The 288,358-nt window shown below is 32.3% G+C and overlaps 11 protein-coding genes and 2 long non-coding RNA genes across 22 annotated transcripts in view; 8 read left to right on the top strand and 5 right to left on the bottom strand.

Moving 5' to 3' along the window:
* LOC145320299 (carbonic anhydrase 2-like) overlaps nt 1–29,802 on the top strand; it is a 39,517-nt gene extending 9,715 nt beyond the window's left edge. Inside the window, exons 9-15 of the mRNA XM_080162714.1 lie at nt 186–251; nt 2,124–2,190; nt 2,710–2,795; nt 3,256–3,368; nt 3,913–3,952; nt 4,419–4,501; nt 29,059–29,802. Coding sequence (XP_080018840.1) covers nt 186–251; nt 2,124–2,190; nt 2,710–2,795; nt 3,256–3,368; nt 3,913–3,952; nt 4,419–4,490 — 444 coding nt within the window. The 3' untranslated portion in view covers nt 4,491–4,501; nt 29,059–29,802. The remainder of the gene's footprint in view (nt 1–185; nt 252–2,123; nt 2,191–2,709; nt 2,796–3,255; nt 3,369–3,912; nt 3,953–4,418; nt 4,502–29,058) is intronic.
* Nucleotides 29,803–46,775: 16,973 nt separating this feature from the next.
* On the top strand, nt 46,776–54,303 carry LOC145319210 (carbonic anhydrase 2-like). Its single transcript, XM_080161180.1, has 14 exons — nt 46,776–46,876; nt 47,270–47,326; nt 48,675–48,765; nt 48,995–49,086; nt 49,359–49,401; nt 49,752–49,814; nt 50,035–50,089; nt 51,073–51,138; nt 51,457–51,517; nt 51,842–51,939; nt 52,902–53,014; nt 53,166–53,205; nt 53,534–53,570; nt 54,095–54,303. The coding sequence occupies exons 1-13, from the start codon at nt 46,816–46,818 to the stop codon at nt 53,558–53,560; spliced, it is 867 nt and encodes a 288-aa protein (XP_080017306.1). The 5' UTR covers nt 46,776–46,815; the 3' UTR covers nt 53,561–53,570; nt 54,095–54,303.
* A 665-nt stretch (nt 54,304–54,968) lies between these two features.
* On the bottom strand, nt 54,969–95,232 carry LOC145319209 (uncharacterized). Of its 4 annotated transcripts, none has more exons than XM_080161175.1 (57): nt 95,098–95,232; nt 94,758–94,788; nt 94,390–94,457; nt 94,089–94,177; nt 93,929–93,958; nt 93,730–93,797; nt 93,486–93,577; nt 92,893–92,932; nt 92,082–92,121; nt 91,871–91,954; nt 91,582–91,637; nt 91,290–91,379; nt 90,860–90,922; nt 90,422–90,522; nt 90,070–90,144; nt 89,635–89,710; nt 89,229–89,332; nt 84,420–84,521; nt 83,045–83,128; nt 82,489–82,559; nt 82,116–82,152; nt 81,143–81,267; nt 79,960–80,030; nt 79,564–79,693; nt 79,011–79,092; nt 77,989–78,057; nt 77,672–77,744; nt 77,232–77,314; nt 76,461–76,545; nt 76,059–76,174; nt 75,836–75,892; nt 75,072–75,142; nt 71,838–71,965; nt 71,337–71,448; nt 70,210–70,330; nt 69,164–69,263; nt 68,354–68,484; nt 66,626–66,741; nt 66,348–66,404; nt 65,703–66,094; nt 65,467–65,541; nt 65,288–65,401; nt 64,833–64,917; nt 64,356–64,424; nt 64,034–64,149; nt 63,114–63,170; nt 62,948–62,991; nt 62,512–62,626; nt 61,900–62,045; nt 61,300–61,427; nt 59,802–59,869; nt 57,956–58,004; nt 57,222–57,312; nt 56,974–57,043; nt 56,473–56,599; nt 56,043–56,117; nt 54,969–55,214 (listed from the first exon to the last, which is right to left on the bottom strand). In XM_080161175.1, exons 1-57 carry the CDS (start codon nt 95,199–95,201, stop codon nt 55,093–55,095), a joined length of 5,175 nt encoding a protein of 1,724 aa, XP_080017301.1. In that variant the 5' UTR covers nt 95,202–95,232; the 3' UTR covers nt 54,969–55,092. The 4 variants fall into 4 exon arrangements, with proteins under 4 accessions (XP_080017301.1, XP_080017302.1, XP_080017305.1 ...); XM_080161176.1 differs by having other exon boundaries at nt 65,294–65,401; XM_080161179.1 differs by lacking the exon at nt 65,288–65,401.
* Nucleotides 95,233–97,612: 2,380 nt separating this feature from the next.
* LOC145319208 (uncharacterized) lies at nt 97,613–135,179 on the top strand. Its single transcript, XM_080161174.1, has 34 exons — nt 97,613–97,643; nt 97,872–97,955; nt 99,584–99,633; nt 101,449–101,533; nt 103,132–103,211; nt 103,587–103,660; nt 104,054–104,115; nt 107,133–107,209; nt 107,782–107,824; nt 108,492–108,552; nt 108,991–109,075; nt 110,529–110,606; nt 110,820–110,895; nt 111,806–111,904; nt 112,579–112,679; nt 112,945–113,048; nt 114,971–115,020; nt 115,261–115,314; nt 115,692–115,774; nt 116,126–116,199; nt 120,362–120,386; nt 122,088–122,142; nt 122,403–122,462; nt 122,965–123,034; nt 125,007–125,077; nt 126,327–126,426; nt 126,814–126,875; nt 127,003–127,054; nt 127,290–127,352; nt 127,719–127,797; nt 131,108–131,149; nt 133,977–134,036; nt 134,507–134,575; nt 135,043–135,179. Exons 2-34 carry the CDS (start codon nt 97,874–97,876, stop codon nt 135,076–135,078), a joined length of 2,262 nt encoding a protein of 753 aa, XP_080017300.1. The 5' UTR covers nt 97,613–97,643; nt 97,872–97,873; the 3' UTR covers nt 135,079–135,179.
* Nucleotides 135,180–138,546: 3,367 nt separating this feature from the next.
* On the top strand, nt 138,547–138,960 carry LOC145320088 (uncharacterized). The gene has a single exon (XM_080162529.1). The coding sequence runs from the start codon at nt 138,547–138,549 to the stop codon at nt 138,958–138,960; it is 414 nt and encodes a 137-aa protein (XP_080018655.1).
* A 4,578-nt stretch (nt 138,961–143,538) lies between these two features.
* On the bottom strand, nt 143,539–150,099 carry LOC145320086 (uncharacterized). The gene is made up of 6 exons (XM_080162528.1): nt 150,084–150,099; nt 149,803–149,894; nt 149,426–149,481; nt 147,344–147,445; nt 144,770–144,805; nt 143,539–144,188 (listed from the first exon to the last, which is right to left on the bottom strand). The coding sequence occupies exons 1-6, from the start codon at nt 150,097–150,099 to the stop codon at nt 144,146–144,148; spliced, it is 345 nt and encodes a 114-aa protein (XP_080018654.1). The 3' UTR covers nt 143,539–144,145.
* A 1-nt stretch (nt 150,100) lies between these two features.
* On the bottom strand, nt 150,101–151,744 carry LOC145320085 (uncharacterized). Its single transcript, XM_080162527.1, has 4 exons — nt 151,565–151,744; nt 151,152–151,353; nt 150,928–150,974; nt 150,101–150,516 (listed from the first exon to the last, which is right to left on the bottom strand). The coding sequence occupies exons 2-4, from the start codon at nt 151,349–151,351 to the stop codon at nt 150,101–150,103; spliced, it is 663 nt and encodes a 220-aa protein (XP_080018653.1). The 5' UTR covers nt 151,352–151,353; nt 151,565–151,744.
* A 1,361-nt stretch (nt 151,745–153,105) lies between these two features.
* LOC145320084 (uncharacterized) lies at nt 153,106–171,929 on the bottom strand. The gene is made up of 11 exons (XM_080162526.1): nt 171,708–171,929; nt 170,915–171,000; nt 168,884–169,006; nt 167,498–167,560; nt 163,040–163,092; nt 162,654–162,718; nt 160,674–160,742; nt 159,369–159,438; nt 155,217–155,292; nt 153,909–153,976; nt 153,106–153,191 (listed from the first exon to the last, which is right to left on the bottom strand). The coding sequence occupies exons 1-11, from the start codon at nt 171,927–171,929 to the stop codon at nt 153,106–153,108; spliced, it is 981 nt and encodes a 326-aa protein (XP_080018652.1).
* Nucleotides 171,930–172,256: 327 nt separating this feature from the next.
* On the bottom strand, nt 172,257–192,932 carry LOC145320083 (serine/threonine-protein kinase Nek1-like). The gene is made up of 16 exons (XM_080162525.1): nt 192,815–192,932; nt 192,526–192,608; nt 190,331–190,409; nt 187,594–187,645; nt 187,209–187,258; nt 186,727–186,788; nt 186,248–186,314; nt 183,632–183,711; nt 182,849–182,904; nt 182,024–182,067; nt 179,734–179,798; nt 178,809–178,892; nt 177,503–177,552; nt 174,305–174,383; nt 173,904–174,021; nt 172,257–172,268 (listed from the first exon to the last, which is right to left on the bottom strand). The coding sequence occupies exons 1-16, from the start codon at nt 192,848–192,850 to the stop codon at nt 172,257–172,259; spliced, it is 1,017 nt and encodes a 338-aa protein (XP_080018651.1). The 5' UTR covers nt 192,851–192,932.
* Nucleotides 192,933–210,721: 17,789 nt separating this feature from the next.
* LOC145319206 (furin-like protease kpc-1) lies at nt 210,722–270,467 on the top strand. 7 transcript variants are annotated; one of them, XR_013879745.1, is made up of 30 exons: nt 211,415–211,588; nt 212,007–212,087; nt 212,784–212,840; nt 214,625–214,664; nt 215,405–215,479; nt 216,983–217,036; nt 217,515–217,627; nt 219,654–219,762; nt 220,496–220,593; nt 221,760–221,847; nt 223,754–223,858; nt 224,666–224,812; nt 230,896–230,989; nt 232,259–232,334; nt 232,909–233,032; nt 237,459–237,545; nt 238,015–238,147; nt 241,357–241,445; nt 246,354–246,476; nt 247,111–247,197; nt 251,489–251,848; nt 253,103–253,195; nt 253,303–253,380; nt 264,107–264,190; nt 264,391–264,499; nt 264,795–264,849; nt 265,706–265,734; nt 266,543–266,620; nt 269,247–269,370; nt 270,197–270,467. XR_013879745.1 is itself a non-coding variant. In XM_080161173.1 (29 exons), exons 2-29 carry the CDS (start codon nt 212,023–212,025, stop codon nt 269,270–269,272), a joined length of 2,676 nt encoding a protein of 891 aa, XP_080017299.1. In that variant the 5' UTR covers nt 210,722–210,778; nt 212,007–212,022; the 3' UTR covers nt 269,273–269,369. The 7 variants fall into 7 exon arrangements, 1 of the variants encoding a protein (XP_080017299.1); XR_013879746.1 differs by having other exon boundaries at nt 269,819–270,467; XR_013879744.1 differs by having other exon boundaries at nt 269,739–270,467.
* Nucleotides 270,468–271,433: 966 nt separating this feature from the next.
* LOC145320298 (uncharacterized) lies at nt 271,434–273,754 on the top strand. Its single transcript, XR_013880152.1, has 4 exons — nt 271,434–271,603; nt 272,473–272,564; nt 272,701–272,794; nt 273,117–273,754. It is a non-coding gene; the product is annotated as an uncharacterized LOC145320298 (long non-coding RNA).
* Nucleotides 273,755–285,551: 11,797 nt separating this feature from the next.
* LOC145319205 (uncharacterized) lies at nt 285,552–287,142 on the top strand. Its single transcript, XR_013879740.1, has 3 exons — nt 285,552–285,682; nt 286,360–286,408; nt 286,937–287,142. It is a non-coding gene; the product is annotated as an uncharacterized LOC145319205 (long non-coding RNA).
* A 501-nt stretch (nt 287,143–287,643) lies between these two features.
* LOC145319204 (sodium/potassium/calcium exchanger 1-like) overlaps nt 287,644–288,358 on the top strand; it is a 10,736-nt gene continuing 10,021 nt past the window's right edge. The window contains exons 1-2 of the mRNA XM_080161172.1: nt 287,644–287,743; nt 288,303–288,343. The gene's annotated coding sequence lies outside the window, so the exon portion shown is untranslated. The remainder of the gene's footprint in view (nt 287,744–288,302; nt 288,344–288,358) is intronic.

Below are 288,358 nucleotides of genomic sequence, written 5' to 3'. Positions count from 1 at the left end.
TTCTTGTCCAATTTTAAATCTTTATTACCCTCCCTCCTCCGTGAAATGAAATCACTACTGTATTTCAAAGAAACAGCTGCTATAAAATTATATTCAAATCTTATCATGATTAATTAAAACTGTTGCAAATATTTCAAACTTAAGCGAGCAAATCAACTCAATAATTGTAATATAAAATATTTAAGTATGGAAATTTCGACACAGCTAAAAGTCAAGCAGATGGTCTGTTGGTTTTAGGTTTCTTTTTACAGGTAAGCAACATTTCAAGGACGTCCATTTTTTGTCAAAATTTTGACTCCCCAACCCAAATTTGGACAACCCACATGGAGGAATACTTATCCTCATTTTTTTATGTGAAAAGTCATAAATTTGTCTCATTTGTAGAAACCAAGGGCTTTTGACCATGGCGTGAACCTTATAAGGGGCTTCAAATGATTGAGGTGGGGAAGGGGAATTCTAACCATTTCAAAAAAATGTTTAGATGTATCCTCAAATGTGTTATAGGATGTATAATCAACCCTCCCCCTCCAGCCGTCGTCACATTTATTTAATGACATTTTAATTTGAAGCTTGTTTAAGTGGTCAAACAATTAATGTAATTGATATAACCTAAATTTTATAAGATTTTTCTTTGAAATAACAAAAATAATATCCATTAAAGAGAAGCTCTAAATGAAACCGTAGGACAAACAAAAATTAATGCCTTTAAAGTAGAATATAAATTGTATATCAATTTGTTGCAATATTGCCTAATTACGTATTAATCTTTAAGAACATATCACATTTTAAGACTTGATTTTATACATTCTTTGGTTAAAATATAGTACCTTATTGTTCTCGGATTCATTATTCCAAAAATCAATTTTATAGTATACAAATTTTTTTTGTAAAAATGGACATATGGACTTTCTGGTAAACGAGTTGCTTTGTAAATTAAACCAAACTATTACAGTAATTATCAAGTTTAAAACCGATTTGTCTATTCAAATATGCAAAATAAACGATGTAGGCTATACAATAAGGACTGACGTACGGACCGATTCTAATCATAAAAAAGCTTCGCTTTTAAAAATATTTTGCCCCATCAAAGTAATGATAATATAATGAAGAAAATGTAATGAAACACTTGCCTAGTCCAGTGAAGTGAAATAATAGGTAAAGTAATTACATCCCCATAAAAATGTGTGTAAAAGACAAAACCGAGAAAGTGGAATATTGTCTATGAAATGCCAGTAGATTTACTTAATATAATGTTATTAGAAACTTTAGTGAGGTGAAGGTAAAGGAAATTTAATCAAACTTAAATTATTGATTTATTGTAAGTATATCTAATGCTAAAATTCTATCAAAAAAAATGTTGTCATTCATTTAGAGTGGATAATATCATGTATAGGTACGAAATAAAATTAAAGTTTACTCTGACCTAACAACTTATGACAGTTAAATAAAAAGTACTCACAAGTGTTAATTAATAATTCGTATCTTTATACCAATTATAATAATTACCTTTGATACTTTTCAATGATTTATAGGACATTTTTAAATTAAATTTTTATTCATTTCTATTCAAAGTGTGAAATGAAGCGACAAAATAATCGTTTGTAGGGCATAGAGAACATTTGTTAGAACTATTAAAATAATATTATGTATCTTAATAGCGGCTGCTCCCCTAGCATTTAGAGATACTTTTTTTTAAAGTGTGGAGGAGAAGTTTTACTTTTTATTTAAGAAAAAAATGCTTTTCTGAATCCTTAGATTTTCTCAAAACAACTTAACAAATGACGACAACTAAGCCTTTGATTGTATGATTCATATTGTCAATTGGTACTGAGTTACATCCATTTTTAGGCCAAGATATTATTTTATTTTTCTACAATCTCTAATGATGTGCCTTAAATTTTAAAAAGAAAAGTAAAAAAAAGGGGGAAGGATATTCTTTTAGGGGTGATTTTTTAGAGGGTGATGGTATCCTCTCAGAAAATAGTTAAAAACCTTCCCTACACCTATAAGTAGCTTCACGGTAAAGGAGAACCATATCTGTTTAGCGATTAGCGATATACTTCGCTACAGACAAAAAATCCAACTACTTTATATAATAGGATGATGCTTACCCTTATTTTTAGTTGAATGCGTACAGTACAATTGGAATGATGAAAATTGGTGCTGGTTTAAGAACTATGGCTGATCAAGGCAGGAATCATCCAGTAACATATGTTATTTTTCTATGAAAAGAGAGGGTACCTTATCAATTACCTCATACGGGCGGGAATTCTATCCAGGACACTCAAACGCCAGGTCCAACAACCCAGGATAATTAAGGGGAGCCAAACTCCTGGGGTATTAGGTAATTTGATTGCACGACCTTTGTCTGAGAAGTCCCAACTGTGCATGGAAATGAGTTGCGCCAGTTTTGGGCCAAGGCAATTCCCCTACATTAACTATTAATGTCGCGCACCTGACATAATAGCAGTAGGAACCATTTTAATGTCTTTAGTTATAATGCTTTGTTAAGCCCAGATTCGAACCTATCACCTCCCCGACGACGAGCGGATGCACAACGTGTTGAGCCACGGTTAAATACTGTTTAGATACTGTGACTATGAAGTATGGAAATAATAAATTCTTAACAAACTAACTTTTTTGTTTGACGAAACCAGTGTAAAATTCTGCTAATTTAACTGTATGTCTGGTTACGGATGATCATTATAGGATCTTCTAGCGTTAATCTCGGATCTCTGTCTTTTGTTGATATTTTGGGCTATCTTCCTAATGAATCTAGATATGTCTTCTACCAGGCAAGTAATATTATTTTCTCAGTATGTCTTCAAAACCAATTAATATCTGCAGAATGTTCTAATCTGAGCAATACTGAAAAATCATGTATGGTACCCTATTATAAACAAAACAATTTTCTACAAATTATGAAAATGAATTATAAGATTGAAACCAGATTAATCTCATAATTGTTATTTTATTATCCGAAGAAAGCTGTCTGTAAAACGATGCGATATTTAACTATTATGTATTTTTCAAATATTTGTCTTCAGTGTTCTAAATAGATAGCGTGTGTGTGAGAAATAAAGAGAGAGAGATATAGAGAGAAAGATGTAGATAGAAAGATTTGAAATGCTAAAAGAAATAGCAGAATATTGATAATCGTAACTATAGTAGCGTTACAAATAAACAGTAAGAAAGTCAGACAGATACGAAATTATATAGCGCAGATTCGCAACTAAAAAGATATTTTTTATTAAGGGTTCTCTGACCACTCCAGGCTGCACTGAAAATGTGAAATGGCATGTCTTCCCAGAACCTATTAAAGTTGTTCAGAGGGATCTTTCTGCCTTTAGAGATTTTACCAGCTTTACGTAGGGTTTTGACTTTTGACAGATATTTGATATAAGTTAAGTAAGGTTAAGAAAAGGATTCATATATTGAACCAATGGCGGAATTATCTAGAGAACCCAAGGAAATCATCCGCTGCCCTGAACTAAATAATCAGAATATAAATGTGTAAAAGTCGAAACTAAATTGTTAGTCAATTTGTTGAAAACTACTTAAATACAGGATAATGTTCAGGATACTCACATTTTTAGGACTAGATTATACACATGCTTGGCTTATAACATTGTACTTTTTTGTCCTAGTAATCAGTATTCCAAAAATCAGATTAATCGGATAATTATATGACATAAAAATGTGTTGTTAAAAATTGTAAAAAAAATAAAATGTTTAAAATGGACATACGGACGATTATAGAGCTACTAAGCTTTCTAAATAGTACAAAATTACTACAGGAATCACCATGCAAAGCTATCCGTTCCAGACGTACTGAAGGAAGGGCGTAAGGACGGACCGACCCTAATTATGAAAAAGATTTATTAATTAATAATATTGTCTTTGTAATTTCAGTGACAACAATCGTCCTGTTCAACCTCTGAATGGAAGAGAAGTAACTTTTTTTTCTCACAAATTTACGAAGCAAAGCTAACTTACCACTAGTTGTTGTGTGTGTACTGTGTAAGTAAGTCTAACTAAATAATCTTAAAGGTTTGGATTTTTTCATCGAGAAGAATTGCATTGGAAGAAAAACTTGTTTACCTCCAACTTTTCTAAAAAAGATCATCTTAGAACTTTTCCCCCTTCAATATTTTAAAGGTGACATGTACGTTTATTGCATGTGGTCTTAGGTTATTCTTGTCAACCGACAAACTAAAGAAATCTTTAGAGAAGCAAAATAAATCCGATATTATTTTGTGCAATTAAAAAATCAGTTTATGCTAGTTTGGGTTAAGTAAAATTAGGTACAGAGTAGGGCAGGGTTTCAATGCTCAGACTTGATTTGAGGGAAAGTACCATCAATTGTAATTTAGGATATGAAAGGGTTGTAGATTAACCCAAATCTTTTATGTATTCAGGTAATGGTAAACGGGATTAATTCTGTTAGCGTGAATGCGGGTTTCAAATCATTGGCTCAAGCTAAACATTAACAAACAGATAGGTACATTTATTTCTTGCTCTTTTTAAAAGCGAAGCTTTTCTATAATTAGAGTCGGTCAGTCCGTATGTCCGTCCGTGACGGATAGCTCTTTTTTGTTAATTTAGGCACGTTAGAATTGTCCGATCGATTTCAAATTTTGCATGGTGATCCTGTAATAACAATTCTATCAATTTAGAAAACGTAGCAATTCTATAACCGTTACCAGAATGTCCGTACGTGCATTTTCAACATGTTAACTTTTTAACTTTTTTAACAACTAATTTTTATATGATATAATCATCCGATTAATCTGATTTTTGGTATACTGATTCCTGGGACAACAAAGTACAATATTATAAGCGAAACAACTCTGTAATCAAGTCCTAAAAATGTAACAATTTACTTACAATTTTGCTTCGACTGTTATACATTTATATTCTGATCATTCAGTTCTGACACTATTCAAGTGTTAATGCCCTTTTGTCCTATCGTTTCAGAGCTTCGCTTTTATGAATGTTGTCATCCTTGTTTTATAATAATTTTAGTTCTGAGGATTTTAAAATGTAATGAGTATGAGAAAGTGAATACACATTTTATCTATTAGTCAAATAAATATCATTTTCTTGCATCGTCTTATCCTACCACTTGGAATAATAAATATAATTCACTATCTAAGTTAAGTTAAAATATAAAAAGTAAATGAGTAAACTAACATTTTTATTAATTTGGAGTTATTGGCCGTCATTTCTCCTTTTAAAATTGTTCTTGCCAATTAAAATATTACAAGATGAGATTCAATTTAGAATTTAGCTTTTATTTTAGTTAGGATTATTTCAGTGGCGTGCGAACCGAAGGGGGTATTTGGGGCAATCGCCCCCCCCCCTAGCGACCAAAACGCCCCCCCCTGCCCCCCCTAGCCACCGCCCCCCCTGCCCCCCCCTAAATGTTGAAAAATGCCCCATTTTGCCCCCCCCCCTGGTCAACAAAAATGCCCCTTTTTGCCCCCTACCCTACAAAAAGCAATACTATTCCAGTTTCCAAAAAAAGATCAAGAAATACTCAAAAAAAAATTTTGGCGCTTCGCGCCAAACAGACAGTTACTATTCATTTAACCTTACCAAATTTTTTAATTAGTGTAGAAATTAGGTTATAATCTTTTTTCACTGAACATAACAGACCAGGTAATAGAAAGTATTTTATTTTGTATAATATAAACTTTTTACCAAACAAATTTTCTACATCCCCAATGATGATACACAAAATTACCCCTTATATAGATTATAATTAGTGGATGAAATGTATGGAAACTCGACTTAATTAACCAACCAATCAAAATTCCATTAAAGTCCCCAAAGTTGTTGAGCCAACGAATAAGAAAATTTTATATGAAATATTAGGGACTAGTGTAATAGATAGCCCAAAAACTATCACTCCCTGCATATTTGCAGGAAAAAAATTTGCGCTTTGCGCACTTCCAAATGGTTTCCGCTTTTTATCTTATTGTATATTTTGTTTTTATTTGTAAACAACAAATATTTAATCAAAAAGTTATTTTATATAAAAAAGAAACAGTGTTGGTATTTATCTAAGCCTTTTTCTCAACACTGTATGTCTGTCTAAATGAATAACTATATATGATGTCATATTATTTTCAGGATAAGTTTATCATTTTTTTTGTGTACATACCCTTACAAAAAGACATGTTTTTTTATGGCAATTTTCATTAAAAACCCTTAAAACTAACTACACTCTATATTCCTAACTTGATTAAATATGCCACTCTAGTTGTCTTTAATTGATTTTAGTTCAAAGGGGGAGTAAATATTTTTAGGTGCGCTTCACGCACCGCCCTTATAAATCCTTGGAAACACCACTTAATGAAAAATTAACAGAGTTTTAAAGTGCCATTTAAAGAGGGTAGGATATGTTGATATAACTTTTTAGCTTCTCTATAATTCACCATGGCTGTCAGTATGTAATGCTAAGGGGGAAATGTGATTTTTTCAACTACAATTTGGAGATGCGATCCTCAATTTTCAAATTCTTTGAACGTACATATAAGACTTTTACAGAAATGCTTCGCATCCCGACTATCTATCTATGCTTGATATAAAGTTAACACTATATAGAGTAGAATCTAAATATTTGATTGATGTGCCCCTGCAATATCAAGTAGCATTCAGGCACAAGACACAATTACTTTAGCTAGGCCCAAGGCATTATTTGTATCCTTTTATGCATTCATAGGCCTACCTTTACCTATATAACACCATATATGGGTAATGCTAGCCTATTCATGGTAATTTGTATGTGATTTATTAATATTATATGTTTATTAAAGACATTATGTTTATTGTTAAAGTAACCATGTAACCAATCAGTACAAATATGTATGCCTACAACCATGTCTGATTTACGTCACAAATTAACATACAGACACTTAATTGCACAGACAAACACTAAGATCCTGGTTCTAAACTGATGTTATAGCATGTACCTCTTAAAATAAGTTAGTTATTCATTGACTCTCCTACCATTAACTTCTCTTCTGGCTTTAAAAGGTAATGACTTAGTTGTTTGGCATGCATTGTAGTTTAAATTTAGGACCCTTAGTACTTAGCATGAATTGAGCTTAGGCCTTATGTTAGAATTCTAACACTTAGCACAATTCACTGCTTGGGACTTAGGGCACTTTTCTGTCCTACACTACTTATGATTTTAACACTTTTCCTGTAAATATTTTCATACTTAACTTATTCACTTGTAATATAAATACACTTTATAAAAACATTTTCCTTCCTTAATACTTAATATACTTATATAATTCCGATCGAATATCAAAACCAACCAATTATTCTTAGATTAAAGCAATATAATACTTCGCGTGGGTCTTTTGTTGAGCTTCCACCAGCTCAACCAAATTCGTATTATACTTGTGGGAATAGAGGGTTAAGCATTCTAAATAGACGAACCGACGATGAGAATGTCTATGTGTATTGCAGTAAAAGTAGGTTTTAGTAGTACTCATAGAAGAGCGGTCTCCATACCTAAATTTGGACAAACGCCCCATTCGCACTCACAATGGTGCAACTTACCGGTTGTATCTTGAAAAAAATTTTACTTCTAAAAATTTTTTTTCTTTTTTTCTTGACCGTACCCGATCTGCCTAAGGCAAGTATTTTTACCAAAATCGAACAGTTGTAGTTATGGCAAAATCGGATTTTCCAAAACTCGTGAAACTATTTGAGAGCAAGGTTAGGACTATGAGGCGTTTGAAGAGATAGGGACTGAAAGGCACGACACAAATGCAATTGAGAGCCTCGTGTACGAGCAGTTGCACTAGCTGACACTCTAGAGGCCCTAGAGAATGCTAGCATATTTGTGGCCATTGGTCGCCGCCCTATAAGGACACTCGCACTGGTTGACACTCTAGAGGCCCTAGAGAATACCAGCACACCGGCACCTCCATGTCCGCCTCTCTTTAGTAAATCACTTGGGTTGGAATAATCTATGATCGAGCTATATGCAAAATTTTGATTTTCGGACTTGGTCAGATTTTTGAGATTTGGGAGTTGTGCTAGGTGGCAAAGTATATATATGAATCTTTGGACTTAGTATGATTTTTATTTTTCGGAAATTCTCTAAGTGTTGAAATACTTGAATCTTTGATACTTAAACCAGAACTTACTAGGAATCAAGCATGGAGTAACTTTTCATTTATAAGATATCAAAATACTATTTGTAAAGGACTATTTTGAGTTGTCTTATTAAATGAAAATTTAGGAGCAAATCTTATAGAACACGGGAAAAGCTGTTAGTTGGGATACATATTGTCTTTGGAGCCATGTTTCTAAAACAATATGCCGAAAGCAGTTAGTACTCTTGAGTCTTAGTAAAGGGCCAAAAGATTATTACAAACTTGTAGCATTTAAACTCAAGTTAGAATGTACTAATACTTTGGTACCGTTAGAACAGATTTTCTGAGATTTGCACTTACTTATACATGCATAGGTCTTATATTCCTAATGTAATTCTGATTTATATGCGGATTTATCAAAATAACTATTGTTCCCTAAATTTTGAGTTAAACAAAATATTCAAAGTCTCAAAGATATTCTCAACATCGAGCGGTTGGAATGATATAAGTGTAAACAAATTACTTTATGCAATCAGCAAAAGTTTCAAAGATTTCCTAATATTCTGAGCAAAATATTCCACTTTTTGGACTTAGCACCGTTCTATTTCTTTTGTTACAGAGAAAATCTTGAATTTTTGAACTTATAGTAATTTTTATGAAAATGTGAACTTGGTTGGAAATTTACCAAATTTGGACTTGTAATAATTACAATTTATACAACTAAATTAACAAATTTCAATTTTTCACACTTAAAAGAAAATTTTGTTTTAGAGTAATTCTAAAGGGTGAGCAAAAAAAAATGCGTAGATTTTTGAAATTGAAATTGCGCGGCTTGTGTTAATAGTAGAAAAATGTTACGCATACCATTAGAACCGCTATGAAGTCTATTTTTTGGAAATATAAGAATGATTCCTCTGCTACGCATAGTTAGGGAGCTACGTGTTAAAATGTCCCAACTGGCGTAAAACTTGACTTGCGAGTAAATCATTAAAGATTAAAGTAAAGGGTATGCAAATAAAAATACGTACATTTTTAAAATTCTAGTTGCTCAGCTTGTGTTAATAGTAGAAAAACGTTATGCATACCATTAGAACCGCTATGAAGTCTACTTTTTGGAAATATAAAAACGATTCCTGTGCTACGTATAATTTATGAGCTATGTGGTAGAATGTCCCCACGGAATTAAAACTTGACTTGCGAGTAAATCATCAAAGATGAAATTTTTCCACTTTTCTCACATTTATCAATACAGCTCCTAAACTAAAAATAGCACAAAAATCGTACTTATATTTCCAAAAAATAGAGCTTATGACGGTTCTAACGATATACATAGCATTTTTCTACTATTCACACAAGCCGAGCAGTTTGAATTTTAAAAAGGTCCGCATTTTTGCACACACCTTTTTTTATCTTTAATGATTTACTCTCAAGTCAAGTTTTAAGTCAGTTGGGACATTCTTTTACGTAGCTCCTAAACTATAAGTTGCACAGTAATTGTTCTTATATTTTCAAAAAATAGACTTCATAGCGGTTCTAATGATATGCATAACGTTTTTCTACTATTAACACAAGCCGCGCAATCTCAACTTTAAAAAGGTACATATTTTTTTGTATGCTTTAATCTTTAATGATTTACTCGCAAGTCAAGTTTTAAGCCAGTTGGAACATTTTACCACATAGCTCCTAAACTATATGTAGCACAGGAATCGTTTTTATATTTCCAAAAAATAGGCTTCCTAACGGTTCTAATGGTATACATAACGTTTTTCTACTATTAACACAAGCCGCGCAATTCCAATTTTAAAAATCTACGCATTTTTTTTTGCTCACCCTTTATCTTAGCCAAAATATTCCAACTTTGGACTTAGAGAGATTCTATTTCTTTTGGTGAAGGATAATTCTAACACTCTAATACTTTATGATCTTAAAATCCTTAACTTAGCGAGATTTGCACTTAGTCAAAATATTCCAATAGTGGACTTAGAGTGATTCTATTTCTTTTGACTTAAGGGCAATCTCTAAAGTAGTTTTGTGAGTGAACTGTTAGGAAATTTCATCTTGGACAAAATATTCCACGTCTGGACTTAGAGTGATTCTATTTCTTTTGTCTCAGGATAGATTCACCAATTTTGTACTTAGCATAATTTCATTGAAAAGTCTTTGGACTTAGTCAAAATTCACCAATTTTGTACTTAGCATAATTTCATTGAAAAGTTTTTGGACTTAGTCAAAATTCACCAATTTTGTACTTAGCATATTTTCATTGAAAAGTTTTTTGGACTTAGTCAAAATTCACCAATTTTGTACTTAGCATATTTTCATTGAAAAGTTTTTTGGACTTAGTCAAAATTTACTAATTTCGTACTTAGCATAATTTCATTGAAAAGTTTTTGGACTTAGTCAAAATTCACCAATTTTGTACTTAGCATATTTTCATTGAAAAGTTTTTTGGACTTAGTCAAAATTTACTAATTTCGTACTTAGGATAATTTCATTGAAAAAAAAAAAATTTTTTGGTACTTAGTCAAAATTTGTTGATTTTGCACTTAAGATAATTTTATAAATTTTTTTTCTTAGCCAAAATTTATTGATTTTGTACTTAGAGTAATTTCATTAGAAACTTTTTGGACTTAGTCAAAATTTTCCAACTCTGGACTTAGAGTGATTCTATTTTATTTTGACTTAGAAAGTTTTTAATTCAATCCTAACTTAGAAATTTTTTTTGTGTGTTCCTTACAAACACCTAGCTAATGCAATAAACAGCTCACCCAACAATAAGTAGGACATGAAAACTAAATTTTTACTTACTTTGTTAATGCTAACATTTCTATTTCATGTACCACCAGAATTCAGCAGTGAAAGTGAAGACAAGTTAATTACTAGTGATAGTGATCATTAGTGACATAAAAGTATAGTCAACAGTATAGGCCCTATATGTATTGAATAGCACGCTTATAAGAGACAAAGTTCTATAAACCAAATGCAGCAGGAGGTTGCAGCAGCCTACCTTGGGAGAGTAGAACGTCTCTAAAAGAAGTAGCAGAAGTACTACGGAAAGTACCCTACTGTCTTTAAAAATCCGGATTATTATAATTAAAGAATATTGAGAAACGTATGTTTACTTAGGCTTATTAGCATACAGACTATAACCAAGTAAAATAAAGTGTGTCTACATATAGCCCAGAGTTCTTATAACCGAACAGAATACCTTTAGATAAATAAGGAAAAAGTGCACTAAAACCAGTTAGATTAATTTTCAAAATTATAAGTGTTTGTTTCATTCAAAGTCAATAGGTTACTTTGAAGTTTGATTGACAACCTCCACAATATAGGTTGGCCACCTAGTGTAGGATCTCACACTTCCTCAGAGTAAACTTGCACTTGAATATTGTATTACTACTAATTATAAGTAGATTACATCCGGTTAGATAACTTTTGAAAAACAGTCTTATATATATATACATAGGTATATCTAAATTGTATGTCTTAATATAGTTATAAGAATTGAAGTCATAAGTGAAGCCCCAATCTTTGCGCAAATTACTTTATAGGATTGGTAGGAAACCCCTAATACAACTATAAGTAAGAGGTGGCGAGATCTTTGACATTCAGGCAAAATTGTTGCAATATTATTAGAATATAGACGATCCTTTGGGAGTGAACCTTAGTAAGTTATATTCATAATAGCCTTACAGGAATAAGTAGATCGTAGGCTATAAATACATATCCTTAGAGTGAAGTAAGAATTCAACAAGGATTATAAATTGCTGTTTCTTTTTTTTCTCGACAACAAAAGTTGCTAGGAAAGTCGACTCCTGAGCAAACAAAAGTTAATTTGTGATAGTATATAAGCATACCCAAATTAACTTAGCTGCAAACATTACAATTCTATTTAACTTGATAGCTAATTTGCATAACTAAATACCCAAGTAACTTTATAATATAGCATATAAAGGAGTTAAATAGAAGTGTTTCTACAGTTGAGCTTAATAAATGACAAGAGTGCATTAGCGCACACTTCAGAATAACATTCAAAGCTCACACGCTAGCATTTACGACGTAGAAACAACTGTAGGTGAGGTAGGTACGACACCCATCTATAGTTAAGCAAATTTAAGGAAAAGATTTGTTACTTTAAACAAATTCTTGGTTGTTTTAGGTTATACACATTATTTGTACTCTTCTTGAACTTTTGCTATTTTAACCCTAAAATAGTGTATCATCTCATAAGCTTTTACAGACCTTACAAATAGTTTAAAGGCTTTAAAGCAACTGAAATGTCATCTCCCTGCAATCAAAGCAAGAAGAATGACGAGGCGGACAAGGGAACCACTCCTTGTCGAGGACGCTCGACAACACCTGGTAGAAGAACCCCTTCAGCTAATACAGACACTAGAGAATCTGATACTTATGAGGATATACAGATATCAAACCTAGAAGAACCAGAGCAAATTGGTGAGAGAAATAAGAGCCCTGAAATGGATGAGATATCTTTGGACTCACTATCAACTCGAGCTAACTCACCAGAACTGTGGAAAACCGATTCCAGTGTGCAAACAACAGTAGCAGAACCAGCAGAGGAGCTTCTACTCTCACAGCGACTGAACACAGTACAACTTAGTAGTCCTAACACGAGCGGTTCACTGGAAGTTGAGAATAATTTCTGCACAAACTGTACCAAGAGTGTAGTGCACAAGAGAACAAACAACACAAACAGCTCGAAGGCTAAAGAGAGAAGAGCTAACTACAAAGATAAACAATCTGCTAAGATAGAGGCCATCTCAAACTATTATAAAAGAAAATCCACTGTTAAAGAAATGTCTGCTAAATCACCCAACCCTAAACCTTATCACAGGGATAACAGGGACAGGCAATTTCAAAGGAACACCAAGCAAAATTATCAGGCTTCCTATAGATCATCACCTGGACGCTACTGTGCAGCATGTGGACAAAATTCTCACAAAATATCAGATGGATGTAGACTATTGTGTGATGACACAGGGAGGCTATACCCAACTGTATTGACATCAGCATTCTGCACAAACTGTTACAAGACATATGGTAAGGAGTTATACCATTCTTGACATCTATGTCCTGGAAGGCCAGCCATGATGGAGCTGTACCACAGTGGTAAGGTGAAACCTGGTGGTGTATTCAGGCAAACATATGAAGAATGGGCTAAAGCCAACACTAAGGAGTCATCTAAAGATTGTAGCCCCAGTGGAGTCAAGGCTACCACAGCTGAAATAGCTCCCAATGAGCCTAAAGATCAAATAGGAGACAACATTGCACCCACTAAGCAGGAAGAAAGGAAATTGTACCTTCATTGCTCTGGTTGTATGCCAGAAGAAGTAGATTGTAAATATGACTATGATGTACATATGACAGCTTTGCTTGACTCAGCAACAGACAAAAACATCATATCAGCCAGGTACTTCAGCAAGTTGTTTGGCGTGTTAATGCACGATGTTAAGAATCAGTTGGAAGCGAGTGATATGCCACTTGTCACATATGCAGATCACAAGATCCCCGAGGCTGGAGATATAACTCTTATGATTCGCCCCACATCATTTTCAGGCCGTCATTATCCAATTCTCTTTTCGATTGTATCTGAAGACCATGAGGATGTCGCACCTATGACAATTGGAATGAATGGTATTAGAGACCTACAGCTAGGATGGACTTCCTTCACAGACAATTGCCGTTCAGCACCATGTTTGTACTCTGTATTTCATCCTGAGGGACCATTGAGCAGTATCTACTGTTCTGACTTTGAACTCCAGCTCTGTACAGGAATAGTTAAAAAGATCAAAGCTAAAGAAACTCAAGTGATAGTGATGAATATCAACCATTTCTTCAACCTGGCACCTGGAACACAAGTGATCCTCAGCGACGATCATATTGCAAAAGGAAACACAGGAATTAAGATCTTACCTGGACAAACACAACTCATTATTAATGATGGTGGACAACTCAGCTGCAGAGCTCTAATAATCAACAATTCCGATCATACTATCACCAATACTGTCATCACTGGCTACATAGAGTCTAGCGACCAATCTATTGTCAGAGAGGTAGTCGTGGACTTTGACTTCACAGGATCATTCATATATGGAATACCTATGATACCAGAAATAGATGACTCTGACGAAGAGTTGGAGCAAAGCGCCACAGCACGAAACACTCCAGCTATCAACTAGATCTCGCTAGATACCGATAACTAACCCAATATAACTCTTGTAACCATCTGAAATACAACTTCCTTAATCAAATCGATTAATCTTTTGGCTGATAGATACACTCCAAATCATACAGCTATCAACAAAGACACTCCAATATCACGAGTGGTCTTAATCTGATTATCATTTTAATATTGATAAAATTTCTAGTCTCACTTGATCCTGAATGAAATAAACTCGTTGAAAACAGAGATGATATTGTAGAGTTTAGATTAAAATATATGGCTGAGATTGGCAATCTCATACACTAAAATTTTAAATTAGTACACAGAAAGTAGTAATATAGCTAATGTTTTATAGTATAGCTTTAGGATCTTTATATGTTCATAATTAGACAGGAAAATCTTAGGCATACAACTGTGCCAAAGTAGCTCTAGAACTTTACTTGAAAACTGTTATTATTTGTGAATCAAATTTTACACTAAAATTCAACTTATGACAACCAAGGCAAGGTTGTACTAAAAGAAGACGTGACCTAAGTAGTACACTCTTCCACCCCAGATGTCCAGCATACTTATGAAATATCATTAAATTGACTGAACTATCTAAGGCCGAAATCTGAATCATTGAGCATACATTTTAAATATTCTGAAGAAAGTTGTGGAAAAATATGCACATAAAAGAGAAAGAATTAGTTTAGAGAAATTCACTTACTTAAAAAAAAAAAAGTTGTGACTTTCCTTGGCTCTTATTTTACATGCCTATTGCAGTATAAATCGGAGGCGAGCATAGAAGCTTTCAAATATGTCTAAACTTACGGATTTCACCATAATGAAACTTTTATGAGCGTATTCACAAGAGTATGCATAAATATTTAAAGCTTGATATTACGGACCAAGTGCATACTCTGATCTCACTTACATCTTCAAGATTAGATAAAACTTTTGTCTCAACTCTGGAACAAGGACGAGCTTTAGAGGACATTAAGAAAGCTTTGGCAGCTGGGCCAATTTTAGTAAATTAGCTAGATTATTGACACTTAAGAATAATTCTGTCAAATGCAGCCAGCACCACTTCTGGCTCTTACGCAGCAGTCTTATTATATTGCCAGAACTTACAGACCACTTTTATCACCTGGTCTAATCCTTAAATGGTCGTACATTACCATATCATCCCTGGTGACAACCTACCAAGCTTATCTTTACTTTTGCAGATTAAGGGAAACAGTATCAAGGATTGTACTAATGTATGTCCGAAGATGGACCGCCTAAATTTAAGTATTTTTGCTATTAACTTTGGGTTATCCCGAAGACACTATGTATTATAGCTCTTAAATAACCTTGCAGTTAACATTAGGTCTAAAACACATTTCGGATACTTAACCTATCATCCTGCAACAATATCCAGAAATATACGTTCCAAGCATATTGCGTCAAAAGTGTATTTAATTTGTATATAACAATGATAAAGATAAAACTATCGATCAGAATCTGTACAGACGAAACTATACTTCTTTCATGCTATCATTATAAGAGCACAGAAACAGTATATATTGTAATGTGCCACGATTTCACCCATCAATAATTTTAACTTAAAAGTTCTAGCAATTAGACTCAAAGTCATTGCATACCCCTCGAAGAAAATTCAGTCGCAGGGTCGAGATTGCATATCATACTTGGACATCTTAAACTGTTTTTAACCTATTTTTTTATCATATATCAAAAATATACTATGACACCAGTAGAATCAGACTGCAGAGCCCAAATTTGAATTAAGTCCCCAATAAACTTTTTTTGGGGGATTTAAAAATCAATTTTATATGTTGCTGTGATCATTTTGATGGAAGCAAAAGCATTTTTTAGTTTAGGGTTAAATTGTTTCTTACAGAACAATTTGATGTGATTCAGATTATATCAATACAATAATAAAAACTCTACTCTGTTCGATGCAATTAATTTTTTTCTAAAACAATAATTTATAAAGAAGAAATTTAACATTAAAATAAAACATATTATTCTGAAGTCTGAACCAATTAGAAGCCTTGTTTCATTTCAGTTTTTTACAATTCAAAAAAGAGTGTTTTCACAAAGTGACTTATTTCCAATGTAGTTAAATAATTTTTATTTAATTAAAATGAAAAGAATGAAAACTATACACATAAAAGATACATGCTTTTTAAAAATATTTAAAAAAATAAGTTTGAATAATCTTATATTTTATCATATTTGTATATGTGACAAAAAAAAATTTGTTGTATTGTATAAACGTTTGTTGTCATCTTTCACTATTTAACCCTTTACAGCCAATTTTTTTGTGTTTTAAATAAGTGATGGAAAACAAGCACGATAAAGTTAATTCATTGATATATTGTAAAGAATTAAGTTTTTAATGAATTAATTTAGATGAAATCAAAAGGCCTAATTTTACTCTATACCAGAATACTATATATATGAAGCAAAACACTCTAAAAGCTACGAATTTTACCCAAATTAAAAAAGACCTTTTGCTCTGATCAAAAATGACCACAGCAACAGTAAAATTAATTTTTAAATCCCCTAAAAAAAGTTTATTGGGGACTTAATTCAAATTTAGGCTCTGCAGTTTAATTCTACTGGTGTCATAGTATATTTTTGATATATGTTTTAAAAATAGGTTAAAAACAGTTTAAGAATTATTTATGCAACAAATTCATTCAGAGCTTTAATATGACCAGGGTACTAATGCATCTTGTTAACGAACGAAAAATAGGCTTATTACCTTTCTAACCCAAGTATATTTAGTATCTTTAAATATATCAAAGAATTGGCTTCTTACTTGGTTAATCCTAAAACTGAGACAACAATATTGTTCTTAAGAGGAAAAGACAATGCATCAATTCCTAACCAGGACATATAAAAGCTATTTTAACAAGCCTAAAAGTAGTCCAATAACAAATATTCATTAAGACTGATTTTTAAAGCACTTGCTCCAATGTAAAATTTAGACTGTTATAAAACAGACACAATTAATAATAATGCCATAAATATTTAAGTTATTATAAAACGCATATAAGCTATATTATATTTCATATCATAAGAGGAGAACACTTTTGCTCTTCTTTCCCTTAGCGACATTATATGTTGTATGCAACTTCTGATAAACAAGGAAAAGTTAAAAGTTTAAATAAGACTTTTCGCTCTAATTTAAAGAAAAAAGTATTAAAAATTATCAGAACCTGCTTTAGTTGCTAACTAAAAGAATGCAATTACAACTAAAACATGTAAAAATATAATGTAAACTAACAAAAAGATCGTAGGATTAGTTAAAGCAATATTAGCCACATAAGACCAACTCTAACCTCACATGTATCCTCTCACAATATATAGTTAATTGCAAGTTTTCAAAATAGCATGGTTGAAAGGAGCTCTGATATAAATACAGGCAATTTAAATACCCTTTCAAAATCAAAAGACTCGAACCAATTGACGAACATTTTGACACCTTCACAGAGGATACAAGAGAGTAATTATAAAGTATTACAATAAACTCATGGACTAAAAGATAATTACATTGGTTAAAGGAATACGCTTCCGCTTATATTTCCGGCTAAAGCAAAAATCTGCAACCAGAAATATGTGCACACTCATCTCTTTATGCACAAATAAGCAGCGAAAGCGAATACCATTATAACTAAAACTCAAGCTTAAATGATACTAAATCTATAATTCTAAACAACATACCGAATTTATCTCTAAGAAACATTGAACATAAATTATAATATCAGATTTGAAAAGCACAAGTTCACAACCATAACAATCACTTACATTTCCGTTTACCCTGTAAACTCGTGAACAATATGATAATATGTTATTCTAATCTGATAACTGAGATATCATAATTTATGTAGAATTTTCCCACTCAAGGTTATATATCCAGTGGTAAAATTTACGTTTTCTCTCTTGAGAAGGGGAGACCAACCATATACAATACACGTCGACTAATAAGTCGATCCCTTCAAAAATATTTATACACAAAAATATATATAAGGAAAATTGTATATGTATAAGTTTTGAATCTGTATAGTCTAAACAGAGTCAAACGAGTAATACAAACTGTACAAATATACGCATGTTACTGCGTAATCCAATATATACAAAATTGAGTTAAAACATCTAATATAAACTAGGTAAATTACACAAGCATAACAATATTATTAGACAACCTATATATATGCCTTGAATTGAGATGAACTTGATTAGTTATTAAGCCTATAACCAATCTACATACAAAAAATATGTCAAAACTTTAATTATAGCTAGAAACCGAAACGCCCACTCAGAATCTAGCAGTAGCAAAAGTAGGATAATAAATAGATTTTGGAAAATAAGTTAGTTTATCATAGAACTCCAAGCAGTGAAGACCTTATTTATTAGTGTAAGTGTATCAATCAGAAAGGTAACTTTTGATTGTGGATATAAGCATTTATTAAATAAACTTAACTGTTTAACAATGTATCCTAAGATAATATTAATAATACTAAGTATGTACTACTATAGTACAACAGCAAACACAATGACAGACTTGATACCCACTCACTATCAAAGTGGAGAGTATATAGGCTACACAGCTGTAGCAATTCAATCCATTCAAGTTGATATATCTGTAGGCAATACAGCGCCTGAAATAGCAATCTATGATGGCCTGAAGACTCAATTAGACATTAACTACGATGGACGCACATTCACCTCAGCGCAAACTAAACTCATAGGCAAGCTATATACCAATAAGATTAAGAACTTGCTTATTGATGTAATGGAACTTATCTGCACAATCAAGGAAGCTATTGAAACAGTAACTCCCTTAATAAGTTCTAACCGCATTGAAGTGACTAATAACGTAAACAAACTTACTTATAAGCTAGATCACGATAAGTTTGACTTTACACAATTACTGCTTGCGGAAATAGTTCCACAAATCGTAAGTGGGATACTTCTTCATGCCAAAGCAGCTAACTTTGTGCAAACAGCAGAATACTCTTACGTTGATAGCATGAGCAACTTAGCAATCGTAAGCTTAGAGGAGCTTAAAGCAGACTTAAACTTTAGACATACTCTAATTCAAGATCTTGCAAAGACGGACATCACAGACACTATTAAAACTTTTGTAAGACAAGAGCTAAAACTGGACTATATTCATAACCTTGGATTAGAAGTCCAAAGCCGTTTAAATGGTGGTACAACATCATTTACCACTATACTATCCATGGAATTAAGTTCTGAGCCAATAAAAATCTACAGATACGCACCAATTCCTTTTGATGAATGCTACATCGATTCCATTTATTATTTGGATAAAACCAAAAGAGTATACAGACAATCTTACTATAACGCTTATCTACCAGTAGAGGCTGACCAATGCCTTAAAGGACTACTTAGCGTTAATGAGACATTGATAACCAAGCACTGCCCTTTGGCAAAACAAAATTATCCTTATGCTCACGTGCAAGATGGAATTGTTTTTAATAGCTTGAGTGAGAATACCAACCAAAGTTTAGAGAACGCATCGATAACAATTACATCTACTCCTTTTATTATAACAGGAGGATCATATAATCTCACATTGGGAGATACAATCACACAGTTCGCACTAGGCTACGACAGACAGACCACAGCACGGACTTTACCATTTGCATTGGAATCATTGTGCCCACCTAAACCTAAAGAACCATTGACTATTAGAACCATCTTCGCTCATATAGAAGAAATAGCCATATATGTGTCGATAACAATTATCATGGTTATAATATTAGACAGGTTCACAACCTTCTTAGTCAGACTCTTAAAGAGGGTATTACGAGTATTTCAGAGGAGCTTGCGTATACGTGGCAGAACGCTTATTCCTCAACGACCAGATGCACATCATCATAACTTAACGGTAATCTACGGCAGGAGAGGTCACCCCGCCGCAACTACCGCTAGTTATCGACCTAGAAACTCAAACAGAATAGTCAGATAAACATATAAGTTAAACTGATACCTATGGTTTGATTTCTAATACACAAGATAAAAAGACTTATGGACATTCCCCAATGATATAAAAGATTTTGCTAAACGGAAACATAAAACTCTTGTACTTGTATATATAATACTATACTCATATTCTTGTATGTTCTTATAAAAAAAAAAAAAAACTCTATGTAATTATTGTACGGTTTATCTTAAAAGCAGGTAACGTTATTGCTTATGTAAATTGTCATAAAATAAGCGAATTTTAAGCTAGGCTAAACGCTTCATAAAGGTAACAATTTAATTTAATTATGTATCTTACTAACTTGACAAATGAACGAGTAATACTTATAGAGTAGCTACGTGGATGGGAATTTTACACGACATATATTAAATCATTGAATAACAGTATATATGTTACTTAAAATCTCTATATTTATTTTAACAAAAGGTAGATAATCCTTAGAAAAAGTATAAAATTTTGACAAATATTTCTCTTTGGCGAAAATATAAAATTTTTTTTAACAATTTTAGAAAACAAAATATAAATTTTTATTTTACAGTCTTTGGAAAATTATGATAATGAGAAAAATTTCTGACAAGTTTTAAAATTTTAGTTAATATAATTTTTGGACATAAGCTGTATACTTCGAGATCATTAAAACGAATAATTGGGCGCTAAATGCAAAAACTTGTATATATATATATAGGCACATAGCCTATCAACGACTCTATTCGAACCAGGTTAACTCTACTTGGTGGAAATAAAACTTAGAATTAATTTTAAAGAAGGACATAAGAAAATTTTATCCCGAAAATTAGATTTTACGACTATTGTATTAAGATTTAAAGGGATGTTAAGTTCTCTATTTTTGAAAGGAAATGTTATTTACTCTAAGCCTTAACAAATAAACAAATTCTCCTTAATGAAATCATCCGATCAATGATATTACTTTATTATTCGAATATTAGAATCGCAGACAGCCTTAACATGAGATCTATTAAAGTACTTGAATAAGCGTATTTATATAACTTTGTCTAGCGTCAGTCTTTCAGTCTACTTAGATATTGGTTACAAAAAATATATATGCTATTTACAGGTCCTCTCTATATCACAGCACAATTAAAGTTCACGATTAATGCACAGGGATGGATATAAACTTTTAGAGAAAAGGTACTGAGGTACAAGCTCGATTAAATATCTATATATACATAACCCTTAAAAAGCTAACGAGAATGAATAAAATTGCGACATAAGGCTGTAATTGAAGTTGTTAATATACTATTGAGCAAAAGAAAATTAATACATTTATGGAGAAAGTAATTGAGATTAAATGAAGTTTTAAGTTATGGCAAAAGAAAATACAACCTTACATCTTTTTCCTTACATACTAAGTTCCTTACAAACTAAAATGTATATACATAACAAAATGACAACGGTGTAAATTATTTGGTCTTGTACAGTATAAAAGTCATAACGTCTAATATTTTACTAAATAGTGATCACTTTTGACTAGTTACATGGAATAAAAGTTTTGGTCACATTTGTCTAAACGGTCTTTGTCTTAAAAATTGTGGGTCTACGACCAAGCTAACAATTGCCACTTCAGGGCGTACGCTTAGGGCAGGCAGAACCCCGACGCCGAGGGACTCCCTCAGCGTCGGACTCCTCCCTGCTATTATCTGAAGAACGCGTAGCCGAATTCAGGCTATCCGTTTCTGAGGCAGTCTCTGGCGGGAGGGCAGGGGTTGGGGTCTGTACTGTAAGGCGCAGCCGCTCTAAGCCTCCGATAACTCTCTCTGGCACAGGGAACTGAATCTCGCTGCTCATAGAACTGAACCGGCTGGGTGGGATGTCAATCTCGAAAACATCCACCAGGGGAATTGTACTTTCCGCATCCTAAAATAAATAAAGGGAATATTAAATAGACAGAAGGTTTTAATAAATATTCGGGAGAAATATAATAACGTCTATCCATATAGGTTGATAGGCAATCTTGACATTCTAAAAGATTATTAAATAAATTATCCAAAGTCCTAATATTAACCATTAAGAAAGGACAAAATTATAGTTAAAATAATTTACTGTCTACAAGCATAGCTGAGCTCACAAAAACTCTTTATTTTAAGTTATGTAACCTTCGAAGATAAGAATTTTAAAAGAATTTATCAAACTTACCGCTGATAGGTCTGCTGCAGATGGAGAATCAATGCGACTAAGGCATAAAGATGAGCTGTAGCTAGATCTCTCAGCTGACCCTCCAGTACTGGGCCGGCTACACCTTCGCATAGTTGTATAGTGCTGCACCAGGTTAACTGAATTCGTAGCCTGAAATAAAATAAGTCTTATTAGTATTACTCGCAACATTAAACAAAGTTCAAAAAAATCAGGAAATGAGAATGCCTAAAATCCTGAAAAGCCATATGTTTAAGTAATGACTCAACTCACTTTATGATAGAATTAAAATCTTAGAACGGTTCAAAAATGCTTACACGACCATATGTTTTAAGACTAACATTCTACCAATCAAAAGATTAGTTACAAACACCTTTAGAAATGTGCCCAAAGAAAAATTAGATACAGCCTCTCTCTGAAAATTAATATAGAAAGGCCTAATAAATCTATACTTACATGGAGCCGCTCAGGTTGTTCAAAGATCAACGGGCGGAAACCCAAACTTCCTGAAGGGCTGTCTAATCTAGCAGGCACATTACTACCGGTTGGCCGATCCTCGATGGGAGACAGGTTGTGTACAGCGAAATTCCCGACGACAGACCTCACCTCAGCTGGAGTTGATGGATTAACAGAAGGAGCCTAAACAAAAAAGGAAAATAAGTTTTGTAACAACTTCAGAGAACCCCAATGGGATACGTGCGGCATGAGCAGACTCTCTCAATATTCCTAGAAGGAAATAATATTAATTAAAACCCTAGCTAAGTCAATTGGTATTCAATTTGATTGCGGTGACCCAGCGGATTTCTCTGGTGACATTAACTGAGACAAACGGTGAGCGATATATATGGAAGAGCCGAAAGTCAAAGTTGAGGAAGTGAGGATAGGACAGAACAATCCTGCAAAGACATGATGCTTTAATAGACAAACTGGGTGGCCATACAAAAAAAAAAAAAAAATTACAAAAGAAGAAAAGTTCACCTGTGTGTCTGACAGAATATCATCCATAGAGGACGTGGCCTCATACACTCCTGTATCTGACGTTTCCACAGTTGGCAAAGCAACACCAGACCGAGTCCTGTGATTGCAGGGGAGAAGCTCAATAGTCCGGACGCCTATATCACGGATGCGCCTGCATACATCTCGAATCCAGCGAGCCAGCGACCTGTCCGAGGCATCATCTAAACGATGTAAAGTTTCAAGCCCCACGGCACCAAAGAAGACAACTAGGAGAGCACAACACAACAAGCCTAAACCCAATAACATGTTGAACAAGCCACTCATGTTGATTGCGTCCAGACTCGTCTTCTGGTCTCTCCTCGACTCGGCAGACCCAGAATTGCCTCCGACAACATTGTCTCCAATGTCACCGCAGGAATTCCGCATCACCGAACCGAAGAGAGACCAGAGTATCTGAATAGTCCTACTAAGCATCAATGAGAGATGCTCGTTGCCAAACATCTCCCCTTGATACCCTTCGGGTTCAGAAGTGTTATAAGTACTCCCATAGTCATCCACGCTGGCGAGGCTTGGTACCTCGGACGCGTCGCTGTACACTGTATCCGAGTCGTCCAGGGAGGACTCGAGAAGAGAGGAATTGGCAAGAGTGGCCGCAGCCACTCTCATCGACTCCTCGAATCTCTCCCTGATACTCTGATGCGCATCTAGGCTATCCGGTATGAACATAATGAGCAAATGTAAATTTAATAAGGGGACTAATGATTCTGAAAGGCAATATAATAAAATTAATTTTATGAAAGAGACTGTACACATAAAAGTTTTTACAATCTAGTGTTTAAAGTAACTATAGTTGAGCTACCTAAACATTAAATTTTTGATTTATCATTTAAAAGTAGATTTAATTGAGCTAATGAAAGTATAACTAATCTTACACAATTCAACGCTTAAAAATAGCTATCGTCGAGCTATCTAAACATTTTCTTTATGATTTATCAAGCAAATAAAAAAATTGAGCTAACTAAGCATAATTGTTCTTACATAACTCAATGTTTAAAAGTAACTATAATTGAGCTACCTAAAACATAATTTTATGAACTATTTATTTAAAAGTACCTAAGATTGAGCTAATTAAATATAAATTTTATAAGCGACCGTTTAAAAGTAACTATAGTTGAGTTACTTAAAACGCAACTTTATATAACCTATTAATTAAAAGTAATTATGGTTGAATTACGTAAACAAAAATCTTATTTTTAAAAATCTAAATTAAAGCAAACTTATTTTAGAAGATTTAAGTCAATATTCGATAAACTTTGATTACAAAAAGGATGCTGTAATCAAAAGCTAACTGCGAATAAAATGATGGAACATATCTGTGTCAATATACGTATATATTTACGATGGGTAAACTTAACCTTTTTTGCAGACGGAAAACGTAAACAAAACCAAGGTATGTCCATTTACCTGATGACTCAGATATGTCCTATCAAAACTGCAATTATTTTATAAAACAGAAATCGTCGTAGATTGAAGATATGCCCATATTATTTCTAACCCACTTTTGATCAAAATATAGCGATAAAAGCCTTATCGACGGAGAAATATTCCTTCTTGAGTCTTTAAATAGTGGCTAACGATGGAAATAATGAGCATATCAACAATCTATAACATAAAAACATTTATATAAAACAAACGATTTACTAAATTTTGTCACTTTTATATAAACTTTCTTAAAAACTAGCGGTAAAAATTAAACATTCGAACGCAAGCTCCGCACGCAAAGACAATTGTTGTTAAAATGAGCAGAATTATTGGGCCGCCAGCTATTTATAGCCTCGCTCAAATCTAACCCCTATCACTTTTGACCGCCCAAACATAAACAAAGGGTTAACAACTTATTGTTACGCAAATTTTAATTACGTATGTCGAACGATATATTTCATAGACATTAGGTCTAATAGATATACGTAGCAGCGATGTAACGTAAGATATTAGCTTCGAATTGATTAAAATTCATTCATATTAAAATTAAAATGAAATACAGGTAATACCAAAAATGGTATAAACCATATGTACATATACAAAATATACAAACCAGGGTTACCAACTATTGTTGGTAAAACCTTATACTTATACATATATACGAATAACTTAGCCAAAGAAATTAATACGATATGTAAATATTAATTGTACTTATTTTTATATGAAATATTATTTACATTCAGGGATACAGTTATATTTAACAGAAATCGAGATAACTAATCAATCCATTATAGGTCTATCTGTAACGAAAAGAATTTCTAGAATATCCCAGGGATAAAATGATTAATAAAAGATTATTAAAATTTCTTTTGTTTAGATTACCATAGCCAGGATACCCCAAGGAACCGGTTGGAGCACGCGCACTAACTCTTTTTAGGATCTACCATGGACCAGCCTGGAGATAACCTAGATGACCATGGAGTATTGGAGCCCTACCACCACCCTACCTTGGAAGGATTACGGTTGTGTACCTGTCAACACCTTGAGATGGTAGACGGGAACAACAACATTATCACCACACCGGATTACGATGGATTCTCAGAGAACCTGTCCATCACCATCCGGAATTTCTTGTTAAATACAGCCCTGAATACCAGAGCAGACAGTAGAGTGGAGACCAACAGTGATAGTAGTTCCAACAGCACACTATCCCTCTCAGCCGATGACCTCACCCAACTCTGCTATGACCTGGAAAGTCACTCAATCACCTTGGACGAGAATGGCAACGAGGTAGCACAAGTGGACGCCCTTAGCTACATATCTACCTCACCACCAACCTCAGTCTACTCTTCGAAAGAGATTACTTCATTACCCAGTTCATCATCAGAAGAAGCTGAACTGCCCACAACAACAGAAGCAAAAACATTTATTGATGTGACAATATTGAATAAAACCAAACCCTTCAAGAAAAGAATGTATTCTGAATGGGAGGTTTATCATCTTGTATATCCAGCTATGAAAATACGCAAAGCTTACTTTCTTAATGGAAAGCGTATTTAACTTAGCTTATTATACATGCCTATAGTTTATTACATATGCCTCTAATGGGACTACTAAAATTTTTCTTTTTCTCTTCTTTCTTTTTTAACAACTTACCCCCACTGGAGATGCGATCCTCAATTTTCAAATTCTTTGAACGTACATATAAGACTTTTACAGAAATGCTTCGCATCCCGACTATCTATCTATGCTTGATATAAAGTTAACACTATATAGAGTAGAATCTAAATATTTGATTGATGTGCCCCTGCAATTATCAAGTAGCATTCAGGCACAAGACACAATTACTTTAGCTAGGCCCAAGGCATTATTTGTATCCTTTTATGCATTCATAGGCCTACCTTTACCTTTATAACACCATATATGGGTAATGCTAGCCTATTCATGGTAATTTGTATGTGATTTATTAATATTATATGTTTATTAAAGACATTATGTTTATTGTTAAAGTAACTATGTAACCAATCAGTACAAATATGTATGCCTACAACCATGTCTGATTTACGTCACAAATTAACATACAGACACTTAATTGCACAGACAAACACTAAGATCCTGGTTCTAAACTGATGTTATAGCATGTACCTCTTAAAATAAGTTAGTTATTCATTGACTCTCCTACCATTAACTTCTCTTCTGGCTTTAAAAGGTAATGACTTAGTTGTTTGGCATGCATTGTAGTTTAAATTTAGGACCCTTAGTACTTAGCATGAATTGAGCTTAGGCCTTATGTTAGAATTCTAACACTTAGCACAATTCACTGCTTGGGACTTAGGGCACTTTTCTGTCCTACACTACTTATGATTTTAACACTTATCCTGTAAATATTTTCATACTTAACTTATTCACTTGTAATATAAATACACTTTATAAAAACATTTTCCTTCCTTAATACTTAATATACTTATATAATTCCGATCGAATATCAAAACCAACCAATTATTCTTAGATTAAAGCAATATAATACTTCGCGTGGGTCTTTTGTTGAGCTTCCACCAGCTCAACCAAATTTGTATTATACTTGTGGGAATAGAGGGTTAAGCATTCTAAATAGACGAACCGACGATGAGAATGTCTATGTGTATTGCAGTAAAAGTAGGTTTTAGTAGTACTCATAGAAGAGCGGTCTCCATACCTAAATTTGGACAAACGCCCCATTCGCACTCACAAATTAAAGATAGAAGGCTAAAACTTAATGTTAACATTCCGATCATTATGGAGTATAATTAACTATTAAAAATTCATGTATGTCGGTATGCTTTTCAGGACGTTTTTGGCTATTTTTGTATCTTTTAAATTTCGGGTATAGTCCCTTTTGTGACATTGCCTCTTAAGGTGCATTTTGTCGTATTTTCACAGTAGCTTTTTCCCTATTTATAGCCTCTGCAGGGCCAATTGCCTAACCCTGCGGGGAAATCACCTGACCTAACTTAACCTAGAATAACCTATTAAAAGCTACTATGAAAATACGACAAAATGCCCCTTAAGAGGCGTTGCCACAAAAGAGACTATATCCCAAAGTTTTCCATATTTCTTTTATATCTGTAGATGAAAGGACAAGTAATTTTTTTTATTTTTTACATAGTTCTTTATATCTTTGGTTTTTATGGTACGATAAATTTTTTTGTGGATTATAATATTTAAAAAAATAAAATCTGTTTCGAGCATCCAGTATGTAATTTACTTTGACTGTCATCACACAACATACAGGAAAAAGGATTTGTGACTTTTTCTACATAAAATATATATTTATTTCAACAGATGCTCTTTAAATCTACTTGTCTGTATTCTTATTAATGATTTTTTTGTGCTTTGCTACTTTAAGATGTTGTCATCCTTGTTGTCATACAATAAAGAAATATTTAAAATCAGTTTTACATATTAGGTTAATATTTGGTAAATTATTTCCAAAATAAGTGTTTTTATCTCCCCCCCCCCCAAATTTTTTTAAATGGGGTTATTCATCATTCCTGCTTAGATTTTATAACATCTCCTTCTACCCATAAAAAATGTTTTGTGTTGGGGGGGGGGGGGAGGTTAAATTATCTTCTGTACTTTTTTTTCGAAGATGCTTTCTAGCTCCCTTCCCTTTGGTCATTGCAGGGTGGGGGTAAGGGATGGGGGAGAAGAGATGGGGGGGGGGAGATGGGGGATATAAATGGGAAATAGAGATGGGGGAAGGGATGGGGAAGAAGGGATAAGGACTAGAAGGCCCATAATCAAATAATCCCGCCCCTTAAAACGCCCTTATTTAAAATTAGTATATATAATCAAAATGCCCCCCCGGGGCACTTTGATTTAGGGGGAGACAAAATTTTACAAAATCTAAAAAATGCCCCCCCCCCCCCCTAGACAAAGTGCTTCGCACGCCACTGGATTATTTTTGTTTGAAGCGCTGCAATTTTATAGCTAATTTTGTCCGTTCAATACTTTGATTTTCAAGGATTAAAATACACGCAAAAATATATTTTACCATGTGCATTTAGACAAAGACAGTGCAAAAATTGTATATAAAGCAAACTAAACTTTGCTGTATTTTAATTTGGTCATCCTTTTTTTTAATTATAATGATATAAATTTATTTTAACATCTGTATCTTTCAGGTCAAGGAGTAAATAAACTGGAATTGAAAGAAAATAAACGAAGATATATGATATTTTTAATATGCAAATAATCTTTAAATATTGATTTATGTTGCCACACTGTGTTTAAGTTGATAACCATAGTTCTTTTACATATTGTATGTATGCTAATAATCTGTGATTAAAAATTTATTGGCGTTTTCCCATAAAGTGCTTGTTAAGCCACCCTTCCCCTCCCCCTCTTACTGTTGAAAAAAAATAATTAAATGGGATGAGGATTAAATTCGTTTGTTTGGTATTGCTTTAGGTCAGTAAAGATGACAGGCACTTCGTGGGAAATAGCCCTATTAATTTTCGAATGCATTTTATTAAATAAAACAATAAACAATTTATTTAATTGTTCACCTAAGAAACTTTTTAAAAAAATTAAGCCATAACTTTCTTTTTGAGTATTGAAATGCTAACTTTTTTTATTGCCAGAAAAAAGTGATGCTTGAAATATTTAAAGAATTCCATCACATAAAAATATTAGGTAGAAAGTTGGAGAAAGACAATTTTGTATTATTTTAAGCGGATCCTTTTTTCTCCATTATTTCAAGCTGCCTAAGGCAAAAATTTATTTATAATATTTTAAGAGTTTACAGTCCTTTACTAATCTACATAAATCTATATTTCATGTATATATCATAAAAATTATATATATTTTATAAAATGATTGTTGCAAATATGTTAAACATTTTTTAAAATAATAAATCAGCATATACCTATAACGAAATTATTTTGAAAAAACTAACGAAACCGATACGTGATTTTCAGCTGTCGTTGGGGGGCAACACATCGTAAAATTGACGACCACTCCATTTGCCCCCAAAATATTTTTATAGATTTATTTCACTTGTTGGTTATACCTTATGATAAATAGTCTTCTAAAGGGACACTAACAAGGGATCTCAAAGGAAAAAACACGATTGATGTGCATCTCCAATTATGATACACAAAATTACCTCTTCTTTAGATTACAATTAGTTGTTTAAACGTTTGAATACTCAACTTAATGATCTAACCAATTAAAATTCAGTAGATTCCCCAAAATTGTTTAGCTAACAATAAAGAATTCGTTTTTATAAAACAATTAGGACTAGCGTAATAAACAGCACAATGTCCCCTCCATCTTTGAACTGTAACTGTAATAAGGCCACATTCAAAACTGTTTTTTTAATTACCCTGTCATAAAAATGCACTCTTACATTTACCAATTCAATTAAAGCAACGCAATTCTTTTTATATACTTTAATGAACAAGAAGTATGATGTCTGTCTATCTTTATTATAATGATATCCCAAACAAATTATGGGTTCTCCATTACATGGCATATTTTTTTTTGTTTCATCCCAAGATTTAGGAGTGAAAGGTAATAACCAGCATGAAATGAATCTGACAGGTCGTATATATGAAATATATCAAGTAAAGTAAACAACACCAATAAAATAAGGGATCATGTGAAGGAAACGTAGTTACGGGTTTCGTCGTATTTTCTCAGCAGCTTTTGAAAAGTTATTTTAGATTAGGTTAAGTGATTGCCCCGCAGGGTTAGAACCTTCCTTCGCATGACCCAAAAAAAAAGTTACGATTTGTCTAAAGTTTCTTTGAAATTAAGCGTTTTATTGTGTCCTATACAAATGACGTCATATTGGCCTACCATTTGTCAATTAAAATGTATACTGCCCTGCCATTGGTAATTTAGATATGTATTTGTCATTTGTATTGTATGACGTACTTTTTATATGCACTATACACTGCTTCTTTGAAAAACGCAACCCATTCAGTCCACCTATTTCTGAGTTATTTTGCAATCCGTCAACAAAACTTCACCACGTTATTTATAGAGAAAAATAGTCCATAAAATATACAGCATCTTTAATATGTCAGAGAAAAAGAAACTACAATACAGTAAAAATAGAAGAAAGAAATTACTGAATGAAATGTTAATCCCTATTCTCATATATTTCTGCAATAATAAATACATTCAACATTACATGTTTATTTTATTTTCAGAATCAGCTTTGACAACCTAGAATTATCACCATATATGCATGATGAAGAACACACACTACGTAAGAATCTTTGATTATTGAGTTGCTGCGATATGAAAAGTACTAAACTGTTTTACTTTTTACCCCTAAAGAAACTTTATAAAGAATTAAAGAAAATGATTGATCAATAAAACGAGGTCACTTTTTTACACTCTAGTATTTTTCCACCTGTTTCAAATAATTCTCGTATGACCGGTCACACAAAACAACAAGAACAAATTTGTCATCATTAAAAAAAAGAGAAATAAAATCAATTATAGCTAATTTTGATTTATTTGTATTGTATGACGTCATTTTTTATTAGGCATTATAAGCTGCTTCGTAATTTTCACAAATTAATACAAAGTGATCAGGGTCAATAATATCGAAGCAGTTAGAAATGATAAAATAATCATATGCAAAGAAAATAGAGATAAATATTAAATGTTATAAGTAATTGCGCGGCTTTGTGTATGTATTGATGTATGTATGAATATTTGATACCTCACGAAGGAACTCAATAATATTCAATTAAAACTAATCTAAATCAAATCAGTCTCTAACTTAGAATCAACCGAATTTAGGTCAATTGTTGAAAAAACATCCTTTATGGCAGGTTCTTTTATTTTTATTCTTGGAATTAATTCCTCGATTTAAGAGTGAGTAGATCTAATTTTTATTGAACAGATGATCTAAATGAAATTTTGTATAAAAACGGGGTAATTGCAAATGTTATGTCAGTTCTATTTTTACAATCATTATAGATTGTTAAAAATTCTACTCCGCTGCAATATTGAATATTGACTGCTGCAATTTATTCTTTCCTCATTATTAGTAGCGAATCTACTCTATAATTCACAATGTCCGTCCGTAATTAATGAATTGGGGGAAACGTGATTTTCTCGGCTCCTATTCAAGATAGACAGCTGAAATTTTTAGTGACGATTCCTTCTATATATGCCCATCTAATATATATGACGTGTAGTAATAGCAAGAACAAACAGCTAAATATTCTAATAAAGTGTATTAATTCAAGACAAGTTAAACATACAATAATAATATTAAATATAATAGCAAGTATTCACTTTTATGTTCGTGCCGAGTTGCAGAGCAATGTCTTGCTCCGAAACGGTTGACACAAGAACTAAAAGCTAATATACAAAATACATACATTGCTCTCAAGTCAGGAAGAAAGGGACTATACATCACATTTCTCCCTGGCTTTAACATGCACATGAATTTCGAAACTGTAATATTTCAGATTGAATATAACAATATGTTTGTTACATGTTAATTATCATATATATATTATAAGTAGCATTGAATGCTTATTAAAATAGATAATAATTGATCTGGTATGACACCTGCCATATTTTTTTATTTTTTTTTTTTTTATTTCCAGATCTTTAAACACTTCATAATCATTTTTTATTCTTTTTATTTTGGTTCCTTAGAACTCTTTTGTGTTTTTTATATGTTCCTTTTTCTTTATGTGTTTTTTTTCTTCTTTTTATTATTTTTTTTTAAAAAAAAACATTGATTAACATATAATCATTGAAAATGCATTGGTTAACATATAATGCATTGATTAACATACAAACATTGAAAATGCATTGATTAACATATAATGCATTGATTTAAAAACATGTCATTAGAGATGCATTGTTATAAAAGCATTAATATTAAACCTTTCGAGACTACTACTGCCTCAACAAATACTTAAACATTAACACATAAAATAAAACTATGAATTAACACACATAAAACTATAATTATTCATAATCATTGATCATAATATTCATTTTCTTTTGCCAAATTTTTCTTGATAATAGTAGTATCATTCATATCCATCAATCCATCATTATCCATCAATCCATCAACATCTCACAAATGACATAACCATACCAATGCTACAACACCACAAACAATATAACCATACCAGTTGACCTTAGCTTAGTTATAAACTGGTTTCCACTTAGCAACTGTGATTTTCTCAAACAACACAACAGCCATTCACCATTCACCATTCACCTCCACCACAAGAAGCCTCCAATCTCTTCAAAAAATTGGGATCGAATTTCAAAATACGTTGCTGATCCTGCAGGTTAGCCAACCGAGCATCTAACTCAACCATTCTAGTAGCCAAACCTGCCAAATGTTTGAGGTCTCAGGTCAAAAATCTGAACTGCTGTTCACATTTATCATCCATGAGATTATATCTATTGCATAGTCAGGCATGACTTAAGCCTAATAATGACAACCACAATAACTGCTATTAACATCTCTGTTAGAATCCAAAAATCGACATGCCATTCAAAATACAGAAACTGCCAATGATTTTTGTTATAACAATGATGCTACTGTCGACACTCCAACCAATGATAACGTTGAAAACAATGAACAGAAACAACAAACACAGAGACAACTGCAGCCGAACAAAAGCAACCAAAACCTTCGCCATAGATTGATTCGAAATCTGATCCATTTCGTTTTTCAATACTAACTATCGACAAAAACACCAGCTATTGACAAGTAAGATATCCAACCTGGCAGTCAAATCTACAACAGCCACATCATCTTTAAGCCCCGCCTTCTTTAGAACAGCTAAAATTTCACTAACCAGCATTTTACTTTAACTGCCCACTGTATTAACAACTTACAAATATCCGTTTTATCAGTCATAAATATATTTAAGATACAATGCATGCTATTTTAAAATTCTGCACAACTTCACAATAGCTTCTAGCCCATGGTGTATATCTCTGTATATCATTATCTATCAACTAAATACCTCTCATTTTGACAACTGTAAATACATCTCTTTGTAGCTACCTGACTCACTGTGCATTTATTTACGTTATTCTGGCACACTGTGCACATCTGTTCAAAATGTTACAATATCAACATATTTCGTTTAACTCAATGTTATTTCAATGTAAATACATCTCTTTGTAGCTACCTGACTCACTGTGCATTTATTTACGTTATTCTGGCACACTGTGCACATCTGTTCAAAATGTTACAATATCAACATATTTCGTTTAACTCAATGTTATTTCATTATCCTTGACATACGAATCCTCAATTTTCAAATTAAGCTTCAAAACTACTCTCCGACGTCTTATTATCCACAACTGTTGCTTAAATGCTTAAATTTAACACCTCCAAGTCTTCAAAACTTTTCAACAGTTATTATAAATCTAGCAATCTATAAATCTAAATTACTTTTCTTCTCCTTGGCAGCAGTTGGACTGTTGATTGGAGTACTTATAACAGGTTGAGAAAGGGTTGCAACAACAGTACCAACAGATTGACTTGCTTCAGTAGGATTATGATTATCACTATCACCAGTACCAACAGATTGACTTGCTTCAGTAGAATTATGATCATCACTATCACCAGTACTATCATTAGTTGCATATGATTTGCCACTACTGGTTGATTTAAGACTCTTCTTGCCAAGATCAGTAATAGTCTTCCCATATATAGAGATATCATATTCAAGCTCAAAGATAGCTTCATCAATCATTGTTTGCAAGTATTTAATCTGTAACATCATCAGCTCTCCTTTTACTTTCAACTCTCTTCTTCAGCTCTAGTACATCATGTGGAAACATATTCTGTTGCACAATAGACAGAATATTAGTAAATCCATAAACTCCAGCAGCTCCATACATTCCAAATATGTTGTCATCCAGCACAGGATTCCTTTGGAGTTTTGTGCAAGCACTCAGTTGTTAGCTACAGGTACTCTTCATGATCACTAAATCTCCTTATAGTTGCCAGAGAATACAGGAACCTTGAACTTGATATCTACCTTCCTAGTGATACTCCAAGCTTCCTGACCGCATTATTGAGAGCAGTTTTAGCATCCTGAACTTCAACAGACTTCACATCTAATCTATAAACAGATTCTCCAGCAGCAATAGCATGTTTCACAATATTACTGACCCAATTACCAAACAATCATAAATAATGCTCCTAAAATATCAACTACAATAATATAATTTTCTATACTTTTTCTAATATTATTCTAACAGTAATTAAGTCCTTAAAATCATCATACATAGCATCAATATTCTCTAGAATAGGAGTCAATTTTATTCTAGTATCTTCAAAGTGATCACCATATTCTGGCCTAGCGATGCTAAAACAATTGAACAAAGCCTCTAACTTGGTCAAGTAACTCTTTGCACAATCTCTAACAAACTCCTTGGGTTCAGCAGGGTTGTGTATATGCGTAGATAAAACACTGTTAAAATGAGCAAAGAATTCACGAATATCTTCCCAAAACTCATAAGCCATTTCAAAATGCCTGTCTACATCAAATTCCGACATTTTTCTTACTAACAATGACAATAGAAAAAGCAAATAAAAAACAAAACAAATCACTCACCTACAAATAATATCAATGTCAACACAAAACAATGGCCAAATTCAAAACCAGATTTCAGTCACCACCAACTACTTCTCTTACGGCCGATCTAAAACAAAATACAATCATTTTAGATGCCAAACTTAAATGTTATCACTTAACAAATAAAATTTCAACATGTCTTCTTAAAAATGTATTAAGAAATATAATATTAATCAAATGTTTGTCAATAATCGAGCAACATAAAAATAATTCTTAATACAATATATTAGTCTAATACAGTAAAAAATTTACCTAATTATTCAATGAAATATCTGAATAATAACTTATATCATCCACAACTATTTTTATGTATTAGAATCTTGAAAGTTGAAGCACAACTAACTATTTTGCTCTATACCTGAGAGCACTTTCTTGCGCAGCTCAACTTTTGCGCATACAACGCCCAACTCCTGCTCATCATTGCAGCTACCTCTCTGCACCACCCCATCTTGCGCATACCAACTCCGAGAGACAGTGCAAACTTTCCTTGCCAAATTATTGCCCACCCCCCTTCTCCATGAAGAGAGACAGCTCCACACAAATATCTAATGCATAATAACAATTTTGCTTCATGAAATTCTAAGCTTCATAAATAATTTTGCTGAATCAACATCACTAAATCGCAATATATACTATTCTATATCGAGTGTCCTTAATAAAATTTAAGCTTAAACAAAAACTTAACACATCCATTATAATTCCAAGTTTTAGTAGATCTCAATCCGCCCCTCAATATTCTTCCATTTTATTCTGATCCACCAAAACTTTCGCAATACGTTCATTATATTCCAAGTTTTTAAATAGATTGAAATCCGCCCACATCTATTCACTTTAATTTGATTCATCCAAAATTTAGCAACACATAGTGTTTCAATTTCAGGTTTGAGTGCAATTTGATTCACCACCCTGTGTTATTTATATAATTGCTTCTCCTATAATTAGGTTTGGTCCGCCCATCCATACGACCATTTTGATTCACCACCCTGTGTTATTGATATATTTGTTTTTTCTATAATTAGATTCGGTCCGCCCATCCATACTTTACATCTATCTACTTTTTGTATTTCGAACTTTACATGGTGATTTCTGCAGCAGGTAGGTACAATTTAGAAAACGTAGCAACACTATAATCATTTCTATGACGTCCGTACTTCCATTTGTAAACATGTTGATTTGACCACAAATTTCTATATGATCTAATTATCCGATTGTATACCAATTCCGGGAACAACAAAATTCAACATTTTAATCGAAGCAGTTGAAATATCTAATTATCCAATAATTATATATGATCTAATTATCCGATTGATTCGATGTATTCGAGTTTCACCGGATTTCACAAAAACATTTCCCCCACTCTAACTTTAACGTCACACATCTCACATAGTAGCAGTAGGAACCATTTTTAACTTTGTTAGTTATGACTCAGTGTCAGACCGAGATTCAAACCTATCACCTACCCAACGACAAGTAGATGTGCTACGTATTAAGCGGTTTATAAGCGAAGCCACTCTATAAGCAAGTTCATAAAATGTAAGTAAAACATCAATCTGTATCAATCAGTTCCTTTTTAACACATTTACTTACAATTTTACATCGACTCTTATGCACTTATTTTTTCAGTTTTGACACTATACAAGTGTTGATGTTCGTTTGTCCTACCATTCAATGCTTCGCTTTTGTTAATGTTGTCTTCCTTGTTTTTACAAAGATTATTCAGTTCTGACACTATTCAAGTGTTGATGTTCGTTTGTCCTACCATTCAATACTTCGCTTTTATTAATGTTGTCTTCCTTGTTTATTACAAACAAATTTGCTTACAATTTTTGCATTGAATCTTATATGTATATTCTGATTATTTAATTTTGACACTATACAAGTGTTGATGTCCGTTTGTCCTGCCATTCCATTGCTTCGTTTTTACGGATGCTGTCATCTTTGTTTTTATACATCATATCCTCATTACAATAAAAATCATATATCAACATTTACTATACGAGTGTTAATGCTCCATTTTTATGAATATTAATATCCTTGGTTTATACATCATATTCGAAAACGTTTCAATTACAATAGAAGTCATATATAAGTCAAACTAAACTTGCAACGATAAATTCACTAAGTGAAAAAGTCTTGATACTTCCCAGCTATTTATTGAAATATATTTCGGTGGACATTGCACCCTCATCAGTCTAAATGACATAAATCATATTAATTTAATTTACATATTAAAAGATAGGTAAAAATAAAGAAATTTGTAGATCTATAAAGGCAGAAAATGTTGCTAAAAAAAAAGAAGAAAATAATATGATCAACCTTGAGTTTAGTTGGATGTTAAAAGTAAACTGGATGGGATTTTTTTAGCAAGAGACAATATCAGCAGGGGGGGGGGGTGTTTAAAATACATTGATATACATAAATTTTAATATTTGCCATTTTTATATGAAAAAAACTATTTTCTTTTTTTTATTAAATTATCATTCAAAATTAAAGCTTACTTTTATAGATGAAGTATTTAGAATTAGGTTATGCTGCATAGATACTGTAGAATAAAATTAGTATTTAGAAGTCAAGCTTTTATACATTTTAGGTTATTTTGAAAAAACTTTTTTATATGTGGGAGTAAGCTATCATTTACTATATCTATTATAGTACTCCAAAGATTTTTAAAGAAGTAAATGTTAATACATAATTATGATAATAAAAATTTTTCTTATAAGTTTAGGTCTTGTAAAATAAAAAAATTTTTAATTGCTATTAGCTATCATTTACTATATCCATTATATTGACAAAAGATTTGTATTTAAGAGTTAAACTGTTTATATATTAATATTGATAATCAAAAAAAAAATTTAAAAAAAGTTATTGTGGAAAAGGTTCTTTTATATTGGAGTTAGTTATCATTTACTATATCTATTATATTTCCAAAAATATTTTTTAAAAAAAAGAGATAACTAGGTTTATACATAAATATGATAATAAAATTTAAGTAAAATTTTTTAGGTCTTGAAAAATTTATTTTGCCATTAGCTATTATTTACTATATCCGTTATATTGACAAAATATTGAGCAAATTGTTGGAAAATTTCTTTTTAAAAAAATGAATTAGTTCATATTTTCATTTATTGTTTTATTATGTAAACTAAAAGTTTTTTTTTTTTTTTTTTTTTTTTTTTTTTTTTTAAAATGTTGCTGTACAAACAAAAAGTTTAAAAAATTAATTAGCTTATCATTTACTAATTCTATTATCTATTATTGAGGCCAATTGTTTTTGTGTTGAATAGATTGATACATCTTGCCTCCTTAATTTTTCTCTCTGTTTCTCCTTCATATTTCAGAACATGTAAAATTGTAACTTTCATGTTGTGATTTGGTTGTTGGAAATGTTGTCCTGTTGTCGTGTTTTTGTTATTTGCTATGTATCTTAAATGTTCGCCAATTCTGGTTCTTAGAGTGCGTCCAGTTTCGCCAATATATTGTTGTTTGCAATAAGAGCAGGTTATACAATACACAATATTTTTTGTAAGACAGGTGGCCTCGCAGTTTATTGATATCTTTATACTGTTGTCGTTTGAACTTGTGGTTGTAGATTTTGCATCGATGTATGGGCATATACTACATATATTCATATTACATGGTTTGAGTCCTGGCAGAATTCTGTGTTCCCTGTCAGGGAGTGTGGATTTCACAAGAATTTGACGTAGGCTGGAATTAGAAGGTTGTTTATATGCTACCATTGGTGGTTTGTCAAAAACTTTGTTCAATTGGTTGTCTGTTTCAATATTCATTCTCCACGAATCTTTTAATATTTTTGATATATGTGGGAGCGCAGGGTGGTAGGTAGTAGTAAAAATTGTTCTTGAGTTTTGCTTTTTAGTGACTTTTGTTAGGGTATCCGATCTTTTGAGTTTTAATGCTCTCATAATGCTGGAATTAATTAATTGTTTATCATAGTTTCTTAAAAGGAAAAAGTCTTTCAGCTCCTCCATTCTTTTCAGTAAAGTTGGTCTCTCTGAGCAAATTCTAACCAGTCTATAGCACAGGGAGTAAGGAATATTTTTTATAACATGGGGTGGATGGCAGGATGAAGGAAGAAGGTATTGGCAGCGGTCTGTTGGTTTTCTGTAAATGTCTGTTATTAGTTTGTCATTTTTTATTTCTATTTCTACATCCAAAAATGGGATTTTCCTTGTTGTATGACAAAAACAGTCGTGTGGCACATCTGTTGTTTCATAGCATGGAAAGGGAGAAGTATAATTGTATGTGAACTTTAAAGTAGGATGGATATTATTGATTTCATTCAGGAACTCTTCTAATGATTGTATGCCTCCTGTCCAAAGCATAAAATAGTCATCTAAAAATCTTTTTAGTGCTGATATAGGGTCAAAGTTACCTTGGATGTCTAATGCTAGTTGGTGAAGTTTGGGATCAATTAATTTTCCCATTGTAAGTGTGGCTGTGTTTGGTGCAGATATTGTACCCATTGCTACACCTATTTCTTGTTTGAACACTCTATTGCCAAATTTAAAATAGTTGCAGTCAAATACTAATTCAAGTAATTGTAAAATATATGATGTAGGAACGGATTTGTCTTGTCTTGTTTGTAAATAATGTTGAACTGATGGTATTGCATCTTGTTTGGAAATGTTGGTGTATAAGGAAACTACATCTATAGTAACAAGGATGTGATTGTCTTTAAGATTTCCAGATTGGTTTATGTTTTCACAAAGGTCCAGGAAATCTCTTGTGTCTTCAAGGTAGGAAGGTAATGTTTTGACAAGGTCTTTAGTGTGATGGTCGACATATTTTGAGATGTTTTCAGTAAGTGAACCAATATTATTGATGATTGGTCTATCTGGCGGTAATTGTCTTTCATTGAATTGTTTGTGGATTTTATAGATTTGATAAAACTTTGCAAGTCCACATTCTTTAGGGTCCATTAAATTAAAATCAGAATTCGTTAGCCACCCTCTTATTTTGCCCTGTTTTAGTGTAGCTCTGATTTTTGTTTTAGTTTGAAATGCTTGTGTTATTGAACTAAGAGTATAATAACGTAGAATGGGGCCAGATTGTTGGTGTTGTACAGAGTTTAGATGAGACATACAGTTTTCTATGTATTTTTCGTAGTCTATGATACATATGCCCGCTCCTTTGTCAGCAGGTTTTATGATGAGTTGTTTGTCTTGTTGTTTTTGTTTTAGAGATTCTAAAGCTATCTGTTCTTCTTTTGAAATATTGCTTCGGTTTGGATTGAAATGGTTTCTATTCCATTTTGTTTTGTCACATATGTTAGATTCTATTGTGTTTAGAAAAGAAGTAAGATTTGGTGGGATTGGTTTTGGAGGGAGGTTTGTTTTCTCTTGCTTGAAAATCTTTGATACATAGATTGATGTATCATCTTTAAAATGTTCTTTCCATGCCATTTGTCTCTCTAGTTTTTTACAGTCAGCTTGTATTTGTGTTATTTTTGGTATTGGTGTTTTTATTGAGAAGTTTAAACCCCTATTTAAAAGTTTTTCAGTTGCAGTGTCTACTATGAAGTCAGAGAAGTTAAAGATTGCAGAGATTTGTGTTTGTTTTTGAATCTTTCTCTGTTTTTTTATGAATTGTCTTGTTCTAATGCCGGGCCTATTCTTTCTTCTATTACTCTTTGTATTAGTTTGTGGGGGTGTGATTTCTGTATAAGCATCCGGTGTAGGGGGTATGTCTGGGGGCGACGGAGACAGAATTGGGGAAGGGGGGGTGGCGGGTCTTCTGAGAGGAGGTGATGGTGTCAGAGTTGGGGAATGAGGGGTGAAGGGTTGATGTGGGGTGTCTCCTGAAAAATCGTTTTCTATACAAGGTGTGTTATTTTGTTTTTTACATAGAAAATTAAATTTTTTAACTTTGGCTTCTTTTAAGTTTCTTGCTAATGTAATTTCATAATTTAGGAGAGAGGAGACAGCAGTTTGTTTGTTTTCTTCACTAAGATGTTGTAATAAAAGTAATTGGGTTTCTTTTGTTTTTTGTTTTGAAATATTTATTTGCTTTTGTAAGTCATCTATAGCAATTTGTATGAAAAATTTTGATGTTTTCACAGATTGGTCATACCATTTCAGTTTGTTTGTGTTAGAAATATTTGGGTTGGGTTTGTTTTGGATTTTGAATGTTGGTGGAATTATGGTTTGTTTGTGTTTTATACATTTTGTTAGGAAGTTGACAGTTGCAGTTTGGTTGTGGAAAAGTTTGGATATAGATATACACAATAGACATCTCTTCCCTACACAATCCTATATATAATAGATATATTGTCAAAACTTGCACAAAGTTTTATTTTCAACAAACATCCATAAATAATATATCCATTGTACACACATCAACAAGTGTTCTCTTCTCTCCACACAAATATTTCCAATAACATTCATTTCCTACTATACAAATATTTCCGATTTATTTTCAACAAACATCCATAAATAATATATCCATTGTACACACATCAACAAGTTTTCTCTTCTCTCCATACAAATATTTCCAATAACATTCATTTCCTACTATACAAATATTTCCGATAATTCATTCATATATATATAATATGTCCATTATACATTTCAATTTTGCACACATATCATAATTAATCCACATATAATATGTCCATTGTACAATCCAATTCTACACACATATCTCTCTCTCACTCTCTCTCTCTCTTTCTCTCTCTCTCTCTCTCTCTCTCTCTCTATCTCACATCATAATCAAATACTGAATAACAATTTTTGCTTCATTAAAAATTTTTGCTGAGTTATGCATTCCAATCTTAAATCGCCATTTAATTGTTTAAAATAAATCTAGTTAAATCCACAAAAATTCCGCCCATTAATCAAATATCACATTCTACTGATCATGATGACAAGTATGTATCAATCCAAATCAACGTAAATTCAAAAACAAAACAAACAAAATTTCTGTTCTATCTATAATAGAAATTTCGTACTATGAATAATATATCACAGATCAAAGATCACATATCTATCTTCACGCAAGTACAATCGTTATTATTCATAGCACATTTTAACCATATTCAAAATATTTTGTTTCCATTCATATAAACTTAAGAGTAGCTTTACTCTTATTTATACATAAACCGCAATATAATTGTTTTAAAATTAAATACTTAGAACCATAATAACTGACTCAACTTTTAAAACAATTTTCAGCCTTTCATCAAAATTCTAATACTTTTTAAAGTATCTAATTTCAAATTTTTATCCAATTTTCATAAAATCACGATATTAACATTTAATAAAATCAATTTTCTTCCATTAACAATTTTACAAAATTGTATTCCTATTTTCGTTTAAATTAATCCATCTTCAATTTTTTATTATTCTTATCTCTGTTAGACACCACAATAGTCTGAAACAAAAATAAATATATCCAAATATCCAATTCCAGTGTAACAAACCAAAAAAAAATAAATGCATATATTTTGATTTTCATAATAACATAATCTCATAAACTCGTATTCAATAGTTAACAAAATTTCCAGAATTCAAATAATTACCATAAATCAAATTATTTTCCATCACAAACTTTATAGAGTTGCTTCGTTTCTCTTCTTATTATTTAAACAATGTCAGCGCTTTCCAAATTATATTTTATAAATTCTAACCTTATGCATGGACACCACAATGGCAGATAAATTAACATTTATCCCACTAATTCGAATAATATCAGAGATCTACATTGATTAGCAATGGATACAACAATGGACAATAAATTGACGTTCATTCCCAAAAAATCGAGTAAGATCAGTAATATACAGGGATATAACAATAGCAGATAAATTTTCGTTCATTCTAGAAAAAGTTGCTCCACAAATAATCTATATGATTTGTAACATAACATCTCCGAGTTAGATCAGTAATATACATGGATATAACAATAGCAGATAAATTTTCGTTCATTATAGAAAAAGTTGCTCCACAAATAATTGATATGATTTGTATGTCAACATAACATCTGCGAGTTTTATTTCCTAAATAAAAATACTTCCAGAAGCACAACTTCTATACATTTTTATAAGCCGTCAAATCTATCAGATACAAAACTTATTCAATTATAGATATCTTAATTGCAAAACTACAAAAATCGATCGCCGCCACACCGCCGTCAAATCGCCGTAGTACATGTATATCCTGCTAATACAATCCAAAACTGTAGAGAAAATCCTTCTTCCCTGCAAATTGTAGAAAGAAATACTCGTTTAATCAATACACGTCTGTCCTGAATAAGCTATAGAAAGAAATACATGTCTAACAATATACGTCTGTCCTTGTTTACGATACATGTAATCCTTGCTTCCCTGCAAATTGTAGAAAGGAATAAACTGTAGAGAGAATACATTTTTAACAATTTTTAACAATACTCAACTGTCCTCGTCTCCCTGTAGAAACAAACTATAAACTAAATAAACTGTAGAGAGAATACATTTTTAACAATTTTTAACAATACTCAACTGTCCTCGTCTCCCTGTAGAAACAAACTATAAAAGGATATATTTTTAACAACACATGTCTATCCTTCTCTCCCTGCTGATACATGTCCAGGGCGGCACCTTTTCCCCTTTCATGGTGTCCTCCACCAACATAGTACATGTCCAGGGCGGCACATATCTTTCCCTGGACATTATGTTGGTGTCCTCCACCCACATGTTGTCCTGCAATGTCCAGGGCAGCACCTTTTCCCCTTTCATGGTGTCCTCCACCAACATAGTACATGTCCAGGGCGGCACATATCTTTCCCTGGACATTATGTTGGTGTCCTCCACCCACATGTTGTCCTTCACTAGACAGGATGGTGTCGTGGTGTCCTTCAATGGACAGGATGATGACATGGTGTTCTTAACCATCACATATCTCTCCTTCACCAGGTGTTCGACCTGGTTCACCATCTCTCCATTCTCCAAGCATAACTGGTCCAGGAATTCGACCTGGTCCAGCATCACATGTCTCTCCTCCTCCAGAGGTTCGACCTGGTTCACCATCTCCTTGACTCCACCTATACACTCTCCCCCCCCTAATCTGTTTGGCAACACCACCAAACTTTCTTGTTCAAGGAAACAAAATTTTTCATTAACAATTGGAGCTTGGAAATTGTCCATAGAAAGTGTTGGCAACACCACAAAACTTTCTTGTTCAAGGAAACAAAATTTTTCATTAGCAGTTTGAGCTTCGAAATCGTCCATACTAACAGCTAATCCTGTAACCGCAGCACTGTTGGTATCAACATTATCCGCCAACTCCTTAACATGCTTCTCCAGCGGCGATACACGCCCAGCCATCCCCGCCGCCATATTATCAATTCTATTATTCCAAGAATTAAACAGAGACACCCACATGTTGTCCTTCTCCTCACGAGACATCTTCCTCCACATCTTCCTGAACTCAGCAATGTCCATCATGGTCACTGCAGATATCCTGAACAAAAACCAAAAGCAAAGAAATAATACAATTAAAAGAAAATCTGAGCTATAGATTCGTACTACACTACTGCGCCAAAATGACGTGTAGTAATAGCAAGAACAAACAGCTAAATATTCTAATAAAGTGTATTAATTCAAGACAAGTTAAACATACAATAATAATATTAAATATAATAGCAAGTATTCACTTTTATGTTCGTGCCGAGTTGCAGAGCAATGTCTTGCTCCGAAACGGTTGACACAAGAACTAAAAGCTAATATACAAAATACATACATTGCTCTCAAGTCAGGAAGAAAGGGACTATACATCACATATACATTGTTTTGTCCGTCCGTTTGTTATTTGGGATGCTAGATCGATTCCTAGATTTTTACGTTTTTGTGATTTTCTCAACTCCTTTTCAAGATAAAGGGCTGAAATTTTCAGGGATTAATTAATATTATATTCTACATATTTTTACTAAGTTTCATTAATATTTTTTTTATTAATTGGGGTGCTAGATCGATTCCTAGATTTTTAAGGTTTTCATGGTTTTCTCAATTTCTATTCAGGATTTACGGTTGAAATTATCAGGGATTGAGTATGCTCATGTTCTACATATTTCCATCAAGTCTCATTAGGATTTGTCTATTAATTGCGGTGCTAGATCGATTCCTAGTTTTCATGATTATAAGGTTGTGTGATTTTAAAGGTGAGATGATTTCCCTATTTTACCAATATTAATATTTATTATATGACACTGCTTTATAGTATTTTTTTCCTGATATACAATCATAATTTTTGAGCTTCGCTACATTTTGGATGTTGTCATCCTTGTCAGAAACTAATATACTGCTAACGGGAAAATCTACGTTTTATTACATAAAACATTACTATATGTTAAGCAGTTTTGCCGTTTGCATCATAAAAAAGTCCTTTGTTTTGGAGAAACTTTTTACTCTAAACTTAGTAGATACCATTTTTAGTAGCGAAGCTACTCTATAATTCACAATGTACGTCTGTCAGTCTGTCCGTCATTTGAAGAAAAAAACAATGACAGTCAGACTGCCTTTTTGCAGGTTTTTGGCTATTTTTATATTTTTACATTTTTATCTATATCTTTGGTGTTCATGGTCCAATTTTCAAAAATTTTTCAGTTAACTATATTAAAATTAAATTTCTGGCGTTTTAAGAAAAGAAACAATGGCAGCCAAACTGCCTTTTAGCAGGTTTTTGGCTATTTTTATATGTTTGACATATTTCCCCATATCTTTGGTATTTTTGGTCCAATTTTAAAACTTTTTTGCATTAACAGTTTCAAAATATTTTTTCCCATCGTTATGTGCATCTAGTATGTAATTTACTTTAACCGTCTTCATCATACAAAATAAAACAAGGTTTCGTGTTTATTTTCTCCAATAAATCTATTCTTGATTTTAATAAATACACTTTAAATCTACTTGTACCAATGTACGTATTCCCATCCACAATTTTTTGTGCTTCGCTACTTATGGATGTTGTCATCCTTGTTTATAATAAAGAGGCAATTTTTTTAAAATGATTCAGAAAATTGCCCGTTTATTACGTAAAAATAAAAAATGTTTTTGTTCTTCATTTCAATCAGAAAAAACAATATATGCTAAATGAGTTTTTAAAACATTTAAATTGTAATTAATAACTAAACAACTCTATTTTAAGAATTCTTAGATTTTTTGGATATTTCTAGAGTGCCCAGAATTAGATATAATGAAAGAAATTTGTTGACCCAAATATAATTTTAGTTTACAAACAAGCAGTTATTGCTATGCAATTTTTTATACTGTTAATTTATAATACTTTTATTACAGTAAAAATGAGACATATCATTGTTGTTTGTGTTCTATCTACAGTATGCAATCTTGCATATGGAGTTGGTAAGCTTTTTTTCTAATATTATATTGATAATGTATGATGTACTGTAATATTTAGATAATTTTTTGTCTTTGTTTTGTATAATATTCACCAAGTAAAAGTTATTTATCGCATCGTATTATAAACAGCTTTCCGCGGATATTGAAATGAAAAATTATAAGATTAAAACTAGTATTGTCAGCTCTAAAGGGCCGAAGGCCCGGGTCAACAAAACTGGTATTATTTTTACTATTTTTATTTTAATATTCGTGGAAATTGTCTGTAATACAATGCTTAAATAGTAAGGCTAAGAACCGGCTCTAATCCAGCGGATATTAATCGGCTTCGAAGCGATTCTTGAAAATATGATTTGGATAATAAGAAACTACATAAAACACAGTTAAGTATTGTTTAAGGATTGGACTCACTGCAGATCTACAAAGCTGGTGGAAGTTGTCCATGGAACTACAAGGGTAAGAACTTTAATGAAATTGCCAAAATTATGTTGACATGCAATTTTCATGGTTTATATCATCTGTAGGATATCAAATAAAAGGCTTATTTGATATCCAAATTTAAGAGCTCAGTTGAATAATATTTATATTAACTAAATAGGATTATGTAAAAATGATCATTAATGACATATTATCGATATGCCCCAATTCGGATGAGCAACATTGACATTGCTTTTGTCGAGTGTAGGAAAATACATTAAATGTGGTCAAGGCCCACATAACGTAGGCCTTAAAAATTTGTACATTTAAAAAATGAATTAATAAATTTAACCATAAATGGGGCAGCCTCTACGTTGATATTATCAAAAAATAAAATCGAAGATATGTATACAATTATAAATAAGTAAACGGAGTAAAGCTCTCTGTTAAGGAATAAAGGATCACCCATTTTGTAGAAAAAATGTTCGTTTAAAAATAGTCAGTAAATCTTAAGGATTTTGTGACAGTAATTAAGCTATTCATTCTTGTGGAACAACACATGTTCATCAAGATTAAATGCAATAAATACTTTGCTTTATATTTTCTTTGAAAATAATCAGATAATAAGATATGTATACAATTATAAATAAGTAAACGGAGTAAAGCTCTCTGTTAAGGAATAAAGGATCACCCATTTTGTAGAAAAAATTTTCTTTTAAAAATAGTCAGTAAATCTTAAGGATTTTGTGACAGTAATTAAGCTATTCATTCTTGTGGAACAACACATGTTCATCAAGATTAAATGCAATAAATACTTTGCTTTATATTTTCTTTGAAAATAATCAGGGGTTAAACGCATGATAAATAAATAACACCCCTAATTATGATAAACAACATCGCTCCTTTTTTTCTCTATCAAAATTAGCATTGGTAGGAAAGTTGGTATAATTTACTCCTTGTCTAACCATAACCCTAAACATTTTAAGCTTACAAATGGAAGAATGAGTTTATAAGCTATGGGGGCCAGTATCACTTACACTACATTGTTTTTTTCTTGACAATGAACAAGTAATTCAAATGGCATTGCCCCCTCCCTCTCTGCTAAAATCATATATATTTGTAATTCTATCTATCAAAGGCTTTGTCATAGTCAAGCTGCTTTGAATTGTTAAATTATTGTATTCAAGAATGCATTGATTAAGAAATGAGTTAACAAAAAAAGGCGTCCTTTGTCTGGTAAATTGACTTGCTAAGAACAATAATTAATCCCCCCCCCCCTCATTACTTTTTAATGTATACCCTTGTCACGAGGGGTTGACAGTGGACACCTATAGTGTGACTCCACCCCCAAAATAGTATGAAAATTCCTAGCGCAAATTTTATTTAGATTTTGCTGGCTGGGGAGTATGTTCTTCTATTTGTAATGATATGCAACAGTCTCCTATTGATTTACCTATCAAGTACTTGCCAGAACAAAGGTAAATATCTATCTATTTATCCATTTATCTATCTATGTATATCTATCTTCTCTGGTGATATGAACCTGTCTCCAATTAATATACCAGTCAAGTGCACCTTCCCTTTAAAATACAACCAATTCTGACTAACAATTTCCAAAATTTTAAGTTAGTCTCAGACCAAAAAAACTTTTTACTTTCTATTTACATAAACTATATACATTATATACATACTTATTAATCTATTTAGTGAGGCACCAGCTATAGATTTTAGAAAGTACAGATACTCTCAACCAGCCACACTTATCAAAACCGACCACAATATCAACTTTATGTTCAAAGGTAATTTTAAAATAAAAAGTACACATAAACAATAATCTAATAAAAATAGTTCTAGATTATTTGAGACAAACTCACAGAGACACAAACATTTAAACTAAAAGTGTAAATAAAGAAAGCAAAGGAAAAGGAACTTAGAAAAAACAATGATTTTAGACAAGATATTATTTAAACCCATTTTTACATCCAGTAGCGAGCACAGGGTTTAGCCAGGGTTGTGGACGCCTCTGTGTACTTCCATAGCATCTTTATTATTATACTATTTTATATTTTAGGATCCAAGGTTCCAAGTATTTCTGGAGGTTACTTTATGGAAAAGTAAGTCATTTAAAAAAAATCCATGGATATTTGTTTGCAACTTTCAATGGAATTTTATAAGTTCCCCAACTTTTAAATAGTGAAATTTAAGTAAAACATTCTATAATAATTTATTTTGTCAGTGGACAAGGCCCTAAAATCCAAACTATTGTAAACAACAAACCCCTGGATTACTCGACATTTGTCTGGATATCCTAACTCTGCATGGTAATGAGTTCAACTATTTTAGGCTAAGGTATCCCCCCCCCCCCCGTTATTACCAATAATATCACGCATCTGATTTAGCAGTAATAGGTACATCTTTGAACGACGTTATTTGAAAAAAATTAAATGTTATTTTTTTGATTTAGGTTTAAATTTGAGCAACTTCACTTCCATTGGGGAGAAACTAATGCTGATGGTTCTGAACATTTGTAAGTGTCACTATTAAACAATCAAATAGGGCAAAAAATGAATTTAAATGTACGAGTCAGAGATCTAATTTTGTCTATCACTATTTCAAAGTGCATTTAAAAGTTCTTTTTTTTTATAAATAACGATTCAATTTATTTAAATGTAAATTTATATTTAAAGATTTTGAATTCAATAGTTAGATTAATGACTAGAACGAAATCTATAATTGGACGTATTTAGGGTGAATGGAGAAGCCTATCCTGGAGAGGTTCATTTTGTCCACTGGAACACAAAGGTATTTCATTCATAAGTATTTCTAGTCAGCTTATACCAACAATTAAATTAATTCGGGGGGAAATCATTAAACCTATACGTGATTTTCAACTGTCGTTGGAGGGCAACACATCATAAAATTGACGACCTCTCCATTTGCCCCTCCAATATTATTTTAGATTTATTTCGCTTGATGGTTATACCTTATTCCTGATTTCTAGTAATACTCCAAATACCAGAGAGAGAGAGGGGACAATGGGCTGTCACTACACTAGTCTCCAAAGTTTTATAATAACATTTTCTAATTCGTTGGCTTATAAACTTTGGGGACTTTTACTGAATTTTAGTTGGTTGGTTTATTAAGTTGAGTGTTCAAAAGTTTTAACCACTGGTTTTAATACATAGAAAGGGAAATTTAGTGTGTCATCATTAGAGATGTAATTAATTTATCGGCCATTGTATTATCTCTTTATACCCCTGCGAAATACATTGAAAGTCCTATGTATAGGTTTGTTTATACCTTCTAGTATTATTGGTTTATTTATCTTAAAAAACAAAAAAAGATACAAATTTGGCTAAAAATTTCAGTAAATTACCAAAATAATTTGAAGGAAGATGAAACAGACAAAAATTATGATATTTAATAAGCAGTCTTATATTCCAATTACATTGGGGCGGAGTTGTATCCACTTCCTAGGAAAATTAAAGGGGATGGATAATACCCTCTTGACAAGGGTCTACACCCCACTAATACAACAAAGGGGGGTGTCAAAGGTCAAAAAAGACAATTAAGGAATATTTTAAGATTTTTTGAGAGAGGAGATAGACAATTAGGGTAGTGTGTATCCACCTACCTAACATCCACAACTATAAAAAAAACACACACCCCTTCATTTGGGTTCAAGGGAGTTGGGATAAAAAATCATGAGGGGGGTATCAAAAACCTTTGTACGCCACTGGTTTAATGTTTCAAATAATATTATATAGCATTTGTTAAAATTTTAGTATGCAAGCTTTGGTGAAGCAGCTAGTATGCCAGATGGACTTGTGGTTCTAGGTTTCTTCCTTAAAGTAAGTGCACAATAATAATTATATGTTCCACCCCTTTCACAATCTCAGCATTTCATGTAATGGGAATTTATATAACTATTACAAACTGAAGGTCATAGGATTTTTTGGTTTTTAATCAAGTTTTTTTTTTAAATATCAGATTTTCATCTTTTATCAGATTTTTAAAAATCTAGAATAATTCCTTTAAACCTATACTATTCAAATCTACTAAATTCCAATCTTACCAAATGGTTAAATATATGCACCTAATGAAACAACCAATACAAAATTCTTAACTTAATAATTCATCAAATATGAAGATATCAATGTTTGTTTTAGATAAGTGACGAGTCCACCAAGGGAATGAAAACTATTGCCAGAGGATTGAAAAAAATGAAAGGAAAAGATAATCTTAAATTTGTTTTTAAGAATTAATTACATGTCAACACCTAAGTATGAGATCAATATGTCTTGGCTCTCTTAAATTTCAAAGATCTCAAGCTGAGGTTTTTTTTATTATCCAGCAATTATTATAGCCAGCTAGGCTTAAGGAGAAGGCATCCCCCAATTTTTTTTTTATTTGGGTGGGATTAGTAACCCAGTTTAGCGCCTTTGCTGTGCCAATTTGTGGTACATGCTTAAATCAGAGACTTCAAGGACAGCATTATGTTAAGATTATATTTAATATTAAAAAAAAAACAAATTTAAAACTTTTCTAATTAAGCTGATAAACTGAAAACTTTGGACATTGAAGAAGTTTCCCTCACTGACATCCTGGGATTTGAGCCTAGAAAAGTTGCTGACAGATATGCTTACTATGAAGTTAGTATTTTTAGTAGTGTACCTTCTTTACAACTGTTATGTAGTCTATGTGTCGATTAGCTGTTAAATTCATGTCTCTACGCAGCGCCACTACGCTAGCGAAACTATGCGGCGGGAATATTTCAATTTTATTGTGATTTCTTTTAGGAGGGTGGTGGTACCCTCCCCCAAAATAGTTATAAACCTTCTTAGGACCTATGAGAAGCTACCCTGTTAAGGAGAACCCGATCGGTTCAGCGTTTAGCGAGATCCTTCAGTACAACCACACAAACAGACATCCTGTTACTTCAGTTTAAGGATTTCTTCAAGAAATGTGCTAAATTTCAACTTTAAATTTATTTTTATCATTTTTCTGTATTTAGCATCAGTTATGTCTTTACTATAATTTAAAGATAAAATTAATAAAAATTCTTGCAATATGTCAATAAGTAGAGGATTGTACAGTGTGTTTTTTTATGAGAACTTTTTTGAAAGCAATTTTACCCCACTTATAGTTATCAGAATTTAATGATTAATGGCTTATTTTCTTCGTTTTTTAATGCAATTAATAGAACAACAAAAAAATATTTCAGTTTTTATTTAAAAAGTACAGTAAAATCTAAAATTCAAAACTTAGGTGTCACCATCTAAAAATGGTTTTAGCGCATTTTTCTTATATTCAACCTTTTGCAAGAATAGCTGCTAAACACTTCAAAGTTGAGATATAGAACTAAAAATGTATACAGATACTATTAGGGACATGTACTAGAACATATCAAAGTTTTAAGGTCATATCTCAACCAGGGAGGGAGTACTGGCCCCCCAAAGTCGACTACAGAAAATCCAATTTTTTTCTTGCAAAGGGAAGAAGATTTAGGCATAAGAAAAAAATTCTGATAACTTTAAGTGGGGTAAAATTGCTTTTAAAAAAGTTCTCATAAAAAAACACACACTGTAGTTCTATATATTCGTTTCTTATTAAGGGTTCCCTGACAACTCCTCCCTGTTATGAATCAGTTCAATGGCATGTTTTCCAAAGAATGATCAAGGTCACCAGAAGTATGATGAGGGCATTCAGAGCATTCAATAAGTTCACGTAAGCTATAATTATAGAACTATTATTTTAACACAATTAACCTTGAAACAGTTAAAAGCAAAAAAAAACAGAGCTTTATCTTAACAATAGACATTTACAGTTAAATTTACTTGAATCTTATTTTAATTTTGTCATAATTAAATTTTTTCAGTCCCAATTTCCGCCCTGTTCAGCCTTTGAATGGTAGAGAGGTAAGAATTTAAATTTATAAATTAATATTAAAATCAGGCTTAGTCGCAGCTGACGCACGGCTGCCGAGCCATGCTTAAGAAGCATGAGGAGATTATTCTGAGTTAGTTTTGAGCTTTTTTTTGGCTGGTGGTTGGACTTTATACTCATTCTAAATAATTAAACCTTTCCCTATTTAAAAGAATTATAGATTAACAACACCTTACAGCTAAAAATGGAAACTAATAAAATAAATATCCTGTAAATAAAAGATATATGAAAATATTACACAAGTCGATCAATATACATTTACACGGACAGCATAAAAAAATAATTTTTAAATATTATCAGGTTTTGGTAGGTGGAGTCCCCATGTGAAATAAAAAAGGTTAAAATAAATCTAATAGCAGTTTTTTTTCTTTTGCTGTGGAATATAGTGAAAATTGAGCAACATGGTTTCTTGATTTTATTTCAAAGGGATAGTTTCACGAAATGCATTTGAACTTAATTTAGTGAACCGCATATTTTTGGCTAGTGAATGGGTTAAACTATATTTATATGGCATATATTTGAAAGAATTTAAATTTTCTACCATGTAGTTTTGAAAATATCAAGACTTGAAAATCGTCTTTTTGTGATATATGCAATTTAAAAAGACGATTTTCAAGTCTTGATATTTTAAAAACTACGTGGTAGAAAATTTAAATTCTTTCAAATATATGCCATATAAATATAGTTTAACCCATTAACTAGCAAAAAATATGCGGTTCACTAAATTAAGTTCAAATGCATTTCGTGAAACTACCCCTTTATTGCAATTAAATGAAAGGATGTCAACTTGTTATAGATAGAATAATAAAAAGCATATGTTTTTTTATTATAATAACTTTAATGACAAATATAATTATCTAGGTTTTAATGAAGAACAAAATGATCAGACTATTTGAAAATGGAATTTCAATTTCAATCTAAATATAGTTTAATAACTGTAATATTTTCGAAAATATTAGATATTATTGTACATATGTATCATTGTAATAAGTTTTAGTATTATTTAAATTTTTTTCTGTTTTTGTAAAAACGTTTTTTTAAAAAGTATAAATAATAAAGTTTTAATTACAAAACACCATGTTTATTATATGTACAGTAGGAAACTAATGAAAATTAGGTAGATGATGTTTGTGTGCTAAGGCTTATGATCAGGCTTTTTAGAACCTGCTATAAACTCAAATTCATTTCATTTTATAAGAAACATTGTAAGCAGCGAGAGGACAACGGGCTGGATATAACACTAGTCCCCAAAGCTTTATAATAACGTTTTCTTATTCGTTGACTCAACGACTTTAGTGAATTTTGATTGGTTGATTCATTAGGATGAGTGTTCAAACGTTTTAACCACTAAATGTCATCTACATAGGGGGCAACTTTGTATATTATTATTAGGGATGTACATCAGTTTATCGGCCATCTAATCACTTTAGATCCCTTCATTGTAAACCTTTAGATTAAATTTCAGAATAATTATACACCTTCAATTATATTATTCTCATAAACATCTGCTATTTCAGTTAATGCTTTAGCAACTACCGAGTATAAATGAAAGAAATTCATTTTCTTCGTCGTTAAATTTGATGAAATCTGGATATTAATCCAGAATTTTTTTCTTAGATCCAAGTTACCTATACAATTATATTGCTTTATTTCATTTGTGTCTGTAGTCGCTTTGGGTTCAATATTTAGTTTGAAATCAGTTCCTCCTTTAGTGGTACGAACAAGAAAATATAAATAGTCAATACTTGTATTTATTTGTTTATAGAATAAAATAAAATATAATATTATCATTAAAGTTAAAATCATAATATAAATACATACAAAGGTTCATAGCATTAAAAAAGTGAACAATAAAAATTTTATAATGAGTCTCCTAAAACTTTAAAAACAATATTTTCATCATTATTTTGAATTACTGCGTCAGCTGACCAAAAACTCTTCCAGATTTTGTTTAGTCTTGCTTCTGTCTCTTCGTTGCCAACTAAAATTGTTATTATGAAAAAATACCCCTTTTTTAGATTAAAGTAATGGTTAAAAAGTTAGAATACTACTGTTTTTGAACCAACCAATTAAAATTCATAAAAGTAACCAAAGTTGTTGATCCAACGATTTAGAAACGTGGTTATAAAGCTTTTAGTATCAGTCTAATTCATAGTCCAAATGTCCCCTCTCTCCTTTGGAAAGTTTAATGGTGCATTACCTATCTCGTAATTAAAGTATTTAGCACATTTAGAAACATACTAGAAAGCTAAAAAACATTTCGGATTCTGATTGTTAATTTTTATGACTATTGTAGGCTGTAGCACTAGAATTTTTATAATTAAAATGTAGCAGACAAAACCAATTTTTTTTTGCTTCTTAACTACAAGTAAAATAGTGGGTAGCATCCAAAGCCTTTTGTATTTTATTTCACAATAGCTTTTCATGCTTATTTTAGGTTAGGTTAGGTTAAGTAAGGTTAAGTAAAGGCTCTGTAGGGGCTAAGATTTTTTTCATCTATAAAAAGATCTTTAAAAATATTACTAGAATCGACAATCCGAAATCCTCAAAAAAAAGAATCCGCAATCCGCTGATTAATCCACTTTTGTTATAGGCGGATTTTTGTAAAAATCCGAATCCGACCCAAAATTCGGCGGATAGCCAGCCCTAGATTGGCCCCCAACGACAGCTGAAATTAAGTATAGGTTTTTAATTTTTTAGAATTAATTTTCTTGTTGGTATAAAATGGGATCAAACACTTGATTACGAGATCGATAATCCTGTTCCCAATGATGCAGAATAGCTGGGATTTTAAAATAATGGTTACTACCTGGAAGAGAAAGGTAATTCATCTTTTGTCCAGAATTCATAAATTCATCCAATTTATCCAGAAATTCCTCTACCCCTAGAAATTAAGCAAGTGTTAAGAATAAAGGTTTATTCAATCAGAAAAAAGCACAATTATCAAATCATGATGTTTTTTAAAACATCAGATAATTTCTTGAAGTTACACTGGTTATAAAGTCTTGTTATAAAATAAGATCAACAGGAGGTTAAGATAAAAGGAGGAAAAAATAAGGTGATCATTCAAAACGTGTGAAAAAAACCATTCCCCCTTTTTCATCCCCAAAACGTTCACACCCAAAGATCCCTACGGACACGCCTGAGTGTATTACTTTATAACTTCCATTTACCGTGCCCAAAAAATACACTTACAAATCTAATTAAGAAAATATTTATACTAAAAAAGTAGAATATACCTGAATTAAATAGCTGATTACAGTCATTTAACTTTAAATTTGTCAGAGGAACCTCACATTCAATAATCTTAGATAATAACTGAGCTATGTCACCTCCGGTAAAATTGTTCTTGCTTAAATCAAGCTTCTAAAATACAAATTTTGTTAATATGTCTTTTATACTTGTAAACTGGAAAGCCCATTGTTTTAGAGGTCTTTGTGACCATACGAACGACGAGAAAGCATTTATCTTATAATAGGTGAAAAGGTAAAAGCTATATGCCTTTTTAAATTGTTATGTTAGACGTTGCATAATATAATATATCGTGTTCATTCGAAACCGAATAATATCCAGTGGATTAGAACCGGTTCTCATCCATACGAAAAAACTATGTCTTCAAGCCTCGATCGTAATATATCCAGAGTTTTCTACAAATATAAAAAATGGTTTTAATCTTATAATTGTACATATTTATATTCGTGGAATACTGTTTATAATACGATGCGAGAAATAACTGTTACCTTGATATTTTCTAGTCTAAGAATAATTTTGTCTAAATCATGCATATTTTCTCCTGTCAGCTTACAATCCCTAAAAAAAATTTTAGATTAAGATTTAAAACATATTCATCTGGAAGTGAAGGAAGGAGGTGCAAAGGGAACAATAATATAATTAAATAGATTTGAATTAAATGGATAGACTTAGAATACATCATAAAGAACAATAGTAGCTTCGCATAAAAACAAGAAAAATTATATTGCAAACCTACCTCATGCATAAATCTTGTAGTTCCACTCCTTTTAGTTGTTGATCTGTTTTACAATATGTGACCAGTCCTTTCAAACATTCGGGGTCAGCTTCTGAAATATTAATTCTAGGATGTCAAGTACAATATTGTTTTTAAAACATCAAGAAGGGGTTGTTGCACTAAATGCATTACAAATAAAAGTGAACAGAATATTTTTTCTTCAAAACCATATTGTTGTGATATTTGTATTTTATATTTACAGCATACGCCTATTTTAGTGGGTCTATTGTTGGTTATTATTGAAATATTAAAAATTATAATTTATGTTAGACGGTATTCTTCGTACTAAAGATTGCAATAATTTTTTTTCTTCTGAAAATGTGACTTTTCTCACCACAAACTAGACATTTTTGGACCTAAAACAAAAACCGGCTGGTAAAAGTTATTTCTCGTATTCATTCGAATCCGGTGGATAGGAACCGGTTCTCATCCATACGAAAAAACTATGTCTAGCATCGTATTATATCCAGCTTTCTACGAATATAGAAATGTACAATCATAAGATTAAAACCAGTTTTTTAGCCGGTGCCTTCGGCACCTCGGGGCTAAAAAAACTAGTTTTAATCTCATAATTGTACTTTCTATATCAGCGGAAAGCCGTTTATAATACGATGCGAGAAATAACTATTATGCAACTGTCCCTAACCAATTCTTTTTTTGAGATTCTTCAAGTTTAAATTAATGATTTGTATTACCTTTTGTGAAATTAGATATGTCTAATTTATCCAGACTTTTAGGAACGATCTGAAAAATTTTTCTTTATTTAATTTTCCTACTTAATTAGGGACAAGAAAGTGATTCTGAAAATTTCCCCACAACCCTCTTCTCTTATTTCTCCCCCCCCCCCTCCCTTCTTATCCACTTCCCTTCCGTTACATAAAGCAAGTATTACGCCAAGAAAATATTTAATTTCTCGCAATATCAAATGGAATTGATTGGCTGCACTTTAATTGTTTACAAAGGCTTTCACTTGTCTAAAAGTTACTAAATATTTTGTTGATATCGTCAAATGCTTTGAAGAATTCAAAGTGTCAGTAATACTAAAAAATGGACAAAACATCATATAAAGGGGAAAGTAGGTTGCGGGTAAAATCCGTAAAGGTGTGGTTTTAAGGGTCCTACGACAAACGCAGGAGTCCCAAACGTCGGAGTGGACAAACGCAAGAGTGGACACTTAACCTAACCTAACCTATCTTAGACTACCTTTTAGGTTTTTTAAATGCCTAACCCCTGCGGGGGGCTTATTTGTACATTCATATCCTAACCTAACCTAATCTGTAAAGAAATACTCAATCAAATTAATATTTTAACACTCCTGCGTTTGTCCACTCCGACGTTTGGGACTCCCGCGTTTGTCCTAGGACCGTTTTAAGGCTTAAAAATAGTAGTAGAACGATAATATTCGCTAAATATGTGTATTTCTTATTAAAAAGAACTATACACATTTTTTAAAAATTAACATAAATTTTTATCGTTCTACTACTGTTTTTAACTTAAAACTCACAACGTTTACGGATTTATCCGCAACCTATTTTTCCCTAACTAAGAAGTGGGAATTATTCTATCTTTTTAAATGCTAAAAAATTCATATCGCATTTTTCCTTCTATAAATTTAAATAAAATAGAATTTTTTTTTAATAGTGCCCGATATGACTAGTACCACACTTAAGAGTTTTTTTTTTAAATTAACATTGTTTGTGTGTCTGTTTGTACCGACGGATCTCGCTAACCGCTGAACCGATCGGGTTCTCCTTAACAGGGTAGCTTCTCATAGGTCCCGGGAAGGTTTATAACTATTTTGGGGGAGGGTACCACCACCCTCCCAAGAGAAATTACAAAAAAACGAAAAAAATTAAATATTCGTATATATTTCTAAATATATTAATTTTCATAGAATAAGCTAATGAAACACAGTGCAAATGAAGGTGCTTTGACTTTTGTGTCAGAACCTAAACTGGGACATATTGCATTTCGTTACCCTAGGTTAGGTAACTTCATTTCACTTTTCAATAAAATCTAAAATGCAGCGGTTTTTGAGAAAATTAGATTTGAAAATTTAAAGATAAAATTTTCACCCACTTGGAGTTACCGCATGATCATGACAAGAAAAGCAAAGATTATTTATTTAAACTTTTGAACAACAAGCTTTTATAAAGTCTGTCATAAAACCTCTCTATATATGATTTATTTAAGGCTGAATTCCCATGACTTTAGCAAAGCAGTTGATAAAAATGACCATTAATTAACTCACTTCAGGAATGGTTTTATGAAGAACTTTATAAAAGCAAAGTTGTTCAAAATTTTAAATAAATAATCTTTGCTTTTCTTGTCATGATTATGCGGCAACTCCTTGTGGGTGAAAATTGAACTTGAAATTTTCAAATCTAATTTTTTCAAAAACCGCTGCATTGTAGATTTTATTAAAAAGTGAAATGAAGTTACCTAACCTAGGGTAATGAAATGCACTCTGTCCCAATTTAGGTTCTGACACAAAAGTCAAAGCACCTTCGAAGGCACTGTGGAAATATATGTTCTTCTTACCTTTGAGAGTAGCTCTAAACCTCGGGCTTCTAACTCGCTATTGTTAGAAATGTCCAATTCTGATAAGCCTAAAAAGTAAAAACATATTAATATAAAAGGATAAGAACAAAGTATAGGCATTTTACTGGTTCATATTGCCATGATTTTTACTTAAAGCGTTTTCTAAAAAGCACGGATTCCTTCAATCTGAAACTATGTAGGTAATGCGTTAATTAGCCAATTATACAGTGTGTGTAATTGTATTTAATGAGAACTTTTTTGAAAGCAATCTTATCCAATTAATAGAACATCAAAAAAATATTTAAGTTTTTATTTTAAAAGTACAGAAAAATCAAAAATTCCAAACTTAAGTGTCAACATCTAAATTTTGCGTATGCTCAAATCTTCTACCCTGGTCAACCTTAGGGGACTGAAAATTCAAATTTTTTAAGGGGTGGGTGGGAGGTTGATACATTATGTTGAGTTATCCCCACCACTATTTATATTTTACCTGGGCCCACCAAAAAAGCTTAAATATCTAATAAGATTCAGAATTATACCTCCGCATTTACTTGTTTGAGGTCCAAAATACCTTTGGAAGTGGTTATGGACGTCTAGAACTGATTCTTTAAACAGTATAGTGACAAAAAATGTATCAAGAACTCATTTTTGAAACTTTTTCGGTTCTCATCTTTTTTTTTTGGGGGGGGGGGGGAGTTGCTTTTCCCTCCCTGGTTGATATATGGCCTTCAAACTTTAAAATGTTCTAGTACATGTCTCCAATAATATCTGTATAAATTTTAAACTCTATATCTCAACTTTGAAACTTTTTGCAGCCATTCTTGCAAAGGATAGAAGATTTGAGCATAAGAAAAATGGGGAATAGTCCCTTTCGTGGCAACGCACCTAAAGAGGCGATTCTTCGTATTTTTAAAATGGCTTTTTATAGGTTATTTTAGGTTATATTGGGTTAAGTGAATATCCCGCAGAGTTAGAGCCCTTGCAGGAGCTAGAAATAGGAAAAAAAACTACTGTGAAAAAAACGAAGAATCGCCCATTAAGTTGCGTTGCCACAAAAGGGACTATACCCGAAAAATGCGCTAAAACCATTTTTAGATGTTGAGTGTTGACACCTAAGTTTTTAATTTTTAATTTTTCTGTACTTTTTAAATAAAAACTTTAATATTTTTTTGATGTTCTGTTAATGGTATTAAAGAACGAAGAAAATAAGCCATTAATCATTAAATTCTGATAACTTAAAGTGGGGTAAAATTGCATTCAAAAAAGTTCTCATTAAAAAAAATACACTGTATTATATAGGAAGAGAGTTAGTGTTTTTTTTCTTCACCCCATTAATTTTATCCATCTACTTAAAAAAGCATATTTAGGAGGAAATGCTTTTTTAAATTTTATATTATGACCGTTACAGTCTTGTTATCATATTACAGAGAATAACTAATAAAACAAGATTGGTGAAACCATAAATATGCCTTTATTTCAAAAAGGCATAAAATCTTACCTTTTACGGCCTGTTGAAAGTCTGCACACCCCTCCTGGCTATTTTTCAGCATAGCTTTGTTTAGACGAACATTGGATAGTTTAAGTTTGCCCAAGCCAGTACAACTATTCAATACTTTTCCAAGTGTCCTGTCATTGTACAAGCATTATTAGAAAATAACTAAAATATCCGTGTACATTCGCAAATGCAAAGCAGTATAATTTCCTTGCTAATTTGAAAGATATAAAATTCCTCTTACACTTTTCTATCTTTGTCAAGTCTACCTTCGTTCCCGGGAAGTTAATAGAAGTTGGACTTGCAACTGCACTATGGATAGTAGTGTAACATTCAAATTCAAAATGTAGCGTCCTCACCAAAAATCCCCCCCCCCCCCCCCCAACACCAAAAGATATGATTGAAATCATTATTCTTATTAAATAAGATTATTTTGTAGTATATTTATACATTATCAATTTTAACAGATAAGGGGTGAAATATTTTTACCAAATTAACCCATCCTCCCCGCACTAAAATTTAAAAAAAATAAAGAGCAAAGACAGTCCAACATGTTACATTAATATCCTATTTTTGGAGAAATCTATTCTCGCTCTAATAACTTACATTAAATTAGCAGACTGGAGCTGGTTATCTGAAAGGTTGAGAGAGGTAAGGTTCTTTGGAAGGGGTGCCATCATTTCCAGTGTTGCTGTTGTTATTTGGTTATGCGATAAATCCAAGCTTTGTAAATGAACAAGAGATTGAAAAACCTGAAAAATATCAATTTTAGACTATATCTACAAATGTTTAGTGCATGCTTGAGTAGTTTGGTCTAGTGTAGAAGACGGTGTAAGTATATTTCTCGTATTCATTCGAATCCGGTGGATAGGAACCGGTTCTCATCCATACGAAAAACCTATGTCTAGCATAGTAATATATCCAGCTTTCAACGAATATAAAAATGTATAATCATAAGATTGAAACCAGTTTTTTAACCCGTGCCTTCGGCACCTCAGGCCTAAAAAAACTGGTTTTAATCTTATAATTGTACATTCTGTATCCGCGGAAGGCTGTTTAAAATACGATGCGAGAAATAACTATTTATAAAGGAAATTTTCCAACTTGAACTACCTCTTCGTCTTACTATTAAGTTCACGGTGTCTTACTGTATTCATTCCATTTAAATTAGCATACCAAAGTTAAATCAACATATACATAATATAATATAAAAATTACCTTATGAAGGTGTAGCGGGATGGAATCCCTGCCTAGCTTACAATATTTCAGATCCAATTCTTGAAGCTGGAAATATCCTTCTATGGCTAGAAATACATTAGCAAACGTTTCCTGTCAATATTATTGGTCAATTATTAGAGAATTATAATATTAATGCCTAGCTTAAAATTGAAATAGACATTCTATACAAAGACTATAGCATACATGCAATAATAAGTATGATTCCGATCCTTGGACATCAACAAACCAAAACAGCAAAGCAGTGACTCAGAAACAGGCTTAACTAATCATTTTAGGTTAGAAATTGTTTCAAATAATTGTGATTTTTTGTTTTATAGGTTTCAAACATATTGCAATAAATCCGAGGAACGGACTCACATGAATAAATCATTTTGAACGCCAGATTTTTAAATAATTGACTCAATTAATTTCCTGTTTAAGTGGCTGATTTATCACCAACTTTTCCTTATCCGCTATTCTGTTACAAATAAAATCATTAAAAGTTTTAGAATGGATTAGATTGGCATCTTGTAAGTTCAAGAATTTTTTTATGACAATTGAATATTATTATTTTAAGATAAAACTTCTTTAATGATTTTCCTTTCAAGTGGTTTGAGGATGTTCTTTGGTGGCTCGATATTTTGATTTCTGCAGATATCCTTAAAGGCAAGAAAAAAATTAGGGTTGGCAATCCGAATCCGTCAATTTTTGGACAATTTTGGAATCCAGAATCCGAATCCGGAATCCGTTATTTTAATAACGGATTCGGATTATTAATTGTTAGGCTAAAATTAGCGTCTTGAGGATTTTTTTGGTCCGAATAAATATTTTAATTTTTAACCGAGTCATTTTGGCTGCTGTAGGCCTAGGGTCTAAAAATAGGAGAAAAACTACCGTGAAATTTAGATTCTTCCCAGTACCCGGTAAAATTTAATCCCTTAGTTTATTTTTAAAAAGTCCTTTAAAATAGGCATTGCTAGAATCCGGAATCCGTCAAAAAAATAAGAATCCAGAATCCACGGATTATTCCGTTTAATTTTTTGGGCAGATTTTTGTAAGAATCCCAAACTGAATTCGGTCCAAAATTTGAACATATTTGTAACCTTGACTACAATCTAAAACAATTTCATATTAATAAAGTAGACCTATAAATGTATAAGAATAGATGTAAAATCAAGACAACTACCTGCCCCTCGTGTTTACAATTCCGACGCTATCAGCTACTTTAAAAAAAAAACCAATAATAAAAAATCAAGACAGAGTCAGTGCCCTGAGGGGAGAGTTACATATAGTTCATGCCCCCTCAATTTTTAAAATTTAATAGTAGACCATAAAAGATCAACTTTTATTTGAGCGATATGGCGAAATTGAAATTTTGATTTCGACAACGCATTCCATATATTTATGTTCAAGTTTTGCCTTTCATCAATGCATAGCTAGTATAGCTAGTATTTATATAAATTGTTAGACAAAGAAATGTTGTGAAATTAAAAACAATCATAATGTGATATAAATACAATACCTGGAATCTCACATGGGGTGGTTGAATACTCGTGGCTATGGGGGATGCCACAAGAGTGTCTTGTAGGCTAACAACATCTAGTAGACGATCACACTTATACAACTCGGCCCCTTCGTCTAGTAAATTGGTATAAACGATAGACATTTTTTCAGAGCAGCTACGCAGTGAATATCATGATAAAATAATAAAATTTTAAATATCAAAACTAGAAATTTAATTAAAAATATAACCTTTCATAAAGTCACATTTACTTTAAAATGAAGACATGCGGATACGTTTGTTACACGAATTTTGGCAAATGATGATTTGAAAAAGAATGTACCTGTTGATAGGCTTAACAGTGTCCTGGATCCATCAAACCTTGCACTAACCATCTTACTAAACTCTTCAACTAAAATTATCAATAAAATCATTATAATTCAGTGATATCATTATCTATCTATCTGCCTCGATCTATGTATGCTCTATATTTCTACCTAACTATCTTTCCCTACACCTAGCCTAACCTTAGAGAACGGAATACACCAGAAAATCTTACTTTATGTATCTCCTAATGATGTGCAAGATTATATGGTCAAACGCCCTTCAAGAACCGATGTTTAGGTAATATGGTTAGGTAATAAAGAGTAAGCCACGGTTAGGAAATAAGGTCTAGTTATGTAAACAAAGGCGTATAATAAAATTCCTACACATCCTATAGTTGTATAAATTCACTATATTTGAAAATAAATCCGTCTGGTTCGATCTTTTTTTATCTATTTATCCAATTATCTATGCAACTATCTATCCCTCAATCTACCTGTAGAATCTTCAACAACAGGAACTATCAGCAATCGTCCTTGAACCTGCACTTTCATTCGTCCAACAGCTGGCTTCTTTGCTACCTGAATACCATAAAAAGTGTTATAAAAATTAACCCTATGAAACAATACTTAATCAAACAGTAAAAAGGATGATAACTTCTATAAGAAACAAAGAACAAAAATTGTGGATGGGCGGACAATTTATTTAAAGAGCTTATGTTCAATGGTCATAAATCAAGGTTATATTTAAATAAAAACACAAATCTTTTGTCTTGTATATGTAATATTTTATTTTGTACCATTACTGATAGAGCAACGGACCAAAAAATTAAAATACTAAAAATCAGTCAATCTTAAAAAGCAGCCATAAAATCAAATTTTCTCAATATTGTTACGAATTGACGGACAAATAAAGTGAAGTATAGAGTAGCTCCACTACTAAGAAAGAAACCTTTACTGTGGTATCATGCAGAATTTGACTAATATTCATAATTGTACTCTCATTTAGAATTGGAGAGGAGGATCTCATTGTTGAATCTTTTATTGTTTCACAAATCATTCTAGCCTAAAAATGTCAATGAGTAAATTTTTAGAAACTGGATAAAATGATTTATCACTAAATAAATGAACCTGTTGGTTTTCCTTGAATTTCACTGGAGCAGTTGATGTAGTACTCTCATCAAGTCTGTTATTATCACGTCTTTTCTACAAGAAAAAATATTTAAGTTTTCTTTCTTGACATCCATCTTTAAACAACAACCTTTCCTGGTAATTCCTGTACACAAACCTTTGTTTGCTTTTTTTAAAAGAATTATATTTTTACTATAAAATCATTGATTGATAGCAATCACTATTATATTTTTTACCTTAAGTTTTGAAAGTCTGGAGCCCCAAGATTGATCCCTAACTGGACTTTCTGCTCTTGGATAGATAGGACTGGAAACTCTGCTATCCGAATCCTTCGAAGGACTAGAAATCCTTGAACTTATAACTGGACTGCCAATGTCCCCAAGGGGACTAGAGTTTCTTTCTGGGCTCCTCAAAGGACTAAATCGTCTGAAAGGACTTTTGGAAGGACTATGTCTCATTGGACTTCTAGAAGGACTAGAAACCCTGACTGGACTCCTTAGAGGACTGGAATCTCTTTGTGGTTTGTAATGTCTGTCTGGACTTCTTTTTTCTCTGATATATTGATTATTTTTCTTAGTTTTCTTTGTGGCCAACTGTTCACCTATATCATCAACCAACCAATCATCTTCTAAAGAAAAAAAAAAGATATAAGAAAAGAGATAGGAAATTATTATGTACCTATAATTCCACAACTTTTAATCTTTTGTAATTTTTTTGTATATTTTGAGAATATTAGTTTCCAAGAGTGTCCATCAATGATTTCTAACTTTATTCTCTTTATTGATATAAGGCAAAATTTATTTACTTGACCAAACAATCTTAGGGTCGTCTGTTAAGACTTTAAAGGAAAGGCATGAAAATGCAACAATGTAAAAATAAACCTGATAATATTTCAGAAGATTCTGGTTGTTGGCTTGAAGATTTACAGGGTGACAACTCTGCAAACAAGTTTTAGTTCATTAATTTGCATTTATTCAGTATTTGTAATGAAGAAGGGAATTGTATTTCATTAGTATTTTACCAAATTACCAAATTACCAAGTATTTTACCAAAGATTACCAAATTACCAATAACAAAATCTTTTAAAAACATTTAAAAAGTATCTCTCATAATTTTTGTTCGTCCCTTCTCTTAACAGTTTTAAATTTTGTGGCTTCACCTTCAACAACAACTGGTTTTTCTTGTGGCCTAAAGACCCTTAGACCTTGTATTGTTTCTCTGTAGATATCAGCTGCGCTTGAGGGTATGAAGCCTTTTGGTTTGGGGGAGGGTGACCTAAAATATCAAATCAGTATTTTTTTATATAAAAATTAGGTTAAACTTTCCATTTAACTCACTGTTTTTTTCTTTGTCTGTCTGCTGTCTGCTTGTTTTCTTCTTCCTTTAGTTTATCTTTCTACTAGCGGCTTCGCCCCTAGCCTCTAGGGGCTTTGCCCCAAGAGGTTTGATCAAACCAATTTTTCGTATTTTAGATTTAAAATAAAAAAGAAAAAAAAGTTTGTTTTTTTTTTTGGGGGGGGGGGATTTTTTTTTGAGGGGGGGGTTAGTCGACCCCACTATTTTAATTTTAGTTTTAAAAGAAAACAAATATTTTTTTGGGGGGTTGGTATTTTTCTTTTTTTTGGGGGGGGGTTGCGGGTGTCCCACCCCCCAAGAAAATAGTTATAAACCTTCCCGGGACCTATGAGAAGCTACCCTGTAAAGGAGAACCCGATCGGTTCAGCGGTTAGCGAGATCCTTCGCTACAAACAAACAAACAAACAGACAAAAATCGTTCTAGTTTGTATTATAAATATAATTTAAGTAAAAAAACATTAACCATGGCAGCTAGTTATAAATTTATTTGTGATGGGTTATTATGATTTTATTGGGGGCTACGCCTCTTGGTGTGGTTGTTCCCCGTCACATTTACTTTTGTTACATTGAATAAAAATACATTTGGGGGGGGGGGGGGGGAACTCTACCATGCACTGCACAACCCCTCCCCAGAAAATATCATTAAACAATAATATGACCGCTAGGGATATTTTCCAAAGCAGAGCCAAGTCAGCCCAGCAATTCATGTAATCTCAGGGTTGGCAGATAAAAAACCCACCCCAAAACCCACCCGGGTTTTTTGCCCTTCAACCCACCTTAAAAAAACCATGGGGTTTTGGGTTTTTGGGGTTTTATTAAAAATAAGTAAAATTGTTTCAAAAATAAGTTTATTTTTCATTGTTTATATAAAAAAAATATGTTTTTCATTGACCCCTTGCATGTATTTAACAAAGGAATAGACTGCTGTGCTTGATTTTGCCATTGTCACGGGCACAGGAAGAGATATATCAGCAAGAAAAGCACATACAGTTTAAGGATTTTTACATTTTTTTCTGTTTTTCCTGTAAATAGCAACCAACTTTTCATCTTTTTTATGTCCTAGCCTGTTTCTAAATATTAAAAGAATGGACCTAATTAGTTTCATGGCACAGTGGTTTTCTTTGTATTTTTATAGTAGCTATTAATAGGTTATTTTAGGTTAGGTTAGTTAAGGGGTAATAATTGCCCCGCAGGGGTAGAAATGAGAGAAAAGCTACTGTGAAAATACTATGAAACTCGCTGCGCCATAGAAATGATCGTCTATTACATATTATATAATATATTATTCAAGCTTTTACAGTATAAAAACTATAAAAACCCAAAATACCCCTAAAACCCCCAAGAAACCCCTAAAACCCGGGTAAAACACCTATTTTCCACGACCCCGGGGTATTTTTAAAAAAACCCGGGTTTTGCACAGCCCTGTGTAATCTTAAGTTTTTCTCTGGACAGACTAACATACATTCAGACATCACTCTACTTAATATTAGAGATATTATTTCAAGGCAGCAAGCTAAAGGCTGCGATAAACCTTTCTCCCCATGAATCCAGAGAACTCAGAGAAAGACTTCTGCTTCTTTGTCTCTTCTTATTGTTAGTGTTTACATCATTATCAGTTATAGCATTGTCAGGAATATCAGGTAACTCATCATCACTAATTTCCTAATAAAATTCAACTTAAATATCTACATATCAGTATAAACTTAATATGGGAACTATAAGTGATCAAGTTTTCCACTTGATTTACTATTTATTCTTATTCAAAAATGTTCATACATCCAACACACTAATTTAAATATCTATTTTGTCGAATGAAAGAAAATCTTTAGGTAATAAGATCACAATTTAGATACCTAGCTAGGTGTTATTTTCTTCTGAACACATTAGGAATTCATTTAAATATTTTTTTATCTCTTAACCTAAAACGTGTAAATGATTCTTTAAGCTTAAAGACATTGAAAAATGGATATAAATTGAGCAGGGGTGTATCACTGTATATTCTACATGGAATTCCCTGCTCAGAGGGGGGGGGGGGGGGGGAATAAAAAATAAGTGGTTGGAGGGGAAAAAAATGTAAAAATTAAGAAAACTGAAAACTTTTTTCTATTTCCCCCCCCCCCTCCTTGGTGAAAAAAAAACTAAAAAAAATGTGTGGTAGGAGGGATAAAATAAATAAAATATAGAGTTCTTTAAATATTTTTCCATTTTCCCCCCTACTTGGTGAGAAAAAACTAGGGGGGGGGGGGGAGAATTTGTAGCAGGGGGAAAAAAAAAATCTTGCGCAGAATATACACCCCTGAAATTGAGTTAAACAAAGACTTTAGAATATAAATTGATCTACCTTATTGTAAACTGGACTCAACCGTCCAAATGGAGGATCAGAAATGATTTGTGTAGATGAAAGACCAGGTGCAAAGGACGTGACTGTATCATCATGATCCCTATTCAAAGAGAGATTACACTTTAATTCTTTATAAAATTTTGTAGTCACCAGGGCCAGCTCGAGCTCCATGTTCAATTATAACTTGAAACGCTGTCTCATGTCATCGTTATTAAATTATTTATGGCTTCTAATGGTTCTAAACTGTTAAATTACATAGTAATATGCGTCCCTTCAGTAAAATTAATATTTAACACTGAATAAAAAGAGTATGTTTATTTTTAACTTGTCTTATATTTTAAATATTCTGTGGATTTTTTAAGGACTTAATCATTTACACTTTATACAATAGCATAATAAGAAAGGGGTAAGTTTTGACACATTTGCGTAAACAGTGAATATAGGCTTTATATTTAGACTGAGAGGATAGGTTATTAAAGATAAAATCATTCTTATATGATGAATTTTCCCAAGTTTCAAATTTTTTTGGATATGCCTCCAGGTTTAGGAGCTGCAGGCCTCCAGGTTCAAGAGCGGTAGGCCTCCAATTGGTCACAGGACAGGTAAAAATAATTGAAAAAAAAGATTTAGAGGTCAACTAATAAAACAAAATGTGCATTTTTTAAAATGTTATTTACATATTTGAAGAAAAAAGCATATTGTTGTGCTCTAGGTATCTTTTTAAAAAAAACATTTTAATTCTTTTTTTTACGTGTCCTGAACCTAGAGGCCTATCAAAAAAATCTTAAAACTTGAGAAATTTATCATATAAGAATGATTTTATCTTTAATAACCTATCCTCTCAGTCCAAAGATAAAGCCTTTATTCACTGTTTACGCAAAGGTGTCAAAACTTCCCCCTTCTCAGAATTGTTGAATTCAATTTTTCTTTTCAGTTTTCCTGTGTGAAAGTAATATAGTACAATGTTTAATTACTTATTATTTGAAAGTATGGTTAGTAAATCAGTTAATCAGCTGGTAGGCACAGTCAAATTTAAAACTATGTACCTTGAAGATATTCTTCGTCCAGTGTTTACTCTGGAGACTGTATTCATCATCCTAGGAGCTGAGCTTGGAGCCTTGGCTGATGCAGAGGACAGTCTGGAGGCTGCTGGTGATATTTTAGAAGCTGCAAATATTTGTCCTTTTTTAAATGATTTTTATTTATGATTTAGTTGACTCATTTAAAAAAAAAATAATTGCCTATCACACGATAAGCTACAATTGAATCAAGACAAAAGTAAGTGCCGAGCTCTAAGACCTTTGTATGGTGAAATTAGACATAAAACCATGATGATTCCAGGTAAAACCAAAATATTTCAGCAGGATCTTTTTGAGAAAATTAGTTTGAAAATTTCAAATTCAATTTTCACCCCCTAGGAGTTACCGCATAATCATGACAAGAAAAGCAAAGATTATATATTTAAAATTGTGAACAACTTTGCTTTTATGAAGTCTTTCATAAAACCTCTCTATATATGATTTATTTAAGGCTGAATTTCCGTGACCTTAGCAAAGCAACTGATAAAAATGGCAATTAATTAACTCCCTTCAGGAGTGGTTTTATGAAAAACTTTATGAAAGCAAAGTTGTTCAAAATTTTAAATATATAATCTTTGCTTTTCTTGTCATGATTATGCGGCAACTCTTAGGGGGTGAAAATTAAACTTGAAATTTTTAAATCTAATTTTCTCAAAAAGATCCCGCTGAAATATTTTGGTTTTACCTGGAATCATCATGGTTTTATGTCTAATTTCACCATACATAACTCTTAGAGCTCGGCACTTACTTTTGTCTTGATTCAATTGTAGCTTGGTGTGATCAATTTTGCAAGTAAAATTATTATTTATAAATATTTTAAAGGTTTAGATACAATTTACTAAAAAGAGGAAAAAATTAAGATAATGAAAAAATATTCACATAGCAAAAGGGCTGTCAGATAATTCTAAATAAACTAATATTGACAGATCACTTGCAAATCTTTATCTTACAGGCAATTGATTAAGAAATCTAATATTTCAAAAAATGTACCAGGTATCACCTTAATAAAGATAAACATAGATTCTATTCAAAGCAGTTTTGAAATACTGTACAATGAATTAGATACTTAGATTTTAATTCTAAAAGGACAATGCCTGAAGAGGAGACAGGTTTGCTTTTAAAGGGCAGTTTCTGTTGTTTGAAATATCCTAATCTGTCCAATGAAACTGAGCTTTCTTGAGTTGGTTTTAAGTATTTATTATTGCCCTGCACAGTTTCAAATGAATATGGAAAAAAAACTTTGGGAATAGTCCCTTCCGTAACATCGCCCCATAAGGGGCGATTCTTCGTATTTTAAAATGGCTTTTTATAGGTTATTTTAGGTTATATTGGGTTAGGTGATTGCCCCACAGGGTTAGGTAATTGGCCCCGCTGGGGCTAGAAATAGGAGAAAAGCTACTGTGAAAAATACGAAGAATCGCCCCATAAGGTGCGATGTTACGAAAGGGACTATACCCAAAACTTTTAAAATAGTACATTTCATCTTAAGAAAAGGTTTGTGTCCTATTTTGAAAAAAAAAATTTAGTATAATATTCGAAAAAGATCTTTAGGTATTGAACATTTTTCATGATTCTGTTAGTTTCTATATTCATGCCTGTGGAACACGTTGCGAGTCCGCCATGTTGGAAGATCTTATCGGCGACAAAGGTCGTCTTTTCTGCCCTCCTTGACTCACTAATGGGAAAGACCTGCGGTTCTGTTGGGAGTTTAAAGATTTGTTGCCTAATATTTAGAAATATAGGGATAGGTAATTACCAAAAGAAAACTAAGTATTTAATTTTACAGTAAAAGGGGGACGTAACTGAAGCTTTTTTGATGCTGGGGGGGGGGGAGGGGTTTTCTCCGGAACCACTTGATGAACCGTGCAAATTTTTTGGACTTAAGCTTTTAGGGGTATGAACATCTTATGGTTTCAAAGTCAACCCCCTACCCCCACTACCTAGCCCCCCGGGGCTCAAAACCCACCTAAAAATGAACCTAACCTTAATTTTCTCAGAAAACATTTGACCAATAGGGATGATTTCTTAAACTTAAGCTTTTATGGTTATAAACTAACTTCTAGTTTAGAAGTCACCCGCCTGCCGCCAACTCCTAGTCCTACGGGGCTCAAAAAAACCCTAAAAAAGAACCTAACCTTAATTTTCTCAGCAACCATTCGACCAATAGAGATGATTTCTTAAACTTAAGCCTTTATGGTTATAAACTAGCTCCTAGTTTAGAAGTCACCCCCCCTGTTACCAACCCCTAGCCCTCTGGGGCTCCAAAAAACCCTAAAAATGAACCTAACCTTAATTTCCTCACAAACCATTCGACCAATAGAGATGATTTCTTAAACTTAAGCTTTTATGGTTATAAACTAAATTTTGGTTTATAAGTCACCCCCCTATCGCCAACCCCTAGCCCTCCGGGGCTTCAAAAACCCTAAAAATGAACCTAACCTTAATTTTCTCAGAAACCATTAGACCAATAGAGATGATTTCTTAAACTTTAACCTTTATAGTTATAAACTAGCTTTTGGTATAGAAGTAACCCCCCTGCCGCTAACCACTAGCCCTCCGGGGATAAAAAAAAACATAAAAATTAACCTAACCTTTATTTTCTCAGAAACCATTTAACCAGTGGAGATGTTTTCTTAAACTTTAGCTTTTATGCTTATAAACTAACTTACAGTTTAGAAGTCACCCCCCTGCCGCCAACCCCTGGCCCTCCAGGACTCCAAAAAACCCAAAAATGAACCTAACCTTAATTTTCTCAGAAACCATTTGATCAATAGAGATGATTGCTTAAACTTAAGCTATAATGCTAATAAACTAACTTCTAGTTTAGAAGTCAACCCCCTGCCGCCAACCCCTTGCCCTCTGGGGCTCAAAAACCCTAAAAATGAACCTAACCTTAATTTTTTTTAGAAACCATTTGATTAATAGATTCTTAAACTTAAGCTTTTATGCTTATAAATTAACTTTTAGTTTAGAAGTCTTCCCACCCCTGCCGCCAACCCCTAGCCCTCCTGGGCTTTAAAAAAACCCTAAAAATGAACCTAACTTTAATTTTTTCATAAACCATTTGATCAATAGAGATGGTTTTTTATGTGTATAAACTACTTTTTTGTTTGGCAGATATATGGTTATAAACTATATTTTATTTTAGAAGTCACCCACCCCATAGCCCCCCTGGGCTCAAAAACCCCCTAAAAAATATACTTTAGCTTAAATTTCCAGTAATTTTTTTTTTACATACTTTCAGAGGAATAACCTAACCTCAGTTTTCTCAGGAACCGCATTATTAAATGTGCAGATAGTTTGGACTTCAGCTGTTATGGGAAAAAATTAACTTGTCGTTAATGAATTAATAATTAAAGATTTATTTTACTATTTTAGAAGAAGAAGGATGTCAATCAATTAAGAGTTGGGACTCTATACTTTGTTTGCGGCAGGGGGGTGACTTCTAAACTATAGTTAGTTTATAAGCATAAAAGTATAAGTTTCAGAAATCATCCCTATTGGTCAAATGGTTGCTGAGAAAATTAAGGTTAGGTACATTTTTAGGGTTTTTTGAGCCCTAGAGGGCTAGGGGTTGGCGGCAGGGGGGTGACTTATAATCAAGGAGTTAGTTTATAACCATAAAAGCTTAAGTTTAAGAAATCATCCCTATTGGTCAAATGGTTTCTGAGAAAATTTATGTTAGGTTCATTTTTAGGGTTTTTTGGAGCCTCGGAGGGCTAGGGGTTGGCGGCAGGGGGGTGACTTCTAAATCATTAGTTTATAACCATAAAAGCTTAAGTTTAAGAAATCATCTCTATTGGTCGAATGGTTTCTGAGAAAATTAAAGTTAGGTTCATTTTTAGGGTTTTTTGGAGCCCAGGAGGGCTAGGGGTTGGCGGCAGGGGGGTGACTTATAAACTAGGAGTTAGTTTATAACCATAAAAGCTAAAGTTTAAGAAATCATCTCTATTGGTCAAATGGTTCCTGAGAAAATAAAGGTTAGGTTCATTTTTATGGGTTTTTTTTGATTCCCGGAGGGCTAGGGGTTAGCGGCAGGGGGGTGACTTCTATACCAAAAGCTAGTTTATAACCATAAAGGCTTAAGTTTAAGAAATCATCTCTATTGGTCGAATGGTTTCTGAGAAAATTAAGGTTAGGTTCATTTTTAGGGTTTTTTTAAGCCCCGAAGGGCTAGGGGTTGGCGGCAGGGGGGTGACTTGTAAACCAAAATTTAGTTTATAACCATAAAAGCTTAAGTTTAAGAAATCATCTCTATTGGTCGAATGGTTTGTGAGGAAATTAAGGTTAGGTTCATTTTTAGGGTTTTTTGGAGCCCCCGAGGGCTAGGGGTTGGTAACAGGGGGGGTGACTTCTAAACTAGGAGCTAGTTTATAACCATAAAGGCTTAAGTTTAAGAAATCATCTCTATTGGTCGAATGGTTGCTGAGAAAATTAAGGTTAGGTTCTTTTTTAGGTTAGGGATCCCCGGAGGACTAGGTGTTAGCGGTAGGGGGTTGACTTCTAAACTAGAAGTTAGTTTATAACCATAAAAGCTTAAGTTTAAGAAATCATCCCTATTGGTCAAATGGTTTCTGAGAAAATTAAGGTTAGGTTCATTTTTAGTGGGGTTTGGAGCCCCGGGGGGCTAGGGGGTGGGGGTATGGGGTTGAGTTTGAAACCATAAGATGTTCATACCCCTAAAAGCTTAAGTCCAAAAAATTTGCTCGGTTCATCAAGTGGTTCCGGAGAAACCCCCCCCCCCCCCAGCATCAAAAAAGCTTCAGTTACGTCCCCCTTTAAAAATCTCTAGAGAAAACAACTTTAAGTCCTGATTCCTATAATCCTACCCTGATGTAAAGGTGAGGAGGGGTGAGAGTGACTTACAAAGCTTCTCTGCGTCAGGCTTGAGAAGGATGCACTGAAATAAAAAATCAACACATTTTTTTAAATAGAAACTAAGTTACATTAATTGAAAAGCGCATTAAACGTGCAACATGGATAAAACATACATTAGTAGCGAAGCACAGAATAAAATATTGATTGACAAACGGACAGTCAGTTATAGAGTAAATGTTCACTGTTAAAAAGTAAATATTATTATATAAAATAGTAAGCTTTTTTGTCTGTAGCGAAGAATCTCGCTAACCACTGAACCGATATGGTTCTTCTTTACAGTGGCTTCTTAAAGGTCCTGAGATGGTTTTAGACTATTTTTCTGCACTTCCATATCCCTTTAAATATAGAGCGCCCCTATATACTAGAGGCGCAGCCGCTAGTAGAGTATCACGAAACCGTTTCCCATCAAATTATTTTTGTACCATTACCGACACACTGACGGACCAAGTAAATTATACACTAGATGCTCATTTACACAAGAAATTCAGCTGTCTATCTTTAACAACAGCAAAGAATTTTACGTTCCATATATTCTATTTCTTACTAAAGTACAGACATAGAGTAGCTTCGATAATAAACAAAGTTGATTATTACTTTATTTTTGCTAAAAGATCAATAAAAAAAAGATAAGTTTGTATTATCTATGTATAACAATGGGAGATATGTAGAATTATTAACATTATTTTGCTTATTACAAATTATATCGTTTAGGTACCTTTCTTTGAAGTCGGACATACTGGACGATTTTTTACCAGCATCAAAACTGGAAAACCTTAAATATAATTTTGTATAAAATAATAGAAATATGATTGTTTGAAGCCTGAGAAAGGACAAAAGGGTTTATAATGTTTTATCTTCCTTCGTCCTACCTCGTATCCCATCAAAGCCAGGAATTCCACTTTATAAAAGAAAGGAGTATCATTTATCAATTTTTGTACCTTTTAGAATCCAGAATATTTCTGGTAAGATTTGGTAGTTTTGTTTGTATTGTTTTAGGTTTCTTTTGCGTGGCTACTGACTGGCTTGAATTGGAAGGATCGTCAACTAAATAAACCTACAAGAACAAAGGAGTTAAAAAAATTTCAAGATTATATAACAACACATAAATCTTTTCTAGGGAAAACCATTTCTTGTACTATATCTAGTCAACTTGATTAGTCATTCTATTTTCTCGCATTTTCTCTTTCAAGAGGGTAAAATGTTAAAATATTTCTTTAAATAAAATGATAAACCTTCTACATCGCCTTGGGCAGAGGATCAAGGACTAAAATACAATTTTAAATTTCAATTCTCTGGCCAAAAAATTGTAGAGTAGATTCACTGCCCAATATAAACCTTACCCCTCCATGATAAGTGGACTTGGCTGAAGTATCTTGTGTCACTTTCATCATGGCTCTTCTCTCTTGTTTCTTTCCTGTTTCTTCCCTATATTAAAGTTTTTATTTATACACAGAATTTCCCTTAGCTTATTTTAAAGTATTGTTTAGTTAACCCTAATAGAAGGCAAAAAATATATTTCACTTTTCCTTTTTTACTAGTGTTATTTAGATTAGGTTATCACTTATCACATGGGTGTATATTCTTCACAAGATTCCTTTTTTTCACCACTTGCTTTTTTCCCAAGGCGGGGGAAAAATTTAAGGATATTTTAGTAGGTAGGTACTCTTTATTGTAATAATTTTTTTACCCCTCCCACATATTTTTCTCCCAAGGATGGAAATGAAATTTAGCTGGGTATCCCATGCAGAATATACACCCTTGGGTTCTCAATTAATTATGTCTTTTCAAACCATAATAAATAACAAGTAAGTACATATTATGAATTTTAAATTTTAATAAAAACTCACAAGCTCTAGTGTCCTCCAATAATGGATCACGAAAGAAACTTCAAGAGGCAATTTAAGAAATTGGTTGAATAGTTTTTAGACTTAACTAAAGCGTTTGATGATAAATAGAACACTTACTATTTAAACAGTGGTGTGTGGTGGAAGGGGTGTAGAGAGGCCTGTCTTCCCCCTTTTTCACCAACTCAGTGTTTTACAACTTTCTTGTGCACTGCACTGTATAATGAAATGCTCCCTTTTTTCAAGAGTAAGAAATTAAGTACTTACTTTAAATGTTGAAATCCCAAGGGTTTATTTAGTATTTTAACTTCTTTATTTCCCTTTTCTGGCTGTGAACTTTCTTCATATTCCTAATTTTTATAAACAATAGTAACACAGTAAATAATTATCAAGACATGTATATTTTTTCTTCATTTAAGAGCACAGAAGCTGTGTGTATTACAATACAAATCCAAATTCATAAGTTGTTTTGAGTTTTGATTTTTCCTAAAATTGTTTTTTTCGTTTATATTTTTACAAAAAAATATTATGTTGTTCGTATTCTTTATTCAATTATTCATTATCAAATAAATGGTTAAAGATTTTCCTAATCAATTAACATAACTCCCCCCACTTCCTGATCGAATTCTTCAACCATGACATCCCGCTGTAATTCTTATATTTCAGGTTAACAAACATAAAACTTTTCTATAAAATATTTGTATTACCTCGCTGTCCAATAGTCTTGCATATTTTGTATCAACATCTTTCCCAAGAGCTTTGAATTTTGACTCCATTTTTCTTTTTAAAAATAGTTAGGTTAAAATGACGTTGAACTGTGTGTATAAGCTACCTGTGTCAAGGCAAGTCGAATATTATCAAACTAAAACTACGAAATACCCTAACAGATAGCAAAGGGTAAATTTGCGATCCAACAGAAATCAATATAAACTTAGCATATTTTTTTTAAAGGATTTATTGATCATAAGGTGCTGTAATTTATGCTCTTGTTTGTGCATTGACGCATTTTATTTTAAAAATGTACCTCATTATTTTTTCCAGGCGTTTCACCATTTCAAAATCTTTTTCGTCTTCAGTCTCTTTTAAGTGGGACCTATGAGAAAGTTATTATTTACAATTTGATTATTTTATCAAAAGTTTTCTTTCTTTCCGTTGTTAAATGCTTGTCTTAACTCAAAGGCTTCCTTAATTACTTGCATTAGGAATGATCATCTGCTTTTTCATGAATGAATTAGTAAATAGAATTTTGTTAGCTATTTGCATTAAAATCTATTTTTCAGGGATGCGGAGCCGCCATAATTTGCTGGAGCCGGAGCCGTTTTTTTCAAAGCAGCTCCGGCTCTGGGGCTAGCTAAAAATATCTGAAAAAAAAGATTTTTTATACCTTGATTAAACTTAATGTTTAACTTTAAAATTTAAATTTTTTAATTTGGAAACCCATTTAAGTTTTTCAAGTCCATTTTTTAAATTGAACTTTTAAAACCTTCAAAAGTCAAAAATAGACTTAAAATTTTTTTTTGTTGGTTTTACTTGATTGTAGGTCGGAGCCGAAACCAAATCCGGAGCCACACCAAAAGTCAAACGGCTCCGCATTCCTTCTATTTTCTTAGTCACCCCTTCTCTAGATTTTTTTTGCAGGGAGAGAAAAAACAATGGGCTGTTTATTACAATAATCCCCAAAGTTTTATAATAACGATTTCTTATTCGTTATCTTTACAACTTTTGGGACTTAGATTCTTAGGAAGCAAATAGAATACCTGGTAATTTGGTTACCTGATATAAGCTAAATAGAATACCTGGTAATTTGGTTACCTGATATAAGCTAAATAGAATACCTGGTAATTTAGTTACCTGATATAAGCTAAATAGAATACCTGGTAATTTGGTTACCTGATATAAGCTAAATAGAATACCTGGTAATTTAGTTACCTGATATAAGCTAAATAGAATACCTGGTAATTTAGTTACCTGATATAAGCTAAATAGAATACCTGGTAATTTAGTTACCTGATATAAGCTAAATAGAATACCTGGTAATTTAGTTACCTGATATAAGCTAAAGCAGTCTTTTCTTCCTTGTTTTTTAAAGTAGGGTCAGCTCCTTGTTCTAGTAGATACTCAACAACATCTGTAGAAAAGTTTTTTATTAGTTTTATAAAAGGGGACAATCCACGAACAAGAGCAAGTGATTCTAAGCATCTTCCAGCATTGACCCATAATATTTTTTTAGTGAATATACTAGGTTTATGTTTAATATTTGCTTTATCGACTAAAAAGTTAGGTTTCACCATGGTTTTATATGAAAAAACTTTTAAATGTTAAGTATTGTTTGGTGCAATATCATCGAATGTTTTGATGAGTTCAAACTGTTGTTTAAAAGCTTTGAAGGCAAGACTATTTGTTTTTAAAAAAGCTTAAAACCAGTTTGAATAAATTCCCTGAAAAGCAGAGCCTAATCGTTTTATCGCTTACCGATATATTTACCTTCATCCGGAGAGGCAGACAAACAGACATAGTTTTATTTTATGGTATAGGTTATATTATTATGTCTAGTAAAACAATTTTTTTCCCCAGTTGCCGTTTTACAAGAAACACTTACCTAGATAATGATTGCAGGAAGCTAAGATGAGAGGAGTATCTCCTGTGTATTTGTATTCTTCTTTTCTTAAATTTGTGGCATCTCTGTTTGGTTGTCTAGTGTTTACTCCGGCACCCCAAGACACCAACAGCTGACAAAATAAAAAATATATATGCTACAAGAATGATCTTTGTATACAGAAGTGAGGCTTCAAGCTTTATCAAAAGTTAGAATAAGTAATTTTTTCTAGGTGCGATTTATCTTGGGAGGGTGGTGGTACCCTCCCCAAAAATATTCATAAGCCTTACCTGGACCTATAAGAAGCTACATTGTAAATGAGAACCACAATAGCTTTACGCACAAAAAAGCTTACTACTTTGTGTAGGATGGTGAGTTGCAACTAAAATGGTAAATTACCTTGATATACGGTAGGATTCCCTTTTCCATGGCATCACCAAGCGGGGTCCATCCAGTGCCATCTCTTTTTTCTAGGTAAATAAAAATCTGAGTAGTAGTACTACAAAAATACATTTACAAACAAAAACTGTTGTATAGATGTCCTTATGTACTTATAAAGTACGTAAGTTATAACGGTATAGTATCTGTTTCTGTGTCTCTTGACTGTACATAAGGATCTTGATAATCTCTGAACCGATGTGGTTCTCAATTACAGTGAAGCTTCTCAAAGATCCTTGGTAGGTTTATATTTATTTTGGGGAGGGTACGACCAACCTCCAAAGAGAGATCGCCTCTGAAAAAAATAAACCAATACAAATTTTTCCCTTTTTCTATTTATAACTTGTAAGGCTGGAGTCGACTAATTAGATGAATAGTTAGACAGATTAATAAATACACAGTAAAATAAAACAAAAATTGATGTTTAGACAAATATGTAAATGGCTATAATCATGGATTTGTGTAATATTTAAAAAAATATTTCTCTGACTAATGAACAAGAGATCAGTGGGCAGTAGAGTTGGCATTAAACAAAACACTTGGTTTAAACGAAAAAAACCAAGCTTCAAAAAACCAATAAAACCAAGGGCAGTAGAGTTGGCATTAAACAAAACACTTGGTTTAAACGAAAAAAACCAAGCTTCAAAAAACCAATAAAACCAAGGGCAGTAGAGTTGGCATTAAACAAAACACTTGGTTTAAACGAAAAAAACCAAGCTTCAAAAAACCAATAAAACCAAGGTGGGGATGGTTTTTAAAAATATATTTATACAAAGACCTTTCTTTCCAGTTATATCTTTTTATAATGTAAATAATACAGTAAATAAGTGTCAAAAACCTAAATTACCGTATCAGCCAGGGTTGTCAAATCGGGCGGGCGGTTTTGGGCTGCCTTTTATCGGGTCGTTTTGGGCAGATTTGGGCATCCCCCGTTTTGTGGGATGAAAAAAAGGGGAGGGGGTGAAAAAAGAGGGGTGGGCCAGGCCTTTAATTTGGATATTATTAAAAAACAAAAAAAACTGGTTTAAAAAACGGTTTAAACCAAAAAAAAAAAACTGGTTTGTTCTTTTTTTTTAAAACCTCGTTTTTTACCATCTCTGATGGGCAGCCAAAATAATTTTAGCGCAGCTTCTATAAATCCTACCAACAGGTTCTCCAACTCTAAGCAACTGTTCAATCTTTTTCTCTGCTCTGTCCTCCTTGACAACTACATTCAGGGGATATTCTCCCTTGTCATTCACTGTCTTGGACAACACTCGTTTCTGTCTCCTGAAATCAGTGTAAAGAATTTGTATCATGATGCTGTTGCTGTTTTTTAAAGTGGGGAGAGGGCAATACCTCTTTAAAACTCTGCTAAAAAAAGGGTTACAGCAATGAGAATTTATTTGGCCGTCTGAAATACAAATGGACCTCCGAAGAAATAAACACAGGGGTGTATATTCTGCACAAGATTCATTTTTTTCCCCTGCTGCAATTTTTTCTATTTTCTTCCCTCCTCTTTTTTTTCAAGCAAGGAAGGGGTAAAATTGAAAAAAAAATTCAAAACTCTCTATTTTATTTATATCATCCCCCCTCCCATGCATTATTTTAGTTTTTGGTATTATCCTCCTAGAATTTTTTTTATCAATTTTGAAAATTTGATTACCTCCCCCCCCCCCCCCCCCCCCCGACAACGAACAACTCTGGCCGCAGCGCTCGGCTCCCTTGCCTGCCTAGCCTATAACCTAACCTAACCTAAACTAAAATAGTTGTTCGTTGTCGGGGGTGGGGGTGGGGGGGAAGTACTCAAATTTTCAAGAGGAAAACGCCTAGTTTTTTTCACCAAGGATGAGAGAAAAATGGAAAAATGTTTTCATTTCTTTTAATTTTTATATTTTTTTCCTCCCCAACAACATATCTTTTATTTTTTTACCTCCCCCCCTCAGCAGGGTCAATTTTGAAAATATACACCCCTGAATAAACATCACAGTAATATATCATAATATGTAAATTGTAAATGCGACTGCCAAGCAAAGTTAAAATAACTCTATGAAAAAAGGGTAAAATTACCATAGAGCAAAAAAAAACAATCTTTTTAGACACCACTAGGAAGTCCTTTTATTGAAATGTAAAATTACCTTTCAGCTGTTTCTATGACAATGTTGGCAAGAAGATCTAAAACAAATGACAGATGATAATAAAAGTAACCTATATCTACTCGTCCTATATCTAAGGAATGTCCATCTGTCTAGTAAATACGCAAACTAAACAAAGTCTTTAACTCTAACATTAAGAGATATAATAAGCTAAAATATTAAACAAGTTATAGGTATTAACAAACAATCAAAATTTTGTGATTTTTTGACAATGTGCGTTAGGTATTTTCCTTTATTTTTACAGCATCATACTATTGGATATCTTCTCAATCTTTTAATTAAGTGCTGCTTAAAAAAGTAAGAGTCCTAATTTCATAATAATAATCTATGTTATACTTATTAATAATCAAATTACCTAGCTGTGAAGCTTCTGAATCACATTCGTCCTCGTCTGAACAAACCTCTTCAAGTTCTTCAATTTTAGATCTACAACAAGTTTTTATTTTATCTTACAGAGGCTTGGCAAACCCACTTATTTTAATAGTTGGCTAATCTTTTCTCAAACAATCTTATCTAACTTAATAAAAGCGGATCTTTTCTACATTTAAGTACAGCAAATCTACCCGCAATGAAATCGTTAATTTAGGCATTCCTTGAGGATTCCTAATGTACAACTGGGAAAGCGAAGCTTCTAAACAAAATATTGTTTCATACAATAAGTTCATTTTAATCATTAATTATTTTAAATTTTCCCTATAAAAAATGCTCCACTACCCTGATTTTTAAAATAGCCAATATCTAATGTTATTTAGTCCTACTGTATAATTTGTTAAGCTTCGCTTTATGGATGTGGTTTTAAAGATTGTAACCAAATTGGGTCTAAAACTTACTGGGCCTATATCCCAGGGCTTGTTGAACCTTCATTAACATGACGTCAAACATGCTTTTCTTTTCAGCTATTATTTACATACCTTATTGCCTCCAGTTCTCCAGACTCTTGTTTTTCTTGCAAAAAAGTTTGATATTCAGCCATTTTCAATGCTTTTTCATACTGTATAAATAAAATATTTAAGACATAGCTAGTTTTTAAGTTTTCTACTGGCTATGGGCTCTAACATCTAGGGACTCTAAATTCGCCTTAAACCCTAAGGGTCCTCTTTATAGCTTATTAATGTTGATTCAATTAGTTAATTGGTGACCGATTTTATAACGGATAAAAATAAAAACTTTAGTCCTGGTATAATGAGACAACATTTAATTTAATTAATATTTAGACACATTAGTTTGCTTGACTAAAACAGGGGTTAAAAATAAAAACCTTATACAACTTCAAAAAATCAGAACGAAATTTCTTTTCAAAATCTCTTTTTTACTCAAAATTGGTTTACATTAGGTATCTTATTTAATGAATTTTGAGATATAAAATTTTAATGAATTTAATACCTCTTATAGACAATGTAAAATAAATTAAATTTTGCAAATTACAAAATCATTTTAACAAACAAAATTAAACAATGTATTTGTGCGGTTTTATAATTTTATTAATTAACAAAAAAAACAAAGAGGATCTTTATCTTGGAGATATACTTAATGCCTTCACTTGAAAACTCAGATTTTTAAATGCGAAGCTTTTCTATAATTAGGGTCGGTCCGTCCGTCCGTCCGAGACAGATACCTTTTAAAATTAATTTAGGCATGTTAGAATTGTCCTATCGATTTTAAACTTAGCATGGAGATTCCTATAGTAGTTAGGTACGATTTAGAAAGCGTAGCAACTCTATAATCATTACTAGAATGTCCGTACGTCCATTTTAAACATGTTGATTTTTCTACTTTTTAACAACAAAATTGTATGTGATCTAATTATCCGATTGATCTGGTTTTTGGTATATTGATTCCTGGGACAACAAAATACAATAGTATAAGCGAAGCAACTCTATAATCAAGTCCTAAAATGTAAGTATGTCCTTAAACATTATTCTGTACAAAGCAGTTTTTCAACAAATTTACTTACAATTTTGCTTCGACTCTTATACATTTATATTCTGATTATTCAGTTCTGAGTCTGACACTATACAAGTGTTAATGTCCGCTTGTCCTACTGTTTCAGTGCTTCGCTTTTATGGATGTTGTCATCCTTGTTTTATATATATATTGACGGGGTTGGGGGGAGGGGGGGGGGGGGAGGGAATTATTTTATCCTTCATAAGTGGTTTATCCCCCCCTCCCCCCAATCCTCCCAAATAAAACGTTTGCACATATGTGGTTCCAAACTCAATATGACTTCTCATGTATCAAAAAAAAAGAATGCTAGTAATTATAAATATTCTTAAATATTTTTCCTGTTTCTGAGAGACTACTTTTGATAAATTTAAATATATTCTGTATTTTTTGATGATCTTGTTTGGTTGAGCTCCCACTATTATCATGCATTTTATCAACTCTTCCCTTAATATAAAATAGCATCAAACATCATTTTCCAAATTGAGTAGGTATTAAAAAATAAAAATTAATTTAAATATTGTACCTAGATAGGGTAACGCGGGGTAAATGCGGTAGGGGGGTCTAATTCCGGTCACTCGACCAACTTTTTAAAAACCGTTTTTTAACGGTGTTCTAAACGTTTGCGAGAGATCTTCAGAAAAGCAAAGTTGTAGTTTATTGCCTATACTTTCATTTCTTACTTCAGCAAATTTGTCAGATCACTCCTTCTATGATTTTTTTGCCCTCAAAAAGTTGCAATAAATTTGCAAAAAAAAATTTTCAAATTTGTCAGATCACTCCTTCTATGATTTTTTTGCCCTCAAAAAGTTGCAATAAATTTGCAAAAAAAAATTTTCAAAATAGGCCATGTTCAATCTAAAATTGTGAAAAAATGGTAAGTCCTATTGACCCGCGGGTTTTTGTAAAATGAAAGATATGGCATTGATTTATCGTTTGCAATTGGAGGCGTTGTTCTAACTTGATTTTTTCATAATTTTTTTTTCGTCTCAAAAATATGGTCTATTCCGGTCACTTTTTTTACTTTTTTTTTATTACTGTATTTATAAATTTATAATACCCTAACTTTTTTTTCAGGTGATCTGGAAGCATGAACAACCTCAATGCATGACAAAGGCTTTAACCTTCCCTTGCCTGTTGTTAGATGTACATTATTAGTCATTTTACTGCTTGTATTATGTCATGTTTTGTTGCCTAAGCTTTTCAAATTGTAAAGACATTTAAAATTTTTCAGACACATTTTTATAGTAATGGGAAGAGTATATCACCCAAAGGAACGCCTTAAATATTTGCCTGAAGATGTATCAGCTGCATTGGCTCATGTAAGAAGGGGTATGTCTAATATAAAGACCGCTAGAAGATTTTAAATTCCATATGAAACTCTTGCATCTTTTTCGTATAAGAGGGTGTTCGCGCGATTTTTGCGCGGTTTGGATTTTTTATGTCAAATCGGCTAGGATTAAGCTAGAAAGGTGTTTAAGGTGTCTATAGAAAGCTCTTTGCATGTCCTAACAAAAACTCCCCAGGATATGGGTTCTATCTCCAAGATTTAGAGTACATATTCAAAATTTTGCATTTTCAAAATTCCTGTTGCATAAAATGTGTTGAAATATTAGAGTTAGACCCCATATCATTTCGAGTTAATTGTCAGGCATGTAATTTTGCATCTTTAGACACCTTAACCACCCTTGTAGGTCAATCCTAGCCAATTTGAGACAAGAAAAATTGTATCAAAAACTGCTGTCAAAACTGGCAGGATTTTTAAAATTAAAATTTTTTTTGGAAAAAATCACTTTTTTCAAGAAATTCCAAGACCTGCGAATCAGAAATTGCCTCTAATTTATGTATAAAGCTTAAAAAAACCTAATCATATAATAAAAAGTATGATTTTTTTTTAAAAGTTTGCATGAAAAAAATTGATGTTTTTTTTTGCGATTTTACCGACTTTTTTAAAATGGGGAAAATGTTGTCAAAAAATTGTCTGATCTGCATGCGACTAGTACTGTTAGAAAGCTAATGACCTCAGCTTTCTACTCATAGTTTAAAATTTAAAAAAAAAATATTTTAAGGGGGTGTTCCACCCCCCCAAAGTCAACTGACCGAAATAGCCCCACCGGTGGGGCTATTCCGGTATAGGCCAACCGCCGCCCTTTAAACCGATTTTTGACCGACTTCTAGTTGCGAGATCTTAATGGGACCAAGACAGGCTTCTTCGTTATTGCCATATCGTTCATTTGCACTCTTAAAAACCGGAAAAAGTTTTTGGGAAGTATGTTTTTTTTAAGTTGAAGAAAAAAATTGACCGGAATTACCCCGCGTTACCCTACTTTTTCTATAAAATAAAAAGAAAAAGTTTTAAATTAACTTTTTACCTACTAAAAGTAAAAACTTAAAATAACTTCGTTTTGTCTACAGTGTGGCCACAACCAAAAAAATACTGATACTGAAGAAAAAAAAAGGAAATACTGAAAATACTGAATCCTAAAACAAGAAAAAATACTGAAAATACTGAAGAAAAAAAAGGAAATTCTGAAAATACTGAATCCTAAAATAAGAAAAAATACTGAAATACTGAACAAAAAAATACAAATACTGAATAAGTATTTTTTTTATATGATTCCTCATTTCAAAATTTCATATCATCATAGCTTTATTATTAGGGGGATATTTTAAAGATCTTTAAATTTTGCCTCTTAGATTTTCTTGCACCAATTAAGCAGAAAATGACTGATAAATATTTTAAATGATTTCAAAACCTAAATACTTTTTAGTTGAGTTAAGAGCCTAGACGTCCAACCTTTTTTGGTGGGAAGGGGAAAAATTTTTTTAAGGGGGGGTAATTCGCTTTTGGGAAGGGGGTAAAATGGCGCACGAAGCGCGACGCAAATTTTTTTACCCCCCCCCCCAAAAAAATATTTTTTTTACCCCCTCCCCCCAAAAAAAAATATTTTTTTCACCCCGGGGGTAAAATTTGTTTGGATGGGGGGGTAATTACCCCCCATGAAATCTGTTGGCAGGGGTAAATTTTGTTTACCCCCCCCAAAATTTACCCCCGGGGAAAAATTTTTTTTGGGGGGGGGGTAATTTAAATTTTATTAAATATTTAGTATTAAAAATTCGCGCGTAGCGCGCAAAATTTTTTTTAGTTAGAGATTTTTTATTTTAAATTTTTAAATTGTTTGGGGGGGTAAATACCCCCTCCTAAACCTACAGCACCCCCAAATTCGTTTGGGGGGGGGGTAATCGCCACTTTACCCCCCCCCCTTTGGACGTCTATGGTTAAGAGCATGCTAAAAAACTTTACCTTCAATAACCATGCAAAGTACTCACCTTAGATTATTCATTCTATTAATAGACAAAAAAATATCTGAAAAAAATACTGTATAAAAGCATCTCAAATATCTAAAATATTTATATTTGAGATGAAATTGAAAAAAAAATGTATATTACCATAAAAAAAAGCAAAATAAATGTACAAAGTTATAGGGTAATTTAAAGGAAAGTAAAGTGAGGCGCGGAGCGCCGAAAAAAATCTGACATCAACTACTTGAAAAAACATCTTATTTATGCAAATTTTTTTCGAATTTAGGAAATAATGAAAATACTGAATCATGAAAATTTCCAAAAACTGAAAAATACTGAATAAAATTTTCAAATACTGAATATTCAGTATTTACTGAAAATACTGAAGCCCCAATTTCCAAATACTGAAGAATACTGAAGATTTTCAGTATACTGAAGAATGTGGCCACGCTGACAGTGTGGCCACAACCAAAAAAATACTGATACTGAAGAAAAAAAGGAAAATACTGAAAATACTGAATCCAAAAACAAGAAAAAATACTGAAAATACTGAAGAAAAAAAAGGAAATACTGAAAATACTGAATCCTAAAATAAGAAAAAATACTGAAATACTGAACAAAAAAATACAAATACCTACTGAATAAGTATTTTTTTATATGATTCCTTATTTCAAAATTTCATATCATCATTTATTATTAGGGGGATATTTTAAAGATCTTTTAATTTTGCCTCTTAGATTTTCTTGCACCAATTAAGCAGAAAATGACTGATAAATATTGTAATGATTACAAAACTAAAATACTTTTTAGTTGAGTTAAGAGCCTAGACGTCCAACCTTTTTTTGGGGGGTGGGGGGTAAAATTTTTTTAAGGGGGGGTTAAATGGCGCGCGCCGCAAATTTTTTTTACCCACCCCCAAATTTTTTTTTTACCCCGGGGGTAAAATTTATTTGGGGGGGGGGGGGGTAATTACCCCCCATGAAATCTGTTGGCAGGGGTAAATTTTGTTTACCCCCCCCCCAAAATTTACCCCCGGGGAAAATTTTTTGGGGGGGGTAATTTAAATTTTATTAAATATTTAGTATTAAAAATTCGTGCGAAGCGCGCAAAATTTTTTTTAGTTAGAGATTTTTTATTTTAGGGGGGGTATTTAACCCCCCAAAATTGTTTGGGGGGGATATACCCCCTCCTAAACGGTTGGGGGTGCCGTAGGCACCCTCAGGGTAGGGTAAAATTTTGAATGGGGTTGGATAAAATGAAAAAAAAATTGGGGGTGCCTACGGCACCCCCAAATTCGTTTGGGGGGGGGGGATAATCGCCACTTTACCCCCCCCCCCCTTGGACGTCTATGGTTAAGAGCATGCTAAAAAACTTTACCTTCAATAACCATGCAAAGTACTCACCTTAGATTATTCATTCTATTAATAGACAAAAAAATATCTGAAAAAAATACTGTATAAAAGCATCTCAAATATCTAAAAAATTTATATTTGAGATGAAATTGAAAAAAAAATGTATATTACCATTAAAAAAAGGCAAAATTAATGTACAAAGTTATAGGGTAATTTAAAGGAAAGTAAAGTGAGGCGAAAAAAATCTGACATCAACTACTTGAAAAAACATCTTATTTATGCAAATTTTTTTTGGAATTTAAGAAATACCTAATGAAAATACCCAAAAACTGAAAAATACTGAATAAAATTTTCAAATACTGAATACCTATTCAGTATTTACTGAAAATACTGAAGCCCCAATTTCCAAATACTGAAGAATACTGAAGATTTTCAGAAAGGAAAGCACACCAGATTATTCAAACATCAACATATCTAATAGTACGTATACAACACTTACATAAAGTTTGCTTGTTCCTTGGGATTTGTTTCAGCTAGATTGACAGCTTCTTTATAATTTTCAATTGCTTCTTCGTACATTTCCACATGCTCCTCCTTGTAACACTATAATTTGATGATAGTATCAATAAAAGCAAAGCTCTAAAATAAACAAATAAATACCTAATTTACTTTGCTTTGATGCTACAATTAGAAATTAAAATTGTATAAGGTAGGGTAACATAACCTTAACTATTGATCCGATTGAGTTCTACATTTTTAGGAAGCTTCGCAGATGCCCCGAAATAGTTTTAGGATATTTTATTTATAGATTAAAGTATTCGGATTTTTCTGACCTTACCTTCCATTTCGGATACGATGCCCCTAGATGCTAGTGCCACAGCCGGTAGTCAATAATAAAGGCTAACCTCAGCGATGCTAAAATACAGGTTTGCCAGTTTTAAATTAAAACCAGATTCTCCTTGCAGCACTATCTCTTCAATACTAAATAAGAACATATTTTTAGAAGGATTTAATATTTTCTTGCACAAAAATAAAGATTCATATCATAAACCTTTAGTCTTAACTTTAGAACTGTAATAATATGAAATTCAAAACCTATAGCGGACTTTAAAATAAGCCATAGAGCCTTAACGCAATATAAAAACAAATATCAATAGTGTTCAAATAATGCAGTCAAGGAATTTATATTTTTTTCAAATCTGAAACTTTGTTCTCTTTGTTAAATATCTATACTAATGAAGACTTAAAAATAAAAACTATAGGAAAGTTAAATCCTGAAATATTTAAAAATCTAAATATATATATTATACAATGCTTAAATATGCTTACTAAAATCTTACCTCATTTTGTAGTAGCTAATTATAAGCAGATTAAAGTTTGTAACTTCCCAGGCATTCAAATAGTACTCGGGATCACTGTAACAAAGATGATTATGTTTATAAGTAGCGCAGCATTATCAAACAATCTAGATTTTTGATATAACAGACGAAATGGTGCTTTCCTCCCCCCCCCTCACTCTTTATTGTAAAAATTGAAAATAATGGAAGTGAATATTTTTATCCTATGTCTAACCCCAGCTGGGCTTATAGCTGCGGACTACTCAGTAACAAAAACGAAAAATTACCCCTCGGTTTTCAATTTATTTTAAAAATTACTTGCTTTACTAACTACTTTGAGGGAAACCAAACTTACTTGAAATAATTAAGTATATCGGCTATATCTTCATAATGTTTTGCTACATTTTTTTCTCCTTTCAAAATGGCACAAGTTCGTTTTTCTATAGCTATCAGAATCTAAATAGAAATATCTAATAATTAGGTTAAATATGTACTTATTTTCACATGATTTAAAACATGAATAATAATAAGAACTAGAATAGTTTAGATTGTGCCTAAGTGAGGATAATTTTTCCGTAACTTTGAGACTTCTTTTTCTTCACATATCAAAACATTGTAAGATTTAATAAAGGCAGATTATAATATGTACCCAATCCCAAAAAGGGCCGTGATGTTCGGATATTTATGGTTAAACTTATAGTGTAGCTATCCTACACGATTAGCCATAAATCACAAAATGTACAATACCTAGTGCCACGTTTCCTAACAATGAGTGAATACTTTTCTAACGTACCTTGAGATAGTTTTGAAGTTTAACATTTTTATTGTTTTCGTCATAGGCATCTATCAAACAAGACTAAAAAAAGCATAAATAGTTTTAGTTTTTAAAGTTAATCAGAAAACTGATCAGATTTTTAATACAAAGTCTATAAGGAAGGAGGAGACTATTAGACTTTATATAATACTGAAACCCAAAAATCATACACGCGTTATCTCATTCGTCGTTTTAAAAACTTTTAGCTCGTTTATTTATTCGTGGTTGGTTTATTTAAACTTGCAGTGTAAAAATTTTTCAGCAAAAAAATAATAATAATGGTTAAGATTTTAGCTATTTCATCAGTAAATGAAAGGATTGTGTGTCAGCTTTGAAACCCCTACTCTCTAAAAAAAATCTAAAAAGTAGAATTAAAGTAGTCTTCAATGGAAGAGGTAATAAAAAAAACCTTTGCATCAAAGAAGTTTCTGGTAAGAATAAGTCCTTTTGCTTTTATTATTCTGGCTTCCACGAAATCATCACTCTTAAACCGACATAACTAAAAAAGTTCACAAATTGACAATTTAATTAAACAATTTAAGTTATGTGAATAAAAGAATATTTTAGTTAGATACCTAACGTATTTATATATTCTACAAAATCTTTTCGTGAAAAAAATAGAAAAATTAATTGTGAAAAATCTTCCTAATTAATTGTAAGAATATACCTATTTGAATAGATTAATAATGAAAACAACTTACATCTGTAGCTTTGTCAATGAGTTCCCGCTGCCTCTTTTGGAACTTGGAGAAATTATCTAAATAAAGAAGGCAAAATATGAAGGCTTGGGCCAATATCTCAAAATATAAGAGAAATTATCAATAAGATTATATCTTACCTACCTGGAGGAGAAATTGAAACAATTTGTTAGTATTTTTTTAAGATATAGATTACAAAGGCATTAAAAATTGTGAACTATGCATAAAAACTAATCTATTAATATTTAGAGTAGATCTATTATTCTTAAAAAGTGTGCTTAATCAAACTGACCTTGCCCTAATAAATAATCCGCAGTCTTGATGTACAGACGAATCAAATCTTTGTCATCCTGGCAATCTTGAAAATGTTCCTCAGCTAAAATTTAAAAAATCATTGTGTTAAATCGGCAAAACATTCAATTTATTTTAACAAAGAAATTCAACCATTAAAAATACTATAAAAATAGCCCGGTTGTCTCAAAGAGAGTGAACTCTTTAGGTACCTTTTATGAAGTGAGAATAGGAGGTCAAAGTATCACCACTAATTTTTTCACATAAAAAAATCTTTATCAATAAATATTTGGATAATTTAAAATAAATATCATAAAACAGAGATGAATCTTAACAAGGATGACAACATCCATAAGTAGCGAAGCTTAAAAAATATGAATAAACAATAAACATCTGGGGAAAATGTATGATTGTCTTTTGTAGCATTAAGCTAATAAGAAAAACGTTAAAATCAAAATTCATTTTAGCACCCCAACCAATAATAAGTCTTTATAAAACTTGGTCAAATATGTAGAATAATGACTAATTTAATCAATAAAAATTTCACCCGTTTATTTTGAACTATTCCTGATTTTGAACAGGAGTAAAAAAAATCATAAAACTTTAATAACTAGGAATCGATCTAGCACCCCAACCAATAAGGCTATCGTAATAAAACTTGATGGAAATAGTTGAAACTTAATATTCAATTGAGAAAATTACAAAAACGTAAAAGTCTAGGAATCGATCTAGCACCCATATTAATAGACAGACAGACAAAACAATGAAAAGATTGGATGCGCATATGCCATAGTAATCTTCATTAAAAATTTCATCAGTCTATCTCTAATAGAAGCTAAGAAAATCAAGTTTCCCCTATAGCGTTACTGACTGACTAACTGACGGACGGAGGAACAGACATACAAAGTGAATTATAGAGTAGCTTCGCTACTAAAAATACCTCTATAAGTAACACGGTTAGATAAACAAAACCTAAGCTAATAAAGGAGTTTTTTATTCATATTGGTTTTGATTTTTTTTCCTGAGTAGATAAAAGTAACTCAAATTTTCCTGTGCTCTTCCTGCAGTTCAGTTACAGAATTGTCAAATACTATTTCTCTTATTCACTATTTTACTCTCGTACATATATTTTTCCTTTACAATGAAGCTTCTTATAGGTTTACAATGGGGGTAGGGTAACCCACAATTCCCGGGGCAATTGTCCCCTAGAAAAAAAATTCCTCTCCAATTTTTTTCTTTTTAAAAATAAGGGCGTAATTTGTAGTATTATATGTAGACCAAGATACATCATATGTTGCTTTACGGTGATAAAAAAAATAGCTGCGCTATAAAAACAACAACTATCCTAAAAGTCAAATAAATCTGACTGTCTCTTATAGTAATAAAACATGCGAGTCCATTTTGGGTAATATTATATAATAGCTTTATACAAAAATATTTACGAGTTCCATATCAATCTAATATAACTTTGAAAAAGACGTAATATAATTATAAAATAGCTTCGCCTTTAAGATAGAGGAAAAATTCAATACACAAATGACCCTTTTTTGCCAATAATAAAATAATCCAATCAATTATAAATATTCGAAACTTATTTATGTTGACAATTTGTTCCTTTCATTTCATTTAACTCATCACGTTCAATGTCTGGAATGTTTTCTATTTTAGGGTGAAGCTGATCTACACATTTCTGGTTAAACTTTATACACTGAAAGTAAAAATATTATTTGGTCATCATTAGTAACACCGCCTATTGTCATATATTCAAGTATTTCAAAATGGTGTCTACATACATATTATATGAATTATGTCAACCGTATGAAAGAAAAAATTAAAGGCACAAAAAAATTGTCAACTTACCTTGTCCAATATCTCTTTGTCCCTTTTTATTGTTGTAAATTTACTGAACAAAAGATACGAATAGTTCTGTGAACAAAACAAGCTATTTGACATTTTAAATTTGATATACAATTTTTCTTAAATAAGTGAAACGAATTTCTAAATTACATAGGTATGAATTTGAAATATGAAAAAAATGTTAAGCTTGAAATGTTTTCCTTGTAGGCTCTCTCTTTATTAACCAAGTCTCCTAAAAAAAATAATATTTAGGTATAAAAAATATTAATACGAAAAGAACCTTAATTATGATTTGTTTCCAAGCAAAAATAGTCGACAAGCTTAGGTATAAAAGAAAAACTTTTCTTGAACATATAAAATACCTTTTTTCGTTGCAATGTCCATGGATTCTTGCAGATTTTTCTCTGCTTTTGGAAAATTTCTTAGATCCACATATAATTCAGCGATTTTACTAAAAATAAATATACAATAAAAGTACAGATTCAAGCCATACATAATAAAAATAGTCATAAACTAATGTTTTTTTTGTCCATTTAAATGTTTATATGACACACTTCAAGGAACCTTCAAGTTCATAAATGAATGGTGTCGACTGTAATAACTAGGTAAAATAAAGAGTTTTATGTCAATAACAGGACGAAGTAATAAGTAGATTTTGCTTACCAGAGAACTCTTGCAAGATTAGATTCATCGCGCAAAGCTGTGTAACAATCCTTTTCTTTAGTGTGATACTAAAAATTAATATCTATCAAAAAAAAAAAATGAGAACTGCAGTTAACTGACCGTTCGTCCTTCAAAAGCTTAATTGAATAGTTGACTGATTGGGTTAATTTTTTCAGCGACACGATATTTCCCTCGATAACCAAATAAAAATTTTAATAAATAGGAAGGGGAATATCAATTCGAGTTAAATTACAAACCCCTTAATATTTAGGCTAGAAGCGAGTATCTAACAAGCAGATATTGATAATAGTGTCAATTAATCAGCTGAGATGAAAACCAGATAATAAGTAAGAAATATTATAACTTACCTTTATGGCTTCTTCATACATGCCTTTCGACCTTAATAAAAAATTTCTTCAAATTGTTAAGATGACTCGTATATGGTTAATTTCAAATATTAAGTTCATTCTATTTAAGAAAGACATACCAAGTAAGATCCTTTCAAAGCATACATATAATTAGAATATATAACTAATCAAAAGTTATAAATATACATAGGTATATAGATGTAAAAACAATTTAATACATTTGCTGACATATGTATAAACCAAATGCATGCAATTAAAACTAGTCAAGTGTAGGTATTAATTAATACGGAAATACATTTAATTATGTGTTTTATTGCGATATTATTAATCTTAAAGTTACCCATATCGTCGAGCAATTTCAGCATGACCGCTAGCTACTTTGTAGTTCTTTTTCTTCGGAGCAAAATCAGATCTCTCTTTATCATAAATTTCTCTATCCTTCATTTTCTAAGTTTTAATAAAAATTCATCTAAAAATATCTAGGTTTTAATAAATACTTTCTAAAATAAAAAGTTTAATAATATGATTTTTAATACCTATATATGTACGGGTAAACATTCAAAAACCCCGCTTCAATTACCCAGCAATAGAATTCATAATTAAAATTTTGGAATTCCCATCAATTTCAAGGCAAATTATTAAGGTTTACATTTAAACTCACAAAGGATTTAAAGGGGGGGGGGGATTATATGAAAAACAGGGGTGTATATTCTACATGATTGACCCTGCCAAAGGAATTAAAGAAATTAATTTTTTTTCTTGTAAATCTTGTGCAGAATATACACCCTGGTTTAAAATTAATTAACAAAAGGTGTTAATGGGGCGGGGGTGGGTTTTAGAACAAAACAATGGGGCACAGAGGTTGTTATAGATATTGAATGAATTAGAATTGAGGAGAGAGAGGGGGTGGGGGATGTTGTTGTTAAAGAGGTAAAAGAGCTAAATAATCTTGGGAGAAAAGGATAGATATAGATCTGTTTATTACAATAGTTAAGTTGAGTGTTCACACATTTCAGCCATAATTGTAATCGACAGAAGGGTAATGTGTGATACAAAGGAAATTATGGAGTAACTCCACTCTTTACTTGCATTTTTAAAAACTTCATAACTATCTTTTTTGATTTATCCTTACTACAAAATAAATTAATTTAACTTAATCAAGTTTTATGATTTTGTAAAACAATGGTAGATGAATATTTGCTAACCTATTAATTTGCTGACCTGTATGCAATCCTTATCATTTTACTAATTACTTGATATTTAGTGTGAATTCATTACAGCCAAGAAAAAATTTAACAGGCATCATAGTTAAGACTTAGAGTTAATTGATTATGCCTATAACAATTATATTTTCCACAGAATTTGAATAGGAAATGAAATATTGAAGGTTATAACATTACTTATTGCTTTTAGTTTTTCAGTCCTTAACATCTATTTGGGACCCTAAAAGATTGTTAATTCAAATATTGAAAGAATTTCTTTTGTAAACAGTATTATTGCATATTTTAAGATTGTTAAGGCCCTTTTTTCACACTATTCTATCTATGATCATTTCCCATTTAAAAAAAAATTGTAATTTATGAACACCATGCATGCTATATAACACCTTGTTGCTAAATTGTTGATAGCATGGTCAGGGGGAGGGAAACATTGTAAAGGTGGGAGGAAAGTATTGGAAGCGATTTTATTATTTCCTGTTTCTTTGTGAAGGATGACATGGGGGAGGGGAGGGTCACATTTATAAAGGTGGAGGGTTGGGGTGGGGGTTGGGTGGGAGGACACCTAAATAAATCTTATGATAAAGTAAAATGACAATTTTAATATATTTTTTTAAAATTCAACAAATTGAAATAATTTAATTAAAAAAATTTTAAACTCAAATAATTTTGTTCCAATATATTTGATTATTTTGGCACAAACACAACACATTTATGTTAATTTCATCTATAATGCTTATGAGCGCTATAAAGGGTGTTCACCTTAATTTATGACCTTGAAACCTTTAAAATGAGGCGGGAAATTTAAAATCCCCTATTACTGGCCCTTTGAACTCCGGGGTATCTGATAGCTCGTCCATATGTACGTCCATTACCTGGGTAGATATATATGTATATAGTTTCAAAAAGTAGGTATTCTTTTGTCAATAAAAAACAATATGAAGATGATAACATTGAAATGTGGCATAAAAATTATAAGAAAGGACACACGGAAAAAGTGATTTAAAGAATACATAATATGTTCATTAATCATATATCAAGAAAAATTATTATATAGATAATTCATTTTAGCTTATATAACTTAATATTTATAAATAGCCCTAACTGACGCCAGACCATATAAATTATATTCCGGATTTTCACAAAACTATATAGAGCCTTCTATCTGGAATAGCAGAATAGAAAATATAATTTCTCCCCTGAAAAAATCTGATTTTAGTAATATAGAATTGTTTCCAAAACATTTTGTTTATATATTACCGCGAAAATTGAATTTAAATTTTTTGTCTGCTTTATATATATTTTTAAAGAAATCGCGCGGCATGCGTGCACGTAGAAACAAAGACGACATTACGAGTAGTTTTCTACACAACTCGTTCGTAAAACTCTAAATAAGACATTAAAATATAATCTAAAATGATTATTTTAAAATAAACAAAAGAAAATATTTACTTCCAAAACGGAGTTACATAAAAAGTAATTAATTTTATTTTCCATGATTCTTCTATGAATTCTATCAGCTGATTGTTATTGTACATTCTGTACACTTGCATATTTTTCGTCAGCAACGTTTGTTTACTTAAAAAAACGAAAGTTTTAAAGTGAAGCTTTTCTACAATTTGTGTATGTCCGTTTGTTAAGGATGGCTGTATTTGGGATAGATTTACAGGAATTTTTTGTTTAGATTATTCAATATTATTTAATGCTTTGTTATTCTAGGTATATTTCTTTATGTTCGAATACATGACAATTTGTTGAGCTTGTATTTACAAATGTTTTCCTTGTTTTTTTTGTATTTGGATATTTTAAATAGCTTTCATTTGTGCATGTATTACTTTAACTGCTGTATTTTTAACGCATTTTGTATTATTCTAATTGCTTATTTAACATTTTTCAGAAATGAGAGTACTCTGGCGACATGACAGCTTGTTATGGTTATTTTTAGTCACCTTTTTAATTGGTTTTACTTATTCCGTTGAAGGTAATTTGTTGTGCATGTGATTTTCGATCCTAAGAATGTCCGTTCATTCGTTATACCTCAGAAGCATATCTACAATTATTGTTCGACAGTTGCGATACAATAATGGATAGCTTTACTCGGTTTATTAGGCATGTTACATTTGTTCTATTGATTTTAAATCTTGTACTATGGTTCTTGTATCAATTTAGTATTTAAAAGTAGAATATCTGTAATTCCCAATTGAACGTCAGCTTTAGACATGTAGCATTCAGCAGGGATCTAAAGGTACAAGACAATGGCCGATAAGTTGATGTAAATCTCCAATGTTAATACACAAAATTACCCCATCTTTAGATTACATTTAGTAGTTGAAACGTTTGGACACTTAAACTTACTTAACCAATCAATCAAATTCAAAAAAGTCCCCAAAATTGTTAAGACAACGAACAAGAATACGTGATAAAACTTTGGGGACTAAAGTAATAAACAGTCCAATGTCTACTTCCTCCCTTGAAATTTAGACGTTTGACGTTTTTGTTACAATTAGAGAAATACCACATATTTTTTATTTTAGGGGGGGGGGGGTTTAATGCATCCATCTCGTAATCAATGATTAAATGGTACTTAGAATTCGAATTTCGATATGAAATTTTGCATGGATAATCCTTTGTAGGCCTAGTTTTCCTAAATCGAACAAAAAGTTTGAAAAGTAACGGCTAACGGCTGGCGGCTCAGCCGTTTTGCCATTTTTTAAAAATCTTAAGAGCAAATTACCATATCAAACGGTTCTAGCCGGTAGCTGTTGGTACTAGAAATTTAAAAAATGGTTATTGCTATCATTTAACATGAATTAAACCAAAAATATGTTTTAAAAAGTTGATTCCTATGTAATTGATTATAAATTTGCCCTGAAAATAGGCAAAAAACAGCTAAATGGCTGAGCCGCCAGCCGTTACTTTTCAAACTTTTTGTTCGATTCAGGGATAAAAGACCGACCAAGGATTACTCATGAAAAAGGGGACTTTCTACGAACGAGAGCATATGATTTTAAGTACCTTCCAGCATTGATATACTAAGTATTTTCTGTAAGAATATAATAGGTCACCATATATCATTATTGTATTGACAAGAAAATTTATGTTTCACCATGTTTTTTTATGTATTTTAATTGATTTGAAAACTGTTATGAAGCTAATTCTTTTAATAAAATGGTTATTTGATGATACATATGTGAATACTCGTGTTCTTTAGATTGTAAATTAATCCATATTAGCATTAATTTAAACATACATATGAGATATAGTAAATGTGCTTTTGAATTTTTATCATTTGACAACATGAACAATTAAAGACACCCCGAACTCAACAAAACGTTTGTTAGAATTTTGACTAAAAAAGTTGGACATTTTAAAACTATTCTTCAACTTGAAGTGGTGAAACATAAATTTTCTCGTCAATATATTAATTATTAATAGTGACCTATTATATTTTGAAAGAAAATACTCAGGGTCAATGCTGGAAGGTACTTAGAATCATGTGCTCTTGTTAGTGGATAGTCCCCTTTCAGATCGAAATTTGAATTATAATTGCCATTTATCATTGATTACGAGATGGTTGCATTAACCCCCCCCCCCCCCTTCCCCCTTAAGGACAAATGGTGAAAATGATGAAAACAAACTTGGATGACAAACTAAACAAGGAAAAGTTTGGCATATTATTAGTGCTATAAAACATTTACCTACCCTACACTGCACCTAACCACTCTATGGCTGATACACACTTGAATTAAGTGCTTTCAAACATTTAGACAAAAAAATCATTGATAGAAAGATATATTGAGTTACAGTGCAGATGTTCAGTTGCAATAAAAGAAAGAAAGAGAGAATATGCTACAGGGTCATTCAAGAGAAATGATTTTAAAAAAAACTTAATTATGCATAGAAAATAAAACAATTATGTAAAATCCTTTATATATTTGGAAAACCTATTATGGGACATTTATGTTTCAAATATTTAAAAATGATCATTTCAACAAATTATGCCCTAAAAACCGGTTTTTCCAAAGGCTTTTTTCTCTCGAAGATTTACTAATTTAAAGGTTGTAAAAAAATGTGCACCTTTTTAAAGTTTAAATTGTACAGCTTGTTTTAATAGTAGAAAAATGTTATGCATATCGTTAGAATCGTCATAAGCTCTAGTTTTTTTATTATGTAAAAACCATTCATGTGCTATGTATAGTATATGAGCTACGTGATAAAATGTTCCAATTAATTAAAACTTTTCAACCCTTTTCTCACATTTTTCAACGTAGCTCCTAAACTACAATTAGCACCAAAACGGTACTTATATTTTCAAAAACTAGAGCTTATAAGGAATCTAACGGTATGCACAACATTTTTCTACTATTACTATCAGCCGCGCAATTTGATTTTTAAAGATGTGTGTATTTTTTGCACACCCTTTAATTCCATAAATCTTCAAAAAAAAGGCCTTTGAAAAAACCGGGTTTTGTTGAAATGAATATTTATAAATATTTGAAACATAAATGTCCCATAATAGGTTTTCCAAATATATAAAGGATTTTACATATAAGTTTTATTTTCTATGCATAATTAAGTTTTTAAAAAAATCATTTCTCTTGAATGACCCTGTATAATTCATAAAAAAATTTGAAACTTGAGAAAAATAAGTATTTATGTTTTTTTAAGTATGATGGACAGACCGACAGACTAAGTAACTTTATAGGCACTGGATGCTCATCGTTACAGTGCAGGGAATATCCACCTAAAAGGGTTAGTTTCACGAAATGCATTTAAACCTAATTTAGTGAACCGCATATTTTTTCCTGGTTAATTGGTTAAACTACATTTATATGGCAAATATTTGAAAGAATTTCAATTTTCTACCACGTAGTTTTTAAAATATCAAGACTTGAAAATCGTCTTTTAAAATTGCATTTATCACAAATAGACGATTTTCAAGTCTTTATTTTTAAAACTACGTGGAAGAAAATTGAAATTCTTTCAAATATATGCTATATAAATATAGTTTAACCCATTAACTAGCAAAAATATGCGGTTCACTAAATTAAGTTCAATGAAATGCATTTCGTTAAACTACCCCTTTCAGCTATATCCTTCCTATTACAAAAAGTAGTAAGCGTTTTTGTCTGTCCTGAAGGACCTCGCTATCCGACGAACAAATATTCTCCTTTACAGTGAAGCTTCTTATAGGTCCTGGGGAGGTTTTAAACTATTTTTGGAGAGGGTGTCTTCACCCCCCTTCCCCTCTAAAAATATTTTTAAACTCTTTTGAAACTCAAATTTAAAATGGGATGAGGTCGACTTTCCCCCTCCTACCAGTGCCACTAGAGGCTTCTAGGGGCATAGCCGCTAGTATCTTAAATAGCAGCCAATAAAATCACATTTCCCTCCCATAGTGTCCCAGAAGGACTGACATTCAAATTGAATTATAGAGTAGTATCACTATTAAAAATATGCCAAGTATTTAATAGACACAAGAAGTAACAAAAGAAAGTAAAGACGATACTGAAATAGAAATTGATATTGATAATGAAACTACTGAACCTAGCAGTACAGGAATAAATATAACACAAAATAACAATGTAATTATAGATTAGCTGGTCAATGGTTATAAATGGGTCAAATGGGTCTAAATTTATGTAAAAGTAGTGTCTACGGTATATTTATTAAAAAGGACACTTTAATGGGATGAAATAGTTGGAATTTATTTCAAATATCTAAACATTCCGCTCATAAGCAACACATTTAATTTAATTACTCACAAACCTACATTTACATAGTCGAAAATTAGTATTTTTGTTTAATAAAAATTCATGGTTCTTCTGAGGCGTCCAAGCTTTTTATTTTTTGGGGGGGGGGGTATTTTGTTTTTAGGGAAGGTAAAATGGCGCACAAAGCGAGCCGCAAATTTATTTACCCCCTCCCCCCCCCAAAAAAAAAAAAAAAAAATTACCCCGGGGGTTAAAGGGGGGGGGGGTAATGCAACCATCTCGTAATCAATGTATAAATGGCACTTAGAATTCGAATTTTGATCTGAAAATTCGCATGAGTAATCCTTGGTAGGTCTATTTTCCCTAAATCGAACAAAAAGTTGGAAAAGTAGTGGCTAACGGCTGGCGGCTCAGCTGTTTAGCCATTTTTGGGCTATTTTTAATTCAAATCCATCACGAAACCTATCTCCACATAATATTCTTTTCGCTCCAAAACGTTTTCAAACGGTTCTATCCGGTTTTTGCTGGTACAAGAAATCTAAAAAATGTTTTTTGTATCATTTCACAAGATTTAAAGCAAAAATATGTTTCAAAAAGTTGATTCCTACGTAATTTATGAAAGATTTGCCCTAAAAATAGCCAAAAAACGGCTAAACGGCTGAGCCGTTAGCCGTTACTTTTTCAACTTTTTGTTCGATTTAGGGAAAATAGACCTACCAAAGATTACTCATGCAAAATTTCAGATCAAATTTCGAATTCTAAGTGCCATTTATACATTGATTACGAGATGGTTGCATTACCCCCCGCCCCCCCCCCCTTTGCTTTGGGGGGGGGGGATAATTACCCCCCCCTGAAATCTGTTGGCAGGGGTAAATTCCCCCCCCCCCCGAAAATTTACCTCCGGGGTAAAATTTCTTTTTTTTTGGGGGGGTGGGTAATAGGCACCTACCTAATAATGAAATACTATTAAATATTTAATAGTAAAAATGCGGGCAAATTTTTTTTTTATACCTAGGGATTTTTTTTTTGGGGGGGGGGGGGTAATTACCCCCACATAAATGGTTGGGGGTAAAATGAAAAATATTTTGGGCATCCCCAAATTCGTTTGGGGGAGGGAGGGGGGGGGGGTTAACCTCCCCCCCCCTTGGACGTCCTTGTGGTTCTTTTATATTAATGATAACAGAATCAAGCTCGCTAGATTATGATGCAGATTACGAAGATTTAATTGACCGTACTTTTTTTTGGGGGGGGGGGGGGGATATTTACCATCCCCCCCATAAAAATTTTTTTTTGAGGGGGGGTAATTACCCCCACATAAATGGTTGGGGGTAAAATGAAAAATATTTTGGGCATCCCCAAATTCGTTTGGGGGAGGGAGGGGGGGGGTTAACCTCCCCCCCCCCCTTGGACGTCCTTTTGGTTCTTTTATATTAATGATAACAGAATCAAGCTCGCTAGACTATGATGCAGATTACGAAGATTTAATTGACCGTACTTTCACAAAACCAACAGCCAAAGAAAAGGTAGGTAACATTAATTAGCAAGTGCGTTGAAAAAGTATTTGATAAACGAAAAGAACATTTCTATTGACAACTTTTTATTGCCAAAGCTACTATTTATACTTATAAGAATTCTGTCTGCCTATTCTTTCTTCCTTCTGTCTTTCTGTAATGCTGCTCTCTATTTGGTTCTCTCTCTCTCAAAGACAAAGATATTTCTATTATTTATGTTCTTGATAGGTAGTATTAAGGATGTTTTAATTTCTTAAAAGCAGATAGAAAGCATATACCCCATGACTATAAGCTAATCTGATAGTTCTTCATGTTATTGTTTATAAATTGATTGGACATATTTTAGTCTTTTTTTTTAAAAAAAAACTTTGTTTTTTTCTTGTTTAGGATAATAATCCAGAAATAACAATTGCCAAACACTTGAGGGAGGATCCTGAGATTCTGGAATCCTTTAGACCCAGGTACATGTTCCTGGAAATCAGATGTGATCTTTGATAGGAGTGAATCAAAATGGATACCTAGTGCTTTTGTATTAGTATTTGATTCTGGTTGTTTGAAAACGTGATACTGATACCTTCGCAATAGTGAATGCAAAACCCAAAAATAGTTTGTCAGGAAACTGGCTATGATTTAGGGGTGTACATTGATTTGATTAATGTTTTAATAATGAAATACTTTCTGTAAAGCTGAAAATGAGATTAGGATAAATTTGGTGAAAAGAATCTTAAAAGTGACCAAATTAAATAATATATATTTTCTGATTCTATTAAAGTCTAAAGAGCTGACCCATCCCTCCTACTCATCCTTAAATAACTTAAGTGTCAACTGTAAATACGTATTCTATCTGTTTTTAGTGCCTTAAGAAACGTTGTGAACAATCCGAAATCCTTGGCAATTCTACCAATGAAAGTTTTAGGAAAAGCATTGTTACGGAATATACCGAGGTTGGCGGGTGCGGTTTATCTTTTTTATTTCGCGTTTCCATAGAAGAAATATATTCTTACTTACGTACATTTAGTATTGAATTAAAGTATCTAAAATTAATAACTTTATATAATTTGGCAACTTTTCAAGTATTAATTTTAAGTATCTGTAACAACTTTTATAATCCTAGATTACATGTACTTTATAAGACTAAAAGACTACTAGCGGCTGGCTACGCCCTGAGACGCCTCTAGGGTCACTTGAAGAAGTGGGGAAGTCAACTCTCTCAATTTTAAATTTTATTTTTAAAATTAAAAATCAAAAACAAATTCGTGACGTTTTTTTTTTAGGAAGGACCATAAAATAGTTTAAAAACCTTCCCAGGACCTATGTGAATTTACGTTGTAAAGGTGAACCATGATATTAGTTAAGCAGACAAACATCCTGTTATTTTTATATAAGAATAATAAAAAGTATTATCTGAGGCTAAGTATTTTGTATGCTGTGCTTTTCAGTATAGCCTTATAAATGCCTTGTCAGTGGTTCAGGTTAGGTTCTCTAATTATTCTTAACTCTTTGGTTTAATTAACGTTTGGCACACTAGCACTATGAGTGCTTTCTCCCATAAATTCTAATTTACTTTCATAAATTCTATAAAGTTAATAATTTAGGAAATGTTTATCTCATAATATAGGAAGAGCCTAATGTATTTTTTTTTAGCTGGAGATCTAGAAAATTTCTGTTAATTCTGTGATTTATGCGGTTGACCAAAGTTAATGCGGTTATCCCCAGACAGTAATATATTATTCTAAAGCAAAAGGTTTTGAAAATCTCTGGTCATAATTTATTATTCTTTTCAAGAAGTCTTTATATAATTTTTATTGGTAGGTTTTTAGATATTTTCCTAACTCTACCTGTCCTCCGGCCATATAGTAGTAACTAGTCCTATATTATAAATTAAGATCTAAAATGCTTGTCTGAATTGGTTGTACTTTTTAGGTAAACTTTATAAATATCTTAAGGTGATTTTAAGCTTTTTTCCTGACCGTTCGTTACCTAACTAAAGAATTGTGCACTTTACCCGGCTAGTAAGGTAGCAAAGCCCTTTAATATTTTTTAGTGTATTGACTGTCACTTTATCTCTGAAAAATTGATTATTAATATTAAGTACTTTCTTAATGTTCCTAGGAAAATATCTTAAAAATGATTAACGAAAATTAAAATTTTTAATCAAGATAATCCTTCAAACTATTCATTGAATTAAATGTTATACTTTTTTACATACTCATTTTTGAAAGTGTAAATTCTTACAAGAGGTTACAAAGAGTGAAATAATATGGTCTGAGATCAAAAGGACGATTCTAATATATTTGAATATAATATCATGGAACAAATACGTAAAACAGACGGAATTGTCTTATTTGCGGTAATGCTTTGTCTTATTAATACAGCATGACCCTCGAAAAAGTATTTTTAAGCATCTGCAGCCCTTATTTCTCAATGAATTATAAAAAAATGCATATGTCCTTGTTCTCCATAGTATTCCACATAAGTAGATATAAAAATATTTTTTTTTACCTCCATTAACACCGGAGATTTTTAGAGCTAAAGTTTTGAAAAAGTGACTGAGAAAAAAGTAACTTTTAACATGAAACGACTTTTTTTGCAAAATTAAGGTAGAAATCCTTTTATTTTTGTTACTAGCAGAAACTTTATACAAAAATGAAATAAAAAATTTAGTTTTTGAGTAAAAAGCATTTTTTTACACATATTTTTTGAGTCTTTTTAGTTTAATGATATTTTGAAAAACTTACTTATTAGGCAAAATTGTTTAAGATTAAAAAACCAAATAAATCTTTATGAATATAGCAGGAAAATTGTTTTTGTTTCACAATCCTAACTTTAATAACAAAAAAGTTATAAAGAAAATAAAATTAAAACATAATGATTTTTTTGTCTAAAAAGCTTAATTAACCCCCTATTGAATTATTGAGATGTCAGAAAAGTAGGCGGAGCAACTGTCATAATTAATCCTTTTCTCAAATAAGGGTTAATAAATAACCTAAAATTTGCAAATAATCAATTCATTCAGTAGTATTTTTTGCCATTAAAAATTTATATTTTTTGGTGGAATAAAAAAGAAATAATTAGTTAACTTGTTTTTCTTTGTGTATCATTATTCAGTTGCTAGAAAAACATAATATAACCATCCAAAAAATAAGAGAAACAAAAAAAAATTCTTTTTCTCAGTCACTTTTTCAAAACTTTAGCTCTAAAAATCTCCGGTGTTAATGGAGGTAAAAAAAATATTTTTATATCTACTTATGTGGAATACTATGGAGAACAAGGACATAAGCATTTTTTTTATAATTCATTGAGAAATAAGGGCTGCAGATGCTTAAAAATACTTTTTCGAGGGTCATGCTGTACAACATGTAAAAAAACGCAATCAACCTAAAATTTGCATTATAAGTGAAAATTATACCCAGGAATGCATGGACTGGACATTGGAAAATAATCCAATCTTTCCTCCAATATTTATCTGCGGACTGAAAAATTATGTCTTTTTCAACCTGATATATCTAAGGGAAATAAATGGGTGTTGTTTACAAATTCCCAACTCTTTTCTCACTCAACACTTTTTTTCAATAAAAATAATTTTATTGTGCCTTTTATGCCAAATTATTATAATTACTCAACAACCACAAAAAACTAGACTTGAAGAAATTCTTTGCTTTGAGGAATTATTAAAAATGATGAAAAAAAGATTAAAGTATCGTTAAAAAGATTACCTATCATTATTTACCTTAGCTTTAAATTGATAGAAAAAAATTTAGATCATTTCTTTTAGAATTCAACTTGATTAAATAGATTTCAAATCTTTAGTGAAATTAATCTTATGAAATCTATTTAAAAATTCCAAAAGAACCGTTCATAACATAGAAAGGTTTTTATTTTATCTATTACTAGATTTTAAAACCCTTTATTGAAAAATAATGCTTTATAAAGATAAGATTATAAGTGATCCAATCTTCTCCGTACATCTACCCGAAGAGGCTCTCCAGAAGATTTCCCAGCTTTTTAAGGTAATCCTTCGTTGCTGATTTGCTACTGTGTGATGTCATGCGTTTGTACACATTGAACGTAACAAAACATTTGATAGCATTCGGCTAAATCTCTGAATTTGAAATTTTTATTCTATAAAAGAGCCCCTGAAAATTTTGATATCCTTACTAAAACCTAATCTAGGGGTATTTAATACAGGCAAAAATTGGTGTGTTTTTTTTATTGTAAGAGGTATTATGTACCATTGTACGTACACCCACTGACATTATCAAGATAGTAAAAAGTCAACATAGCGTCTTTGACTAGTAAATTGAGGAGGTGTGACCTTTTAAACTTGACACCCCTCTTGGCTCTTTTAGAGAGATGTAGAATCTTGTAAAGGGGGGTGTAGGGGGTAGACACCTAGGGAGTGTCTCCAGCCCCCTTAATTTTTCCAGGGGTTTGGTTCAACCCCCTACTGCACTCCTCTGGAGAATTGTTTAAGATTTTTTTTTTTTTTTTAAATGGGGCATTCTTACGATACTCCATATTTATATTTCATTGTTATCTTTAAATATTTTTTCTAAAATACATAGGTTTGTGATTTTTGCAGGAAAGATTGAGCATGGATGAAGCTGTAGAAGAAACAAGTGAAAGTAACACTTTCTTTCAATCAATTAAAAAAACAGGATGGCAACATCCATAAAAGTGAAATCCTGAAACGATAGGACAAACGATCATTAATATTTGTAGTGTCAGAACTGAATAAGCAGAATGTTAATGGATTTAATTTGTTGTAAACTTCGGATACTGTTTCAGGACATGACTTGATTTTAGTGATGCTTCGCTTATAACATATTTTACCTTGTTTAAATAGGAATCAGTATTCCAAAAATCCGATGAATAGGATGAATAGATGTACCAAACAAAATTTGTTGTTAAAAAGAGTAAAAAATGGCATCTTTTAAATGGACATACGAACTTTCTGGTAAGGATTATAGAGTTCCTACGCTTCCCAAATTGTACCTGATTGTTATAGGAATCATCATGCAAAGTTTGAAATCAATCGAACATGCTAACCTGTTTAAATTAACGAAAAGAGCTAATGTTCCGGACGGACGGACTCTAATTATAGGAAAACTTCGCTTTTAAAAATGTTTCTTGTAATACATTTTCTGCACAGAATTATGCAACTTTACTGGAGAAAAAAATATTGCACATTATCACAAACTAAATTAACCAAAAATTTAAATAGTTTTAGTCAATAGTATTGCTATTTAAGATGTTTTGATATAAATAATAATTAATATGTTTTGTTTCTAGGCATTGATTATGATTACTATGATGTGGAAATGATTGATGACACTGTCAGTTCTTTTGTTGGGTAAGGTTGTTTAGTGATTGACACACACTTTGGTAGTTTGAGAATGGGGGAGGTGTTACCAAAGAATGGTTATAAGTAAAACTATTAAAATAGCTCTACTGGTTCCAAAATATCCCCTTTCTCCCTGCAAAAACTAACAAAATTTTTTGCCTTAACCTTTGAATAAACTTTTAATTTTCTGCTAAATAAACCAGTAGATAAAGGGGGTCATTTTTTCGCGTATTTTTTATAAGTTTGTGTTTAAATGCGCTTATTAAGTCAAACTGATCTTAATTGTGACAATTTCTTATACATATACATTTGGCCATATTTAAGTATACAGAATGACTTTAAAAGCGCATTTGACTTAACGTTTAAACACAACCTTAAGGAAAATACGCGAAAAAATGAGCCCTTTAATGAGGCTTTTACAATAAATAAAAATTGTTTTTTTTCAAGGGACCTATCACCTGAATTTCTTCAGAGTATAGACCCTGACATCATTGTAGAATATTTCAACAATGCTTCTCCAGAAGATCTAAAGGTACAGTTGGTGTGCATTCACTTTCTCTTAATTAGCGCCACTAGAGTAAAGGTGCGGGAGGTGGGTTAAAAATTAAATGGCTAGGTCTCATTTTTAGGTGCAATTTTCCCCACCCTCACCATAAAATAGCTATAAACCTTTCCTTGACCTAAAAAAAGCTTCATTGTTAAGGAGAACTATATCGGTTAAGCGGTAAGTGAGTTCCATCGTTACACACACACACACATATATAAGACATCCTATTACTATAATTTAAGGTCCACGTCTACAGCGATTCGTATCACCCTAAAGGCATGATGCCAAATAAATAATGAGTGTTAAGTAGAGTAATTAAGAGACATTTATTGCGGTGAAAAAAGTCTATTCTGATGATCTGATAATGTTACACCTATACGGAAGCAAATTCTCACCTACAGTTTTAAAAGGGTAGATCAGAGTATGATACAACTATCGAATCAAAACTCTTTAAAATCCATCCAGTAACTAAAAAATCTATTGCTATTTTTAGGACCTAAAATATAATTGTCTCAATTGTTTGGGTGTTTGTCTGTCTGCCTAACATATGCATTTTTTTAGCTGTTTTTTAGTAATTTGTTTTGTCCGATCATCACATTTAATTTTTAGTTGTTCAATAAGTAGTAGGATGTGACTATCTTTTTATCTTTGTACGTATGTTGTTACGTTGTTTAAGTATTCTTATGAACCAATTTCTCCAACCTACCCTTTTTAAAATTCCACGAAAACCACATCCATCTTTAGTAATTTGATTCCCTTTTAAATTGATCTTATAACCGTATTTTCGTCATGGTGAAGGATCCAGAATTTTATTTATATAAAAATACATTTCCTTTCAAGGGGATATGTAAGTATACAAGGTTTGTGTAGGTAAGTCTTATAAAATTCTGAGAAACAAACATATATAAAGATTTATAATAGAGCCGACTTAAAATTAGAGTTTTACTAACCAAAATTTACATGAACAAAAAAATTACAAAGGAGGAGGAGATCAACTTACTAAAACAAGGTATTAGGTAAGTAAGCACATTTGAAGTAAATATCAACAACACTTTTTAGCGCATTTTTGAGATAAAACTTGCAGAGAAAATGTATAAAAAATATACGATTTTAGAAGTCAAGACCAAGATAAAGATGTTAATTTCATATTATATATTTCACCACCAACCTTAATCAAGAATTCTGTGGAAAGAACTTCCGTTATGACTTGTAAAAATTGTATTGGGATCCCTAACCTGATCTAAAGTAATAAACAAACAAAGAAAAAACCTTTCTATTTTTCAATTTGTTTTAAATTTTAACCTCCCTCAATTACAGTTTATTTAAAATTAAGGTGGAGGGGGGGGGGGGAATATCTATGCTCAACTGGAACTTTGTATAAAAACACCCAAAATAAAACAGAACCTTTCCTTTTTTTAATTGTCTTTCCTATATTTAGACTATTTTAACAAACAGCAGTATTCTACTCAGTCTCCCAACTGCAACTGTTGGCTCTCTATTAGGCAAATTAAACCAGGTATGCCTACTAAAATGAGAAAGATTCTCCCTAAGAATTTATATATATATAAATCTAGTACAACCCTCCACCCCCACAAAAAAATCCAATAGCCACACTTTTTCTCTATTATACTGTATTATGTTTACAGTTTACTATTTGGCAATTAACGGATGCTGCATCGCGCTATATATATGCATAAAATTGCTCTTTATTATATAGTTTTGTATTTAGGATTTACTTGTGAAACTGTTGCAAAGTAAGGCAGTAGCAGAACTGTATGATGATACTACCAACACCTTTACTCAGGAAGTTATTTATATTTTAAATAAGTTTAAAATATTAGTAAGCTCAATTCTTTAAAGGGGTAGTTTCACGAAAGGCATTTGAACTTAATTTAGTGAACCGCATACTTTTTCCTGGTTAATTGGTTAAACTACATTTATATTGCATATATTTGAAAGAAATTCAATTTTCTACCACGTAGTTTTTAAAATATCAAGACTTAAAAATCGTCTTTTTAAATTGCATATATCACAAAAAGACGATTTTCAAGTCTTGATATTTTCAAAACAACATGGTAGAAAATTGAAATTCTTTCAAATATATGCCATATAAATATAGTTTAACACATTAACTAGCAAAAAATATGCGGTTCACTAAATTAAGTTCAAATGCATTTCGTGAAACTACCCCTTTAATGTTATAATATTATTTAAGGTAAGTTTAAACTTATTGACGAGATTTGTTAAGCTAGGTTATCTTGACGATTCATATTGTATACAGTATAATATTTATATTGTAAATCATGAATAGCTTAATACATAGGGCCCGAAGAAAATCTTTGTTCATTAACAGTTATTCTTATATTAAGTTACTCGATGATGCAGTAAAAATACCCCCCAAATATTTTGTCTACTTCTCTTTTTGAAACTAAAATTGAAAAGGAAGGGTCAAATTACCCCCTTTCTTCAAGTACCTCTAAAGGCCTCTAGGGGCGTAGCTTTTATTCTTTTTGTATTAGGTAATACGTTTTTGTTTGTCTGTTAAGATATTGCTAACCACCAATCTCATTTAGTTCTGCAAATTATATAAATCTTAAGATTGTTTTAGGCTTTTTTCTTCCCTCTTTAAAACTCCCCCCTCGAAAATAGATCCGCAGGATGGAAGGGGCACAGCTGTTAGTTTGATTTTATAAATAACTGGAGGGAGATTGCAGGCCCAACAAGAAAGATTAGTGAACTGGCAAATAGATGTTGCTGAACATATTATCAATAATGTTGCTAATGAAGTTCTCATCCAACTACCTGAAGATATAGGTATAAACAATGATAAATAGGAACTAGAAGAAGTTAAAGAAATACTTGGAAAGGTGAAATAATGTTGGTAGAAGAAGGTTCTGAATATTCGAACATGAAGATTCGAGGCTCAAAGTTCTTTTTGGCAGATTTGGGCACCCCCCGTGTTGGGGGGTGAGAAAAATGGGAGGTGGTTTTAAAAAGAGGGGGAGTGGCGGGTCTTTTTTTGGGTGATATTCAAGGTTGTCAAATCGGGCGGGCGGTTTTGGGCCGCCCTTTATCGGTTCTTTTAAGCATATTTGGGCACACCCCTTTTTGGGGGGTGATAAAAAGGGGATGGGGTAAAAAATATGTAGGGTGCGAGCCTTTTGTTTTGGTGATATTAACTATTAGGTATATAAATTAGTAAGCTTATTTTGTATCTAGAGAAGGATTTTGCTAACTGAGGAAACGATATGGTTCTCCTTTCCAGTGGAGCTTTCATAGGTCCTGAGATGGTTTTAGGGTATTTGATTTCTAATGATAATTCTCGATATGGTTTTAGGCTATTTTATATACTTTTTACGACATTTGCCCAAAAAGGGTGCCCAAAACTACTTTTGGGCAATTGAGTATCCCGTTATCGAAAAAAATGCCCAATATGACAACCCTGACCATTAGGGTAATGATTTTTAATTAGGTTTTTTATTTTATAGTGAAAAGACAGTTGAATAATACAAGAGCTTTAGGTGCCTTGCTAAACCATCCAGATAAATTAGAAGCTCTTTTTAACAGATACATGAGCATTCTTGATAATGTAAGTATTTTTGTTGATAATCCGAACCAAATATTGTTTTATGAATGATGGTAAATTTGAAATTGAGATTTCTAAGATGATAGTTAAGTTGGTATACAATCTCTATTATTATAATTTTAAAAGTTAAGCACTTCCTCATTAAGAGTCTTGCATTTTCAATTCCAAACAAGCTGAAATTAATTTTAACATTTAAACCCTAGCTACTCTTCATTGTAAAAGTTTATTTAAATCTAGAACCAAATTCTCTTCTTTAGTATTTTTTCAGTTGAATCCCGACACCATAGTAGATCTTGCAAGGCAACAACCAGATTCTCTGCAGAAAATTCCATCGGACATATTCAATAAGTTCGCCTCTTGTTCTGTAGTCAGGTAAAATAGATAGATATTCATGGCCAGGTTAAATGCATTTATGAATAGATATTAAATTCTTTTATTAAAAGGGCGTAATTATTTTCGCATATTTTCTGTGTGTAACTGTCCTTAATTATGACCAAATGTATATAATATATATATAAAATGGTCATAATTAAGAACAGTTTGACGTAATAAGCGCATTTGCCTTAATAGTTAGGTACACACAATTTTATGGAAAATACGCGTAAATAACCCCCTTTGTGAGATAGATAAAAAGATTTAGTCCCCTCCAACAATTTCAGAACAAAGTACACTGTAGAGTAGTAATGAGCGACGTACTGCGTCAAGAAATGCAAAAATAGCCCAAAGAAAATTACATAGGCCACAAAAAAGGACAATAGTTGGATGTCCACTAAATTTTCAGAGGGCTTCGAACGCTATGCTGTCATTATAAAATTCGCTTAAAATTAAACAGATAACAATAGTTTCAGGTTAGATTTTTTCTCTTGTGGACAGTCCTCTTTAGAACTGTTTTTTTTTTTCTTAATTAGATCCTCAAATCTGTTGTTAAATAAAAAAAAACTATTTACGAATCCTTGATCTAGTTTTTTTTTAAATCAGCAACGCCACTCTTTTTTTTTTCATCGAGACCTTCATATTGAAATTAACGGGTTAATTGACTGTTGGGAGTTACTTTACCAATTCTGGGTATATGAACTAAAAAACTAGATTGCTCTCATAGTTATCATTGGCTGTAAGACAGCAGTCTTGCCTTTAGGAGTTAAAGGCTTAGCTTTAGCTAGATTTCAAAATTACTTGGCTATACACATACAAACACATATATAAGGTAGGGTTAATCTCGCTCTAGTCTATATAATATACATGGAATAAAAAATGTGGTAATGCCGGTTCAATGGTTAACAAAAGAGGTAACAAAAAATAACGGTTAATCTTAAATGTTAACCTTTATTTTTATGCAACACAACACAAAGCAACGCTTTATGTATTTGGTAATTCTTGTTTTTAAATAGTTTTTAAGATTTATTTATATATTGTTTTAAGGAATTAGTAAAAATAATCACGAAAGTAAACATCTTTTGTTCAGTTATTTCTTTTTATTTTCACAAAAGGATAATTTTTTTTATTGAGCTTTTTTAATTAAGAAGAAAGAAGAAATGATCTTAACAAAATATGCAGCTATAGGGGGCCTTAGACTGTTAATTATAATGGTGCATAAAGTTAACACGTTCAATTATTTGTTAGCCTGTAAACTTGAGAAGAAAAGGTTGAAAGGTTATAAGTAAGTTGGAAAATTTTATGCTATACGTAGCACAGGAATGGTTCTCATATATCAAAAAACTAGAGTCTATGACAATTCTACCCGAATTTTCTACTATAAATACAAAACCTGCAGTTTACATTTTAAAAATGTATGCTTGTTTTGTACAACCTTTAAATTGGTAATGTTCCATAAATTTTCGAAAATAAAGCATTTGAAAAAAGGTTTTTAATGCATAGGTAATTTGTTGAAATATTCATTTTTGAATATTTGAAACATAAATATCCTATAACAGGTTTTCCAAATATGTTACCTAAGCATTTTATTTGATTGTTTTTTTATGCATAATTAAGTTTTTAGAAAAGAAATTTCTCATGAAACACCCAGTAGTATATGGATTGCCTGGTGATCATTGTACATAAGAAATAGTAAATGGCGGCTTTCGTCGGTTCTGCCGCTGTTTCTTCAAATTTTCATTATGATACTTTAAGCAACTGCAAAGCTGAATCAAAATAATGTAAATTTGTTATCAAGTTATTTGGAGTGGTTTGAAAAGTGGCACTTTCATCTTTAAATTGTCCCTTCTTCTAGCAATGCTATTGTTAATAATACATGACTTCTCATAATCACATATTACACGAACTATTTTTGTTTTAAGGAGGTTGAGTGAAGAGTTTACAGCGGATGAGTTAATTTCAAATCATACAGGAATAAATATGTTATCGGTTTAAAGCATTTTCAAAGAAGAAAAAATGTTTTCAGAAAGGTCAATTCTAAGGGAAAGAGAGGGAGGGTAATTTCAAATGGCATTTAAAAGAAACTTTAAATCTTTACATAGAAATTAGGTTTTGGTTCAGAAGGGAGGAGGGGGGGGGGGCTTAGGGGTCTTAATCATTCCATTACTTTTAATTATGCCCTTCCTCCTTTGCTAACATATTCTATTTCTAGACAGATTTGTTAACCTTGTAACTGACAATCCAGAGATTATTAACTGTATTTCAGGTAAATACCCAGCCACGCTATTAAGGCGGTTTTAATCCTTGTTTAGAGTTCTAGATAAAAAAATCGGGTATACTCCCTTTCTTAAGGAACGTATCGTCGTATTTTCACAGTAGCTTTTGATAGGTTATTTTAGGTTAGTTTAGGTGATTGCCCAGCAGGGTTAGGCATTTGGCTCCGCAGGGTTAGAGCTCCCTGCGCGGGCTAGAAATAGGAGAAAAGCTACTGTGAAAATACGACGAAACGCCCCTTAAGAGGCGATGTCTCGAAAAGGACTAAACCATTACCCAAATATTCTTAGTTTTTTTTTAAATTATATAACATAAATTGCCAAGAATTTTCTTTTTTACGTAAGCAATGGTTTTATCATTATTGTTTAGAGAAGCACCTGAAAGACTTTGTGAAGAAAACGTTTGATGATGCATTCTTTCTGGATATGAATGATATGTGTATAATTACCCAGGTAGGTTTAATATGTATTAAAAGATAGACTGACTGACAAACTGAATTTGTTGTTGTAAATTTGTCTTGAATAGGAAGAGATGAGATAGAAAAATAGAAAGGGAAATAAATTTTTTTAAATAGGTACTTCTTTGATTTTCTATCAAATCAAAGGACCTTCAGAATTTAGAGATAAATTAGATTTTACGTCCCATTTTACAAATCAGGTAAATTTTTAGATATTATACAAAATATGTTAATTTTTACAGCACCATGCCCCTAAATGTATATTTCTCTAACAGATTTATGATGCTGTACTTCCTAGGGACAAAATGTCATTGATTATAAGAAATGAATATTATTTATATATCAGAAAATGGACTGTAAATCTCTACGCACCCAGTTGTCAAATTCACTCTTCAATCTTAAAAAATCTTCTATTTTAAGGTTAGTGTTTTAAGTAGAAAATAATAAGGGGGGGGTCCGTAATGACATCTATTCGTAAACCGTGAGCAAAATGGTCTAAATATTTAGCTAGACCCTTCAAACTTGGTATATAAGCCTAGTCCTATAGGTATTACATCTAAATGGCAAAAAAATCCAAAAAAATTTATTTTAAGGTTAGGTTAGGTAAGAAAAACCCTGCGGAAATGGGGTTTTTAGGCTTTTTTGGGTCTATTTTGATGTGGAAACTTACCTTAAATTGTTTTTTCTTAGGGTTTTAACTTAAATACACTGTGTCTATTCATATGGGCATTATTTAAGATGATTCAGCAAGTCTTGGACCGACCCCAGGGGGCTAGGTGGGTGGCCCGCAGGGGTTAAGTGAATTTTCCTAATATATATGTTGTGATACATCAAATTATAGGTTTTTTAGGTCGAGGAACTCAAATTCAGAGCTAAAATAAGCATTAGACTAATCTGAAGCTAGCCCCAGCGGGCTAAGTTGGTGGCCCGCAGGGGTAAAGTGTATTTTTTCCAATATATATCTTGTTATATATCAAAATATAGGTTTTTTATGTCAAGAAACTCAAATTTTCAGCGAAAATTAGCATTAGACTAACCTGAAGCTAACCCCCCCGGGCTAGGTTGGTTTTCTGCAGGGCTTAAGAGCATTTACCTAACCTAACCAAGAAACTTACTTATATTTTTACAGGTTTTTCTTGAATAAACTGTGTCTATTAATGAGGACTTTATTTAAGATGATCCAGCAAGTCGGGGACTGACCCCAGCGGGCTAGGTGGGTGGCCCGCAGGGGTTAAGTGCATTTTTTCCAATATATATGTTGTGATACATCAAATTATAAGTTTTTTAGGTCGGTAACTTAAATTCAGAGCTAAAATTAGCATAAGATTGATCTGAAGCTAGCCCCAGCGGGTTTAGGTCGGTGGCCCGCAGGGGTTAAATGCATTATTTTCCATTATATACCTTGTTATATATCAAAATATAGGTTTTTAAGGTCAAGAAACTCAAATTCAGAGCTAAAATTTGCATAAGACTTACCTGAAGCTACCCCCCGTGGATAGGTAGATTTTCTGCAGGGCTTATGTGTATTTTACCTAACCTAACCTAGAAACTTACTAATTCTTTTGGTTTTTTCCTTGAATAAACTCTGTCTATAATTATTTTATATAATCCAGCAAGTTGGGGACCAACCCCAGTGGGCTAGGTGGGTGGCCCACAGGGGTGTAGTGTATTTTTTCTAAAGTATGTGTTGTCTTACATCAAATTATACCTAGGTTTTTTAGTTTAAGAAACTCAATTTTTTTTATCTCAAATCATCGGAATCTGAAAAATCTTATTTTAGCTTCTTGACCTAACTAAAACTGTAGTATGATGCAGTAAATACTTTTGAAAATTTTTAGTTAACCCCCTGCGGGCCTTTCTTCTAGCCTCCTTGGGTCAGCCTCCTGTATGAAGAATCTTTTAAATGATGGCTTTAGGAATGAACACTGTGTATCTAAGTAAAACCTAGCCCGCCTGGGTGAGTCCCCGACTTTCTGGATCATCCTAAATAATGTTCTCATGAATAGACACAGTTTATTCAGTTAAAAAACCTTTAAAAAAGTAAGATTCTAGGTTAGGTAAGGTAAAATGCATTTAAGCCTTGCAGGCAACCCCCCTAGCCCGCAGGGGCTAGCTTCAGATTAGTCTGATTCTATTATTAGCTCTAAATTTGAATTTCTGGACCTATAACTTTATGTATGACAACACATACTTTTTAAAAATGCACTTAACCCCTACGGGCCACCCACTTAGCCTGCTGGGGTTGGTCCCCGACTTGCTTGATCATCTTAAATAATGTTCTCATAAATAGACACAGTTTCTTCCAGAAAAAAACCCTAAAAAAACAAGTAAGGTTCTAGGTTAGGTTAGGTAAAATGCACTTAAGACTTGCAGGCAACCCACCTAGCCCGCTGGGGCTAGCTTCAGATTAGTCTGATGCTTTTATTAGCTGTAAAGACCTAAAATCCTATAATTTGATGTATGACAACACATACTTTAAAAAAAATGCATTTAACCCCTGCGGGCCACCGACCTAGCATGCTGGGGCTAGCTTCAGATTAATCTTATGCTAATTCTAGCTCTGAATTTGAGTTACTGACATAAAAAACTTATAATTTGATGTATCACAACATGTATATTGGGAAAAATGCACTTAACCCCTGCGGGCCACCCACCTAACCCGCTGGGGTCAGTCCCCGACTTGCTGGATCATCTTAAATAAAGTCCTCATTAATAGACACAGTTTATTCAAGAAAAACCTGTAAAAATATAAGTAAGTTTCTTGGTTAGGTTAGGTAAATGCTCTTAAGCTCTGCAGAAAACCAACCTAGCCCGGGGGGGTTAGCTTCAGGTTAGTCTAATGCTAATTTTTGCTGACAATTTGAGTTTCTTGACCTAAAAAACCTATATTTTGATATATAACAAGATATATATTGGAAAAAATACACTTAACCCCTGCGGGCCACCAACGTAGCCCGCTGGGGCTAGCTTCAGATTAGTCTAATGCTTATTTTAGCTCTGAATTTGAGTTCCTCGACCTAAAAAACCTATAATTTGATGTATCACAACATATATATTAGGAAAATTCACTTAACCCCTGTGGGCCACCCACCTAGCCCCCTGGGGTCGGTCCAAGACTTGCTGAATCATCTTAAATAATGCCCATATGAATAGACACAGTGTATTTAAGTTAAAACCCTAAGAAAAAACAATTTAAGGTAAGTTTCCACATCAAAATAGACCCAAAAAAGCCTAAAAACCCCATTTCCGCAGGGTTTTTCTTACCTAACCTAACCTTAAAATAAATTTTTTTGGATTTTTTTGCCATTTAGATGTAATACCTATAGGACTAGGCTTATATACCAAGTTTGAAGGGTCTAGCTAAATATTTAGACCATTTTGCTCACGGTTTACGAATAGATGTCATTACGGACCCCCCCCTTTAATTTACAGGATAACATATAAATGATTGGGTACGCCACAATGACGTCTTTAAACTTAGAATTGCAGCTTCACGGCAACAATTTCACAAAATACCTAGCCATTTGATAAATAGGTTAGGTAATGTTGGGTTATTTTACCTATTAAGTTTACGTTGGCCCTATTCGCAATAGTTCGAGTTATGAATTGTGCCTTTGGAAAGAGTATTGTTACTTGTCTTACTTTTATCGGTACGCGCCTTATGTATCATTGAAGGAACCATTATTAACTTTAACGACTTCAGTTATGACCCGTTGCTATTATCCTTCCTTTACACTCGAGAAGTGTACATTTAAACTATCTGTTAAATAGGTTTAGTGGTTGTATATTTCCTTCAAGATAACCAAAACGGCGATTGATACCTCATCCAATATAATAAAATAGCATGGAATACAAGGATGACAACATCCAAAAGTAGCAAAGCATAAAAAACGAATGTATAAAAGTGAGTTGTACAGCAGATTATCTGATATCATAACAAAGAAAAGAAGGAGAGAGAATATGCAAACACTAAAAATCACTAAACCTTTAAAAAATATGTCTTTTAAAGTTGTAAAAAGTAAAACAGCTAAACAGCTGCTTAAAGCAGTCAGACTACCATAATTTTTTTTATGCTTTATATTGATGGGAATGTTGACCAGAAGTTTCAGCCTCATTTGTTTTACAGGAGCCGAGAAAATCAGTTGTGAAAAATATAAGCTGCTTTAAAGTAGTCTGAGTCTGACCGCTACGGATGTTTGATAATTAAATATGCTCTATATAGATGGGAATGTTGACAAGAAGTTTCAGTCTTCTATATTTTTCAGGAGCCAAGAAAATCAGTTGTGAAAAATAAAATCTGCTAAAAAGCTGCCTAGGCGCAGTCTGACCGCTACGGATGTTTCATACTTAATTATACTCCATACTAATCGGAATGTTGACATTAGCATGTTGATTAGACAAAGACATTAGCATTCTAAATTTTATAGGAGCCGAGAAAATCACGTTTCCCTCTTTTTGTCTCTAACAGACAGACAGTCAGACGGACATTTCGAATTATAGAGTAGCTACGCCACTAAAAATATTACATCCGCCCCACACAAAAAGATGGATATTCATTGTGTTAATTATATAAAATATTTAGGTTGGCAGAAAGAAGTGATGTCTTGGTAAGTCTTACATATCTATGCAGAGGTGTATATTCTGCAAATTTGACCCGGCTGAGGGGGTGGGGGGGGGGGGGGGGGCAAAAAAAATTAAAATTATGTGGTTGGGGGGAAAAAAATGTAAAAATCATGAGGACTGAAAGCATTTTATTCTATTTTTCTCCCCTCTTTGGTGAAAAAAAACAAAAAAATATATGGAAAGGGGCATAATATGATTAAAATAAAGAGTTCTGAAAATATTTTTCCATTTTATCCCCTTCCTTGCTGGAAAAAACTAGGAGTGGAATAAAAATGAATCTTGTGCAGAATATACACCCCTGTATACATATATGCAGGGTGACCACTATGTACGTTATGTTCAATATGTTCATATTGAACACCACTTTTAGGTTTTTTGGAACTTTTTTGTACGTTATTGATTTTTGTGTAAAATATGAACATTTCAGCATACGTTATTGTACGTTTTTCTGTAATGTATGATTAGTATTAGGAATCATTAATGTATTTGTATTTCATAAAAACTACAACAAAAAAATTCTCCGTGCTTCGCGTGCCATTTTACCAATTTATCCTGGGATTTATGACGTCATATTGAAGCTTCCTTAAAATAAAAAAAAACTCAATCAAGCATTTCAGTAGTATACTACTTTCTATAAATACTAGCGGAAAGACATCGTTCTACTTTGTATTATAGATATTATTCGCCCCTAGCCTCTAGGGGTTTGCCCCAAGAGGTTTAATCAAAAGGTGTTATTTAGATTTATAAAGAAAAAGTAAAAAAAAATTTATTTCAGTTTTAAAAAGAAATTTTTGTTAGGGGGGATATTTTTCATTTTGAGGGGGGGGTGTCCCACCCCCAAGAAAATAGCTTAAAACCATCCCAGGACCAGCAGGTATATTCCCTGAAGAGTAGAGCCCAATCGGTTCAGTGGTTACTGAGATCTTAAGCTTCAGACATACAGACAGACATCGTACTACTTTGTATTATAGATGTATATGTGTTTTATGGTACGTTATTGTACGTTATTTTTTCAAAAAATGTACGTTATTGTGTTCATTGTATTTTTTTTGTAGTACGTTATTTTCAATATTAATATCAAAAAGGCGGTGGTCGCCCTGTATATGGCATTCTCAATTTGTTGCACAGCTATTCTATTTATCCTGAGTCTGAACGTTGGTCAGTCAGTAATGCAATCATATGAGGAATAAAAACAATTTTCCTCTTCAATAATAGATGGAATTTAGTACGCTATTACTCAATCAAGCATTAATTGAAATGTAAAACGAAATTGAAAAAGCTCTATCCTTAAGGTTTTTGCCTATCCATTTGGCCCTTGGGTAAAGAGAAAAAAAATGTGAGATGATGTTTTAGCAATAAGCGTGCGGAAGGAGATGTCAAAACTCCCATAAAATAAAAAATTGGGAAGGCGTTCCCCTTTTTTTTCACCTCATCAAGAAATACACTCCCCCGGAAAAACTCTGTGCACGCCATTTGCATCTAAAAAAGTTCAAATAAAAATCTTTTAATGTTTTCAAAGCGAAAAGCAATAATCCGTTAAATTTCAATTTTTAAAGGTACTGTCAATAAATAAGTTAAAGTTATTGTAGTTCAACTGTAGATTTGAATATAATTTTCATTTTTATATAAAATAAGCAAAGAAGTTAGTGTCAATTTGTTGTTACATATTTATGATTCTTTTTTAGAAAGTTTTACCAGATATGTTTATCATTGAGATGGTGAACAGTCAGCAACATCTACGTAAGTTTTATTATGAGGAGCGAAGCAACCCTGTAGCTGCCATTGTACGTATGTTCCAAAATTGACCAATGTGAAATTTTACAATCGCCATTTAAGAGGCATTGCAACGAAAGGGACTATACATACACCAAAAATTTTATAATGGTCGTTACAGCTGTTTACATTTCAATAGAGCATTTGAATAGATACTGAAATGTGTCATCTTTACGAAAAAGAATTATTTGTTTAATGAACATCAATATTTTTGTTTTAAATTTTAGTAATGGAATTGAAAAAAGACTCCTTGGTGTTCTTGGCTAAAAACAAACCATATCTAGTAGGTAATAGCTAATAACAATTAAATTAGATATATTTTTTTGGTTCCAGGACAAACGCAGGAGTCCAAAACATCGGAGTTGATAAACGCAGGAGTGTTAAAATATTAATTTAATTAAGTAAATCTATACAGGTTAGGTTAGGTTAAGACATAAATATACAAATAAGGCCCCCGCAGGGGTTAGACATTTTAAAAATATCAAAAATGGTTTTAAATATGTTAGGTTAAGTTTTCACTAGTGCGTTTGTCCACTCCGACGTTTAAGACTCCTGCGTTTGTCCATTTATTTGACTATAATATGTAAATTGAAATAATTTTTAACCGTTCTATGAAGTATTAGTGTTTATATTTGTCTGCTATGTATGATATTTTGAGCATATTAGCCGGTTTTTTTATTTTAAAAAGATGCACACGTTTTCACGTAAATTAATACTGGGCTTATACTTGTAGTGCCATAACGGGGCTACCAAGTACAACTCTTTAGTTTTACTTGTTACTGTATTAAGGTAAATTCTCTATGGATTCTATTGAAATGCTTGTGAGAAGAGAAGATGTTCTAGTTGAGCTTACAAACAGGTTTATTTGTAGCGTAGCTCTTCTGTATAGGGTTGGCAATCCGCCCAATTTTTGGGTCGGATTCGGATTCTTACCCCCCAAAAAAATAGCGAATTGATCAGTGGATTGCCGATTCTAGGAATATTTTCACAAATAAAAATTTTTCTAAACCCTACTTAACCTATACTAACCTAAAATTATCATGCAAGCTAATAAAAGTTAATAAAATACAACAAAAAAAAACTTTAAATGCTACCCTTCTTTTTACCTGAAGTTAATATTCAACAGAATACTTTTTTTCTGCCACATTTTAGATGAAAATTTTTAATAAGAACTATAAAAGTCATAAAAGTCAACAATCCGAATCTGCAATTGAAATTGCGAATTAGGATTTTTGTTGCAAAATGAGTCTAAAAATTGGGCGGATTGAGGTTTTCGGATTCGGATTGCCAACCCAAATTCTGTAAGTAATTATATATGTATGTCTAGATTATTTCAACTCAGTATCCAACTCTATAATTCACTTTGTCTGTTTATCAGTCCGTAAGTCGGTAACACTATCGGAAAATGTGATTGTTTTGACATTATTTAAGATTGAAGGCTGAATTTTAACATACAACATGAAAGGATTTTATAAATTATTCTTAGTTTATTAACACTAAGCATCTGCACTTAATAACTTTGTCTTTATTAATCTTGGTTAGCTTAATATTCATAAAAGCTTTAATTTTGTATAATTTAAAAAAATAATTTTACGATGTTTAACGATGTCTGTCTGTCTGTCCGTCCGTCCGTCTAAAACTTAAGATCTCATTAACCCTTACAGATCTAGTTTTTTCAATCTCATTTTTTTGTAGGTAAGATGGAGAGCTGTAACTTCATGACTTTTTAAGTTTAGTAATTATACGTCGGCAAGAGTTGATTTTATTAGGATATCTGGTCTGTGTCGGTCGTGGTGTCCGGTCAAAGTCGGTTGGGTAGAAAAAATTCTAAATAAATCTTGATTTCTACATTATGACTTTTGTGTACCTATAAGGTAGAAACCTAAAATTTTTTTGGCGAATACTTAGATATCAATGACCATCTGAGAAAAGTGGTGTTATGACCGTTTGACCGCTCCCTGACCGACTTTATGACCGATTTTTGTCCGGCTTTTACTACAGACATATATCATGAATATTGTGGCTTCTATTACAGCTAGAGACATATATTTTTTTTTGGTAAATCCTTGAGCAATAATAAACAGATAAAAATATTAATTTGCGCCGCCAACCGCCGTTTCACCGCCGAAAATGGCGGTTTCTGTTATTTGCCGTTTTTCGGCGATGTTCAGAAAAAGTAATTTTTTTGTTATTGAAAAAAATAAGTTCGTCCTAAAATTTGGTCATCCTAGCTGCAAAATTGGCCGCTCTACAGCTGTTTTAAAATTTAGCGGCTGGCCGCTAAAAAGCGGCTGAGGAGCGGTCTGACTGCTATGACTAGAAAAAGTAATTTTCTCTAAAAATACACATGAACCACCAGAAAAAAATTTTACGTCTTTATCTGTACCAGGAGCCGAGATCTATTAAGGTGGGAATTGGGGCCCGATCTGTAAGGGTTAACTGCTGAACCGATTTGGCTCTACTCATCTTGGAATATACCTACTGCTTCTGTTGTGTTATAAAGCTATTTTCTTGAGGGTTTGGACAACCCCATCCCCCCCAAATAAAATATCACATCCCCCCAAAAAAATTGCTGAACCAATTGGTCTTTACTCTTAAGAGAATATAGCTATTGGTTCAATGATAGTTTTAAGCTGTTTTCAATAGGGGTGGGACATCCATCCACCTCCCTAAAAAATTCCCTCTCCCAATTTTTTAATAATAATTTCTTTTTATCTGTAGGAACGATTTAAAATAGGACGGGGCTTCCCATTACCTCTTTGAGCGAAGCCCCTAGAGGCTAAGGGCGAAGCCGCTAGTTTTTGTTCCTATAACTGATTTCATTGTTTTAGTGATGTTATAGCTTTGTTGGAATATCAGCCCAAATTGCTGACAGCTCTTTCTACAATTCCAACAGATAAATGTAGGATTTTTTGTTTTTTAGTTTACTTGTAAAGTAGGTGTGCTTTTAAATTAATATATTTTTTATTAGGACAAAATAAGTTTTAGATAAAAATTCATTTTGACGCAAAATAATGAATAAACCGGTTGTTTTAGATATGAGTAGGGATATCAAATTTTTAATGTAGATTTCACAGCAACAAAAAGATTTTCTATGTTCTCCCGTCCTTTTTTGGGTTCAACAATAGTATTGTTCATGAAACGCTTTATCTGTGAAATAATTTATCTACAAAAGAGCGTAATTTTTGTTGCATTATTCCGTAAATTGGGTGCAAGCTTTCAGCCAAATACGCTTATTAGGTTAAACTGTTCTTAATTATGCGTTTAATTATACCAAGCGTTTGTTAAAAATTAAGTACAGCTTGACCTAATAAGTGCATTTGACTGGAGGCTTGCACCCAATATTTCGGAAAAAAGGATGCTCTTTTATCAGTTTGTTTGTTTTTATCTGGATTTCTAGGGAGTGTAAGGATCTCACATTTATACATGGACTGTTTGCTTATTCTGAGTTCAAAATGCATTGAATTCTCAAAAATTAATCTTTGTTTCCATGGACGTCACTTTTTGTACTTTTCAATAATCATTCTGAAATTTTTGATGCACTCAGCTCATGCTACTGTTATTGTGAACGGTTCTGCAGTTATTTTTAGCTCTTTAGAATAGTATCAATCATCTACGCCGCGCCCCTAGCAATTGTGGCGTAATCCGCTCGGTTGAGGGAAGGTTATAGATTTAAGTGTCCGCCCTACACCGCGTCATAACTAAAGACGTTAAAAATGGTTTCTACTGCTATTTTATCAGGTGCGCAACATTGCATTGAATTAGTTAGAGATGGGGCAACTTATTACCATGAACAATTAGGACTTCCAGTCAAAGGTCATGCGATCAATGGGTTGGTTGCCTGAAAGGCGTTTTACATCTATTTGATGATTCTGTAATTAATCTATATTAACTATTCTATGCTTAAAACGAAATTTTCTTACTTAAATATTCATGAAAAGTGAAATAAATGGTGACAAGATTAAATGTACTTAGTATTAAATTTTTCAGTGACACATAATGTAGAATGTACATAATTTGAATTTTGCCAAAAGAGAAAAAATAGGGATGTAAAAATACATTGAGATCAAAACTGGTTATGTGATGATGCGTAGAGTAATGACAAAGAATGACATGAAAACTGAGTCAACAGCAAATGTCTCTTGATTTAGTTGTGATGTTTATGGCTGTGCATATTGACATCCTTGACAATTTTCCAGCAACATCTGTACCTGGGCTCAAGAGAATTCTACAAAATATGGAAATTATAAGGTAGAAAAAAAGGTATAGATCAATGGAAGAAATAGGAACATTCTATATTGTTTAGCTTAATGTATTGGGAAAAGTACTTTAGTATAGCCTCCATGTTTGCAAAATGATGTTTAGTAATGAATCTGCTTTATAATTTTACTAATGTTCTTACGTTCTTAATATACCTATGGAAAGAAACTTAATTTTCTTAGCTACTATTCAGGATAGACGGCTGAAACTTCTTGTAAACAATCTAATTATTAATGGGATAAATAAGTATAAGCAACGCATGACATGTCAGTCAGACTGCTCTTACTTCTAATAGATAAAAAAAACTGATACTAAATATTGTTAAAAAACATGTATTGTAAGATTGTAAATATTTTACCCTAATAATCTTATTTTTAGAGCTATACCAACAGAGCTTCATGCAAAGATGGCCGTCAAGCCAGTTATTCAACATGTAATGGGTAGGAAATAAAATGCTTATCTGTTTAATTTGTTACTCACTGTCAGTCGTGATTTTTCTGTATACATAGGAGTAATTATAATTTAAAACTGTTTCCATTGGATTCATTAGTAAATCTTTATATTTAGATAGATTTACTTTGCTGGATGTGCTAGAAAACCATCCTTACGTACCAACAAGGTAAATTCCCGAGTAACCAAAATTATTACAGTAGGGTTTTATTTTTTTGGTTAGTTTTTATTAATATTGAGGTGATTTTAGAGGGCAATATAATTTCTATATGTTAAAGTTTGTATGTCTTTACATGAAGGGATAGTAATCTTTTCTTTTCATTTAAAAAATGTATTAGTTTTCATGAAAACTATTCTTGTTTTTGTATTGCTCATTGAATCGTTTATTGTTTGTTTTTATTTAGATTAACGCCCAAAGAGTTGCAGCCTTACATACGATTCTTGTACAGCGATTGGTTTAGAGATAGGTAGTAGTATTTTATCAGGGGCGTAGCTTTTCAACGTTTAGGCTATTTTTCTGTCCGCTTGTTTTCAACTTCTGGCTTTTATTTTTGATTTCGGTATATCGTAAATCCGTAATCGTGCTGTAGGCCTAAAACCTTCCAAATGTTTCTGTAAGCATGACTTATCATAAGTCCCGTACGATCATTTCTGTTATTATATTTTAACACCAAAGTTTTATAGGATGGAGTTAGTTTTTTAATGATATAAGCGAAACATCTTATTAATAACTTGCATTTTAATTTCTTTGTCGAACTAAGGTACACATAACCTTGACTTTCTTTTTTTGTGTAAACTCTTGAAACCACTTCAATGATAAATACTCTGCCAAGGTTACCATGTCCGACAGTAAGAATAACAGTAAGGGAAGCTTCTTTTCTTGACAGTTTACCTACGGAACTACTTACAAAGGTAAACTTTACTTTTATAGAATTATAGGATATGTGATTAGACGTGAGAAACGAATATGAGAAATCTTAATACTAAGAACTAAAATGCAAGCAAAAAGAATATTGATTTTTTGTTTTAAAAAAAGACATTTTAAATTAAAGGGGGGGGGGGGTTAATGCAACCATCTCGTAATCAGTGATTAAATGGCACTTAGAATTCGAATTTCCATCTGAAATTTTGCATGAATAATCCTTGGTAGGTCTATTTTCCCTAAATCGAACAAAAAGTTGGAAAAATAAAGGTTAACGGCTGGCGGCTCAGCCGTTTTGCCAATTTTTGCCAATCTTAAGAGCATATTAGTCACGAAACCTATCTCCACTTTTTGTCGCTCAAAAACCTTATCAAACAGTTCTAGCCAGTAGCTGTTGGTACTAGAAATTTAAAAATGGTTATTGCTATTATTTAACATGATTTAAACCAAAAATATGTTTTAAAAGGTTTATTCCTACGTAATTAATGATGAATTTGCCCTGAAAATAGGGAAAAAACGGCTAAACGGCTTAGCCGCCAGCCGTTACTTGTCCAACTTTTTGTTCGATTTAGGGAAAATAGACCTACCAAGGATTACTCATGAAAAATTTGAGATCGAAATTCGAATTTTAAGTGCCATTTAATCATTGATTACGAGATGGTTGCATTAAAAAAAAACTTTTAAATGTAATTATTAAAATATTTTGATGTTGATGTTATAATGATGTTTTCAATAAAAAAAAATTTTAATTCAACTTTATGGCATAAAATTCTTTAAGAATACAGGCGTTATCCTCTTTAAAAAAATTTTTTCAATTTTTTTCAATTTTATACCCCCCCCCCGGGCCCCCCCCCCCCTCGACTACCGACGAACAACTATTTTAGGTTAGGTTTTAGGCTAGGGAGCCGAGCGCTGCGGCTAGGCAGGCAAGGGGGCCGAGCGCTGCGGCTTGGCAGGCTAGGGAGCCGAGCGCTGCGGCCAGAGTTCATAGTTCGCTGTCGGGGGGGGGGGGGGGGGGGGGGACAAAATTGAAAGGAATTGAAAAAAAAATTTCTATGAGGATAACACCAGAATACAATAACACACGCACCTTTTGAATTCTTTGGGCTCTAAAATGCGCTGTTGTTTTAAGATATATTAAAAAACACCTTTTATAAAATTGATCCATATTTTTATAGAGAATAAGAATAAATGATAATTTTTTTTCATACCTCTACTGGTTGTTTCCAAAAACCGAAAACTCAGTTTTAATTGAAACACCCTGTAGTCTTTGTCCCAAAAAAATGAGCTTACAGTTTTGCTTCTAGAAAAACATAGTTAAACTTTTAATATAAGTTTATATAACTTGATTTGATTTGATTAATTTAAAATTAAATTTTATTCTGTACCAACTGACCAAAAATATATCATCAGTTCTTAAAACTCATATTTGAAATATGTTCAATATTTTACTATTGTTTTAATTGCGCACAGGTTCAAATTATATCAATTTTTCGGTGTTTACGCATATATTTTTAAAAGCGAAGCTTTTCTATAATTAGGGTCGGTCCGTCCGTCCTTACGTCTGTCCGTACGTCCGTCCGTACGTCCGTCCGTCCGAGATAGATAGCTTTTATTCGTTAATTTAGGCATGTTAGAATTGTCCTATCGATTTCAAACTTAGCAACTCTATAATCATTACCAGAATGTCCGTACGTCCATTTTAAACATGTTGATTTTTCTACTTTTTTAACAACAAATTTTCAAGTGTTCTAATTATCCGTTTGATCTGATTTTTGGTATATTGATTCCTGGGACAACAAAGAACAATATTATAAGCGAAGCAACTCTATAATCAAGTCCAAAAATGTAAGTATGTCCATAAATATTATCCTGCTTCAAGCAGTTTTTCAACATATTTACTTACAATTTTGCTTCGACTCTTATACTTTTAAATTCTGATTATTCAGTTCAGATACTATACAAGTTGTAATGTCCGTTTGTCCTACCGTTTCAGTGCTTCGCTTTTATGGATGTTGTTTAACAGCGAAGCTTTTCTACAATTAGGGTTGGTCCGTAACGGATATCTTTTTTTTTTGTTTATTTAGGCATGTTAGAATTGTCCTATCGATTTCAAACTTTGGATGTTGATTCCTTTAGTAGTTAGGTACGATTTAGAAAGCGTAGCAACGCTATAATCATTGGCAGAATGTCCGTACGTCCATTTTAAACATGTTGATTTTTTTACTTTTTTAACAACAAATTTTTAAGTGATCTAATCATCCGGGTTTATCTTATTTTTGGCTTATTGATTCCTGGGACAACAAAGAATAGTGTTATAAGCGAAGCAACTCTAAAATGCATTCCTAAAAATCTAAGTATGTCCACAAACATTATCCTGTATCAAGCAGTTTTTCAACAAATTTACTCACAATTTTGCTTTGACTCTTATACATTTATATTCTGATTTTTCGGTTCTGACAATATACAAGTGTTAATGTCTGTTTGTCCTACCATTGCAGTCCTTCGCTTTTATGGATGTTGTCATCCTTGTTTGTTAAAATTTTATGCGTAGAATCTCTTTAGGTATCCACTTTACCCACCAAGAAAGGTAGTGTAAAACCCCTATTAGAGTAAATGCTATTAGAGTGCCCTTAAAGTCAGTCAAAGCTATTTGAGCACTTTAGGGTTCCAAAACAGGGGTGACAAAAGCCGAAGTAGACAAACGTCAGCGTGTCAAAATATTTATCTAATTAAGTATTTATTTTTATGTTAGGTAGGTTAAGATATGAATATACAAATAAGCCCCCCGGCCCCCCGCAGAGATTAGGCATTTCAAAACCTTATAAGATGTTTTAAAATAGGTTAGGTTAGGTTAATTGTCCACTCTGACGTTTGTCACTCAAGCGTTTGTCCTAGGACCTATGTTAGATAGCAAACCAGGATTTTCTTTCCCACCTGTGATAAAACCTCCCTATCAGACTAGATAATTCACAAATCTCGTGGAAACTTTAGTATGTTCGTAGAAGTGGTTGGTAATCATGGATTTTGTAGTCCTTGTATTTTTTGTTTTAAAGTTAGTATGTTTTTTAACCTATTTAAAAAAAAAATACACTATTCTAAGACATGAAGATATATTTCGATTTTAGCAATCATTTTCAATTCATTTTGTCTAAAAAAATATAGGTATGAGACATTAGATAACAGCAAATATGTTCAAGAATATTAAACATACATTTATACCTATAGCACAATGTCACAAATTATTTTGAATCTTAGGTATCACCAGAAAATACAAATGACATTTTTTTTTACTTTTAGGTCATAACAAGTCGCCATCTCTTATCTTGTATTGAAAATGAGGTAAATTAAATTGTTAAAAATAAGATACCTTATAACTTTTATATAGTATTTTTATACATTTCAGAACTTCCCCTGAAAGTTTATAAACGCATTCTGCCATTTCTTTTATTCTATGGGGTGGGGTGAGATTATTACTGAATTTTTATTTGGTTGTTAAAAGTATGTTGGTTATAGAATACCAACAATAAAATAAGATTAAGAGTTTACTATACCTTAAACTAAAAGAATTAGTGCAATATAATTCACTGCAATATTCGAATGTTTATTTATCTTTCTATCTGTTTGATACCTCTTCTACATCTATTATCAGTTTGCTTAACTGTCATTTATGGATGGCATTTAAACTGTTTTTAACCTTTTTTTGAATGGGGGGTCAAAAATATACTAGGACACTAGAATCAGACTGCAGAGCCCAAATTTGAATTAGATCCCCAATAAACTTTTTTTGGGGGATTTAAAAATTAATTTTTAGTGTTGCTGTAATCATTTTGACCGAAGCAAAAGCTTTTTTTTTACTTCGGGTAATATTGTGGCTTACAGAACATTTTTATATAATTCACTTTATATTGATACAATAAAAAACATTACTCTGTTCATTGGAAATAATTTTTTTTCCAAAACAATTAATTTCATTGAAAAATCTAACATTTACAATAAAACAAATAATTCTGAAATCTAACCAATAAGAAGTCTTGTTTTATATAATTCTTTGCAATTCAAAAAAAGAGTGTTTTCACAAAGTGACGTATTTCCAATGTAGTTAAATATTTTTTATTTAATTAAAATGAAAAGAATGAAAACCATACACATAAAAGATACATACTTTTTAAAATTATTTTAAAAGATAAGTTTGAATAATCTTATTTTAAAACACATTTGTATATGTGACAAAAATAAATTTGTTGTATTGCATAAACATTTGTTGTCATTTAACCCTTTACAGCCATTTTTTATGTTTTTAAAATAAGTGAGAGAACACAAACATGTTAATGTTAATTCGTTGATATATTATAAAGAATTAACTTTTTAGTGAATTTTTATAGTAAAATCATAAGGCCTAATTTTACTCTATACCAGAATACAATATTTATTAAGCAAAACACTCTAAAAGCTACGAATTTTACCCAAATAAAAAAAGACCTTTTGCTTCGGTCAAAATGATCACGGCAACAGTAAAAATTAATATTTAAATCCCCCCAAAAAAGTTTATTGGGGACTTAATTCAAATTTAGGCTCTGCAGTCTCATTCTACTGGTGTCATAGTATATTTTTTATATACGTTTTAAAAATAGGTTAAAAACAGTTTAATTAAAATTTGTCAGATGATTGACTGACAGGATTGCAACTCTGCAATTATTGATACTATAAAGATAAGACTTATATAAGTTTTATCACAGGGTTATGCGGTAGAAGAGTTAAGGGAGGTGTTAAACCCTTAGACAAACTTAAAAAAAGAGTTGATACATTTTTGAATGTGTTTTAAGTCTTGAAAAGTGGTTTAAAAATCTAAGAAAAGACAAGTTACTTTAATTAAATACAATGTGGAAATGTGAAGAAATGGCTGCGAAACTTTCACTGTTGCCAAAAACCATTATCTCCGCCGATAATTTTCTGTACTTCCTTGCAAAATTAAACAACATTGAACCATTTGAAATACACTTTGAAAAACGTTTATTCTACAATTAACAAATTACTATCCTTCGAATAAAGTAACAGCAACGGACCCCACACCCAAAAAAATCCCTTCCAAAATTTATTAAAACTTTTTCTTTTCAAGTTTAAAATAAAGAAATTATGTGATTAAATTCAACTTCCCTCTCCTCAAGTGCTCCTAGAGACCTCTGGGGGCGTAGACGCTAGTTTCAATATGTTACTAGATAACTAAGATTTAATTTCACGTGGATGGACGTTGCCATACTTGTTTTGTTTCTAAGAAAATATGTGCAGTACTTATATGGAATAAATTTGAATAAATCTTTGTTATCAACATTACGTGATGTTTTTGAATTTTTGTGCAGAATTATTTACTCTTATAACTCCTTACATTTTGCGCAGTTTTTGCTCATTTATATAATTATGTGCAAAAAAAAGTAATATATTCTGTTAATATAAACATTATATTCATTAATGACTTTCCTAGAACCGATGAGAAACTTTGTTAAAAGAGAACCATATCAATTTAGCACAGTAGTTAGCAAAATCGTTTGCTATATACACACAAAGACATGCATCTTATTACATTAATGTATGACTATGGAAGATAGGACAATATTTATGTGTACTGTAAAGCTGCAGAAAGCAGACACATCCTATATTAAAACTTTTTAATCCAGAGTAGTTCACGGTAAATGTTCCTGAAATCGATCATGTCGAAAAATCTCTATTCTTTAGAGGCTGCTAGCTGCCAAACGGCTGAACCTACATGTTACACCCGCACATCGTATTATGCGGCACGAGAAGCCTTATTAATAAACGGGAATAGTCAATATTCAATTGTACACATGGACACATGGACAGAAGAAAACACACATAAAATAAGTAGTTTTTACGCATTTGTGTGCGCTGCGTGATAACCGTGCATAATGGCTATTCCCGATTATTTGTAGACTTTCTTTTGTTAGTTAAAATTTCTGCAAACATATATATTGAGCCGTTTGTCCGGTAGAAGGCGTTAAAGTTAATATTTTTTTTTTAAGAGAATCGATATCCGGAACATGAACTGCACTAATTTAATGTCATATCTATTGGTTGGGTCGAGAGGATTTAGCGTTTCTAAAAGTTGGTCAAATATATTTTTTAATTACATTATCAATCTATTTGTATATAGGATCTGGAAGGAGTAATGTCTTCAGCAGATTTAGGGTCTCGTGTTCCTTTCTCCACGTTGGTCAGTTATTATTTAAAGCACAGCTATTCTATAATTATAATATCATATGCTCGTAGTTTTATTTAAATTATAACCTTTTGCCAAATTAGTTTGATTGTGTAGTCGCAGCTTATACCAACAACGATATTGATTCAATAAAAAAATCACGAAACCAATAAGTGATTTCCAGCTGTCGATTGGGGTCAACACATAGTAAAAATGACGACCTTTTAATCTGCCCCCAATTATTATTATAGATTTATTTCGCTTCTTTGCTATACCTTATTCATGACATCAAAGAGTACGGCCCCAACTGTACCCTTGTGTTTTGTGATTGTTTTAGATAAAATTCAGGGGGAATATAAAAAAGTTCCATTAAGGTATTTCTCTCTAAAAATGCGTCAAAATGTATTCATATACTCAAATAGACACACGGAACAATAATTTTTGTGCGTTTTTTCATGATACTTAGAAAATTATTTTAAATTTAGATGATAACAGCTCGAAATCTGAGATTATCCCAGATATCCTTCAGATTAGCAGCAAATCTAGTTAATCAGGTAGAGTAACATTAAAATATACTTTTATTATTTTTAAGATTAATTACATTTATTAATATTAGAAATGTAAAGACTAGGGCCAACTGTTTTTCTTAGATATTTGTAGTATTTATTAATACACTAAAAATCCGCTAACTATTAGTTAAGTAAATGCTAAATTTTAGAAATTAAGTTTTAAAATTATTTCTATTTTAAAACATCCTATTATAAAATAATAGATAATTTGCTTCTATTTACAGAAAATAGGAATGACATAATTGATTTTTCAACGTTATACCTATAGTTTATGTTTATAATGACCTAAAAGTCAATAACATTTTTTCTAATTTGGCATTTAATTAGTAGAGTTTTCAATAATATAGCGCATTTAAGATAATGCGTCTGTTGCGCAAGGTACGACAATTGGCTTCGGCTGTAACTTCCTGAATTTTTTTTTGGCAGTTTTACTCTTTCTTTATTTCTTTTAGGTCACACGTTCAACTCCAAGACTTTTCTTCAATTGAGGATTTTTATACTTTTATATTTTTTTAAAATAATTTTATCCTTACTGTAATCAGCTTTTATGTATGAACTAATTTACAAATATATACCTAATTAAAGAATAGTTTTTCTAGTATTCATTCGAAACCGATTAGTATCTGGTGGGTTAGAACCGGTTCACATACATACGAAAAAATTATGTCTAGCATCGTATTATAACCAGTATTCTGCAAATATGAAAATGTACAATCATAAGATTAAAACAAGTTTTTTAGCCCCTATTACATTCTAAGCTAAACAAAAAATTAAATGTATTTTCATTAAGCTGCTTTGCTATAATCCAAGAAGTTAAATTTTTAGATTTCTTCCAATTATTTTAATGTTATTCTTATCAAATTAACAAGGATGGCAACATCCATAAATGCGAAGCACTGAAATGGTAGTACAAACGGACATTAACATTTGTATAGTGTCAGAACTGAATAAGGGGGGGGGGGGAGTTTGTACACTTATAGGAAATGAAATTCAGTACCAAAGTTTGGGAGGGTCGTATGGGCTTGTTTTTAAAGTTATCAACCTAATTCTTTTTGTAGGCTCTCCTATATGACTTGATATACACGTATTTCTTTGAAAATTGAATTTCGGTACTTTCCTTCTAGGGGCTTGTGGAGCAAAAGACCCCCCAAAACACTAAAAATATGAGTTCTGACCTTATTTTTAAAGATATCGACCTGATTTTTTCTTTATAATACTTTTTTAACATACCCGAATCAACGAATCATTACAGATTTCATTTTGGGACTTTCCTTCTAGGGGCTTGTGGAGCAAGAGACCCCCAAAACACAAAAATATGAGTACTGGGCTTATTTTTGAAGATATCGACCTGATTTCTTTTTATAATACTTTTTTAACTTAACCGAATTAACGAACCATTACAGATTTCATTTTGGGACTTTCCTCTTAGGGGCTTTTGGAGCAAGAGACCCCCAAAACACAAAAATATGAGTACTACGCTTATTTTTGAAGATATCAACCTGCTTTTTTTATATAAAAATAATATTTAAACATAACCGAATCTACGAACCATTACAGATTTCATTTTAAGACTTTCCTTCTAGGGGCTTGTGGAGCAAGAGACCCCCAAAAATCATAAAAATATGAGTTGTGGGCTTCTTTTTTAAGATATCAACCTGATTTTTTATATAAAAATACTATTTTAACATAACCGAATCTACGAACCATTACAGATTTCATTTTGGGACATTTCTTCTACGGGCTTGTGGAGCAAAAGACCCCAAAAACACTAAAAATATGAGTTCTGAGCTTATTTTTTAAGATATCAACCTGATTTTTAAAAAATAATACTGTTTTAACATAACCAAATTAAGAAAACATTACAGATTTCATTTTGGGACTTTCCTTCTAGGGGCTAGTGGAGCAAAGATTCCAAAACCACTAAAAATATGAGTTCTGAGCTTATTTTTAAAGATATCAACCTGATCTTTTTAAAATAACACTTTTTTAACATAACCGAACTAAGAAACCATTAAGGATTTCATTTTGGGACTTTCCTTCTAGGGGCTTCTGGAGCAAAAGACCTCCAAAACACTAAAAATATGAGTTCTGAGCTTATTTTTAAAGATAACCTGAGAACTCAATTTATTTTGTTTTGGAGGTGTTTTACCCTACTTTCCCCTAAAAGGAAAGTGCTAAAATAAAATTATTAGTGGCTACCTAGTTCAAACATGTTAAAAAAGTTTTCATGAAAAAAATCAGCTCAATATCTCTAAAAATATTTTTTGGGGGTCTTTTGCCCCACTAGCTTCTAGAAGGAAAGTCCCAAAATGAAATCTGTAATGGTTTCTTAGTTCGGTTATGTTAAAAAAAGTGTTCCTAAAAAAATCAGGTTGATATATTTAAAAATAAGGTCAGAACTCATATTTTTAGTGTTTTTGGGGTCTTTTGCTCCACAAGCCCCTAGAAGGAAAGTCCCAAAATGAAATCTTTAATGGTTCGTAGATTCGGTTATGTTAAAATAGTATTTTTATATAACAAATCAGGTTGATATCTTTAAAAATAAGCTCAGAACTCATATTTTTAGTGTTTTTGGGGTCTTTTGCTCCACAAGCCCGTAGAAGGAAAGTCCCAAAATGAAATCTGTAATGGTTCGTAGATTCGGTTATGTTAAAATAGTATTTTTTTATTATATAAAAAAATAAGGTTGATATCTTAAAAGAGAAGCCCACAACTCATATTTTTATGATTTTTGGGGGTCTCTTGCTCCACAAGCCCCTAGAAGGAAAGTCCCAAAATGAAATCTGTAATGGTTCGTAGATTCGGTTATGTTTAAATATTATTTTTATATAAAAAAAAGCAGGTTGATATCTTCAAAAATAAGCCCAGTACTCATATTTTTGTGTTTTGGGGGTCTCTTGCTCCACAAGCCCCTAGAAGGAAAGTCCCAAAATGAAATCTTTAATGATTCGTTGATTCGGGTATTTTAAAAAAGTATTATAAAGAAAAAATCAGGTCAATATCTTTAAAAATAAGGTCAGAACTCATATTTTTAGTGTTTTCGGGGGTCTTTTGCTCCACAAGCCCCTAGAAGAAAAGTACCGAAATTCAATTTTCAAAGAAATACGTGTATATCAAGTCATATAAGAGAGCCTACAAAAAGAATTAGGTTGATGACTTTGAAAACAAGCCCATACACCGGCAGAACGGGAGGCCCCCTTGTCCAAGGCTGGCCCTGACAACCCGGCCTCTCCCAGCGCTGAGCCCATCAAGTCGTGGCCGGAAGCCCCCGGAGCCAAGGCTGGCCCTGACAACCCGGCCTCTCCCAGCGCCGAGCCCGTCAAGTCGTGGCCGGACGCCCTCGGAGCCACGAATGGCTCCGATGCCTCAGCCACTCCCGGCGCCAAGCCCGTCAAGTCGCGGCCGGTTGCCCCCGGAGCCAAAGCTGGCCCCGTGCCAGCCACCACTTACAAGCTAAATGCTGTCACTCCAGCCAATGGCCAACCACCCCAACTCTGCACAGCCAAGCGGGTGGCCTTGCCTGGGTGCAGCATCATGGCTGTCCCCGTTGAGCTAGTGGGACACCGCACCAAGGATGCCATCCAGCTGTCTGCTCCGGAACAAAGGTTTGGGGAGTATCTTGTCATCCCAGAAGGCCTGTATGCGCACAGGCCTGGCTCCGCCAACGTGTTCCGAGTACTGGTGGTCAATGAGGGGGAGATGCCTCTCCTGCTGAATGCCGGCCTCCCCGTGGCTGGGGAGCTGGTGAAGCCCGACATTCTGGAGGTCTCCGACGAGCCTCCCCCTCGCATCCATTCCTTCCAAGAGCCTGCTGAACCCCCAGATATGCAGCAGCTGTGGGCGGACCTTGAGATGGAGGAGAACGAGTTCCTGCGCAAGGACCCCCTGCTCAAGAAGGAGGTCTGGACTCTGCTGTTGGAGTACAGGGTGAAGCAGAAGCGATGTGCCCCCTCCAGATGACAGCCGTCCCCATCCGGGTGGGAGCCAAGAGGCCGAGTAACCTGGACAAGATAGGCGCCCCTATGGAGTTCTACGCGCCTACTACCATCGTTGTCCCTCCCCTGGGAGCCTCTAGAGTGAGCCTAGGCCTCCGTGTCCAGCTACCAGCCAAGACAGAACTAGTCCTGCAGACAAGGCCTAACTTCCAACGCCGGGGCCTGGCCGTCGCCAACCCCCAGCTGGGAACCAACCGGGAGCTGACAATGTTGATATCCAACCACAGCCAGACCGAGCAACGAGTGTCCCGAGGAACCTGTGTAGCTCGAGCTGTCCTGCACCGCGCTGTGCCCCAGGGAGAAGCTGCCGTCCCCCACGGTTCAAGGCCTGGCGTCCCGGTGGTCCCGCAGCCCTTGAAGGGGAGGATGTGGTAGGACGACAGCATACGGACGGGCATTACACAGAGTTGCTACGCAGCGGCTTATCAAATCAAGCCTTCAGCGCTAATCCTATTATCACCATTTCACCCCTGCCCGCTGAGACCCCACAGGCAGCGGTCAGATTGGACCGTCTAATAGGGGGAGGGACGCGGCCACTTTACAACCCCGCGCCCCAGGCAACTATCCTACCGGGAGGTGGTTACCTTCCCCTTGACTGCAGCTTACCCCACAAATGCCTACCGCCGCAGGGCTCCGCCCTTGTCTCCCTACACCCCCTCCAACCTAACCTATTGTTATCATCTATTTTTGTATATATAGTAATAACCCTATTGTAAATGTATTCAGTTTTAAATATATCTTTGTAGTAGTAAATACTGCTAGTTCTTTATTGGTAGAATTCTTTAAGGCTAGGGGCTCGTTTGGATTCAAACTCGCGACGGTAAGCTGAAACGCTTCAACTTACCACATAAGGCCGCAGCCGTGGTGGACATAATATTTTCTCCGGATTTGGAAATCTTTTCGTTTCATATCGGTATTAGCATATATGTTATTTTTTTGTGAAAATAATTCAGCAAGTTGTTTGACTCGATTTTTTAAAATTTAATTTGTTTGTTTTCATTAAGTTAAAGTTTTACTAGTGAAATTACTAAAAAAGTAATTTTAGAAAATTATGGTTGTTTGTTCAACTCGTTATTGAAAATTTTCGTTTTCTTAATTTTTTAGTAGCGAAGCTACTCTATAATTCGAAATGTCCGTCCGTCTGTCTGAGACAGAAAGGGGAAACGTGATTTTATCGGCTCCTATAAAAGATAGAGAGCTGAAATTTCAGGAATCAATTATGTTAACAGTTTTCAAATTTTCCCAAGTTTCATTGAGATTCGTCAGTTGGTTGGGGTGCTAGATCGATTCCTACACTTTAAGTTTTCATGATTATCTCAACTCCTATTCAACATAGACGGCTGAAATTTTCAGGGATTGAATACTTTCAAATTCTGAATACTAATATTAAGTTTGATTAAGATTTGCTTATTGGTTGGGGTGCTAGTTTGATTCCTAGATTTTTAGGTTTTCATGATTTTCTGTACTCCTATCTGAGATAAACGGTTATATTTTTAAGGATTAAATAAGTTTACAATTTACTTATCCCCACATAGTTTCATTAAGATTTGCTTATTTGCTGAGGTGCTAGATCAATTTCTAGATTTTCACGTTATAAATCGTACAAGATTTCGTGATTTTTCAGTTTAGTGTTTTTTATGAAACTGCAATTAAGTTAATTTTTTCCGGATATCCATCCATAATTTTTGAGCTTCGCTACTTATGGATGTTGACATCCTTGTTTGTTTATATCTCGTTAACTCTGATATTCAAGTATCGGTTCTTTAACTCAGACTAACATGTTTGTTATTCCAAGAGGTGCTATCCATGCGACACTATTCTAACCTTAAATATTAAAAATATTTTTTCATTTATGATCCATACTTGTGCAGACAAGGTGTCCATGTTCGTTTATCCGTCTGATTCCTGAGCTTTTCTCTATATGATGTTGTCATCCTTGTTTTTAATATATAATTGTTTGTAGAGGACAACCAGGGAGTAAGAGAGGGGACAATGGATCGAATATTCAATCTTTAGGAGTCTCAGACTTTGGGGACTGGCTTAAAGGGAATGTGCAAGAATTTAGCAGTTTCTGACTGAGTTTGGGGACTTGCGCAAGAAATGCCGTTACTCACTATGTTAGTTTTGAAAATATATAGTTTTGCAGACAGAGAGTAGTTCAAATATAAATACACGGCCCCCTCCCATACTATATTTCACTCCCTTCATCCCCACCTCCTTTTTAAAAGTAGACAGCGAGAAAGGGAAATGGAGAAGGGAGGTGGGGGAAATAAACAGGATAAAAAGGGGCAGGAAGGCGTGCGGTTCATATACTTGCCCATCCAGCTACACACCTGCCTGCCCCTTTTTTTCCGTGTTTACATCACTTGCCTCCAAATCTCTTTTCTCTTTCCCTGTCATCTAAAGAGATCCAGTGAGAAATTTCTAGTAATTAATTACAGAATGGTTATGTCAGTCTGTAATACTGGTAATCTTATTTTCAAATGATTGCTTTTTTTCTTGGAACTTTTTCTTAGTTTATGGTTTTCTAGATTTAATCAACAATCACTTTACAATTTCCACCATATTTTCGGGATTATTCTGGTTTTCATGGCCTTTCTTCAAAAACTCTTAAATTGAATTAATTGCCCATTGTCCCCTCCCTTACTCCCTGGAGGACAACACTAATTAAGGTTTATTTACAGTGCAGTTAACTTAGGAAAAGATTCAAGGATATGTTAATTGAATATTAATCTAGAAAAATGCCTCTAGGGGCAATTGAGGAGGGGGAAGTTGAACTCGATTACCCAATTTCTTGTTTTAGATTTTAAAAGTAAAATAAATGTTTGTTTTTTTTTGGGGGGGGGGGTTGATAATTTTTATTGGGGCGATTTCTCTTAGAATGATGGTGGTAGCCTCCCCCTAATAAACCTTCCAGGACCTATGAAATGCTAACCTGTAAGGAGAGTCTGATCGGTTCAGGAGTTAGCAAGAACCCTCAGTACAAACAGACAGACAGATAGGCATCCTGTTACTTTATTATAAGGATAACTGCTAATTTTTGGGAAAAGATCAACGAGCATCACATGGTCCCACACAGTTATGAAATCTTGACCATAAAGATTTTTTTATCCAATCTTGACAAGAGAGTTATTTTTCAGAAAGAGGAATATATATAGAAAACGCCTATGTAAATTAGAAAATCCGCAGAAATCATATTTGCAAGTTATTTGCAAAAATCTGCAATGTTAATTTGCAAAATTAATTTCATGCCTTAAATGACAGATTTTGTGTTTATCTATAAGTTTAGAACATACTTAAGGAAAAAAATTTTCTTTAGTGTTCCTTTTTTCACCTTATATATGAAAAAATCAGTTTCTCAAATTTTATGATAAAAAAGGTATAGAAAAAAAACTATGTTTTTTTTTTATGTAAACACAATAATTGGCATAAAATCTATCATCCTAAATGTAAAATCAGATATAGAATCCTTTTTAGAGTCAATATAGTGAAAAAAGTAACCAAGACATTTTTGCAAAGTATGAAAATCAAAAGAAAATAGTTCTTCTTCCTTTTGATATACATATCAGATAAATGTATATAAAATTAGGGATCAAAAACTATAAACCATGTTATAAGTTTTTTCAACACTGCATAAAAACTCTTTTTATAAAGTAATTAAACAAAATAAATGCCAAAAAAACAACTACAAAATGGTCTACTGCATTATAAATAACGCTATTTGTTGATTTGTATTTATTTTGTTTAATAACTTCATAAAAAGAGTTTTTATGTGCTACTTTGGTAATGAGTAAACCTAAAAGTGCATTTTAATTAATGATAGGGTTGAAAAAAGTTATATCTTGTTTTATAGTTTTTGATCACTAATTTCATATACATTTATCTGATATGTATATCAAAATCAAAATGAACTATTTTCTTTAGATTTTCAACCTTTGGTTACTTTTTGCACTATATTTGCTCTAAAAGGATTCTATATCTGATTTTCACATTTAAGATGATAGATATTATGCCAATTATTTTGTTGACTTTGAAAAAAAACATCTTTTTTGTTTATATACCTTTTTTATCATAAAATGTGAGGAAAAGCTTTTTTCATATATAAGGCAAAAAAAGTAACACTGAGGAAAATTTTATTGTCTTAAGTATGTTCTAAACTTATAGAGAAACAACTTTCATAAAAAGATTTTTCTAAATCTGTCATTTAAAGCATGATATTAATTTTGCAAGTTAATATTGCAAATGTTTGTAGTTTTATATGGGAAATGCAAAGACCTTTCTATAGCCACCTCAACCAGGTTTCTAACACAATTTTAGCCAATTTGGCATAAAAAAAATAAAGACCTGGCAAAGATCGAGAACTAAAAATAGACAGAGCCATCATTTCTCAATGTTTGATGGGTCTGTCATTTTGATGCCAAATTAGCAAGGGTTGAGTTAAAATAATTGTCAAGGTGACTATGGACTACATGCCCCATCAAAAACTTTAAACATTATGGGGTCTATAAACAAGATTTTAAGTATTTAAGATGGTTTAAATTATAAGATATTGTTTTTTAATAACCTTTAGATATGCTATTTTATCATCAGACATTTTTGCTGTGCTTCTTAAGAACATTAAATATGATTGTCCTTGTTATTTCAGAAATTTTATCACCCATTAATTAAACTCATCTAATTTAGATTTGTTATTTATTAAATATTTATTTTTCTTACATAAATTTAGATAACATATAAGATAATATATGCAAACAAAGAGGACAACTACCAAAGAGAACCAAAAGCACTAATAAAAAAGATTTATTTGATGAATATAACATTGATTTCCTTATTTAAATCGACATAATAGTAATGATATATTCAAGTTATTATTTTTATTTTACATAAAAAATTTTAATTATAAATAGTATTTTATACATTCCTACGGTTAACATAATTTAAAAATAGTATGTATGATTTCAATTATGTTGATGTTAAAAGTGTAAACCAACATTCTAGTTTCGCCTCTCTTGAATGGTGGAATGGTCACCAAGAGAGGTAAAATTGGAATGGTAGATTACAATTATCATATCGGCATTGATGATATCATCACCAAGAGAGGGGAAAGTGGAATTATAGATTACGTTTTTTAGAGGGTCAAAACCGTAATCATAGCATATATTTCTGCTTCTATAAAAATGGATTCAACTCCCTAAGTGAGATACAGTTTTAAGAAATTAGAATATCGTTTCGTTGATATTATGTCAGCCATAATCTCTCGCCGTCATATAGTCTACTTAAATAATTGAACTTGCATGTCGAAGGAATGCTGCTTCTTATGGATAATAATATCACCCTTTGGAAGAAGAAGGTACCCCCTCCCCAAAAAAAACTTCCTTGTAAAGGAATACCTTATAGGTTCAGTGGTTGCGAGATCATTCACTACATACACACAGACATCCTCTTACAGGATTATTATTCCTATGCATAACTTATATACAATATACATACAGATTAATATTTATATAATTGGCGTATTTCAGACTTGACCTGAGTTGTAGAAACGCTTTGCTTTGAATGTTTAATTAAGAAAAGTGGAATCTGCCACGGCCAGCTGAAGAATTCTGAAAATAAACTAAATTAGATGACGGCTGAATTTATATTTTTCAAAGATGTAAACTAAAAGTTGAAATTAATTTTAACTCTCAATTGGCCCTTTAGATTAGAAGGATGACACTTTTAGTTTTCATCCAATCATTATTTCTCCGGTTTGAAATCCCTTACTTATGTAGTGTTATTATTCATTGTCCTTTCTACAGCAGGTAAATTTTAGGGTTGGGCCGGATACTTTTTTGGCTGGATATTGGATATCCGGCATTAGAAATTAGCCGGATATTCAGCCAACGTTCGATATCCGGCAAAATATCGGACATCCGGCATTAAAAATAAGTATATAGTATCCATATAGTTTCAATATTTTGGTATCTGGCCGGATATTTAAAATGGCATGATATCCGGCTCAACCCTAGTAAATATACTTGTTTTATTATAGTTAAGGATTCAAGCTTTGTTGGTTTATATCATAGTTTTTTTCCTCAAAGAAAAGATATAAATAAAGCAAGACAATCAATAGCCCAGTTTTAGAGAAAATAATACATGTTCAGAATCAAGACAATAAAACTTTTTTAACAGAAATAAATTTTACCTGTCAACAAGATGCTTTTTATCTTCACCGAGAAGCCTATAAAAAGATATTTTATAAGTAATTACTTTTAACCTGTAACAGGAGCCAAGATAGAGGGGTGGGGGGGCTGTTAGGGGGCAAGTAGGGGTACAGAAGTTTAACTGCCGGTTTTTGCTGGTTATGGTGCTGGAGGCGCCGTTTTTTTTAACTGAGAATAATATTTTAATAAGCTGTAACTATAAACAGTTAAAAAAGTGACAAAAAAGATTTCTTTTTCACAGGTATAAAATGCATGATTTTAGAAAACTGACTGGCGCTAGGTGTAGAGTAGACTTTGACATACGATTTTTGAGATATCATATCTTTGGCCTTATGTGTTTAAATTGAAATATGCAGAAGAGCTTAAAACCTGCTAATTACTGAGATATAATTAAAACCGCCGTGCTAGCGTTATCTGTTGATATTTTACATGACTGGCGCTAGGTCGCCAGTAGAGATAGAGAGCTGAATTTTTGTATATGTATTTCTAGGCCCCTAAAGTAACTTTTTAGGTCAGCAGAAGAATGAAATTTAAAAAAGGGTATTTTGAGTAATAGATCTACTATACACCATGCTTTCCGTAAAGGTGTGAGTTTTAAGGCTTATAAACAGCACTATTCACTAAATATGTGTATCTCTAATTGAAAAGAATAATAGATAACATTTTTTTAAGATAGCATAAATTTTATCGTTCTACTACAGTTTCTAAGCCCTAAAACTCACACCTTTACGGAATTTTAGCACAACCTACCTCCCCCTTTACCACTTCTAATGTTTGTTTTTGCATGCAAAGAATTGATCATTTTCAATGAAACAAGTACGCTAGCTGAATGACCTACAGACACACTAGACTTGTAGAGATGTTCAACAGATTGTCTTTGTTTGTTGCTTTCACACAATAGGCCAGTTGAGCACTGATAACCTACCTCCTTATTTTTTAATATATCCTATTATATAAAGTAGTAAGCGTTTTTTGTCTGTCCCGAAGGATATCGCTAACCGCTAAACCGATATTGTTCTTTGTTACAGTGAAGCTTTTTATAGGTTTTTGTTTAATTAGTACTTGAACATAAGTGTTTATTAGTAGCGAAGCTACTCTATAATTCACAATGTCCGTCCGTCTGTCCGTCCGTAATTAATGAATTGGGGGAAACGTGATTTTCTCGGCTCATATAAAAGATAGAGAGCTGAAATTTTTTGACAACATTCCCATCAATAAGGAGCACAATTAACTATAAAACATTAATGGCGGCCGGACTGCTTTTTAGCAGGTTTTAGGCTATTTTTTTATATTTTCTAAATTTTCCCCATATCTTTGGTATTTATGGTCTGATTTTAAAAAATTTTTCAGTTAAAGATATCAAAATTAAATTTCCCGTCATTTGAAGAAGACAACAATGACGGTCAGACTGCCTTTTTGCAGGTATTTGGCTATTTTTATATTTTTCACATTTTTCCCTATATCTTTGATGTTTAAAGTCCGATTTCGAAATTTTTCAGTTAAAGATATCAAAATTAAATTTCCTGTCGTTTGAAGAAAACAACAATGACAGTCAGACTCCTTTTTGCAGGTTTTTGGCTATTTTTATATTTTTCACAATTTTACCCATATCTTTGGTGTTTATGGTCCAATTTTCAAAAATTTGTCAGTTAAAGATATTAAAATTAAATTTCTGGCGTTTTAAGAAAAGAAACAATGGCGGCCAAACTGCCTTTTAGCAGGTTTTTGGCTATTTTTATATGTTTGACATATTTGCCCATATCTTTGGTATTTTTGGTCCAATTTTAAAACTTTTTTGCATTAACAGTTTCAAAATATTTTTTCCATCGTTATGTGCATCTAGTATGTAATTTACTTTAACCGTCTTCATCATACAAAATAAAACAAGGTTTCGTGTTTATTTTCTCCAATAAATCTATTCTTGATTTTAATAAATACACTTTAAATCTACTTCTACGTATTCCCATCCACAATTTTTGTGCTTCGCTACTTATGGATGTTGTCATCCTTGTTATAATATTATTGGAATAATATTAATTCGATAATTAACTTTATTTCTTCGCCCCCAGATTATTGGAGAGTTTGTTAAATGTCAGGAAAATAGCCTAAAACCAACCCACGATAATTGTAAAGCTTCCTGAAAATTACAACCCATTAGGGCGAGCAATGTCAGAGATCTCTAGCTTTAAAATTAGTGGTTGAAACGTTTGTACTTAATGAAACAACCAGGGGTAGCTATTGTAACAATGAATTCTACAAAAAATCACGAAACCTTTTAAAGTATGTGGAAGTATATTTTGTTTTCTCATGTAAGCGAAGAGGGGTGGGTGAGAAGGGGAGGAAAAGGGGAAGGGTGTTGTGGGGAAATTTAAAAAAAAATGTTTGACAGAATATCATTCCCTTGTCCCTGGAAACAACTAATCAAAATACACTTAAGTCCCCAAAGTTGTTATATCAACGAATGAGAAAACGTTATTGTAAAACTTTGGGGACTAGTGTAATAAACAGCCCATTGTCCTCTCCCTCCCTGGCACTTATGACATGGCTGATTGTACCTGAGAATACTAATCCATCCCTGGTCCCATTCTCCATCTTCCTCCAGCTCCATGAGTCCAACCAACCTGTACACCTCCAGTACCCTCTCATCTCCTACCAATCTATAATAAGTAACAGGATGCCTATCCGTCTGTGTAAAGCTCAAGATCTCGCTGAGCCGATATGATTCTCCTTTACAGTTTTATAAAGTTCTAGGAAATTAACTATTTTTAGGGATAAATCTATGTTATTGTGTAGTTGTTTATATTTTTTTTTAAATTGAAAGGTTCCCCCAACAAATAGCCTAAAATCTCCCCAGGACCGGTATCTATATTCCATGAAGAGTAGAGCCCTCTTATATCAGCGTTTACCCGGATTCTAAGCTTCATATGCAAAGACATTGTCCTACTTTGTATCATAAACTAGCGGCTACGCCCCCTAGAGGCCTCTAGGGGCATTTGAGGAGGAGAGAGTCGAATTTAATAATTCAATTTCTTATTTTTAGATTTTAAAAGAAAAAGTAAAAAAAAATTTTACGTTTGACGTTTGTTTTTCGTTGAACTCTCTTTCTAAAATTGAGAAATTAAAAAAAAATTTAATTTCTCTAGGGAGGGTGGTGGTACCCTCCCCCAAAATAGTTATAAACCTTCCCGGGACATATGAGAATCTACCCTGTTAAGGAGAACCCGAGATCCTTCGCTACAAACAGACAGACAAACAAACAGACAGACAGACATCGTTCTACTTTGTATTATAGATAAAAGGTATTTCATCTCTGTCTAGAAATCATGGATAGATACCTCCCCGGTCACTATAGGCTCATCTGTCTAATACAAATATTATCTAAAAAATCTTTATTGATCGGACCAGCTGTTTGTGAGATCCAGCTACCTTAACATACTTTTTGATGATTCATAGTTTATTATATTTTGTTTACAATTTTTAAATAAAATGTACTTTTAAACATTAATTTTGTTTAGTTAATAGGGTTTACAATAGATCCATTATTAGAAAATATGATTAGATAAATCTTGAAATTGGTCCTTTCAATCATAGCTTCGAATGGAACACTGAGCCCACCTCCCTCCAAATAATTTCTAAAATATATTTTAGACCCTGCCTTGGGTTCTTACTGAGTTGTGTCCTCTTCCCCACAGTACTATTCATGTGGGGATTCTTGCCCTCACTTAACCAAATATAGCCTCAAATAAGCTGTAAAATTACGTTTATTTTCTCAATAAGGATTTTAACGTCTAATAAAAGGAAAAAATATGAATCATTGAAAAATAGATAAAAGAATCTGTTAACACATTTTAAGGCTATCAAAAGCCCTTATGAAGTCAAATTGCCATTTCATTACTCCTGATTAAAAATAATTTAAAATATATTGCAAAAATTTTGACTTTTATTTGACTATTTTAAAAACTTAAATTAATTAATTTTTAAACCTCTTGTATAAAAAAATTTTAATGGGAAAACTTATTAGTCATATTTTTGAGAACTATTTTTGATCAGATTAATCTTGATTAAGATTTTTATCATATTTATTTTAGTTTTATTCCACTCTCTTTAGAAAAATATAATAATCACCAGCATATATTTTTATTTATTTTGATCACTGCCTAATTAATTTTGTATTATAATAAATATAGTTTATTTATGTTATTTTATTGTTAATTGATGAGTTTCCAGGGATTCTAAAGTGATAAGGCAATGGAAAATAAATTGATAGACATCTCCAATGATGATACACAAAATTACCTCATATGTAGATTAAAATTAGAGGTTGGAATACTTTAACACCGGAGTTAATGATTCAACCAGTCGAAATTCACTAAAGTCTTCAAAGTTGTTAAGCCAGCGAATAAAAAAAAGTTATTACAAAACTTTGGGAACTAGTGAAATAAACAGCTCTGATGAATTTCATTATAAATTTATATTTTCAATATTTTACAAAAATATTTTTAAAAAGCAGATTTTGCAAAGGTTATTTTAATAACCAAAGAAAGACATTAATCTCGCTATTGCTTTAAAGAATTTTTTATTAATGGGAAAATTGACTTCATTAAAGTGTAGAATAACTAAATGGACGTTATTGTTACCTCTCCAGCTGTGCCCGTTCTTGTTCCAACCAGCTGTACAGATCACCTTCAGCAACCTGGACAAATAAATAAGTCTATCTATATGTTAAATTATGTATGTGACTGAGAACTATACATAGATGATTGGACAGACATACCAACTTTACTTTCAAAAGTTTAAGTTTAAGATAAATCTTAGAGGCTGTAGGGGCACTTGAGGTTTGGGGAGAGGGAAAGTTTCTTAGTTTTTAAAAGAAAAAGTAAAAAATATTGGGGGAGAAAGGCTTTTTTAAGGGCGATTTCTCGTAGTAGGATAGTGGTACCCTTCCCGAAAATAGTCATAAACTTTCCCAGTACTGTTACTTGCATATAAGGATTTTAATCATCATGTACCATACCTGAAGTTTTTGACCATAATGATCAATATGCCAGACTCCCTCTTCATCACCTGAACTGTTTTCATCAACACTTACCCTGTTTTCAATACATTCTAGAGCAAATGTATATAGGATATGTGGATATTGTGAAAGATTCTCACATATTCTGATAAATGTTTCTCCCAGCTGGCCAATATAACGACCCCCCCCCCCAAAAAAAAACGACTTCACCCCATCTCATTCCCCGACCAGGGAGGAATGTTTTGCCAATATCTGAGGACTATATAAGCAACCCATATTACTGACAAAAAATTCCATGTCATATAAAAGCAAGATAAAATGATCTAGAAATATTCCTTGCATCAAACAAATCTCTGTCAATATAGGTGCTTCTTGTGGATAAGAGATCCTCATTTGATAAATACACTGCTGTGGCACCTATATTTTCTAATCCCTCTGAATTGTTTTCCTCACCAGACTCATAATCAGCAGGTGCAACTACTTCTTCTGTATCATTATTGTCTTCTTCCTGAGAAACATAAACAGCTTTCTCTTCTAAAATTTCTGTTTCTTCATTACTTTCAAAGTTAGTTTCTATGAGATTGTTTACACGTTCTTGCTCGGTGACTTCTGGAGCTTCATTGGTTCTAGGTGAGGACTCTGCACTAGATTTATAATTGGTTGATGAGTCATTATCTGTCTCAGCTATCTGCTCCTCTATTTCACTTTGCTCTTCTAAATCAAAACAGTCTTTAGAGATATTTTTTAATCAGTTTTATTCTTTAAAATACTACGTCTGTATGCCACTGTATTTGTGAAAGTATTCTCTACATAGTGATAATGCCCAATTCACTGTAGAAGGTGAGGGTATGCATTTCACTAAACCCCCCATCTTATTTTTAAAATTGAAAATGAGAGAGTGGGTAGTTTTTTTTTATTTATTCGTGTATCACTTTAGGTTAGGTTAGTTAAGGTAATAACATGTACTGGGTAGCCCCGCAGTTTTAGGGCTGTCGCAAGTGTTAAGTATTAGAATGAAGCTACCATCATCCTTTTATTTCAAATTTATTTCAAAAATAAGGTGGATGTGTCAGTGCTCAACACGCACTTTGTGTGAAAGCACCATAGTCATCTATTATCTATTACCTGTAGAATCAAAATTGTTTGTTGGCTCCACAATTTTCTTCTGTGTTCTTAATAAGGATAATTCAATGAAAAAATAATATATTATCATACAAAATAACATAGCTGAGAAAAAAGCCACAAGAAACATAAATTGTAGGAAAAAATAATAATTTCATGAATTTATCAAAGGTTCATATAAAATGGATGGAGGTTAGATTAAATAAAAAATAAAATAAGTAATCCACCTGACTTTAACATCTGAAAGTAGGTCTGGAAGTTTTAAATTTTCATATGATGTTTCTAGGGATATTTTTGACTTTCTTCCTCTTTTACTTTGTGTAGTTGTACTGTTTAAGTAATGTGAATGATTTTCTTCAGGGGAATGTAGTCTAGAGTTTTTCTCTCCATGAAATGTTTGTGCTCTTTGCAAAGATTTTGATCGCATTCCTAAAATGAAAAAAAACTATTAATATTCTAGGGATATGAACATTATATTTAAATGAAATAGTAGCAAAATATTAGAGGGGGTTAAAAAGGTGGAAGATTGGAGTTACATACTAGTCACAAATGAAATATGGTTGCTGCCAACCTCAATTGTATATTTTAGAGTAACTTTGCTAGGGACTTTTAAGCTTAGAATTTAGATAACTTTTCTTACCTTTGATTCTTTGCTTATTTTTCTGCTGTGTATACAAGAATTCATTGTCGGTTTTATATTCAGGCAAATAATCTATTTAATAAACATTACATAATAGATTTGGTTATGTTAGGTTAGATAAAGACAGAATCCTGTCAGACAAAGATTTTATTCTATTTTCTAGAAGAATTAGGTGTAATGATATTTATGGCCGTTTGATGTGTTGGAAAAATTATAATTGCAAGATATATTGATATCGTTTTTTAAGAGATAACAAAGAGACATATTGTATAAATCTGTGAATAGTGAAGGTAAATCCCAGACCGGTTATTGGTTCAAACATTTTACAGACTTGAGTACGTAAGGGCATAATTTTTTTATTTCGTACGCCTTTATGAGTATCCTATAAATTGTTGAGTTTCTTAGGATAAATTTGCTTTTCTTTGATAAATTATATTGTGTAAAACGTCTTCCCTTGTATAATGTGAAGCACATGACAAACCAATAATAAGTTAGTAGTGAATAGTTGAATTTCTTAGGATAAAGATTTCTTGAATAGATCTCGCAAATAACAAAAAATTAGATATATTATGTCTATTGGTGTTTGATATATTCAAAGTAAACATAAATTATAAATAAATATATGTCAATACCAACCCATAATAGTCGTGAAAATATTTCACAGTTGGAAGCAACAAACAAAGTCTTACTATATAAAAAAAATCATATTCTCCCCTTATTTTTAAATAAATTGAACATAAGAGCAGCAAGGAGCATAGGCGTCCAAGGGGGAGGGGTAATGGGGCGATTACCCCCCCCCAAAATTTTTTTCATTTTACTCCCCCCATTTAAAATTTACCCCTACCCTGGGGGTGCCGTAGGCACCCCCAACCATTTAGGAGGGACCCCTCCCCAAACAATTTTGGGGGGGTAAATACCCCCCCAAAATAAAAAATCTGTAATAAAAAAAAATTTTGCGCGCTTCACGCGCATTTTTAATACTATATATTTAATAAAATTTAAATTACCCCCCCAAAAAAATTTTACCCCGGGGGTAAATTTTGGGGGGGGTAAACTAAATTTACCCCTGCCAACAGGTTTCGCAAATTTTACCCCCGGGGTAAAAATTTTGGGGGGGGGGTAAAAAAATTTGCGGCGCGCTTCGCGCGCCATTTTACCCCCCCCAAAAACGATTTACCCCCCCCTTAAAAAAATTTTACCCCCCCCAAAATAAAAAGCTTGGACGCCCCTGGCAAGGAGGATTATTTTTTTTGCTAGGTTAGATTATATTGGGAACAAGTTAACACCACAGGGGTTCATCATAAAGAAAAAATAAATTCAGTTAACATTCTGCTACTTCAAGAAAGTTAAATTAATAATAAAAATCTTAAACAAAAATATTTGCATTTGTACTATTTTCATGGCAAATCCTATTATACGAAATTTAGATTCAATTTAGAAAATATATTTTATATCTCCTAACCTAAAATATATAAGGTACTTTCATTAAATTAATCCTTTGGTATGTTGACTTATTACAGACTAGAAATACATAATAACACCTAACTGTAACATATGTTTATTTTTCCTGCATCAAACTGAGAATATTGGAATATTTCTTTCTCTCTCTTCTTGGAAAATCTGTATTCTGAATCAGAAGCAATGTAAATAATACCAAAAACAGGCTAATTGATTTATAACAAGGACGAATTCTTTCAATAGAAGCAAAGTATTTGATAATGATAAGCTTAAGGGAGTAAGGGAGGGGACAATAGGCAATTAATTCAATTTAATAGTTTCCTCCATGCAAACCAGATTTATCCAGAAAGTCTTGCTAAATCCATCACGAACACTTTGGGCAAGTCCCCAAAGTTTGAGACGTCTAAAATATTGAATATTCGATCCCTCCCTTACCCCCTGAACTAGACAGAAATTCAGCAGTGTCAAAATTAGAAAAATAAAAAAAATATAACAAAAATGTAAGAAACAATTTTTTGTCTGAAACACAGACACGACTTTTATTGGATATTATTGTCCTTTAAAGATCATATTCACTACAAAAAATTAGAATTTTGATCTAGTTTATCGGAGCAAGAAAAGTTGATTAAAAATATCAAGTATAGAAAATAAACTTGGGGAGGAGGTGGATTTCTCTTGGGGGGTTGGTGAAACCTTCTCCCAAATTAGGTATAAACCATCCCAGCAACTATAAGAAGCTACGTTGTAAAGGGGAACCATATAAATTCAGCGGTTAGCGAATTCCTTCAGTACAGATAGAGACACCGATATCCTATTACTTTTATATAAGTATGATACAAAGTTTAAACTATTGACCTAAATTGACCTTTTTAATGTATAGTGCTACCTGGAAAATGAAATTGTGACCTGTCAAGGTCCAGATAATAATCTTCGGATAAACTCTTTATCTTTGGCCTGCAATTCAATAAGGTTTTATTGTAAAAATATCAAAATTATTTAAAATCGGACCATAAGCACCAAAGTTATTTGGAAATCTGTTGTAAATATAATATCAAAGAAAAAGCTGCTTAAAAGCAGTCTGAAAGCCGTGGGTGTAAAAATGCTCCATAATGATGGGTATGGAAGTTTCAGCTGTCTATCTGTATTCATTATTCTGTTTTTATCAACCATCCTAATAAACATTAATATAAACTAATTTTTTTACATAAACCTTTTTTCATTAGAAATTTGAATTTAAAGAATTTAAATTGGACTTGAAATTCTTTGCAAAAGAAAAAAGGATGGGGACACACAAAGATTACATAATAAAATAAGTTCTAATTTAGACTTTAGTAGCATGCAGTAGTTGGGTGTAATGGGGTGTCAGCACCCCTCTTATTAATAGAATTGGGGAGGTCTGCGGACCCACAGTTCATTAATAAAAAGTAAAACAAGGATGACAACATCCATAAGTAGCGAAGCTTAAAAAGTATGGATAAATATCAGGAAAAAATAAACTATAGAGCAGTTTCATAAAAAACATTAAACTAAAAAAATCACAAAACCTTGTAAGATTTACAACGTGAAAATCTAGGAATCGGTCTAGCACCTCAACCAATAAGCAAATATTAATGAAACTCTGTGGGAACATGTAAATTGTTAACTTATTTAATTCCTAATCGAATAGGAGTAAAGAAAATCATAAAAACTTAAAATCTAGGAATCGAACTAGCACCCCAACCGATAGGCAAGTATCAATGAAACTTAATTTAAGTATGCAGAATATTAAGGTTTTAACTCCCTTAAAATTTCAGCCGCTTATCTTGAATAGGATTTGAGAAAATAAATCTTTGAAATGTCGGAATCGATCTAGCACCCCAATTAATTGACGAATCTTAATGAAACTTGGTGAAAATAACATATTTAATCCCTGAAAATTTGAGACTTCTATATTTTATAGGAGGCGAGAAAATCATGTTTCCCACACTTCGTGACTAACGGACGGACGGCATTTCGAATTATAGAGTAGCTTCGCTACTAAAAAGATTACAGATTGACATTTTTTTCTTCCAAATATAAAAAAAACCTAAGAGGGTTTTATCCGAAAGTGCTAACATCATAATTTGTATAATAGTTTACTATAGAAATGTACGCTTAAATTTCAGTCTTGTAAAAGAATTCAATTTCATTTTATTTTCTGATGCACTTGACATACCTTGCAGTTTTTTTGTATGCCTCCCGAACAGTTGAATAATTCTCATCCTCACACAGAAAATATACAGGCTCTCTTTCTACAAGAATAAACAATCCCATACAATATGCTCAAGTAATTTGATGTATTTGTCCATTAAAATATCTTAAACAGCCTAACTAATCACTCCATAGGCTATTTAGTAGTTGGGTAGTAAAGCAGAGAAAAGGCTAATACATATTGAAAGAAGATATACATATAATAATTTTAAATATTTAAATTTCTAAATGAAAAATTAAAAACAAAAATTGAGTTGTGATCATTCATTGCAAATTATAAAAGGCTGTGACAATATTTTATAAAAAGGATTTGGTTTGGTTAGTATTAAAAGAGTCAAAGAAGGCGTATCAACTTTTTCACTTTTTATTTAAGATAGCTAGCCGGTTCTTTTAGTAAGTAGTAGATGTAAAATTTTTGATAGAATTCAGATATGCAATCGGTATTTTTGTAGACCTTTTATTTTTTAAGTAATTTAAGTTTTTTAAAAAAATAATTAAGTCGGTTTTAAGGTACTAAAACGCAACAAAATAAAAGAAGAAAATGGCCAGTATGAACAAAAATAGTAAGATCTTTAATTTGACACCTTACTTTTAAAATTCTGTTGAGTAATTATTGAAGAAATCAATTTTTTTAGCCTCGGTTTAATCAAAACTTTGAAGTAAAATATAATCTCCCACAGGCATAAAAAATATGGGTTCATATATACCTTTAGAATCAGAAAAATATTACGAATCCATTGTAAGCAAAATTGAAAAAAGTAAAAAAATAAAAATAATAAAAATGGCCTAACGTTTTATTTTTTACAGGTAACACTTAATTGTAACTATTAAACTAGCCAATCATAAGTCTCAAAAATTGACTAATCGGGAAGCTTAACCTCAAAACCTCAACCAATAGAATTGACAAAAAAAAAGGATAATGTTCATAGAATATATACAATAGATACTACAATGAAAATAGTGATACTTACATAACATGTAAAGAACGAAAAATTATGAACAAATATGCTTCAATCTGTTTATAAACTTCAAAACAATGCAGTTAAAAATGCTTTATTGTTTCTTGTGTTTAAAAAATATCTGTTACATTGTATGTATATTTATTTAGGTTTATTTCAAGTTTCAAGTTTTCAAGTTGTTCAACCCTTTAAAGCCGAAAATTATGATTCTTAAAATAAACTTATATTTTTTATTATAGTTTTATAAAACTTTTTCAATTTAGCTTACAATGGATTCATAATATTTTTCTGATTCTAAAGTTATATATGAACCCATATTTTTTATGCCTGTGGAAGATTATATTTTACCTCAAAGTTTTGATTAAACCGAGGTTAAAAAAAATTGATTTTTTCAATAATTACTCAACATAATTTTAAAAGTAAGGTGTCAAATTAAAGATCTTACTATTTTTGTTCATACTGGCCATTTTCTTCTTTTATTTTGTTGCGTTTTAGTACCTTAAAACCGACTTAATTATTTTTTTAAAAAACTTAAATTACTTAAAAAATAAGAGGTCTACAAAAAAAACCGATTGCATATCTGAATTCTATGAAAAATTTTACATCTACTACTTACTAAAAGAACCGGCTAGCTATCTTAAATAAAAAGTGAAAAAGTTGATACAACTTCTTTACAAATATTTTGATTACCTAATTGTCTTTTATTGTTATTTGAAATAAATTTTCTAGATTTTAATTTCAGGATTTAATTAAATCAATTGTATTATATCCTGAAACAAATTAACAATCATACATGTTGGGGAGGGGAGGCGGGGGTGAAATGGGTGGCATATCTGCCCCCCAACACCCATATCCTATATGTAAAATTAAAACCATGAAGAATTTTACCGCCGTGACACCACTATTTTCTATTAAAAACGGCGATAACTGTATATTAGTAACAAAGCTGCAAAGCTACCCTTAGTTCCTAAAATTAACAAACTATAAAGTTATATTTTAATGTACCATAGTATTAGGAAACAAACAGCTTGGTTTGTTACCACCAAAAATAGCCTTTTTCAAATGATTCTAGAGTTTCAATAAAAAATTAATAGTCAGGGATGTAACCTGTCCTGACTCCTACCCCTATTATAAATTGAACCATGAATGTATTAAAAATAATCAAAAAGAAAATATTTGAGGTTGGCTAAAGTTAGGTTTGTGTTAATAATGCAGCTTCTAAACTTCATTAAACTTTCTTTTCAAGTTTTATTAATTTTAAAACTTTCTACTTTTTCTGTGCAACATGTTACTTGTACTTGGCAGATTTTAATCTTACTATCGTGATACAAAATTACATCCTTATACAAAAGTAGTAAGCTTTTTTGTGTGTAGCAATAGATCTCGATAAGCGCTAATACGATATGGTTCTTCTTTATAGTGAATCTTCTTATAGGTGTTGAGGTGGTTTTAGGCTGTTTTATTTTTATAGATAAAGTCTAACACTGTTAGGATGTCTCTATCTCTATTTGTGCCTTTACCGTAAGATCTCCCTAACCGCTGCTTATAGATCCATGGAAGATTTACAACTGTTTGGGGGAGAGTACTCCCAAGAGAAATCGCCCCTGAAAAAAATGACCTCTTTTTTTCCCCATACCAATTTTTAAAAGCGAAGCTTTTCTATAATTAGGGTCGGTCCGTCCGTACGTCCGTCTGTCCGTCACTCCGTACGTCCGTCCGTCCGTCCGTAACGGATAGCTTTTTTCGTTAATTTAGGCACGTTAGAATTGTCCTATCGATTTCAAACTTTGCATGGTGATTCCTGTAGTAGTTAGGTACGATTTAGAAAGCGTAGCAACTCTATAATCATTACCAAAATGTCCGTACGTCCACTTTAAACATGTTGATTTTTTTACTTTTTTAACAACTAATTTTTATATGATCTAATTATCCGATTGATCTGATTTTTTGTATACTGATTCCTGGGACATCAAAGTACAATATTATAAGCGAAGCAACTCTATAATTAAGTCCCAAAAATGTAAGTATGTCCTTAAACATTATTCTGTATCAAGCAGTTTTTCAACAAATTCACTTACAATATTGCATTGACTCTTATACATTTATATTCTGATTATTCAGTTCTGACACTATACAAGTGTTAATATCCGTTTGTCCTACCATGTCAGCGCTTCGCTTTTATGGATGTTGTCATCCTTGTTTATAAACAAATATCTTTTTATAAAGATAAATTGGTCGACTTGTTCCTCCCCCCCTCCCTCCTTCTATCACTTGCCCCCAGAGTTATTGTATGTATGTACATATGTAGCCCTGATTCTCTGAAATTAGGATTCAGATGCACACGGAGAATGAAGGTGAGAATCCTTTGGCCAATCTTAGATTAGTAAGCTTCGCGCACAGCTAGGTGTATTCTATGTTACGTTATAAGCTGACCCGCAATTCTCATGGAAACAACTCAATTATTACATTACCCTGGCCTAGAGTTTCGGACTAGTTATTATGAAAGCAATTGGTAAGTAAGACTCTTGACTAAGGCCTCATTTTTATCCACTTGAACGATTAAGAATACAATGTAACCCTCTTTGTAATTTAGTAGCTTCTATTTTAAAGTAGTAATTTCTTATTGTTTGTTACATCACAATCTTCTGAATCAAGAAGGAATAACAGGCAATTAAGATCAGATTTTGTACAGTTCATATGCAGTAAAATATTTTTAAGAAAGTTTATTTAATAAAATTAGAAATCTTGAAATCAATATATGCATTATCGAAGCACGGGGTATTTGTCACTAAAGAAAACTTTTAGATTTCCAACCCTACAAGTGAAATATCCAAAATTTACAAACTTTACAAGAAAAAAGCATGTTTTTTTATACATCAAGATCATATGATGAAGTAACACCCAAAATACAACTAACCCTTTGATTGCTTTACCCTAGTCTGGATTTCTGGAAGTCCTAACTATTCATAAGTAACTGAGTTACAACTGTTTATGGGTCTAAATATTCTACCAAATCTTATTACTAATGTCACGACCCTGACATAGCAGATGTAGGTATCATATTTAACACCTCTACACAGTATGTAATGGTATGGTCCTTGAAATCTACTCCGACAGCAAGCCGACACGTTAAAATTCCGCTAGTGCAGTAAAATTACCTGTTTGAAAAGATGTATATAAATCATCATCCGTGGACGTTTCTGAATCTTCAGTGGGATATGTGTCCCTTTTAAAAGGTTCATTTTCAACAACTTTTTGTCTATCTGTGTGTAGTGAATGATCTCGCTAACTGTCAGACCGATATGATCCCCTTTATAATGAAACATCAAACAAGTCCAGGGAAGGCACCCCCAAAATCCCAAGATATTTCAATGGAAAATTATAACTCCAATTAAATTTTACTTAAAAAAACTTATTTAAAAATAAATGGTTAGCCTATCCCCCTACCCTCAAAGTGCGATCCTTCAGACCTCTATTTGCATATCCGCTAGTAGATGATATTGGTTATTCTCAATAGTGCAAAAGTCTTGCGAAACGTACGTAGAAATGTCGAAGGTTAGATTATTTTTATGGCCAGGTTATGCCAGTTCTAATAAGGCTATTCGGCTTGTCGTTTGGCTTTAAGCAAGCATAATCTAAAGTTCAATGTGACCAACAATGTCATTATTTGTATTCTCGATTTAAATCAACATATGATATCCTATTATATGAAGTATTAAGGTTTTCTTTGTCTAAAGCTTATGACCTCGAAAAATTCTGGTCCAAATATGATGTATTTTTCAGGAAAGCGTTTTAAATGTCTTGGGATGGTTTTAGGCGTTTTTTACCTTCCCCACCCACCACTAGAGGCCAGGGACAAACTATTTATTTAAAAGTTATGTTATTTTATTGCGACTTCATCGTAGGAAAACCAAATATATATTTAATTTCTATCTTGTTACTAATATAACATTTTTTCTTCTTTATATAACTACAGTAAAGTGCTTACTCATCAAAATAAATTTTTAGTCCATGGAAAAATATCATTATTATTTATATATCGTAAAGCTATATTATATAATTTGTTGGTTGACTTTGCATATAATTACTCACCCTTAACGTACTACTTTAATGGCGAAATTCTCTACAATTTGAAATGTCCTTCTGTTTATATTTATCATATGAAGGAACCTTTAGAAGTCTTATTGTAAAACAAAACAATCTATTCACTGATTGGTGAGTTGTTTTGCTTCTGAAGTACAAACAGATATCCTACTCCTAGGAGACACGGAAAGTGTCATGTGTTATGTCATAAAAATACGTCTAAAAATGAAAGGATGAGAGGAGACCTGGGAAATTAAACACCTAAAAAAGAGATAGCTTTATGCGAATTTTTATGACGTCACACATGACACTATCCATATCTTCACATCCTATGTATCATGTCATGATAGAAAGTAAATAATGAATAATGAAATATTCCTAGGTTCAATTCTGTAGGTGGATTGGTGTTTAGAGTCTTCCTTCAGTCTCGATAACTTCTTTGCTTCTCTCTAGAATAAAAATAAAGTATGTTCAACAAGGATGAAAACATCCACAAAAGCGAAGCCCTGAAACGGTAAGACAAACAAACGTTAACACTCTTAGTGTGTCAGTCTTAACAAAATTATAAGTAAATTTGTTGCAAAAATTCTTAATTACAGGATACTGTTTAAGGACATACTTACATTTTTAGGACTTAATTATAGAGATTCTGTACTTATAACATTGTACTTTGATTTAGTAGGAAACATTCTTCCAAAAATCAGATAAATAGGATAATCATAACATATAAACATTTGTTGACAAAAAAGTAAAATAGCAACAGGTTTTTTCGGTAACGATTACAGAGTGGCGTTGCTACAAAAGACCAACTCTACAAAAGACCAACACCTACAAAAGACCAACTAGTCGGTTCTACAAAAGACCAACGCCTACAAAAGACCAACTCTACAAAAGACCAACGCCTACAAAAAATCTTAGAGCTGGAAGGTCTATAGCTGAAAATGGTGTACCATTATATCTGTATTGATAAAATTGAATAATATAATGAATAAAATGAATGCTTTAAATAGATTATAAACGACACAATTACGAGAAAAAAATTTAAATTATTTTTTTGTATCAATGTAATGAAATAATTGTTTGAAAATCTCTGAAAAATTTTAAAATCTTCCAATTTTAATGATAAAATCTACCAATTTTAATGATAAAATCTACCAATTTTAATGATAAAAATCATTTCTCTCAAACATTTTGTAACGAATGGTTATCCTTTCTATGAAATGGCAGAAACGGCACTGAAACAAGCTGTTTTTACTATATCCAACAAGGAAAAAAGAATCCTGGAGGACGAAAATCGCAACAAATACTTGAAAATAAGATCTAATCCCAAAGGAGATACTACTTACTGGGTCTGCCTGCAAAAGAAGACTCAAAAATGTACAGTCATTGCAATTACAATAACCAAGTTCCAGCAGTGTGTAGCTGGCACATACACATATTCCAACCCTGGAAGGAAAGACAGGGCTCAGGCTGGCCGAGATGAAGGCAGCCATGGCAAATTACAAGCGCGCCATCATTACTGAATACATGTTTGGACCTAAGCGCTGGGGGGACATCTGAGATGCCAGTTTATTACATCAGAATTGTAAAAATTATTTGTATGTATTGTATGTGCTTCTATTACTAAGTAAAATGATTATGTTTTACTGTATTAATAAATTTGATATATATGTGTTGGTCTTTTGTAGGCGTTGGTCTTTTGTAGAGTTGGTCTTTTGTAGACGTTGGTCTTTTGTAGAGTTGGTCTTTTGTAGGCGTAGGTCTTTTGTAGAGTTGGTCTTTCGTAGGCGTTGGTCTTTTGTAGAGTTGGTCTTTTGTAGCAACGCCCAGAGTGACGTTGCTACAAAATCATACCTGACTGTTATAGAAATCATGTAAAGTTTGAAATCGATTGGACCTAAATTCTAACCTGTTTAAATTAACGAAAAAGGGCTTTTAAAAACATAAGACTGTCAAATAACTGTAAATGTAGCACAGTTCTCTTCTTATATCAATTAAGCAGCATAGTTTAACTAGAACAACCCAATCAAAATAATGCTAATTATTTAATGTAGACAGTGACTGCAGAGGAGGTGCACGAAGCGCATCAGAAAATGTTGACACTCTTCTTTATTCAAAATCGAGAGAGGTGTTTTACAAGACCGTGTGTTTTAGTGTCATGGGGTTAAAAACACCCTTTTTGGTGTCAAACCACCCACTAAAAAAGCGTCCTTGAACTAATAAATTGACGCACGAAGGAGTGTATCCTGGTGGGTGTAGACGCTTTTAAAGTTGGGTGTGGGGGGGGGGAGTTACAACCCCCTTTATTTTTCCCGTCTCTAAACCAAAGTAATTAAAGTACTAAATTTAATAATTTTTACCTTATTGTAAGTACTTCCATAGCCTTTTTGTTCAGATTCCTCTAAATCTACCCACATCATACATCCTTCGGTAAGATATAAAACCAAAAGAAATTAAATTTATTAGATGTGTAGAAATTAAAATATTTATAAAAAGTCACAATGATAAAATGAGGATAAAAAAGCATGATAAAGATTGGCTGGGTAATTTTATACTTTTTCCTCTTTCCTTCAGTTCAACAAACGACAAAAACCCTAGAGTATTACAAAGATTAATTTTTTGAAAATTTTTTTTGTGGTCCTTATTTTAGATTTAGAGGCTAAAAGCTAGTCAGGTGTTAGGGGGGGGGGGGGGTATTAATATTATGAAGTTTACCAAGATTTTAAAGCATAGGAAAAATATTTACCTGCTTCCTCATTACTCTTTTTAATCTGTTTTCTTGCTGCTAAATTTTCCCTCCTAATTTAAAGATAAGCTATATCTAATGCAGGGAAGAAGTGTACTATAGACTCTAAATTATACTGAAAACCAAAAGTTTATGAACAATTCCATCATTTAAGCTTAAATCTTTATGGGCCTTAGATCTTTTCATGAAAATACCCACTTTCGAATTTCAATCTTCTGCTAACCTAAAAAGTTACTTTAGGGGCCTAGAAATATATGTACAAAATTTCAGCTCTCTGTCTCTACTGGCGACCTAGCGCCAGGCATGTAAAATATCAACAGATAACGGTAGCACGGCGGTTTAAACAATATCTCAGTAATGTGCAGGTTTTCAGCTCTTCTGCATATTTCAATTTAAACACATAAGGCCAAAGATATTATATCCAAAAAATCTTTTGTCAAAGTCTACTCTAGACCTAGCGCCAGTCAGTTTTCTAAAATCATGCATTTTATACCTGTGAAAAATGAAATCGCCAGCGCTAGGTGTAGAGTAGACTTTGACAAAAGATTTTTGGGATATCATATCTTAGGCCTTATGTGTTTAAGTTGAAATATGCAGAACACCTAAATTCACCTTCCAAGCCATTCTCTAAGCATTTTAATTTTTTTTTAGAAATAACGGGATTTCAAAACTGCCTTTTGAAAAGGCCTAAAAAATATCTTTTTTTGTCCCTTTTTTCACTGTATATAGTTACAACTTATTAAGATATTATTCTCAGTTAAAAAAAAATTGGCGCTTCCAGCACCAAAACCGGCAAAAACAGGCAGTTAAACTTCTGAACCCCTACTTATCCCCCTGACAGACCCCCCCTCTATCTCGGCTCCTGTTACAGATAGAGAAGTAAAACTTGTTTCTGGTTGTTCATGTGTATTTTTAGAGAATTGCTTTTTCTAGTCATAGCGGTCAGACCGCTCCTTATCCGCTTTTTAGCATCCAGCCGCTAAATATTAAAACAGCTGTAGAGCGGCCAATTTTAAAGCTAAGAAAACCAAATTTTATGACAAATTATTATTTTTTATAATAAAAAAATACCTCTTTTGACCATCGCCGAAAAACGACAAATAACAGAAACCGCCAACTTTGGCGGTAAAACGGCCAATTTTAAAGCTAAGAAAACCAAATTTTATGACAAACTATTATTTTTTATAATAAAAAAATACCTTTTCTGATCATTGCCAAAAAACGACAAATAATGGAAACCGCCAATTTTGGCGGTGAGACGGCGGTTGTCCCTTTTTTCACTGTATATAGTTACAACTTATTAAGATATTATTCTCAGTTAAAAAAAAAAATTGGCGCTTCCAGCACCCAAACAGGCAAAAACAGGCAGTTAAACTTCTGTATCCCTACATAACCCCATAACAGACCCCCCTCTATCTCGGCTCCTGTTACAGATAGAGACGTAAAACTTTTTTCTGTTGGTTCATGTGTATTTTAAGAGAAAATTACTTTTTCTAGTCATAGCGGTCAGACTGCTTCTTATCCGCTTTTTAGCATCCAGCTGCTAAATATTAAAAAAGCTGTAGAGCGGCCAATTTTAAAGCTAGGAAAACCAAATTTTATGACGAGCAATTATTTTTCATAACAAAAAAAACGACAAATAACGGAAACTGCCAATTTCGGCTGTAAAACGGCGGTTGGCGGCGCTAGTTTTATCTGTTTATGATCACAATAAAGACTACATACAAAAATTGGCTGGTCTAGAGCTGATTTAGAATTCCGCTACTGGCAGCTTAAAAACGGCAAAACTACAGGTAGGAAATAAAAAATCAGTTAAAAATTGGTCAAGGAGTGGCCAAACGGTCATGGCCTTACTATTCAGGGAAGTTTATTATTACTCAAGAATTAATATATATTTTTAAAAAATTTAATTGATTTGAAGCTTACATGGACTGCCGCCACTGGCTGCGGTCAGCTGGAAACAACAGCTGATTTTTAAAAAAAATTTAATATGTCATGTAGGCATGTAAGATAAGCTTAATTTTACAATTTTAAGTCTATGAGTAAAAAAATAAATACACTGGAGCCATTCAAAGTTATTTGAAGACTAGGAGGATTATATCCTGCTGGATCATACCTGAACACCTAATTTTCATCTTATTTTTCACTAAGGTTGATTAAATATTACAAAAGTAATTACAAGAGAGTTGTCCTTACTTCTGATCTTAGAGCTTTGTCTTTATGGATGTTGTCATCCTATTTTTTGTCTGTATTTAATCACTTATTAATGTTGTCATCATTGTCATATTATTTGATAAAAATATCAATGCTTTACAAATAAAATTTATAGAGAAGATCATCTTGATGTTTTTAATAATTAGATTTGTATATTTTGATTTTGTTGTTAACCCTTTGTAGACAAATTGATAATATTTCTAAATGTTATTTTTTTTAAATTGTCTGCGTCTGGCATCTGACTAAAAATATTAATTGGCGCCGCCAACCGCCATTTTACCGCCGAAATTGGCGGTTTCCGTTACTTGTCGTTTTTTGGCGATGGTCAGAAAAAGCATTTGTTTTGTTCAAAAATAATTGCTCATCATAAAATTTGGTTTTCCTAGCTTTAAAATTGGCCGCTCTACAGCTTTTTTAATATTTAGCGGCTGGCTGCTAAAATGCGGATAAGGAGCAGTCTGACCGCTATGACTAGAAAAAGTAAATTTCTCTAAAAATACACATTAACCAACAGAAAAAAGTTTTACGTCTCTATCTGTAACAGGAGCCGAGATAGAGGGGGGTCTGATATGGGGTTAAGTAGGGATACAGAAGTTTAACTGCCTGTTTTTGCCGGTTTGGGTGCTGGAAGCACCAATTTTTTTAAACTGAGAATAATATCTTAATAAGTTGTAACTATAAACAGAAAAAAATATTATTTAGCGCTGCCAACCGCCGTTTTACCGCCAAAATTGGCAGTTTTTATTTGTCGTTTTTCGGCGATGGTCAAAAAAGGTATTTTTTATTTAAAAAAATAATAGTTTGTCATAAAATTTGGGTTTCTTAGCTTTATAATTGGCCGTTAAAAAATAATAGTTTGTCATAAAATTTGGTTTTCTTAGCTTTAAAATTGGCCGTTTTACCGCCAAAATTGGCAGTTTCCATTATTTGTTGTTTTTCGGCGATGGTCAAAAAAGGTATTTTTTTATTATAGAAAATAATAGTTTGTCATAAAATTTGGTTTTCTTAGCTTTAAAATTGGCCGCTCTACAGCTGTTTTAATATTTAGCAGCTGGACACTAAAAAGCGGATAAGGAGCGGTCTGACCGCTATGACTAGAAAAAGCAATTCTCTAAAAATACACATGAACAACCAGAAAAAAGTTTTACGTCTCTATCTGTAACAGGAGCCGAGATAGAGGGGGGGTCTGTCAGGGGGTTAAGTAGGGGTTCAGAAGTTTAACTGCCTGTTTTTGTCGGTTTTGGTGCTGGAAGCGCCAATTTTTTTTTAACTGAGAATAATATCTTAATAAGTTGTAACTATATACAGTGAAAAAAGGGACAAAAAAAGATATTTTTTAGGCCTTTTCAAAAGGCAGTTTTGAAATCCCGTTATTTCTAAAAAAAAATTAAAATGCTTAGAGAATGGCTTAAAAGGTGAATTTAGGTGTTCTGCATATTTCAACTTAAACACATAAGGCCTAAGATATGATATCCCAAAAATCTTTTGTCAAAGTCTACTCTACACCTAGCGCTGGCGATTTCATTTTTCACAGGTATAAAATGCATGATTTTAGAAAACTGACTGGCGCTAGGTCTAGAGTAAACTTTGACAAAAGATTTTTTGGATAAAATATCTTTGGCATTATGTGTTTAAATTGAAATATGCAGAAGAGCTGAAAACCTGCACATTACTGAGATATTGTTAAAACCGCCGTGCTACCGTTATCTGTTGATATTTTACATGCCTGGCGCTAGGTCGCCAGTAGAGACAGAGAGCTGAAATTTTGTACATATATTTCTAGGCCCCTAAAGTAATTTTTTAGGTTAGCAGAAGATTGAAATTCGAAAGAGGGTATTTTCATGAAAAGATCTAATGGGCCTCAATTGATTTGTGATTAATCTGTACAAAATTATATCTAACATCTTTTTCTTCTCAATGAAAAATATGTAATAAAAAACAGTTTCGGCGGAGTTGAGTAAGTCAGAGTTGTATTGAGAAACAAAAATAAATCTTTTTTTTCCCCCTAATCTCTTTGGACAATTTAACATAGACCCTTAAGGCAAATTCGTTTTTTGTTGTTTATTTATCAAATTGTTATTGACGTGAAAAGCTGATTCTGACCTGCGAGACAAATAATTTCTTTTGTTTAAAATTAAGTAAACTTGATTAGACGTTGAGTTGAGTTAATTAGGATAAAATCTGTATAATAATAGAAATTTGAGTATAATGAAAATAAATTTTAATTAATTTAATAAATTTTACCTAATATTATTTAACTCTTCTAAATAATCTTCTCTTTGTCTTCTAAGAGTTGCTGCTCCTTTCCTTTAGCAAAGAAATATTCATTGTTTAAATGCTATGTTTGCATTATAAGTTTTAGCTTCCCTTGCTCATCCTTGTATAAAAATAACTGGATTTTGATAACCGTAGGCATTAAATGGTTCTTCTTTACATTGAAGCTTCTCATTGGCCAAGGGAAGGTTATATAAATTTTTTGGGGTAACTTTCTATTCAAGCTTACTGTTTGAGTGGGTCTCTAACACCCCCTTTAGAAAGTAATTATTTTAAGAAATTGATTTCATTACTCCCCCCTCCCCCCCCCCCAAATCTTTCCTATCCCCTGATCTAGGATTTTGACTTCTCCTGTGCGGCCACATCCTATCTACGGGTTTGTATGCATCTACTTACCTTTACTTAAAATACCCTGTTCTAAAATACAGGGCTTCAGCCGCATGTAAACCTCAGAGAAATCAAACTTTTAAAATTAGATGGAAGTCTAATCCTATTCCAAATATCTTTTCTTTAAAAACTATGTTCAAAGCAGCCAAAATAATTTAAATTTGAGGCTTCTGCAAGGCTGCCGAGCCTCTGCTAAAGTAAGCATTCAATAAAAGTTCGATGGGGTGGGGGTCACTTGCAATATTTAGAAAACCACAAATACATCTTATTGAATATTTTAAATTTACTAAAATATTATAATTAATGCTATTGTTTCTTTTTTTATTTTATAAAAATCACAAAGGGTTTATAAAAAAGAGTCAACTTAATAAACGTTTTCTTTGTCGTTTTTTTCTTTTTAATCATCAATACACTCATTTTTCTCTATTCACTTGTTTTTCTTTTGTTTTCTTTCGTGAAATATATAAAAAATAATATATCTACAAAAAGTGAGATTGAATAACATGCTGTATGTATGTAACCATGATTCTCTGAAGTTAGGATTCAGATGCACACGGAGATTGGAGGTGAGAATCCTTTGGCCAATCTTAAATTGGTAAGCTTCGCGTACAGTTGATTGTATTTTTTGTTACATTTAAAGCTGACCCGCAATTTTAATGGAAGCTACTTAAATATTACATCACCCTATGCCTATAGTTTTGGCAAGTGTTCCATATTCAGCAACCCTAATTAATGACACTCTCATATAGATGAGGAGCATGGACGATTAGCATTCTAATTAATATCCTTGCATTTCTTTTCCATGAATATTTCAGAGCAATCAAAAAGCAGATGACAATAATCTACACTTAATATTAGAGATTGTTAGGTAAAACCATTTACGAGATCATACTGGATACACAAACACACTTACAAACATCCAAGACATCCAGTAACTTTTAGCACATAGGATAGTTAAAACAATCTTACTTTTTAGTCTTTCTTTTAGTTTTATCAAAACTTTGTGACCTCCTGAAAACATCTTGCATCCATTCTTGTTTGTTCTTCTTGGATGCCTTCTGCCGTTGCCAGAATTCAGAATCAACTACACCTCTGTAAACAAATATTAAAGCTGGAGTTAAATATTCTTTTGTGTATCATGAATTTTTGTACAGGAAACGTTTTGCGCTTTACGTCAAATAACTTATGGCTAGCATAAGGGGGGGAAGGGGTGAAAATTAAGCTTTAAGGGTTTCAGATGGTGCATTATGGTGAATTTTAATGTAAAATATTGTTTTACCCACCTGAATCACCCCCCCCCCCCCACCACCACCACCACACGCGTGAATATTAGGATATTTCGGTTTCGTCGTATTTAGGTTAGGTTAGGTAAATGTTAATGATTGCCCCGCAGTGTTTTTCATCTAAATGATGATACCTACCCGTCCCCTCCTAACAATTGATACTAAATTCATATCTAAAAAGTTTAGAAAAGATATACAACATACATTAGTACGGACAAAGTGGTAATAAAATAATGAGTACCGATACTTATAGAGCTGGTGCATTACTTGCCAAGTGTACCACTTTTCTGCACTACCTCTCCAATTTTGTTAATACTCTATATTTTGGTCCGTTGCGTGATTCAAGGATGTTGGATGGCCAAAAAAAGTTTCAGAGTCCCTGGATGTCTAGATATCTAGCTATCTATGAAGGTAGGTAACAAAAACTTAAAAAAACACCCATTTTTTCACAATTTAAAAAATTAATTTTTTCATCAATCTTTCATCCAACCTCTACATTTTATACACCAAAATAATCAAAATTCATGTAAAAAGCGTACATAATGCTATTTTGGCCAAAACTCTAGTTTTGCAGGGTGTCCAACAAAAAGTGTATTTTGGATATCTAGTGTAATACCCAAAATACCTGTCCAAAAAATTGTTTTTTTTGGCTTAAATCCTGTGTTTTATCTGTGGGCATATGTGGTATATAACGGTTCGGAGGACCCGGGACTATAAGGTTGTCAAATTTCACTTTGGGACAAAAATCGGTTGGATATACAAAACTTTTTACTTCAGATGAAATTTAGTAAATTAAATTGCTTAAATAAAAGTATTTCAGGGTGATCTTGATAAAACAACGCCTTTCTACCAAAAATGCCCATTAAAACCTCGGGAACGGCAAAAAACATTCAGCCTTTGGCAGTGAATAACGGCAAAACGGTTCGCCTGAGGCAGTTGATGCATAAATAACAAATGATGTGCCATGGAAAGTTCGACAAAAATAAAGAAATAGTCTATGGCCCTAAAACGACTCCTTCCTCAAAAAAAGGGGCAAAAACCACCATTTTTTAAAAACATGCACAGGGTGTTCCATAAGTGAGAAAATTTTTAAAATAGGCACATATTATTGTTATTAGTCCAAATTTGTATCTATATGACAGTTTTAGGTAACTTAAAAATAGAAAAAAAAATTTAAAAAACAAAAAAAAGTTCCCATTTTTTTTTTAAATACAGGGTGTCAAAAAAAAGTAAAATATTGATCTGGACAGAAAACACTATGGCCAAACATACTTAGACACTTAATAGAGTAATTTGAAAAAAATAGCCAATTTGGACCAATATTTAGCTCTACAGATGTAAAAATCGCATTTACAGGGTGTTCCAAAGTGAAATTTGACAACCTTATAGTCCCGGGTCCTCCGAACCGTTATATACCACATATGCCCACAGATAAAACACAAGATTAAGCCACGATCATTTATGTGAATAAAATGTATAGGTTGGATGAAAGATTGATGAAAAAATTTATTTTTAAATTGTGAAAAAATGGGTGTTTTTTTAAATTTTTGTTAGATATCTAGACATCCAGGGACTCTAAAACTTTTTTTTTGGCCATCCAGCATCCTTGAATCACCCAACGGACCAAAATATAGAGTATTAACAAAATCGGAGAGGTAGTGCAGAAAAGTGGTACACTTGGAAATTAATGCACCAGTTGCATTACTACAAACAATACCTGTAGTTTTCAGGGTTGCTTCCTATCCAATCCGGAGAGTGGTGGGTCCGTTCATTCACACTCATAAACTCATTATTGTGAGACCACTGTAACAAAAATTATTTTACATACAAAACATGGATTTGGAAATAATTTCAAAATATTGCCAACATCATAAAAAATTATGTAAATAACGTTTTCTTATTTGTTAGATTAACAACTTTGGGGACTTGAGTGTTTTTGATTGGTTGGTTTATCAAGTTAATTGTTCAAACTTTTCAACCACTAATTTTAATATATAGATTGGGTTATTTTGTGTATTAACATTGGGATTTACATCAATTTATTGGCCATTGTTGTATCCCTTTCGATCCCTTATAAAACTACATATATAGTTATTTGGCTAAACAAAATTATATATTTGAATTTGTGTTCCTGGTAATAATCTTAACATTTGTAGGCACATAGTGTAATGTAATACTAAAAAAGTATTGTTTTTTTTATAATTTCTAATAATTCAATACATTTAATCAAATAAATGTTAACTTGACTTTTACAAAGTGTTTAATCACCGATCTAGTTATTTACAAAAACTGATGAATTAAACAATCCAATAAAAATGTTGGGTAAGTCAAATATAGATGGGTCTTTAAAGGTTTATATGATTATTAAGGCAACCCTCGACAGTGGTACTTTTCTATAAAGGTCTATTCATGTCCACAGAAAGTGGGATGAATTCTAATGGATGAATACAAAACGTAGAAAAAGCTTTGATTTTAAAATATGAAACTTAAAACAGTTTTGTATGGTACACCTGTGGGGGATCATACAGCTGATTTTGTTGAACATTATTGTACGGGTTGTACGCATACTGACCACCAGCGGAGGAGTATGGGTTAGTGTAAATATTGCTGGCTGATTTGTAGGGGTGACTGTAACAATGCTGGGATGCTTGCTGGCAGTTGAGGTATTGGGGACTCGGAGTAACACGCTTGGTGTGCTGGGGGGTAAAGAATGAACTAAAGTTAAAATCCATGCTCAAAATTATCTGTATGTCCAGAAAGGTCGCGCAAATGGTTGGATTAATTTTCCTATAATTTTAAAGGAAGTTTATTATTAGTCAAGGGTAGGTTTTAGCAGGGCGGTACATCATCCATCTAAAGAGATATGGCGCCGTGAAGAAAACATTATAATGTGTATGCCTACCTTAACATATCATTTTAATCAATTGATTGAATTGAAAAGAGCAAATTCTTTTTTCTTTTGGGCTTCACACAACCAGTAGAAAAAGCCCCTCTCCCCTTTCTTAAATTGAATAATCAATAGAAGTGGGATATTTTTAGGATAGTTGACTCTCCCAAAATTAGATTTTTACCTAAAAAATAATACTAAATTGATCCAGAGTTTACAGGGACCATTAGGTTCAAACAAACTTATTATACATAAAATAACATTTAAATAGCTAGATGTATGTCTAGTAAGATTTTGGCTGCCATTGGATTATGAGGTTAGGCCGTTAGGGGCGAAAGAGCAAAAGCAAACAACAAATAATCATACTGAACACTGTACTTTTGAGTGAAAACTTTCCTAATATAATTCTCACATTATTTTTTATAATGTCTGGTAAAGTTTTTCAGACTTCCCATTTTACATCACAAAAAAAGAATAAAAAGGTACATTTCCCCCCCTCTCCCCTAAAAAAACAATTATAACTTCCACCTATATTGAGATATTTGATGGGGGATCATGAAACTTGGACGCCAATTTCATAGCATTTCAACGCCAAAATTCAAGATAAGTTAAGTTGTTGATATTCATTAATTGTTTTTATTTTCTGTTTGCTTAATTTGTTGAGTCACTATGTAAGTTGTTACCCTTGTTTGTAATACAATATAGCTCATTTATATAAAGAGACTATGGAAAGTTGCTGTTAACCCAGTTAGTTACATAATTTAACCATTTGTGGAAAAAAAAGTTTTATCAAACCTTATTTCATAACCCCATACTCGGAAATGGACATGTATTGGTAAAAATAAATAAAACATACTTTGCCCCCCTTCCCATTTTAGATGTTTAGTTAGACTTATCACCGAAGGATCTGACTGGTCAAATTACTCAATTTTTTGTGGGGGGATGGGGTGGCGGGCGGGAGTGGGAGGTAATTGAGTCCCTGGTCCAAACTTTTAAACTTAAATTCTCTGAATCTTTCACAATCAGAAAAAAAATAAAATATTTCCCAGATTTATAATCATTTGCTTGCACAAATTTTAGAGAAACCTTCGTCTTAAATTATAAATATTATATGTGATAATCCTTAGTTTTTCTATTCTTTAAGTCGTGTTTGTCAATTTTGTTGTATGTTGTTCTGTTTATCCTTTACCCGCTAATGCACTGTTTATGTTTATGTGTTAGTTTACATAAAAATGTGTTAGATTATATGTATACAACAACCTTCCTAAAATAGCAAGGACCCTTTAGCAGCATGGACCTGGCATAGTTTTAGTCAATTAAGAAACTTCAAATTTCACTTTACCGGCAACCAGCTGATTTTCAGAGAACCTATATAAAATCGCTTAACATGAGAATGGGGATAGAATTTTTTTTCCTGTGTTGATTTCTCTTACTAAAATTATTCTGTGTAATATCAGTCCTGTGGTTAGCTTTAGTGAATTTTGATTAGCTAGTTGAGTGTTCAAACGTTTCAACTACTAATTTTAAATTATATAAGGGGTAATTTTGTTGTATCAATATTAAGGATGTACATAGATTAATCGGTCATTGTCTTATCTCTTTAAATCACTTCAAAAATCACTCTCTGGTAGAGTATGATTTTAGTAGATAGGGGAAAGCTGTTTTAATATTATTTTGTGTTGGTCTTTTTTCCAAAATTTTAAGCTGCAATAGGCAGAAACATTTACAAACACTGTATAAGATGTGCATGTTGACATCAGAAGGGTAAATATATTTTTGCTAGCGGAAAGAAAATAAGAATTTTATCCTGTTTGTTTACAAAGGAGATTTTGATGATAATTTTGAGCATATTCCTTTGATATTTATTGTCTGGTCTCTCCTGCATGGAGGATTTAGCTCCGCGCCTTGGCTTCAGATCATAAACTCGTTCTTGTTCACTAAAATTTTGTTCACAAATTAATCAAGAATAACATCCCTCATAAGTAAGGTAACTACTTACTAAATAGAGTAACTGCAATGGATATAGAACACGTAGAAATTGGATATAGAATATTTCTTCCAGCTGGCTAATATATCGATACTCTCAGCCCCCATCCCCCATTATGACCTTATCCTGTCTTCTTCCTTAACCATGGCGGAACATATTGACCAATAACTGAGGATTATAAAACCTAACTGACGACACATTACCCTACTACAATATCCACGTATTCTATTTACCTATATGCACAAGATTTGGGTCTACGAGTATTAGAGCTTGTCTTTTTCTTCTTTTTCTTTTTACTTTTTCTTTCTGAATCTACTAAATGAAAATTTGCATCAAAATATTAAAAACTCTCACAATTTTAATCAGATAGTTTGTTCTAGGGTAGTACAATAACTTTTTTTTTGGTAGATGCATACATGTGGATGGATAAGCAAATCTAATGGTTAATACTAAGTGAACTTAAATCATATCAGATATCAGTGATCAAGAGGGTATAGTTTTTTAGGAATTTTTTATTGGTCAAACTAAGTTTAAAGGCTTTTCATTAAGGTTGGGACACCTCCCACCCCTAACAAATTATGCTGTTGTAAGAAGTACAAAATAGAGGCTAATGGCAAAAAAAATTCTGAAATCTAAAGTTCCTGAAAGAATCCTACCTATAGTTTATCTTTCATCCCTGTTTATTTAATTCGTAATTTTCAATTGACCCTATTTTAACAGATATATTATATACTCTTACATAACTAAAAATCTGGCTGCTATATAATGCAATAAAGGATTATCTAGAGATTTCTGGTTTGCATTCATTTCCGCACATGTTGAATATTATCAGCTAATCAGAACCGCATATTATCACTGTAATATCATCGCAAATTGGATTATCATTTTTTAGTTCACTCTCATTATTAAACAAAAACCTTTTCTTGTTTTTCCCTGCTGATTCTCTTTGAAAAAAGCAACACTATGCAGACATGAAAATTTGGTGTAAAGAATGAACACAAACATTTTCTAATCATTCATTTTTTTTACAGAAATGTACAGGAAAGTTATGGATATTGAGAAACTATATTTTCTCCTATATACATAATTTTCATTCACAACTTTGAAAATATCACTATATAGTATAATATCCCTACATAAAAATAACAGAATCTGTGTCTGTCTCTAGCGAAGGATCCCGCTAACCGCTGATCCGATTTGGTTATGGTTCTCCTTTACAGGTTAGCTTATATTAGATCCAGGAAAGTTTTATAAATATAGTTTGTGTATATATAACAAGGATAAAGAAATCAACAAAAGCAAAGTCTAAGAAATCAAACAAGACATAACTATAGATACTATGTTACATACAATGCCCAATCGTTCCAGGATTCAATATTTGTAAAGGTTAAGAGAACAACTGTTAAAGGAAGATTTAATAAAATTTTTGGTGTGTACCGCTATCATAATAAAATTATATGGGCTTTTTAGTGCTGTCACTCAAACTTTAAAAAAATTATTTCGTTGCCACATCCCCTGAAAATTAAAAATAAAATACGATTGAAAATTTAAAAAAAGGTAGTATATAGTAAATCAACAAATCATTGAATTTAATTCCCTTTTGCTTTTTTCATTTTATTCAATTTGTTCCTGATTCAAATTTAAAGTTAACATGAAGTCAAAAGTAACAAAGCTTCTCCATAATGCATAATGTCTGTACGCCAGACCGAAACAAATGAATAATGTGTAATTTACTTAGCTGTTATTCAAGATATAATCCATTATTCTTATTTGGCGTCATTCTGGATACTTAAGTTTTTAAATGTATCTTCTTTTGTATGGGCACTATAAATAGCTTCGACTTTTAAAGAATATTTTATTATGTTACAAAATAAAATGTAATTATAGTCTCCTTGTCATTTAATATCTTACTTTGTTTGTGTAGTTTTTGTAACCTTATTTTATTTCTGTGCTTCGTTTTGTTTAGATGTTATTATACTTGATTTTTTATTCATTTAAATTCTAGAATAAAAAGGATCAATTACGAAAGAACCACTTACTCAATTTTTTAAAGTGTAGATTTAAACAGTCTATGATATTCAATTTAAATGTTTTCTATAATTTGGAAAGATTCATACGTCAGTCCATCTTTAAAGAATAGGTCCTATTCATTATTTAGATATGTTAGAATTGTCTTGTCGATTTCAAACTGTGCACGATGATTCCTGTTGCAGTTGGGTACTATTTAGAAAGGGAAGTAACTCTATAATCACTAATAAGAAGGAATTGGCTGTATAATTTGTTAAGCTTCGCTTTTATGAATGTTGTCATTCTTATTTCTTTGATGTCAAACATTTAAGATCTGATTACATTTTCAGTAAAGCTACTTTGAAAGTAAACCCTTACAATGTAAATTAAAGATACCTAGTATTTAACGTGTTATTTGTAAATCCTATACATAAAGAAGAAAGGAATTTTTGGTTGTCCATTAAGACCTTGCTAACCACTTAAGTTCTATAATTTAGATAGGCTTCACATAGGGACACAACCCAATCTGTCCCGATTTCGTATCACTTTTGAAAAGTGCGATTCCTGTGACGTTATATAAAAAGGGAAGGGGGGAAGAAAATCTCTTCCCTTTTCTCCCATCTCTTTTGAAGAGATTTTCTTCCCCCCTTCCCTTTTTCTTTCCCGAAACGTATATGACGTAACTGGAATCGCACTTTTTAAAGTGATACAAAATCGGGACAGATTGGGTTGTGTCCACATAGGTCCTGGCGTGGTTTTGGGATATAATACTGTTGTAGATGCTATGGGTGCAGGTCTAACCTCAACTCTCCTAACCTAACCATACATAGTATTTATCTATAAGTAGAACGATGTCTGTCCGTCCGTCTGAAGCTTAAGATCTCACTGAACCACTGAACCGAATGGATTATACTCTTCAGAGAATATACCTACTGGTCCTGTGGTGATTTTAGGATATTTTTTTTGACACATCCAACCCCCCCCCCAAAAAAAAAAAAAAAAAAAAAATCTCCCAACGCCCCTAGAGACTAGGGATGAAACCGCCAGTAGAATTATAAGGGAATTGCTATATATGATTATAAGTATTGAAAAAAAGGGTAAAGTAACTTTTTTTTTAAAAGCTAGCGGGTTTTCCGCCTTCTTCTTGCTCCCCTATGAGCAAAAATTGCTATTTTTTATATCTTAACTAGTTTAGATACATGTTTATCTATCTGTCTGTTTATGCGATGCTTAAAATCTCTACAACAGACGTATAAAAAAATAATTTCTTTTAGACTTTCTAGCTTAATTTTACTAGATTCTGTTATTAGGTAAAATGCTTTTTATAAATATAAGATTTATTTATACTTTTGTTGAACAATTTCTACTAAAAATTTGCCAGAAATGTATTTTACTCCCGGTTTTCAATTGTAAATGAAACAAACCTGACTCCTGACAATCTCCACTATTCAAGTTTTTCTGTATAAATCCTTTCCTGTAACAGTTAAATAATCAAAATATATTCCTTTTGTCACAGTCCAAATTAATTTAAAAGGTATTGTCATGTTACAATGTCAGTGTTATGATATTATTATATAGCTCACATGATTTTAATTCTTTTCATTTAAAAAATTAAGCTAAAGAATTGAAAAATAACAACCTTTTTAAGCAGTGCTGTAATCCTTATATAAAGGTAGCAGGATGTCTCGGCGTGTACCGAAGGTTATAGCCAACCGCTGGACTAGGGGAGGGTTGTGGTAGCCTCTCCCAAATTATTTCTAAACCTTCCCAGGACCTACTCTGTACAGGATAACCATATCGGTTCAACAGTTAGCCAGCAGATCCTTTGGTACAGACAGACATACAGACAAAGATCCTGTTACTATATTATTAGGATATTCACTAAATTTCAAGAAGGTTTATTAGACCCTACCCCAAAAATCGGAATAAAAGGAGTGTAATTCAAATGAATGAAATAATAAATTAAAAAGAAAATTTATGTTTTCTTACAAACTTTTACTTTAAAGTTTTACTAATAACTAACCAAGGATACAGTGATTATCAAATGGAAGTTAAATCGTTCATTCCCCCAATAATCTAAATTAACATAAAAAAAAGAATGATTGGAGTAAAGATTAAGATTGGCCCTCAATTTATCCATAAGAATACTAGGGAGGGAGAAGACATTGGACAATAGGGTGGGTCGATTTTGGACAATTTTTTCTGAGACCAAAGCGGGGATCTGCAAATGTTTTTTATGAGTATAATACACCTCTGGATGATTTAAAATTTATCCTAAGTCTTAAATTTAACCGCTGACGACCAGCCATTCAATTGTATAGCTATTTGTCAATGGGTGTCAAAAAGTTATTGAATCAGAACTATGGCTTCATTCAGAACTAGGAGTGTTCCTACTTTTCAACCTATAATTCTGATAAACGGAAGAAGTAACTTTTTTTTCATCATCGAATATGTGTATCTTTTTATTCCTTAAGATCCATGGAGAATACTTTTAAAATTGCAACTGTAGGGTTTTTATTAAGTTTGCAGCGCAGATTCTTAAAAAATGGATCACATAATGCATTGAAGAAAAAAAGAGCATAAGGCCATTATAGGCTGAAGCACTATGCTTGTTTGTGAAGTTTCACAATAACCCTGTCAAAACTATTATCATTCTAAGGATATGCAATTTCAAGGGCTATGTCGACTTTATTAGTTGCTGCTACGCTTGTAATATAAAGCTGAACTTACCTTAGTATAGAGGATAATGAAGGTCTTTCTTTAGGATCTCTTTTTAGCATTGAGATTATCAAGTTTCTTATATCATAACTATATCTAGAAATACAATAGATGTGAATATCAAAATAATCTTGCTGAACATACATACATTGCTTTGCCATTCGATTATATTGTTTTATGTCAACTTAGACCATATTTGACAACAAGGATAATGACGTTCAATAGTGGCGAACTTTTCAACAAGAAATGCTAAACATATATAGACAGACAGAGAGAAAGATAAATCTTATGATAGTAAAAGTAAAGGTATAGGAGAATCGCATTGGTACATACAATCAATGTCATTGGTTGAAATTGTGTACATATTTTGTTACGAACGCATGTTTTTTTTTCATTTCATACATAGATAAAAGTCAGCAGTAAACAGTATATTTTCTTAGTAGAAAGCTTTGCGGAATTAGAATTAATTGCCCAAAACTTTCGTCTTCAATTTGAAAGCTTCAAACATAGGTGGATTCTTAATAAAAAAGTTAGGCTGGCTACTCGCTGGTGAGACAAAATTATTTTTAAGAAAAATCCTCCAAAATCAAATAAAAATTTTTACAAAAATTAAATAAAATCTCAAAAGGGTTATTAACATATGATTTTGTTTAATTTTTGTAGATTTTTGATGTGCTTTTGGATGATTTTTCACAAAAATAATTTTGCCTCACTATCGAGTAGCGAGTCTATCATTTTTTAAGAATCCACATCAGCTTGAGTCGAAAGTAAACAATACTTTTGTCTGCTAGAAATGTTCCTTCTTAGATTTGACGAAAAAAGGGTTCAGAATATGCTTCTATTCTTATATTTCTATTTATTTAGGATTGATTGAAAAGTCACAATTAGCGTTAAATAGTTCTTAAGAGATCTTAAGCTGTAATTTTGTAAAACTAACCTGGCAGGGACGGGTGGATAGGAACCACGGATTATCTTCAAAATAAGATTTTTCATACTGCCAGCCTTAATAAATGTACATATAAGTTAGATTTACAAAAAGTACTTTTGTAGGTCCGTTGGTCTGTATGCAACACTATCTATAACTATCTATCTATCTATCTATCTATCTATCTATCTATCTATCTATCTATCTATCTATCTATCTATCTATCTATCTATCTATCTATCTATCTATCTATCTATCTATCTATCTATCTATCTATCTATCTATCTATCTATCTATCTATCTATCTATCTATCTATCTATCTATCTATCTATCTATCTATCTATCTATCTATCTATCTATCTATCTATCTATCTATCTATCTATCTATCTATCTATCTATCTATCTATCTATCTATCTATCTATCTATCTATCTATCTATCTATCTATCTATCTATCTATCTATCTATCTATCTATCTATCTATCTATCTATCTATCTATCTATCTATCTATCTATCTATCTATCTATCTATCTATCTATCTATCTATCTATCTATCTATCTATCTATCTATCTGAATATCTATCTATCTATATATATACAGTATGACCCTCGAAAAAGTATTTTTAAGCATCTGCAGCCCTTATTTCTCAATGAATTATTAAAAAATACATATGTCCTTGTTCTCCATAGTATTCCACGTAAGTAGATATAAAAATATTTTTTTTTACCTCCATTAACACCGGAGATTTTTAGAGCTAAAGTTTTGAAAAAGTGACTGAGAAAAAGAATTTATTTTGTTTCTCTTATTTTTTGGATGGTTAAATTATGTTTTTCTGGCAACTGAATAATGAGACACAAAGAAAAACAAGTTAACTAAATATTTCTTTTTTATTCCACCAAAAAATATAAATTTTTAATGGCAAAAAATACTACTGAATGAATTGATTATTTGCAAATTTTAGGTTATTTATTAACCCTTATTTATAGAAAAGGATTAATTATGATCAATTATTTAATAGGGGGTAAATTAAGCTTTTTAGACTAAAAAATCATTATTGTCTCAACCATGACACTTTGGTTGAGTTTGACTTCCAAATTAGCGGGAAGTTCTCGAGATCTGTTGGCGAACATACAAACCCCCAATACCAGGAACCATCAAGTTTCAACAGCAGGTTTGAATATAGATTTATTGATGAAATTATTTCAAAGTCCTGAAATTACAAAATCAATTAGTTCATAATTCCAGTTATTTATAACCACGTAATCTTAATTGCTTTTTAAAATCATTTTTATCTACGGTTAAGAATCTTTGGAAACTTTGGCTTTAAAGGAAAATTATTTGGTTTAATAAATCATTGTTAAATGCAAAAATAAAGGCACATAAAAATTACTAAAACATATATTAATCATAATTAAGTTTCATGCTTAGCTGGCTAAAGCCTTTTTAAAACTACATATAATCGTCCTATACACCATTCTTCCTAATAAAATTAACAAATTCTACCTGAAGTTCTTATGGTTTCAAATCCCTGATATACTAGGGTCGTTCACACACTATGAGACCAATGATAGGCCCAATTTTGTTCTCCGAAATCTTCACACACTCATATCTCATTCAAAAGTAACGAACGTGCGCATCAAAATATACAAACAATCCATGCCGCGCCACATTATGAAAGGAAAGCCAACAAAGACGACATTTGCGCTTAGTTTTAGGATAATGATAAGGAATTAATTTCGACCTTGATAAACACAAAGCTTCCTCGAAAAGAGGTTAAGACAATTATGTTTTATTTTTATTTTCTTTATAACTTTTTTGTTATTAAAGTTAGGATTGTGAAACAAAAACAATTTTCCTGCTATATTCAAAGAGATTTATTTGGTTTTTTAATCTTAAACAATTTTGCCTAATAAGTAAGTTTTCCAAAATATCATTAAACTAAAAAGACTCAAAAAATATGTGTAAAAAAATGCTTTTTACTCAAAAACTAAATTTTTTATTTCATTTTTGTATAAAGTTTCTGCTAGTAACAAAAATAAAAGGATTTCTAGCTTAATTTTGCTAAAAAAGTCGTTTCATGTAAAAAGTTACTTTTTCCTCAGTCACTTTTTCAAAACTTTAGCACTAAAAATCTCCGGTGTTAATGGAGGTAAAAAAAATATTTTTATATCTACTTACGTGGAATACTATAGAGAACAAGGACATTTGCATTTTTTAATAATTCATTGAGAAATAAGGGCTGCAGATGCTTAAAAATACTTTTTCGAGGGTCATACTGTATATCTATCTATCTATCTACCTGAAAAGCATGTTTTAAGGTTGTCATCTCATACAAAACACATCCTGAACAAAAGACGACCAATCAAAACTTTAAATATTACTTGTTAGATATTTGGGCTTTTTTTCCAAGGCCTGGCCAGGTACAAGAAATATTTGATCTTGGGAAGAAAACGAAGTAGCTGGTTTCGTCGTATTTTTAGAGTACCTTTTCCCCTATTTCCAGCACCTGAAGGGGGGCTTCTTACCCTGCTGGGCAAGTTTTAACATTTACCTAATCTAAAATATCCTATCAAAAGTTACCACAAAACCCGCTACTTCGTTTTCTTTCCATAATCCGAAATAATTACTTAAAATTTTTATTTAAACAACAAAATAAATCAACATTCAAATATAAGACTCATTATTTCACTGAATGAATTTGTTAAAGACAAAACTTTTCTTTTGTTTCTGTTAAAACAATTAAAACTATATTTTCATATTTGCTAAAAAGTTTAAAATAAACTCATTTTATTGAATAAAATGACGTTTATTGAATTGTGTCATACTGTAATCAAAAGAAAAATTTCTACTTTGAGATCTCTAAAAAGCATATTTTCGTACCCAAGGACGTCCGATTTGAAGAGGGGGGGGGGGGGGGGGGGTCCTCCTAATACCACTCCAAAATTATAAAAACAGTAGGTATGGTAAATTTTTCCAACCCAAAACAAGTTGACCAAGAGGATAAAGTTTTACAAATAGAATTTAAAGGATTGGTTTTCTCTCCCCCCCCCCCCCCCATCTCATTTTTTATAGAAAATGTAGGTGGTTATCTCCCCTTGAAAACCCTAATGTCTAAGTTTCTTACCTAAAGCCCAGATATCAGATTTATTGTTATACGGTTTGTTTTCACAAATCTCGGGACTAAAATTGAAAAAATGATAACATATTCGTTTTTATTTGAATACGTTTTTTTATCGATGATGTATTAGTTTACTAGCGGCTACGCCACTAGAGTCTTCAAGGGGTACCTTAAAGAAAGAAGGGAAGAGGAAGAATATGACCCACTACTATACCTTAAGTTTTGGTTTGAGTATAAAAAAAAAATGTATAGGGGCAATTTACTCCAGGTACAAAGTATAGCCATAAATAATATCGGGGGGGGGGGGGGTAAATGGAGAGGTCGTCAATTATACTAAATGTTGCCCCCCCAACGACAGCTAAAAACCACATATTGGTTTCGTGATTTGTTTCGAAAAAAATTCGTTATTGGTATGAGCTGAATTTTTGTCAATAACGATTTGAGGGTGGTGTAACAAAATACTTACAACATACAAAAAGGAACATTGAAAGAGGAATTAAGACCAACATAAATGACTGATACAGTAACTTTGCTTCGGTAAAATATTTAATCAAATTTTCATATTTTACTTAACATAAATTGTGATAATATTATGCTATAAATCTACGTAAGTAATAAAAACTAGAAAATATTAATATACGTTAAAATATTTGATAATAGAGTCGTAGCAGATAATCTTAAGATTTTTGTGGCATTTTTAATGTAAGATTTTGCTACGGTTAAAGATCAAAGATTATAAAAAAAATTGTACACAAAACTATTTATAAATAGGGTTTAAATAACGATTACCTAAAGTAATAGGGAGTGCCAATACACGTTCTGGCATAATCAGTTCCATCCAATATTCGAGCTATACCAAAATCTCCAAGCTAAAAGTAATCAAAATAAACATATTATGAACTTATGTAGCAGAGGAAATGCAAACCTTCTAATAATACAATATAATTGTATTAAACTTCATTTCACATTAAAAAAACAAGGATGACCATATTCATAAACGCGAAGCTTTAAAAATGGTTGGACCAACGAACATTAACACTTGCAGAGTGTCATAACTAAAAAAGCAGAATTTAGGTGTATAAGTGTAAACCAAAATCTAACCCTTAACAGTCGGGCCCCTTGAGGCACCTTAATCGGTCGGGGGGGTTCAGCGTTCAACGCCCACCCCCCCTCTATTATCTCAGTTATTATTAGAGCTAGGGCTAAATTTTTTGTGCAAGTCCCCTGTTTGATAATGAATTTCCGACCTTAAGTAAGTCAAAGTCAATTTTCGCTTCCTTCACCCTTTTATTTAACAACCTTTGTTTTTAGGTCCTATTTTACTTTAAAAATTCCAACGGCTGTAATTCTTATTTTTGAAGCTAGAAGAAATTTATTTTTGCAGAAAATGTTTATCTTTATGTAAATTTAGTATTAGAAATATCAAAATATAAATTTCAGCGGCCGCATCTGTACTTGGCAGCTGCCAGCCGCCGCAGTAGGCGGTCGGCAGGAAAACGGCGGCAGATCTTTATGAAATTTTAATACGTTATGTAGACTCATAAGAAAATTTTAAAGCTTAAGTTTAAAATTTGAAGTCAAAAATTGCAACCAGAGTAGCCTTTTAAAGATTTCTGGAGACCTGGAGGATCAGGACCTGCATGTTCATACCTGGAACCTGAAATTGACCTGAACACCTCTATTTTATATGAGGATGTACTACTAGAGGATATTTTAGTATTTTGGTAGGATAAAATGCTTTGTTTAAGTCAAAAATATATTTTTGCTCTTTACCTGGATGACCCTGCCAGGTTTGCTGGCATCCTGTGCCCGCCAGGATGGAGATATTAAAAAAATTCCAACTCTTAGTTATGTGTCATATCCATACTAAAAAGTCACGCAATTTGGGCTCTTTATCTTTCACACACAGAAAATGAGATAGAAAACACTGGAAAACCCAGACTATTAACGGTTAAGTTTTATTTTTGCAAAATTGCTTAATGTATACAGGATACTGTATATAGGACTTGATTATAAAGAAGCTTCGCTTATAAAATTGTACTATGGTGTCCTAATAATCAGTATTCCAAAAATCAGATGAATGGGATAATTATATCACATGAAAAATGTTGTCAAAAAGTAAAAATCAATATGTTCAAATTAAAGTACAGAATTTTGGTAACGACTATAGAGTGACTAAGCTTTCCAAATTGTACCTTACTATTATAAATATCATCATGCAAAGTTTTAAATTAAAAGAACAATTCTAAAATGTCAAATTAACGAAAAGAGCTAACTGTTACGGACAGACGTACGGACGGACTGACTGACCCTAATTATAGAAAAGTTTTGATTTTAAAAACACAAAACACATATACAGACCACTGATAGATAATCTGCAAAAATAATACTAAATTATTTTCTCCAAAGAAAAAGTTTGACAAAGTTACTTTTAGGAAATTAAAAGGAAATTATAAAATATTTTTAAAAGCTTTTCTCGTATTCATTCGAATCCGGTGGATAGGAACCGGTTCTCATCCATACGAAAAAACTATGTCTAGCATCGTATTATATCCAGTTTTCTACGAATATAGAAATGTACAATCATAAGATTAAAACTAGTTTTTTTAGCCGGTGCCTTCGGCACCACGCGCCTAAAAAAACTAGTTTTAATCTTATAATTGTACATTCTATATCCGCGGAAAACCGTTTATAATACGATACGAGAAATAACTATTCTATAATTAGGGTCGATCCGTCCGTCCGTCAGTTTGTCAGTCCGTAACGAATAGCTCTTTTCGTTAATTTAGGCCTGTAAGAATTGTCCTATCGATTTTACATTGCATGGTAATTCCTGCAGAAGTTGGTTAGAATTTAGAAAGCGTAGCAACTCTATAATCGTTACCAGAATGTCCTTCCATTTTTAACATGTTAATTTTTAACCTTTTTTAACAGCAGAATTTTATATGATTTTTGGCATACTGATTTCTTGGACAACAAATTACATTGTTATAAGCGGAGCATCTCTCAAGTCCTGTAAATGTAAGTATGTCCTCAAACATTATCCTGTATTTAAGCAGTTTTTCAACAAATTTACCTAAAATTTTGTAACGACTTTTATAAATTTATAATCTGATTATTTAGTTCTGAAACTCTACAAGTGTTAATGTTCGTTTGTCCTACCGTTTCAGAGCTTCGATTTTTTGGATGTTGTCATCCTTTTTAAAAAAAAACTTTTTTCTGTAAAAAAAATATTTGAAATACGTATGTGTGCAACTTAATTGAAATAGATTCTAACTTTTCAACTTGACGATCTTCATGCACTATCAATAACGGACGAGCAACTTCTCCTTAATGTAGAAAATAAATTGTTTTAGATAACAAAGCTCAAAAAGTTTCGTTTCTAAAATCTTAACTAACACTCACCTTTACAACAGTATCATCATGGGTTAGGAATATATTCTGTGTCTTTATATCTCTGTGCAGTATATGCCTAAAAACAGCCAAGCTTCACATAGGTCCCGGGTGGATTTTAAAATATTATACTTCAAATTTAAGTCTTGGGATGGTTTGTCTACCCTTTCGAATGTAGAGTCATTTCATGCTAGCGGCGCAACTACTATCATTTAGAAGCAATATTTTCAATAAAAATACATATAGATCTTGTTAGATATATCATTTAAATTTACTAAATTATTTATAGAGATACTGCGATATTAAAAACAATTAAATCATAAATAGACAGATATATAGTAAGAATAACCTTTTTATAAAACTAATAGGATGTGTGTAAACACTATGAAGTTGCTACGTCTATACAATACAGTTATAAACAACTATTAAATGAATCAAAGGTTTAAAATTAAAAGGGATATTCTAACAAGTATGATTTTGCTTATAAATACCTGTTATGGATAAATTGTAGGGCAAGGCAAATTTGTCCAAAGAAATTCAGTATCTTTTCTTCCTAAAATAAATTAAATAATGATAACAAAGAACGATTTTGTTTATAACTAGCACAGCACAGTTTTAACCAATAACTAAATTCATTTGATAACACATATTTGGTAATTTCAGGTGATTTTTCGTCATTTTGGAGGACAACGATTCGTCGTAAAGACGACCTTTTTATCTGCCCCCCAAACATATATAATATTAGATTTCGCTTTTTGGCTATACCTTATTACTGAGAATAGCATCAGCTATCTCTCGGAAAACAGTAAACTGTTATGCAGTCAAGAAGGAGAAATCTTATTTAATATGTTAACGAGTTCATTATGTATTAAAAAAATATAAACAATATATCTCTATGTGTAAATATTCTGATCCTATTATTGTGTTTGTTTTGATTATATACCAGATGGTAGAGACGCGGCCGCTATAATACCTGAATAAAGGAACCTCTTCTTGCGTTGATATATGTATATAAATCTCCACCTATAACACAGACAGGTGAATTAACATTTTCCGTATTTTTAAAGAATACAATTCAAGTATCTCTGTCTGTCTTACCCAAAGGAACTCGCTAACCGCTGAACCAAAAGGTTCTCCTTTACAGTGTAGACTCTTACAGGTCTAAGGTCTTAAGGGTTATAGCTATTTTTGGAAAGGGTAACCCGTCGCTTGAGAAAAATGACCAACCCAATAAAAAATTTAAATGAACGAATATCGACTATTCCCCCCCGCCCACCCCCCTTTTAAGTACTCTAGGGGCGAAACCACTAGTTTTCAATATACTAATAAATCGAAGAATTATACATTTTATAACTAACCTGTACAATACTCCATTAAAATGTTGATATGACTGCTTGTATGGAATGAATCCTAATAGAAAATTTTGTATTAAGCTTATAGAACAAATTATCAAAAAAGCATTAATTTTAACAAATCAGGTAAATTTATTAATTTCATATCTAACGTGAAAATTTTAGAGGAGCTGTCCCATAACGTGTCAAAGAAAATTTATGAAACGTTTTTTATTCAGTATACCTAATTTATTAAGTCACTGATACATTGCTCTTATTATAGTTGCGGTACTTAAGGAAATTCCTCGTTTCCTTGTAAATCATGTTATGATGTTTTATGTTTATTGAGAATACCACGTAAAATATTAATATTCAATTATTTGTGTTTGTTCTAGGGATTCTTTTCAAAACAGCATATTTTAGGGCACAACAATAATAGGCAGGGGTAGGCTTTCAGAAAGATTGCTCCCCTCCCCCTTGTTTTTATTTCATTTTCAAAATAAGAGGTCGAGTTTCTGTGCTCGCTTGCATTTTACTGGTACAAACTTTTCTTTAAAAGGGTTATTCTTAATTTGACTTTTATTTGAAAATATACAGACAAAAAAATTATTTATTATGCATTAACGGCTGTGCCCCTAGCATATAGGGAATATATATATACAAAGGTGTATGGAAGTGTACAAAAAAAACCCATCCCAGGAGCATCCCTATAAATAAGATCTCAATCTCTTTAGTAATTATTGAAATCATAAGTCACAGATAATATTTATTTATCGCATCGTATTATAAACAACTTTCCGCAGATATAAAACTGATTTTAATATAAATATTTTAGTATTTAGTCATAGACGTCCAAGGGGGGGGGGGGGGCGGGTAAACAAAAATAAAAAATCTCTAACAAAATAAATTTTTGGCGAGCTTCGCGCGCATTTTTAATACTAAATATTTAATAAAATTTAAATTACCCCCCCAAAAAATTTTACCCCGGGGGTAAATTTTGGGAGGGGTAAACAAAATTTACCCCTGCCAACAGATTTCACGGGGGGATAATTATTTTTTAAAAAAAAGCTTGGACGCCCCTGTATTTAGTATAATATTTTCATATTCTTAGGAAAATGGATATCATACGATACCCAGCATATAAGGATGAGGTTTTGTTTCAATAGAAAAGTTGCATTGACATGGCTTTTAATTTTCAATAACTCATTTTGTGACATATTTAAAGAAAATGACATTTCGATAAGGCCTTAATTGTTTTTTATTTGCCATCATTTTTGTAATAAAAAGAAATAACAAATTAATGCCTGATTAAATGGAAAAATTAAGGTCGTTTCAATATGGCTAAATCTTTTTTTACCCCTTTTTAGTATATTTTAAAGAATTACATATTAATGTCTCACTATATGAAAAAAATAATAAAAAAGTACGTCATTAAGGACATATTAATGCAACATGTTTCTTAAAATAATGCGATAAAAGTAGATGCTGGGTATGATACATGATTTTTCAGTGTGGCTGAGAACCATTTATAATCCAGCAGATAATAAGCGGTTTCGAAACAATTCTGGAAAAACCTTTACTACTTTAAATAATAGAATGATTATTTGAATTGCTTTTACAATCTTTTATTAAAAATTATAGGAACACTCAATTACTTAGCTATCAACTGCAGGTATATATTGAATATTAATTATGAAATATAAATATAAATGAATATATGTTTACTGCTGAGAATGTGTATAATGTGTCAGGAAGTAAGGGAGGGGATAATGGGCAATTAATTCAATTTTAGAGTTCTAACTCAATATCTTCAAAACCAGATATATCTGGAAAATTCCAAAAATTTTAGATATAGCAATCTTTATTAGATTTGTATAATAAGAAATTATTAAACACTGAAAGAAAATTATTCAACATTAGGCTATCCTTCTTATTTTCCTGTGAATTGTATGTAATTTATCTGAAAGGTATGACCTTAGTACTGGCAGTTTCTTACAAAATAATACCATAAATGGGGTTTGTTTTCATATTTGACAAGGGGTTGATTAGAATGGACAGTTACAGAAGTATCACAGTAGAATTTATGGTTCATCCCTCCCATTCCCAGAAGAAAACTATTTTGTTTAAAAACCAAAATAAACTTGTTTTGGATTTTTTTCAAATAGTCTGCTAGTATTTGTATTGGTTAGGTCAGTAAGAGTCGTCTGCTTTGGGAATATTTGTTTTAGTGGCATTCTTTGCGCTGGTACCCAAAGTCTTAGAAATTTGCCAAAATAATAAAAGTTGCATGTGTTCTGGTACCCAAAGTCCAAGACTGTCAGAAATATGAATTTTAGATCTATTGTCCCCTCCCTTCAACCCTGATAATGTGTATAACTATGATTACTATAAATAAAGGAAAGAGAGATAAGGATGACAACATCCATTAGTTGGGAAAATTCAAATAAGGAGGACCAGTGTTTTGTGGATTGATGGACGGATAGATTATCAGCTGAAAATATAAATACTAAAACTGAGGTGGGTTTGACCTATTTTCCATGGGAGTGAAATTTTAAAAAAAGGACTTTTTTATTAATGATTTTTTAAATTCGTCTTTTCCATAACGTAATTTAAAGACTAACGGCCAGACGAACCTTTTTAATAATAGTGTTGCTTCGCTAATTGGAAAAACGAGTAATATATCTTTTTGTTTACAAACTAAATTCTCTGAACTTCTAAATACCTTATGATATAATATTGTACTGTATTAGAACTTTGTACTAACCTTATACTGTACAATATTGCTGTGTTTAAGCCTGGACAGAAGTTGGATTTCCTGTGTAACATTTTGTTTCTCCTCCACACTTCATATAAATAAATGTTTGTAAAAAAGATTAATTGGTTTATACTAAAAAAGATGGGTAAGATGTCTGTCTGTCCCAAAGATCCCAATATTCACTTACCTATTAATATTACTTTAACCAGGAAAGTTTTAAAAAGACCCACCATTTTTTAGGGGTAAGGGGGGGGGGGGGTGAGTTAACATTCCCAGAAGAAATACTCTCCAAGAAAAAAATACTCTCTACCTTAAAGATAAATTAGATTTATAATACAATTATCAATCTGGTTATGTAAAACTTTTCATTATTCTACACAATTTTAACATTATATATTACATAAAAAGTTGGTAAAATAATGGAAAAACATGGATACACAAATATACTATCTGAGTGTTGATACACAAATACACTACCTGAGTGTTGATACACACATATACTACCTGTGTGTTGATACACAAATATACTACCTGAGTGTTGATACACACATATACTACCTGTGTGTTGATACACAAATATACTACCTGAGTGTTGATACACAAATATACTACCTGTGTGTTGATACAAATATACTACCTGTGTGTTGATACACAAATATACTACCTGAGTGTTGATACACAAATATATTACGTGAGTGTTGATACACAAATATACTACCTGATTGTTGATACACAAATATACAACCTGTGTGTTGATACACAAATATACTACCTGTGTGTTGATACAAATATACTACCTGTGTGTTGATACACAAATATACTACCTGAGTGTTGATACACAAATATACTACCTGTGTGTTGATACAAATATACTACCTGTGTGTTGATACACAAATATACTACCTGAGTGTTGATACACAAATATATTACGTGAGTGTTGATACACAAATATACTACCTGATTGTTGATACACAAATATACTACCTGTGTGTTGATACACAAATATACTACCAGAGTGTTGATACACAAATATACTACCTGAGTGTTGATACAAATATACTACCTGTGTGTTGATACACAAATATACTACCTGTGTGTTGATACACAAATATACTACCTGAGTGTTGATACACAAATATACTACCTGTGTGTTGATACAAATATACTACCTGTGTGTTGATACACAAATATACTACCTGAGTGTTGATACACAAATATACTACCTGTGTGTTGATACAAATATACTACCTGTGTGTTGATACACAAATATACTACCTAAGTGTTGATACACAAATATATTACGTGAGTGTTGATACACAAATATACTACCTGAGTGTTGATACACAAATATATTACGTGAGTGTTGATACACAAATACACTACCTGATTGTTGATACACAAATATACTACCTGTGTGTTGATACACAAATATACTACCTGTGTGTTGATACACAAATATACTACCTGAGTGTTGACACAAATATACTACCTGTGTGTTGATACACTAATATACTACCTGAGTGTTGATACACACATATACTACCTGTGTGTTGATACACAAATATACTACCTGAGTGTTGATACACAAATATACTACCTGAGTGTTGATACACAAATATACTACCTGTGTGTTGATACACAAATATACTACCTGAGTGTTGACAAAAATATATTACGTGAGTGTTGATACACAAATATACTACCTGTGTGTTGATACACAAATATACTACCTGAGTGTTGATACACAAATATACTACCTGTGTGTTGATACAAAAATATACTACCTGTGTGTTGATACAAATATACTACCTGTGTGTTGATACACAAATATACTACCTGTGTGTTGATACACAAATATACTACCTGTGTGTTGATACACAAATATACTACCTAAGTGTTGACACAAATATATTACGTGAGTGTTGATACACAAATATACTACCTGAGTGTTGACACAAATATATTACGTGAGTGTTGATACACAAATATACTACCTGAGTGTTGATACACAAATATACTACCTAAGTGTTGACACAAATATATTACGTGAGTGTTGATACACAAATATACTACCTGAGTGTTGACACAAATATATTACGTGAGTGTTGATACACAAATATGCTACCTGAGTGTTGACACAAATATATTACGTGAGTGTTGATACACAAATATACTACCTGAGTGTTGATACACAAATATACTACCTGAGTGTTCTAAGATTAACTTGTTTAATGACCAGAAGTTCTCTGTCTCTGTTAGTCACTAGATAAACAACTCCAAAAGAACCCTACAAAATATTAGGGATACAGGGCTAAAACAATGGATGCTAATTCTATCTTTAAATTTTACTTTTGATAGAAATAGACAAAGTAAATTATAAAGTAGCTTTGCAATTATTTTTAACGCAACTTTTGGTAGAATGCATTGGCGGAAGGGCAGGTGTGTTTCTCTCTCTTTGATGAATATTCTAATTTGACTTTCCTTATTCATTACCTGGCCAATTTTTTCTATAATTTCAAATCCATCCATTTTGGTCTGAAAATTGTTTTAAGAGGCTGAAATTCACTATCTGTTTACACATTATGTTATACTAGCGATTGAAGCAATGGACTGTAGAGGCTTTTTATTCAAAAGAAAAAAAGACTTAAAACACTAAAAGGCTTAAATTAAGAAATAAGATAGCTTAATTTGTTGACAACAGAATGCTTACAAACTCTTCTTGACCAGCCAGGTATGGAGCAAAAAAATCTTATGAGTTTTATTAAAAACTTAGAAAGATTGGTTTTATAAACAGTGGTATACTTTTCAAAAGATATTTCCATGACTTTTCTATACTTATAAGGAAAACGCTCAAAAACAAGGATGACAAGATCCATAAAAGCGAAGCTCTAAAACGGCAGGACAAATGAACATTAACACTTGTAGAGCGCCATAACTGAATAATCAGAATATAAATGTATAAAATTAAAAACAAAATTTAATACAGGATAATGTTTAAGGACATTTTTAGGACTTGAGTATAGAGATGCTATGCTTATAACATTCTACTTTGTTGTCCTAGGAATCATTATTCCAAAAATCAGATCAATCGAATTATCGAATAATTCTATCATATAAAAATTAGTTGTTAAAAAAGTTAAAAATCAACATGTTTAAAATGGATGTACGGACATTCTGGTAACGATTATAGAGTTGCTACGCTTTCTAAATTGTACCTAACTACTACAGGAATCATCATGCAAAGTTTGAAATCGATAGGACAACTCTAACATGCCTAAATGAATTCTGAATTGATTGAGTTTTACAATTTAGATAAGATTCACATGGGCCCTAGAGCGCATTAAGGATTTTAAGTTTTGAAGTCTTTTTAGTAGCGAAGCTACTCTATAATTCACTATGTCCGTCCGTCCGTCCGTCAGTCCGTCAGTCCGTAACGCTATGGGGGAAATGGGATTTACTCAGCTCCTATAAAAGATAGAATGCTGAAATTTTTAACAACATTCCCATCATTAAGGAGCACAATTGACTATAAAACATCATTGGCGGTCGGACCGCTTTTTAGCAGGTTTTAGGCTATTTTTATATTTTTCACATTTTTCTCCATATCTTCAGTGTTTATGGTCCGATTTTCAAAAAATTTTTAGTTATAGATATCAAAATTAAATTTCCCGTCGTTTAAAGAAAACAACGATGAAGGCCAGACAGCCTTTTTAGCAGGTTTTAGGTTATTTTTATATTTTTCACATTTTTCTCCATATTTTCAGTGTTTATGGTCCGATTTTCAAAATTTTTTCAATTATTTATATCAAAATTAAATTTCCCGTCTTTTAAAGAAAACAACCATGATGGCCAGACTGCCTTTTTAGCAGGTTTTAGGCTATTTTTATATTTTTCACATTTTTCTCCATATCTTCAGTGTATATGGTCCGATTTTCCAAATTTTTTAAGTTAAGGATATAAAAATTTAATTTTCTGTCGTTTTAAGAAAACAACCATAGCGGCCAGATTGCCTTTTATCAGGTTTTTGGCTATTTTTTATGTTTTACATATTTTCTCATATCTTTGTTTTTTTTATCCAACTTTTTGGGGATATCAGGATCAAAATAATTTTCCCCATTGTTATGTGCATCTTTAATGTAATTTACTTTGACCATCATCATCATACAAAATAAAACAAGGTTTCGTGTTTATTTTATCCAATAAATCTATTCTTGATTATAATAAATACCCTTTAAATCTACTTGTACGTATTCCCATCTATGATTTTTGTTCTTCGCTTCTTATGGATGTTGTCATCCTTGTTTATATATTACCTGATAATTTAATAAATTGTGTATCGTATGCTCTGACTTCAGAAAAAAAAGAACAATCAAATTGATATCTGGTAAGTAATGGAAATTGATATTGTACATATTTTTTGTACAACTAAAAAACACGCACTAAAAATAAATAAAAATATATCTAAGAAATCATACACAATCTAAAATCCTCTTCTTAAACTCTTGCGGCTACGCCCCTAGAGGTCGCTAGACCCATAAGAAGCTGCACACAAAAATAGTGTTACTTTATTATGCTTACATAAAAGCGACAGGGTGTCTGTCTATTTGTAGCGATGGATCTCGCTAACCGCAAAACCAACATGGTACAATGATAAAATAAATATTCTTACAGGTCAATCAAGGGAAGGTTTATAAACATTTTGACATACAAAAATCAAATTGAAAGTGAAGGGTCGACTATTCATTTTATTCTAAGACTGTTAATATACGTATAAATAACACAGTCATTTGAGGCCTGTCAGCCTTTTCACTATTTAAGACGCCGGTCGCATAATTTCTTAAGAATGCGGGTCGACTGGTGAAATTTTAACGCTATATGAGCACAGAGTAGCTACGCTGCAGGTGTTTAACTGTGAGTAGGCCTAACGTACACTAACATCATCACAGAGTAGCTACACTACAGGTGTATAACTATAAGTAGGCCTATCGTACACTAACCTCACCACAGAGTAGCTACACTACAGGTGTATAACTATAAGTAGGCCTATCGTACACTAACCTCACCACAGAGTAGCTACACTACAGGTGTATAACTCTAAGTAGGCCTATCGTACACTAACCTCACCACAGAGTTGCTACACTACAGGTGTATAACTATAAGTAGGCCTATCGTACACTAACCTCACCACAGAGTTGCTACACTACAGGTGTATAACTATAAGTAGGCCTAACTTACACTAACATCACCACAGAGTAGCTACACTACAGGTGTATAACTATAAGTAGGACTAACGTACACTAACCTCTAGACGTGTAGTGCATGCCAATTATTGATTTAACAAACTTTTCTATCACCATAACAAAAGATTTCTGCGAAATAGGAAAAAGGAATAACTTTATTTAAAAATATCATTGTTTACTTTCATCCTTATACTAAAGTAGCAGGATGTTTGTCTGTGTGTCTGTACCGAAGGATCTCGCTAACCGCTGAACCGATCAGGTCCCGGGAAGGTTTTTAACTATTTTGGAGGAGGGTATCACCACTCTCCCAAGAAAAATAAAAAAATTGAATTTTTTTACGTTCTCGATTTTAGAAAGATAGTTCAACGTAGACATAAACGTCAAACGCAAGATAGACATATTTTGAAAATAAAAAAAAACATTTAAAGTGCCACTAGAGGCCTCTATATAAAGGCGCCCAAGGCTAACATAATATTATAAAGGGTATTATTTTGTTAACAACATTTTTCCAATATTAAAATATAATTTTATTTGAATAAGATAAGACATCAATAGTTGGAGTAGAGTAAATGCATTTCTAGTATGATAGACGTAGCTGTAAACACGACGGACGGACGTTACTTTGTTTTAATTGTAGAGAAGCTTCGCTTCTCACCCCAACAACAGCAGAGAGTTTTTAAGTGTAAGGTTGTAACAATACTAACATTTAATATATAATAATATATATTAGGTTGGTTCAAATGCGATAACAATGAAATTAGTTCGGAAAAAAATCACGAAACCTCTACGTGTTTTTCAGCTGTCGTTGGGGGGCAACACATCGTAAAATTGACGACCTCTCCATTTGCCCCCCAAATATTATTTTAGATTTAATTTGGTTGTTGGTTATCTATAATACAAAGTAGCTTGATGTCTGTCCGTCTGTCCGTCTGTCCGTCTGTCTGTCTGTCTGTCTGTCTGTCCCTTAAGATCTCGGTAACCGCTGAACCGATTGGATTCTACTCTTCAGGGTATATACCTATTGGTCCTGTGGTGGTTTTAAGCTATTTTCTTGGGGGGTGGGACACCCCCAACCCCCCCAAAAACAAAAAAAATTCCCCCCATTTTTTTTTTTTTTTCTTTTTTTTTTGTAGAAGAATTCTTTTGTAGAAATATTCTTTTGTAGAAGAATTCTTTTGTAGAAGATTTCTTTTGTAGAAAATTTCTTTTGTAGAAGATTTCTTTAATTCTTCTTATTTTTTTTTTTTTTGAATTTTTTTTGTTGTCATCTCTTGGGGCAAAGCCCCTAGAGGCTAGGGGCGAAGCCGCTAGTACAATTATATAAAGTAGTAAGAGTTTTTTGTCTGTCCCGAAGGATCTCGCTAACCGCTGAACCGACATTTCTCTTCTTTATAGTGAAGCTTCTTATAGGTCCTGGGAAGGTTTTAAAATATTTTTGGAGAGAGTGTCTTCACTCCCCTCCCCCCCAAAAAAAATATTTTTAAACTCTTTTGAAACTCAAATTTAAAATTGGATGAGGTCGACTTTTCCCACTTCTACCAGTGCCCCTAGAGGCTTCTAGGGACTTAGCCGCTAGTACCTTATACATGGATAACAATAGGCTCCTTCCCCTTGCATATTTTAGGGAAAGGTTACATAAAATAACTACGACCATATTAACAGATTTAGGGCGGGTTAAGTACAATTACAGATTCTTTCCCTTTATGAATTTTGGGAAAAGGAATCACTAAATCAATGGCTATACAAAATTCAAATCAGAGTTAATCTAAAAAATAACCGTTACAAGAGCATAAATATTAGTAGGAGCGTAGCCATTCATAATTATAGGTCTGTCTGCTACACATTCAAGTCAGTATTAATCCTGAGACAGGTAAACTTGAAATATAATGCACGCTCAGTTAGTACATCTAGACAAAGAACGCACAATCTTTGGGTTGGTTGTCTGTTAGGTGTTATATTACTCCATGACTCGGGTGCTGGGTCGCTTTGTAAGATCTTTGGGAGGTAAAATGACTTACAAACTATTTACCCTACCCATGTAAGGCATAAAAAGGGGGGGGGGATACTTTTTTTGTTGCTTGGTTATTTATATTTTCATGTCTACAAGGGAAGAAATTAATATTTTGCAAACGTCTCATATTTTAACTTATTTATAAATCCTTTGGTTTTAACTAAAACTAAAAGTTTTGACGTTTTCGTTGTTGATGATGAAAATTAACAAGGAAGGGATTTTTTCTGCGTCTATTTTGCTAAAAGTTTGATATTAGCGCATCTACTATTTATCTAGGGTCTGTCCAAACATGCCATGCAAGTAATTGAATATAACTTCCTTGTTTTTTCTATAAGTTTTGAATATTTGAACCATTAACCACAAAGTTAATAATTTTGAAATTTCAATTGACTTCGTTAATAGCTATGGGGAAAAATGTGAATTTCTCGGCTGCTATTTAAGAAAGAGGGCTGAACTATTTTTATAAAGGTTTCGTTATTTTAAGATTTACAGCCAATTCTTTCTCTTTTATAACAACTGAACATTTGCAATAAAACTTTTGTTCCTTGTCAACCTTTAAAATTTAAACTTGCATAATAAAATTAAACAACTTTGTAGATCCGTTTCAATTTTTTTATGATGTTGCTACGTGGCTTAGAAAAAGGTACAAAGTATATAAAGAAAAATATTTTGTCATTAATTTATTCAGTCCGGGGGAGGGTAGGGGATATGAAAGCCCTCCAAAAGAAATCACCCCTTGAAAAAAAAAATAATTCCCCATCACCCTAAACGTTTATTCTCTGAAATTAAAAGAAGAGGGGGTTTTCTCCACCTTTTTAAAAGCGAAGATTTTCTATAATTATTAAAAGCGAAGCTTTTCTATAATTAGGATGGGTTCGTCTGTCCGTACGTCCGTCAGTATGTCCTTAAACATTATTCTGTTTTTAAGAAGTTTTGCAACAAATTTACGTATAATCTTGTCAAAATTTATATATTTATATTTTGTATATTTAGTTCTGACACTCTACTAGAGTTAATGCTCGTATGTCATGCGATACAGTTTCAGAGTTTTGCTTTTATGGATGTTGATATCCTTGTTTATAACTCAGGGATCTAAAGGTATAATACAATGGCCGATAAATTTATGTACATCCCCAATTATGATACAAAAAATTACTCTTTTTGTAGAATAAAATTAGTGGTTTAAACGTTTGGATATTCAACTTAATGAATTAACTAACCAATCACAATTCAATAAAATCCTCAAAGTATTTCAGCCAACGACTAAGAAAACTTAATTATAAAACTTTAGAGATTAGTGTTATAAACCGCCCAATATCCCCTCACTACCTGACCAAAACTAATATTTAGAAAGAAAAAAATCTTAAAGTTAATAAACAGAAAGAGTTTTTCTAATTTACGGCATAGAAAAATTAATTTGTAATTTATTCTTTTAAATGTTCCCTGTCAAAGAGCATTATCAATGCATAAAGTATACTATCAAAATTATGTAATAGGAACTGTTATAAAATGGCTAATTTTATAATTTTAACAAATTTAGATTGTAAACGATGACGTTACTGCACAATTTAATTAATTTTCCTTAAATGAATAGATTAAACTTTATTAACTTTATTATAAGGACTTGGTCAAAAAAGATTTATCCTTCAGCATTCTATTACAAGGATGATCACGTCCTTCAGTAGAACATAATACAGATTTAAACTAAAAAGCTTTCATTGTTTATAATAAAATAAGGATGAGAACATCCATAAAAGTGAAGCTCTGAAACGGTAGAACAAACGTACATTAACACTTGTATATTGTCTTAACTGAATAATCAGAATATAGATTGTCACAAAGCGAAATTGCGAGTAAATTTGTTGACAAACTTCTGGATGTAGGATAACGTTTATGGACATACTTACATTTTTAGGACTTAATTATAGAGTTGCTTTGCTTATAGTATTGTACTTTGTTGTCCCAGGAATCAGTATACCAATATCAGAGCAATCGAATAATTAGATCCCATAAAAATTTGTGGTCAAAAAACAAAAAAATCAACATGTTTAAAATGGACGTACGGACATTTTGGTAATGATTATAAGGTTTCCACGCTTTCTAAATCGTACCTAACTACTACAGGAATCACCATGCAAAGTTTGAAATCGATAGGACAATTCTAACATGTCTAAATTAACGAAAAAAGCTGTCAGTCTCGGACAGACGTAAGGACCGACCCTAATTATAGAAAAGCTTCACTTTTAAAAATCTACAGGCATCTAGGTTTGTAGTCGATAGTGTAGACATACAAGCAGAGGCGTGCAGAAAGGAGGTTTAGGTGGCGTATCCAACCCTATCATAACCCCCACCCCAAAACAGCAAGGGGGGCAAGTGTCAAGGTAAAAAAGTCAAACCTTTTTAAAAATGTGTAAATTCTTGCCATGGGGTGTTTGAACTTTTAGGGGTGTAAATAGGAACATGTAGGACTTTACACCCCCACTAGATGCACTTTACATTTAAAGTCCAAAAATATTTCTTTTTCAGTTTGCAATTTCTTAAGCGCGCCATCTATAAAATTTTGCTTACGTGTTGTTCTTATTGGAGTGAGATTTCTCCGTGCGTGAGTGTGTTTGTGTGTGTGTCTTTACGTGAGCGTATTGGCGTGCGTGTGTGTGTGTGCGTGGAGAGATTTTAACGCTAGCGTATATAGATAGAGAGAGCAGGTAGCAAACCCCCTTTATATTCTACCTCTAGCACCTAGCAGACAACTAACTAATACATAATATAGTCATGCTTAAAGGGAACAAAATATTGTTTATTATACAAAGGACAGTTGAAAGTAAGTACATGGTAATTAAATAAAAAAAATAGCTGTTTTGTAAATAAAAGTTACAAAGTTTTTAAGTTTTTAAATTTTACTACAAATCAGTGCAAAAGTAAGAGGAAAAAGAACAATAAATTATACAGTAAGAATAAGATCTGATTTAGTCAAGTATTGCTTTAAATAAATAGTTTTTAATAATAAAAAAACATTTTGATGACTTTCATTCCAATTTTTGGAAGGTATTTCTATAAATCACTAAATAAACATATTAAAAAATAAGCCATTTGAATTACAAGCTTCTAGTTACTTCGCCCATTGCCTCTAGGGAATGTCAGGAAAACAAATTAAAGCCACCCAATTCATAAATTTCAACCTCAATAATCTCTCTGGCAAATTAAGCTTCTTAGTCAGTTTCTGTTTGGTGTAGGTTTATAATTCATGATCTTGTGCTTCCCTATAGCCCTGAGACCCTGAATCATGAAGCAGTAAAGTTGGGTCTGTGGTTTTTTATTATGATAAAGTAACAATAGAATTTAGTTTTGCTATAGTTCAAATTGTGTTGTGATAAAGATAAACAAGAGACTATGGAAATAGATTATGGCATATGAAGCAACTAACTAAGCAACAGAAACCAAGACAGAGAAACAAAACCAGTTCTGTAGCTAAATGTCATACAGAAAATAAATAGCAGAAAGATGTATTTATCTATCTAGCTAGCTAGTTAGATATCTATAGATGGATGAATCTTTTGTGAATTTTTATCCCCTCCTCTCAATGATTTTGACTCTGTTTCTGTTGAATATTTTTTAGTCTATCTTGAAACACAAAAGAATTAAATGCTCTGTATTAAGTAAATGGCGCAGTTAATAGAAAAAAGGTTAACTTATAACAAAAGAGTTAGCTATTCAATTACTTAGTGATATTCGTGATAGTTTCATTTTAAGTGACAATAAAACGTAACTTTTAGATTAGATTCCATAAATGATAATTACTAAGTTACTATTTATGACAGCGAGACATACGAATATACTCTAATTATGAAGATACCTGTACTACTAATAAAAAAAGAGTATATTTTTCAAAAATTGTACAAATTTTTATTTTATATATTTAAAAATATTTTATTGAAATTTTTATATTATTTTACAACTTTTTAAAACTAATTAATACAATCCAAAATTGATATTTTCTGGATAAATTTAATAATCTTTGTCTAAGAAATGAAAATGTACATTTGTTCTATAACTTAAAAATCTGATTGCTAGTACAATTTTTAAGAGAGGGAGTGTGACTCTTCTCACCACCTTTGGCGGAAAAATAAAGTTAAATCTGAATTCTATTTGCCATTAAAAAATGTACCCGTCTGTCTGTCTTTGTGTAATGAAAGATCTCTGGAACCGCTAGACCAAGGCTCTAATTTACCATAAGCTCCTTCTAGTTCTTGAGAGTTTTTTTTGTATAATGTGATTACAGTAATTGAACCTCAATCCTCCCAAGAAAAAACTTTTTAATAACCCCCCCCCCTCAAGAAAATTAAATTTGTATGCAGTAAGTCGACCACAATCTCCTCATCCCTCCCATAGTTATAATCTAAATTGTCCTCAGTAGCTTCTAGTGGCGTAGCCAATAGTTTACATTTGATTAATAATTAGATATTGCGTTATTCATTCAAAAAAGATTATGAAATTTTAAAGATTTTTTATAATACTTATTTCTATGATCATATTATGCGTATGATAAAATTAATAAAACAAGGACAAGTACATATATTCATAGGTAACGTAGCCTAGAATAATTTCTTGGGTAAAAAAGAACAGTCAGTCAACTGTTATTTAAAAAAAAGGACATTGGTAAAATTAAGAGACACAACCCAATCTTTCCCGATTTTGTATAATTTTTGAGGAACACGATTCCAGTGACGTCATATTTTTCTTTCCCGAAAAAGGGAAGGGGGAAAGAAAATCTATTCAAAAGAGATGGGGAAAACCCCCTTTTCTCCCATCTCTTTTTTTCTTCCCCCCTTCCCTTTTTCGGGAAAGAAAAATATGACGTCACTGGAATCGTGTTCCTCAAAAATTATACAAAATGGGGAAAGATTGGGTTGTGTCAAATTAAGAAAATATATTTGATAAATATCTGTTATCAAAAATACTAAGAATAAGAAAAAATTGTAAAACAAAATTACTTTTAGCGTTGGGACAATGTCTAGCTAAAAGTTATGCTTCTTTGCCTGTTGTAATCCTTGTTAAATTTGATATTGATTTAAGAGTATAGACATTTCTGCTTGCTTGGAGATATCTCATGTTACATATTACCAGGGAGGGAGGGGGCATTGGTTTGTAAGTTATATTGGTACCCACAGATTTAAAGACACGTTCTTTAATTCGTTGGCCTAAAAACTTAAATGAAATCTTGATGGTGTCAAACCTTTTGTGTCTAAACTTTCCACCAATAATTTTAATCCACAAAAGCGACAATTTTGTTTATCATAATTGGCGGTGTACACCAATGTATCGTCATATATCCATACATGAAACTTTCCCAAGACTAGAAGTAGATAGAATTTATGAAAAGGAAAAAATCGTCAAAATTTTTTGTTAACCATCCCTTCTTTCTGAATTATGCATTTATTAAAAGTAAAATGAGCTAGTTTTAAGATTAGGGTAAAAAAAACAATAGAGAGAAAAAGGGGTTCAAAAATGCCATAACCTCAATTCTTGGCAGTAAGTCAGAGACCCAAGGAGTAAGACAATGAACGGTAAATATGATAATACAAATTACTCTTTATGTACATTAAGAGATATAAGTTTTCCGGAATTTTAATGTAGGGAGTAGATTTGAAATCTGCATCAAATTTTAAGGAATTTTTATAAAATTCGTTTTTTGTAAAATTCTTTATCTAAAAGCGAAAATACATTTTAAGTTAATTAATTTTGACCAATAGGATAGGTGGATTTTAAACTACCTGCGCTCTAATTGGTTGAATGATGTACGACATCCAATCAGAGCGCAGATTTTTTAAAGCCACCAATCACAGATGCCAAAATTAATTAACTTAATTTGTATTTCCGCTTTTAGATAAAGAATTATACAAAAAACGAATTTTATAAAAAATCCTTAAAATTTGATGCAGATTTCAAATCTACTCCCTAGATTACAATTCCGGAAAACTTATATCTCTTAATGTACATAGATTAAAATGATTTGTTTTTATAAACTATTTAATACTTATTATACCTTAGTGTAAAGTAGCTTCGCCCTATTGGGTTCAAGTATTTTTTTTCTGATAGGGTGTCGTATCCCCATTCCTTAAAACTAAAACCTTAGCTGGACCATTATTTAATTTCTATAAAAATGATAATGCGATTATTCCATACGTTTGAGAGATCTTATAGGACACACACACATAAAATCAACTGTTCAAACGTTTTAACCACTCAACTATATAAACCAACCAATCAAAGTTCACCGAGGTCCCCAAAGTTGTCTAGCTAACGAATAAGAAAAACGTTAAGAAATCTTTAGGGACTAGTGTAATAAACTGCAGCCTATTGTCCCCTTTCCCTCTCTGATTGAAATCTTTGTCTAAGTCGATTTTTCTTCTCAAAACTACTGTCATATTTTAATTGTAAATGTTTTGTGATACCTAACACCAAAAGCGTTGCAAGTAATTTCATTCGTCTGACTTAACAGTTTTTAAACACATTTTTTCAGTTTTAATTTCGGCATTTCATTATAGAAAATTGCAGCTCAGCAATAACTAAGTTACAACATGTAAAAAGTGGCTTACACTAACAAAATAATCTTTGATAGATATTGTAAATGTATTTAAATTTGACATTTTCGTTTTAAAGCTAATTTGATTCAACTAATTTTTTATTATCAAATCAGTTAGCCTTTATATAATCAGAAAGGCAATAACAAAATTAAAATTTTATTAATATATATTGTCCGTGAAAAACTGGAACAAAAATCATAGGACTAATCAATTATTATTTTTTACCGCCTCGTCGGTTGAAGAGGTTCCGACATTCTGATTATTGACTTTAATGAAGGGAAGTACAGATAAAAGTATATATACAGATGCTATAGAGTAGAATAACTGCGGAGTATATTATTTAAAAACTGAGTTTGGGTCTATTATTTGCATATTAAGCTAAAATGTTTCAACAATGTTACGCAAAAATACTTTTTCTAAAACTATAAAGTTGTTGCACTTGGAAATTAATAACAGGATTTAACATAAGAAAATAAATTTTGCCTAAATATAGAGCAACAATAAAAGCAAGAGATAGAGATAGAGAGAGATAGTGATAGTGCAGGTCCCAAGAGAGGGTATGTGTGTAGTTAAATATTAAATAACGGGTACTTTAAAGGATATGAAAATTTATAGAATTGTTTGAAAAATCATGTAAATGTCCAAATCATTATTAAAATACTATAATATCACAATTATTAGCAACTCAGAATTTTGATTTCAATATCTTTTTTTTTGTATAATTTGATAATTTGGATATTTACTTCAGTATAAAAACGTTTACTGAAAAGAAATTTTGATTTGTGCTTTAGTTTTAATTTTGTTTCCTTACTATAAGCTTCAAAACTTCACCTTTAGCATAAAGTGGAAATATGCAACTTTTAAGTGAAATTTGTCTAAAATCAGTGTATTTTAAGATTCAATAACATTTGTTTTGTGAATCTAAAGCGTTACTATTTGTCGTTTTAATACTTATTCTGCTTTTTTTAAAAAAAAACAATACTATAACCATAGCCTGATGGTTTATTCAAATTTTATAAAGGATTGATATAAATTTTTCAAAAAATTAGTTAAAATGTCTATAATCTACATTAAGAGATATAAGTTTTCCGGAATTTTAATGTAGGGAGTAGATTTGAAATCTGCATCAAATTTTAAGGATTTTTTTTTATAAAATTCGTTTTTTGTAAAATTCTTTATCTAAAAGCGAAAATACATTTTAAGTTAATTAATTTTGACCAATAGGATATGTGGATTTTAAACTACCTGCGCTCTAATTGGTTGAATGATGTACGACATCCAATCAGAGCGCAGATTTTTTAAATCCACCAATCACAGATGCCAAAATTAATTAACTTAATTTGTATTTCCGCTTTTAGATAAAGAATTATACAAAAAACGAATTTTATAAAAAATCCTTAAAATTTGATGCAGATTTCAAATCTACTCCCTACATTACAATTCCGGAAAACTTATATCTCTTAATCTACATGGCCACAATTTCATAGATATGTTTTGGTAATGTTGCTATTCTTGTTATAAATTTGCTTACAAAGGTTTTTTTGAAATATACATTTGGTAAAGAAATAGAAGGAAATATTTTACATTATTTTAGTGGGACAGAAAGATACTCTGTAAATTTTGTCAATCTGTGTGTCACAAAGATATAACGTCATACTTTAAAATCAAATAAATAAATAAACATTACACTTTTAATGGAAATGCCTACTTTTTACATTTGAAACAAGTTTTGTTTAAAGCTTGACATTGATGTTTCTGTTATTTGAATGAACTAATCCTATAGGTATTATGTCATATAAGATCTAAATTTTAGATCATGGACGAAATAGAAATTATATTTGACGAAGATTTTTGTTTAACTTTTAACGTAAGCGATAACATTTTTACAAAATAATTTCACCAAGAAAGTTTTATACTTTAGTTCCAAAATGTGTACAGCATTTGTCCACTGATTTGGTCAGATTGTTCCCTCATTGTGTTACTATTGGTCCATTTAAGAGGTTGTACATCTAGAATTAATATATTTTTACAATAATTTTATTCATTCTTGTACTTATTTAATGCCAAGTAGTGGACAAATATTGGTCAATTATTTCATTTATACATTATAGCAAATCTCCATGATATGTCAAGCTTTTTTTTTATTTTTTAGCTATGCTCCTTCTTTACACAGTTGTCCTTGTTAAGAAAAAAATATTTTATAGATAAGATTTTTTTTCAATACCCAAACAAGTTAACATAAAATCTTTTAAATCCCAAACTTTATAATAAATAATTTATGGCATATTTTAATTTTGTTTTGTTGCCACATTCTAGTGGCGCATTATTTTACCTCTTTAAATGTCTGTAGTAGATAGAGTATACTTTTCATGAAGAAAAAAAAATTGCCAAGGACGTGCAAGCAACTCGCGATTCTCGCCAACCCAACCCCCCCTCAAATAAGTATAAATAATAAGTAAAAAATAAAGGGCTTTGAACCATTGCGCGAAGCGCCAATACACTTTTCAGGGGGTTTAAAGGGTTTAGGGGGGGGGGGTGATACTGAAAGGTTTTGTTTGTTTCTATATGGCACCTCCAGGTTGGGGGTAAAATTTGTATAACTTGATAATTATACCTCTACCCATCCCACTTGGACGTCCCTGCTCCTTGTCTCCAACTTTAAAATCATTTCTTAGACATAGCTAGCCCGCATTGTTTTTCTGCATGCTTATAGTTCCACAATTTTCTTTATTCTGTTTTTTTTTTATACCAGTCCCAACATTTTTATTATAACGTTTTCTTATTCCTTAAAGTAACAACTTTGGAAACTTTTGTTGAATTTATATTGGTTGGTTCATTAAGTTAAATGCCCAAACGTTTGAACCATTAATTATAATCTACAGAAGGGTAATTTTATGTATCATCATTTGGAATGTACATCAATTTATCGATCATTTTCTTGTCCCTTTAGATCCCTCCCTTATAGCGTAGCCAATTGTATTTGATAATTAGATGCACGGGTGGAATCCAATACACACCTAATAATATTTATTTATAATAGGTTTGAATATACTATTATGTATTAGTATCTTATTACAATTACAACTATCAACACATATCTATATTTATATATTTCATTTCATCTTTGTTTATTGTCCAATAACAAAAGAGAATGAAACAATAATATATGTTAATTCATATAAGAATTAATTGATAATAGACAATAAACACTAAAAATGATATTCCCTCACTTCCGCATAACTTCGTATTAGCAGAGTATTTTTTTAGATTTTCTTAAAACAGTACACAATAGTAAAATACATTAAAGGGGAAAGAAACGTTTGGGAACCTTTAGTGGCGTTGTAATAAATTGCAGCATTGTAAATTTGATAAAGTGATATATTTGGCGGAACGGTGACATATCAACATAATATATGTTAATTTTTCTTTGTATAAAAATCAGGGATAAGACAATGTAAAATAAATTGATATACATTCCAAATGTTGATACACAAAATTACCTTTTCTTTAGATTATAATCAGTGGTTGAAACGTTTCGACACATGATAGACAATAAGACCCAGTCTGTAGATTAAAGTTATTAGTGGGAAAGTTTGGACACTGCCGGTTTTAAAGATAAAATTACTAAAAGTTTTGAAACAAATAATATTTTGTGCTTCTTAAACATTTTTGGAGCTTGTTTAATTTACAGCTCCATGTCTCCCAATCACTGATAACTATAAGTAAATAGACATAATTCATAGAAGTAAAAATCAAAGCATTCTGTTGAAAATTGTTACTTTTATTATATCAACAAGAACTTTTACTTTATCATTATAAGAATAACTTGAGTGAGCTTTACAGGTTTTAATATTTGAGGTTTGGTCTTAATTTCGACGTAAATAACATTGGATTTCATCAACAAACTGCATAATAGGTCCTACTAAACTAACTACAATAACTTCTTTTAAATTAGTGTTAGTTTTACCATTTCAATAAAATTTGCAAATAAATCATCAAAAGCTTTAATTTAGATTTTTTTGGTTCAAATCTACCATATTTCAAACAATATCTTAAATCCATAATTTAATTTTAATGAAAAGAAGTTGTATCAACTTTTTTGCTTTTTATTTAAGATAGCTAGCCGGTTCTTTCAGTAAGTAGTAGATGTAAAATTTTTCATAGAATTCAGATATGCAATCGGTTTTTTTTGTAGACCTCTTATTTTTTAAGTAATTTAAGTTTTTTTAAAAAATAATTAAGTCGGTTTTAAGGTACTAAAACGCAACAAAATAAAAGAAGAAAATGGCCAGTATGAACAAAAATAGTAAGATCTTTAATTTGACACCTTACTTTTAAAATTCTGTTGAGTAATTGTTGAAAAAATCTATTTTCTTAACCTCCGTTTAATCAAAACATTAAACCTAAATATTTTCACATACAGACATAAAAAATATGGGTTCATATATACCATTAGAATGAGAAAAATAATATGAATCCATTCTAAGCAAAATTGAAAAAGTTTAAAAAAATTGTAATAAAAAATAGAAAAAATAAAAAGTTTATTTTAAGAATTGTAACTACTAAACTAGCCAATCACAAATCGCAAAAATTGACGAATCGGGAAGCTTAACCTATAAAATTAACCTATAGAATTGCCAGAAAAAAAGGAGAACGTTCATACAATATATACAACTAGCGGCTACGCCCCTAGAGGCCTCTAGTGGCACTTTAAATGTTTTTGTTTGTTAAAGTTAATTTTTTATGTACGATACCACCTTATTTGACGTTGAAGTCTCCCAGATTTTAAGAAAATTTTCAATTTTTTTGTCATTTCTTTTGGGAGGTTGGTAGTACCCTCCCCCAAAATAGTTAAAAACCTTCCCAGGACATATGAGAATCTACCCTGTTAAGGAGAACCCGATCGGTTCAGCGGTTAGCGAGACCCTTCGGTACACACAGACAGACACACAGACAGACAAACATCCTGTTACTTTAGTATAAGGATAGATACTACAATAAATATAGTGATATTAAAGAACATGTAAAGAATGAAAAATTATGAACAAATATGCATCAGTCTGTTTATAAACTTCAAAACAATGCAGTTAAAAATACTTTATTGTTTCTTGTGTTTAAAAAATATCTGCTACATTGCATTGCATTGCCGAAAATTATGATTCTTAAAATAAACTTATTTTTTTTTATTATAGTTTTATAAAACTTTTTCAATTTTGCTTAGAATAGATTTGTAATATTTTTCTGATTCTAAAGGTATACATGAACCCATGTTTTTTATGTCTGTTTTAGAAAATATTTAGGTCTAAAGTTTTTATTAAACCTAGGTTAAAAAATAGATTTTTTCAATAATTACTCAACAGAATTTTAAAAGTAAGGTGTCAAATTAAAGATCTTACTATTTTTGTTCATACTGGCCATTTTCTTCTTTTATTTTGTTGCGTTTTAGTACCTTAAAACCGACTTAATTATTTTTTAAAAAAACTTAAATTACTTAAAAAATAAGAGGTCTACAAAAAAAACGATTGCATATCTGAATTCTATGAAAAATTTTACATCTACTACTTACTGAAAGAACCGGCTAGCTATCTTAAATAAAAAGCGAAAAAGTTGATACACCTTCTTTACTCAAAAACTAAATGTGTGTAAAATTAGCTTACTTGTTTTAAATATTAAAAATTGTTTAAATTTCTTTGGCAATTTTGAGAATAAATTTACCATATTTTAATAACTGGCTTCGCCTTCAGCCTGTCCGAGTATTCAATTATCCCCACTTGAATTTTGGGGTTCTGTAGGGAGGGAGCAAAATCTAAAATCATCCCAAGACTATTTTATGCAAATAAAATAGCCGGGACTAATATCAAGCATCCATAAAATGTAGACCACAAATTAGTTAGCGAGATCTTAATGAACATATAAACAGTCAAGCAATAGGAATTTGTGTGTTTATAACGGTCTGTACATTTACAATGTACCTGACTCCACGTACTTACTTTACAGTTTAGGCAATGTAGGATAGATTCACTTTGTAAACAAAGGCACTTAGATTTTTTGACATTTTGCTGACTGTAGATTTCATTATTATAAAGTAGCTGCGTTACTTAATACATTAATTTATTGTAGTTTTGCTTCCTAATTATTTTTTAGTATGAATATAATTTTATGAAAAGAAACATCTGTTAAAAGTTTAATATATTGTATGTGTATATACGTTCTGTTTTTCATAATTTAGTTATTTATAATTACATTAGCGGCTACGCCCCTAGAGGCCTCGAGAAGAGGTAGGGAAAGGCAGAAAAATAGCCATCCTAAGACCACTACCTAAAACTTTTGACATATTTATGCTTCCTCAAAATGGAAAACTCAATTGGTTCAGCAGTTCGAAATCTTAAGATAAAGACAAAAAAACTTGCTACTTAAAATTATAGCTATACGCGTATTCCCAGTTGTAAGAGGATACGTCATCCTAAAAATTGTCCTTGTTATATCGACCTTAGTTTAAAAATTTCAATTAAATTGCTTAGTAATTGTTTGTAAAAAAATGTTTTAGAATGTGTTTATTTTTTTCAGATAAAAATATGAAATAGAGAAAATTTAAATACAAAGTAGTTTCTACATAGTTTAGGTGAGTCTTTTTTGTGATAGCTTCTTTGTTATTATCTGTCCGTCTGTCCGTCAGTCAGTCCAAATATGGGGAAAATGTTTTTTTCTCGACTGCTACTGAAGACAGAATTCTGTTTTATTTTGTGAGCATTTTGTATACAACTCACCTGGTCTGTTGGTCATGCTAAAAAAACTAAATATTTTGATTTATAAAGGTTTTGTGAATTTCTATAATTGTATCCTATCTTTTTTCCTCACTCTATTTTTTACGTTCTATAACTCACTTTGTCCGTTTTTCCATAACTGACTTTTTTGGCTTCGATACTCAAGGATGTTATCATCCTTATTAGCTTCATGAAATGCAAGTATTCTATGCTTATGGGCTGTCCGTACCACCTCTTTAGAACCTCATTTGCTTCGATTATTAGAGGAGAATTTCCGAAAAAGCAAGAATGTTCTAGAACAAACATTCGAGAGTTTTTACTATCAAGTAAAATAATTTAAAACAGCAAATATGAATTCAACAATATCAATTTTAATAAATTTTTCCTTATTTGTTTGTAAAAATATTTTTAAAAAACATTTTTGCTCTTAGATTCTTTTTTATAAAAATGAATTAAATAAAACTAGCTGTAACATATGAACACTCTTTAGTACATTTGTACGGTAGTTTAATTAGTAGTGTAGAGTACGTCGATGTATGAGCATTATATGACCTGAAATTATGATCAAGTGAAATTCTGTGATTGATAGTTTTCTTTTTTTATTAAATATTCTTTAAAAGAAATAAGTTTTATTGATGTAAAACCCACGAGGTCTCTAAAAAAAACAGGTACAATAATCATAAGAATGTATATCATTTTATTATAGTGATTGGTTGTCTGATTATCAGTTTGTAAAGAAAAATCTGAATTTCTTTAAAAGAAAGATTTTAAATTTATTGCAGCCCTAACAAACAACAAATTTAATTCGAAAAATATTCGTAAATGTTTCGGGAATTTAGGGAACAATGTTTCAAGTTTCCTTAAATCCCCCTAAAATATTAGTTTAGATTTACTTCACTTGTTGGCTATTATACATGATCGATTCCTGAATTCCTTGTAATAATTTTATTTATTTTTGTCATGTTGGTGGGTAGTAGGTAACCTTACCCCCAAGAAAAGCTAAAAATAAATGTACCTCTCCCTCCTTTTAAAATAAACTATTATTTTATAATCCTTAGTGTATCATTATCCTGGCTTATTGTTCAGGTTGTTTCAAATTTGAATGATGGCTGTGAACCGCTTCATAGCTTTGGTTGTTTTGGCCGGCCTCTGCAGAGATTCCGCCAGGTTTTATTTATTTTCAGACACGAAACTACTCGACAATTCTATACTTACCAATGTTTATTTTACTTGGAGTAAGCATTTTTTAGAAAACAAGGATGACAACATCCATAAAAGCGAAGCACTGAAACGGTAGGACAAACGGACATTAACACTTGTATAGTGTCTAAACTGAATTATCAGAATATAAAAGTATAAGAGTCGAAGCAAAATTGTAAGTAAATTTGTTGAAAAACTTCTTGATACAGGATAATGTTTATTGAGTTTATGGAAATACTTACATTTTTAGGATTTGATTATAGAGTTGCTTCGCTTATACTATTGTTCTTTGTTGTCCCAGGAATCAATATACCAAAAATCAGATCAAACGGATAATTAGATCACATAAAAATTTGCTGTTAAAAAATTAGAAAAATCAACATGTTTAAAATGGACGTACGGACATTCTGGTAATGATTATAGAGTTGCTACGCTTTCTAAATCGTACCTAACTACTACAGGAATCATCATGCAAAGTTTGAAATCGATAGGACAATTCTAACATGCCTAAATTAACGAATAAAAGCTATCTATCTCGGACGGACGTACGGACCCTAATTATAGAAAAGCTTCGCTTTTAAAAATTTACCTACTAAAATAAAAAGAATTTCTATATTTTGAATAATTTGATTAATTTTAATCCTTAAAATCTTTTTTTTTCAGTGTAAGCTACAACAACGAATGGGCAGCTGAAGTTCCTGGAGGAATTGAAAAAGCCAGGTACTAAAAAGCTTATACCAACAAGAAAATTAATTCAATAAAAAATCACGAAACCTATACATATTTTCAGCTGTCGTTAAGGGGCAACACAACGTAAAATTGACGATCTTTCCATCGGCCGCCCAAATATTATTTTAGATGTATTTCACTTGTTGGTTGCTCGTAGATAAAAACCTTACTTATCCCATTTAGCAATACACTTTATTTTTCCAGCAGTTAGTGATATATTTTGGCACAGAGGATAAAACATGCATATGTACTTTCAAAAGAATAAAAGTATATTTGTATAAATATCAAGTATATAGATGAAAATTAATTTTTGAACGATATTTCTTTACTTAATATTTATTTTGAATTGTGACATAATAAGCTTTTATCATTGAAAACGATATTTTATTATAAATTATAATTATTTTTTAAAATTGTGCTGTTAGGTTACTGTTAATGTACTGATATTTTGGCGTATACAAAAATGTAATAAATACCTTTGTGTAAACAAAGTTACTATTTTTTCCCTAAAAAATATTTTGAGAAAACAAAGACTTTTTCTTGGGACAATTGTTTCTTTCCCATGTTTCTTGATGGAGGGGAGGGGCCCTCCCCCGCCCCCACAACTATCTGGCCCCCTATCATAAAACTCAATACAAAGCTTTTCTGAATATTGTGGAAGTCCTGACGTTTGACAGTAAATAATTTTTCGTTTTTTTTTGTGTATGAAATATGTAAATGACAAGTTGTATCTAGTAAATTATGTTGCTTCACAGTATTGTATGAATATAAAAAAGATAGGATTTTTTCTTGGATCTTTCTTTTGAAAAAAGATCTTACTGTTTGAAGGAAACCCATTCTAGGTATTTGTTTTAGTTTTTCTGGTTTCTATTATCTTTTTAATAGATAAGATACTCTATAGCTGGAGTAAGTTTGTACTGTCAGCTGTTCTCAGTGAATGGCTGTCATTAAAAGCCAAAAAGCGAAAAAAATCTGTTCTGTACCCTACTGGAGTAAAGCATATGTATTACTAATCTTATGAGAGATAATAATTTGATATATTATGCAAACAATAGATTTTTGCTTAGCCTGCAACTGTAAATTTACCTTTTTAAATAGCCATGGAAGTTTAAGCCTTGTTTGATGGGGGAATTATTAATGTAATGTATTGTTTTCAATTTTAAAGGGGGTAAACGTGGGTTTACTCCCTCCCCAGTAAATAGGTTTTTCTTTGTTATAAACCTTTATTAAATCTTTTTGTTCTGTGGATTAACAAACATCCTGTTCATTGTTAAACTAACAAGGACAATTAATTTCATATAAAATGGAGCAATTAGAATTATTATTGCTACATTTTTACCAAGAACAGTCTAGTATTATGCAGTAACAAAAATATAGAAAAAAATGACGAATCCCAAAATCCATAACTTTTGCACCACACGTCTTCCTGTGACGTCATATTCTCCATCTTTTTTTTAGGGATTTTCTTTCCCACTTCTCCTCTCATCTCCCTCATTTTATGACGTCACAGGAAGACGACGTGCTGCAAAAGTTACGTATTTTGGGCTTCGTCAAAAAAAATGATTTTCTATACATTAGTCATAAATAAGACATATTCTACGATGGAATAGCTGCATCATTTCAAAATATATTTTTAATTAAGGGTTTATTTTGTTATTTTCAAGAAAATAAGCTAATCTTACTTCTTGCTAAATTTTAAGTCCTCTACGAAAAGCATTTTAAATAGTTACGTGCGTCAAGCTATGATGCCAGTATTATATATTGTTTTCTTTTAGGGAGGTTGCAGTACATACTGGATGTGAATTACAGTACGAGGTAAAAACATTATTGTGTCCGTTTTTACAGTTTGTTGTGCTTTTGTACTTAGCTAGCACATAACCCTCTTCCTTTATTTTAGATTTATTTATTAGCGAGTATATTTTTATATGTCAATTTGTGCGGGGGCCCTAACCCTAGAGGCCTTAAACTTCTGTGCCCAAAACCTGAATCCTCAACTATGCGGGAATACCCTGAACCCAGAATAACCTAGATTTATCCCACCTCTTATTTTCAATTTATTATAGATTATGGTTGGGAGGGGGTGTCAGGAACTTTGCCTTTCTTGTATTTTGCCGAAATACTTCATCCATGATTTTAGAAAATATACAGACTAAATCTCTATAAATATATTCTATTCGAAACAGTGGCGTGCACAGTTATTCACCAAAGGGGGAGTGAAACCTTTCGGGGCAAAGCAGGCATTCACAATTAAAATTTTAGGAAGAGTACTGACACCCCCCTACCACACGCCACTGAATTTGTAAAAGGAGGGTGGGTGTGATATTTTTTGAAACAAACATTAAAAGTCAAAGGAACTTAACCAAAATCCGACAATTTTGAACCATTTAAGACATTCTTTTTTTTCATAAGAGTTTCTTTTTACATTTTCTTACCAAATCCGACAATTTTGAACCATTTAAGACATTCTTTTTTTCATAAAGAGTTTTCTATTTACATATTATTCTTCCAACCCATCTTTTTAACTTTTAAAACTTAATTATTAATTTTTTTGTCAGGTTATCCCTGAGTCGAATATTTTCCAGTTTAAATGTCATCATGTCAGAAGGAGAAGTACAGAAACTGATTCAGAGGTAGAAATTTAACTATTTTAAATTAGGTCCACCTCCTTGATAATAAAGAAATACAAAGTTAATCAATTAACATAATTGCATCAAATATTTTGTTTATCTTAATGTGTGAAAGAAAAGTAATGCAAAAATACTTAAGTTCTCGATAATTTCGCAGAACCAATTTGGATCTGATTTCATGAAATACACCTGCTGAATTTGTTATAGATCTTTGCTATTTCTATTAGAGTATGGGTGTTAAACACCAACGTCCCTTAAACAACTCAGCCCCCCCCCCCTCCAAAAAAAGAAAAAAAATAATAAAACCCGTAATTCAAAGTATCTAGTACATTCGGAATCATGCAATATCTATAATATAGCTTCCTATAAACTAAACAGGTATTACTTAGCTCACGCTAGAATTTTGGAAAATATGTTTAAAAGAACTTCATGTTCTAATATTTTTCGGAGAAATTATCAAAAGTTTTATTTTTCTTTTAAAAATTGCAAAATTGTTACTTTTTTAGCGAAGCTACTTTATAGGTGTTTCTCAGTCTGTCTTACTGTTTTTCTGTAATGCTAAGTAACCAAATTTGTATTAATGATCATGAAACATAAATTTTTAAAAATGTTGTTGTTTTTTTCTTAATTTTTCAATAAATATTCCTTGTTTATATTTTGCTTTTGATTTCCAACAACTTTGCCACTATAAAACGAAAACGTCATTGTTATTTCATACATTCAGTGTTTATTTAAAAGTTTGATAAAGTTGGACAATGCTTTTAAATTGTTTCTCTCAAGTTTTGACAATTATTTGAGTTCTTAGAATTTGAAATTTTCCTTATGGAAAGATGTAAAAATGGATATTGAAATAGGATAGGATATGCATTGCATATAACTATAATGAAAGAACAAAACTTGAGTTTTGTTTTACATGATTTTACATCCTTTTTAACCATGTAGTTACCCTTTTCCTGTTATTTCTATTTCTATACAGTTTATAGGTGCAGTATCAATTCATATACCTAATTTTATTTCATATAATTAATTTTCCGGATCTAGAGCAGTTTACGGTAAAATGTTATTGGTAACGATTATCTCCAAAGTATAAATAGATAATCTGGAAGGGCCAAGATTCATTGATGCACAGGGAAAGCTTTTATGAAGAAAACACAAGTAAAATTAATCTTTTCGTGAATTTATGTGCGCTGCGAGATAACTGAACACCTTTGAGTAATGGCTCTTCCAGATTATTTGTAGGCCTCTTGTTGTAGGTTAAAATTGTGTGCGAAAATTACATATACGTTCAGCCGTTTGGCCGCTAGCAGCCATCAAAGTTCGTTGATTTTCAGATATAATCGTTACCAGGAACATTTTACCGTGAACTGCAGTAGATCCAATTTTAAGTTATTTGTATTAAAATTACATCACCTTTTAACCGGGGAGACAATATAAATGTTTACATTGTCACCATATATTGAACAAAAATGGTTTATAAAACTAATGTTTTTTTCTTCTCATTTTTAGGTTCATTCGAGCTTAGAAGACCACGAACATGTAAACTGGTGCTCTCAGCAAGAGGTATTGACCACTCTATAACAGTGTTAATATATCGTTGCTGCGTTGATTATGGACAACATTGTAATGGTTTGTCAAATTGAAAAATGTATAGAATCTTGTTATCATAAAACCTTACTTTTCAAATCATGCATTTTATATCTATTGAAATTAATTCCTATGTATTACAAACAGTTTAAAGGATGGATGATAGTTACTAAAACTGGTACGTTCGAATTAATCATTACATGTCCGTGCGTATGTAAGTCTGTAAATGAAACTTACTTTTGTTAAGCCAGCAAAGGAAAATAAAACCCATTTTTGCATGTCTATAAAAAGCATTTATTTATATATTTCTGATTATGGTTATTTTTTGGTCAGATATTTTTTATGGCTTGTCATTTAGAAGAAAATTTTTTTTCTCTATGTCGTTAAGCACAGTGTCTAACTGCTTTAAAAGATCTATGTTTTTATGTAAACTTATGCAATTCCTTTATTTCAGGTAAAAAGTCGAGCTAAGCGTCAGTATAACTGGCCAGGCCTGCAGAACTGGGGCTTCCCACAGATGGGAGATTCTGGACGCAGAAGGACAACAGAGGCACCCTTTGCTTTGAGGTAAATGAGGGATGAACACGGGAGGGGAAAACTGAAGTAAGCACTTAATGGCTTTTCATGTTTACTAGCAGGGAGGGGTTCTTTAGGGATGAGCCAATTGACGATATATTGATATAGGCAGGGTTGGCAAAATTCGGGATTGTTGTAGGTTTAATCCGCGGACAAGCAAAAGTCCGGATTTTATTGGTTTATTTCAAGAAAAGTCCGGACTTTGGGAAAAAAGTTAGGGGGGGGGGGGCAGGGGCGTCCAAGCTTTTTATTTTGGGGGGGGGGGGTAAATTTTTTTTAATTACCCCCCCTGAAATCTGTTGGCAGGGGTAAATTTAGTTTACCCCCCCAAAATTTACCCCCGGGTAAAATTTTTTGGGGGGGGTAATTTAAATTTCATTAAATATATAGTATTAAAAATGCGCATAGTATTAAATACCCCCTCCTAAAAGGTTGGGGGTGCCGTAGGCACCCCCAGGGTAGGGGTAAATTTTAAATGGGGGGGGGGGGTAAAAAGAAAAAAAAAATTTGGGGGGTAATCGCCCCATTACCCCCCCCCCCCTTGGACGTCTATGGGGGGGGGGGGTGTTAATGCAACCAACTCGTAATCAGTGAGCAAATTGCACTTAGAATTCGAATTTTTCATCTGAAATTTTGCATGAGTAATCCTTGGTGGGTCTATTTTCCCTAAATCGAACAATAAGATGGAAAAGTAACGGGTAACGGCTGGCGGCTCAGCCGTTTTGACATTTTTTGCCTATCTATACGGCAAATTAGTCACGAAACCTATCTCCACATAATACTCTTTGCCACTCCAAAACGCTATCAAACGATTCTAGACGGTAGCTGTTAGTACTAGAAGTTTTAAAATTGTGATTGCTATCATTTAACATGAATTAAACCTAAAATATGCATTAAAAAGTTGATTCCTAAGTAATTGATTATGGATTTACTCTGAAAATAGGCAAAACACGCCGTTACTTTTCCAACTTTTTGTTCAATTTAGGGAAAATAGAGCTACTGAGGATTACTCATGCAAAAGTTCAGATCAAAATTTGAATTCTAAGTGTCCTTTGCTCACTAATTACGAGATGGTTGCATTAAACCCCCCCCCCCCATTTAAAAAAAATAATCTTCGTAAATGTCAACGTATTGACCCAATCTTTTGTATTTAGGTATGAGAGAGGCAATAGTGAGCTGAGAGGACTTCTTGGTAGCACAGATACTCTACAATTCTCTTGAATGAATTTAATTTAAAAATTTGTATTTGTTAGTTTTATAATTTAAGAGGCAAGCCTAAATTTTTTAGGTACTATCGTTCATTCATTCAAAAGAATTGTAGAGTATCTGTACTACCAAGAAATCCTCTCAGCTCACTATTGCCTCTCTCATACCTAAATACATTTTTCAAATAAAAATGTTGCTTTCTAAAAATAAGTTTTATTGTTGTAAATTCTAATGTTTTTATACTGTGTTTACAGGCATTTTGATAAAAAAAGTTTATTACGAAAAAATATTTATTTAGGACCTTTTTGGAGGCAAAAATAGCATTTTTTTTTCAAGGTGGATTTTTGTTAAGTATTTTTGTTGACTTTTATTGGTGGTTAAAACCGGTCAAAACCATGTGGTTTTTACTGCCTTGGACTTTTCCTGCCAACCCTGGATATAGATCTCCTGATGATATATATAATTACATTTTTTTGAATAAAATTATTGGTTAACATGTTTGGACACTAGTAGTTAATGAATCAACCAATCTAAACCTAAAATGTATAGAACTAAGGGTAAGTCCAAATTCCCGTCCATTCCTTATAGTTGCAGAGTAACTCCTTTCCTTCCGCTGAAACTCCCCCATTAAACCTTTACTCTCTAATGTATTCACACCCTCAGATTTTGCACCCTCCAGTAGATTGCAGTGCACGCATCTGGCTGAAATTATCAAAGTAATTGTTGAGTTATAAATACTTTTGCGGAAGAATGATTCAAAAAATATCAAATTATCTTTGATCTCAATACTTAAAGATATTGTTTTGTTTAGTAACGAGCCTTATGAGAATTTCATGACCCTGAATGACGAGCGTTACCCCTTGATGTGGTACCTGAACAGGGGTAATGGTCTGGATATGAATGTTCAAGGAGCTTGGCAGGTTAGCACATGGTTCAACTTGTTAGGGAGTTAAATTATGTAAAAATCTTGTAATCAAAGTATTCTTAGAAACACCTAATGAAGCTAATAAATAATCCTTTTTTATAAAATTAACAGGACAATGTGAGTCTGTGTGACTGTTTGTACTAAAGGCACAACCTTGTGGTTCTTCTTTACAATATAGCTTCTCATAGGTCCTTAGACGATTTATAATCTTTATTTTTTATTTAAAAAATTTTATACTAAAAATGGGGGGAGGGGGTCGAATTTAACCCCTACCATACCTGTATCTCATAAGTCCAGGGTAGGTTTATATACAGTTTTGGGGAAGGTGCGACCACTCTGCCCAGAGACACATCTTCTCTAGAAAATAATTTCACTCCCCCGCCCATACTTTTTTACCTTTTCTTTTTAAAACTAAAAATGAAAGTGGGGATTAGAGTCGACTTTTCCTTCCCCCCCCCCCCCCCCCCCTACCACCTAAAGTGCTCCTATAGGCCTTTATAGGTGTAGCCATCAGTATACATATATATACCTAACTTCCTGTAAACTTCTGCCTAGCGTTTCATATAGATAGAAGTTGTATAATATTTTTGACAAAGAATTTTTCTAAAATTTAAAAATTAAATGGACAGCGTTTGATATATTAAGTCTTATTTCATAATATTTTAGAAATATTTACTATTTTGAGAAAATTCTTAATGCGCGATGAAAATCTTTTTCGTGTATTTTAGCAAGGAATAACTGGAAAGGGAATAGTTGTGACAATTCTTGATGATGGCGTGGAACGTTCTAATCCTGATCTGGCAGAAAATTATGATCCTCAGGCCAGGTATTGAATAATTAAGTTAGAATAGGGGTAATGCTTTAGCCCAAAACAAGCGAATCTCGTCACCATACCACTTTTATTACATGCTAAAGGGAAGGTAATAAGCTACACCTTACTAGCACTTTTAGTTACTTGACCTAATCATATAAAAGGGATTTTCTAAATTTGGTAGTTTCAAATGTAGGGTTAGTGGAAGCTTACTTCATACTTAGACAGTTGCATACTTGCAATTTTCCCCCCAAAATGAAGCAACATAAATCATCCTCCCCCTTGTGTCTAGCTAACCATATCTAATTATTTTTATCATTTTACAAAAGTTGTATTAAGTAAGTATATCTCAATGGTTTATCTAAAGTTCTAAGAAAAAATTGTAAAATATCGAATATTTGAAAATAGTAAATTATGAATTTTACATATTTTGCTGATGGCAGCATTCTTATACAGTTTTCAGAAGAAATATTTATATTCAAGAAGTGTAGTTTCTCAATTCCAAAAAAATTAGTCTCCATTAGTTACTCCCTACTTTTATAATATTAAAAGTATTAATGGCTTAGAACCTTCGGCATTAGAGGAACTGGCATAACGCGATGTTGTGGGGGGGAGGGGATGGGGGTCTGAGGTGAATTCTTAAAAAAACTTGCCCCACTTAAATCAGTTTGCCCCACTAAAATTTTAGTTTGCCTCACTAAAATTTTAGTTTGCCTCAATGATTTTAGTGGGGCAAACTGATTTTAGTGGGGCAAAAGTTTTTTAAGAATTCATCTCTGGTGAGAGTATAGACCATATTAGAGATATTATAAAGGGTATCTACTGCTACTAAATCAGACGCGTTGTATCATGAGCAAGAATGTGGGAAATGTCGTTAAACATAGACAGGCTCAAAAAACGTCCAGGGCTATTTCTATTATTTCTCCATTCCATAAAACTTTCCTTTTCGGTTACTTTTCCAGATAAGTTTTCTACTGCCTAGACAAAATATAAATTAAAGTTGAATCCTCTTTGTTATAATTTATTTTCCCTGGGACTAACTGGAAAAGTCCTAAATGGTTGCTTGTTGAGTGCTAATTAACTTATCCTTGACTGTTGGACCTACTCTTTCAGATATAGCATATACCTTATACATATCAAAATTAATTTTTTCTTGAACCGTAATTTTTATTTTGTTTAAGTTATGATGTGAATGACAATGACGGTGACCCAAGCCCTAGATATGATCTCATGGACTCAAACAGACATGGTACTAGGTGTGCTGGAGAGGTAAGTGGTTTACTAAAACTTACTGTTTCTTACTAGTCACGCCTCCCCTAGCCTCTGGGGAAGGCATGTCAGGTCAGTAAAATAGCCTGAATCCACCCTAAGACATTCATAAAGCTTCCTTAAAGAGTACAAACCATTCATACAAGATGTTGAGTTTCAGACAAAAAATTTTCCAACTTTAAATTTTCCTTTATCCCATCCCCTTCCCTCCTACTGAAGGAACGAACTGACCAATAAATTGTAGCAACCTAAATTGACGACAAAATTTCTCCTGTCATGTAGTATTCAAGTAAGGTACGAAACTTTGTACATAGCTTCGTAAGTATTCTTTCTTTGTTAGTATAAGAGGGAGGTCATTTTCTAGTAAATCCCGTAAAGGTGTGTGTTATAAGGCCTAAAAATAGTAGTAGAACGATAAGGTGCTCTATATATTTGTATTCCCTATTGAATAGAGCAATAGGGAAATTTTTTTTTTTTTTTTGATAACCTTACCTGGAATATTTTTAAAAAATATGAAATTTCTATCAAACGCTTTGTTTGGCTCAAACTGACAAAAATTTAAAAAAAATATAATTATAATAATAATGTTTTCTATAGGTACAAGGTAAAGGTTAAGAACAATCTATACCATTAAACAAAGGAAGAAGTCATTCTTTACAGGTTGATTTATTATAATTATATTTTTTTTTTATTTGTGTCAGTTTGAGCCAAACAAAGCGTTTGATAGAAATTTCTTATTTTTTAAAAATATTCCAGGTACGGTTATCAAAAAAAAAAAAAAAATTTCTTCCCTATTGTTCTATTCAATAGGAAATACAAATATATAGAGCACCTTATCGTTCTACTACTATTTTTAGGCCTTATAACACACACCTTTACGGGATTTACTAGAAAATGACCTCCCTCTTTTTAATAAAGCTGCTGTAGTATTTGTGCTGTTGGAGTTGTATTCAACAGTGGAGTTATCTATCTATTCATTTATTATATCTTTTCACAGATAAAAGCATTCGAGCGGTTGGAGTTGTTACAACAGTACAGTAATCTATCTATTTATTAAATTTTCTGCTACAGCATGTTGCAATTGGAGTTTCCTCCAACAGTAAAATAATGTTGTGTCGGTATGTATTTCTTGTATTCCCCGGCAAGTTCGAACCCATTAATCCCTTTTTCCTTACACCAGAATTCCCCAGAGAATGAGTGTGTTACGTGGCATTCCTAACTATCTCCGCGCGTGGCTTGTAAACAAACAAAAGAGACGCGCACTTTTCCTTTGATATTTCCCATGTGAGGAGCTACGTGAATGAAAATAATGTATTGCTTGAATATACATGCGCTCTGATATGTGGAAGATCTCAAATAAGCCTTCCTGCTTAGTTTGACATCATATGTGGTAAGAATTTATCTTTTAATTCTTGAAAATAAGCGTAGAATGGTACAATTTTATGAAGAAATTTAAATCATTAATTTTTCAGCAAATAGACCATTTAACTGCTAAGTTTTGATATACAAACATTTACTTTTATATTGTTGATTATTTTATTTTAAAATTATCAATTTCTGATGCGATTTAATATGATTCGTGCCAATTTTAAGTTTTTTAGAAAATTCATATTTTTTATTAAATTAAAATCACGCAACCTTGATGCTAAAAAATAATAACAATTAATTTTATGTAATTAATTCTTATATTTTTGTTTTAGACTTACTGTTTTCATGGTAATAAATACACATTCGTAAACTTCACTATGTTGGTCATTCGGAGGGCTTCGAGATAAGATTTCGAGAACGGCTAGGCATTGCGTTCCGAAACAAATGTATATTTCTAATTTTATTATTTACAACAGCAAATAGTAATTAAGTTGTTGTAGTTTCATACGACAGCAGAATTATCTATTTATTTCTTAAGGTCTCTGCCACAGCTAACAACAGTATTTGTGCGGTTGGAGTTGCTTACAACAGTAGAATTGGTGGGGTTAGAATGTTGGACGGTGACGTCACAGATGCTGTTGAGGTCAGTCTACACCACTTTTTTCGATGACCTGTTTAAAATACATTTATAAACTTTTATTTATACTTAGATATTGATACAAAATGTTTCTATAAAGATAATTGATGTTCGAGAGTCATAAAATTTTTTTTTGTTTTCTATTTTACTAGCCCATTTTTTCAAGTGTTTACGTGATTCTTTTTATTATTATATCAATAACTAGCGTCAACGTCCCCTAGATGCCTCTAGGGGCACTTCAGGAGGGGGGAATCGAATTTGATAACCCAATTTCTTATTTTAGATTTTTTTAAAGTAAAAAAATTTGTAGGGGGTGGACATTTTTTTTTGGGGGGGGGTTGCCATTTTAAATTTTAGTTAAAAAAATATATATTTTTTTTTTTTTTTGGGGGGTTATTTTTTATTTTTTTTGGGGGGTTGGGGGTGTTCCCCCCCCCTCCTCCCAAGAAAATAGTTATAAACCTTCCCGGGACCTATGAGAAACTATCCTGTTAAGGAGAACCCGATCGGTTCAGCGGTTAGCGAGATCCTTCGGTACAAACAAACACACAAACATCCTGTTACTTTAGTATAAGGACTAGCGGCTACGCCCCTAGGGGCAATTAATGTGGGAGATACCCTCCCCCAAAAAATGTAAAACCTTCCCTGGACCTATAAGATGCTTTATTGTAAAGGAGAACCATATCGGTTCAGCAGTTAATGAGATCCTTCGCTACAGACAAAAAAGCTTACTACTTTATATAATAGGATAAATGCTCCCAATCCTTCTCTATTATGCAAATAATATTTGTAATGGTGTATTTGTAAATGTAGGCCAGATCAATAAGTTTGAACAACCAGCATATCGACATATACTCTGCATCCTGGGGCCCTGATGATGATGGCAAGACTGTAGATGGTCCTGGCTTGCTGGCCAAGCAGGCTTTCATCAAGGGAATTGAGAGTGGACGTAATGGAAAGGTGAGAATTACTTCCAACTTTTGGTTTCATTAGAATAACATCCACCTGAGAATACACCCATAATCTGTAATCAAGCATAGAGCTCATACAAGGTTCCTAAACCATGCAGTTGCCCAGCCATTTTGTGGGTATAAACAATAGACATAATATATCTATATATTAATACTAGCGGTTTCGCCCCTAGCCTCTAGGGACTTTGCCCCAAGAGGTTTGATCTAACCAATTTTTCGTATTTTAGATTTAAAAATAAAAATTAAAAAAAAAATTCTTTGGGGATGAATTTTTTTGGGGGGGGAGAATTTTTTTTTGGGGGGGGGGAGTCGGCCCCACTATTTTAATTTTAGTTTTAAAAAGAAATTTTTTTTGAGGGGGGGGACTATTTTTCATTTTTGGGAGGGTTGGAGGTGTCCTACCCACCAAGAAAATAGTTATAAATTTTCCCGGGACTTATGAAAAGCTACCCTGTAAAGGAGAACCCGATCGGTTCAGTGGTTAGCAAGATTCTTTGCTACAAACAGACAAACAGACAGACAGACATCGTTTTACTTTGTTTTCAAGACTAGCGACGGTGCCCCTAGCATTTAGATTTTAGGGGGCTCTTTAAAGGGATATACTATACATGGGTCAGAAAATAGCCTAAAACAATTTGACGGGTTAAATCTAGAATTAAAATGTTCTAAAACCTTCCCTATACATATAAGAAGCTTTAAATTAAATGAGAATTATTTATCTTAAGAAATGTGACTATTTATACATAGATGACTCATTTTGCGAACGAAATAAAAAAAATCCTCTTTCCTACCAAAATCTGTACACAATTTCAACCAATTAAATTCGGTGCAATTTAGTTAAGTGTAATTCTCCGTAAATCTCGAATAAGTTACTTAACCTCAACTAATATGTAGATAAGTTGTTAAATCCTTTATGGGTGCATATATATTTTTGAATTTATAGCATCATAGAAAATTAGTCATCTTTTATTTTCAGTTTAAAAGTTTCGTTACTCTAGGAGTTATTATCTTTTTTAAATTTATTTTTTAAAAACTTCTAAGAAACAGTGTTTCGGAGCCGTTAGCCGTGGAGCCGCCATATTTTGCTGGAGCCGGAGCCGTAATTTTCGTTAAAAAACGGCTGCGGCTCCGGACTAGATAAATAAATAGATTTTTTATAAAGGGGGGGGGGGGGTTTAATGCAACCATCTCGTAATCAATGTATAAATGGCACTTAGAATTCGAATTTCGACCTCAAATTTTGCATGAGTAATCCTTGGTAGGTCTATTTTCCCTAAATCGAACAAAAAGTTGGAAAAGTAACGGCTGGCAGCTGGCGGCTCAGCCGTTCAGCCGTTTTTTGCCTATTTTTAGGGCAAATTCATCATTAATTACGTAGGAATCAACTTTTAAAAACAGATTTTTGGTTTAATTCATGTTAAATGATAGCAATAACCATTTTTTAAATTTCTAGTACCAGCTGCTAAACGGCTAGAACCGGCTGAAAACGGCTGGGAGCTGCCAAGAGTATGAAGAGTTGATAGGGCATGTGACATGTCTAGGGGTAGGTATTTATGGTTGCTGAGCTCAAAAATGCTACCAAAAATAGTGGCAGCCCATCCATATGGCAGCTGGGTAACAGCTGCAGCTCATCTGGTAGCGGCCAAGAGTAGAATGAGTACATAGGGCTTATGACATGTCTAGGGGTAGGTTTTTATGGGTGCTAAACTTAAAAATGCTACCAAAAGTAGTGGCAGCCCATCCATATGGCAGCTGGGTAACAGCTGCAGCTCAGCTGGGAGTGGACAAGAATAGAATGAGTAGATAGGGCTTGTGACGTGTCAAGGGGTAGGTTTTTATGGGTGCTGAGCTCAATACTACTACCAAAAACAGTGGCCGCCCATCCATATGGCAGCTGGGTAACGGCCACAGCTCACCTTGGAGCGGCCAAGAGTAGAATAAGTAGATAGGACTTGTGACATGTCTAGGGGTAGGTTTTCGGAGTGCTGAGCTCAAAAAAACTACCTAAAATAGTGGCGGCCCATCCACATGGCAGCTGAGTAACAGCTACAGCTCAGCTAGGAGGGGCCAATAGTAGAATGAGTAGATGGGGCTTGTGACGTGTCTAGGGGTAGGCTTTTATGGTTGCTTAGCTCAAAAATACTACCAAAAATAGTGGCCACCCATCCATATGGCAGCTGGGTAACAGCTGCAGCTCAGCTGGGAGCGGCCAAAAGTAGATGAGTAGATAGGGCTTCTGATGTGTCTAGGGGTAGGTTTTAATGGACGCTGAGCACAAAAATTAGTGCCGTCCCTTCTATATGGCAGCTGGGTAATGGCCACAGCTCAGCTGTTTTTTGAGGCTTGAAAAATTGATTATTTCAGTGGAATTAAACTTCTCTCTATTAACATTTTACCTTTTTTTCATGGATATATTACTAATAACTCTTTTTAATTACTAGATTTCACTGTTTCAAGAGCTGAAAACTACCAAAAAACGGCTGAGAAAAGCTAACAATAGCCAAAAGTACATAGCATGTGACGTGTCTAGGGGTAGGTTTTTATGGGTGTGGAGCTCTAAAATACTACCAATAAAAGTTCGGGCCTGTCTATATGGCAGCTGGGTAACAGGTACAGCTGAGCAGCAGCCCTTACCATGCTGCCATTTGGATGGGCTTTTCTATTTTTGGGAGTATTAATGAGCTTGGCACCTATAAAAACTTACACCTCTTTGACACATCACAAGCTATGTCTTTACTTGTTTACTTTTATCTGTTGGTAACTGTTCTCAGCCAATTTCAGCCGTTTTACAACTAAATCAATACATTGATAATGTGTTGTTATTAATAATATAAAATGACAATAGTGTATTTATACTGAAATATTCAATATTTGGTTATCCTTCAATAGTCCCAATAGTCAATGAGTCTTAAATAACGGCTTACTGCTAAGCTTAGCTGTTACCCAGCTGCAATATGGATGGGTGGCCACTTTTTTTAGTAGTATTTTTGAGCTCAGCACCAATGAAAACCTACCCCTAAACACGTCACAAGCCCTATGAACTCATTCTACTCTTGGCCGCTCCCAGCTGAGCTGTAGCTTTTACCCAGCTGCCATGTGAATGGGCCGCCACTATTTTTGATAGCATTTTTGAGCTCAGCACCCATAAAAACCAACCCCTAGACATGTCACAAGCCCTATTTACCCATTCTACTCTTGGCCGCTACCAGCTGAGCTGCAGCTGTTACCCAGCTGCCATATTGATAGGCGGCCACTATTTTTAATAGTATTAATGAGCTCAGCACCCCTAAAAACCTACCCCTAGACACGTCAAAAGCCCTATCTACTCATTCTACTCTTGGCTGCTCCCAGCTGAGCAGCGGCTGTTACCCAGCTGCCATATGATTGAGCTGCCACTATTTTTGGTAGTATTTTTGAGCTCAGCACCCATAAAAACCTACCCCTAGACATGTCACAAGCCCTATCTACACATTCAACTCTTTGCAGCTCCCAGCTCAGCAGCGGCCGTTACCCAGCTGCCATATGATTGAGCTGCCACTATTTTTGGTAGTATTTTTGAGCTCAGCAACCATAAAAACCTACCCCTAGACATGTCACATGCCCTATCAACTATTCATACTCTTGGCAGCTCCCAGCCGTTTTCAGCCGGTTCTAGCCGTTTAGCAGCTGGTACAAGAAATTTTAAAAATGGTTATTGCTATCATTTAACATGAATTAAACCATTAAAAAGTTGATTCCTACGTAATTAATGATGAATTTGCCCTGAAATTAGGCAAAAAACGGCTAAACGGCTGAGCCGCCAGCTGCCACCTGTTACTTTTCCAACTTTTTGTTCGATTTAGGGAAAATAGACCTATCAAGGATTACTCATGCAAAATTTGAGGTCGAAATTCGAATTCTAAGTGCCATTTATACATTGATTACGAGATTGTTGCATTAAAAACCTCCCCCTTATTATTTGGTAATTCTGTTTTGTCATGTGCAAATGCCCTTATAAAGTTTTTCAAGTTTATTTTTATCAAAAATTTAACGTTTAAAACCTTCAAAAGTCAAAAATAAAAATATTTTTTTTTATGGGGAAAAAAATATGTCGAGTTTTTCTTGATTTTAGGTCAGAGCCGGAGCCGCACCAAAATCAAACGGCTCCGAAACGCTGCTAAGAAATATAGATTTATTTTAAAATCGTACGTAGAAAGTTTTAAATAAAAATCTAGATTAAATATCTTATTTTTACGTTTTTTAAAAATCACAGCTTTCTTTATTTTTTATTTATTTTGGTGATTATCTCTCAATGTTTTGTTTTTTTCATTTTCTCGTGTAGGAAGATCTATTTATTTATTTCTCAAGAATGTAATTAATACAATTGTATAGTCTGTAATAGGGTTGTAAATATGTATTTTTCTTTATCGGTTATAATTTTTATTTTGATATCCATTAAACATTAACCCTATCCCTATTCCTTTAGTAGTTCAATATTAGTAGTTCTCAGAGAGAGAGAGGAAGAACATGAAATCCCGTAAAAAAAAGAATTATAGTTCATTTTTAAACTTTTTAAAGCGTTTGATGTATATACATGGATCAAAACAGCGATAATTTGTGATATTTTTACAGATAAAATAAGATTTTTTATGTATTTAAATTGGGTCACCTAAGTTAAATATAAAATTCTTAGCTTTTTCGGGTGTTTATAATGGGCGTAACGCCATATTTCGCGGTACCTTTGAAAAGTTTGTCTTCCTATTCTACTATCATATTATCAGGGAGGAAGGGGACATTGGGCTGTTTGTTACACTAGTCCACAAACATCATAATGATTTCTTATTCGTTGACTGAACAACTTTGGGGACTTGTATTACATTTTGATTGGTTTGTTCATTAAGTTGAGTAACCAAACATGTCAACCACTAATTGCAATTTACTGAAAGCATAATTTTGTAAATGAACATTGGGGATGCACATTAAGATATATAAGTTTTCCGGAATTTTAATGTTAGGGGGAGATTTGAAATCTGCATCAAATTTTAAGGATTTTTATAAATTTTTTTGTATAATTCTTTATCTAAAAGCGGAAATGCATTTTAAGTTATTTAATTTTGACCAATAGGATAGGTGGATTTTAAACTACCTGCGCTCTAATTGGTTGAATGATGTACGCCATCCAATCAGAGCGCAGATTTTTTAAATCGACCAATCACAGATGCCAAAATAAATTAACTTAAATTGCATTTCCGCTTTTAGATAAAGAATTATATAAAAAACGAATTTTATAAAAAATCCTCAAAATTTGATGCAGATTTCAAATCTCCCTCTAACTTTAAAATTGCGGAAAACTTATATATCTTAATGCACATCAACTTATCGGCCTAATAAAAGTATTACAAGTATAGAAAGATGTAAGGGCGGGGGGCGCTTGTTTTTATATAATTAAAGTTAACTGATGAATTTTGATTTTATAATTGTTTTATAAAATAAAGGGGAACAGAATATTAAACACACTATTAAATTCTAAGAAAAATCTGTAAATAAACATTTTTAAAAATATAATTAAATTTCAGTTAAATAAGATTAAAGAAAAATTTCCAAATATCATCTAATTCGTAATAAAATCTCTCTAAAATCTACTAGGTAATTGTTTTATTTAAAATTTAATTATTTTGGTTCTTGAAAGTTGGTTCAATGGATTTATTCCAAATGAAAGGGATTAAAAATTAATTTTGATTACTAGAAATGGAATCTTATGTTCTTTATTTTACAGATAATTAGAAATTATAAAACAGCAAATCTTTAATTTAAACCTGTAGTCCTAATACAAAGTTTACAGGATGTCTGTCTGTCTGTGCCGAAGGATCTCGCTGACCGCTGTTCTCTTTAACAATAAAGCTGGGAATGTTTATAACCAACCACTGAACAGAAATTGCTACAAATAATAATGACCCCCCCCCCCTCCACTATTAAAAAAAGAACTTAAAAACTAAAATCTCCCCCCTTTCACCTCAAGTGCACTAGATGCCTTTGGGAGCGTAGCTGCTAATAGATAATAAATAAATAACTAATATGTTTCCAATTTTGCAGGGTTCAATCTTTGTATGGGCAAGTGGAAATGGTGGCAAGTATCATGATAACTGCAACTGTGACGGATATACAAACTCTATTTGGACTTTGTCAGGTACAAATTGTGGAGGGAAGGGATATTTGACTGTTAATTACACTTATTACTAACCATTGAGTTTTAATATTACGTTTTCTTATTCGTTGGCTTAAAATCTTTGGGAATTTGAATTAAAGGGAAGTATGCACGAACAAGAGCTAGTGATTCTAAGAACCTTCCAGCAGTGATTCTAAATGATTTTCTGGTGAATAAACTAGAATTATGTGTAATATCATTATATTGATTTTTTTTAAAAGTAAGTTTCATCGTGGCCTTATATGAAAAAACTTTGAAATATTAGACATTTTTTACATGTTTCATGTTTACGGTTACATGTTGGAAAGGTTAAGTATTTTATTGACGAAATATCATCAAATATTTTGTTGAGTTCGAACTGCTTTGACTAAAAGTAAACTTTTTCAATAAGAAAAGTTAATTTAGAAAAAGGGATGGTAACATGTAATATTGTAAACCGTTTATTAGTGTACTTTTTTAATTTACAGCATTTGATTATGTTATGCCGTGTTTTTTTTATTTGAAGGGGGAGTTTTTTAATGCAACCATCTCGTAATCAATGTATAAATGGCACTTAGAATTAGAATTTCGATCTGAAATTTTGCATGAGTAATCCTTGGTAGGTATATTTTCCCTAAATCGAACAAAAAGTTGAAAAAAAAGGCTAACTGCTACCGTCGCAGCCGTTTAGCCGCTTTGGGGGTTTATTTTAGGGCAAAATATCGATAATAACACCAATAAACTTTTTGAAAATTTCTAGTACCAGCTGTTTAACAGCTAGAATCGACTAAAAAAGGCTGGTAGAAGCTATAAAATGCCAAGAGCATCATTTTTAGACCGAATAATGTAAAACTATCATTCAAAAAGTTGATTCCTCCGTAATTGATGATGGATTTGTCCTGAAAATAGCCAAAAACCGGCTTAACGGCTGAGATGCCGGCCGTTACTTTCTCCAACTTTTTATTCGATTTAGGGAACATAAACCTACCAAGGATTACTCATGAAATTTTAGATCAAAATTCGAATTCTAAGTGCCATTTATACATTGATTACGAGATTAAATCAACAAAACATTTTATGATATTTCGTCAAAAAATGCTTCACCTTTCCAACATGTTACCGCCACCTTCCTAAAAGAAATGACACCTACAAAAAATTGAACCCTCCTTATAATAAGAATAAGTTTGAATAAAATTACCCTTGGTTCGCATCCTAGATTTGGATGCGTAGCATTCGTAGGTTACTTAGGTCTGATACTCTGTTCATATTTAGTGTCGAGTGCTACAGAGAATGGTTTGATTCCCTGGTATTCTGAATCTTGCTCTTCTACCATGGCCACTACTTATAGGTTAAATTTATAAGTCTTTTATAATTACTACAAACGACACATAAATTCCTACAAAAATAATTAATTTGGCTGTAGGTAGAATGATTGTGCTTTTAAAAAATTGGTTTTAGAGTAAAGCAACCCCCCCCCCCCCAAGAATTATGGGATGGCTAGTTATTTAAAAAAAAATCAGATTAACATGATAATATTATTCAATGACGTCAAGAAAGAATGGCAGCTTGTTCTAAATGGACGTATGGATATGGTCACGATTATAGAGTTGCACGCTTTCTAAATCGTACTTTTCTGTTACAAGTATCATTGTCTAAAGTTTCAAATCGATTGGACAATTCTAACATGCTTAAATTAGCGATAAAAGCTATATGTTACGGACGGACGGACCTATCCTAATTTTAGAAAAGCTTTACTAAAAAAAAATGTTTGACATGTTCCTCCATATATTGATTGTTTGTACTGTGCAGTTCTGGTTCATCTGGTGAGAGAAAGATAGTGACCACAGATCTACATAACAAATGTACCTTCACCCACACTGGTACATCTGCCAGTGCTCCTATGTATATTTTGTACTATTCAGTTCTGGTTCATCTGGTGAGAGAAAGATAGTGACCACAGATCTACATAACAAATGTACCTCCACCCACACTGGTACATCTGCCAGCGCCCCTATGGCTGCCGGCGTCATTGCTCTTGTTTTAGAGGTATAACCTTTTAGTGACTTCTTTTGAACAAATTGGAACAATAACATTTATCCTTATGTACAAAGTAGTAATTTTTGTCATTTTGGATCTCGCTAACCACTGAATAGATTGAGTTGTACAATTAGATATACTTCACATAGGTCCTGGAATATTTAAAGACTATTTTATTTCTTAATTTAAGCTTTGAAATGAATCTATGTTCCCCTCTCAATGCAGGTCACCTAGATACTAGGTGCCAAGAAACTAAATAAATTTACTAACAACTTTTCTACTATTTTACGTCCTCAACGTACTCAGAGAAAGTCCTCCTATTAATTTCAGCATTAATTAACAAGGATGACAACATCCATAAAAGCGAAGCTCTGAAATGGAAGGACAAACGAACATTAACACTTGTAGATTGTCAGAACTGAATTAGCAGAATATCAATGCATCAGTAGTACAATATTGTTGCAAAACTGCATAAATAGATGATACTGTTTAAGGACATACTTACATTTTTGGGACTTGTTCATAGAGATGCTTTGCTTATAACATTGTACCTTGTTGTAATAGGAATCAGTTTTTTAAAAAATCAGAAGAATCGGATAATTTTAACATACAAAAATTTGTTGTCAAAAAAGTTAAAAATAGACATGTTTCAAATGGACGTACGGACATTCTGGTATTGATTATAGAGTTGGTACGCTTTCTAAATTGTACGTAACTACTACAGGAATCATCATGCAAAGTTTGGAATCGATAGGACAATTCTAACCTGTTTAAATTAACGAAAAGAGCTAACTCTGTGACGGACGGACGGACGGACCGACCCTAATTATAGAAAAGCTTCGCTTTTAATAATTATAGAAAAGCTTCGCTTTTAATAAGGGGGGGGTTTTTAATGCAACCATCTCGTAATCAGTGAGCAAATGGCACTTAGAATTCGAATTTCGAGCTGAAATTTTGCATGGGTAATCCTTGGTAGGTCTATTTTCCCTAAATCGAACAAAAAGTTGGAAAAGTAACGGCTGGCGGCTGCAGCTCAGCCGTTTAGCCGTTTTTGGCCTATTTTTAGGGCAAATTCATCATTATTTACGTAGGAATCATTTTTTTAAAACATAGTTTTGGTTTAATTCATATTAAATGATAGCAATAACCATTTTTAAAATTTCTAGTACCAGCTGCTAAACGGCTAGAACCGGCTGAAAACGGCTGGGAGCGGCCAAGAGTATGAAGAGTAGATAGGGCTTGTGACATGTCTAGGGGCAGGTTTTTATGGGTGCTGAGCTCAAAAATACTACTAAAAATAGTGATGGCCAATCCATATGGCATCTGGGTAACAGCTGCAGCTCAGCTGCAAGCGGCCAAGTGTAGAATGAGTAGATAGGGCTTGTGACGTGTCTAGGGAATAAAGGTACTAAGAAAGAGAGGGAATGTCTGATTGAGCCAATAGGAGAATCGCATCGGAATTTACATTGGATCTCATTGGTTGAAATTATGTACACATTTTCCTACGAAGGCATGTTTTTTTTTCATTTCATACATACATAAAAGTCAGCTGTTAACAGTATGTTTTCTTAGTAGAAAGCTTTGCGGAATCAGAATTAATTGCCCAAAAATTTCGTTTACAATTTGAAAGCTTGAAACAAAGTTGGATTCTTAAAAAAAAAGTTAGGCTGGCAACTCGCTGGTGAGGCAAAATTATTTTAGTGAAAAATCCTCCAAAATCGAATAAAAAAATTTACAAAAATGAAATAAAATCTTAAGAGGGTTATTAACATATGATTTTGTTTAATTTTTGTAGATTTTTAATGTGCTTTTGGATGATTTTTCACAAAAATAATTTTGCCTCACTATCGAATAGCGAGTCTATCATTTTTTAAGAATCCACATCAGCTTGAGTCGAAAGTAAACAATACTTTTGTCTGCTAGGAATGTTCTCTCTTAGATTTGACGAAAAAAGGGTTCAGAATATTCTTCTACTCTTCTATTTCTATTGTCTAGGGGTAGGTTTTTATGGGTGCTGAGCTCAAAAATGCTACCAAAAATAGTGGCGGCCCATCCATGTGGCAGCTGGGTAACGGCGGCAGCTCAGCTGGGAGAGGCCAAGAGTAGAATGAGTAAGTAGGGCATGTGACATGTCCAGGGTTAGGTTTTTATGGGTGCTGAGCTCAAAAATACTACCAAAAATTGTGATGGCCAATCCATGTGGCAGTTGAGTAATAGCTGCTGCTCAGCTGCAAGCGGCCAAGAGTAGAATGAGTAGATAGGGCTTGTGACGTGTCTAGGGGTAGGTTTTTATGGGTGCTAAGCTCAAAAATGGTACCAAAAATAGTGGCGGCCAATACATATGGCAGCTGGGTAACAGCTGCTGCTCAGCTGCGAGCGGTCAAGAGTAGAATGAGTAGATGGGGCTTATGACGTGTCTAGGGGTAGGTTTTTATGGGTGCTGAGCTCAAAAATGCTACCAAAAATAGTGGCGGTCCATCCATATGGCAGCTGGGTAACGGCCGCAGCTCAGCTGTGAGAGGCCAAGAGTAGAATGAGTAGATAAGGCTTATGATGTGTCTAGGGGTAGGTTTTAATGGGTGCTGAGCTCAAAAATGCTCCCAAAAATAGTGGCGACCCATCCATATGGCAGCTGGGTAACGGCTGCAGCTCAGCTGGGGGAGGCTAAGAGTAGAATGAGTAGATAGGGCTTGTGGGCTGTAGCTGTAACCCAGCTGCCATATGGATGAGCCGCCACTATTATTGGTAGTATTTTTGAGCTCAGCACTCATCAATACCTACCCCTGGACACGTCACAAGCCCTATGTACTCATTCTACTTTCGGCCGCTCCCAGCTGAGCTGCCGCCGTTACCCAGCTGCCACATGGATGGGTCACCACTATTTTTGGTAGCATTTTGAGCTCAGCACTCATAAAAACCTACCCTAAGACACATCACAAGCCCTATCTACTCATTCTACTCTTGGCCGCTCCTAGCTGAGCTGTAGCTGTTACTCAGCTGCTATATATGGATTGGTCACCACTATTTTTAGTAGCATATTTGTGATCAACACCCATAAAAACCTACCCCGAGACACGTCACAAGCTCTATCTACTCATTATACTCTTGGTGGCGCGCAGCTGAGCTGCAGCTGTTACCCAGCTGCAATGTGGATGGGTCGCCTCTATTTTTGGTACCATTTTTGAGCTCAGCACCCATGAAAACCTACCCCTAGATACATCACAAGCCTTATCTACTTATTCTACTCTTGGCCACTCGCAGCTGAGCTGCAGCTGTTACTCAGCTGCCATTTGGATGGGTCGCCACTATGTACTCATTCTACTCTTGGCCTCTACCAGCTGAGCTTCGGCCGTTACATAGCTGCCATATGGATGGGCTGCCACTATTTTTGGTACCATTTATGAGCTCAGCACCCATAAAAACCTACCTCTAGACACGTCACAAGCCCTATCTAATCATTCTACTCTTAGCCGCTCGCAGCTGAGCAGCAGCTATTACTTAACTGCCATAAGGATATGCCGAAACTATTTTTAGAAGCATTTTTGAGTTCAGCACCCATAAAAACCGAATCCTGGACACGTAACATGCCTCTTGTACTCTTTCTACTCTTGGCCTATCTCGTCTGAGCTGCGGCCGTTACCCAGCTGAGCTGCGTCCATTACCCAGCTGCCATGTGGATGGGCCTCCACTATTTTTGTTAGCATTTTTGAGCTCAGCACCTATTAAAACCTACCCCTAGACACGTCACAAGCCCTATCTACTCATTCTACTCTTGGCCGCTGGCAGCTGAGCTGCAGCTGTTACCCAGCTGCCATATGGATTGGCCGTCACTATTTTTAGTAGCATTTTTGAGCTCAGCACCCATAGAAACCTACCCCTAGACATGTCACAAGCCCTATCTACCCTTTATACTCTTGGCGGCTCCCAGCCGTTTTCAGCTGGTTCTAGCCGTTTAGCAGCTGGTACTAAAAATTTTAAAAAGTGGTTATTGTTATCATTTAACATGAATTAAACCAGAAATATGTTTCAAAAAGTTGATTCCTACGTAATTAATGATGAATTTGCCCTAAAAATAGGCAAAAAACGGCTAAACGGCTGAGCTGCCAGCCGCCAGCCGTTACTTTTCCAACTTTTTGTTCGATTTAGGGAAAATAGACCTATCAAGGATTACTCATGCAAAATTTCAGATCGAAATTCGAATTCTAAGTGCCATTTGCTCACTGATTACGAGATGGTTGCATTAAAAACCCCCCCCTTATAGAAAAGCTTCGCTTTTAAAAATACGGTGGGGGAATAATCTTTCGTATGTTTTTTCAAGCCCCGCTCGTGTTATCATAAAGAAAATAAATACTCTTCCTTATTTTCAATTTATTGTAAGGGGGTTTCTATGCTTGCAAGGCACTTTGTGGGATAGCACTAATATTATACTTTTTAGGCTAATCCATCCTTAACCTGGAGAGACGTACAGCACATCACAGTGAGAAACTGCAGAAAAGCAAATCTTAGAGCTACTGACTGGGATGTAAGTATTTTAGGAGGGCAGCTAATCAATGATTATTCATAGTTAAACATTAAATAGGCCTTGCAAAGAAAAGAAAAAAAGTATTTTCTGACAGAAAAAATCTAAAAATAGCTAGCATTTTTAATTTAATTAATATTTGTAATTAACTAAACTACTTTATTGTTCAAACTATCCGTTCGTCTATCCATCTGAGTTAAATGTTGTTTTCTCAGCTTCTTTTTAAGATATCTTTGTTCTTAAAAAATTCTATATCAATGTGCATCAATTATGATTATTTGATACATTGGTTTCTGGGTTACACTACATGGTTTTGTAATTTATTTATTTATCATTTACTTTTTAGACCACTGGACACTTGCTCTATAACTCATTGTTTGTTCTTCGCTTTGTTTGGAATGTTGGTCATCCTCGTTTTCATGAATTAACATTTATTTAATGCCACCTATTAATTCTTGTTATTTCCACATAGGTGAATGCCATGGGTAGAAATTTCTCCCACTCTTTTGGTTATGGAATAATGGACGCTACAGGGATGGTCAACCTGGCACAGAGATGGAGCAATGTACCAGAACAGAAAACGTATGCTGTCAAGGCTAACATAGGTAATTCTTGTACACCGATTATTCAAAGGCGTGCAAAGCACTTTCACTAGAAAGGGTTGGAGGTTATTTTGAACATTTTGGCAGTTTCCCCCTCCCCCCTCCCTAATGCTCCAAATGCCCCCTTTTAGAAGTTTCTCAGGTGACAGGAATTGGAGTTATTAGATATTTCAGTATTCTTCAAACCTGTTCTACCCTATTTCTTTTTTTTCCTTTCCTCATCAAGTTTATAATTTTGGTGTTTATACAAATGCGCCAATTTTTGTTTTATGAAATTTTTAAAAAATGTTATCTGTTTGGTTTTCCTTTGCAATTAAGCTTTTTTTAGGTACATGGAAGGTTTTTAACTATTTTGGGAGAGCGTATCTCAACCCTCCCAATTCAAAATCCCCCCCCTCCCAATTCTTTTTTAAATATTTCTTAGTAAAACTCAAATTAAAAAAGTAGAAGGGCGGTTGACTTATCCCCCTCCCACCTTAAGAACACCTAGAGGCTTCTAGGGGGCGTTGCCCCTAGTCTATCTTAAAATTAAAGCTATGTCTTGCATTTTTTTTCGATTAGGTGTTTGATCACGAATTGCATATGGTAAAAATATTTTTCTTATTTAATTGTTATCTTAATAAGATTAAAGTTATGCTTGAAAATTGTTTAAATAGCTATTATTATATGCTGTATCTTTAAAAAAGAGAAAATTGAGATCAGTATTTGCGTAAATTTTATACTCATTTGCGTCATTGCATATTTTCGGATTTTTCTAAGAAGTCATCGTTTCTCAATATAAAGTCAAAAGGGTTAAAGAAATATAAAGAGGACTATCCACGAACAAGAGCAAGTGATTCTAAGCATCTTTCAGCATTGACCCATAGTATTTTTAAATTTTTTAGTAAATATACTAGGTTTATGTTTAATATTTGCTTTATCGACTAAAAAGTTAGGTTTCACCATGGTTTTATATGAAAAAAAACTTTAAAATGTTAAGCATTGTTTGGTGTAATATCATCGAATGATTTGATGAGATCAAACTGTTGTTTAAAAGCTTTAACACAAAATAAATTATTGTTATTAACAAGGATGACAACATCCATAAGTAGCGAAGCACTAAAAATCGTAGATGGGAATACGTACAGGTAGATTTAAAAGGTTTTTACTAAAATCAAGAATAGATTTACTGGATAAAATAAATATGAAACCTTGTTTTATTTTGTATGATTACGATGGTCAAAGTAAATTATATTAAAGATGCTCATAACAATAGGAAAAATTAGTTTGATACTGATATCCCATAAAAGTTTGAAAATTGGATCAAAATAAACAAAGATCTTGGGAAATATGTAAAACATATAAAAATAGCCAAAAACCTGATAAAAGGCAGTCTGGCCGCCATGGTTGTTTTCTTAAAACGACATAAAATTTAATTTTTAAATCCTTAAAAACTTTTAAAAATTGGAAAATCGGACCATTTACAGTAAAGATATGGAAAAAAGTGTTAAATATATTTATAAATAGCCTAAAACCTGCCAAAAAGACAGTCTGGCCATCATGGTTATTTCATTTAAAAACAGGTAATTTAATTTTGATATCTACAACTGAAAAAATTTTGAAAATCGGACTATAAACACTGAAGATATGGAGAAAAATGTTAGAAATAAAAAAAAACAGCCTAAAACCTGCTTAAAAGGCAGTCTGGCCGTCATGGTTGTCTTCTTGAAAAGACGGGAGATTTAATTTTGATATCTATAACTGAAAAAATTTTGAAAATCGGACCATACACTGAAGATATGGAGAAAAATGTGAAAAATATAAAAATAGCCTAAAACCTGCTAAAAAGGAAGTCTGGCCTTCATGATTGTTTCTTTAAACGACAGGAAATTTAATTTTGATATCTGCAACTGAAAAAATTTTGAAAATCGGACCATAAACACTGAAGATATGGAGAAAAATGTGAAAAATATAAAAATAGCCTAAAACCTGCTAAAAATCGGTCCGACCGCAAATGATGTTTTATAGTCAATTGTGCTCTTTAATTATGGGAATGTTGTCAAAAAATTTCAGCATTCTATCTTTTATAGGAGCTGAGTAAATCCCATTTCCCCCATAGCGTTACGGACTGACTGACGGACTTATAGAGTAGCTTCGCTACTAAAAATGTATATTTCGAAAAAGGGTTGGTAACTTGTAAACAGTTTTATTAATGTACTTTTGCAATTAACAACATTTGATGCTTTTCTGCAGTGTTATTTTATTTTATCCTTGGAACTCAACAAAGGATTTGATGATATTACACTAAACAATGCTTTACATTTCAAGTATTTTTCATATAAAACCATGGTAAAACCTAACTTTTTAGTCGATAAAGCAAATATTAAACATAAACCTAGTATATTCACTAAAAAAATACTATGGGTCAATGCTGGAAGATGCTTAGAATCACTTGCTCTGGTTCGTGGATAGTTCCCCTTTAGGAACTGAAACACATAATTAATTGATCATAAATAATTTAAAATATCATTTAATCCTCTTGTGTACATTATGAACATTTAAAAAAAAAAATTATAAAATTTATCTACCTATACAACTTCTTACAAAAAAATGTTTTGATGGTTTTTATTGAATTAATGAGCAATTTTATGTGAAATATATTTTATTACAGTACATTATGATCACAGAACATTACTGTTTAAAGTTGAACCTCCCTTAAATTTAAAGGGGAGATAGTGATAGGGAAAAAGGGAAAGGTAGGTTGCGGGTAAAATCCGTAAAGGTTGTGTGTTTCAAGTTAAAAACCGTAGTAGAACGATAAAAATTTATGTTAACTTAAAAAAAAATTTTGTCTAAAGTTCTTTTTAACAAGAAATACACATTTAGTGAATATTATCGTTTTACTACTATTTTTAAGCCTTAAAACACACACCTTTACGGATTCTACCCGCAACCTTCCTTTCCCTTTGTGCACTTCGTGCGTCAATCAAGGCTTGATGTGTGTTGATAATTAGAGTAGACTCCTCAGGAGTACACCCAACCTCCTGACAATAAAAACTAAACTCCATTATCTGTAATAAAAACCCCACTGATTGGATTTAAGCGCTGTGTCAAAAATCGTTTTTCAAATTTTTGACAAAAACCCTGTGCACGCCACTGTTGGCAGAAACAGGGTGGGTTAGATGTATGTAGGACGTAGTTATATCAATTAAATTTCTTTTATTTTGCTCTAGGAAGTGTAAGTATCCCTGCGAGTTCTTCAAGAACAGCCAAGATGGAGGTCACGGATGCTGGAGATGTCAAATACCTGGAGCATGTTCAGGTATATTGCGGAAGCGCCCCTAGAGACCTCTAAAGGTTTTTTTTGGAGGGATATTGAGTTTGACCTACCACTCTAAATTACTCCAAAATAGATTAAACCCCTACATGGAACTTAAGAACTTCACAATAATTCAGAGCTATATAAGGACAGACGGATAAACAGAAAAAATATAAACATACTGTTACTTTTTATAAGGAGAGCAAATACAGTCTAGTTTTAGCAAATACAGTCTAGTTTTACCAAATACAGTCTAGTTTTAGCAAATACAGTCTAGTTTTAGCAAATACAGTCTAGTTTTAGCAAATACAGTCGAGTTTTAGCAAATGATTCCTTAGTTACAGAAAGACAATCATTCTGTTACTTTTATACAAAGGATGTAAACGTGACTAAAATAAAAAAGTGACTAAAATAAAAAAAATTGATTATATCAAACATGTTTCATCTCTAATTATAGATATTTGCTGTAGTTATATCTGAATATTCAAGAAAATTACAATTTAATGATTACAAACGTTATTTGTAATAGACCTAATAATTTTCTATTTATAAAAGGGGGGGGGGGGGTTTAATGCAACCATCTCGTAATCAGTGATTAAATGGTACTTAGTATTCGAATTTCGATCTGAAATTTTGCATGAGTAATCCTTGGTAGGTCTATTTTCCCTAAATCGAACGAAAAGTTGGAAAAGTAGCGGCTGGCGGCTGGCAGCTCAGCCGTTTAGCCGTTTTTTGACTATTTTCAGGGCAAATTCATCATTATTTACGTAGGAATCAACTTTTAAAAACTTATTTTTGGTTTTATTCATAGTAAATGATAGCAATAACCATTTTTAAAATTTCTAGTACCAGCTGCTAAACGGCTAGAACCGGCTGAAAACGGCTGGGAGCTGCAAAGAGTATGAAGGGTAGATATGGCTTGTGACGTGTCTAGGGGTAGGTTTTTATGGCTGCTGAGCTCATAAATACTTCCAAAAATAGTGGCCGCCCATCCATATGGCAGCTGGGTAACAGCTGCAGCTCAGCTGGGAGCGGCCAAGAGTAGAATGAGTAGATAGGGCTTGTGACGTGTCTAGGGGTAGGTTTTTATGGGTGCTGAGCTCAAAAATACTACCAAAAATAATGGCAGCCCATCCATATGGCAGCTGGGTAACAGCTGCAGCTCAGCTGGGAGCGGACAGGAGTAGAATGAGTACATAGGGCTTGTGACGTGTCTAGGGGTAGGTTTTTATGGGTGCTGAGCTCAAAAATATTACCAAAAATAGTGGCGGCTCATCCATATGGCAGCTGGGTAACAGCTGCAGCTCAGCTGGGAGTGGCCAAGAGTAGAATGAGTACATAGGGCTTGTGACATGTCTAGAGTTAGGTTATTATGGGTGCTGAGCTCAAAAATGCTACCTAAAATAGTAACAGCCCATCCATATGGCAGCTGGGTAACAGCTGCAGCTCAGCTGTGAGACCAAGAGTAGAATGAGTACATAGGGCGTGTGACGTGTCTAGAGGTAGGTTTTTATGGGTGCTGACCACAAAAATACTACCAAAAATAGTGGCGGCCAATCCATATGGCAGCTGGGTAACAGCTGTAGCTCAGCTGGGAGTGGCCAAGAGTAGAATGAGAAGATGGGGCTTGTGATGTGTCTAGGGGTAGGCCTGAGCTCAAAAATACTACCAAAAATAGTGGTGGTCCTTCCATATTGCAGCTTGGTAACAGCTGCAGCTCAGCTGGGAGCAGCCAAGAGTAAAATGAGTACAGAGGGCTTGTGACGTGTGAAGAATATCACAAAATTTATTATTTCAGTAGAATTAAACTTCTCCCAATTAACATTATAACTACATTTCATGGACATATTACTAGTAACAATTTTTTAATTTCTAGATTTCACTGAAAACTACCAATAACGTCTGAAAACAGTTATCAACAGCCAAAAGTATATGTTGTTGTATATATAGCATGTAACATTTCTAGGAGTAGGTTTTTAACTTTTTATGGGGGTGTTGAGCTCAACAATACTACCAATAATAGTTGGGGCCCATCCATATGGCCGCTGGGTAACAGCTACAGCTGAGCAGCAGCCGTTACCTTAATGCCATATGGTTGGGCCTTTCTATTTTTGGGGAGTATTAATAAGCTTGGCACCTATAAAAATTTATCCCACACATCACAAGCTTTGTCTTAAACTTTTACCTTTATCTGTTGGTAACTGTTCTCAGCCAATTTCAGCTGTTTAACAACTAAATCAATACTGAAATATTTAATATTTGGTTATCCTTCAATAGTCCCAAAAAGTGCTTATAGCTTAAACAACAGCTTACTGTACAGCTGCAGCTGTTACCCAGCAACCATATGGATGAGCATCCACTATTTTTGGTGGTTTTTTGAGCTTAACACCCATTTAAACCTACCCCTTGACACGTCACAAGCCCTATGTACCCACTTTACCCTTGGCTGCTTCCAGCTGAGCTGCAGCTGTTACAAAGCTGCAATATGGATGGGCCGCCACTATTTTTGGTAGTATTTTTGAGCTCAGACCTACCCCTGTTACCCAGCAACCATGTGGATGGACCACCACTATTTTTGTTAGTAAATTTGAGCTCAGCATTCACAAAAACCTACCCCTTGACACATCACAAGCCCTATCTTCTCATTCTACCCTTGGCCACTCCCAGCTAATCTGCAGCTGTTACCCGGCTGCCATATGGATGGGCCGCCTCTATTTTTGGTAGTTTTTTTTGAGCTTAGCACCCATAAAAACCTACCCCTAGACACATCACCATCCCTATCTACTCATTCTACTCTTGGCCGCTCCCAGCTTTGCTGCAGCTGTTACCCAGCTGCCATATGGAAGGCCATTACTAATTTTGGAAGCATTTTTGAGCTCAGCACCCATAAAAACCTACCCCTAGACACGTCACAAGCCCTATGTACTCATTCTATTCTTGGCCGCTTTCAGCTGAGCTGTAGCTGTTACCCAGCTGCCATATGGATGGGCCGCCACTATTTTTGGTAGTATTTTTGAGCTCAGCACCCATAAAAACCTAACCCTAGACACGTCACAAGCCCTATCTACTCATTCTACTCTTGGCCGCTCCCAGCTGAGCTGCAGCTGTTGCCCAGCTGCCATATGGATGGGCGGCCACTATTTTTGGTAGTATTTTTGAGCTCAGCAGCCATAAAAACCTACCCCTAGATACGTCACAAGCCATATCTACCCTTCATACTCTTGGCAGCTCCCAGCCGTTTTCAGCCGATTCTAGCCGTTTAGCAGCTGGTACTAGAAATTTTAAAAATGGTTATAGCTATCATTTACCATGAATTAAACCCAAAATATGTTTTTAAAAGTTGATTCCTAAGTAATTAATGGTGATTTGCCCTGAAAATAGGCAAAAAACGGCTAAACGGCTGAGATGCCAGCCGCCAGCCGTTACTTTTCCCAAATTTTTGTTCGATTTAGGGAAAATAGACCTACCAAGGATTACTCATGAAAAATTTCAGATCGAAATTCGAATTCTAAGTGCCATTTCATCACTGATTACGAGATGGTTGCATTAAACCCCCCCCCCCCTTATCCAGTAAATTATATCATATGTTCTGACGAATCAAAAGTTTGATTAGATTTGGTTAATTTATTTAATTTATCATCAAACATGTTTGAGATAACAAGCAATATCCTTGTTAGGCTATGACCCCTCCCACGCCCCGGCCCACTCTTCTTTATTAAAAAGTTTACCTATGGTCGATTCTTTTATTATCATCAAAAATATTTTGTCTATAACGCGCTATTTCCTTCTTTATAAAAGTAATATGCTAAACTTGCAAGCTTTCGTGTGGGATATTTTTTATGTTTTTATTCCAAACTATTTGATAATTTTCTATTACTTATTTCATAAACGTTTTGTATTGGTACGCAGCATATCTACTCTTAACGATGGTTTCTGTCATTATTGCAATTATTTCATTCAAATTATTTAACAGATATAGAAATCTTATTATAAAAAGTAGTTAATTTTTTTCTGAAGCTTAAGATTTGTATAACTATTGAACTGATTGAAGTCATTTTGAAGGAAGCTTAATATAGGTCCCTGGATTGTTTTAGGCTATTTTAATTTTAGATTTAAGTCTTAGGGTGGTTTTAGGCTATTTTCTACCACATCTCTTACCCCTTAATGATCAGATCACGTACATGGTAGGGGCGCAGCTGTAGATCAAAATAATATTAAAAGAATCATCACTAACTTTGTTATTTTTTCTCTATATTTTTACATCCAAATTTCTAATTATGTATGCTTATTTTATAAGGCTTGTCATTAATGGACGATCTGTTACTTGTTTATTAATGATTTTATTTCAAGTGTACTTTATTTTAATACTTGTAAGCAAAGCAAATATTCTTTTAACAATGCTAGAGTACAAGAACAAGATGCTTCCACAGCTAAATCTTTATAGAAAATATCAGGATGTCTACCTGCCTGTCTGTGTGTACAGGTTGATCTAAACCGATATAGTTCTCTTTTACAGTAAATCTTCATAGGTTTATAACTATTTTAGTTAAAACTGATAGCAATTGTAAATAATAAAACATGGATGACAACATCCGAAAAAGGCGAAGCTGCAATATTATTATTAAAACAAATACTTTAACTTTTCTTAAACAGATATTTGAAACAAACTCACAGAAATTTTACAATTATTCATAATTTCATAATTTTTTGTTTATTTATTAATAATTTCAGGATTAAATAAAGTTTTAAAGGCTCTGAAGGACAGATGGGCCGGTTTTTATTTTATTTTTATTTTTTATTCGTGAAAAATTGACAATGATACGATACGGTAAATGAATTTTAAGTTTGACTCATAACCGGTTCAAATTCAACGGATTATATGTCTTTGGATAGTAGAAATTACTATTTTAGGCTCATATTACCCTGAGTTCAGCCCGCAGGGGTGACATGCAGCTGTTCCTAATCTCTCCTGGTGGTACTAAGAGTCAGCTGTTGAAGCGCAGACCCCATGACATGTCACCATCTGGATTTCAGGTTAGTCTTGTGGTTTCAGAGGCGTGCTTAAAAGGGGGTTGAAACACCCCCTTGGGTATCTTATCAACCAATCTACACCTCTCTACATTCCCCTCTACAAGTGTTGTACACCCCCCTAAAATAGCCAAGGTTCCTAAGTTAAAAAGTAACACCTCCCTGACAATAGAATAACACCCCTGTTGTTGGCTATACTACACCCCATCGATTTTGGTTTTTGGAGAGAATTTATTAAGCGTACAGGGGGTGTCAAAAATGGCAAAACCCTGTGCAAGCTACCTTAAACTTATAACCTCATGATTACCTCCTTTAATTCACCCTAAAATTCAAAAAAATATATTTATTGACTTTTTGTAAATATGAAACGCTATGCGGATGGAAATATATACCCAGGGATCTAAAGGGATATGAAAATGGCCGAATAACGTACATCACAATACCCCTTCTGTAGTAAAAAAATATTGGTTGAAACGTTTGAATATAATCAACTTCATAAATCAACCAATCAAAATTCACTGAATGTTTCAAAAGTTGTTAAGCCAACGAATAAGAAAACGTTATCATAAAACTTTTGGGACTAGTGCAATGAACAGCCCATTGTTCTCTTTCTCTCTCTCTGATATATACCATTTTTTAGGATTGGCCGTTCTTGACCGTTTTCTCGTGGGGTGAGAACCCGCTAGGAACATGGACACTGGAAATTCAAAATGACGGGCGTTATAGGGTAAGAACTTAAGTTTTTTCACATTTTTTGTAAACCAAACTTATTTGATAATTTAATAAACCATTAGATTTGTTGTATATATCTCTAAATCAAGGTATCTAGATTCTAGATATATTAAGAAAGGCTGAAAGTTCTATATCATCTTCCTAAAATCAAGTATTAGCAAACCTAATTGAAATTAATCTAAACAAGGATGACAACACCCATAAAAGCGATGCACTGAAACGGTAGGACAAACGGACGTTAACACTTGTACAGTGTCAGAACTGAATAATCATAATATAAATGTATAAGAGTCAAAGCAAAATTGTAAATAAATTTGTTGAAATACTGCTTGATTCAGGATAATGTTTATGGACATACTAACCTTTTTAGGACTTTATTATAGAGTTGCTTCGCTGATTACATTATACTTTGTTGTCCCAGGAATCAATATACCAAAAATCAGATCAATCGGATGATTAGATCACATAAAAATTTGTTGTTAAAAAAGTTAAAAAATCAACATGTTTAAAATGGACGTACGGACATTTTGGTGATGATTATAGAGTTGCTACGCTTTCTAAATCGTACCTAACTATTAAAGAAATCACCATGCAAAATTTGAAATCGATAGGACAATTCTAACATGCCTAAATTAACGGAAAAAGCTATCCGTTACGGACGGACGTACGGACGGACCGCCTTAATTATAGAAAAGCTTCGCTTTTAATAAGCTAAAAAAATGTTTTTATCCAAAATTAATAACAATATAACGGATACCAATTTTTCATTGTTCAAGAATGGATTATGCACACGTCACATGTATATATGATTAAGCTTGATTGTCACTAAATCTACTTTTCCCAGGAATATAAAGATATAAGAATATAGTGGTTGAAAAATTTAGACACTCAATTTAATCAACCATCTATCAAAACTTAATAGTTGTCCAGAAAGTTGTTAAGTTAACGAACAAGAAAACGTTGTTATGAAACTTTGTGGACTAGTGTAATAAACAGCCCAATTATGCAGTTTACCAAACCAGACTTTAACAAAAAAAAAATAATTTTATCTTAACTTAACTCTCTTCAATGTTTTGTTTGAGTAGGTAATTTCTTAATTTCCGACTGTGTAAAGCAAATTATTTGAATGAAACATGATTTCATTAGCTCTTATTTAAGTTATATGGCTGATTTTTTGTGTGAAGATTCCATAGACTAATGTACTTCTAGTATGTGATTAGCTTGGTCCTTCATTTCCTATGGATGTTATTTCCTTGTCTTGCTTTTAATGTTAAACAAAAGAAAATATGTGAAATATTTTTTGTAAAGTATTTTCTTATCTCTTGTTGTTTCTAGATTTTGAAATTGTAAACAAATTCTTTTCTTTAATGTTACATTTTTGGTAGCAAAGCTACTCCTCTAGTGTTGATGTTGAGTGGATGATTTTTTTCTATAATGCTGGTTTTTAGTAGCGAAGCTTTGTAGTGTCTTCGGGTTGGAAGGCCTGTTCAATTGCGTCCTAGTAATAGTGCATATACTTTTCTTCCTTCCCTTAACTTCCCCATTCGCTTTTTCCCATCTAACTTTCTCTTATGTAATCATTAATATTACTAGTCACGGAAAGCTGTCTATAATACAAATAACTCACTCTTGGCTTCTCAATGATTGTATTTTCAAATTCACAAAAATCTAATATATTTTTTTGTTGATTGGATCATGGTGATATTTAAACCACCCCTACCTATTCAGAAAATAAAAAGAAATATAGTTTGGTCATATTAAATTGATTTAAATTTAAAATAAACTTGATTTTATAATTAACTTAAAGGTTAAAATTTAAGAATAACTTATACGACAGATTATAATTTTTTTAAAGTTTAAAATGAAGTTTTAAACCAATTTGAAACTTTACCTTTTGAACTTTAAGAAAAAAGTATTCATAACTAAATTCAAACTAAGACATCAGGAGACTTGTGAATTTCATTAACATGTTTCTGTCAAAGAATGCATATATTTTTTCAAATCAATCAATCGTTACAGCCGCACATTGCTAAAATAGCACATATAATCATTTCCATTATCGCTTCGAAACCGATAAATATCCGGAGGATTAGAACATGTTCTCAGCCATGCTTTTATAGCATTATGTTACAGACAATTTTTAAAAATCATAAATTAATACAAGTTTTGTTAGCCCAGGCCTTCGGCCAATGTGGGCTAACAAAACTGATTTTAATTATATAATTTTTATTTTGATATCCGCGGAAAGCTGTCTGATACGATAGCCCAGGCCTTCGGCAAATTGGGACTAACAAAACTGATTTTAATTATGTAATTTTTATTTTGATATCCGCGGAAAGCTGTCTGATACGATGCGATAAATAACTATTTCCCTTCCTCTTTACTCTCACCCTCTTTTTTATATATTTAATATATGTTGAATTCTTTTATATTTTTTATTAGTTTATTTGAAACTATCTAATCATGCATAAATTATAAGTATTTATTAATTTTATTATTATTAAAAATATTTATCTGACATTTATGTACCTTAAGAAACTCACTTGTAATAAAGCAAGGATGACAACATCCATAAAAGTAAAGTTCTTAAATCAAACGGTAGAACGAAAGATCATGAAAACTTGATGGGTGTTCATAATATCATTTAAATGTGTATACTAATTTAAAGGTATTAACAAATTTGTATATAAACTTGTTGCAAAACTGAGTAAATAAAGGATTCTGTTTAAGAACATACTTACATATTTAGGACTTGAATATAGAGATGCTTTGCTCAAAGTTATGAACTTTTTTGTCCTATGATTCATTGTTCTATAAATCAGATGAATAGGACTTACGGACTTTCTTGTAACAATTGTTACGCACAGATCCTTATTATAGAAAAGCTTCACTTTAATAATAATATCCTAATTATAAGAGGATTATTGATCCTTCATTAAATCTAGATAATCATTAAACAAGAAAAACATTTTTATAACAACTTAATTGGGAGGTTAGCTTGAAATTAATCATCACGGTACTCTGGTTTAACATGGAAGGGGGGGGGGGGGTGTATACTGTCAAGATTTCGTAATAATTATTTTAAAAATTTCATTAAATTGTTTAAACAAAAGAGGTGTTTTCCCTCAAAGTGCATAGTCGAGCACAGATACTTTATATTTTAAAATCAAAAAAAGGGGGGGGGGGTGGTTTGTATTATGTGTCTTTATTACTTGCAAGGCAGTTTAGGTTATATTAGGTATTGGGTATTCCCGCAGAGTGAAAGTTTAGCTCCCCAAAGGGGTTAACTATTCGCTTATGTTTTCCATTTACTGCAAAATTATTAAATGTTATTCAATGCTCGATAAGTACTTGGAAGAAAAGCACCACAAAAGATAATAAGAAAATATTGTTTATTAAAAATTGTCATATCTTCAAGGTATAAAGGTGTTTGGGAAAGGACAAATTCAAAAAGATTTATTCTTTATCTTTTTTCTAGTGCATAAAACTATTGAATGCAAAGATTTTTATTTGTGTATTAATAAAATTAAAGCTTTACGGATACTAGAATTCTCTCTTTTTTATATAAGGGGGAGGGGGTATAATTCAAAATTCAACCACCTCATAATCAATGTGCATATGACACTTAACATCTAAATTTTGTAATGAAACTTGGCATGAGTAATCCTGGCCTTTGTAGGTCTATTTTCCCTAAATCAAAAAAAAGTTGGAAAAGTAATGGCTAACAGATCAGCTGTTTTTTTTTGCTATTTTTAGGACAAATCTATCATTAATTATGTATGAATCAACTCATGTGAAATGATGCAAAAAAAACCTTTTTTTGATTTTTATCACCTGTTAGCGGCAAAGAGTATGATGTGTAAATAGGGCTTGTGACGGATTTTAAACAAAATTCGGATTTTAAGTGCCATTTGCGCATTGATTACAAGATGGTTGCATTAACCGCTTCATCCCCCCCTTTAATCACTAATTCTTGATTAAATTTCTTTTAAAACCAACTGAGTTGGTATGTTTTTTCAACCTTTAGGAATTTTTCATAATATTGATTTTTAGAAAATTGCTTTTTACTATTGTTCCGACAATAGAGAATAAATAGTTATTTGAACTGGTAATATTTTTTTTTAAATTCACTATCTAAAGAATATTGTTATAAAAATAAAAAATAAATTTTTTTTTTTGTATAGTATATTGTTATAGAATAATTTAATGGGTATCTTTAGTTCATGCACCATTCAATTCTTGGCTATTATTTTACAATTTATAAAACTTAATCATATATTTTGTAGGCTGACCTACATTCCTGGTCATTGACCCTGTATGGTACCAGCACGGACCCCGAGCCTGCTCCAATGGCACTTCCGGCTCAGCCTGCTCCTCCAGCCCCCAAACCAGTTCCAGTGATGGCAGCTGAATCCCAACCAGCTCCTGCTCCCCAACCAATTGTTCATGAAGTGCCCACACCTGCTCCTACCCCAAAGCCACAGCCTGTTGTGTATGAACCACCGTCACCCAGCCCCCGGCCTGCCCCTACTCTTGCCCCTTACAAGCCTCAGCCTGCAGCCCCTCTGTATCCCTCCATGGAGCCCTACACAGGTTCTCTACCTGAACAGTCTGAGAAAACCTCCATTCCCAATTGCATGGTTCAGGTACGGTAGAATATTTACAATAAAAAAAAACTTTTATAAATATTATCATTAAAAGGATTGTAAATTTCATTTTCTCAACTTAGGTCTAAGGGGGGTTTGAGAGTTTGTACACTTATAGTAGAAATTTTGACCTGAATGTTTAGGCTTCTTTTTATAGTTATCAATCCAATTTTTTTTGCAAAATGTCTCATATGTTTGGATATACTTAATAAACTTTGAAAATTGAATTTTGGCATTTTCCTTCTATGGCATATATGGGTAAAACACCCCCCAAAAACTAAAATTATAAGTTCTGAGCTTATTTTTAATGATATCAAGCTGACTTTTTTAATGGAACCATTTTTTACATAATTGAGTTAATTAGCCACTTCATATTTCATTTTGACACTACTACTAGGGGCTTTGTTACCCCAAAAGCCACTTTATGGAAAGTGTGTATAAATGAAATCTGTAGTTACTACTTATTTTAGTTCTGTATAAAAAAAACAGCTTGATATTTTTTAAAATAATTTCAGTACTAAAAATTTTAGTGTTTGAGGGGGTGTTTTACCCCCACTAGCCCTTAGTGGAAAGAGCAAAATTCAATTTACAAAGTTTTACAGGTAGATCCAATTAAGTGAGTCATTTACAAAAAGAGACACCTATAAAACAAGGCCAAATGTACGGGGCAAAATTGTACAAATATCATTGAAAAAGTTTATTCCTTCGTAAGCCAAAAACCGGCTAAACGGCTGAGCCGCCATCCGTTACTTTTCCAACTTGTTATTCGATTTAGGGAAAATAGACCTACCAAGGATTACTCATTCCAAATTTCAGGATGAAATTTAGATTCTAAGTGCCATTTGCACATTGATCACAAGATGGTTTCATTAAAAAACCCTACCTTATCGTTCGCACAGGAATTAGTTAGGGAGATGGACGAAGATGAAAGGATTGTATTAACTACTTACAATTATACTATAATAGTGAAATATTATCCGCTACCTATTATTATAGGTTCAATATTTACTTTCACTCGCCTCCTTTAACGACAACCCTCCCCTCCTCTCCGCTCTGTAACTAAATGACCAAGTTCTTAATTGCAGCAAATCCAAGTTTCCATAATTTCAAGCTGTATTTAAATACTTATTCTAAACCTCTTACATATATTAATGCTTTAATACCTACAACGCTTAGCATGAATTATCTCTTTACATAATTTACACTACACTAAAACATTATTCTTTAGTACTTCTATTAAATGACATTTTTTAGATAACGTCTGCTTATTGTAAAACCTGTATGGCTGGTTACCTAGCTCTCAATGGAAGATGTGTTACTAGCTGTCCAACTGAAGGTTATTACCAGGTAAAAGCTGATTATGTACTAATGTCTTAAGGTAGTAAGATCACACTACTAGTGCGTACCATATTGAAATAATAATTTGTTGCAAATCTAATTTTTTTTTTCTTCAGGCAAGATCAAATATGTCAGACCACTGCTTCCAATGTTATTATACTTGTGAAACCTGTACTGGCTCTAATGATTATCAGGTAATAAGATTGATAGAAAGATTGACAAATACACAGATAGTTACTTATTACATTGATAGATATATATATCCAGTTAGATAGATATATATTCAGTTATATAGACAAGTGTATAAGTTGTCCGATAGATAAGTTGCCCTATAGATATTTTGTAATAAAAAAAAGTTGCCTAAATATAAGTTGCCTTATAGTTAAGTTGCCATATAGTTAAGTTGCAATATAGTTAAATTGCAATATAGTTAAGTTGCCATATAGTTAAGTTAGATAGACAGTTTGTCAGATATATAGGTTGCCAGATAGATAAATATCCAGATAGATAAATATCCAGTTAGATAAATATCCAGATAAATAAATATCCAGATAGATAAATATCCAGATAGATAAATATCCAGATAGATAAATATCCATATAGATAAATATCTAGATAGATAAATATCTAGATAGATAAATATCCAGATAAATAAATATCCAGATAGATTATCCAGATATATAAATATACAGATAGATAAATATACAGATAGATAAATATACAGATAGATAAATATCCAGATAGATAAATATCCAGATAGATAAATATCCAGATAGATAAATTTCCAGATAGATAAATATCCAGATAGATAAATATCCAGATAGATAAATATTCAGATAGATAAATATCCAGATAGATAAATATCCAGATAGATAAATATCCAGATAGATAAATATCCAGATAGATAAATATCCAGATAGATAAATATCTAGATAGATAAATATCTAGATAGATAAATATCCAGATAGATAAATATCCAGATAGATAAATATCCAGATAGATAAATATCCAGATAGATAAATATCCAGATAGATAAATATCCAGTTAGATAAATATCCAGTTAGATAAATATCCAGATAGATAAATATCCAGATAGATAAATATCCAGATAGATAAATATCCAGATAGATAAATATCCAGATAGATAAATATCCAGATAGATAAATATCCATATAGATAAATATCCATATAGATAAATATCCATATAGATAAATATCTAGATAGATAAATATCCAGATAAATAAATATCCAGATAGATTATCCAGATATATAAATATACAGATAGATAAATATACAGATAGATAAATATACAGATAGATAAATATCCAGATAGATAAATATCCAGATAGATAAATATCCAGATAGATAAATTTCCAGATAGATAAATTTCCAGATAGATAAATATCCAGATAGATAAATATTCAGATAGATAAATATCCAGATAGATAAATATCCAGATAGATAAATATCCAGATAGATAAATATCCAGATAGATAAATATCCAGATAGATAAATATCTAGATAGATAAATATCTAGATAGATAAATATCCAGATAGATAAATATCCAGATAGATAAATATCCAGATAGATAAATATCCAGTTAGATAAATATCCAGTTAGATAAATATCCAGATAGATAAATATCCAGATAGATAAATATCCAGATAGATAAATATCCAGATAGATAAATATCCAGATAGATAAATATCCAGATAGATAAATATCCAGATAAATAAATATCCAGATAAATAAATATCCAGATATATAAATATACAGATATATAAATATACAGATAGATAAATATACAGATAGATAAATATACAGATAGATAAATATCCAGATAGATAAATATACAGATAGATAAATTGCCAGATAGATAAATATCCAGACGGATAAATTGACAGATAGATTGACAGATAGATAAATTACCAGATATATAAATATACAGATAGATAAATATCCAGATATATAAATTGACAGATAGATTTATTACCAGATATATAGATTGACAGACAGATAAATTACCAGACAGATAAATTACCAGACAGATAAATTACCAAACAGATAAATTGCCAGACAGATAAATTGCCAGACAGATAAATTGCCAGACAGATAAATTGCCAGACAGAAAAATTGCCAGACAGAAAAATTGCCAGACAGAAAAATTGCCAGACAGATAAATTGCCAGACAGATAAATTGCCAGACAGATAAATTGCCAGACAGATAGGTTGTTAAGTGATAGGCTGCCAGATAGATATGTTGCCAGAAAGTAGGAAATTGTCAGGAAGATAATAGCCAGAAAGATAGATAATACCAAATTATATACATAGATAGATAGATGTATAGTTATATAGATGGTCAAATTCATAAAGTAAATCATTAGATAAGTTGTTAGATGGATCCTCCTTCGATTTAAGTGATCATCTAGAGAATCTATAAAATCATCCACTTGTAATGGGATGCGATACTATAACAGGGATAGATATAGTTATATAGTTAGATGCATAGATAGATATATATATAGATTGATATATGACGTTGCGACAAAAGGTTTACCCCCTTGTAGAGTAGACCTTTTGAAGAAACGCCAGATATAAAGTTAGATAGATGGACATATTGATTAAGTTAATTAATTTCATATAAAAAAGACATTAAAAAAATACTTTTGGACTAAAATGCATTTATATTTTACGTGAATACAATTAAATATTCTCTTCACTAATATAAAATATTAGGTTACAAACGTTCATTGATGCAGGATTTATAGATGCAATGCACGTGGAATTTATTGATTAATCATTAGTAGCCTAAAAATTTTGGGAGAAAAAAAGTTATGTAGATTTTGTTAAAATCATTTATTTTCCATCCCTTTGTAAAGGTTATGGGATATAAATGTAGCAACGAAGCTACTTTATGATTTGAATTTCGGTCATGTAAATTAAGACCAATACATATATATTGTAAAAAGGATACTTTAGCCCGCTACATAGTTCACTTTATTATTGAACATGAAAATCTGATGTAAGATCCAAGCAGGGACAAGGGAATGTCTTTCTGACCAACAATTCTATTAAAATCATACAACATAATCACGAAACCTTTAAGAGTTTTGAATGTTATGGATGATTCAACTATTATCAAAAAGGGTTTATAGTAAAGTACATAAGGGTTTAAATTCGCTAAATCTCATCACTAAACCTCAATATTAAAAAAGAAATTAGCAGACAATTATTCAAAACAAACAACAGAATTCTTACTAAACAATTCAAAAGTAGGGAGATTAAAAAACATTTTTACTTACTTCCTAAAACTAAAATCTTTAATTTTTTTACTTTTTACTTTTAATTGTAACTGATTAAAGACAAAAAACAAAATATTTTATTAAATATTTACTTTGATGCATTTTCAAACACTTTTATTAACCCCTTAAAGCAAGTTAAGACAAAAGTTTCATATTGATTCAATAATTAAAATACATCTTAAAAATAAAATTTATTGTTCATTACTTATTAAAACAAGGATGACAACATCCATAAGCGAAGCTCTGAAATTGAAGGACAAACAAACACTAACTCTAGTAGAGTGTCAGAACTGAATAAACTGAATATTAATGCATATGTCTACAAAATTGTAAGTAAATTTGTTGCAAAACCGATTAAATTCATGTTACTGTTTAAGGACATAATGACGTTCTTAGGACTTGATTATAGAGATGCTTCGCCTATAACACTATACCTTGTTGTAATAGGCATCAGTATTAAAAAAATCTGATGACTAGGATAATTTTAACATACAAAAATTTGTTGTAAAAAAAGTAAAAAATAAGCCTGTTTTAAATGGACGTATAAACTTTCTGGTAACGATTATAGAGTTGCTGCGCTTTCTAAGTGGTACCTAATGGAATTACCATGTAAAGTTTAAAATTGATAGGACAATTCTAACCTTTTTAAATTAACCAAAACAGCTAACTGTAATGGAAAGACGTACGGACTTACGGACCGACCCTAATTATAGAAAAGCTTTGCTTTTAAAAATAAATAAACATAAAATACTAAATTCTATTTGACGAACAACTTAATAACAAATAAGCATAAAAAAAGATATATTGGTGCCTTACCACAAAGTTGCCTATTAAGCACTGATCCCCCTTCTTATTTAGATTATATCTTTTGGTTTCCTTAATGCTATACCAAAAGGAATCCCGCCCCTTTGATCGTTTACAATTTGTTTTAAATTAATGGTAGGGAAAGTTGGGATTCTGTGCTCTACAAGGCACTTTGGGGAAAATTACCCATTTTTAAATTCTGTAAAAAGTTTGTAAATTGTTAATATTTGAGAAGATTTGTTGTTTTTATGTTCAAGTATTGCAGGACATGATAAATCATTTTATGATTTCAGGGAACCTCCTTATTTACATTCCCTATTTTGACACTTCCCTCCAACTCGTTTTGCAATTAGAGGCAAGATGTTGTCAAGAAATACCAAATTAAACCACAACAAATATTATTAAATGTATGATTTGGAAAAGCATAGTTATGTAGTTTAGAATTTCATTGCTAGATGTCATAAAAACCTTTTTTATTTTTAATTTTTAGATGAGATAAATATTTAAACAATCTTAAATATTTTTCAAAGTATTACAGCTATCCACTTTTTGGGATTTTCAATCAATTTTATTTACTATTTAACATATAATTTACGAGCAGTCTATGATTTAGATAAAATACCTAAAAGTTGTAAAAAAGCTCTAAGTCTGCTGATACATCTTTAAACTGAATGTGCAGATAAACTCTTTCTATCCTTTTAGCATGGCTTTTAGTAAACAGAGCAAAAAGTATTAAAATAATGCTTGAGATTCTTATCAAATTATGCCAAAAGTTGCTTTATCTCATCATCAAGTTTAAACTGGAAATCTAAGATATCAGCTCTAAAGCATTGTTTGCCAGAATAGCCTTCCCTTGTCCCTGGATCCAAGAAATAATAAATCTTTGTAATATATGCATGTAATTTCTTTAAAGAACATCAGATTTAGGATAAAAAATATTCAAACCTTGTTTAATGAAACAAAACAATGAATAACAAAAAAATATACATAAAACACAATTTCATTTTCTTATTTGAATTATTTCTAGTGAATTAAAATGAAATAACACCAAGTTTTATTTAAAGAAAAGTTTTATAAAATAAACCTTCTGAAAGTCAAAGTTTAAAGGGCCATGTATACTGTATAGTAGGTATTATTTAAATATAGTTAACAAAATAAGATGAAACAAGGATGACAACATCCATAAAAGCGAAGCACCTGAAACGGTAGGACAAACGGACATTAACACTTGTATAGTATCTGAACTGAATAATCAGAATTTAAAAGTATAAGAGTCGAAGCAAAATTGTAAGTAAATATGTTGAAAAACTGCTTGAAACAGGATAATGTTTATGGACATACTTACATTTTTGGACTTGATTATAGAGTTGCTTCGCTTATAATATTGTTCTTTGTTGTCCCAGGAATCAATATACCAAAAATCAGATCAAACGGATAATTAGAACACTTGAAAAGGGGGATGTGGAAAATAACCATTTGGGCAGGGGGGGGGGGGTTTACTCGAGAACCCTTAGAGCTAGAGGGAGCTAATTTTGGATTTAAGCTTCTATGGGGCCAAAGTTACTTTTAAAATTATCGTCGACCCCCCACCCCCCCCCCCCCAAATTTTTTTTTTGGGGGGGGGGGTAAAAATTTTTTTATTGCATTTCTCGCCGAATTAGGCAATTTGGAATCATTTGAGACCATGTTATTTTTTTCAAAAATTTTTCGCCTTACAAGCAACCCTGCGGGGGGACTTAGTCATTTTTTTCAAATTCTCGTTTATGAAGGTATATCTTAAATACAGTATGCTACTCTATTAGTTTTAAAGATAATTGGATGAAATCTTTTTGATTGTGTCACTAATTACCCCAAGTTTTGGTATCTTTAAAAAAAAAACGGCGGCGGGACCGCCGCTCCCGCCGTTTTCCGCCGCCACCAAAAATGAAATTTTTTAATGCATTTCTCGCCGAATTAGGCAATTTGGAATCATTTGAGACCATGTTAATTTTTCAAAAATTTTTCCCCTAACAAGCAACCCTGCGGGGGGGACTTAGTCATTTTTTTCAAATTCTCGTTTATGAAGGTATATCTTAAATACTGTATGCTACTCTCTTAGTTTTAAAGATAATTGGATGAAATCTTTTTGATTGTGTCACTAATTACCCCAAGTTTTGATTCAGTTATGTTAAAAAAGTATTATTTAAAAAAATCAGGTTGATATCTTTAAAAATAAGCTCAGAACTCATATTTTTAGCGTTTGGGGGGTTTTTGTGCTCCACAAGCCCTAAGAAGGAAAGTCCCAAAATGAATCTGTAATGGTTCGTTGATTCAGTTATGTTAAAAAAGTATTATTTAAAAAAAATCAGGTTGATATCTTTAAAAATAAGCTCAGAACTCATATTTTTAGCGTTTGGGGGGTTTTTGTGCTCCACAAGCCCTAAGAAGGAAAGTGCCGAAATTCAATTTTCAAAGTTTTATGTGTACATCCAGTCGTATAAGAGAGCCTACAAAAAGAATTAGGTTGATAACTATAAAAATAAGCCCACACGGCCTTCCCAAACTTGGGGTAAGGGGGGGGGAAGTTTGTACAGTTATAGGAAATGAAATTCAGTACTAAAGTTTGGGAGGGCCGTGTGGGTTTGTTTTTAGAGTTATCAACCTAATTCTTTTTGTGAGCTCTCTTATATGACTGGATCTACACATAAAACTTTGAAAATTGAATTTTGGGACTTTCCCTCTAGGGGCTAGTGGAGCAAAAGACCCCCCCAAACACTAAAAATTTAAGTTCTGAGCTTATTTTTAGAGATATTGAGATTATTTTTTTTTCAGAATTTGGAATCATTTGAGACCATGTTATTTTTTTCAAAAATTTTTCGCCTTACAAGCAACCCTGCGGGGGGACTTAGTCATTTTTTTCAAATTCTCGTTTATGAAGGTATATCTTAAATACAGTATGCTACTCTCTTAGTTTTAAAGATAATTGGATGAAATCTTTTTGATTGTGTCACTAATTACCCCAAGTTTTGGTATCTTTAAAAAAAAACGGCGGCGGGACCGCCGCTGCCGCCGTCCGCCGCCGTTTTCCGCCGCCACCAAAAAAGAAATTTTTTATTGCATTTCTCGCCGAATTAGGCAATTTGGAATCATTTGAGACCATGTTATTTTTTCAAAAATTTTTCCCCTAACAAGCAACCCTGCGGGGGGGAAAATTTTTGAAAAAAATAACATGAACTCAAATGATTCCAAATTGCCTAATTCGGCGAGAAATATAATAAAAAAAAATTTTTGGTGGCGGCGGAAAAGGCGGCGGGAGCGGCGGTCCCGCCGCCGTTTTTTTTTAAAGATACCAATAGTTGGGGTAATTAGTGACCCAGCCCAAAAGATTTCATCCAATTATCTCTAAAACTAAGAGAGTAGCATACTGTATTTAAGATATACCTTCATAAACGCCGCGGTTTTTTTTTAAGATACCAATAGTTGGGGTAAGGGGGGGGGGAAGTTTGTACAGTTATAGGAAATGAAATTCAGTTCTAAAGTTTGGGAGGGCCGTGTGGGTTTGTTTTTAGAGTTATCAACCTAATTCTTTTTGTGAGCTCTCTTATATGACTGGATCTACACATAAAACTTTGAAATTGAATTTTGGGACTTTCCCTCTAGGGGCTAGTGGAGCAAAAGACCCCCCCAAACACTAAAAATTTAAGTTCTGAGCTTATTTTTAGAGATATTGAGATGATTTTTTCTCAGAAACCTTTTTTAACAAAACCAAACTAAGTAATCATTGGAGATTTCATTTTGGGACTTTCCTTCTAGGGGCTTGTGGAGCAACAGACCCCCAAAAACACTAAAAATATGCGATCTGAGCTTTTTTTTAAAGATATCAACCTGATTTTTTTTAAATAAAACTTTTTTAACATAACTAGATCAACGAACCAATACAGATTTCATTTTGGGACTTTCCTTCTAGGGGCTAGTGGAGCAAAAGACCCCCCCAAACACTAAAAATTTAAGTTCTGAGCTTATTTTTAGAGATATTGAGATGATTTTTTGTCAGAAACCTTTTTTAACATAACCAAACTAAGTAATCATTGCAGATTTCATTTTGGAACTTTCCTTCTAGGGGCTTGTGGAGCAACAGACCCCCAAAAACACTAAAAATATTGTTCTGAGCTTATTTTTAAAGATATCAACCTGATTTTTTTTAAATAATACTTTTTAACATAATTGAATCAACGAACCATTACAGATTTCATTTTGGGACTTTCCTTCTAGGGGCTTGTGGAGCAAGAGACCTTAAAAAAATCATGTTGATATCTTTAAAAATAAGATCAGAACTCATATTTTTAGTGTTTTTGGGGTCTTTTGCCCCACAAGCCCCTGGAAGGAAAGTCCCAAAATGAAATCTGCAATGGTTTGTTGATTCAGTTATGTTAAAAAAAGTCTTATTTAAAAAAAATCAGGTTGGTATCTTTAAAAATAAACTCAGAACGCATATTTTTAGTGTTTTTGGGGTCTTTTGCTCCACAAGGCCCTAGAAGGAAAGTCCCAAAATGAAATCTGTAAAGGTTCGTTGATTCAGTTATGTTAAAAAGTATTATTTAAAAAAAATCAGGTTGATATCTTTAAAAATAAGCTCAGAACGCATATTTTTAGTTTTTGGGGGTCTTTTGCTCCACAAGCCCCTAGAAGGAAAGTCCCAAAATGAAATCTGTAATGATTCGTTGATTCAGTTATGTTAAAAAAGTATTATTTAAAAAAAATCAGGTTGATATCTTTAAAAATAAGCTCAGAACTCATATTTTTAGCGTTTGGGGGGTTTTTGTGCTCCACAAGCCCCAAGAAGGAAAGTGCCGAAATTCAATTTTCAAAGTTTTATGTGTACATCCAATCATATAAGAGAGCCTACAAAAAGAATTAGGTTGATAACTATAAAAACAAGCCCACACGGCCCTCCCAAACTTTTATACTGAATTTCATTTCCTATAACTGTACAAACTTCCCCCCCCCCCCTTAGTGACACAATCAAAAAGATTTCATCCAATTATCTTTAAAACTAAGAGAGTAGCATACTGTATTTAAGATATACCTTCATAAACGAGAATTTGAAAAAAATGACTAAGTCCCCCCGCAGGGTTGCTTGTAAGGCGAAAAATTTTTGAAAAAAATAACATGGTATCAAATGATTCCAAATTCTGAAAAAAAAATAATCTCAATATCTCTAAAAATAAGCTCAGAACTTAAATTTTTAGTGTTTGGGGGGGTCTTTTGCTCCACTAGCCCCTAGAGGGAAAGTCCCAAAATTCAATTTTCAAAGTTTTATGTGTAGATCCAGTCATATAAGAGAGCTCACAAAAAGAATTAGGTTGATAACTCTAAAAACAAACCCACACGGCCCTCCCAAACTTTAGTACTGAATTTCATTTCCTATAACTGTACAAACTTCCCCCCCCCTTACCCCAAGTTTGGGAAGGCCGTGTGGGCTTATTTTTATAGTTATCAACCTAATTCTATTTGTAGGCTCTCTTATACGACTGGATGTACACATAAAACTTTGAAAATTGAATTTCGGCACTTTCCTTCTTAGGGCTTGTGGAGCACAAAAACCCCCCAAACGCTAAAAATATGAGTTCTGAGCTTATTTTTAAAGATATCAACCTGATTTTTTTTAAATAATACTTTTTTAACATAACTGAATCAACGAACCATTACAGATTCATTTTGGGACTTTCCTTCTTAGGGCTTGTGGAGCACAAAAACCCCCCAAACGCTAAAAATATGAGTTCTGAGCTTATTTTTAAAGATATCAACCTGATTTTTTTAAATAATACTTTTTTAACGTAACTGAATCAAAACTTGGGGTAATTAGTGACACAATCAAAAAGATTTCATCCAATTATCTTTAAAACTAAGAGAGTAGCATACAGTATTTAAGATATACCTTCATAAACGAGAATTTGAAAAAAATGACTAAGTCCCCCCCGCAGGGTTGCTTGTTAGGGGAAAAATTTTTGAAAAATTAACATGGTCTCAAATGATTCCAAATTGCCTAATTCGGCGAGAAATGCATTAAAAAATTTCATTTTTGGTGGCGGCGGAAAACGGCGGGAGCGGCGGTCCCGCCGCCGTTTTTTTTTAAAGATACCAAAACTTGGGGTAATTAGTGACACAATCAAAAAGATTTCATCCAATTATCTTTAAAACTAATAGAGTAGCATACTGTATTTAAGATATACCTTCATAAACGAGAATTTGAAAAAAATGACTAAGTCCCCCCGCAGGGTTGCTTGTAAGGCGAAAAATTTTTGAAAAAAATAACATGGTCTCAAATGATTCCAAATTGCCTAATTCGGCGAGAAATGCAATAAAAAAATTTTTACCCCCCCCCCCAAAAAAAAAATTTTGGGGGGGGGTGGGGGGTCGACGATAATTTTAAAAGTAACTTTGGCCCCATAGAAGCTTAAATCCAAAATTAGCTCCCTCTAGCTCTAAGGGTTCTCGAGTAAACCCCCCCCCCCTGCCCAAATGGTTATTTTCCACATCCCCCTTTGTTGTTAAAAAAGTAGAAAAATCAACATGTTTAAAATGGACGTACGGACATTCTGGTAATGATTATAGAGTTGCTACGCTTTCTAAATCGTACCCAACTACTACGGAATCATCATGCAAAGTTTGAAATCGATGGGACAATTCTAATATGCCTAAATTAACGAATAAAAGCTATCTATCTCGGACGGACGGACGTACGGACGGACGTACGGACCGACCCTAATTTTAGAAAAGCCTCGCTTTTAAAAAAGGGGTCATTTAAATATTTATTTTATATCATTTTTTTAGTGTTTGAGTTGTTATGGAGATGCACAGTTGGATACAACACCCTCAGGACAATCATACTGTCATAATAAAAACCTCATATTTAAGGTAGAAATTATAATTAAGAAAATATTGATTCTTAGACAAAACGAACATTTTTGAAAGAAAAAATACATATTTTCGATGTTTATTTTTGGTTAAGGAAAGCTTACCCTCTAAAATTTCCATACTAAATTGGTTGTTGACAGCCCCTACACCCCTTCCAATTCACTCAAATGACTTTCTGTACAAATATTTAAATTTTCCAGGTATTTTCATCAAGCAGATGGTATTATATTCTATCCCTTGGCTTCCTTATCAACACAGTACTCATCATCTTATTGCTCGTGTATATCTACAGAAGAAAGAACAAGTCAGGTTGGTAATATTATCATTAAAGAGGTCTGCATAAGACCAATACTTGTAAAAACAATAGTTATTTATCGCATTGTATTATAAACAGTTTTCCGTGGATATAAAAAAGTTCAATTTTGAGATTAAAACTTGTTTTTATGACTTGTAAAAATGCTTCGCTTGAAATATTGTACCTTGTTGTAATGTTCTAAAAATAAGAGAATAGGATGATATTATACAAAATATTTAGTCAAAAATGTCCCTAATTATTTAATTATTATTTTTTTAGATATGTTTATTATAAACTTTTTTTTTGTAGGGGTGTACCGAAACGGTGCTGTTCTAGATAGCGTCCTCAGTCCTAGCGGCAAAGGGTAATTTTTAACATTTTTAAGGGGGGTAAATTCATGTGAATTACGGTATGTTCTATGTTTAGAAGCTAGTGTTAGGATGCCATAATATAATAAATACCCAAATCTATAATTTGATCGACAAAATATCGTATTTTCTTACATTTAATTAAAAGCATAATAGTCCAGAAAGATTTTTTAACAACCCCTTTTCAAATTTAAATTTATTAAATGTGACTTTGTTTATCTTGACACCCACCTTTAGTTTTTAGGGAGTGTACCAGGGGTATGTAGACCCTATGTGCAGAGGGATACAGGTTGGTGCAGGGGCGTCCAAGCTTTTTATTTTGGGGGGGGTAAAATTTTTTTAGGGGGGGTAAAATGGCGCGCGAAGCGCGCCGCAAATTTTTTTTTACCCCCCCCAAAATTTTTACCCCGGGGGTAAAATTTGCTTGGGGGGGGTAATTTCCCTTCCTGAAATCTGTTGGCAGGGGTAAAATTTGTTTACCCCCCCAAAAATTTACCCCTGGGGTAAAATTTTTGGGGGGGGTAATTTAAATTTTATAAAAAACTTAGTATTAAAAATGCGCGCGAAGCGCGCAAAAATTTTTTTTGTTAAAGATTTTCTATTTTGGGGGGAGTATTTACCCCCCCAAAATCGTTGGGGGTGCCTACGGCACCCCCAAGGTAGGGGTAATTTTTTTTTGGGGGGGGGTATTGTTCACAAAATTTTGGGGGTGCCAAATGGCCCATTACCCCCCCCCTTGGACGCCTATGGGTTGGTGGGTGTATCTGATTCCTCCCCCTTCTTGCACACCTATACTTGACAAGTCTAATTTTTATATTTTGCTGTATAATGTATGTTTTTTTTAAATTTTAGGTATAAGAAAGTTAGTCCTTTAACTTCAGGTTAGCATTTCATTTTTTTTTAGAAGAGTACAAATATTTAGCGCAACAACAGCAAGTTTTTAAAAATTCCTAATTTATTCTCCAACAAAAATTTGTAACTTTTAAGCAACCTGTTTTAATTTGTTAAATCATGTCAATCCTTTTGTAAAAATACTTGAATGACTGTTTTTCTGTTTGTATGTACCAACGGATCTCGCTAACCTCTGAACCGTTACGTCTCTTCTTTACAATATAGCTTCTCATAGGTCCTTAGGAAGGTTTATACCTTTTTTGGCGGAAAGTGATTATTTTTACTTACTAAAATAAAAAATGGGAGGGAGGGGGTGGAATTGAACCCACACCACTTGACGTACCCACAGAGGCCTCTAGGAGCGTAGCGACTAGTATTTAGTAATGCGGCTACCTTTTTTTCAGGTTATGTCTGTCAATCAAATAATAATTCTTATCATATATTATAAAGATGAAATAAAATATGCGAAAATAAATATTTAAATCCACGGAGGAGATTTAGCATCTTTTCCTTTGCTCATCTTTATTTTTCTATTGTAATTTTAAACTGTTTTTAAAGTATTTATAATGGGGTATCAAAAAAGTACACTCGACACCTGAATTATCATACTGCAGAGTTGAAATCTAGAATAATAACACACGTAAATTTTTATCAAGATTTTAAATTATGATTTCTTTTATTCATTAGGTCTACTTGGCTAAAGTTTATATCCTTTCCAGTTTTGGAAAATGCTTTAGAAATAAAATTAAATGACACACTTATTCTTGGCTATTTGTATTTATAAATAATTTTTTTTAGCATACCACGATGATGACAGTGAGGACGAGGGTGTCACTAACAAGAAATATAAAACCGTTTATTCTGATAATCCTAATGGTAAGTATAAATAGAACAAGGGTGTCAACAAAAACAAATAAAACTGTATATTATTTGTATACTTTTAATCGTAATTCAAGATAAATTAAATGGTAGATAGATAGATTACAAAATAAACAAGCAGAGTTTTTTTTACAGACTACATGATATGCCAAAAAAATAAAGAGTCAGATAGATAGATATGATTTGGTCAAAAAATGAAATTATTCTGTGAAAAAAGATTGGTGTCTCACTTCCAATATCACTTAACATCAAGTTTTTACTTTTTTTAGTTTATGTTGCATTTTTTTGTCTGTAAGTAGGTTAAAAACTGACGTAGCCCTAAAGACAAAAAAATATCAGAACTTGTGTGAGGCTAAAATTTTCATAGACATACTTTTTATCCTTGCATAAAAGTAACAGGATAATTGTCAACCTGTTTGTACCTTAATATCTCCCTAACCGCTGGACCAATATGTATCTACTTGACAGTGAAGCTTCTTATATGTCCAGGGAAGGTGTAAAACTATTTTAGGAAGGGGTATTCCAATCCTCTCAAAAGAAATCTTCCCTTTAAAAAATCATCGCAAAAAATAATTGAAATAGAGTCCCGAGTTCTAAAATTTCTACTACTGGTGTATTATGAATCTAATGTTATTGTACTGAAAGTATTATTAAATACCTATTAATTAATATTTAAATTTCATAAAAAATGAGATTTATATAGCTTACTCAAATGCCAAGGTCAACAATGGATGGCTTTATTTTAATAAAAGATCAGTTTTAATTCTTAAACTAGACATACAATTATTTCTTAAATAATAATACAAGGATGTGGCCTAATCAGCGTTGCGGAGCCGTTTGATTTTAGTGCGGCTCCGGTTCCGACCTAAACTTAAGAAAAACTCGACATTTTTTTTTCCTACGTCTATTTTTGACTTTTGAAGGTTTTAAAAGTTATAATTTTTTTAAAAATGAACTTGAAAAACTATAAACACATAAAACAGAGTTACAAAATTATAATTTATAAAAAATTTCTGTTTATCTAGTCCGGAGCCGGAGCCGTTTTTTTAACAAAAATTATGGCTCCGGCCAAATATGTCGGCTCCACGGCTCCCGGCTCCGCAACACTGGGCCTAATTTTTTGAATTTCTATTTCCAACAACTGAAAAACCTCTTTCCTAAGCAGTCTAGTTTCAAAGGTATATTTGAAAGTTCTATTTGTCTTTTTTTCTTCACTTTTAAAGGGGTAGTTTCACGAAATGCATTAGAACTTAATTTAGTGAACCGCATATTTTTTCCTGGTTATTTGATTAAACTACATTTATCTGGCATATATTTGAAATAATTTCAATTTTCTACCACGTAGTTTTTGAAAAATCAAGACTACGTTGTAGAAAATTGAAATTCATTTAAATATATGCCATATAAATATAGTTAAACCCATTAACTAGCAAAAATTATGCGGTTCACTAAATTAAGTTCAAATGCATTTCGTTAAACTACCCCTTTCGTAATACATATTTCCTTTGATTTAAAAAAAAGTTATTATTTTTTAATTTCTACAACCATCCCAAGAGATATCGCCCCTACAAAAATCCTAAAAGGGAATAGCCAAAATTTAATTTATTAAGGTTTCTTAAAATAATTACTTATATACTTGATATTTTACTAGGTTTAAATTTGAATTCTGTAAATTAAAATAATAAACACAGAATACAAATATTAGTCAGAATTCAATGGAATTCAAAACAAGGATTACAACATCCATGAAAGCAAACTATGCAACTGAAAGAAATTATCAATAAAATTCCATTAATAACAATTTTTTCTGAATGCTGTTTATTTTTTTGTATAGTATTGTGTACAATCCTATCCTATCAAATAAGTAGTAAGGTTTTTTTGGCTATAGCGAAGGATCTCGATAAGCGATGAAATAATATAGTTTACCTTCACAATGTGTAGCTCCTCATTTGTCCTAGAGAAATTACTTCTACAAAATAATAAACCCTCACCTAAAACATAAGTTGACTTTCCTACCCCCTCACCACCGCAAGAGCTCCTAGAGGCCTCAAATGGTGTAGAGCTAATTGTGGGAATTTTTACGATACACATTTCGGTTAAACAAACGTACACTTCTAAAATATTCATTTCTTCGCTATCCAAATATGTTTTTCCTGCTCTCTACATTTATGTAATTAAACATTCTGTTAATACAGGTTGCAATCTAATTAAGAAAAAAGGAACAATATTATCCAGATTAAAACTTTATTTAAGATTTTTAGTATTTGTGCTCTTGTATAGTGAGGAGAAGTCGACCCTCCCTATTTTTAGTTGTTATTTTAAAAAGTAAGTTTTAGAAAATAGATATTTTTGGGGAGGGTAATTTTATTCTAAAGGCGGTTTCTCTTGGGAGGGTGTTGGTACCATCTTCCCCAAACAGTTGTTTTATTTTGTTAGAAGGATTGTCAGTTCATTCATTTTACGTGTTATTTATTCGATTACTAATAAAAATAGTGTAAGAATTAGATGTTTTGTAGCTTACTTTCGCATTTGGGAATTTTGTATGATTAATAGGTCAACTTATCCTTGTGTTATTTTTCGAGTTCTTCATTGTCAAATTTTTGTATTTTATATTTTATTTCAGATAAACCGTACTCAGACGAGGCCTAACTAAATGGATAATTTCTGACTGAAGCTGTGGTGCAGTTCTGCCAAAATTTAATATGCCACAATAATGTAAAGTAATATTCAGTATTGAAAATTTTAGGGTATTTAAATTAGTATTTATTTTTAAAGCATTTTTTAACAAAATATTTTTTTAATTATCATAGTCGGGACCAATATAATAATTTAATTAGTCCTGTGATACGTAAATTTGAATTGGCTGCCAAAAAAAAAGAATTATCATTGACAAGACAAGATGTTATCGGGTACTTAATTTGAATATAATTCAATTTTTTTTACTTTAACGTAGCAACATTTAATTTTCTTTTTGAAATAATAATGATTTGAAATAATTTTCGGAAGTAAATATCTTCTTTTAAATCAAAACATTTTTTGGCTTCTGTTTTTATAAAAAGACTGCTCAATTTTTAATATTTTAATCTTTTTTTACTTTTTGGATTTGGAAAATTAGATTTGTCTGTCTATTTCCATTTGAAATTAAAATTTCTCTAAAATTTCAACTTTTGTAACTTAATAAAAAAAATTGTAAAGTGTTGGTTCCACGAAATGTTTTAAACAAGTTTGGCAAAGTAAAATATTTTGTTGAGTATGCTATGAAAAGGTGATTTTTGCAGGTTTTCAAAATTAAAAAAATGAATTTCTTACGCTTGATTAAATAACAAGAATGTACAAGATATAATATGAGACAAATGCACAATTAGGCCAAAATTTTCGTAATAATGGTCTTGTAAACACTTAATTGTTGCATATACAACATGAGGAAAATTTGTAGGTATTGATAATTTAATATCTACATGGTCAAAAATAATTTTTTTTCCCCTAAACAAAAATGTAATGGAATCCTCAATCTTAAACTCAATACATTTTGTGGGACTGCCTCTTTTGAAATTAAACTTATAATATAATAAGCATTTGCTGTGATATTTTATATTATAATATTCACAAACATATTCATACATACAGTAATTTTTATTATTTTTTTAATCCTCAAGTATTTTTGAGATATTCAAATTTGAATTAGAACTATAATTTAAGAACATAAAATACATTCCTATTTTACTGTTAATAAATTAATACTTAATTAAATATTGTATTATTTTCATTTTTTATTTAATTTTGTTTGTGATTTTATATGTTTATAAATAAAATTATAAATCAATAAATGATTTTTCTTTTTAAATTAGAATTTTTGCATTTGTAATAATTCTATGTTATTGTCTATCTTAAGTTATTTCCATAAGAATAATCGGATCATGGAAAGAAAACCAAGTATTGGGTTTCGACATACATTCACAGTAGCTGATTTAATCTTTATAATAAAGTATCAGGATCGGATCTGAGTGTTTATCTGTGTCGATGGATTTCGCTAATCGCTTAACCTATATGGTTCTCCTTTTCAGATTGGTTTCTCAAAGGTACTGGGAAGGATTATGACTATTTTTGGGTAAATCACCCATAGAATTTTTTTTTACATTTTTCATAAATAAAAAATTGGGTAAACCGTATTCAACTGTCCCTCCTCCAGTGACCCTAGATGCTTCTAGGGGCGTAACCGCTAGTTACGTAAAAGTAACGGTTTCACTAATGACTTAACTTGTAAACATACAGATAAGAACAAAACCTTGTCGCGTAGCTGTGTGCTATTTTACATCGCAGCTACTGTATGAAATAAACTGAATTCGCTAGACTTAAAAAAAATATTAGATTTATTTAATTTTTGCATCTCTTAAATCCTGCAGTATTATTCTATTTCTATAGAAACTGTTTCTGTAGATTATAATATGAGAAACCGAACTGTCTCTGTGTAGCGAGGGATTAACCTAGTTCTTCCTAACAGTGAAGCTTCTTATTGGACAAAATTGATGGAATGGCAAATCCTAGGACGAGGAGGAATAGTTTTATTTTAAAGTTTTACTAAGTGTATAGATTTAATAACTTCTTAAATTAAATACTATTTGTGGAAACTATACTACACTTTAACTTCTTTTTCTATAATTCATAGATTTTTTCTGTTTCATTAGTATTTATATGGCCCTACCTACATAGTTGATAATGATTGGTTAGCTTCGCTTTGTTATATTGTCATCCTTGTCTTCCATGGATTTACTTAGCGAGGAGTTTTCTAAAGATAAGAATACTAAATAGTGTGTATTACATTTTTATTTCAGTATAACAGTTCAATTTTATCTTTATAATTATGTAAATGTGAAGTGATACTATGGAAACTTATTGACTATAGAAACCTAACTTCATATAAATGAATAGTATCATATTAACAAACAAACTAAAACATTGTGTTTGATAAAAATGAATCAGGTTATAAATAATACAGCTGCTTTTAAAATTGTCATGGGCAAAATTCTATAAAAAACTGTCAGAGATGGGTTTTTGAAAGATGAATGCCGCGTTTCTTGATTGATTGATTGATTAGACAGAGTAAACAACTATTTATTTAATTATTTCGCTTTTGTTGGTACGGCCTTCATAGAAGAAAAACAAATTATCTTCAATCCATTTTTGCTGCATATTAATTAATGCATCTTTTTAGAGCTGTATTAGACATTATACAAATGGCTAAAATAATAATTTTAGAATTTTGAATTCTTAAGTTGTATAATCTGTATAACAATCATTCAATCAATCAATGTCTAAAAAATGTCGAAAAAAAAGGCATTCTTTTTAAAGAACCCATCTCTGATAGTCTATAAGTTGTTTTTTCGATTCACGAAATTTAAACAGAGTAAACAACTATTTATTTAATTATTTCGCTTTTGTTGGTACGGCCTTCATAGAAGAAAAACAAATTATCTCCAATACATTTCTGCTGCATATTAATTAATGCATCTTTTTAGAGTTGTATAGACATTATACAATTGGCTTAACTAATAATTTTAAAATTTTAAATTTTTAAGTTGTATACTCTGTTGAAATCCTATCGTCTTCGTTCAATCAATCAATGTCTAAAAAATGTCGGAAAAACGCGGCATTCATCTTTCAAAAACCCATCTCTGTATAATAATGATATGTAAGTCAGAAACACCTTAATTTTGTAGCCATAAAGTATAATTAAACCATTAAAATTGTATTTGATAGGGAAAAAATACTTTTGAGTAGCTTTTGCAATAGGCCCAATTTTCAACTTTATTGGACTTTGTAATGGCTGTTTTATTTAAACAATTTGTTAGTTTTTAAGCTGCATTGTCAAGTCAGTTCTGTTTGTTGTGGCTCTGCTTATTGTTATTGCATGGAATACTTTATTCTCAAGATAGACAGTGAGGTTGGTAGTTATTTCTTTTTTGTTATTACATAGAATACTATTGTATATTTTTAAGCATCTCAAATTTTTATTGTTGCCCTACTTACTTAATTGCATGGGATACTTTACCTTTAAGATGGATTAAACTATGTTCTAGATTATGGAAGAATCGATGAAATCCAGTAATTTCGTAGTGAATCACCAATTCCCCCCACAGGGACTACTATGATGTGGAACCCTAAAACAAATAGGTAATTAGTTTCTAACTTCCAAGGCTGTTTACTACCAAACGGCTTGCCGCCCAGTCTAGGATTTAAATCTTTTAGAATCGGCATATCAGGGCCTAAAAGCTTTCATCCAATAAAATTCCTGATGATTTGTAGGTAGTTTTTAGACAGGACATTTGACCGTAAGCAGTCTTTAACCTTGGGGCGTATTTCCTCAAATTAGTTTGGATATTATGATAAACAATATAATAAATGTTTAGAAGGATGAAAAACAAATAGAAACCAATGAAAAATTTTTTACTTAAATAATCGTTTCTTGTATATTATCAATATTTAATTTTTTTAGAAAACCTAGCATAAGAGGCTTTCTGGAATGGGGTGTAAAAGCCTTGACTCAAGAAACAGACAAACTCATAGCAAAGATAAGAATCAAATAAAATAAGATCAAAAACAGAAAGATAAATAAGAAAATTAAGAAAAAATGAATGTGAAAAAAGTGAATGATATGTAAAAAAAATCCATCAAATATATTGAAAAAATTTTCTAAAGATAAAAAAATGAATAAACTTGCCCATCAATCAATATCAGACCAAATAAAAAATTAACTGTAATAAAACTGTAAATAATACAGTTCGAAAAATAACTATTCTTTTTTAGATGGGTCAAATCTAAAAAAAATTGTTAGGCTATACTAGGAGTTATGGTGTGCCAAGTCTCACTACTTCTTTCTATCCATGTTGTAAGGCTAGCCTCTCAGGCTTATATGATTTGGCCTAATTGCATTTGAAAGATGTTTTATTTTGTGGTTTTAGCTCATTTATGTAGAACACAATTTAGATTTTATTTTGATGTGTGAATACATTGTATACTAAACTTTAAAAATGATATATATACTATGAACCATTAAAAATGTATTAATATCTAAATTCTTATACGTTTAAAAAATCGAATTGTAATATATACATAAAAAATGAACATAAAACATTTTTCATTTTTTATTAGTAGAGCAGCTCCTGAAAAGTCCTATCGTGTTGGAAGGTTTATGATGACGTCAAATATGAAAACAGTAAAAGTGTCGAACTATGACGTCAGAAAAAATTAACAATTAACCAATGAGAGGCCGCTATATATTTTACCATTGTGAATACTGGCTTCTCATTGGTTAATTGTTAATTTTTTCTGACGTCATAGTTCGACACTTTTACTGTTTTCCAGGGACAAGGGAAGGCTATTCTGGCAAACAATGCTTTAGAGCTGATTTCATAGATTTCCAGTTTAAACTAGATGATGAGATTAAGCAACTTTTGGCAATATTTGACAAGAATCTAAAGCATTATTTTGTCAGTTTTTGCTTAATTTACTATAAGCCATTCAAAAATGATTTACAGAGATTAGTACTATGTTCATTTTTGAGATAAATGAACAGAGAGTAAGCTTTTTACATTATTTAGATATTTTATCTAAATCATAGACTACTCGTAAATTATAGGTTAAATAGTGAATATAATTTATTGAAAATCCAAACAGTGGATAGCTGTAATACTTTGAAACATATTTCAGATTGTTTAAACATTTATCCCATCTAAAAATTAAAAAGAAAAAAAGTTTTTGCGACACCTAGCAATAAAGTTTTGAACTATATAACTATGCTTTTCCAAATCAAACATTTTATAATTTTTGTTGTGGTTTAATTTTGTATTTCTCGACAACATCTTGCCCCTAATTGCGAAACAAGTTGGAAGGAAGTTTACAGAATTTAAAATATGGGTAATTTCTCCCAAAGTGCCTAGTGGAGCACAGTATCCTCCTTTCCCTACCATTAATTTTAAAACAAACTGTAAACGATCAAAGGGGCGGGAGTGCTTTAGGTATAGCATTAAGGAAACCAGCAGATATAATTTAAATATGGGGGGGGGGGGGGGGGAATCAGTGCTTCATAGGCAACTTTGTTGTAAGGCACCAATATATGTTTTTTTTTATGTTTATTTTAAATTAAGTTGATCGTCAAATAGATTTAGTATTGTATGATTTATGGTTATTATTTTTGAAAAGCAAAGCTTTTCCATGATTAGGGTCGGTCCGTGCGTCCATCTGTACGTCCATCCGTTACAGTTAGCTTTGTTTGTTAATTTAAAAAGGTTAGAATTGTCCTATCGATTTCAAGCTTTACATGCTAATTCCCATAGCAGTTAGGTACGATTTAGAAAGAGCAGCAACTCTATAATCGTTACTAGAAAGTCCGTATGTTCATTTAAAACAAGCTGATTTTTTTACTTTTTTTACAACAAATTTTTGTATGTTAAAATTATCCTAGTCATCTAATTTTTTGAATTCTGATTCGTATTACAACAAAATACATAAGCAAAGCATCTCTAAAATCAAGTCCTAAAAACGTCAGTATGTTCTAAAACCGTAACATGTATTTAATCAGTTTTGCAACAAATTTACTTACAATTTTGTAAAGACATATGCATTAATATTCAGTTTATTCAGTTCTGACACTGTTAATGTCCATTTGTCTTTCCATTTCAGAGCTTCGCTTTTATGAATGTTGTCATCCTTGTTTTAATAAGAAATGAACAATGAATTTTATTTTTAACTTTAAAGTAAGATGTTTTTAGTTATTGAATCAATTTGAAACTTATGCCTAAACTTGCTCTAAGGGGTTAATTGTGGTGTTTAAAAATGAGTCGAAGTAAAAATTTGTCAAAATATTTTGTTTTTTGTCTTTAAACAGTTACAAATTTTATGGATAAGAAAAAAATTTAAAGATTTTAATTTTAGGAAATATTTAAAAATATTTTTTTAATCTCCCTACATCTGACTTGTTTAGTAAGATGTTTTTATGAATCCGTCTGCTATTTTATTATTTAACTAGTGGCTACGCCCCTAGAAACCTCTAGGGGCACTTAAGGTTGGAAGGGGAAAAATCAACATCTTCCCATTTTCAATTTCAGTTTCAGAAGAGTAAAAATATTTTTTGGGGGAGGGGGTGAAGACACCCTGCACAAAAATAGTTTAAAACCTTTCCAGGACCTATAAGAAGCTTCACTTTAAAGGAGAACAATATCGGTTTAGCGGTTATCCTTCGGGACAGACAAAAAACGCTTACTACTTTATATAATAGGATAGTGTACACTATTCTCATGAGGTTTAGTGAATTACCCTTATGAATACCCTTATGTATTATACTAAGAGCCCTTTTTTGTAATAGTTGCACCATTCATAACATTACATACTTGGTGAGGTTTCGTGATAAATTGGCATGAATTTAATAGAATTGTTTGTCAGACAGACATTCCCTTGTCCCTGACTGTTTTCTCAAATATTGTTTAACCCTCCACCCCCCTTGCATTCGACGACATAGTTGTACAAATGGCAATAGCTACATATAACTTTTACTAAATAGCAAAGATATTGTTCAGATTTTGTCAGGTATATAAGCTTATGGTTTCTGAAATAAATACAAAAGAACAAAAAAAAAACATTCTCTTATACCTTTAGATTCCTGGCATTATATGCATTTATACATTGTTTGTTGTCAACATAAAAACACTGCCTTTCAGTCATAGTAAACTATAGATTTTTAATATACAATTTTTTTCATTAGGACGGGAATATAAACAACCATTTTACTAAATTATGAGAAAAAAATTATAAACAAGGATGACAACATCCATAAGTAGCGAAGCTTAAAAATTATGAATGGATATTGTGAAAAAAAGTACTATAGTGCAGTGACATACAATAAATTAACATAATAAAATAGGTAAAACAGGAAACCTTTAAAATAACGAAAACTTAAAAATCTAGGAATCGATTTAGAACCTCAATTAATAGACAAATCTTTATGAAACTTGATTGATATTTGAGCATATTTAATCCCTGATAATTTCAGCCGTCAATCCTGAATGGGAATCGAGAAAATCAAGAAAACCTAAAAATCTAGAAATAGATCTAGCACCCCAATTAATAGACAAATCCTATGAGAACTTCATGAAAATAGGTAGAATCAAAAATTAATTCAGACCTCTATCTTGAAAAGGAATTGAGAAAATCACGAAAACTTGAAAATCTAGGAATCGATCTAGCACCCTAAATAACAGACAGATGGACAAAACAATGTATAGATTAGATGTGCATATGTCATAGGAATCCTCACTAAAAATTTCAGCTGTCTATCTTGTATAGGAGCCGAGAAAATCACGTTTTTCCCATAGCGTTACGGACTGACTGACGGAAAAAGTAAATTATAGAGTAGCTTCGCTACTAAAAATATTGCTAGTACAATAGTTAGAAAAAAATCCCACTAAAATGCTCTAGGGGAGCATAACCCCCCCCCCCCTTTGCCCCTCAAGGAATTCTCAATAAAAAATTGGCCGCTCGGCACAATGTTTCAAAATTCAAAGCCCTTATTCTTTTCAACCTTGGATGGTGGTAACATTGTTTCTCCTTATGTTTAAATTAAATTGGACAACCCACTCTTCTTAAAAACAAAAAAAATTACCACTAGTAAGCTTCTATAAAATTAGAAGCCAGGTATAGGACACCATTTTAAGGTCAAACATACTTTACGTTCAAACATCTTTTTTAGTAAACAACTCCCTGTCTCTCAAATTCCCCAAATTCAAAGACTCATAAATAAACAATGTTTTTAGCGAAGCTGCTCATTAATCAATATATATTCGACGTTTAAATCAATTTCTATGCACTTTCTCGAAAAATTTTTTACCACAATAAAATGGAATATGATACTGTTGCTTTATCAGACGCGTGCTAAAAAGATAATCATATCTTGTCTTGTATCAAAGCAAAATTCAATACCTAGATTATGATTTTAAAACAATCTGCAAAATAACATATTTACTGTTTCTGTATTAGAGTAAAACAATAGAGGGGGAAGAGGTTAAATAAATAATGTTTCCACCCCGTGACTTTCAATTAGACCATTGAATATCAGCAAATAGCGTCGTAAAAATCAACACATCAAAACCGCCACAAAAGAGCAGACGTAAAAGGTCCCAAACACTGTATCCAGGTAGTTATCTGAATTATATATCTATACTTAATACATTTATTGTTTCTACTTTCGGACTGAATTGTTCTTGTCTGTACTGTTGTAACACTTTCAGCATGTTAGTCAATATGTCTCAGTGCTTTTGTAAACACTTTCTAGTCACATAAAACGTGTGAAATCATTTATTCAACTCTTTTTTTGTATTAAAGTAATAGGATGTTCGTGTATCTTTTGTATTAATGTGTCTATCTAAGTGCAGCGTAAAATCTAACCAAACGCTGAATTAACCATGTACCTTCACAGGGATCTAAAGGGATAAGTCAAAGAATAAGAAAACTTTATTATAAGACTTTGGGAACTAGTGTAATAAACAGCCCAATGTCCGCTCTCTGGTACCTTTACCCACCCTAGATTAATCGCTCTAAGAAAGAATGACTTCCACCCATGGAAAAATATTATTACCTCTTTTTCGTAAATCATTAAGTGCCCCTTGAGACTCTAATAAGGGCGAAACCGGTTATATTAAATCCCTTCTTAAATGGCTTTGCTATTTATTATGCATGGAAAAGTATCCTAAAAACATACTCTGCTATAAATATTTTTATTGGTTCTCAAAATAAGGTAATAATGTTTTTATATCATTAATTATAAATAAACTATGACGATTTTTGCAAAACAAATAGTAAAAATTAATTCTGAGTTTTACAAATTTTCATTTAAAATTGATGTATTTTGAAACTAAGTCTGGATGTGTATTTAGTATTTAGAAAAACAGTAAATAAAGAATGGGAAGCATAGATTTAAACTGCGTAGAACCTGTAGAGTCTAGTCTGTGTAGATAGTGTCTTAATTTTTTGAGGTTTACCTGTTCGACTGCTGGTACAGCTTCGGGCTATGTTTAAATGTTATTTAGAAGTTAAAGAAGGTGTATTAACTTTTTTACTTTTTATTTAAGATAGCTAGCCGGTTCTTTTAGTAAGTAGTAGATGTAAAATTTTTCATAGAATTCAGATATGCAATCGTTTTTTTTTTGTAGACCTCTTATTTTTTAAGTAATTTAAGTTTTTTTTTTTAAATTAAGTCGATTTTAAGGTACTTAAACGCAACAAAAAAAAGGAAAAAAATGGCCATTTTGAACAAAAATAGTAAGATCTTTAATTTGACACCTTACTTTTTGAATTTTGTCAGGTAATTATTGAAAAAATTGATTTTTTAAACCCACGAGAATAAAAACTTTGAACTTAATTTTATCATTTCACAGGTAAAAAAAATATGGGTTCATATATACCTTTAGAATCAGAAAAATATAACAAATCCATTGTAAGCAAAATTGAAAAAAAAGTAAAAAAATACAAAATGAAAAAATGGCCTATTGTATTTTGTTGTACAGGCAACACTTTCGTCATCCCCTAGTTACCCCCTCTTTACCCCCTTCCCATTTTTATTCTCAATTCAAAAAATAAGGTGGTTGCCTGTATAATATAATATAATATTTTCATATAATTCCTTTTATTGTAGTTTATAAACTATATTGTAAACTTTTTATTTCAATTTTGCTTAGAATGGATTTGTAATATTTTTCTCATTCTAACAGTATATACAGGGTGCACCACATAAATCTGGACTTTTTCTTATTTTTAAACAAATGAACATAAAATCATCAATTTTAAAGATTTTATTGAATTTTAAAAACTGGGAAGCAAACTAGGTATATGACTATTAGATTATTCAATAAAATCGCCACCAGCCTCAATCACCGCCTCTACCCGCCCCCTGAACCGCCCCCAGATCCTGGTCACCATGTCCCTGTCCAAGCTGGCGAAGTTCTCCTTGATAGTGGCAATGAGGGAGGTCTTTGTGCTATGGCGCGTCTATTGTTTCGTGCTTTAGTGGCGCTCCAGGCCCATAAGTCTATTAGATGAAGATCGGGGCTGCTGGGAGGCCATATCTCCTTAGGGACGTGAGTAACAGCAGCATCCAAATTCACCAATCTTTCAAGCTACCCTTCGACGCGGTGGCTCTCATTTGAGCCACAATTAAGCTAGAACAACGTTTAATACCTTTTTGGAAATGGCATAAAGATTAAGCTAGGGTTATTCTCGCAACACATAGTCTAAAACAAGTTTTATGGTTACAAATGGGCTTTTGTAGTAGAGAACTGAGAAATTTTCACGAATTTTCACAATTTTTGACGTTTTTGACATCTCAAAATCTGCCACGTTTCACTTTGATGGAGTACTACGGCCAAGCCATTTCAGACAGAGAGCTCTAGTCTTTTCTACTGTCTTACTTATGTATCTAACAGTATCCCCAGCAAGTTGCATACCTCTACCTTACCTACAGATGGGGTGAGGTCAGATTTAGTGGGCCCTAGTCGAAAATCCAAAGGTTAACTATCAGCGCAATTCGCTTCTGCCATGTTAAACATAAGCGCTGCCAGCTCGGAGAACACGTCCTTCATCGTCCAAAAATTTTTATGGGCAAAAAGGTAATTACCTAAGCTTTTTATAGTGTGGTCAAACGTCATGATTGGTCAAGTAGTTTTGGTGCTATGGCCATTTGAAAAAAGTCCGGATTTATGTGGCGCACCCTGTATAACGCCTATTTCTTATGCCTGGGAAATGATAAAATTTAGTTCAAAGTTTTTATTCTCATGGGTTTTTAAAAAATCGTTTTTTCAATAATTACTTGACAGAATTGAAAAAGTAAGGTGTCAAATTAAAGATCTTACTATTTTTGTTCATAATGGCCATTTTCTTTCTTTTTTTGTTGCATTTTAGTACCTTAAAATCGACTTAATTTAAAAAAAAAAAACTTAAATTACTTAAAAAATAAGAGGTCTACAAAAAAACTGATTGCATATCTGAATTCTATGAAAAATTTTACATCTACTACTTACTAAAAGAACCGGCTAGCTATCTTAAATAAAAAGTAAAAAAGTTAATACACCTTCTTTAGAACTTTGTACGTATTAAAATAGTATAAAACAAGTATTACATTAAAATTGTCGTATGCTATTTATAGATTTAAAGGTCTACTCTTCTAAATATCACGGCTACTCTATGGTAAAGGTATATATGTACGTCTGAATGTCCATTTATTGAATATTAGCAGGTTTACTGTATTACAGTTGTTTCTTTTTGCATTGAACAAATTAGGAGATTCGAGTTTATAAATTTATACTTAATACAGTAATCAGTCTAACTCTTGTATAATTTTGGCTTGATTAATTCCCCTAGAACACACAAACTTCACATGATTATAATCGATTAATATCTAAAATTTCCCATCAAACAGGGAGGGAGGGAAGAATGGTCCTTAGCCCTTAGTATTATTTTAACTAGTTACTGGCTTCTAAAGGCAGAATTTAACTCACATATTAGGGGGAGGGGGGGGGGGGGGTATTTAAAGCCATATCCCCAAATCCCTGGATAGTAACCATGGGGACGATATCAGTAGAGAAATTAGACATGCGTAAAAAATAAAGAAATCATTTAGGAAAAAGGACGATTATATCCAATAGCAGCTTAACTTTCTTAATAAACAAACATATAAAAAACGGATAAAATATCATTATTAACAAAAGACTTTAGAATAAAAGTACGTAAAATTGCTAATCGTAGCCTAAAAACATTGAATGAATTAAAAATTGATATATCTATGCAATTTCCCTTTTCTGGAAAAAAAAATAAAAAAACAGGTTAAAATTGAAACTAATAAATTAGATTTCGAAAATACAAAAAAAAAATATTTTAGATTCAGCAAGAGATCTAACCCTCCGGAACCCCAAAAAAGCCCAACAAATCCCATTTTGCCAAATTGTTAAGCAATTCGGGTTGTATTTACATTTTCCTAAATTACCAAAAAAGTCCGAAAAAATCTTGGCGTAAAAATGTACTGTGTTTACAACAACCTTTTTAGATACGGTGTACATTCACTTCTGCACATCATTTCATCCGCATTTATTTCATAGTCGCGGAAACAGAAAATGTGGCAAATTAATTAGATTTGGTAGTTTATGACTAGTGTGATTCAAAAGGAAATTTATAGTTTGGCTGTTGTAATAATATGCGATTATTATACATATTCACGTGAAGAAGTAAAGAAACACTATAAACTTTCATCTGATTTTACGTGAGATATTTTAGTAGCACTAGCAGACGAGACAAGCCATGGAGTCATTATTTTAAAGAGCTATATGTACACTGTATTGTTTATTTTTGTATGCATATTCTTATTAAAATCTAGTGCTGTGTTTGTAAATTAACATATGTAATAGTGATCATAGCATTATAATATATATAAAAGTGATAGGATGTATGTCTGCGAATCTGTCTGTCTGTGTGTACTGAAGGTTCTTATTGCTAAACAGCCGCTGAACTGAAATGATTCTCCTTTACAGTGTACCTTCCCATAGGTCCTGAGAAGGTTTATAACTATTTTAAAGGAGGATATCAACACCTTTCTAAGAGAAATCGCCCCTAGAGGAAAATGACCTCTAAAAATATATCTATGGGAGTTTGTTATGCCTAATTTGGACCAACGTTGAGGCTAATATTAGCCATTTAACACTTGCTAAACCATTGTATTGTATTCTATTTTTCAACAGTAAAAGGTGTTTTAGATCAAATCCCTAACCACCTATGTAGATTCTTAGATACTCAATTTTTAAATTGAATGAAGTTGTTCGATCTTAAGATAAGGGCTCAGCAAGTGGCCACACGGCTCAAATCTCACTGCCTTCGGACAGTGAAAGATCATTGCAGCTGTATGGGAACGGCTTCGTATTAACCCGGAATACAAGATGATTAAAGTCCCTCCACAGATTTTGACGTCATACGATAGAATAACCAAAGAGAGGCCAGTATACACTGTAATTGACCAATGGTAAAATTTAGTTTTTTTTTGTCGTAAAAAGAAATAGGTGTTAAAAAGAAAAGGTATTAGATATTTTTAAAGAATTCTATTTATAAATACAACATGTGTAGTTGTCATTTTTGAATATTGACACAATTTAACAATCTTACCTAAAATATTAAATTTTAAATTTGATTGATAAGGAATCAAATTTATAAAAAAAAAGTTGAATTCAATTTAGTTATAATTTTAAATTAAACCAATTCATGTTTCAATATTTGAAAAAAACCTGGAATGATAAGGAGATATTAAAAATCATATATACACACATATTTATACCCTACCCCGTCCCGTTTTAGAAATATTTTGTTAAAATTTTTGCCCCCAGATATAATATGGTTAATTTATGCAAAATAATGACCCATGCAAAATATTTTTTTCTGTAATGCAAAAATTGCGATGGTACAAGCACTTCAAAGTTTTTAAAATTTACAAAAAGACCTGTTTTTAAAGCTCTTGTACCGTCTCAATTTTGAAGATTTTTACAAAATTTCAATTCTAGTGTGCCGATATAAACCTGAAATTTACCCAAAAAAATGGGGGCCATCTCAATTATAACATATGAAGGACAAAGGTGTAGCAAGTATATTTCCAAAGTAAAAATTGCCAAATTCCATACCTAAATAATAGGGTTGGGCCAGATTGGACAGATACTGATATCCGACTGATTTATAATGCTGGATATCAATTATTCAGGTTTATATTGACACACTAGAATTGAAATTTTGTAAAAATAAGTTAAAATTGAGATGGAACAAAAGCTTTAAAAACGGTCTTTTTGCAGATTTTAAAAAGTTTGTACCATCTCAATTTTAAAGATTTTCACAAAATTTCAATTCTAGTGTGTCAATATAAATCAGTCGAATATTGTAACTGTCGAATCCGGCCCAACCCTATTATTTATGTATAAAATTTGGCAATTTTTGCTTTGGAAAATTACATGCTACACCTTTGTCCTTCATATGTTATATGTTATATGTTAAATTTCAGGTTTATATCGACAAACTAGAATTGAAATTTTGTAAAAATCTTCAAAATTGAGAAGGTACAAGAGCTTTAAAAACAGGTATTTTTTGCATATTTTTAAAACTTTGCAGTGCTTGTACCATCGCAATTTTTGCATTACAGAAAAAATATTTTGCATGGGTCATTATTTTGCATAAATCAACCATATTATGGCTGGGGGCAAAAATTTTAACAATTTTTTTCTAAAACGGGACGGGGTAATATACCCAAATGGATATATTAATTCTTGGATATTACATTAGATTTTCATCTTCTCTAATAAAGTGAAACACGCAGCAGACTAAAATAAAGAGTTACCTCCTTCAATTCCATCCTCCTGGATCTAACGAATTCAACAATAAGTAAGTTTCATGTTAACAAGCTAAATTGACGACAATTTTTCCCTTGTAAGAATATCCACGTATATTGTACATCCATTTGTATTTGTTAGCCTTTTGTGTTGGACATTCCTACTATCTAGGTTAAGATAGACATAATGTACACCTCATTATGAGATTAAACTCTTAATCAACAATTATGCCAATGTTTGTTTTACAGATTTTAAAACGGCGACGCAGCCTAACCGGCAAAGACGTCCAAGGGGGGGGGGGTAAAGTGGAAATTACCCCCCCCCCCCCCCATTTAAGATTTACCCCTACCCTGGGGGTGCCGTAGGCTCCCCCAACCATTTAGGAGCGGGTATTTACCCCCCCCCCCCCCCAAACAATTTTGAAAAAAAAAAAATTTATGCGCGCTCATTTTTAATACTAAATATTTAATAAAATTCAAATTGCCCCCTCCAAAAATTTTACCCGGGGGGGAAGTTGCATTCCGAATATTTTTTTCTAAAATAGGTTAGAGACGTTACGAACTGAGAAGTACCTTAGATTAGATCTACGCCAAGTAACTTTTCAAATATATGAATGAGTTCTCCGATGACTATTAAAAATAATAAAACATTATTTTTTATTATAAAATCAGTCAAGCGAAGTAAAATATACAGTCATTTTTTAACACATAAAAACATTCTGAAAGCAACAGACTTAATGTATCTAGATGGTCCATCTGATCCCATTTTTTTAAACTTAAAAAGGAATATTTAGCAGACAAAAAGATTTATTTTTTGTTATATAAAGATACGGTTGCACGTGAAGGTTAGTATAAGCCCCCCCTCCCCCTGAACAGATTCAATGAGGAATGTCCCCCCATCCACAAAAATTCTTATTAATGGGAGAGAAAAAGTTATTTCCGTTATTTCATTTCCTCCACTTCAAGAAAATTGTTAAGTTTAATATCATCCACAATTCGATGTTAATTAAATACTTGGATGTTGCACCAGATTTTCATGTACTCTAATAAAGTGATACTGCCAGCTGGCTAAAATAACGATACTCCCCATTCACTCCCTTTACTCCATCCCCTCATCTCCTACTGGATGAACGAACTGACCAATAAATGAGGTCAATATTAGCAACTTAAAATGACGACAAATTTTCCCCAGTCAATATATCCACGTAATCTATATCCATTACATTAAAATACTATATCAGAATAATACATATAAAGATGGAGCTTCTTTTAAAGGCTGACATCATTGGTCAAATCAAAGCATTTGTCAAAACAATACAAACTTAAAATCAACAGACTTCCAATATATATTTATATGTACTCTAATTACTTCACACCTAGCCTTTAGTTTGGGCGAATAATGGTCAGGAAAATAGCCTAAAACCACCAAAAGCCCTTTAATAAGCTTCTCTTAAAAGTACAACCCAACAGGACCAGAAATTTCTGAGATCTCTAGCATCAGACAAAAAAATTTCTTTTCTTATAGATACATATAGTTTTTTTCAGATGTAAATGAAAGAGTTAAAAATGTATCAAATAACCATTTTGTTTATGCTCTTGTTCACAGGGCAGGTAACACTGGCCCAAGAAGACAGTCCAGCCCAAAATAACACAGATGATAACAGGCATTTGAGTAAACCTCATCAATTGAAACAGACATGCCTTGATTTTGTATACAAGCGAAATATGAACAAAATATAAAAAAAAATATTTTTTTTATCCCAAGCCAAAGCTACAAAAGTTAACACACTTATTTGTCATTTTTAGCATCCTTTGTCATTGCTACAAAGATGACAACATCCATAAAGGCGATGTTTTATTTGTTAAGAGGTCAGACAACAAACATTATCTAATATAGAATATCAACGCATTTAATATACAACATTATTTATAATCTGATCTTAAATTCCGCATCAATTTATCCCAAAACAACTCAAAGACAGAATGCTTAATATAGACAAACTTACAATTATACTTTGCTAATAACATTATAATGATCCTAGAAATCCATAAACAAAATATCAAGTGAATGAGACGATTATAACATATAAAATATTGCTTTCACTATTGCTATGTTAATTATCATAGACTTGTTAAGATTTCTTAATCGTACCCAATTGTTCCAGGAATCATTATGCAAAGTTTACTAATAGGACAATTAATGATGCTTTGGATACATGCAAAATTTATATAAACGTGAACTAGACCCTTTAGTTTATTGTCCAATTTTTAAAACTTAAAATAGCTACTTGGCACGTCATTTATACATAGAAATATATTAGTTTACTCTTAATTGATATAGTAGCATTGGTGATCCTTGGTATCCACCCAACTTATTCACGTGGCAGCAGGCAACTTTCAAATATTTACATCATTTTTTTATCTTTATCAACAATTTGAATATCTTGAGCTAACGTTTTGGAATCTTGAACTTGAAGCTGGTCGTCCCACTTGCAGCCGCATATATCCTTGTAGGATGAGGCCAAGGTGGTAATTAAGCAAAAAAAAACGTTTTCGTACATGCCAATGTACAGTTCAGGGTGTAAAACTTTTTTTATGTTTTCAATTTTGATTTATAAAGCTTTAGAGTTGTCGACAATTTGGCCGCCGCACCCTGTACAATACAATAACTCGGGGCCAACACATAAGTAATTAATACAATTATTTTTATTTACTAATATTTAGTTCAAAAAAACTTTTTTAGTCATTAGTCAATTAGTCATATCAGCGATTACGAACTTAATTATTGACTACACTTGATAGACAGATGGACATATTTAAGGTATATGGGAGCTTTACTATTGAAAATCAGAATTAAAACATTATTCAGACAAAGAACAAAATTAAAATATTGCCTTAAATGTTTAAAATATAAATAGATGAGGGACGGAGGAGCATTACTGTACCTGGTTGGATGTCTATACATGTTTTTCTGCTTGGCAATCATCTACTTTGAATATCTATTGCCAGGCACATTTCCTCTGTTTTAGAAACATTTGCTTAACATTTTAGATTAGCTATCTGAAACTTTTCTTTATAAATGTTATTTTAGTTACAGAGACCCAGTAGTCAGAGATTGTAGGCTTAGAAGGAACCTCATGGGAGGGTGATGTCACCATCCCCCCCCCCCCCCCAAACAATGATAAACCATCTCTGAAAGTATGACAAGCTAAATTGTAAAGGAGAACCGTAACGGTTAAGATAAGCGGTTAGCGAGGTCCTCTAGTACAGACAGACAGACAACCTGTTACTTTCTTGTAAGGATACGCCTTTTAAAAAGATATTTGAGAAATTTCCATGTATTTATATTACGCACTGTACAAATCGGATCCAAAATTAGCCCCCCATCCTAACAATTTTTTATTTAAAAAAATGATATGTGAGGATAGATGAAAAAAACGAAGACAAGTTATATATATACATTTTTAAATCATAGATACTTTAATAGATCAATGGATGAAAAACTGTTCTTTAAGTGTGATATTTTGCTTTTCCGCTTGCTTTTCGGGGAATTTAAAAAACTAATTCACTTGGGTAAGAGATAGTTCTAGGCAATGTAAAGTTAAAGAGAGTGAAATATTATTATCAGCTATTGCTGTACCCGTCAACAAATGGGATCTTTGTCCAGAAAAAGCTGCGGCGACCCTGTGGCCGGTTGCCATCGCATTGCCGTCCATTTTCTCAAGGTAAGTAGACGCACTCAATTTAGATTGAACTCTCGCTATTTTTTGTGGTTTTTTATTGACAATGGCATTTCTTTAAAAAATGGCAGGGTTCGGAAGCCGCGCCTCAGCCGCGCATAAGCCTCAGTTTTAAACCTGCTTGTGAGCATAAAAAAAATTTCAGAAAGAAGGGTTGTCTGCTAAAGAGCAGTTTTATTTATCCAACTGAATTTTATAGTGATAACATGAAGATTTCACTGAGGCTTACACGCGGCTTACGCGCGGCTTTCGATCCCTGAAAAATGGTTTCTATTGTACTGCCCTACATTTTCAGTTTTTTTTGTTTGAGTGAAGTTACTATTTTAATCATAATATTAGTAGGTTTATTTTGTCGTCTATTTGAATTATAGATTAATTTATCTCTGTTTCTATGTGTAACCATACATTAAAAATTGTAAGGATCTACTCCATACTAATACTTTTCTTTCTCCTCAACCAGTAATAGTCTCTCAATTGCAATAGCAACATTTTTTTTTTAATTTTTATGATTTAATAAAGCATTCAATTGATATCTTTTATTTAGGATTATTGGATCATTCATATCCTTTGATTTCATTCAACCAGGTTAAATTTACATTT

Source organism: Acartia tonsa, chromosome 5 (assembly GCF_053477335.1).
Source record: "Acartia tonsa isolate MP-2025a chromosome 5, ASM5347733v1, whole genome shotgun sequence".
Taxonomy (NCBI): Eukaryota; Metazoa; Arthropoda; class Copepoda; order Calanoida; family Acartiidae; genus Acartia; species Acartia tonsa.
Note: the sequence above shows the minus strand (reverse complement) of the source record. Positions and strands in the feature narration are given on the sequence as shown.

Coding starts and splice junctions, on each gene's coding strand:
- LOC145320086 (XM_080162528.1), bottom strand. Junction 149,482..149,802: donor ATTATGGTCAAAAACTTCAG/GTATGGTACATG, acceptor TTATTTGTCCAG/GTTGCTGAAGGTGATCTGTA. Junction 147,446..149,425: donor GAACGGGCACAGCTGGAGAG/GTAACAATAACG, acceptor TACTTATTATAG/ATTGGTAGGAGATGAGAGGG.
- LOC145319206 (XM_080161173.1), top strand. CDS start 212,023: ATGATGGCTGTGAACCGCTTCATAGCTTTGGTTGTTTTGGCCGGCCTC. Junction 247,198..251,488: donor AAAATGACGGGCGTTATAGG/GTAAGAACTTAA, acceptor TATATTTTGTAG/GCTGACCTACATTCCTGGTC. Junction 251,849..253,102: donor TTCCCAATTGCATGGTTCAG/GTACGGTAGAAT, acceptor GACATTTTTTAG/ATAACGTCTGCTTATTGTAA.
- LOC145320088 (XM_080162529.1), top strand. CDS start 138,547: ATGACAGCCGTCCCCATCCGGGTGGGAGCCAAGAGGCCGAGTAACCTG.
- LOC145320083 (XM_080162525.1), bottom strand. CDS start 192,850: ATGGATGGATTTGAAATTATAGAAAAAATTGGCCAG. Junction 186,315..186,726: donor CTACAATTTATCCATAACAG/GTATTTATAAGC, acceptor GGCTGTTTTTAG/GCATATACTGCACAGAGATA. Junction 178,893..179,733: donor TATCCACCCGTCCCTGCCAG/GTTAGTTTTACA, acceptor TTGTATTTCTAG/ATATAGTTATGATATAAGAA.
- LOC145320084 (XM_080162526.1), bottom strand. CDS start 171,929: ATGGATTTTAACTTTAGTTCATTCTTTACCCCCCAGCACACCAAGCGT. Junction 162,719..163,039: donor AAAGAGTAATGAGGAAGCAG/GTAAATATTTTT, acceptor ATCTTACCGAAG/GATGTATGATGTGGGTAGAT. Junction 155,293..159,368: donor ATATACATCTTTTCAAACAG/GTAATTTTACTG, acceptor TTATTCTTGTAG/AAAGAGAGCCTGTATATTTT.
- LOC145319209 (XM_080161175.1), bottom strand. CDS start 95,201: ATGAAGGATAGAGAAATTTATGATAAAGAGAGATCTGATTTTGCTCCG. Junction 91,638..91,870: donor GGATTATTTATTAGGGCAAG/GTCAGTTTGATT, acceptor TTCTTTATTTAG/ATAATTTCTCCAAGTTCCAA. Junction 90,923..91,289: donor GAAACTTCTTTGATGCAAAG/GTTTTTTTTATT, acceptor TGCTTTTTTTAG/TCTTGTTTGATAGATGCCTA.
- LOC145320085 (XM_080162527.1), bottom strand. CDS start 151,351: ATGCGATCAAAATCTTTGCAAAGAGCACAAACATTTCATGGAGAGAAA. Junction 150,975..151,151: donor CTTTCAGATGTTAAAGTCAG/GTGGATTACTTA, acceptor ATCCTTATTAAG/AACACAGAAGAAAATTGTGG. Junction 150,517..150,927: donor AAACAATTTTGATTCTACAG/GTAATAGATAAT, acceptor GTTTTGATTTAG/AAGAGCAAAGTGAAATAGAG.
- LOC145319210 (XM_080161180.1), top strand. CDS start 46,816: ATGAGACATATCATTGTTGTTTGTGTTCTATCTACAGTATGCAATCTT. Junction 49,815..50,034: donor GCTGATGGTTCTGAACATTT/GTAAGTGTCACT, acceptor GGACGTATTTAG/GGTGAATGGAGAAGCCTATC. Junction 53,206..53,533: donor AGCCTTTGAATGGTAGAGAG/GTAAGAATTTAA, acceptor AAATATTATCAG/GTTTTGGTAGGTGGAGTCCC.
- LOC145319208 (XM_080161174.1), top strand. CDS start 97,874: ATGAGAGTACTCTGGCGACATGACAGCTTGTTATGGTTATTTTTAGTC. Junction 99,634..101,448: donor TGGATGACAAACTAAACAAG/GAAAAGTTTGGC, acceptor AGTATTTAATAG/ACACAAGAAGTAACAAAAGA. Junction 101,534..103,131: donor TACTGAACCTAGCAGTACAG/GAATAAATATAA, acceptor TAATGATAACAG/AATCAAGCTCGCTAGACTAT.